General features: G+C 45.2%; 5 protein-coding genes and 2 long non-coding RNA genes across 12 annotated transcripts in view; 4 read left to right on the top strand and 3 right to left on the bottom strand.

Moving 5' to 3' along the window:
* Nucleotides 1-66,836: 66,836 nt before the first annotated feature.
* Shb (SH2 domain containing adaptor protein B) lies at nt 66,837-198,662 on the top strand. Its single transcript, XM_048336127.1, has 6 exons — nt 66,837-67,931; nt 115,000-115,120; nt 157,228-157,443; nt 172,732-172,903; nt 177,237-177,356; nt 197,856-198,662. The coding sequence occupies exons 1-6, from the start codon at nt 67,203-67,205 to the stop codon at nt 198,037-198,039; spliced, it is 1,542 nt and encodes a 513-aa protein (XP_048192084.1). The 5' UTR covers nt 66,837-67,202; the 3' UTR covers nt 198,040-198,662.
* A 6,971-nt stretch (nt 198,663-205,633) lies between these two features.
* On the top strand, nt 205,634-225,136 carry LOC125345000. The gene is made up of 3 exons (XR_007209696.1): nt 205,634-205,646; nt 213,882-213,886; nt 224,856-225,136. It is a non-coding gene; the product is annotated as an uncharacterized LOC125345000 (long non-coding RNA).
* On the top strand, nt 212,439-223,304 carry Slc25a51 (solute carrier family 25 member 51). Of its 4 annotated transcripts, XM_048336867.1 has the most exons (4): nt 212,439-212,576; nt 218,040-218,164; nt 219,591-219,743; nt 221,379-223,304. In XM_048336867.1, the coding sequence occupies exon 4, from the start codon at nt 221,418-221,420 to the stop codon at nt 222,309-222,311; it is 894 nt and encodes a 297-aa protein (XP_048192824.1). In that variant the 5' UTR covers nt 212,439-212,576; nt 218,040-218,164; nt 219,591-219,743; nt 221,379-221,417; the 3' UTR covers nt 222,312-223,304. The 4 variants fall into 4 exon arrangements, with proteins under 4 accessions (XP_048192824.1, XP_048192696.1, XP_048192758.1 ...); XM_048336739.1 differs by lacking the exon at nt 219,591-219,743; XM_048336801.1 differs by lacking the exon at nt 219,591-219,743 and having other exon boundaries at nt 218,040-218,194; nt 221,377-223,304.
* Nucleotides 225,137-227,036: 1,900 nt separating the features above from the next.
* Dcaf10 (DDB1 and CUL4 associated factor 10) lies at nt 227,037-271,040 on the bottom strand. Its single transcript, XM_048335580.1, has 7 exons — nt 270,261-271,040; nt 259,259-259,372; nt 245,894-246,091; nt 238,988-239,190; nt 234,643-234,756; nt 233,329-233,474; nt 227,037-231,976 (listed from the first exon to the last, which is right to left on the bottom strand). Exons 1-7 carry the CDS (start codon nt 270,830-270,832, stop codon nt 231,608-231,610), a joined length of 1,716 nt encoding a protein of 571 aa, XP_048191537.1. The 5' UTR covers nt 270,833-271,040; the 3' UTR covers nt 227,037-231,607.
* Nucleotides 244,025-244,719, bottom strand: LOC125345074. Its single transcript, XR_007209703.1, has 2 exons — nt 244,532-244,719; nt 244,025-244,305 (listed from the first exon to the last, which is right to left on the bottom strand). It is a non-coding gene; the product is annotated as an uncharacterized LOC125345074 (long non-coding RNA).
* A 2,393-nt stretch (nt 271,041-273,433) lies between the features above and the next one.
* Nucleotides 273,434-284,715, bottom strand: LOC125344496. 3 transcript variants are annotated; one of them, XM_048337066.1, is made up of 5 exons: nt 284,516-284,715; nt 279,689-279,868; nt 278,838-278,937; nt 275,966-276,096; nt 273,434-274,226 (listed from the first exon to the last, which is right to left on the bottom strand). In XM_048337066.1, exons 2-5 carry the CDS (start codon nt 279,818-279,820, stop codon nt 273,939-273,941), a joined length of 651 nt encoding a protein of 216 aa, XP_048193023.1. In that variant the 5' UTR covers nt 279,821-279,868; nt 284,516-284,715; the 3' UTR covers nt 273,434-273,938. The 3 variants fall into 3 exon arrangements, with proteins under 3 accessions (XP_048193023.1, XP_048192992.1, XP_048193055.1); XM_048337035.1 differs by lacking the exon at nt 284,516-284,715 and adding an exon at nt 283,542-283,657; XM_048337098.1 differs by lacking the exon at nt 284,516-284,715 and adding an exon at nt 283,526-283,613.
* The window catches only part of Exosc3 (exosome component 3), a 12,192-nt gene continuing 3,842 nt past the window's right edge, over nt 278,677-287,026 (top strand). The window contains exons 1-3 of the mRNA XM_048337008.1: nt 278,677-278,680; nt 284,917-285,243; nt 285,924-286,073. Coding sequence (XP_048192965.1) covers nt 284,926-285,243; nt 285,924-286,073 — 468 coding nt within the window. The 5' untranslated portion in view covers nt 278,677-278,680; nt 284,917-284,925. The remainder of the gene's footprint in view (nt 278,681-284,916; nt 285,244-285,923; nt 286,074-287,026) is intronic.

Below are 287,026 nucleotides of genomic sequence, written 5' to 3'. Positions count from 1 at the left end.
CATATTGTATAGCTGGGCATGGTGAGTAGGGTCTTTGAAGCCAGAGGAAATCAGTCCACCTCTGTCCATTTCTGTCCTGAACCGTGACCATCCTCTCCCTGTCCTCCGACTTCAATCAAGCGACATCTCTCTAGTAAGACAAAACGAGCACTTGCAGCCTCTTTGGCTCCTATGCTCTCTGGTTCCTTTTATGGCCCCTCCAAGCCAGTTCCCATTCCACTGCTCCCTGGCTCGCCACACTGAACCACAGACTCCTCTCCACTGCTAAATCCCCAAAGCTCTCTGCAGGGCATTACACCCTCGTTTCCTTCTTGAAGCATCTCTTCTTGGGGCTCAGGTTCATCTGGACCCTCTCCAACTCTCCCAGCTTGGGGAATTCTGGCCAGTCTTCTGCCTGACCTTTGGATGTGGGCAGACTGAACCTCAGCCCTCTTCCGTCACATCTGTATGGTCTCCCTCACCCACTCCTCTAGATGCCGAATCAACACTGTGTGAAGAGGACACTTTCTTACACATGGATAACAGGTTCTGGATGCTCTTTCCAGACCCAGCATGCATTCCCAGGATTGAGAAAAATGCTCTTTTCCCATTACATATGGTCACCATGGCCATGCTCCTTGGGTCTCAGGAATCAAGTATTCTTATCTCTACATAAGCCAGGCCAACTGGAATTTGGCTGTTCATAGATTCAACCCCCTTGTTCCAGACATACTAAGCTTGACTGGCAGAGATAGTTAACATGCAGTACGAAGCCAGAGCTCAGCAGAACTGAGCTGTGGATAGTCACAGACTCTCTGCATCATTGACCCTCACTGAGCTTCTAGATCAGTCATGCCTAATAGCAGATATCACCCATGCCCAGACTTCCCATTGATACAGCCTATAAATGGTGCCAGGTGAAGTTGAGATTGTATCTTTTGCCACAGAAGAAAATTGTCTATTACTTTCCTAAATCTGTATTTGAAGTTTTAAGTTCATAAATACAACATACTGGATATTTCCATGCAAAAACCTCCCTGAACCTGAGTTTTCGAATGAGAACCCAGTTCTGCATTTCCCCTACCCCCAGCCAACCTGCACTCTCCGTGTCTCTTCCCAGCCCCTCGGGTCATTACACATGCAGCCAACACTGAGACAACAAAAGCTCGGAACAATAACTTTCTCTACCTTGTTTGAGATTTTCCAATTCAATTTTTAAAACATCAAATATTCAGTTGTACAAGCCTCAGGAAACTGGGCTAAATGGCATCTCTAGAAAGACTGAGGATCTGCTAACAGGGTGCATAACATTACCTGAAGCAGCTTCTTTCTGAAAGGTTAGATTTCCTTGTGCCTGGGGAGCGCAGAAAGTATCACTCATATGTCCATGCAGATTAGATTTCACTTTTCTGAACCCCAACACTTTCAGCAAGTGACAGTCCCAATGCTGCCACAGGAAGCGGCCTGTCAATCACTACCTACTGCCAATCCCATTACTCCACTCCCCAAGAACCTTCTGTGTGTGGCTTCCTGTAACCCAGAGGCTCCACCCACCCTGGATCATCTGCCCATCCCTGGTGGAACCACACACATTGGTGTCCCTGGGACACCACTCTTCCTTAAGCCTTCTATTGCCACCTCTTCTCAGCTCCCATTCTGCCCAAGTGGTTGCTCAGATTCTACTCTACTCGGTGTCCTTGGTGCCACCTTCATTTCCAGGTCACAGGAAATGCCATCTTCCCCCAATATGTAAAGCACTCTCCATGCCTCTGGGGGCTCTAAGAACATTGTCTGGTTTGTTTCCACGTGGGAGTCACCCAGCTCATCTTCCTAAAGGTTGCTGGATCTATGGAAGCCTCATTTGAGACTGAATTAATGTCTCCCTCTGCTAAGCTCCTTCATAAAGGATGCCTCTCTCCACATTGCTTTTGCAAAGTGACTGTAACCACCTCTTCCCACCTATGTCTTTCCTCTCCTTGTGCAAGCGCCAGACTGACTCATCTCTATCTCTTTCACAAGACTAGATTCAAGAACTACCTCTGAGACCCTGTGACTCATGCCTATAGACCTAACTATTCAGGAGGCAAGATCTGAGGATCACAAATTGAAGCCAGCCTGGGCGGGAAAATCTGTGAAACTCTTACCTCCAATGAACCAACAAAAAAGCCAGTGGTACATGTGTCTCAAATGGTAGAGCTCCAGCCTTGAGCAACAAAAAGCTAAAAGACAGCACCCAGGCCCTGAGTTCAGACAAAACTTCACATTCATTAGGATGGCTGCTGTCAAAGAAATAGAAAATGGCAAACTAACAACAACAATTGTTGGAGGGGATGTGGCCAAAAGGGAACCCTACTTCATTGTTGGTGGGAATGTAAACTGGTTCGGCCACTCTGGCAAGCAGTATGGAGATTCCTCAGAAGGCTAAATATAGAACTCCCCTATGACCCAGCAGCCCCACTTTTGGGTATCTATCCAAAAGACCACAAACAAAATCACAGTAATGCCACCAGCACAACAATGTTCATAGCAGCACAATTTGTCATAGCGAGAATCTGGAACCAACCCAGATGCCCCTCAGTAGACGAATGGATCAGGAAAATGTGGTACATATACACAATGGAATTTTATGCCTCTATCAGAAAGAATGACATTGTCCCATTTGTAAGGAAATGGAAGGACTTGGAAAAAATTATACTAAGTGAAGTGAGCCAGACCCAAAGAAACATGGACTCTATGGTCTCCCTTATTGGGAATAATTAGTACAGGTTTAGGCAAGTCATAGCAGAGCATCACAAGGCCCAATAGCTATACCCTTATGAACACATAAGATGATGCTAAGTGAAATGAACTCCATGTTATGGAAACAATTGTTATATCACAGTTGTAACTATTTTCAACGTCCCATGTGTATCTGTAGCTTCTATTATTGATGATGTTCTTGTATCACCTTCCTGTGGTTGTACCTACACTATCTCTGTAATCTTATCTGAGTATATTGGAAACCATGTATACTGGTATTGGAAGTAGGAAATTGAAAGGGAATACCAAATTTGACAGACACAGGGTAAAAAAAGAGAAATAACTACAAAAGCAATACTTGCAAAACTGTTTGGTGTAAGTGAACTGAACACCTGGGGGTGGGGGAAGGGAAAGGAGGAGGAGGGAGGGCGGGTATGAGGGACAAGGTAACAAACAGTACAAGAAATGTATCCAATGCCTAACGTATGAAACTGTAACCTCTCTGTACATCAGTTTGATAATAAAAATTTGAAAAAGAATAAAAAAAGAAAAAAAGAAATAGAAAATGGCAAGTGTTAATAAAGATTTCAAGAAGTTAGAACCCTGGTGCCCTGTTTTAAAAAAAACAACCATAAGACTATATAGCTGCTGCAGAAAACAATGGAGTAATCCTTCAAAAAATTAAAGAAAATTAACCAGCTATGTGATGGTTCTACCTCTGGGCATATCTAGGAAATTGGAAGCTAATACCAAAATCGAGAGACACAGGGTAAAATAAACAACTACAAAAGCAATACTTGCAAAACTGTTTGGTGTAAATGAACTGAACAACTTATGGGAGGGGGGAGGGGGAATGAGGGAAGAGGTAACAAACAGTACAAGAAATGTATCCAATGCCTAATGTATGAAACTGTAACCTCTCTGTAATTCAGTTTGATAATAAAATATATATATATATATATCATACTAAGGGAGGTGAGCTACACTCAATGAAACATAGACTCTTTGGTTTCCCTCATTGGTAATAATTAGCACATGTCTAAGATAGTCCTAGCAGAAGAATACAATAGCTCAATAGCTATGTCCATATGAACATAGATGATGCTAAGCAAAATGAACTCCAAATAAATAAGTGGTTTGTCATTGTTATTGTTAATGTCCCATGGGAAATTATGCCTTTTTCTTTTGTCTTTCTTCCCCATGGTTTTATCCCTGATGTCACTATATCTGATTTTGGCACCCTGGATATTGTATATACCTTTATCTGAAGTAAGGAAGGGAAGGGGAACATCAAAGTGGAGAGAGCAAGGGTAAAAGGCGAACCAATGCAACAGCAATACTTACAAGACAAGGTGCTGTAAACCAACTGTACAACTCGGGGGTGGGGAAAGGGATTGGGGAGGGGGGAAGGTGAAAGAAAAATGAAGGAGCAGGTAACAAGTTTGATAAGAAATGTACTCACTGCCTTACATATGAAACTGAAACCCCTCTGTACATTACTTTGACAATAAATACATTAATTAAAGAAAGGAAAAAAAAGAATTAAAGCAGAGCCTCAAAGATATATTTGTACGCCCACGCTCCTAGCAGCTCTATTCACAATAGCCAAAAGGTAGAGGCAGCCAAATGCTATTGATGGACGAATAGATTTGCCAGATATGGCATGTACATACAATAGAATATTATTCATACTTAATAAGAAAGGAAATCCTGTCATATGCTACAATGTGGGTGAATCTTGAGGACATTGTGCTGAATTAAATATGCCAGTTGCAAAAAGACAAGTACTATAGGATTCCATTTTTATAAGTACCTACAATAGATTCATGGAGAAATGATGAGAGAACAGTGATTGTGGGGGACAGGGAACAAGGAGGAATGAGGAGATCGTTTTTAATAGGAAAGAACTGTGGCAGACACAGCACTAGGCTCCGAGGGCAGACCCGGACAAGTCTGACTGCGCTTGTCTCTCCCTTTCTGTGCCCTCTGCTCTCCTGCATCCATCTAGCTCCTCCTTGACTGGCCAGCTGTTAGCACTCATTGGGGCTCTCTTTCTCCAGCTGGTAAATGGGGAGGGTGGGCAGTTTCTTCATGTCTTTCCACCTGCTCTGTTAAGTGGAAAGAGAGGGACTGGGAATTCTCAGGGGTTAGACGGGAGGGTATGATACACACTTAGTGATGTATGGCCCACTCCAGTCCCAGACACAACGACACCAACCAATGCCCAACACCACCTTCAAATACCAGAGTGGTAATGGAGGACACCCCCAGAGATGAAGACCTCATTGACAGGGGTCTCTGGCTCTAGTCTTCAGAATAGAGGTCCCTGAAGCCTGAGCCCCAATACCTCTGCCCAAGCCCCAATACCTCTGCCCCTCACCCATCACCCATTTCGCTTTCTTTGGTGGTAAAAGAGAGAGCACGGTGGACTCTGAGAACAAGTGCCAAGATCAGGAGCCTTTGGGGAAGGCTTTGGGATGTGGGGGATGGAGAAACATCCATGGCTGGAGACCAAACGAGTTCAGAACCCATTTCTACCACTCTCTAGGATCCAGTGGCAGTTCTTTTCCCTCATTAGGCCCAGGGCTGTCCTCTGCATAATGAAGGGTGGGACCTGTACTCTCTGACCTCCTACCTTCTGGGAACCACTGCTCTGGGAATGAACTCAGGGCCTTGAACTTGCTAGAAAGATGCTCTACCACATGAACTACACAGTCAGCCTTTTTGTTTTTAGTTATTTCTCACATAGGGTCTCACATTTTTGCCCTCATACTGTAATTCTTCTGCCTCAGGTGCAGCTGGCATTACAGGTATGTACCACCATGCAGGGACTCAGTCCCCGTCATTCAAATTACACTCTACAGCCATGCATGGGAGCCAACATACCCTAGTGGATGAAACCTGGGTCATTTCCCAGTGCCAACTCTGCCACCATTCCCAATCTCAGGAGACAGGCCACATCTTTTCTGCAGCCCAGAAGTGCACAAAGGAGTATAGGATGAAGTGCTGTCCCAGAGAAAGGTACAGCCTGTTCCATGCTAGAGATGTAGGAATCAAGCTGGACCAAGAGAAGAGGAATTAGCAGGGCCCAGAAGGGGCCTGGAAAACAAAGTTGATTTCTTTACCTCCTGTCTTCTAGTGCTCCGTGCCTCCAGGTCTAGAAGACCAGGATCCATTCCCTTAGGAAACACCCCTACCTAGCTCCTGCTAGGCCAAGGTCAGGGAGGAGTATTAGTAGGTGATCTCAGCCTTACCTACTCTCTGCTAGAGAGATGAGGAGGAGTCCATGGTTTAGACTAGCTTTCCTAAGGCCAGTGGCCTGTTCAAGTCCCAAATTGGAGATTTCAGCCCCACCTTGACTATTCCACTATCGAAGTAGGTGACTAAAGTCCATCCTTAACTACAAGGGGGGTCGAGGACTCCCCCATAGCTTAAGGGTTCCTTCCTCTGGTGAATCCTCTGCCCACCCTGACAGTCTCTCTACAAGGATTTTAGTCTTCCTTACCTCCAGGGCTTTACCACCACCCATAGGCCACACAACTCTTCACTCATCCCTGCCCCAAAGACCTCCATTTCCCCCAAGAAGCATTAGCCACAGCCATAGCCCCAGGGAAGGACTGAGGTGAACAGCAGGATAGCAATGTGCAGAATGAGAAAACCTTTTGAAACTAAGCCACAAACATCTCTCCTGCTGAAGTTCACCAGACAGATTTACCACAAGGAGTCTTACTGCTTTGTTTCTGACAAGACTGGCCACTTCATGCTTATTTATTCATTCAACTATTATTGATTGTGTACCTGCTGGGCACCCCCTCCTAACTGCTAATAGACCTGAAGCCCAAAGCCAAGACTGTGCTAGCACAAGATTTTCTTTCTATTAGGGGACAAAGGATGACAAGAAAATACATATATAAGGTGAGATCAGAATCTGGATGCTGGTGTCTCATACCTGTAATCTAGCTATTCAAGTGGCTGAGATAGAATCAGTTCAAAGCCAACACATGCTGGAAAGGCTGTGAGACTCTTTTCTCCAATGAATCACCAAAAAGCTAGAAGTTGGAACTGTGGCTCAAGTGGCAGAGTGCCCAAAGCTCAAGGACAGCACTCAGGCCCTCAGTTCCAGCTCCACTACCAACACACACACACACACACACACACACACACACACACACACACACACACAATATACATACATACATATATAGACATATATATGAGATATGAGATATAAGCATTAAGAAAAATTGTTTGAAACATGAAAATAAGGCTCTTTCACCTCAACAGTCATTTAAGGAGCTGCCTCCAACTAGACTGTCAAATATAGTAGCCACAATACAACTGGCCATTTAAGTTAGCATATTCACTTTACCTTAATTAAGCCAATTAGATATACTTAATATAATAAGCTGTATATTTATATGTATACAATGTATATATATGCAATTATAAGTTATTAATAGAGCTCATTAATACATTCAGTTGATACGTTCACAATATGTAACATGATATATAATTCATTTAAACAACTAAAATTCTGTTTCTCAGTCACACCAACCACATTTCAAGAGCTGAACTTGAAACTAGGCTGTGCAGAGAAACCTGTTTTCTTCCTTAGGGAAAGTTCTTTGGACAATGGTGTTCCAGGACAGTGACTTTGTTGACTTACTATTTACCATTGATTAGGGCTCTGATTCTAAGAAGTGAACTGATAGCTTAAGGAAGATTGATAAGCTGCAAGTGATTTTTGTCCAGTGAAGATGCCAATGATTTCTGTCTGGAAGACAAGATAACCCTGAAGGTTGCAGTTTTATTATCCTATAGGACATTAACCAATTTAGTGTGAGACTTAGCAATCTTACCCAGCACTCCTTCCTCATTGATTACATGTAGCAACGTCTCTTGGCCCCTTAGAATCAGCTCTGTCATCTTGCTGAACCTCTCACTAATGAACTGAATAAATCACTGACACATCCGCTAGATGCTTGTCTGAGAGTCATGTTTTCTGACTCTTTGGAAATTATACTTTGACATCAGGTAATGATCAATGCTATGAAGGAAATTTAAGCTGAGTGAGAAGACAGGAGGAGATCTCAGCTAGGTAGTCAAGTGAGGTCTTTCTGCGGGGCGGGGGGGATGACCTTTGAGCAAAGGCTGAAGGACATAAGGGGACAGGCTGATTGGATGTGTAGGAGGATGTTCGAGCAGGGAGCAGTGCAAAGACAAGGGCAGGAATGGAGGCTGGATTGCACTTGATGCTTGAGCACAGCTAGGAGCTGGTGCAGATGGAGTGCTGTGATCCTGATGAGCAATAAGGCATAGAAGAAGCTGGATTCCGATTGCATTTTGCAGGTGCTAAACAGGGCTGTAACTATTTTCTTTTATGCTCCAGGGAGAGCTGGAAAGCATCCTTGTGGTCAGTCCTGCTGAGAGCCTCATAGATGGGTGGGAAATAGGAGCTATCCTCCATAAGATACCAGAGCTGCATTTCCATAGCAACATGGATGAAGGGACCTGACCTGGCAACGACCTCACAGCCGCTTTCTGTTCTCGCACTGTCCTATCCAGCACTGCCCAAGCCCTAGGTCCTCTCCCAGCCTCCCCTGTGCCATACCTAAAAGTCCCCCAAGGAGCTGCACTAAGCCAAAAAAAAAAAAAGACATTTTCAATGGAAGACAGAACTTGTAAAAGGTTCCAAAGCAACCAGCTTCCAAGGGAGCAGTTCTTCTGGGCCATGAAGTGTCTACAAGGTAGAAAAGCAAGATGAGAGGTCATAGCTAGGAAATGAGCTGTGGCAGCTCAGGTTCCAGGTGTGGGAAGTCCCAAGCTGGGTATTGGATCCGGCACCTGGCTGCCTATGACAGCTACTTATGACCTGCATGATATTGGGAAGATCATGAAACCTGACTGAGATACAAATATAAATGGGCAGAAGAATGGTACTCACTTAACAAGCTACTTTCCCTTGTCTCCCAGCTCAGGGAACTATCCCCACTCTGTGACTTCTACGGAAAGAGCCTTCCATCCCCCATCTTTGAGTATAGAAACTGTTCCTCCCATCTTTCTACAAAGTAAGATTTGAGTTAGCTCAGGTTATTTTTTTCCTCTTTGTATTTTTCTGTGTTGTTTGGAATTACTTAATTGTCAGGTATTGTAAATAGAAGGCAGTAAATCTCTTAATTTTATGGAGACTTCTTTTGTTTAATGGTTACGTATTCTTTGGGGTCCAAGAAAAGCTTCTGAAGCCCCTGCCAGCAAAAAGCTACACAGTCACCACTATGCAGAGAAGCACTGCTGCTGGCATTCCAGAGCACTGCAACCTCTACCACAATAACACAATCACATACCACTCAGTATCACCCAACACCCAAGATTACCACCCACTTTTACCACCTCCACACACCAGCGCAACACAACAAGTACCCCATAGCAAAAACACCAACACTGCTTCCCTACCCCTACCATCTCCTACCATCACTACCACCTCCATCACCACTAATGAGCACAGCACCACAGTGGTCGATTGGTTGATTTATGCATACGAGTGAATACATGAATGTATGAATAATTAAGTAAAGAAATTACTTTACAAAAAAAAAAAAAGACAACCTCAGAATATCCATGAAAGAAAATCAGTTCTACCATTTGGTGATTTATATCCAAGTGAGATTATTCTGGATTTCTGAACTTTGTCACTTTAATATAGCTTTCTTCTTTCCAATGACTCCCATCTGCTGCCTTCTTCAGCCACATTCCAGCACCTCCAAAGCCCAGTCACGGAGCAGCCTCCTGTAAGATCAAGCTGGCAGAGCATTCATCCAGAGGGGCTAAAAGTCTAAATTCCTGATAAATGAGGGAAAGTGGCCACCAGCCTCCTTTCAGGGGCCAGGAGGTGTGGCTGCTAAGCAGCCTTTAGAAGGAGAGAGAAGGGAGAGGCAGTCCAGATTCTAGAGATGCTTCTGAGGCCTTGGCTGTTCCCCTCATTGCCTAAGAAACTTCATTCCAGTCTTCCTAACTTCCTTCCCGGCCAGACAGCATTTAGCTTGATGATATGCATCCAGGGCTGGAAACCCGCGGAAACCAAGTCAACACGCTAACTCCTGCCCTGACTTTCCATGTCTTTCTCCCCATCTATGCAATGAGGAAATTAAAAAAGATGCTGGCACCTCTCCAGCTCTGATGGTGCCTACTTTAGCATTTACACCAAAAGAGTTCTCTGCTGGATGAATTGGTAGGAATAATTAGTCTCCTTGGATGGATACTCCCTCTCTATATCTTTTTTATTTTTGGGTGCTGGTCTTGGGCTTGAACTAAGGGCCTGGGTGCTATCCTTGAGCTTCTTTTTGTTCAAGCTAAGGCTCTACCATTTGAGCCACAGCTCCATTCCAGATTTTTTTGAGAAGTTTATTGGACATAAGACTCTTGCAGACTTTCTATCCAGGCTGACTTTAAATCTCTAGTCTCAGAGCTCAGCCGCCTGAGTAGCTAGGATTACAGGCATGAGCCACAGGCACCCAGACTCTATTTACATCTTTAATGGTAGATACCCTCCCAAAATAGTGATTGGGGATGTGACTCCAAGAAGTGATGTGATCCTTTCTCTTTAGTCCAGTGGGCTCAGGCAATAGTAATGTAAAGCCAGAAGAGCCTAGCTGGGACTAACTGGTCAAAGCTCTGAAGTGAAAATTTCCCACACGTCTCCTCAAGCTAGGGCCAGGATTCCTAATATCCCAGCCTTTCTGAGCTCTTTTTGTTGCTCCAGAAACCCAGATCAATCCCAACACTTTTCTCAAAGCCCCATTTCCTGTGAACATAGCTTCTGCAGTCTATATACAGCTGAGACAAGCTGAAGTCCCAGCACCCAATAGAGAAGTCTTAGGACAAAGGCTCCAAAGCTACATCATGCTATAGGCCTCAGAGACCCAACGGGCCAACAACTGCATCCATCTCTGATGCCTTTCCCAGGAGCCTGCAGAGGGAAGATGAGGGAAGCAGAGGCTCTGTTATTGCTGTTTTCTCTCTCTGCTTCTTCTAGTATGCTTTCCATTTCTTTCGAAATCTTTCTTAGACTTTGATCATTTTTCATTGTTTTTTTTATCTGTCTCTTTCATTCTCTCTAGCTTCTTCTCTCTGTTTCTCTCTCTCTTTCGTCCTTTATCATCCTCATTATCCCCAACCACCACCACCACCCACACATATACATACATAATTCTATCTACCTGTGACTTTGCTTCTGGAAGTTCAAAGGCGTATGTTCATTTCAAAGTCTTATTAGTTCCACCCCTAGAAAAATCTATGTTGGTGAAATAAAACACACAGGCTCTAACCACGCTTGCAAAGCTCCACAACCCAGTGGAGATGGGAGCATCCTGGCCTGAGAGGAAGAGAACCCTGGGTTTCTTTCTTATCCTTGCTCTGACTTGCAGAGTGACCTTGGCAGCCTCTTGAGGCTTCAGCTACTGCACATGTAAAATGAGAATGTTGGGATGCACAGCCCCAGCACTCTAGGACCAGAAGGATTCGGGTACTCAGCCACCATATACCTCTTGCCTTTGTGAGCTCTCACAAAGGAGCTTTCACCAAGGCTTCCCGCACCAGCAGGTATCTCTGTGCTGTCCTTGCCATCTTGAACTCATCTCCACTTCTGTTCCTTTGTTTAAATATGGATTTCCAGTACATAGGTTTGGAAGCCCAGAAACCTGACCACCCTTCACAAAGACCTAAATAACTAGATTGGAGGAGGCTTTTCCTGTAGCCCAGCTGGGGAGGAAGACAAAAGCCAGAAACCCAGAGAAAAATACAACTATTACTTAACAAATGTTTACTGAGTGGCACTGATGTGTGAGCACCTGACTGAGCCTGGGATTTTTGTATACTGTGGAGAACAAAACAAATGAGCTTCCCTGTGGAATAGAGGACAGTTCAGTGGCAATGCAGAAGAGAGGTGTTTTGGTTTTGGTTGTTTTTTGTTTGTTTGTTTGTTTTTTTCATTGAATGAGATCAAGGAAGGCTTCAGAGAAAGCAATAGATGATCTAAGGCTTGGTGGTTGAGTAGATTTTTACTGTGCAGAGAAGTGAGGGGAAAACAGAGCAGATGGAATGAGCAAAACAATGGAGGAAACTCTCTTCAGAAGCAAGTGAGTAGAGAAACGCTGAGTGCCCAGACTGCAGAAGAGCATAGGAGCCTTGAAAGGGAGGCTATAGAGATAAACTTTGCCTGGAGCTCTCTGGAGGGCCTTTGGACAGCCTGGGATGACTAGGAGAAAGAGAAGGCAGAGAGTCTCAGCAAAGACCAAAAGAGCACAGAGGAGGAGGGAGAAGCTGTGCCAGTGTCACAACACATGTGTACATCAACACACACACACACACACACACACACACACACACACACACACACACACCGGCTCTAAGGTAGGGGCAACTGCCGAGCACAGTGAGTTAGAGACAGGAAATGAGGTCTGACTTGGACTTGGCAAAGGAGAAATTTGCTTTAGAAGACAGGTCTGTTGAGGTAGGGAGAAGGGAAAGAAAGAACAACATCTCAGAAGTCCCATGAATGAGCCTTGTGTTTGGAAAAGACCACAGTGATAAATCACCGTACATCAAGGTTGACAGGGGCCTTCAGGACTGTTCAATTCTTCATGTCCCCTCCAGACAGGGGGATAATCGAGGTCCAAAGGATAAGAAAAGCTTGTTTGAGTCCCCTAAGGACTCATGCAGCAGTGAGAGCTCCTGCCTCCAAATCCTAGCTGTTGTGGGTTTTTTTTTTTTCATTTTTTTTTTTTATTAATTGGACATAAATTTTTTTACAAGGTGTTGTGCAAAGAGGGTGCAGTTACATAGTAGGGCAGTGTGTACATTTCTTATGATATCTTACAACCTGTTTTTCTATCCCTTGTCTAGGTCAGGTTGACATATATGCAATATACAATGTATCAAGAACATATACAGTATTCACAGACTTGGTCTCTACTGTCTCTCCGTCTCCCTTTGTTAACAGTCATATATCAGGGAGATCATGCCCCTTTGTTTTCTGTGTTCTAGGCTTGTCTCACTCAACATTATTTGTTCGAGTTCCGACCATTTCCCTGCAAATAACAATATTTCACCATTCCTAATCGCTATGTAGTATTCCATTGTGTATAAGTACCATATTTTTTGGATCCATTCGTCTGTGGAGGGGCATCTGGGTTGTTTCCATATTTTAGCTATTGTGAATTGTGCCGCGATAAACATGGTAGTACAAATGCCTTTTTGATATCTTGGATTTTGCTGTTTAGGATAGATGCCTAGGAGTGGTATGGCTGGGTCATAGGGTAGGTCTATATTGAGCTTTTTGAGAAACCTCCATACTGTTCTCCAAAGTGGTTGTACTAATTTGCACTCCCACCAACAATGGAGAAGGGTTCCTCTTTCCCCACAGCCCCTCCAGCATTTGTTGTTTCCTGAGTTCAGAGTATAGGCCATTCTAACTGGGGTGAGGTGGTATCTCAGGGTTGTTTTTATTTGCATTTCCTTTACTAGCAGGGATGTTGAGCATTTCCTCATATGTTTCTTTGCCATTTTTATATCTTCTCTTGTGAAGTCTCTCTTTAGCTCTTTTGCCCATTTCCTAATAGGTTTATTGGGCTTGGAGGGGCTTAGTTTTTTGAGTTCTCTGTAGATGACCGATATCAGGCCTTTGTCTGTTGCTGTGCTGGTAAATATCCTTTCCCATATCGTTGGCTGTCTTTCTATTTTGGTGGCTATGTCCTTAGCTGTGCAGAAACTTTTTAATTTGTAGTAGTCCCATTTGTCGAGTCTTTCTCCTATTTGTTGTGCCCCTGGGACTCTATTCAGGAAGTTCCTTCCTGTGCCTATAAGTTCTAGTGTCTTTCCTACTCTGTCCTTCAGTAGTTTCAAGGATTCAGGTCTGATGTTGAGGTCTTTGATCCATTTTGAGTTGATCTTGGTGCATGGTGATAGGCTTGGGTCTACTTTGAGTTTTCTGCATATGGCTGCCCAGTTCTCCCAGCACCAGTAGTTGAAGAGGCTATGTTTATTCCATTGTATATCTTTAGCTCCTTTGTCCAATATCAGTTGGCTGTAAGAGTGCGGTTTTATTTCTGGGTCTTCAGTTCTAATCCATTGGTCTTCCGATCTGTTTTTATACCAATACCATGCTGTTTTTGTTATGATGGCCTTGTAGTAGATCTTGAAGTCAGGTATTGTGATACCTCCTGCATTGCTTTTTTTGCCTAGAATTGCTTTGGCTATTCTAGGTTTTTTGCTGTTCCATATGAATTTATGGATTGGTTTCTCTATTTCAGTGAAGAATGTGGCTGGGATTTTGATAGGTATTGCATTGAATTTGTATAACAATTTGGGCAATATGGCCATTTTCACTATATTGATTCTGCCTACCCATGAGCATGGGAGGTCTTTCCATCTCCTTGTGTCTTCTTTGATTTCCCTTATTAGATTTTTGTAGTTTTCATTGAATAGGTCCGTCACGTCCTTGGTTAAGTTGATCCCTAGGTACTTTATTCTTTTTTTGGCTACTGTAAATGGAATTGTTTCCATAATTTCCTTTTCTGTTTGTCTATTGCTGGTGTACAGAAAAGCTGCTGACTTTTGTGGGTTGATTTTGTATCCTGCTACTTTGCCAAATTGGTTTATTAGGTGTAGGAGTTTGGGTACTGAGGTTTTTGGGTCCTTCAGATACAAGATCATGTCGTCTGCAAATAGGGATAACTTGATTTCTTCCTTGCCGATGTGGATCCCTTTGATGTCCTCCTCTTGCCTTATTGCTATGGCTAGGGATTCCAGCACTATGTTGAACAGAAGTGGGGAGAGTGGGCATCCTTGTCTTGTTCCTGATTTTAGGGGGAATGACTTAAGTTTCTCTCCATTTAATATGATATTAGCAGTTGGTCTGTTGTATATGGCTTTTATTGTTTTGAGGAATGTTCCATCTATTCCTGTTCTCTCCAAAGCTTTTAATAGGTATGGATGTTGTATTTTGTCAAAGGCTTTTTGGGCATCGACTGAGATAACAATGTGATTCTTGATTTTAGTTCTGTTTATGTGGTGAATTACGTTGATTGATTTACGGATGTTGAACCATCCTTGTGACTGAGGGATGAAGCCTACTTGGTCATGATGTATGATATTCTTGATCACTTTCTGGATCCTATTAGCTAATATTTTATTGAGGAGCTTTGCATCTGTGTTCATTAGTGATATTGGTCTGTAGTTCTCTTTTTTTGTTGGGTCTTTGCCTGGTTTGGGAATTAGTATGATATTAGCTTCGTAGAATGAGTTTGGAATTTCTCCCTCCATTTCTATTTCGCGGAAGAGTTTGAGGAGTATTGGAATTAGCTCCTCACTAAAGGTTTTGTAGAATTCGTTGGTGAATCCATCTGGGCCTGGGCTTTTCTTAGTAGGGAGGTTCTTGATTACCTCCTGTATCTCACCGTAAGTTATTGGTTTATTTAGCTGATTTATTTCTTCTTGGTTCAGTTTGGGCAGTTTGTACTTCTCTAAGAATTGATCCATTTCTGTAGAATTATTGTTTTTTGCTGAGTAGAGGTTTTGGAAATAGCTCCTTATGATTGTTTGAATATCGTGTGTACTTGTTGTAATTTTTCCTGTGGAGTCCCTGATTTTACGAATATGAGTCTCTTCTTTTTTTTGTAAGTCTTGCAAGGGGTCTGTCAATTTTGTTTATTTTCTCAAAGAACCAGCTTTTAGTCTTATTTATTTGTTGAATGGTCTTTCTATTTTCAATCAGATTTATCTCTTCTTTAATCTTTGTGATCTCTCCCCTCCTAGTCGTTTTAGATTCTGTCATTTCTTGTTTCTCCAGTTGTTTTAGTTTCATCGTGAGGGTATTCACCTGCTCTGCTTCCATTCTTTTAATGTGGGTGCTGAGTGCAATGATCTTGCCCCTCAGTACTGCCTTAGCTGTGTCCCATAGGTTTCTTTGTGATGTGTTTTCTTTGTCATTGTGGCTTATGAATTCGTTGATTTCATCTTTAATTTGATCTGTGGCCCAAGTGTTGGATAGCAGCGTGGGGTTTAGCCTCCAAGAGTGTGTATAGGCTCTGTGGTATCCTTTGTTGTTGAGGGTTACCTTTAATCCACTGTGATCAGATATAATACATGGGATGACGTCAATACTTTTGTATTTGCTGAGGTTCTTTGTGTGGGCTATGACGTGGTCTATTTTGGAATATGATCCATGGGCTGCTGAAAAGAAGGTGTATTGGGTCTCTGTGGGGTGAAAGGTTCTATATAGGTCTGTTAGATCCATTTGGGAAATGGTGTTATTTAGGTCCTCCGCTCCCTTACTAATCCTCTGGGTGTTGGATCTGTCTCTTGGAGAGAGAGGAGTATTAAAGTCACCCACTATGATTGTGTTTGTGTCTATCTTGCTCTGTAATTCTTTGAGAATTTGCTTGACATATGTCGGGCCTCTTTTGTTTGGTGAGTATACATTTATCACCGTGATTTCTTGATTCTGTATTTTTCCTTGTATTAATATGTAGTGTCCTTCTTTGTCTTTTTGAGTGGACTTTAAAGAGAAGTCAAGCTTGTCTGAGATCAGGATGGCTACACCTGCCTTTTTGGTGGATGCATTTGCTTGGTAGATCTTGCTCCATCCTTTCACTCGAAGCCTGTTTTTGTCCCTTGCTGTAAGGTGGGTCTCTTGTAGACAGCAGATGTCAACTTTTTGTTTGCGAATCCATTCTGCCAGTCTGCTCCTCTTTATCGGGGAGTTTAAACCATTTATATTTAAAGAGATCAAGGATAAGGGTGTTTTTTCTCCTTCCATTTTCTTGGTGGGCTGTTTTTTCTTCTTCTTTTTTTTTTTTTCTTCTTGTCTTTAGTGAGCTTGTGTTTCTGCTGGACTTTGGCTATTGAAGTTTCTTTCTGATTCTGTCTGTGTGTCTTTTACGATCTCTGTTGGGTGGGGTTCCCCTCTTAATATTCGCTGTAGGGCTGGTTTTTTATTCACATACTCCTTTAGCTCCTCTTTGGTGTGGAAAGATCTGGTTCTCCCTTCGAATGTGAACTCCAATTTCGCTGGATATTTGATCCGAGGTTGTAAATTGTTATTCTGGAGTACTTGGATGGTGTTCTTCCACTAGCTTCGAGCTTGGTAAGTTTGTGTGGATAAGTCGGATGTTATTCGAATCCTCTTCCCATTGAAAAAAGTTTCCTTCTTCGCTTTGGCTGAATTCAGAATTTGCTCTTTAATCTTGAGGTCTGTAGTCTTGAATATTATGTGCCTTGGGGTGGCTTTCCTGGGGTCTGGCCTGCCATGTGTCCTATAGGCTTCAGTTACCTGGATGGGGTCCCCTGTGAGATTGGGGAAGTTTTCTGCAATAACTTTATTGAGAACATGATTAAGCCCTCTGCTCTGGTATTCGGCTCCTTCTTCTATTCCAATTATGCGCAGATTATATCTCTTGTCTTTGTCCATTAGTTCCTGGATTAGTCTTCCCTGAAGCTTCACCTTTTCTTGGAGTGTGGTCATTTTCTGGTTGTTGTCAGCTGCTTCATCGTCCAGGCGAGAGATTCTGGATTCTATATGGTCTACTCTTTGTGTCATGGTTTCAATTGCGGAGTTTATGGATGTCAGAGAGCTATTTATGGTTGTCATATCAGCTCTGATCGTGGAGATTTCTTCCTTTAAAGAGTTGTATTTTAAATCTATTTTTTCATGCATTTCAATTCTTAGGATGTGGAGATTTTCTTTAAAGGCAGCTTGCATTGTATCCATTTTTGCTTCCATTTCTTTAAAGCAGGTTTGCATTGTATCCAGTTTTGCTTCCATTTCTTTCTTGGCTTCCTGGGTGTCCTTCCAGATTTCCGCTCTAAATTCCTGGAATTGTTTTCTGATTTCATTTCTGACGCTTTCGATCATTCCTGTTAACATGGCCTCATTTGCTTTTTTAGTCTCCATCTCCTCTTCAGTCGTGCTGCTTTTTGGAGCTGGCGAGTTGGCTTGCCCTTTGATGAACTGAGTTATGTTTCTTTGTGATTTGCGCATCTGGAGATCTGGATGGCTTCTCAGGTTTGGTTTGTAGCTCCTCCCTCCCTCCTGTGTAGACGTGTCTACGGCAGCAGGTGCTGTCGCTGTGTCCCCGCCCACCAGTGCAGGGTACGCCTACCAGAGCGGGCGCTGTCGCCGGGGGCCCCGCCCTCCTGTGCGCTGTGCGTTCAGTGCAACAGGCACTTCGGCGGGATATGCCTCCCAGAGCAAGTCCTGGGTTGTTGGGTTGTGCTTGCGCCCTCCCACGAGTCCGTTGGGGGGGGGGGTACGTGTGGGGCCCAGTGGGATCGACTGTCCGGGTGTGGCTTGGCACCTTCAGACCTCACCTCCGCTGTGAGGAGGGGGGACGTGATCAGGCTCAAGTGACCCTGCTGGGCTGGTATTGCCCACCAGCGCCTGTGGTTTTAGTTGTAAGAGTCTGCAAGGTCCAGGCGCCTCAGGTGGGGTTTGCACAACCAGCTGTCTCCCGGCCCCTGTTGGGAAGGGGGCGGGGCCGGTTCTGCCAGTTCAGGAACCTGTGGGGTGTTGGTGCTGCTGAGCCCTTCCCCTGCTAAACTGACTTCCCAGCGCCTGATGGGAGCTTCCCCGCCTGATTTGTGGGTTCTTTGTTCCCTCAGGGGTGGGGGAGGGGGGAGGGAGGGCACTCACTTTTGCTGCTTTGTGTGTGTGTCCCGCGCAGCCGTTGGCCCTCCAGGGGTTGGCTAAGTGTCGTGGTGGCTTCCCTGGTTCCCGATTTCTGCCGCGCTGGGTTCCCTTGTCCAAACCCGGTGTGGACCCGAACTTCTCGTCGCTGCCGGTGTGTCTTGGTCCGCACCCTGCCTTGTGTCCGTGGGGTCTCCCGCTATATGAATTCTGCGCTCCTGGCAGCCTGTCTGCCGATCGCCGGGTTCCCCTTTCCCAGCCTGACCCTGTTTGGGCCAGGGTCGGCTGGAGGGGGGAGGGTGCCCCGGTGAATCTCCGGCTCCGTGTAGGTTTTCGGTTCTTCTTTTTTGCTCCTTTTTGTTTTCCTGCGTTTCTCCACTGCTTCTGGCTGCTGGTTTTGCTGGGTTCTTGATGGGGTGTTGGGTGTTGGGGTTCCCAGCTCACTATGCCGTTGGAGCGAGTCGGGGTGCCTCCCTATTCCATCGGCGCCATCTTTCTTCTCTCCTGTTGTGGTTTTTTTTTTGTTTGTTTGTTTGTTTTGCCAGTTCTGCGGCTTGAACTCAGGGCCTGAGCACTGTCCCTGGCTTCTTTTTGCTCAAGGCTAGCACTCTGCCACTTAAGCCACAGCGCCACCTCTGGCAGTTTTCTATATATGTGGTGCTGAGGAATCGAACCCAGGGCTTCATGTATACAAGGCAAGCACTCTTGCTACTAGGCCATATTCCCAGCCGCAAATCCTAGTTTTATCCCATCCTCCACACCTTGCTGATCTAGTGTATGGCTTCATCTTGCAGGAAAAAGAACCAGAGCCATAGGAAGCACAGGTAGGTGCCTGGAATCCTAGCTTCCCAGAGACTAGTGTCAAAAGGAGGCAGGCAATGTGAGGTTAGGGACTCTCATCTGCTCAAAATCCAACAGACCTATGACAAAGGCAGGGAGGATGAAAAGAAAAGGTAGGAAAATTGGATATTTTGAGAGAAAATTTAGCAGAACTGGGTGAATTATGCCTTAAAATGAAAGCAAGAACATGGGCTTGAAAAAAAACTCTGGCAAGACTGGGTGCTTGGGTTATGGTCATTAGAGAGCAAGGTCCAAATTGAGGAGACTGGAGGTCTGGAAGTGGCAGAAGACAGAAAGTTCTGGTTTGGAGTGAAATCATGAGTTTGGTCTAGAGATTATGTTTGGATGGGTGGCAAGTAGTTTGGAGTGCTTACTCCATCTTGGGCAAAGGCGAGCTCGTTGGAACTGTGCAAATACTCCTTGACAAAATATGCATCATTCTTCTAAATGGATACTGAGGAACAGAGCCATTAAACAAAAAACTTAGCCAAGGTTATTGAGTTTGTAAATGTCTAAGTCAAACCTCAACTTGGGTCTACTTAACCCCAAAGTCCAGTTTTGTTGTCACGTGCTCCATCACCAAGGAGCCAAGGAAAAGAGAACTGGAGAAGTACTAACAAGAAACACGTGCAAGTGGAGAGGAGAAATAGAAAAGAAATAGGATGAATGACATACTGAGCTAGATAGTGAGGCCAAAGAAAGGCAGAAGAGAGCAGACAGAGGCAGAAGAAGAACCTTTGAACCAGAAGCCCGAGTTGAAAAAAGTCTCAAGCCAATGTCAAGGTGACTCTTGACATGAATCCAGAATTTTGTGTGGTAAAGGTATGCAGATCACAGAACACTGAGAAGTGCCTCCGTGAACAGGAAACACAACCTTTGCTGGAAGGTAGGCTGTCCAAAAGACATAGAAGGGACGGGCAAGAGAGAAACTTAGAGCTTTGGTTGCAGTGGAATGAGAACAGTGAAACCCGAGAGGAAGATTTGTGGGCCAAAGTTGACATCCTTGTGACAAAATACCTGAGAAGAGGGCTGGGAATGTAGCCTAGCGGCAAGAGTGCTTGCCTCATATATATGAAGCCCTGGGTTCAAATCCTTAGCACCATTATATATAGAAAAGGTCAGAAGTGGTACTGTGGCTCAAGTGTCAGAGTGCTAGCCTTGAGCAAAAAGAAGCCAGAGACAGTGCTCAGACCCTGAGTTCAAGGCCCAGGACTGCCCAAAAGAAAGAAAAAAATACCTGAGAAGAAAACTTGGGGAGCAGAGGCATTTATTTTGGCTTATGTAAGTTTCAAAGATTTCAGTTCATCCTGGGGGCAGAGTTGGGGGAGGGGGTGCACCTCACAATGTGGCAGCTAGGTGGCGCTGCAAGAGACTGTGTGGGCTCCATGGGCTCTCTCCTCCCCACCCCACCCCCTTTTATTCTATCCTAGAACGGAGTATGGGGGGGAGGGTGGGGTGCTGCCAAAATTCAGCATAGGTTCTCCCCCTCCCCTTCTGTGGTTAATCTCCTCCAGAACACCTTCACAGACACACCCAGAGTTGTGCTTTATTAACCTTCTACGGTTTCTCAATACAACCAGGTTGACAAAATAAACCATCTCTGGGTATAGCAGGAAATATACCCAGACACAAAAGAAAAACAGATACATTCGAGTTGTTAAGCTGAAAAATATTTGTGTTTTTAAAAAAAGAACACTATTAAAAGCCAGTGCAAGTAGCTCAGGCCTGTAATCCTGGCTATTCAGGAGGCTGAGATCTAAAAATTGCAACTTGAAGCTGGACAGGGCAGGAAAGTTTGAGAGTTTTTGTTTTTTCTTGCCAGAACTGGGGTTTGAACTCAGAATCTAAGGGTATCCCTTAGTTTTTTTGATCAAGGTTGGTGGTTTCCTACTTGAGTCACACCTCTATTTTTGTCTTATTGGAGATAACAGGCTCATGAACTTTTCTGACAGGACTAGCTTTGAACTAAGTCCTCAGATCTTAGCCTCCTGAGTAGTTAGGATTACAAACATAGGAATCTCTTACCTCCAATTAACCCACCAAAAGGCCAGAAGTGGGGTGTGGCTGAAGTGGTACAATTCCAATCATGAGTGAAGATCAGATAAGATAAAGTTAAGAGTGTCTAGGCCCTGAATTCAAGCCTCAGCACCAGCAAATACACAAAACAAGTACATTATCAAGAAAGTAAGAAGACAACCCAGAAAGGGAAGGTAATTTCTACAAATCTTCTAAGAGTCTAATGTTCAGAACATTTAAAGAACATTTATTTGTTTATTTACTTATTTATTTATTCATTCATTCATTCAGTTAGTAACTATTTTTTGGACAGTCCTGGGACTTAATTGGCCTGAGCACTGTCCTTCAGCTTCTTTTTGCTCAAGGCTAGTGTTTTACCACTTGAGCCATAGCACCACTTCCAGCTTTTTCTTAATAGTTTATTGGGCTGGCTTTCCTGCCCTGGCTGGCTTCGAACCATGATCCTTAGATCTCAGCCTCCTGAGTGGCAAGGATTGCAGTCTTGAACTACTGGCACCCAGCAGCTAAAGAACTCTTAAAAGTCAGCCATTAAAAACCACCAACAGGGGCTGGGGATATAGCCTAGTGGCAAGAGTGCCTGCCTCGGATACACGAGGCCCTAGGTTCGATTCCCCGGCACCACATATACAGAAAACGGCCAGAAGCGGCGCTGTGGCTCAAGTGGCAGAATGCTAGCCTTGAGCGGGAAGAAGCCAGGGACAGTGCTCAGGCCCTGAGTCCAAGCCCAGGACTGGCCAAAAAAAAAAAAAAAAAAAAAAAAAAAAAAAAAAACCACCAACAATTATCCTCCTTACAAAGGAGGATAAAGATCTTAAAGAAAAAGACATTTCTCTAAAGAGGATATATATATATATATATATATATATATATTTCCAATATGCACATGAAAAATTACCCAATATTATTAGTCATTAGGAAAATGCAAATCAAAACCACAATTAAATATATTACCTCATACCTTCTCAGATGGCTATTATCTAAACGAAAGAGAATAAGCCATATAGCTGAGGGTGTGAAAAAAGTCAAAGTCTTGTATATTGCTGGTGAGAATGTAAAATGGTGCAGCCACTTTGGAAAATAGTTTGGCAGCTTGCCAAATAGTTAAGTATAAAGTTACTATATAGCCCAGATATTTAACTCATAGATATACCCAAGAAAAGTAAAAACATATGCTCAAATAAAACCTTTACACTAATGTCTGTAGGAGCACTATTCACAAAAGCCAACAATCCCAATGTTTATCAACTGATGAATGGATAAATAAGCCATAGTTTTGCTTAAGAGTGCATAGAATGGGATCACAAATGTCCTTAGCATGCAATGTTACTCATTCATAAAAAGGAATGAAGTACCAACACAGCTACAACACAGATGAACCTTGGACACATTATGCTAAATGAAAGAAGCCAGTCAACAAACCTACTGTTATTATATGGTTTCACTTACATGACATGTCCAAAATAAGCAAGCCCATAGAGACAGAAAGCAGATTAGTGGTTACCAAGGACTGGGGAGAAGGGAAACAGAGAGCTACTGTTTAAAAGGTATGAGGTTTCATTTGGTGTGTTCTGGAATATTCTGGAATTAAAAGAATGGGGATGGCTGGACTGCCTTCTAAGTATATTAAAAACAATTGAGCCAGGCTCATACCTAATGGCTCATGCTTGTAATCCTAGCTACTCAGGAAGCAGAGATCTGAGGAAAGTTGTTCAAAGCAAGCTCAGGCAGGAAAATCCTTGAAAGTCCTACCTCCAATTAATCACCCAAAAGACAAAACTAGAGGTGTGACTCAGGTAGGAGATCACCAATCTTTTTTTTTTTTTTTTTTTTTTGCCAGTCCTGGGCCTTGGACTCAGGGCCTGAGCACTGTCCCTGGCTTCCTTTTGCTCAAGGCTAGCACTCTGCCACTTGAGCCACAGCGCCACTTCTGGCCGTTTTCTGTATATGTGGTGCTGGGGAATCGAACCCAGGGCCTCATGTATACAAGGCAAGCTCTCTTGCCACTAGGCCATATTCCCAGCCCCGAGACCACCAATCTTGATCAAAAAAAACCTAAGGGATAGCACTTAGACTCTGAGTTCAAGCCCCAATACTGGCACAACAAAGAAAGAGAGAAGGCAGGAAGGCAGGAAGAAAGGAAAGAAGGAAGGAAGGAAGGAAGGAAGGAAAGAAGGAAGGAAGGAAGGAAGGAAGGAAGGAAGGAAGGAAGGAAGGAAGGAAGGAAGGAAGGAAGGAAGGAAAGAAGGAAAGAAGGAAAGGAATGAAAGATTGAACTTTGGGGCTGGGAATATGGCCTAGTGGCAAGAGTGCTTGCCTCATATACATGAAGCCCTGGGTTCGATTCCTCAGCACCACATATATAGAAAAGGCCAGAGGTGGCACTGTGGCTCAAGTAGTAGAGTTCTAGCCTTGAGCAAAAAGAAGCCAGGGACAGTGCTCAGGCTCTGAGTCCAAGCCCCAGGACTGGCAAAAAAAAAAAAAAGAAAGAAAGAAAGAAAAGAAAGAAAGATTGAACTTTAACATTAACAAATGGATTTTTACAGTATATCAAATACATCTCAATAACAGAGAGAAAAAGCAGGTAGAACCTTCTGAAGAAAATATTGAGAGATTGTTTAAGCCTTCAGGGAAAAAGAGAGAATCTATTTAGACTATCTAAAGAGAAAAAACAGATTTTACTCAACTGTTAAATTCTTTTGAACTTATTACTGCAAGAGCTAAGTTATGTTGCTCTTTTTTTTACAACCTTTTTATAAAGTGACATATTAATAATAGCTAGATTTAAAGAGAAATATCTGGAAGGTTGTTAGCTGAAATGTTAGCAGTGGCTGCCTCTGGGAGATAGTATCTTGTGTGATTTTTAAATTTATTCCTTTTGCTTTTATGTATCACTTCCATTTGCCATGTGCATATTTATCTACTTTATAATGAGTAAAATCTATAAAGCTCTTTTGTTTTGGCAAAAAATAATAATTGGATATGTTGAAAAAATGTAGATAGATAATTTTCAAACTTCTTTCTACTTGCATGAAACCAATGTCATTTCACTGGTTGCTCCCAAGGGAGCAAAAACTATCCAATTAGCTGAGTGATCACAATTCAATTATTTTTCTGAACACGGAACAAGGGCCCTGTCTGAGCCACCCTGTGTGAGGGAAAAGGATGGTTAGGCTATGAGTTCTGCATTCCAAATCTTTTGCTGCACTAAAGGACCTCAGATGTGTAAATAAACAACTGAAAGCAAGACAGAACATGAAAGGAGAGCAGAGGCACCTGTAAGATGCTGTTAGATCCCTGGAGAGGCTGGGATTTGCCACCAGATTAAAAAAAAAAAAAAAAAAAAAGAACAGGCCTGCTTTAGAGCTAGGCCTTGACATTGAGAGGAACTGTAGATTTCCTTCTCTGAAAAGTAGCAGGAAGAGAATGTTTGTGCTCAAACCACCTTTCCTGTCTTCTCACCTTCCAGAGAACCTTCCTGACCTGCTGAGACTCTGGCCTGCAGCTTTCCCCTTCATACTGTGGCTCCCCTACAGGGCCCCTCCTTCCTTTATCCCCTAGCCCACTTCTGCTCTCTGTAAGACTGTTCCTTCAGCCTCCCAGGAAGCCTGGTTGGTCAAACAGGATGAGTTAAAGCCCCTGCCTTGGCTCTGGCAGCAAGCTGAGCTCTTTTCTACTGTTCTACTCTGCTCTCTGCCTTGCAACCATGTTGGGGTGTTTGTTTCATCCACTAGAATGTGAGCTCTGTTAAAGAGAGGCTGGGAGTTCACAAAGCATATAATGCTCAGTAAGCACTGAAGTCAAACAGACACTGGATAGAGTGCATGGAGGGGGCACCCATAGCCCTATCCGCCCTCCTGACCAGAGAACTGGGTCAGGGGCACCACTGGGTCAGTTTGAGTTCCTCATCCTCCAGGTCCATTTGTTGGTCCAGGGCTACATGAGACCCAAGCCAGGCCAATCTGCATCCTATCCTAGTGAAGAAGTGCATTTTCCCTGGTGCTAAATGGCGCCGGCAGCAACCATGTTCCTTACCAAGTAGAGAAAAATGTCTGTAAGAGAGAAGGAAGCCATCACACAGCACAAGCAGAAATGGAGTGATGGCAATTACCAGGGGTTTGGAAGACTTTATTCCCATCTCTGAGATCCCCAGAAGTGGTCTGGTTCAATTCTGTGTCTTAGGCAGAGACCTTTCAGTAAAAACCTTGTTGAAAGCCTGGTGTTGATGGCTCATGCTTGTAATCCTACCTACTCAGGAAGCTGAGAATCGTGGTTCAAGGACAGCTCAGGCAAGAAAGTCTGTGAGACTCTTTTTTTTTCTTTTTCTTATTTATTGTCAGAGTGACGTACAGAGAGGTTACAGTTTCATACATTAGGCCTTGGGTACATTTCTTGTACTGTTTGTTACCTCCTCCCTCATTCCCCCTCCCCCTTTCCCTCTCTTCCTATGAGTTGTTCAGTTGGTTTATACCAAATGGTTTTGCAAATATTGCTTTTGGAGTCATTTGTCTTTTTATCCTTTGTCTCTCGATTTTGATATTCCCTTTCACTTCCCTAGTTCTAATACCAGTATATACAGTATCCAGTGTACTCAGATGAGATACAGTCATAGTGCGGGTACAACCACAGGAAGGAGATACAAGAGGATCATCCCCATTTAACCACCAAAAGCTGGAAGTGGAACTGTGAACTCAAATGATAGAGCCCTGGGTTCGGGGCCCAATATCAGCACAAAAAATAAAAGAAACTCTGAGCAAAGTTAGCAGAAGCTTGAGTTTTTATCACTGATAACAAAAATTGAGTGTGTGGATCAGCTGAGGCCAGATTGAGGAAGATTCTAAATATCACATAAGGGACGTAGAGTTATAATATAGGTATAGTGATAAGCAAGCAGTCAGGGCAAGCAGTCAAGTAAACACTAGCATCATGGAAGCTCTGAATTACAGAGGTGGGAATGGAGGCAGGTTGGAAATACAAAATAAAACCACCTCTATCTATCACAGAGGTGGAGGAGAAAAAAGATTGAATAAAACCCTGATTTTTGTTAGGTAGGCAATAGCAGCAGGCTTGTGATGAATGAGGAAGTAAAGGGAAGAGGTGGTCATGTCTAATAAATAGGCATTTCTGAAACACTGCAAACATCTCAGTGCACAAACATTCATCACTGATACAAATGGGATCTTGGAGGTTTTATAAACAAGCAAGCCCCTGCCAACACTCACATCTGGCAGATGATACATCCATCATGTGTAAATACTTCACATCGCATCGATTACCCTGATCAATTTTAGGCATCTATCATTTTCCTGGCCTGTAATCCAACATAGGGAAATTACAAAGAAATAAATGTTCTGGTTATTCTATGACCATGGCTTATAGGAAAACAGTGAATAAAGCTGTGCTAGATTTCAAAGCTTAAGGGCGAAAAAAAAATGTGCTATTCTGTTTTTCCTTAGAATTATTTCTTGAAAGAAATCAAGAGAGCATCCTTTTCAAAATTCACTATGAAAGCCACCCTCATCCTGGAATGGTAAAAGATCAATAATGAGGCACACAAAATACAGAGATGCTTAAAACCGAGATCTGCTATCAAGCATTGGAGATTCATGCCTGCAATGCTAGCAACTCAGGATGCTGAGATCTGAGGATTAGGATTCAAAGCCAGGCCAGACAGGAAAGTTTGTGAGATTCTTTTCTCCCATTAAGCATCCAAAAAGCCAGAAGTAGAGCTGTGTGGCTCAAGAGGTAGAGCACTAGCCATGAACAAGGAAGTTCAGGAACAGCACTTAGTCCCTGTGTTCAAGTCTCAGGACTGGCACCAAAAACAAACACAAAAACCTGAGATCTGCCTTCACCATATCTGATGCAGAAGAGTAAAGTCTGCTAAAAGGAAGAGAAAGTAAGACTGAGAAGGTGGAAGGCAGTCAAGTATTTAGGTTTTTTCCTGTAGACAGAGTAGTCACAGACATTTTGTGAGCAGGAAATGATAAGGTTTCAGAGAGAACCTTTGCAAGGCTGGGGTGTAGTTCAGGTGTCTAGCCACAAGGCCCTGAGTTCAAACCCCCGTATTGCCAAAAAAAAGGAAACTTTTCTAGGCAACTTTCATTTTCTGGAAAGTAGCATGATTCCTAGGTGAGGCCTTGCAATTGGGAAGGAGAGAAGGACAGACGAATTGAGAAAGGCAGCACTTCCCACACTCAATCTCCCTAGTTCCTCAGAGAAATCTTGTAGGGTAGCTAGGAGTAACTTCAACTTTATAAAGTGCCAGGAAAAAAAAAAAAGGATCTGAGAGGTGAAGTGGCCTGCCTGAGGTCCCATAGCACTTTGCACATTTCAATCTGAGATACCACCTCCTGATGTGCACTTTTCATTCCTTTCAACATCACTTGGCAGAAGGCTCTTTTAAAATATGCCACAACTTCCCATCTGCTAGAAGTGAACCCAGGCCTGAAAATGACTCCCATTTCTGCCTTGCCTCTTAAACAAGCAGATCTTGGTAAATGAGCCATATTTCCTGAAGTTCACTATTAAAGCATAAATTGTCCTGAGTTTCTTTGGTTTTTAGTAATGAAATGATTTAATTTTCTTTTGTTTTGTTTTTCTTTGGTATGGGAGTTCAAGTCCAGGGCCTCATTCATGCTAGGCAAGTGCCCTACCACTGAACTGCATCCTCAGATCCACTGGCCTTGTTTTAAAAGCCCCCCTGGAGGGTTAGGAATATGGCAAGAGTGGCAAGAGTGTTTGCCTCGTATACATGAAGCCCTAGGTTCGATTCCTCAGCACCACATATATAGAAAAGGCCAGAAGTGACACTGTGGCTCAAGTTGGCAGAGTGCTAGCCTTGAGCAAAAAGAAGCCAGGGACGGTGCTCCCCCTGGAAGGGCTTGGGGGAAGACTATGGGGGGAGGGTGTGTGCTTCTGAGAGCCTTACAGAGATTCTTCCTCCCTTCCTAGAAGAGCCTCAGCACCTGTAAACGTAATTCCTCTGAAGTCTCCTAAAACCCCGGGTCTCTGTGGGGCAGCCCCAGCTGAGCCTGGTAATTTCCAAAGCCACTGCCTTGAAGGCTTGCAAATCCCCAGTTCATGCTCAGACATATAAATTGCATTAGCAGGAAGGAGAACTTTGGGTCTGGTGGTGTGATTTCTGCGAAGAGAAAGCCTTGAACTCAAGTGTACCCACGTGAGCACACTCGGGCCTGGCCCCTCTCCAGATGAACCAGGCAGAAGGATGGGCCTCTCCAGACCTCTTCAGGATGCAAGATACTCTGGGTGTGGGGAAGAAGGAGCTGCTAACCTAGCCAGTACATCCATTGCTCCCCAGGTCATTGTCACCAGAATTAATGAGTTTTTGCAAAAGCTGGGTCCGCAGTCTGCCTGAGCACATGATTTGAACATCTACCTGCAGATGGCCCAAAAACTCCTGACTTTTTCCCCACCTAGGTGTTTCCAGCTGTTAGTTTATTAGAATGAATTGGACACAGCCTGTGATCTTCAGTCCTCAGTCAGGAAGGGAGAGGAGACATAGGACAGAGTCCAGGGCTGAGGGCTCTGGGCAGATTTAGAAGCGGGCAGTCCTGGGTTCAAATACTGGTGTCTGTGCTAACTTGAAATGTGGCCTTGGACAAGTTGTTCTAATAAATGAGCTTCTGTTCCTGAGTCTGGAAATTTAAAAAATTCGCCCAGTAGGATTGGTATATGGAACACAAGGAGACATAGTACCAGCACAGAGAAGATAGGAGGGCTTCTATCCAAATGTATCATACAGAGAGGGGTAAATCTCCCCTAGATGGATAGATTTTGACATATAAACAGCCAGGAAGAGTCATTGCTATGGGTTTAGGGAAATGGACTTAATAACAATGTAGCCACACTGGTTTATTAATGGTAACAAACAAGAGGTCAAAGATACAGGAAACCAGATGACAAGTCTCTATACTTTCTGATAAGATTTCCTACAAAACTAAAACTGCTTAAAAAAAAAAAAAAAGAATGTAAGACAGAGAGACCAGCATACTCAAAGGCAGAGCAATAGTGACATGAGGTTGGAGCCTCAAGTTCCTAGGACATCTATGAACCCAGAGGGGCCACCTACACTTTATCCTAAGACTATGGAGAGATGGCAAATATCTCAGCAGGTGCTAGCCTGATTAGTCAGTCTGCAGATAGATTGCCTCTGAACAGATCAAAGCTGAAACAGAGGCCAGGATGAGAAGTGAAAATCTGTGTTAGCCTGATAGGAATGGAGTAGGAAAAAAGGCTCTAAGGAAAAAAAAAACAAAACACAGAGACTGTCCTGAACAGGACCTGGTGATTGATTAATGGGCTGACTGATGGATGGATTGATGGATAGATTGACTGACTGTAGTGGATGAAAGAGGGAGAAGTCTGAGGAATGCTTCCTGGCTCCCTAGGTGGCATCTCATTCTTTCAGAGATCTAGAATGAAGGAGGGACCTGGCCAGCTCCAACAGGTTTTGGAGAGAGCATCACTTTGGATGTCATGCAAAACACGTTCTGGATTCCTCCTGACCTGGCCCTTTTAGAGCTGTGGTGACCACTACCTACAGACCAGGCCCCATGCTTTCAAGCTTTGATGCTCAGCCTATTACAAAAGCTTTTCCAGTAGGGCACCTTCTGGACTCCTAGAGTACCTCCCTTCCTCCCCACCTCCCCCACTTTCCCAGCCATGATGCATTTTAAAGGTCTCAAAGAAGATTCTACCTCCCTTCAGAGTCACGAGCTGGGGTCTGCCATCTCTCCAAGAAACACAATCACACCCAGCTTTCAACCCAGGAGTCCAATGAAGGCCTTTAGGAAACAGGACATTGAAGAGAACAGAGACAAGTGATGTCAACAACTACAACACTGATACAGAAGTCAAAAGTGTGGAGAGGGTCACTTCCTTGGAAAAAAATCATTCATCTCTATTCAAATGAAGTCATCCCAAAGGACATCAGCAAAATGTCAGAGGAAAGGCCTCTGAAAATCTCTACTCCACTCAAAAAAAAAAAAAATCACCAGAATCAGCTTTTGCAAAATTCTGAAAATTAATCAAAGGCTTTCAGGAATCTGAGGAACATATATTCAACAAGACCTATATCCATTTAAAGACCTGGACAATGAAAGTTCACAGCAGCAATGTGTAAGCCCCCAAAATAGAAACGACTCAAAGGTCCATCAACTGATAAAAGGAATATTGGTAAACCCAGATCCTGGAATAATAGCCCTCAAAAAAGATGAAGTGCTGATCAATGCTACAACTTTATTCTATAGAGGTAAAAGAAACCACATATTGTATGAACTTGTTTATATGGAAGAGCCCAAACAGGCAAGTCCATCGGGAGAAAAATGGATTCATGATTGCCTGGCGCTGCAGCAGGAGAAAATGGAGAGTGATGAAATGGGTATGGAGTTCCTTTTGTGGGGGCTATGAAAACATTCTCTATATCGGTGTTGGTGATGGTTGTGACTGGTAAGTATGGTGACAGAGCTGTATAGTTGAAAAGGTTGATTTGTGTTGAGGGGAAGGATGGCCTCCCCAGGACTCTGGCTGTGGCTTGGGCCAAGTTTCTCTTGCCTGGATCACATAGATGAGATCTGGCTCCCTCCATAAATAACCACAGCAAGGCAGACCAGATGAGGATGGAAGACTAGGAAGTGATTTGATGGAATGAGAACCAGGAGTTACTCATATTGAGCAGAAAAGAGTGAGGATTTTTATGGTGGAGAATACTGGGCAGAAAGCCAGAAGGGGAAGGGGAGAGGGAAAAGGAAGGGATGGGAAATGGGAAGGAAGAAGGAGGGAGAAAGAGAGTAAAGACTGAGATGGAAAGGGAGAAAGGAAAAGGGAAGAGGAGGAGAAAACAAGGGGAGGGGGGAAGAAAGAGGGGAAGAAATAGGGAAGGGAGAGGGAGAGGAAAGGAGATTTTCCCTGTAAAGAGTCCGCTACATCTAGAGTTAATTGAGAATAAATAATAACACTAGGAAGTGTTAGCTTGGGTGTGTTGAGTTCTGACTTCTAGTTAGAGGAGCCCTACACTACTCTATGTTTTAATTCTTTTGTAAAATGGCAAGGGAATGGGAATGAGTCAAGATATCTTGTCTTCCCTATTTGCCCCAAATGACAGTCCAAACTCTCTTAGCAAAAATTCCCAAGAAAGTCTTCAGAATCTAAGACTGACAAGGACACAGGGCCCAGGGCCGCCTCTTGAATTCAAATCCAAGTTCCTCCCCAATTAGCTTGGCTCAGTAGTAAATCCCTCTGTGTTCCAGTTTGTCATATTTAAAATAAGATTACTATTTGCACTATCACATAGAGTTGCTATGAGGATCAAAGGCGTTACGAGCACTAAAGCACTTAGACCACAGCTTGCCAATGAGAAACACTCATAGATATGACTCATCATTGCCTAGAAACTGATACTCTCCCATCCACATAAATGAAATGCAATAACAACCAAAGCTTTGCCTTGGCTAAAATATTTAAAACTATAATTATTTTGTATATAAATTAAGAGCTGTAATCATTTTAAGTATAACTTTCTAAAGCACTGCAGCATTTCTTGTTCTTTGAATAAGATTTATTAATTACAGTTTGTCTTTTCTCCTGACTCTGTGTAAGGTAAGAATGGCAGCTCTGGGTGGGCAGGGCCTCAGTCTCTGGTTGACAGCTGCTTTTCCAGGGACTGGGAGTTCCCCCAGAGCAAGTGCTCTGTATACTCTAACTGGAAAGAAGGGATGTAGTCCTAACGTTAAACTCTTGTGATGCTGAAGTAATCATGTTCTCAGAGGCCAATGAGAGATGCTGAACCTGGGACTCTGCATAGAGGACTCACAAACGACTGCCTGCATTTTATTTTATTTTATCTTATCTTATTTTATTGTGCTGGCACTGGGGCTTAAACTCAGAGCCTCATGCTCTTGCTTAGCTTTTTCACTCTAGTTTGGCATCTATCACTTGAGTCACCCCTCCATTTCCAGCTCTTTGCAAGTTAACTGCAGGAAAGCATCTTCAGACTTTCCTGTCCTGGCTGACTTTTGAACTACAATTCTCACTGAGTAGCTAGGATACAGGCATGAGCCATCACTCACCCCTCTTTTTAAAGGATTCCCCCTCTTTACCTTTACTCTCCAGCTGCCACTCTGCCTTTGTCTTCCCAGACATGTCTTTGAAACTCTGGGCCTGGCAAGAACAAGTCTCATGGGGACCTCAAAGACTGTATTGCTGTGGAGCTTGTAAACAGAAGCCAGATAATTCTCTCATTTGTCTTCATTGACTACTTATTATTTCATACCAAGTATCTCTGCTGATCCTCCTACCTCAGCTAGTGAGGCTGGAACAATTGTAAACAAAGCAAACCAGAACCAAAGCTTCATTTGGTTCAATGACAAGCATGACAGCAGTAAGTGGAAAAGCCTGAATAGTAAGATCAGAACTGAACTATCCATGTTAAAAACCTGGTTAGCAGTTGAGGTAGGAAACTATAGGAAGAAAATGCTGGGCAGTGGTGGGGTGGGAAAGGGAAACAAGGAGGACCAAGGAAGGCAGTGTGGAGGTAGCTACAGCAATTACAGAGGTAGGGTCTAGGCCTTGTATGTGATGTCTAAATGGTGAATGACTTGGATCTTCTACTTAAAGTGAGCTGGAATGATGGCTCTGACTCTAGAAGATCCACTTTGGTCTAATGAATTGATAGCCAAATACATTAGAACTGTATGTAAACAATGAATGAAAAGGCTAGGCGGGGTCTCTTTTTTTTCTCAAGTAAAGTGCCTATATTCAACATCATTTTGAGAGGCTCAGAAGACTTCTTGCTTGAATTTCTCCAGTGTTCAGCTTTGTTTTTTATCAAGAGAGTTTACACAAATACAGAGAAGGTCATATTATTATTATCGTTATTATTATATTATTATTTTGCCAGTCCTGGGGCTTGGGGCTTGAACTCGAGGTCTGAGCACTGTCCCTGGCTTCGTTTTGTTCAAGGCTAGCATTCTACCACTTGAGCCACAGAGCCACTGCTGGATTTTTCTATATATGTGGTGCTGAGGAATCGAACAATTGCGAATTGTACGCAATGCAAGCACTCTACCACTAGGTCATATTCCCAGCCCAGGTCATCTTATTTTAAAATATGCATTATATAGAATTAGTTGTGTGGCTCAAATAGTTAAAGCAGTAGCCTTGAGCAAAAAGCCACACAAGAGTGCAAGGCCTTAAGTTCAAGCCCCAGTAGTGGCACACAGACAAAAGAAAAGGCATTACAGCAATGTGTAATGATTATCACTTACTTTGAGGAAGGCAATTCAGGCTTTCCAGAGCCAGGTGAGCTAAACATGTTGAACTTGGAGAGTAGCAGATCTTGGTGAATATACTCAGTCTTTGCAAAGCTGACACAGGGTTCAGAGAAAAGCCATGTTCTCTCAAAGAGGCAGATCCAGCACCAGCAAAGGAAAACTACAAGAAGAATAAAGAACTGCTCAAAAAATGGAACAGCTTTAAAACCAAAAGGCTTGCCTCAAGCAAAAATGATCTTCCTGGCAAAGGAGCTAAACAAGTAGAGGTCTGATGAGCTTTTGACAGAGGCTTCATAGCGGGACTAGAGCTTGAGATGGGACCCCATGATTTCTCATCTGAGTCCTTTTCCTTCTTAAAGGGGACCTATCTGCCTGATAGTCAGGGTCCTTCCTTGCTGTAAAAATCCATGTTTGGTGGAGTTGCCAAGTTTATTCTAGCCTGTGAGAACTTTCTCCACCAGCGTCTTGCTTTGACCTGCTCACTTTTTTTCTTTCTTTCTTTTTTATGATCTGGGTATCAAATTACAGGGCATCATGCATATACTAGACAAATGCTTTATCACTGAGCTACAATGTGTACCCAGTCACTTTTTTTTAAAGATACAATTTGTGAATCAAAAATTGACCTTTTGAAGTCTGAAAATCACTGAGCATGAGTATACTCATGGAAGGTACAAACCTTGCTATCTGATTCCAGAGCATCTTCTTCATGACACAGGGAAATCTTTGCTCAGGGGTTCTCACTCACCATTCCCCCCCCCCTTCTAGCCCCTGATAATCCCTCACTTTTTTTTCTCTCTCTGTGAATTTTCCTAGTATGGACACTTCATGTAAGTGAAATCCTATAATATGCAGCTTTTTGTGTCTGACTTCTTTCACCAAATGTAATGTTATTAAGGTCCATCCATGTTGAAGCATATAAGTATCTCATGCCTTTTTAATGAATATTTCAGGGTATGAGCATACCAACCATATTTGAACTATCCACTGAATAGCTAATGTCCATACTAGGCAAATCCATAGATTGTTGGTTGAACAAGGGCCATAGAAATGCTGAGTGGAAAGTAGACAAATTCAGTGAAGATTTTCAAAGCAGAACCAAGAGATTTTAAGGGTGGGTTAGTTATGATAATGACAAATTACATAAAGTAGAAAAATGCCTATATTTTTGTGTGGAGCAACTGATCGTATACAGGAAGCCCTAGGTTCTATTCCCCAGCACCACATATATAGAAAACGGCCAGAGGTGGCGCCGTGTCTCAAGTGATAGAGTGCTAGCCTTGAGCAAAAAGAAGCCAGGGGCAGTGCTCAGGCCCTTAGTTCAAGGCCCAGGACTGGCAAAAAAAAAAAAAAAATCATGAATCCTGTGATACAAATGGAGAGTACATGAGGAGAAATTGGTGGGGGGTGGGGCAGTTGGGGGGGGGAGGAAGCAAGTTTTTTCTTTAACCATACTATATTTGAGGTGCCTTGTATACTTCCAAGTGGAACTGTGAAAGCAGAGATATACTAATCTAGGTTCATAAGGAAATATGGGCCCAAGATACATGTGGGAGTCATACTTAACAAAGAGATGGCATTCAAAGCTAGTGCTGAACAAGATTATCTGGAGAAATTGCAGATAGGAAAGTGAAAAGAAGGTGAAAACCCAAGTACTAAAATGTTCAACTTCAAAGTTGACTACAGGAAGAGTCAGGAAAGAAAGGAGACATGGGATGGCCATTAGATAGAAGGAGGCCCAGGACAGTATGATGTCAAAGTACTCAAGAAAAAAAAAAAGAATTTCAGAAAGTCAAAGAATGGCTATCCATGTCACATTCTGCACAAAAACTGGTCACATGAGTACATAGAAATATTAGTTGTAACTGTGAAAAGGGGGAGCCACTCATTTGGGAAAGATTACTTAGAAATGTAAAACATAATTGTTGAAGTTTAAATCTCCATAGAGTCTATCTTTGAATTGGAAGACAAACACAAGGCTTTCCCTAAGAACTCAAAAGAGCAGAACAGAGAAAATAAAAGTGACTTGCATGATGAGTCCAGATATTAGTATCAAAGAGAAAGAGCAGATGGCGAAGTGATAATCAAAGAAAAAAAGGGGGATAAAATGTTCTTGATCTGAACAAATGCTGTAGTTTATAGATCAAAAGGCCTTACCAAACACCAGGCAAAATTAAATAAATGAGATGCACTCTTTAATATAATGTAGTAAATTTTTTCAACTAGTCAGTCCATACAGATTTCTTAAGCTCCAGGCATGTGCTACAAACAAATCAAAGGAAACTTCTGTTTATACGAGCAGAAGAAAACTTTTCAACTCAATTTTTTAAAAATAATAATTTGCATAATTACCTAAAATAGTAAAGTCAGGAAGAAAATTATGTAAGGGAAAGAGTTTGGAGAGAAAAAATTATAAACCAAAAATTCTATAGCCAACCACATTGTTATTTATGGACAAAGACAATTTTAAAATAACTTTTGAAGTATAGCTAAAGCTGTACTCTGAGAAATTTTCTTAGGTTTAAATACTTCTTTTTATGGTCACCAGGATCTTGTCTTTATTTCTCATGCTTCCTTCAGTAATCTTGGAGTTGTCATTTGTTATCTAGAGGCCCTGGAGAGTCTGTCCCCCCATAGGAGTACTCCATAATACTTCCTCATACTATGGCGGTCTGTAGGCTGGCACTTTACCGCAGATCCACTGAAGGCAGAAATTGACAGGCCCTATTGACAATGGCCACTATGGATAGGCTCTTGGCAGCTAACACAATAAAGAGTATATCATTTCAGCCACACATACTTAGCTATAAACCGGTAGGCAGATTTATGAAAATCAGAAGAGAACAATGCTTATTACTTCATTGTCTCATATTGCTTTGAAGGACCTAGCTAATATAGTCAACAACAAAAAAGGGCAGGGAAGTGGGAGAACTCTAGTCTACTATTTATACAAATTTGGTTACAATCATCCAATGGAGAACTCTATGTACATCTTAAAGGGGATGCATGGCATAGGGAAACACAAGTATGCAAGAGGTGAGAGTTGAACTAGATGATAAATAACATGGGAAATGTGATACTGGTGTATGTATGTATACATATACATATATATGTATTAAAATTTCAATGTAGAAATGTTTTGGTGGTGGAGACAGTGGACTGGCCTGTTTAATCATGGCTTCTTTTCCACCATTCATTGACATTTCAAGGAGTGTCTGATAAATAGGAAAGACCTAACCTAATTCCTACTCTTAGGATCAAAAGAATTCTAAAATCCCTTGGTTGTATGAAACTTTCAAGACTTCACAGAGTTGATGGACGGCAAAAGGGTTTTCTTAAGAGAACAGTCCCCTACCATGGTAAACCTTTTTATAATTCTAGGGTCTTTTGAGAGGACCAAGTAATATAGGAAATGGAAATGACACTGCATTAGATACTGGTTTGGTTCTACTACCAACTTTTGACATGTGATCTCAGGGCAATTCTCTCTTCTTTGTGGGCCTCCATTTCCTCATCTGTGCAATGGGCAAGTCTGCAGACTAGATCATTCTTAAAACCCTGTAGCCCGAGTTGAGGTCTCATAGGGAAAGCCCCTGATGAAAGTTTTCATCCATACTCTGAATGGCCTGTCAATGTTCCTATTGCAGTATTGACCTCTGTGTTTGATGGCATGTCACTTTCTCCAGGAAGGATGAAGTCCCTGGGCCTAGCATCCTTGCCTATCTCCCCATCTGCTGTATGGCTCTACTCTCTAGGATCTTCTTTGGCTCCACTTCAGGACTGACAGCAAAGTCACGGTCAGTCTCCTGTGTTCTCCCAACATGTCGAAACTCAAGCCTATTTGGCAGGAAATTTGGCACCATTGGTGCCAAGAATGGCAGGCTGCCCCTGGCCCCACTGTAACAGGCTGAACCTGCAGGTTGGAGCTTGCTTCCCTTCTAACCAGTGCTTGAGTCAGACCAGCCAGAGACCATGACGCCTCCTGACTATCCACACAGGGAGGAGTTTCTGCAGAGCCCATGCCAACACCTTCAGGACATCGTCTCAGGCCTTTGAGTGCTGAATGAGAGCCAATAATGGGGCAGCAACTAGTTACTGGAAGAAAATCCCTTCATCTCTCAAAAGGTGAATCTCTCTGATATTTCACAGATTGGGGAAACTGCTGCCCCTTGAAACTTTACCTGAGGCCCCGTTAAACTTGTTCTCTGATAGAAGGTAATGGAGAAATCTTTCTATAGGCCTGTAGAACATGGCAGGGGGGAGGGGGGGGCTCCTGCTCAGCCCCTCAGTTTAGGTAGGCAAGCCTGGTCCATATGCTTAGTCGAGTTACCAATGATCTCTTGCATATTGTTTCTTTTCTTAAATGTTTAACATGGCATCTGGTATATAATAGGTGCTCCTTCCTCCTTCCTAAGACTTCCCTTTTGTCTATGCCCTAATACACACACACACACACACACACACACACACACACACACACACACACACACACACCTCTTTTCCAACCAGGCCTTAGAAAACCTAGATCAAAGAGGTATTAGGATGGGCAGCAGTGGCTCATGATTATAATCCTAGCTACTCAGGGGGCTGAGATTTGAGAACCAGGGTTCAAAACCTAGCCCTAGCAGGAAAGTTTATGGGATTCTTACCTTCAATTAACCACCAAAAAGCCAGAGATGGTTCAAGTGGCAGAGTACTAGCCTTGAGGGGGAAAAAGCTAAAGGACAGTGCCCAGAGTTCAACCCCCAGTACCAGCACCAAAAGGCGGGGGGATTAAAAGGTAAATTAAGAGAAAAAAGCCACTTGCCACCATTCTTCCCCTTTCAAGTATGACCCTTCCCTACTATCCACTCAGAGACCCACTGCCTCCATCACCCCAGATAACAGCATTTATATCCAGCCATCACTGAGCATTTCTTCCTGTGCAACAGGCGCTTCTCTAGATGCCTTCCACCCATTACTCCCCTGCCCCCCCCCCAGCCCAGCCCCAGAGTCAGGTCAGGCCATCCTCAGGGGTTCCAACCAGGACTAAGCCATAAAGATGGAAGTTGCTGGAACCACTGTGGTCCCAAGGCCCAACCTTTTTGGGGAATACCAGCTCCAAAGATCCTCAAGTTAATATTCCTGAGATCATGCCCTCCATATGGCATGTTAGCCTTTTTTTAATCATTAGATTATCAGTTTATTTTTCTGCCTGAACTGATGTAGCAATGTTCTTAAGAAAGAGAGAGGGGCTGGGAATATGGCCTAGTGGCAAGAGTGCTTGCTTCCTATACATGAAGCCCTGGGTTCGATTCCCCAGCACCACATATATAGAAAGTAGCCAGAAGTGGCGCTGTGGCTCAAATGGCAGAGTGCTAGCCTTGAGCAAAAAGCAGCCAGCGACAGTGCTCAGGCCCTGAGTCCAAGGCCCGGGACTGGCAAAGAAAAAAGGAAAAAAAGAAAGAAAGAGAGAGAGAGAAAAAAATACCAGGCACCAAGGGCTCATGCCTGTAATCCTAGCTACTCAGGAGTCTGAGGTCTAAGGATGTTGGTTTGAAGCCAGCCCAGGAGAACAAATCCAAGACTCTTATCTCCACTTAACCATCAAAAAGCCAGAAGTAGAGTTGTGGCTTAAGTGGAAGAGCACCAAGTTGACAAGCACAAAGGAGAGAAGAAAAAAGGAGAGAAAGAGAAAGACATATACAGAATAATTATTTTGTTGCCATTTTGCTGCTTTTCCAACTTTGCTTTTCAGTTGGGTTTTGGTGATTGGGACAAATTAGGCCTACAATAATTGCTTTCTAGCCCTTTGGTAAATATATAAATCTGTAAGTCCAAAACTTGAAAGGAAAAGAAATTATCTGTTCCAACAGACTTTAGCTATTTTGCCCATTAGCACACTTTCCCACTCGCTCTCTCTTTTTCTCTCTCTTTGTATATTAGTGTAATTTCATAAGACACCCCCAAGCAATGCTTCCATTGTAATGAATTGCAATTCATGCAGAATGACATATTGAAACTGGTACAAAGAAATATATTTAGGAAATTGAGAGCTCAGTTAACTTTGCTATTAATTGCTATAAAAAAAAGAGTAGCTTGTCATTGGAAAAAGAGCATTCTCAATGATGAAATAAGTTTGCCTTAGAAACAAGAACTATAAGAAACAGGCCCAAATGTTGCAGTGCTTGCCTCTAGGTAATAAAATAATGAATAAATATTTTCTTGTCACCGTTGCTTTCTTGAGTTTCCTAGTTTTATGAAAAAGTAAGCACAAGGTACTTTTATAATGGAAAGGGAAAAAGTCATACTCGGAGTGATGGCTGATGAGGTTAAGGCCCACATCTAATGAATCATTTCTGTGCCTCACTTCCCACCTTTCTCTAGCCAGGAGCATCAGCCCAGAGGAGGAAAGAAGTGATGTCATCAAGGTCTTGTCCCAGCGAGCACATGGGAAATCAAAAGTTACTCAGCTTGTCCACAGTCCAAGTCATGGGGAAAATTATGATTGCGCTAACTGGCTCTAGGGTATCATCATGTTCTTTGTCTCTAGCATGATGCTCTATTTGCCCTTTTCTCAATTATAATAAAGAAGTAGAGACTGATCTAAGTCATTCCAGAAATACAGCCTTTTAATAAAGGGTAGGCTCAAGGCAACCTCACACCTAATTACAATGATTATTATTAAACACCCACCCCCCCCCACACACAGAGTAATAAGTGTTGAAGAAATCTGAACCTTATAAATCTGTTGGAGAAATTAAAAAATAGTCTAGCCACTGTGGAAAACAATATGAGTCTAAAAAAATTAAAAATAGAAACACCATGTATTCCAGTAACCCTTCTTTCCAAAAGAACTGAAAGCAGTATCCCATAGGATATTTGCACATCCATGTCCAGAGTTGCATTCTTTGCAACCCAAATATCCATCCACAGATAAGCACAATGTGCTAGAGAGGGAGACACACACACACACACACACACACACACACACACACACGAGACAAATAATGCATCATTCCACTTACATGAAGTATTTCAATTAGTTATCCACATAAACAGAAAGCAAAATGGTCCTTACATGAGGGTTGGAGAGGAGGATGGGGACGAAATGGGGACATATCACTCCACAAGTATAAAGTTCCAGTTTAGCTAGATGTAACACTAAAGAGCTCTGTGTTCACAGCAGAGCTTTGCCTTGACCTTTGGAAAGTTGCTGAGCTTCTCCATGCCTACATTTCTCCATCTCTTAAACAAAAACATGAATATACTTAACACTACTAAACTGCACACTTAAGAAGGGTTTAAATGGTCCATTTGTGTTATGTAGCTTCCACCACAATTTAAAAGGAAGGAGACTAGGTACGCACCTGAGTGGTAGAGCACTTACCCAGCTTGTGTGAACTCTAGGTTCAGTCACCCCTTCCCAGAACCAGAGACAGACAGACAGACAGACAGACAGAGACAGAGACAGAGACAGAGAGATACAGAGATATAGAGATAGACACAGAGAGAATTGGTTGAAAGAATAAGCAGTCATTGTCTATTTCTAGAAACTTAAAGTACAGGGTTTATAACATTTCCATAATGGCCTTGACATTTCTCTGATTAGTTTATAGTCCATGATTACTCTCCATGGACCACATCATCAGTTCCTTCACGTCACACCCATGGCAAGTCCAGGAGGTGGTCCATCAAACATAGACAAAATCGAGGGCTCCAAACAGAGAAGAGCCAAACTGACTTCTCCCCCTCACCCCATACTCCAGTCCTGGGGCTTAAACTCAGAGCCTGGGCACTGTCCCTGAGCCTCTTTGTGCTCAATCAAGGCTACCATTCTGCCACTTGAGCCACAGCTCTACTTCTGGCTTTGTCTGAGTTGTTTATTGGAGGTAAGAGTCTCACGGAATTTCCTGTCCACGTGGGCTGGCTTCAAACCACAATCCTCAGATCTCTGTCTCCTGAGTAACTAGGATTACAGGCATGCGCCACTAGCACCCAGCAAGCTGACTTCTTTTTAAGACCTTTTACCTACTAGCTATCTGCCAGTTTCAGTCTTTTGCAAAGGATGGTAGGATCTACTCTGGGAAAAGGAGAGCTGAGGAGATAGAAAAGTTGGGAAGAGAATTCCAGTCAGGACCCTGCAAAGATGTAGATAGACAGGGACCCAAAGGTTGATTTTCAAAACAGAAACAAGTGATTAATTCTTTCTTGTTGTTGAACTCCCTTCATGTTCCAGGCTCTGGGACTCTCCTAGGTCTAGCTTGACTTCTGGGTTTTTTTGTTTTTGTTTTTGTTTTTTTGACCAGTCCTGGGCCTTGGACTCAGGGCCTGAGCACTGTCCTTGGCTTCTTTTTGCTCAAGGCTAGCACTCTGCCACTTGAGCCACAGCACCACCTCTGGCCATTTTCTATATATGTGGTGCTGGGGAATCGAACTTAGGGCTTCATGTATATGAGGCAAGCACTCTTGCCACTAGGCCATATTCCCAGCCCTAGCTTGACTTCTTGATATGTCTTTCTGGCTCCTCCAGCCTCTGATTTCCTAACCTCTTCCTGATAGTAGTACTTGTCAGCAGCTTTTGTTCACCCAGTTTCTTTTTATCCCATTCATCTTTTATTCATTCAATTATTCACAACATCACAGAGGTCACAGGCTCTAAAGCCATTGAGCTCAAATCCAAGCTTTGCACTTAACCTTGGACAAGTTACTTTGTTTCTCCATTTCTCCATCTCTTAAATGGAAACAAAAAATGGTGCTTACTGCTGAATGCTGGTGGCTCATGATTGTAATCCCAACTATTCAGGAGGCTGGGATTGTGGTTCAAAGCCAGCCTGGACAGGAAAGAGTCCACGAGACTCTTATGTCTAATTAGCCACCAAAATGCTGGAAGTGGAGCTGTGATCAAGGGGTAGAGCCCTAGCCTTGAGAAAAAATTAGCTTACCTTAGAGCATAACTGAAACACTGAATGAATTAAATCCATATATAGTGCTTAGAACCATTATCCCCATAGTCAGCACTCAAAATATAGTAGCTTTGATCTTCCATTCACTGAGCAAGTATTTACAAAGCATCTCCTGTACCACTTGGGAATAAATTGCTGGAGGCAATGGGGGGAAAGAATGTTCTTTACACTTGAGTTGTACAGGAAAGCTCCCAGAAACCTCCTCCAGGAAGGGCTGGCGGAGCAGAAGTACGTGGTACACGTGAATCAGCTCACCTGGGATAGGGACAAAACTGAGTTTTTAAGAAATGGCAAATAAAAATTGAGCACAGATAGGTCCCAAGGAAATTAAAAACACACTCACTGCCTCCCTGGAAGTCAAATAGGCCTACTCTGTTTTCAGTTGCTAGATCTGGTGCTCCTCCTCTGAGATGAGAATGTCCAAACCTGTGACCAGCATCTGAGCTCAGGGTCCCTCCTCCCCCATAGCACCCAGTTTCTAGTTTGTCACCTTTTTGGCATTCTTGATTTGGAACATTATAAGGCCTCCATGAACTGTCAGTAAATCATTCGGTGTCATTGTGGTTTTGTTTTTGTTTTAGGAGTCTGAAAGCCAAGCTTTATTTTCACCAGTTTGATGATGAAAAGGCATAAAATTCCAGGTTTTAAATATAAAATTTATTGGGGGGTAAAGTACAGAACAAACTACTTCTAGATTTCCAATTCAAATTGTACATTTTCAGTCTTTTTTATTAGTATATATTAATTGTACCAAATGTGTGTCTTTTGACACATTTATACATATATACATTTGATCGTATTCATCACCTCCCCATTTCCATGACATCCCTAAGTACACATTTTTATGTGTACCTGCATTTACATGAATATGCCTGATATCAAGGGAAATGTTAGCATAGTAATTGTAGAAAGTGTTCCTAATTATAATGCTAGAACACAGAAGAATATTTATATAGTAAGTTGGTGTATTTCTTACCGTAGCTTCCTGGATACTTAAAAAGGTGAAGTTTCCTAACTCAAACAATGTAGTTCTTATTTTTTACTTTTAAAAAAAGTTAATTTACTTTATTGTATTCTAGAGATGAAGTACAGAGGGATTATAACTACCTGCATCAGGTAATGAGTACATTTCCTTTCTGTATAGTGTCTTTTGTTCCTCTCACTCTCTCCCAGTCCCTCCCTCCTGTCTCCACCCATGAGTAGACTTCTATCAATATCCAATGGGCACCACTGTTGCAATTTTTCACCCTTTTTCCCTCAAGTTCTATACCCTCCCCCTCCCTCTCCTGAAGATATGTAGGTGAATACACACCATACATGAGGTACAGAATATAGAATCACCAAAAACTAAAATAAAAATGACTTTTGTTTCCATATCTTGGAGTTCATTTCAGTATGTATATTATTTTATATAAATATGAAGAGACACTTAGGCATTGCACCTTTGTGTTTCTCTCCTAAGAGTGTCCTCTTTGAGTCTCACTATGTGTGAGTATATAGAATTCTGTATAATTTGTCATATCCCAGTGCATTTTAGATCTAATGTTTGCATGTCAGAGAGAACATGTGCCGTTTATCTCTCTGAGCTTGGCTTACCTAACTTAACATGATTTATTCTAGTTCCATCCATTTCCCTGTAAATGACATTATTTTATTCATTTTAATGGCTGTGTAAAATTCTATTGTGAATAGGTGCCACGTTTTTTGGATCCACTCATCTATTGTGGGGCATGTAAGCTGTTTCAACAGCTTGGCTATTGTGACTAGTACAGCAATGAACATGGATGTGCAGGTGTCCTATCCTGGCTTATGTGCCACGGTGTTATTAATTGGTCACCCAGCCTCCCTCACTCCTACTCCTCCTAGAGAGAAAGCTAAATGGCAAAACCCCACATTTGTTCATTCATTTTGCTGGAGGTCACTGTGTCATCCATTTTTGTGTTGATTTCTTTATTTTTCTGAAGTTGCATTTCTCTCCCACTCTCAGATTCATTCACACCATGATAGGAAGAAATCCATTCCTTTCATAGCTATAATAAAGAGACAGGTGCAGAATAGCAAATGGCAAAGCATCTGGAGACTGCAGGAGGGCATGAGGAGGGGATCTGGGTCTTCACAGTGGACCAGAGCTGCTACAAGCTGCAGGTGCTTTGCATTAACTCTTCTCTCCTCTTCCTTCCTCTCCTCCTCCTCCTTTCTCTCACTCTCTTACTCTCTCCTTTCTTCCTTCCTCTCTCTCCCCCCCACAGGGTTTTGTCATGTAGCCCAGGCTAGCCTGGAATTCTCAATCATCTTGCCTCAGCTTTTCTTGCTCTTCTTTGGTCAATTTCTTTTCTTCTCTCTCTCTCTCTCTCTTTATTTTGCAGTGCTAGGGATCAAACCCATGGCCTCACACATGCTAGGCAAGTGTTCTACCACTATGCTACACCTCCAGTCCCTATGCTTATTCTCGAACATAGCTAGCCTCCTCCCAGACTAGGTCTTCAGAGTTTCCCTGGTAGCTACAGTGAGCAACATGGCCACCAGAGCTTTGCCTACAATGGAGGAACAGAGTCATCTGCAACCAAGTCAGAGGCTGAGGAAAGAGAGAGTGGTCCTCAGGATCCTTCCTCACATCCATAAAACATGTCATGCAAAGTCATTTCACGCCCCAGCCTCTGCCTGCTGTTCCAGAAAGGTACACCTATTCACTCCCCCAAAAATGTTGATGGAGAGGAATTATCAGCAAGAGAAAACAAATTCTCAGTGAGCTATTGCCCTTTGTGAGACATCTATTTCTGTGGAAACCCTGACAAAAGGGCTGGTGTCTGGCTTGAATGTGGCATGTCCATGAACACTGGGGAAAGATGCCTTTGGAAAAATCCCTGAGGGGGAGATTTTGCCACCTCGATGCCTGCCTATGTGCCCACTCAGCTGAGACATAGGTGTTGGAATAAAATTTGAGATTAAAGGCAAGTAGGAGGGGAAAATTCTTTTCTTGTTCATGAACTCAAAGCTTTCTCAGACTTTCAGGCCACAAAGCACAAGACAAACTTTGCAACAGAAAGACAGAGCAGCTCCCCCCTACACACACACACACACACACACACACACACACACACACACACACACACACACTGCACCCCAGCCAGCCCATCTCAGCTACCTCCAACAGAAAGATTTTTACCTATCTATTTCCATAGACATGGATAGAGAACTCCCAAGAGCCTGGAGAACCATTGTATGCTCTGAAACCATTCTTGTTGGCTCCATAATACAAAATGAAAAATCGCAAAATCAAATGTAACTAAATGTCCATGAAATCCAGCATTGTAGCAGTGCTATAAATTGTTCAATTTAGCAACCATGAACATTGTTATTATGTTTGAAAACAATTAGTGGATTCTGTCATGTCAAGGAATTCCTAACAACACACACAATGATTTATTTCCAAGAAATCATAACTGCTAGCAATTAAATTAGCAAAATAAGCTTGAAATGGTAGAACAAAATGAATTACATTTGCAGTAAGATGCAAGGCACTTTCATTTACTATATCATAGAGTGCACCTTAAAGTTAGATTGCTTTTGGTTGTACATAGGTCTTTGAACAACAGCGGTCCCATTGGGTAAGACCTATCAAAGGCTTTCAGGAGGGCCCGGTGCTGGTGCCTCATGCCTGTAATCCTAGCTGTTCAGTATGCTGAGATCTGAGGATGGAGGTTCAAAGCCAGCGTAGGCAGAAAAGCCTGTGAGACTCTTATCTCCAATGAACTAGCAAAAATCTAGAAGTGGAGTTGTGGTTCAAGTGGTAGAGCCACCAGCCTTGCAGAAGAGAAAAATCTAAGGGAAAATTTTGCCATGAGTTCAATACTGGCCTCAATACTGGCATGAACACACACACACACACACACACACACACACACACACACATTTTAAGGAGAGCAGATGTGCACAGGAAAAGGTAATGAAAACAAAATGTCTTTGTAGCTAATGGAACTGATTGATTCTAGCCTCCCCAGAGACCATTTAAACTGGAAGGGTGGCAGTTCATGGACCACCCCCCCCCCCCCCCCATAGAACCCCATGCAAAGATAGAGCTGGTTCCCAAATTCCTGGGCACCAACTAACTCTCTTTGTGTAGGAAGAGACACCTGAAACTCAGAGAAGGTGAAGTGATTGCCTAGGTCACACAGCACATGCATTCATCAGGGGCCATAGATACAAGACAGAGAAGCTGTAACCTTAGAAATGGGACTCAAGAGTCTTGCCTCCAAGACTTTCCCTTGCCATATATAGCTGCTGTGCTTCCTGCTTCCTCCACCAGGGCCCTGGTTCCCTTGATATTCCTGGCATCACTTGACATTGACTCACTGCGTTCATGTTAGAGGGTCCAGCTTGTATTTTCAGATGCCTGTTGACCTTCACTCTTCACCTGTTCATCCTTGGGTTCCCCAACTTTGATCCATTCTCTTTGGCCTTCGCACTAGAGACCTACCTTATCTAGTGCAAATCCCCTAGACCAAGATTTCTCTGGTCAGGACACACAGAACAGATTGAGTGGATGATCCAGACACCATGTCAAGTTTGACACTCGGACCATGCTCTCTGCTTCCCCCTTGTGGCAACTGGAAGAGGTGCAGTGCTTGACAGTCACCATCTGCCCTTGTGTGCCAAGCATATTTGGAGCCAACTTGATCATTCTTTCGAGAAATGCTTCCTTATTCCTGGATGATGGTATCCCTCTCATGTAGGCCTATTCCTCCAGTTAATTGTGTCTGGAAATTTTGGCCTTCCCATCAAGCAACTAGTCTATCAACTCCTAAGTATTCATTGAAAGGCACTTCAGGGTGGTAAATCTGAGGACAGGGACACAGAAGGGATGTGATGTAGGGTATAATGAGGAGCTCACAGCCAGTAAGGAGAATCAAAATGCTCCACCTAAAATGCAAATATAAACGGAGGGTCGACTTTTCTGTGCTAAGAACTTTAAGAACTGAGAGAAGAGATGAGATAAAATAGCTGGGGAGGGCCCTGAAGAGAATATATTTAATTGGACTTTACAAGACAGGAAATGTTTCAAACACAGAAGGAAAGGAAGAAGATCATTCTAGAAGGAAATAAAGGCCATGAAAAATAATAAGTAAGATAAAAAATATATATGGTTTAAGTAACATTTTTAAGATAGAAAATAAAATAGAGATGAGTTTCTTTCATATTATCCTTTCCTCTGGGTGCTAAACTTCCTTAGAAGTTGTCTTTACAATCGTTTTTGTATATAGTTTTGACTCCGGTGTTTATATGATCATTATTCTGCTATTTATTAGGACCCTTTTTGTTGCAAGTGACAGAAATCCAACTTAAATTAGCTTAGGTGCAAAAAGAAATGTATAGATTGAAATAACTGCAAAGGGCCATGAGTAACAATTGTAAAAGGTCTGATTAAACTCAGGACTGAAACAGAGTCTCTCTCTGCGTCTCTGCTGTCTCTGTCTCTGTGTCTGTCTCTGTCTGTCTCTCTTTCTTGCTCTGTCTTTTACTCTGCTTTTTGCCTTCAGAGCCTCACTCATCCCTGCCACCACTGTGCTTCCTCTAAGTGTCAGGGAAGATGATCTCTGAGGTAATCATTTTTATGCCCTTTTAGTTGTGGCTCCAAAAGCAAGAGAAAGACAAGGGAAGCCATGGCCCCTTAACTCTTGTATGCTGGTCCCTGGGTCATAGTGGCTTGGAGGTCTGGGAGCTATATGTCCCAGAATCCCTGTGGAGAATCCTAGTAGAAATGATCAGCAGGGCCAGCACCAGTGGCTCACGCCTGTAATTCTAGCTACAAAGGAGGCTGAGATCTGAGAATCACAGTTCAACGCTGATTGGAGCAGAAAAGTCCCCGAGAGACTCTTATCTCTAATTAACCACTCAAGAACTGGAAGTGGTGTTGTGGCTTAAGTGGCAGAGCACTAGCCCTGAACACAAAGAGGCTCAGGGACAACATCTAGATCCTGAGCTCAAGCCCCACAACTGACACACACACACACACACACACACACAGAGAGAGAGAGAGAGAGACACACACACACAGAGAGAGAGAGAGAGAGAGAGAGGATCAGCAAGGAACATATACTGAAGAAAGACCAGATTTTTGTCCAACTTGGGGCTTTGGCAGATATAACATTTGGCAGTGGCCTCTAGGTACTTTCTTGAAAAATCTCATACTTCAGGACTGGAGGTGGCTGTGATCATCCTTGGTGGTTCCCTGAGTTCCTCCAAGTTCCTATCCAGGAAAACGAAGGGCAACCGAGTGCCAGGCATTGTTGGCTCATGCCTACAACCTTGGCTACTCAATGGAGTGCCAGGCATTGTTGGCTTATGCCCACAACCTTGGCTACTCAGGAAGCTGGAATCTGAGGACTCAAAACCCATTTTGGAGCCAGCCCAGGCAGACAAATCCAAGAGATTCCTACTAATTTGCCAGCAAAAAGGTTTATAGCGGGGGTGTTTCTCAAGTGGTAGAGTGCTCACCTTTGGTGGGTAGGGGTATTGAAAGCTAAGGAAGAGGGAGAGGCCCTGAGTTCAAGTACTGGGAAAGACAGAAATAAAGGAAAGAGGGAGGGAGGAAAGAAGGGAGGGAAAACACTCAAACCAGTAAATGTATCAAGACAACATTCCATTTGTTAATGGGCATATGTGAATAAGCAGTGTAGAACATAGGCTTATATTAGAAAATGGTTAAGTCTTTATTAACATCAAGTGTGGTTATATAAATGGACACTGTCAATGTTCATAACGTGAGTACTTGGTCAAGATAATGCTTGGGAAACATTAAAATTGAGCTAAATTGTCTCAAGTTCTTTTATTCAGATAATAAAGGTTGAAAGAATGGGGAAGATTTTTTTAAAAAAGAAGGAAGGAAGGAAGGATTAAACTCAGTTTTCATGACCTTTACGTGGACTTTCCTTTGACCTTAGACCAGATTTTTCAAGCACTTAATTGCCTTCATTAACTTTCTTCCTGTTGTGACCAAGCTGCTAGAGAAGGAGAAAGAAGAAAGAAAGGAGGAGGAAGAGGAAGAGCAGGAAGGGGAGAAGAAGGAGCCTGCCAGCCTAAAGGGAGTGGGAAGAAAGAACATTCTAGCAACAGAATCAAGAGCAGCCACAGGTCCCCTGGGGAGCCCCTGGAAGGTATGCTCAGGTATGTTCAGGGAGTGTATGGAGAGCCAGCGCATCACACGTGATGTCCTGAGGAAGAAGGAAGCCAGTTGAACATGGCTGGTCCACGCTGTAAGACAACCCATAGCAGTGTGTGGTAACAGGAGAGAGTGGCAATAGAGGGGCGCTGGAAAGGAAGGATGTGAAGCACGAAAAAAGGTGCATTTGAGAGCTGTGTGGGAAGAAGAGAGCATTGTGTATATTGCACTTCACTCAATAACTGCTGCTGTTAAGAAGCTAGAATTAATTATGCACCAGGTTTTCTGTGAAGTTCTTTACTTACAGTAAAGACGCGTCTACGTTTACAAAGAATTCCCATTTTCAAAGTGTTAGTTAATATGTTTAAGGGCAATCAGTTGGAAATCAGAATGAAGACCCCTAGTATACAGGCACAACCTGCATTCACCCTACCAAACTGTGCTCCCATAGTTCTGATCAGGAGTCCTGATGACAATATAAAAGACCAACCTTGATCCTCACCTGGTAAGAGACAGAGGCAGATAATTAAAAGAACAAAGCTTTTGTTCCTCTCAGTTGGTACAAGTCCTAGGAGCACAATTATAAAACAGACAAATGCAAATTGAGAGATATTCTATTCTGCCAAACAACTGGCCAAATCGAAAGGAAGGAAGGAAGGAAGGGAGGGAGGGAGGGAGGGAGGGAGGGAGGGAGGGAGGGAGGGAGAGAGAGAGAGAGAAAGAAAGAAAGAAAGAAAGAAAGAAAGAAAGAAAGAAAGAAAGAAAGGAAGGAAGGAAGGAAGGAAGGAAGGAAGGAAGGAAGGAAGGAAGGAAGGAAGGAAGGAAGGAAAGGAAAGGAAGGAAAGGAAGGACCAAATGCAGTGGTGCTTGCCTGTAGTCCCAGTTGCTCAGAAGGCTGAGGCAGGAAGATTTTTGAGCCCATGAATTTGAGATCAGTCTTGGAAACACAGACCCTGATTTTTTTAAAGCCTAGAATATTCTTTTAAATGTATTAAATAACTATCTAATACACATATTCTAAAGGACAATTTATAAAGAACTAGGAGCACGCTATTAAATAGTAATCAATTAATGTTTGTCTTCCCAAGTGTGATTGTTTTTGTTTTTGTTTTTTGTGGTTTCATGGAAGAAAGTCTTCATACTTAGGTAATAAATTAAGATATGTAGAAGTACATCAACACATTTCTCGTAATAATCAAATGTAAGGGAGCAAGCTGTGGTAAAAAAAAAAAATGTCAATAATTAAAGGACCCCTGGGGCAATTTTCCTGAAGTTTAAAGTTTTCTCAAAATCAAAAGTGAAGGGAAACATTTTAAATACATCTGTCCTCCTCCCAAATGCCATGTGTGCACAAGAAAGACAAATACATTTGCAGAGAGAGAGACAGAGACAGAGACAGAGACAGGGACAGAGAGGACCTTGAAACTGACATATCTAAATTTGCTAAAAGGGCCCACTACTTGCCAGTTGTGTGACCTTTGAGTGTCCACTAGTATCTGAGTGTCCATTAGTATCTGTCCACACTGGGATAGTGAAAGCAATAGAGAGGGTTCTTCTGAGCAAAATACAATATATGGCATGCCAGTGGCTCACACCTATAATCCTAGCTATTCAGGTGGCTAAAATCTGTGGTTAGAAGCCAGCCAGGGCAGGAAGCTACATGAGACTCCTATCTTTAATTAATCACCAAAAAGCTAGAAGTGAAGCTGTGGCTCAAGAGTTTCAAAGCCCAGGCCTTGAGTTTAAGTCCCAAGGCCTCCACCACCACCACCACTCCCAAAAAAATAAGAATAAAAAAGGCATACCATGGTCAATCTCCTTGGTGTAATTAACACACATTAACACACACACACACACACACACACACACACACACAATTAATGACAGGAAAATAAAACAGGCTCTGTTAGGAGTATTAACACACACACACACATACAATTAATGACAGGAAAGTAAAACATGCTGTTAGGAGGGGTGGGAGGACTAAAGAAGAGGATGCATGAGGATGAATATATTTTAAGTCGTTTATTTGCATGAAACCTGTTAAAATTATTTTAAGAAGAGGGAGAGAGGGAAGGGAGAGTGATAGAGCAGGGTGAGTTTGATTGGGATACATTGTCTGCATGTATGGAAGTATAGCAATGAAACGCCCTTCCCTTCTGTACAACTAGTATATGCTGATTTAAAAATATATCTTCCAGGCTGGAGATATGGCCTAGTGGCAAGAGTGCTTGCCTCGTATACATGAGGCCCTGGGTTCGATTCCCCAGCACCACATATACAGAAAATGGCCAGAAGTGGCGCTGTGGCTCAAGTGGCAGAGTGCTAGCCTTGAGCAAGAAGAAGCCAGGGACAGTGCTCAGGCCGAGTCCAAGCCCCAGGACTCTTCCATGGAGCCTGGTGTCTTAAACGTAGGACCCGGGTGAAGCACAGTTTCACAGTGTTTATGTCTGTTCTCTTCCCCTCCTCATCTTTGGAAACCATTAAAGGAGAACAGTGGACCCCGAAGTAACATGGCACCCTGTGAAGACCTGACTGCCGCCTGCCTTTGTGTGAAGGTCAGACCACAGGACATCAACCAGCCGAAGTTCAGATATGTCCATCCCAATTCCAGCCACCCAGCTTCTCCCGGTGAGACTTGGGTCTATCTGTAGCAGAATCTGCCATGGTTTATGTGAAAACGGAGATCCTTGAGCCCTCTCAGCTCTGGAAGCCAGCTTCCTTCTTTGGTGATTCTTACGTACATGGTCACGTTTCAGGGTCCATGCCGTTCGGGTGTCTGTGGTACATGAGTACTTTTTAACAAAAACGGTCCATGAGAGAAGTAAATTCCTGCGGTTCATGCCTAATAATAACATAAAAAGCTATACCCACCACAAAAATGTCTGCAATAGGAGTACACAGAAATAGCATGGAGTTGGACATGAAGATAAAGGCAGAAGACTTGGGAAGAAAGCGGTGCTTCTCTCTGAGCTTCACTAGCTCAGACTCAAAGCACATGAGAGAGACACTGCCCCAGCCTGGGGAGTGAGGGGGACAATAGTCTTGAAATCCTGGACCCATAGCTGCCTGCACTCAGGACCTGAAAGATCAGAGTAGATCTGAGGTTCCCTCAGACAGCCCTTCCATTTCCTCCAGGGCTAGAAAGCTGCAGATCAGCAATCCCCTTCGCCGGACCATCTGTAATGTTCAGTGAGCCAGTAACATCCTGGAAAACCCTAGTGACTCAGAAATTCTAGTGACCAAGGTGCTTGTGTACATTCTGTTCTGGATCTGCCAGTACTGTCTCTGAGCCATGGATACCCACTGGCCTCCGAGGACTCTTTGGGGATAGACGCTGGAAGGTGTTACCTAAGTAATGATGGGAATCACCTGGTTTCTTTGTGGCCTGGAAAGGGCTCCTTTATAGATGTTTGATTCTTCCAGCTCAGAGGATCAGACTATATGGCCCAGAAATTTCTCTTCTAAACCTGAGAAGTCTCTGTTCCAAACCAGCTCCTGTTCAAAGCAGGTATCTAACCCCCAGAATCTGATGGGGGGGGGGGGGGGGAGAAGGGCTCTGCCTCCTGCACTCAGAGCTAGTGAGGGGGAAGGGAAAACTAGACAATTGGGTTGTCATCTGCCTATCCCATCTTACCCCAAATGGAAGGCCACAGACAACCTTCACAACTTTAACTCTTTCTAAGCTCTTCCTGTGTATCCAGCTTAGTGGAGTCTCAGATGGTAGTATGGTAATCATTTTGATTCAGGAAATAAATAAATGGCAAAGTATAGTGGGAGGAAAATTATGCATGGAAAGTGACTTTTTAAAATTGCCTTTAAATATTACAACCGAAGTGAGAATATGGAAATTGCATCCAAAGAACATTGTGTGTGTGTGTGTGTGTAAATCACTTTCCTCGAGACGTGGCTTAAAGCAATATTTCACTTTTTTCAGAATCTCCAAGTTTAGTTTGGAAATGAAGAGAGTCAGATGGAACTCACCAGATTTAGAGTCCTTGCCTTGTACCTGAGCACACAAAATGTCATTCACAAATAAACCTGGGTATGTTTCATCTTGGTGGTTGATGCTTTTATCTTCTTTTCAATTGTTCACAACAGTGTACAAGACAGTGTGAAAAATTCAGGTAGGGAGTGGGGTAAGTCTAACATCTGGACCACTCTGCTCTGAAAGAATGCTTAGCCAGAGGATACAGGAGGGAGGAAGAATGGAAGACAAGCAAGGAGGAGTTTGTAAGGACTATACAAGGAAGAAATACACATGGAGCATCCATGATTTCTTAGTGATGTGGTTTATTAAGGCCTGAGGTGAGTGTTCATATTTCAATGCTACACATAGTCATTCAGGGCAATGCATTTTGCCAGCACTATTTCACTGGCAGGGTGAATAGAATGAATAATGAACAGCCCTCCCTGCCTGGCCTTCAGACAGCTCTGGAGGACAGCAGGCTCATGGTCTTAGGCACCTGTTATGCCCAATGGATCCATCTATGGCTGAGACTCCACAGCAGAAAAGCCTGAGAGTGCCAGTAGCCTCCATAGTTGTACATATATCCTTCCCTCTTGGCTGCAGAACAGGGCTTCTCTGTTAAGGATCTCAAGTTACTTCTTAAGGCAATAAGCATAACCTTCCTCCTTTCTCTTGACACTCACATTGTTCTGCCCCAGCTCTGGCCTGCCTGCAGGATTAGAAGCAATGCCTGCCCCTGGCCATGCCAGCTCCAGAAGCTTTCTAGGGCCTAGGGTCTCTCCACTCCCAGCCTCCCTTGGCATTTTCAATTCTTTTGGGCCTTAGGCCTGTCTGCCCCAGACCTTTGTGCCCTCACCCTACTTCTGGGCCTTCCTGGCTTTTTACCAACAATGGTGACCTCTAGACTGCTGTCAGATGGATGTTCAGGATGGAAAAAGACACTCTCACTCTGGAGTGGAATTATAATTTCTGCTTTCATATGGCAGTTAGCTTGACCATTAAGATAGCTCACCTTAAAACATTCAGCTAGAGCTGGGAATATGGCCTAGTGGTAGAGTGCTTGCCTCATATACACGAAGCACTGGGTGCAATTCCTCAGCACCGCATATAGAAAAAGCCAGAAATGGTGCTGTGGCTCAAGTGGTAGAGTGCTGGCCTTGAGCAAAAAGAAGCCAGGGACAGTGTTCAGGCTGTGAGCCCCAGGACTGGCAAAACAAAACAAAAATATTCAACTAGTTTGCTTTCAGAGCACTGACCTATGGGGTTCAGAGCCCCCTCTCATGCCAAGAACCTTCACGACACTTTAGTTCACTGGCTCAGAATTTAACACATACACACACAGTCTCCTGGAGAACCACAAATCCCCAGCTTCTGATTCTGAGGGCCTAGAAAGTTGGAGAATTTGTGTTTCTAACCAGCTGTCACATGTGGCGAAGCTGTGGGCTAGGGAACCACTGTTCTAATCAATTCTAATTTTCAAACTTGGCTACACGTTGGACTCACTTGAGGAGTTTAAAATAACAACAACAATAAATGCATACATTTTTAAAAGCAGGCCAGGTGCCAGTGGCTCATGTCCATAATCCTAGCTGCTCAGTGGGCTGAGATCTGGGGATCGCAGTTCCAAACCAGCCCAAGAAGAAAAGTCCATGAGACTCTGATTTCCAATTAACCACCAAAAGGCAGAAGTGGAGCTGTGGATCAATGGTAGAGTACTAGGCTTGAGTGGAAAAAGTTAAGGACAGCACCCAGGTCCTGAGTTCAAGCACTACAACAGGCATTCAGGAAAGGGAGGGGAAAGGGAAAGGAGAGTGAGACAGAGACAGAGATACAGAGAGAGAACATCCACCTGAATTAACCCCCTAGGACTTCTTCTTCTTTTTTTTTTTTTTTTTTCTTCCCAAGATGAGGACTGAACTCAGGGCCTTACACTTACCAGGCAAGTACTCTCCCACTGAGCTGAATCCCCAATCCCTAGAAATTCTGACCCAGTGGGCTGGGTTAGGACTGTCCTGGGTCTTTCACAAGTGAGCTAGTTCATAATAGTTTCTGAATAGGATTATGAGAGAAAGATAGAACACCCAGTTAAATTTGAATTTCAGATAAACAACCCATAGTAGCCAACGATATGCAAGTCCTAACTATTGCATGGATGGCCTTTGTTGTTGTTTTGTTTATCTAAATCTTACAGTCCTCTCCTGAGATACTTCATAGCACTGAGTGAAAAGCAATGATTTCCCAACTCCCATTTTACAAGCAGGGAACTAGGGATAGCAGTCACATAGGAAGATGGGAAGAAAGCATAAGCGTCAGGATAAACCTTGAGGGTAAAGACAGTAGGGGGAAAAGAGGGGAAGAAACAAAGGAAGGAGTGACATTGACCAAGAAGCATTATACTCATAACTTGAGTTATGGAATTATAACCCCTTTTCACAACTAAACAACAACAACAACAATAATATAAAGCATCAGGATGAAAGCTCAGGAATCCTGTCCCTTGTCTGGACTCCTTATTTTACACTTAACTTGTACTCATGGCATGTACCCTCCACTTGCTTAAAGGGTTACTGTCAGATATCTAGCGGTGGCTTCAAAGGAGTCTGTGTGATTTATGTCCTCTCTGCGCCACCCCAGGCCTCACCTCCATCCCCCTTTCTATGGCTGTCCTGGGGTATGGCCAGTCTCGGGGCCATATCATTTAATGACCACCTCAGGGAGGAAAGAGACTGCAAGTGGCACCGGCCAGAGACAGCTGTGAGGGAGAGCCCATAATTAGGTAACACGAGGACAAGTGGGATTTGGCACAGGCAAACAACAGGCAAAGCATGTTGGGAGAGGCCCACTTAATTCACAGAGACACTTGGAATGAGTTGTAAATTCTCTGGGAAGAGATCAAGGCAGCGGCATAAACAGCTCAATTAAACTGTCGGCTCAATACTCAATGCACAGTAATGGTCAAAACACTACTTTGAATCTAGGTAGAGAGGATTATCTTTGGACCCATAATGAGATTCCTAAGATTAGTTGTACCTGACATGGAGAGAGCAGCAGTTGGCTCAGCAACACTGCTGGGGACAGGCCTGCATGTTTCTAGGACTGCCACTCACGTGGAAGGGGCTACCTGGAAGCCACATACTTCCTAGAGGCCCCTCCAGATGCTAGGACCACAGGGATGAATCACAATCTGTTTTCTCCATTTAAGAGACAGGATCTGGGAATAAAACCCCGACACATCTGTTTAAAAAACACAGCAAGTCAAAACAGTATGGTACTGGCATTAAAACAGATACAAAGACTAGGAGAACAGAATGGAGAGCCCAGAAATAAACCTAGGCATTGACGGTAAAGTAATTTTCAACAAGGACACCCAAAACCATGTAATGAGGAAGAGATAGCTTCTCTTATAAATCATATTGGGGAAACAGGCAGAAGAATGAAATTGAATTTGTATCTTATACCATACGCAAAAAGAATCAACTCAGATTTAAGACCTAAATGTAAGACCTGAAACATTAAAAGTCTTATAAAGCACAGGAGAAAATCTCATTGACATTGGCTTTGGCAAAGAAATCTTTAGATGTCATAACAAATGATCAGACCATAAAAACAAAAATAAACAAGTGAGCCTGGGAATGTGGCTTAGTGGTAGAGTGCTTGCTTAGCATGCGTGAACCCTGGGTTCGATTTCTCAGTACCACATACACAGAAAAAGCTGGAAGTGGGGCTGTGGCTCAAGTGGTAGAGTGCTAGCCTTGAGCTAAAAGAAGTTCAGGGACAGTGCCCAGGCCCTGAGTTCAAGCCCCAGAACTGGCCAAATAAACAAATGAAACTGTAACAAACTGAAAAGCTTTTGCATGGAGAAGGAAACAATCAACAAAATGAAAATGTAGCCTATAAATTTAGAAAATAGATTGGCAAACTGTGTATTTGACGAGGGATTAATGTTCCTATGTATAGTCAAAATTAATACAACTAAGTAGCAAAAAAGGAAAAGAATTTACTTTTTAAAATGAGCAAAAGATCTGAATAGATTTCAAGGAAGAAAAATGACCAACATGTATAGAGAAAAGTGTTTATAATCACAAATCAAGAAGGAAATGCAAATTAAAAGAGATGTCACCTCATACTTATTAAAATGATTATTAAAAACAGTAAATGGTAAGTGCTGGTAAGAGTATGAAGGAAAGAGAACCCTTGTATAGTCTTGATGAGAATGTAAATTGATATAGTCATTATAGAAAGACACATGGAGGTTCTTCAAAGAGTTCAAAATAGAATTACCATATGACTGGGGCAATTCTTATGTGGGGTATCTAGACCAAAGAAATAAAATCACTACTTCTTAAAAACATCTGCACTCCTGAGTTCATTGCAGCATTATCCACAATAGCTTACATATGGAAATTACCCAGGTGTATTAATATATGAGTAGACATATTGTGGTACAGACACAATAATATTATTTATTTAGCCTCCAATAAGAGATCCTACTGCCAGGAACTGGTGGCTCACATCTATAATCCAAGCTACTCAGGAGGCTGAGATCTGAGGACTGAAGTTTGAAGCCTGACACTCTCATTTCCAATTAACCACCAAAAAGCTAGAAGTAAAGCTGTGGCTTGAGGGATAGAGTACTAGTCTTGAGTAATAACACTCATGGACAGCACCCAGGCCCTTAGTTCAAGCCCCAGGACTAATACACACACATATACACACACACACGCACCATGGAAACAGAGCAGTATAGGGGCAGTGGTTGAGGAATCAAGTTGAAGGGTATAGCTACATAGAATGAATAAGTATAGGAGACCTAATGTGCACAGTGAGTTGTGAGTGAACTATGTAAAAAAAAAAAATACAGTGCCAGAATGTACTGAATAACAATAAATTCACAAGCTAGGTTAATTTTTCTGGCCTCAATTCACCAAGTATTACTGGTTTCACTTTGGTAATTCTGGCCATCACAATCTTCATAATATTAACTCTCAGATCACAGGCCACACATTATACAATTATATCTCTGTATATAATATGTATATGTGGACATATGCACATATGTGTTTATGTGTGTGTCTATATACACACAGAGAAAAAGTGGCTAAGAGAAGGTTAAAGTCTGTAGGAATCACTGCAAGAGAAGAAAGCTGATCAGGTGTTAAGAAAGCCATGCAAGTGTTAGATGAGGTATTAGTATAGCAAACACACACACTCCAGAGTTGTTCTTGCACTGGGCTGCCAAGGCACAGAGCTGGTTCCAGGCTTATAGGGGAATACTAAAGGTAATGGAAATTAGAAAAGACAGTGTGAATGGAGGAACCGTGCTGAATTAAAGCTCTGAGGACAGACAGAGTTGGGAGTTCATTGCCTGTGGGTCTCTTGAAGCAGGCACTAAATGGTGTGGTAAGAGTATGGAGGTATGGATTAGGTATCCTTCCTTCTGTGTGGTCCAGGTGAGGGGACTGCATCACTCCTGGATCACTCCTGGTGGGTTAAATAAACTCAGCGGCCTAATTTTTCTGACACAGTTTTGTTTTTTTTTTTCAAATTTTTATTATCAAACTGATGTACAGAGAGGTTACAGTTTCATACGTTAGGCATTGGATACATTTCTTGTACTGTTTGTTACCTTGTCCCTCATACCCCCCTCCCTCCTCCCGCTTTCCCTCCCCGCCCCCCCCCCCCCCGAAGGTGTTCAGTTCGCTTACACCAAACAGTTTTTGCAAGTATTGCTTTCGTAGTTGTTTGTCTTTTTTTACCCTGTGTCTCTCAAATTTGGTATTCCCGTTCAATTTCCTGCATCCAATACCAGTATACACGGTTTCCAATATACTAAGATTACAGAGATAGTGTAGGTACAACCACAGGAAGGTGATACAAGAACATCATCAATAATAGAAGCTACAGATACACATGGGACGTTGAAAGTAGTTACAACTGTGATATAACAATTGTTTCCATAACATGGAGTTCATTTCACTTAGCATCATCTTATGTGTTCATAAGGGTATAGCTATTGGGCCTTGTGATGCTCTGCTGTGACTTGCCTAAACCTGTACTAATTATTCCCAATAAGGGAGACCATAGAGTCCATGTTTCTTTGGGTCTGGCTCACTTCACTTAGTATAACTTTTTCCAAGTCCTTCCATTTCCTTACAAATGGGACAATGTCATTCTTTCTGATAGAGGCATAAAATTCCATTGTGTATATGTACCACATTTTCCTGATCCATTCGTCTACTGAGGGGCATCTGGGTTAGTTCCAGATTCTTGCTATGACAAATTGTGCTGCGATGAACATTGTTGTGCTGGTGGCATTACTGTGATTTTGTTTGTGGTCTTTTGGATAGATACCCAAAAGTGGGGCTGCTGGGTCATAGGGGAGTTCTATATTTAGCCTTCTGAGGAATCTCCATAGTGCTTGCCAGAGTGGCTGAACCAGTTTACATTCCCACCAACAATGAAGTAGGGTTCCCTTTTGGCCACATCCCCTCCAACAATTGTTATTGTTTGTTTTCTTGATATATGACATTCTTACTGGCGTGAGATGGAATCTCAATGTTGTTTTGATTTGCATTTCTTTTATGGCCAGTGATGTAGAGCATTTTTTCATGTCTCTTGGCCATTCTCATTTCCTCATCAGAGAAGTCTCTTTGTAAGTCTTTAGCCCACTTGATGAGAGGGATATTGGTTCTTCATGGTTTTGTTTTGGAAGAAGGTAATTTTTTCAGTTCTGCATATATTTTAGATATGAGGCCTTTGTCTGACACAGTTTTTAAATGCCTTTGTGTCTGTGTGTTTCTGACTCAATTTGCTAAGTTCATAGCTGGCAATATTTTGTTTGGGTAAAGAAGTTGTCAGTTTGTGCCTCATGGTTTGTGCTGGACAGATGGTGGTTGTTTATTTGCACAAAGAAGATATAGAACTCTCCTGCCTTAGCATTTACACTCAGAATGGAGCAAACTTCTGTTTTATAAAAGAAGCCACTTAAAGCAAGAAAGCTACTGCTCTATACAACATGGAGTAACTTTGAGCTGGGCACAGCTTGCTCTCTATAAGTCAATAATATGGTATTAAATATTTCAAGATTGCTTAAAGGGAAGATTTAAGTAGATCTCACAATATGAGAAGAAACTACTTGTAGTAATCATTTTATTATGTATATGTACATCAAAACATCATGTGATAAAATGGGTGCTGGTGGCTCACACCTATAATCCTAGGTATTCAGGAAATGGAGATCTGAGGAGTACAGTTCAAAGCCAGCCCAGTCAGGAAAGCCCACAAGACTCATATCCAGTTAACCAGCAAAAAACAGACATGGAGCTGTGGTTCAAGTTGTAGAGTGCCAATCTTGAGCAAAAAAGCTAAGAGACAGTCTCCAGGCCCTGAGTCCAAGCACCAGTACCAATACACACACACGCACATGCACACGCACACACACACACATGCACACACACACGTGCACACACATATGCATACAAAAGCCCCCAAAACATCATCTTATACAGCTTAAATAAATATCTCTCCCCTAAATACAGCAAGTCCAATAAACACCCATCTCCAGGCCAAGGATAATTGCCATTAAGCAACCAAGGTTGAAGCAGAGATGTCAATGTGCCTTCTTCCTTTTTGTTCACTTATTCATCCAAAAATAGGAATCTTTTGCCTACCTACCATGTCAGACACTGTTCTGGACATCAGAGATAAGCAGTTAAGCAAGGGTAAAAGATGCTTTCTCCACTGTAGGGAAACACAAAAAACAAACAAGAAAAGTAAATATTCAGTGGGTAGAATAGGGTAAACTGTAGTCAGATGAAGAAAATAGAGAAGAAGAATAGCAAGCACTGGATAGAAACTGCAATTCTAGATATATTGCCCAGTGGAGGTGTTACATGTGACATCAAACAAAGATCTAAAAGAAACCTAATTGAGCCATGGGGACAATGTGGAGAAAACATTCTGGAATGAGAGACTAGAGAGCAATCCCAAGACAAGTGTGTGCTCAGAAGGTTCCAGGAGCAGCAAAGCAGCAGCCTGACTGGAGCAGGACAGAGGGGACAAAGTAAGATGAGGTCAGGGCTGTGTAATAAAAGACCTCATGGTAAGAACTTTGGGATTTATGACTAGGGAAATGGGGATTCAATAAGGAAGGGGTTTGAGCAGAGGGATAGAATTAAACTCCTTTTGTATAGGATAACTGGCTATGGTATTGAGATTGCAGAAGAAAAATGGACAAGAGACTACTATGGTGCTTATGATTAACTACCTTGCTGATAGGCTCAGTGAGGTGGTACAAAAGAAGGGAGAAGGGCTGGGAATATGGCCTAGTGGTAAAAAGTGCTTGCCTCGTATACATGAAGCCCTGGGTTCGATTCTTCAGCACCACATATATAGAAGCTGGAAGTGGTGTTGTGGTTCAAGTGGTAGAGTGCTAGCCTTGAGCAAAAAGAAGCCAGGAACAGTGCTCAGGCCGACTCCAAGCCCCAGGACTGGCAAAAAAAAAAAAAAAAAGAGAGAGAGAGAGAGAGAAAGATCATAGGTTTCACTTCAGATTTAGGCCCACATCCAGCAGACTCCGGGCTTGAACATCACACCGTTTCTACAGGTGGCTTAGGCCAAATCCACCATTTTCTCCCCCCAATACTCTCTTTTCTCCAGTAGTAACTGTCACTGGGAAGAAGCTGGTCATCATTTACCAAGTGGCCCAAAGCCAAAGAGTCATGCAGAGTCCACCATTTAGCACTCTTCCACAACCTGGCTTACTTATTTATACAACGATAACTACTAAGCACCTTCTGTACAGTAGGTGCTCTTCTTGTACCATTTTAGCTCTGACCCTGATCTTTTGCTGAAGGCTACTGCTCTACCACTTGAGCCACAGTATCACTTCTGGCTTTTTCTGCGTAGTGTATTGGAGATGAGTCTCATGGACTTTCCGGCCCAGGCTGGCTTCAAACTGCAATCCTCAGATCTCAGCCTCTTGAATAGATGGGATTGTAGGTGTGAGCCACTGCTGCTTGCCTTTGTACCATTTTCTATTCCTTAATTATTTTAAAGAGTACACAGGCAGCTGGGTACTGGTAGCTCATGCCTAGCTATTCAGGAGTACAAAGCCAGCCTGGATAGAACATTTCATGAGAATCTCACCTGTAATTAACCAGCAAAAAAGCTAAAAGTGAAGCTGTGGCTCAAGTGGTCGAGTACCAACCTTGAGCAAAAATGCTAAGGGACATTGCCCAGGCCCTGAGTTCAAGCCCTAGTAGCAATACACCCGTGTGTGTGCCATGTGCACATATGTGCATATGCACACCCGCAAACACAAGAATGCACAGGCAAAGGCAATACACAAAGCAGCTAAAAGACTTCTATTTTCTGTCCCTCTGAAATTCTTCTTTATGCTGCTTCCCGTGATCTTTATAAAATGCCAAAGGAAAATCAGGCAATTTCCTTGCTCAAAGTTCCAGTCTCCTTAGTTTGGTAGTCAAAACTCTTCCTGATGGGGCAGAGTTTCATGCCCACATAAATTCCTAGTTTATTCACTGTACTCAAACCAGACCACTCATTACTGCCCAAGTGTATGCCACAAGCCCCTGCTTCCATGCTTTCGCTTCTGTTGTTCCCTCTTCCTGGAATTTTCTTGAGCTTTTTTTTTTTCATATCTAAATGCTCCTCATTCTTCAAGAACAAACTCAAGTATCACCTTCTTTAGGAGGTAAACTCAAATATCACCTTTCCTAAGAAATCTTCCTCTTCATAATTAGCTTCTCTTGGCCACAACCCCACAACTCCTCCTTTGTTCCTGTTCTTCTCTTACCCTGCCTGGTACAATTGTTGGTAAGAGACAGAACTGCTATCTGAATCATCACTGTCTCCTCTGAGGCCTGGCATACAGATGAGACTGACATTAACATTCATGGACTGAGTAGTGTTTTCTAAAACATAGATGAGACCCCTGGGTTGGTATAGTACACTTTTAGGGAATTTCTACAAATTGGCATTATCTTCCTTCCATACTGGAAGAAGTTACAAAGAAAGCACTGGCCATATCCCTGCCCCTGGAGAACTCTTGGTAAATGTGAGAAGCTGAGACAGAACATAAATAGAAATAGGGCCATTCATATCCAATCTTCCCAATAAGAAAGTTAGGACGGGGAATATAGCTCAGTGGCAAATTTCTAGCTAATACAAGGACTTGAGTTTGATTCTCAGCATCAGAAGGTGGGGAGGAAGGAGACAAGAATGGTGGGCACAGAATCTTTGCAGCATAGAAAACACATTGTCAAGTATGGGGTTTGTGGTGTCTGGAGACTCAGTACCAATCCCAGCTGTGTCTCTTGCTTGCCCCATCTTTCCCCTTCACAGGTCCCAGTTTCTCCTCTGGAAAACGGGGTGGCCAGGGCTCTGAAAAGAGAGTGTGTCCAGTGATTGAGTACAAATACCTGGCTCCACAAACCACTGGGCATACCACTTTTCTAACATCTTTCTTAGGAAGATTTCTGTTTCCTTTCAGAATGATTATTTCTGACTCGGTCTTGGAACGTATGCCTCTACAAGTTCCCAAAGAAAAACACCCATGGGGTTCTTGCCTGCTTGAAGTAAATACCACCTTAGAGCAGTTACCCCATCTGTAAACTGGAAATAACATCAGATTGCAAGGATATGGGGTGGGGGGGGTTAATTATATACAGAATGTTTAGGGAGTGAGCAGATACACAAGTACTCTGAAAGTTCTTGGCATAATACTATAGTATTACAATAATTCTGGCTTGCAAATTACAGCCCAAGAGAGGCATCACATGGGAAAGAGGGTCTGACCCTATGGCCTGCTGAAAGTGAAATGGAAAAAAAATAAGTTGTGAAATTTAGCTTTTCTTCCTAAGCCTTTGGAAAAGGCAGAGATAGCTCTTCCATGTGCAGTCCACATGCAAGCAATAAGCTTCCAGATTCTGGAGAGGACTGTCTGGTCCCAGGTGGGCTGGCCTGCTGCCAGGATCTGACTGTTTGTTCATCTTGAACCTAGAAGCAAAATAGGAAAGGAAAGAAGCTGGAGAGGATTCCTGGTTGGATGAAAGGTGGGGCTTAAGACTAGGATGTCCTTGTCTTTCAGGTTTTCTATTGGGGCCTTCCTCCACACAGGATAATTAAATGCTTATGCAGCAGAGCAGCAATTTAAAGGGTAATTTGAGATGTCTAAGTCTAGGGATACTCAAAATCAACATCTGAGCATTAACTTCTGGGTTCTCTCCCTATTTCCCAAACTCCCCTGCCCCACTCTTCAAGATTATTTCTTTGAAATGATAAATGAATATATCTCAGGAAAGTAGTTGGTGATGTTATTTGAGATTGTGGGGGGTGAGTAGCACAGTAAAACTGATCAATTTCAGTTGGCCTAGGAGGTGAGCACCAAGTAAGCTTGAGCCTGCAGGTTTATTTGCTGTCGATCCCACTGAACAAAGTACAACCACTAGAGTGAAATCCGAGTTGAAATCCTGCATGTGCCTCTTCTCCACTGTGGTCTGTGGCCTGAGTCTATATCTGTCACAGAAAGAGGAAGAGGTAACATCCCTGGCCCTCCAGATGCCAGCAGGCTCCTAGCCTTGCCGACTGCTGTTCCTACAGGACACAGGAAAAAAGTGTCCCAAAGCCCCCCCCCCCCCAATGTACAGATAGCAGATAGAGATTATGGATTTGTGGTCTCGTAGCAAACGATTCTGAGAGAACATCTCAGTTCTCAGGCATGTATATCTTAGGGTTAAACTACATTCCAGGGCTTGCCTCTAGTCAAATCTCAAATAGAACCAAGCCCTAGAGGGAGCTGTCTCATTTTCAGAAAAGATTTTGGTCTCAAACTGGGAGCCTACTGCCTGCGAGTGGACCCTAGGGAAAGCTAGCCTGAGCTACCTTTGCTCCTCATTTTCTGCCTCAATGTCTTCACTTTGGGTAATAACCACAGCAGGGTCTGAAATAGCATCTTCACAGGGCCACTAGATTCGAGGAATGGCATCCAAGTTCATCTTGGCCTTCCTCGGGGCCTCAGTTTCTCCATCTGTAAAATGAGGTTTCAGACTTAAGTAGAGTCTCTCTAGCTCAGGTAACCCTGGTTGGGTGCCGAGCTTAGGCACCCAACGTTCTCCTAGCTTCGCCCAGTCAGGCTGGCAGCGAAGGGGGTTAACGCTCTGACTTCCTCAAAGGTGAAAAGGTAAGCAAACATTCCGACCTCCCCTTAGGCTCGCTTTCCGATTGGCTGCGGGCCTGGTCCCCGCCGCCTATCGCGTCCGCATCCGTCATCTGGGTTGCAAATACACTCATTAGCATAAAGATTTCTCCCAAGACCTGGCAGGCACACTGGGAACTGAACCGGAGTTGTCTGTCCCTTTAAGAAGGGGTGTGTATGGGGGGGTGGAGGAGGAGGACAGGCACACGGTCCCTAAGGGTACGCTTCTCCGCATCCCCACCCCCCACAGGCCACGCAGTGAAGTAAAGAGGCCCATCGCTAAAACCCACCCTCTCTGCCCACGCCGACCGTGGGCACCGCTGCGTGCCCAGCGCGCGGGTCTCGGGGGCGCGGCGAACTGGTTTGGCCTCGGTGCCTTCGCGGCTCAACTGGGCAACCTCCCGCCTAGGGGCCGAGATCGAGGCGGAGCCGGCCACGTCAACTGCGCCGCAGGACCCAGGCACCCCGGGGCACGACCCGGGGGCTGGCGCCGAGGCGGCCGCGGGAGGTGGCGCGTGCGGAGGGGGAGGAGGCGCACCCGCCGCGGGCCGAGCGCGAGGAGAGGAGGGCGGGGCTCCGGCCGCGGTCTGGCCGCCCGGCGCACAGGGCTGGGCGGGGCTAGGGCTGCGGGGGCGGGAAGGGGCGGAGCACGCGGCCGGGGGCGTGGCCTCGGTGCGGGGCGGGCTCTGGCGGCCCGAGTGTCACACACGCGGCGGCTGGGGAGGCGGCGGCAGCGGCGGGCGCCGCCAGGACGGGCACGGGTGGGCGCCGGCTGCCTCCCTCGCTCGCTCGCTCGCTCGTTCGCTCGTTCCTCTGCCCGCTTCCTCGCCGGCGGCGAGGACGGGCTTTGCCCCCAACGCTCTCGGGAAGGAAGAGGGAGACCGAGGACTCTCAAGTTCCTGCAGCAGCCGCGAATCCCCCGCCGAGGCTAAGGCTGAGGCTCCGACGGGACCGGCGCGCGCTCGCAGCTGGGCTTCGCGGTGAGAGTGTCCGCGGCGGGGGACGCTCGGGCCTTTTTGCTCTTCGAGGTCGCGGGCCGGGACCTTATGCGACGCGCCCGCGAGGGACTGGGGATCGGGAGCCCGGGCGGCGCGCGGCGGAGGCGGAGGGTGGTGCTGCAGCTGCGGGAGCCCGAGAGCGGCCGGCAGGAGGCACCGGCGGCGGCGGCGGAGGAGGCGGAGGAGGAGGCGGCGGCCGCGAGGACTTGAACTTGGCGGCGGCAGCGGGCGCCCCGGACGCCCCCCGCCGGGGCCGGGGCGCCGTGGGACCTGGGAGGCAGCGTTGCCCTCCGAATGGCCGCGGCGGCGGCGCACCGGGCTACCGCGCCGCGGCCCTAGGTGGCCTCTCGCCATGGCCAAGTGGCTGAACAAGTACTTCAGCTTGGGCAACAGTAAGACTAAGAGCCCTCCGCAGCCGCCGAGGCCCGATTACCGCGAGCAGCGGCGCCGGAGCGAGCGGCCCTCACAGCCCCCCCAGGCCGTGCCGCAGGCCGCCTCGGGATCCTCGGCATCCTGCGGGCCGGCCTCTGCCTCCTGCTTCTCGGCCTCGTCGGGCTCTCTGCCCGACGACAGCGGCAGCACGAGTGACCTCATCCGCGCCTACCGCGCGCAGAAGGAGCGCGACTTCGAGGACCCCTACAACGGGCCGGGCTCCTCTCTGCGCAAACTGCGCGCCATGTGCCGCCTGGACTACTGCGGCGGCGGCGGCGGCGGCGGCGGGGAGCCCGGCGGGGGCCAGCGCGCTTTCTCGGCCTCGTCCACGTCGGGCGCCGCGGGCTGTTGCTGCGCGTCCTCGGGCGCGGGCGCCGCGGCGTCCTCGTCCTCATCCTCGGGGTCCCCGCACCTTTACCGCAGCAGCAGCGAGCGGCGACCCGCCACGCCAGCGGAGGTGCGCTACATCTCTCCCAAGCACCGACTCATCAAAGTGGAAAGCGCCGCCGCGGGCGGAGCTGGGGACCCCACGGGGGGCGCCTGCTCCGGCGGCCGCACCTGGAGCCCAACAGCCTGTGGAGGCAAAAAGCTGCTCAACAAGTGCGCCGCCTCGGCCGCGGAGGAGAGTGGGGCCGGCAAGAAGGACAAGGTAAGGTGCTCCTCGATCGCGCTCGAGGTTCCAGAGGTACTGGGTGAACCAGGGGACCGAGAACCCCAGCCTTGTACGAACTTCGGCCTAGGACCCAGGATGAGCACTCCCGCCTTGTCTTCCAGATCCTGCTCCGCCCCCACCCGCGTTCCCCCTGATGGTTTGACACAGTCTCTGCTGCTGCTGCCTCTCCAAACGCCCCCTTGTTGAGCCCGTAGCCCGAGCGAGAGCACCCCGACTAGCCTTGCCCCAGGGAGGGAGACCCAGCCAGCCCTTCCGGCTCCCCCAGTAGAGTCTCTCGAGAGCTCGGGCTGTCGCAGGCTTACAAGAGCCTTTACTCTTGCCCTCCCTCCACCCCCATGGGAACTGAGGTCCGGGTCTGGGAAGGGACTCTCCCGGGAGTGAACACACCGCTCCCGACCGGCTGCCTGGGAGCGTGTATATGTAAATCCTGAACGCCCCACCCTCCGCGCCTGGGTTTCCAAAGCGAAGCGGCCTTTGGTACAGGAGTGGCACCAGAAACCCCCACGCGTGCTGTTCGGGTCGCTGTGCGCGTTCTGCAAGAGCGCTCCACGCCGATCTGGCAGTTGTTCCCGCCCTGCGTCCAAAGGTGTTTGGCGATCTGGCCGGCTGAGAGGAGACCCAGTGCTCTGGCCACACTTTCTTCTTGAGCTCCTCTCCACTATACTGCACCAGCCCTGGGGACGAGGGTGGCTCTGCGACACTCCCCTTCCTAACGTCTCAGGCCATCTTGGTCGTGCCTCCCCCCCCCCCCCTTTTGAAGTAGACGAGTTAATTACGGTCAGACTCAACCCCTTCCTCCCTTTCACACTCTCAAGCCGCCCTCCCTTCCCCCATAAAATAATACTAGTTCTGTCTTCTGGTGGAAGGCAGTGTTTTGATTAAATCTGAGGCCCAGTGGGAGAGCTCGCTCCTTAGAGCAGGGTTGTGTGGCTGTCAGGCCCCTGCTGTCTTGTTCTCCCTCACATTCTTCTTCCAAGGTAAACTTTTGTCCAGACTGATAAAGAGCTTGAGTTTTTCTTAGGGCTGGAGGACCTGACTGGAGGGAGACAGGCTCCTACCTGCCAGCTGGTGCTTGGAAAGGGATCTGTTTTGTTTTCGTGGAGGCAGGGGAAAGGAAATGGTTTTTAATTTTCCTGACTGGCCCCCTTTCCTTGATATCCTGAATATCCCCCCTCTGCCTACTTGGTCTGCCCCGACCAAGGATGTCGTGAGCACTCTGAAGGACCTTACCTCTCTCTGGAGAAGTCTGGTGACACACTTTGGTGGCTTGGACTCTGTGCTTACCAGGATGCAACACCTGATGACAGTGAGCTGAAAGCCAGGTGGCCTCCCTAGTACCAGGAAGTCAGCAGGGAGATGATCCCAGTGGATACCACTGTGCTATACAGCTTGTGGTTGATAGGTGAGCTCCATACCAATAGAGGTCCCTTGCAGCCTGATATGTGGCCTAAGACTGGCGTGGTGCATAAACTGGGGGAGTCTTGGGTTTTTGAGTCTGAAAGGCATGATAAAGCTCTCAGAGCTTTCAGGTCTAGAACTCTCCAGCCCCTGCATCCCTCTGCATGCCTCCCACGTTCATGACCACCTGCCAGGGTTGAATCTCTTTTCTCTCTTGCCAGTGTTGGTTCTGCTTGCTCACAAAAGTCTTTGTAGTTTTCAAAACTTTAGGTAACATTTTTTCCCCCAATTATAGTTAAGACTGTTTCAAATACTTAGGAATAATGTATTTGTAGCTGGAATGTCAAGTGTATTTAAGGCTTGGCTTCATTCCGACACCAGATATTTCTTGTGGGTCTTCTCCATGCCTTCCCCTGCCAGTTGCTGGAGTGGGAACCCTTGTGGGGTTGGTGTCTGCTGCCAGGCCATTCTGCCAAAACAAGTCCTGTGATGGGGCTTAGTTTTAAAGAGGGGTACCTCTGAGGAAGGGCTATTGTTGAGTGGGAGGGGAGATGACCAGAGATGGCTAGAAAAGAGCCTAGTGGTTTCAGGAACCACTGGTGAGGTCCTCTGTGGCTGGAACTGAGATTAGAATTGAGCAGGATCCTTACAAGGGGCAGCATGGCCAGATCAGAGAGGACCTTGTAAGCTAAGTGCAGTGGAGGCTGGTGAACAATATATAGCTGCTAGCTTGTTGTGATTTGATACTGGGTTTTTAGGAACCATCTCTCTGGGCTTCTTTCCCCCCTTCTAGGTTGTAACTTTGAACTCTTTGATCTTTCAGGAGTTGTCAGTCCTGGGAGACAGGGACTGCAGTTACCAGATGTTCTTTTGGAAAGGAGGCAGCAGGGAGGGGTTGTTCTTACTCTATTCACAGTGGTGCTTCTTACTCTTCAGCACACTGGAAGGCTGGTAAAACAGATGCAAGGACCCATCCTTGCAATGTGTGCCAGTCAACAAAGGGGCCTAAGATGTTGCCTCTGACAAATTCCCTGATGACCTTTGCTCCTGAGTTGGAGAAGCACTCGTGTACTTACTCAGGGCTTCTCTCCCCTTAACATTGCCTCTGGGTCTTCTGGCAAGTGTGCTTTTGGACTCCAAGACTATAGGTGCCGTGTCTCTGCCTTCTGTGTGGTAAGGCTGTCTCCTCATTCTGGGCCAATGCTTCTCCACCCTTCCAGTTCCATTAGGTGGTCGGGTTTTTACAGTATTTCCAGCCAGGCCTTCCTAGGATCAAGTTGACCCAGCTCTGAATTCCTACTCCCTAATCTTTTTTTCTATCACACTCCCAAATGACTCTAGGGCAATATACTTTTGACACCCACTTAGCATTAGGCTGGCCCAGCTTCCTCTCAGACTTTAGGGAATTGGGAGAGACTGTTAGGTGAATGTCCCCAGGATGTCAGGCCCTATGTTTTGTTTTAACCTTGGCCTGAATTGAGAGTTACCATTACTCTTTCCAATGTCAGTGCCCACCACAGTTTACCTTTGGGGCTTCCTCCCTGTCTCCCTCTATACCTCTGCTTCCCTCTAACGTATACTTAAGGCATCCACTTGTTCTCTTAGATGAGTTTTGGGGCACAAACCCTTGCCCCTAATGCCACCATCCAATTTCAGGCATTTTTCCCTTTTAGAGTTACTTGTAAGAGAAACTGTTGACAGAGCTAGTTTCTTCCCTAACATAGCCATGGCCAATTTTTAGCTAGCACTTGTTTTATGCTCAGAGCTATCTTGGTACCAATTGGAGCCTCTGTAGGATGTGGGTGCATATTTTTGCCATTTGTTTCTCCCAGTTTCTGTCTTGGTAATTTTTAAGAGGTCTTCTAGGAGGTAGGTGGCTTGAGAGAAGGGGAAGTTCAGTGAGAACAGGGGGTGCTTGCAGGTGGTGTGTGTGTGTGTGTGTGTGTGTGTGTGTGTACATGTGTGCATGGACATACATAAACCTTAATACAGGATGTGTTCTCAAAAACCAGAGCTTTTATGTAGTGATCCTCAATTGGGGTCCTGAATTTGCCACCCTCCTCCTACCCCATGTGTCCTTGTACAGGAATGTCCTTGCATACTGGTGGTCTAGGAAAGGGAGCCATGGGTTTAGGTGTGTCTCAGGCTATAATAAACAGCTGTTGGAGTTGAGACAAATATAATATAGTTCAGGTGAGAGATGCTCAAAACTTGAGCTTTTGGGAAAGAAACAAAAACAAAAATGCAGTAGGTAGAAATAATATTCTTTCAAGTTGTGCTTAAAAAAAAAAAAGAAGATAAAAAGGCCAGTTACTTGGTGGGTCTCCTTTGATGCAACCAGACACATCTCATCCAGTCATGTTTTCTGCTGAAGTCTTGCTTCTTTTGTTATAAGTAAATGTTTTCAGCAAAACCAAAAAAGTCAAGGATGAATCATGGCATCAGTTTTCTGAGCTTAAGTACATGCTGATGTGCACCAACACTTGATATTTTGTCAGCATCCACAGAGTTGAGTTAAATAACACTTTTCCGTAGTTATGAAATAAATAATATCATGTCTGACTTAAAAAAAAAAAAACTGTAGCAAACGGTTTCTGAACTGCCTGCTAGGCAGAGGGAATTCAGAGAGAGGCAAATGTGGCCAAGTTTCCAAGAAGGATGCTTTTCTCAGGTTGCAGTTGGATACAATGGGCTGTCTAGCCACAGGTTCTACATCTGCCAATCAAAAATGTTTTTTAAAGATTACTGAACTGGCTGGGTGCGGTGGCTCACACCTGTAATCCTAGCTACTCATGAGGCTGAGATCTGAGGATCACAGTTCAAAGCCAGCCCAGGCAGAAAAGTCTGTGAGACTCTTTAAACTACTCAGAAAAACTCAGAGGTGATGCTGTGGCTCAAGTGGTAGAATGCCAGCCTTGAGCCACAGAGGGGCTCAGGACAGAGCCCAGGCCTGGAGCTCAATCCCCAGGATGGGCTAAATAAATATATAACTGAAATGTATAGACTTTTTTTTTTTAAGCTGTCTCTAAATAGCTATACATATATATCATTTATACTGTATTGGGTATTGTAGGTAATATAGAGGTTTTAAAGTATATAGAAGGTACATAAATTATATGCAAATACGTTGCCATTTTCTATAACGGCCTTAAGCATCATTGGATTTTGATATTCAGGAGAGGGCCCTGGAACCAGTGCTCCATGGCTGTCACAAAGCTATTGTACTAGCTTCTCAGGGTCTGTTTAGTGAAGATTATATCCAGGAAAACCAGAAATGTATGGCAAGGACTGGGTGGGCCTGTGTGCTGCTGGTAAGAGAAAGAGGGCTGCCAGAAGGTAACATCAGAGTTGACTGGTAGGATGAGTGGGAATCCGTTGGCATGGAAATGGAGAAAAGGCTCTGGTACAGTGGGATCTAGCCGCTTGAGAAGCCGGGTGGGGGCCCAACAGGGCAGGCATAGGGGGAGGCTGTAGAGGGAGATTGGAGCTCACAAAGGGAAGGACTTGTCTTGTGGACCTTGCTGACTTGTCGTTTGTTCCTTTTCACATAAAATCATTGAAGTTAAGTTCAACAGGAGTGAGGGTTAAATGTGCCTTTGGTTAACAGGCACATTCTCCAGTTCTGAAAATGTCTATATTGGAAAAGTTTGAAACCACATTTGGTAACTACAGTCTGGCTTACAGACCCTTTCCCTCTGAAGTCTCATCTCTTGAAAGTAGTATAAGAGAAATGATGAGTTTGTGAGTCCAAAATACTTTTATTTTTCTATACTGGGATTTGAACTCTGTGCCTCATGCTTGCAAGGCTAGAGCCACATTCCAACCTAGCATTTTGCTGCTTATTTTGAAGATGAAATCTAGTGAACTTTTCTGCCTGGGTTACCTCGAACCATGCTCCTCCAGATCTCAGGATTACAGTCAGTTCTTCAGGCTTCTTCTAACTGCTTCCTTGGTCACTTAATTGTCTTCTGATTTTAAACCAGGGTATAGCTGCTTTTCTTAAAGGGTCAGATTATAGACCAGTTCTGCCATTTTGTGGAAATAGCCATAGACAATATATTAGTAGGGGCAGCTGTGTTCCAGTAAAACTTTATTATCACAAACAAGCATCTGGCTTGTGAGCTATAGTTTTTTTTTTTTTGGCCAGTCCTGGGCCTTGGACTCAGGGCCTGAGCACTGTCCCTGGCTTCTTCCCGCTCAAGGCTAGCACTCTGCCACTTGAGCCACAGCGCCGCTTCTGGCCGTTTTCTGTATATGTGGTGCTGGGGAATCGAACCTAGGGCCTCGTGTATCCGAGGCAGGCACTCTTGCCACTAGGCTATATCCCTAGCCCTGTGAGCTATAGTTTTAAATTCAGGCTTTAAATGCCAAGATTTTGTTTTTACAGTCCATAAGTCCGCACATCTGAGGAGCTTCTCTGGTCTCAGCTGAACTTGCTCAGGCCTTCTGACCCTGGCTGGGTTTTCTTTTTTGTTGGCTGGTGAGGATGGCCTTGGGCTTCTCTGTTCCATGTGGTAGCATGGCAATGGCAGGGTTGGTTCTAAGAAAGGGCAGAACTCTGTAAGGTTTATTTTTGTTGTTGTTTTCTTTTATTTTCTTTTTTTGTTCTGGTCCTGGGGCTTAAACTTAAGTCTTGATGCTCTCACTTGGTTCCCCTCCCCACTCACAACTGACATTCTACCACTTGAGCCATGCCTCCAGTACTAGCTTTTTTGCTGGTTGATTATAGGTAAGCGTCCTGAGGATTTGTCTGGCTGCCTGGCTTGGAAGTATGATCGTCAGATCTCAGCCTGTTAAACTGCCAAGACAATAGGTATGAGCTCCCATCACTGACTTCTATTAAGGTTTATTAAAGTTGTAAGTATCTCCTAAGCTGTGGTTGTTGACCATAGCCAGTTACAATGTCTAGTCTTTAGGGAGATAGGAGAGCTGTAGAATCCTACCACAAAGTGCAGGGACAGGTAAGCCATTTCCTAGGGTTTTCAGTGCTGTTCATCTGCTGCTGGTGATGAAAATTTTTGCATCCGTCTTATGGATCAGAAAAACTAAGGTTGCCAGGTGCCGGTTGCTCATGCCTGTAATCCTAGCTACTCAGGAGGCTGAGATCTGAGGTTTGCGGTTCAATGCCAGCCTGGTCAGAAAGGTAAGGTCCCGATGAGACTCTTGTCTCCAATAAATTGCTCAAAAAAAGCCAGAGGTGTCACTGTGGCATAAGTGGTAGAATGCTAGTCTGAGCACAAAGATACTCAGGGACAGCGCCCAAGCTCTGAGTTCAAGCTCCAGGGCCAGAAAAAAAAACTAAGGTTTACAGAAATTAATAACACACCTAATATCACACAGCTACCAGGTGATAGAACAAGGATCAGACAGACCTGAGTCCACAGCCTGTATTCTTTGTATTGATTTTCTCCAACATTTCCAATGCTTTAAGTAGAAGTCAAGGCTCTGCTAGTTACTGAGATACATGTCCTGGAGCCCCTTTCCTCCCATTAGTTCATTTCCCCTATTGCATTCCTCTGCCTCATCTCCTCCCTCCCTCCAGCTTCAGTGTTCCTAGAAGATGCCCAGAGCTAGGTTCGTGCTCGCGCTGTCGCGCTCTCTCTCTCTCTCTCTCTCTCTCTCTCTCTCTCTCTCTCTCTCTCTATCTCTCTCTCCTGCTCTGGTGTTCTTCCAAAAAGGAGATGTTAATGTTAATGCAGCACTTGAGTTATTTTATAGAGAAATTCTGTTCACTGAGTGGGCACATCCCAAAGGACAGCTGCACAAGACATGTGTCTTGTAACTGTCATGTCTTTTAATTCTAATACCAGGTGTTCCCTCCCTCCCTCCAGGGATCACCCTGGCTGCATGTACTAAGCGCTTGCACACACACGTGAACTGCTAGTACCTTGACCCTTATCAATGACTTCAGTTTCTTTAAAGGAGATCATGTGACCATCCTCTCTAATCTAGCTGATTCCTAACCCCCCCCCCCCCCCCCACTTTATCTCATCCTCTCCTAAGCCCGGAGCATTTCTGAGCCAGAAAAATTGGCTTTAACAGGCAAATCTGAAGCAGGTGTTGTTTCCACTAGTTGTACAGCAAAGCCTGTCCTTGGTGGTTCAGCTTGTATTGGAGGGATAGTTAGGTCAGGTTTGTGGTGGAAAAGAAACAGATTCCAGGCTTTATGGTAGAGAGCTAGGTGTCCCCTGGCTGGTGGCATTTCCCTTCTCTGAGCTCCTGGGGCTGGGGATATGGTGGGGTTACATTTCCTGTAGAACAGAGACAGATTACAATTCTTTCTGACTTTCTAACTGTGTTGACGGATGATTTGCTATATGCAGGCCACTGCAGGAGCTGAGTAGATACTGAGATGGTGAGGCTAGAGCTTGACCATAGGCGCTAACCTTTTCTGCTTGGGGACATAGGAATCAAGGTTGGAACACAGATATCTATTGTAGAATTTGTAAATAAGTGGTATGGATGGAACTGAGTGCTATCTTGGCATAGTGTTCTGGGCAGGACCCGGATTCCATAGAACCAAACGAGAAGCAGAGTGAGGAGGAAGTTTATTCCAATTGAGGGAAGCAAGAAAGGCTTCTCAGAGGAAAAGGCATTTGAGCTAAGGGAACTTCTCGCAGCACTGCCAGCTAATACTTGGCACATTTTCTGCACCAGATGGTGTGCTGGGCTTTATATGTACCTCTTTTACTCATACTGTGGTCCTTTGAGGCAGGTGCTGCTGTTATTCCTATTTTTATGTAGGAAAAAACTGAGGCACAGAAAGGTTAAATAACCTGTCTGAAGTCACTTAGCTAGTGTGAGATTTGAAGCCAAGTCCAGAGTGCTTCACATTACACAAATCTCATGCCTGAATTTTCTCTTCCTTATTTGTAGTTGCCTCCCCCCCCCACCCCCCGGTACTGACACTTGAACTCAGGAGTTGGTGTTCTTGCTTGCTTTTTCATTGGAGGCTGGTATCCACCACTTGGACCACTTCCAGCTTTTTGCTGGTTAGTTGGAAGTAGTCTCACAGACTTTTCTGCCAAGGCTGGCTTCAAACCAGAATCCTGAGATCTCAGCCTCCTGAGTAGTTAGGATTACAGGCATGAGCTACTGGGATGTGGTGAGCCTTTGTTTTCTTTACTACTCTATTCTCAGCACTTACATAGAACAGAACCCAGTGTGTAGCAGGCTCTCAGCAATACACACCACTGAATCAGTGAATGAATGGGAGACCTTGGGGGTAAGATCTTACTGCCAAGCTGAAGATTCTAGGTCCAGACTGGAAATCTGGTCCAGCCAGATCACACACACACACACACACACACACACACACACACACACACACACCCCTCTATAACTGTCAAGCCACTTCTTAAATCATGGGCCTTGGAAGTCCCTTTCTGACCATTACTTTAAGTGCTGCTGGTCACAGGCTGAATCATTCATTTCCCAGGGACCTGACTAATTCCCCCCTCTCTGCCCTGGACCCAGCTCCAAGCTCCTTCCTTTACCGCGTAATGGGAAATCCAGAGAGCTCCCCTGGAGAAAATGGAAAGGAACTGAATGATGAGAGGAAAATTCAGTTCTTCCTGGCTCAGCAGTTGAGAATGCTCAAACCCGCAGGAAATCAGTGCCTCTGAAAGTGAAACATTAATAGAAATATTACTGGAAAATACCAAACAGGAAGTGAAGGAAAATTCCATTGTAGAAGCAAGCTCCTCAGTCCATATGCCTTAATGGTCTTAGCAAAGTGTTTTAAATGCAAAACATGGGAAGAAAAGGAAATCAATCAGGCCATCACCCTTTCTGTAGACTAGAGCACTGGACATGCCACTTCCACACCACCCTAGCACAAAGGGCAGAAGGACTCAGAATGCAAGGTTGAGGACCCAGATGCTGCTGGCTCTTCAGAACCTGCCTGCTGGAGGCAGGGCCTACTCTACTTCTCCACAGCTCTGAACCTCCTGGGTGGAGCGGGGGAAGGAGATTAAAACACCTTTCTTGGAGTGACTCCGAGAAGCAATTTATGAATGTAAAAGTGTTCATTTAGCTGTGGAATACTTACATAAATACATAACAGTCACTGCTACGATGCCAACATGGGACAGAGGACTATAAGGAGTAAGGCAGAGCTAGGCGCTGCTGGCTCATACCTGTAATTCTAGCTACTCAGGAGGCTGTGATCTGAGGACTGAGGTTCAAAGCCAGCTTAGGCAGGAGTATTGGTCATTCTTATCTTCAGTCAACCAGCCAGAAGCTGGAAGTGTCAGTTTGGCTCAAGTGGTAGTGTCAGCCTTGAGTGAAAAAGTCAAGTGAGAACTCAAGGCCTGAGTTCAAGCCCTATAACAACAATTTACAAACCCCCAAAAGCTCTCTCTTCTGAACTGTCTCCTATGAAGAGTTACAAAGACTCAGTATGCCAGGCATGGCAACTAGGTAGAAAAGAAAAGCAGGATAAAGGGGGCAAGGAGGGGTGAGTTTGGATGAGGTACCGTGTATGTGTGTATGTGTGTGTGTGTGTGTGTGTGTGTGTGTATGTGTGTGTGTGTGTGTGGTGGGACTTGAACTCAGGGCTTGGGCACTGTCCCTGAGCCTCTTTGTGCTCAAGGCTAGCACTCTACCACTTGAGCCACAGTGCCATTTCCAGTTTTTGAGTGGTTAATTGGAGATAAGAGTCTTACAGGGATGTGTCTGCTTACAGGGATGTGTGGCTTCTGACTGCAGTCCTCAGATCTCAGCCTCCTGAGTAGCTAGGATTATAGGTGTGATCCACCAGTGCCCAACAAGGTACCCTTTTATATAGGTGCTCAGAGGAGATTTGCTGAAAGTAGTGCTAGTGTGAGCAATGTGGCTCTCCAGTACAAGAATGTTGATGTGGGTAGTGATGTGCCTTTTTGGTTCCAGGACTCAGGATAATTGTGAGTTTGAAGCCAGCCTGTGTTACATAGTGAAGTACCACCCCCAGAAATGAGAGCAAGAGGGAAAGAGAATATATGTGTAACTAAATGAGTTGGTGAGTGGGAGGGAGGATTGGTTGTAGGTAAAGGGAAGAGACTAGAACCAGTGCTGCTGATGACATACTGGGAGGGCCAGCAAGACTGGGCAGGGTAGTGGTCGCAGTGATGTCTAGACATAGAATTCTTTCACTTAAACTCTATGAGTATGATAAGAAACCAGCAGAGGGTTTTGAATAGAGTGATATCATGACCTGTTAAGGTTTGAAGAAGATTGCTCCTGCCTTCTGGAGATCAGAGTAAGGAAGACAAATGAGAGAGAGGCTGTGTTCTAGAGGAAAGAGACCATGGGGACTGAAAGGTTTAGGTCTGAGCAGTGGGAGGATGATTAGCCATTGACAGAGATGGGGAAGGCTCCTGGCCAGGAGTTACGCACTCTACCTTCCGGGTCTATGGGGTTCCTGCACATCCAGAGGAGACATGGATGTCCTGTCTGGGGCTCAAGAGGAGATGCAAAACCACTAGAAGTGTAGGCCACATGGGAGATAGACTAGAGGCCAATGTGGCATCCAGCTAGAAGGGATCTCCATCCCTGTTGACCAAGAGCACCACTGTCCACATTGAGCTGTGGCCAGAACCTGGGCTTTCATGCTGAGGTATGAGTGTAGCAGGTAGAAGAATGTGATAAAGAGTTGAGAGTAGAGGGCCTCCCTGTCATCGGTCTGAAGTTGACCCAGTACTCCACATTCAAGAAGTTGCTCACATGTCTGAGCTCCCAAGGGGTAAAGAATGTGTGGCTAAGGCTCCAGGGATGGGACTGTAGCCACTGCCATTGGATATAGCTTACAGGGAGGAAGGAAACAGCTAGGAGGGATGGCCACGATGTGGCAAAATCTAAAAATGAAAATGACCACAAAATCCTTGACAGTGAAATGTCACCATTTTGTTGGACATGCATTCTCTCCCCTTGCATTCCAAAGCTGCAGCTTGGGGTTTGGGGACTACATGGCATTTGCAGAATCGTGTAGTCCTATCTGTTGTTCTATGAGCCTTTGGACCTATATTTCAGTCTCAGTGGTAACTCCCTCTCCTCTGCTTGTAACAAGATTAAGTTTGGTATTGAAATGTAGATAAACAAAACTAAAACAGAATCCAATTCTAATGGTATCATTCAAAGAAACCATTGTTAATATGTTAGTGCTTTTGTCTATCTTCCTTTTTCTTTGTGTCTATATTCACTTTTCCCTCACAGAAATTAAGTTGTATTGTTTTTTTAAATTCTTTTCACTCAAAGACATGAAATGAGGTCTACGTTATCTTAAAAACTGAACAACAGCAATTTAATGGCTGCATTATATTCTGTGTGTGATTCCCATTCTCCTTAGTCTTCACTAATTTAGCAGTACTGTGATAAACAGCCTTGTAACTTAATTCTTTGCATAGATCTATGATTGTTTCTGGAGATGAATACTGAGAAAAGAAGAGCTGTTGGGTAAGAACAAACATTTTGATACATGCTTTCAAACTGTATTCTAGAAAGACCACACTGGTTTGTGTTTATTGTACTATTTGCATATGTACATTGACCATTTGTATTGCTTTTCTAAAATTGTTTACTTATGTCTTCTGCCCACCCTTTTCTACTGTAGTTTTATAGTTTTGTTGTTCTATAAGGACTTTGTGTATTAAGGATGGCAGCCCCTTGCCCGCTGTTGTTTTGCCAAATGTTTGACTGTGGAGGTGTGTGTGTGTGTGTGTGTGTGTGTGTGTGTGTGTGTGTGTGTGTGTTATTGGCGATTGAATCCAGGGCTTTGATCATGCTAGACTAGTACTTTATCACTTGAGACACCCCTTAAACCTAGTTTGCCTTTTGTTTTTCTTTTCACATTAAAGTTTGTTTTATGCCAATCCTAGAGCTTGAACTCACAACCTGGTTGCTGTCCTGCTTTTTTTTTTTTGTCCAAAGTGAATGTTCTACCATGTAAGCAACAGCTCCACTTCCAGCTTTTTTTGATGGTTAATTGGAGATAAAAATCTCACAAACTTTCCTGCCCAGACTGGCTTTCAACTGGAATTCTCAGATCTCAACCTCCTGAATAGCTCCTATTACAGGCATGAACCACTAGCACACCCCAGTGTAGCTTTAATCTGCCTGTTCTCCAAGTGCCTTTTTAGACTGAAGTATTTTGACTCTGTCTCACCTTGAATGTGTTTAGGTCTCATTGGTGATTATGATAATGATACCAAAGTCTTGTCTTTATAAAATGATAGCATTCATCTGCAAATATCCATTCACTTATGACACATGAGAGATGTTACCTGCCTTTAGCACTTCATCTTTGTACACCAAACCTGATGCAGTGGGCAGAGTGTGACCAGGAAAGCCTCAACAACCTCCTGGTGGTCAGCTTCCCTCTCTAACCAGGGGGGAATTTGGGATGATCACTCACTGTGGTCTGCCTTGCCTGTGTAGCTTTAACTGGGAGAATCTGTTGCTGTTTTTGTACAGGGACTGTGGAGAAAGAGATGTAGCATTCAGTAATCCACATAGCATGTTTTTTTAGATGCCAGCTATGTTGCAGCCCTGGGTGGAGTTCTTCTGTATAATGAGATTTTATTAAGCCTGAGGGGTATTGGAGAGAGGTCTGTGAGTATTTCTAAATGCAAGACAGAAAGTCCAGTGCCAGCTCACAGAAGCAGCAGGTAAAAGACCCACATGTAGAGGAATGTTTGTGCTTGGGGCGGATATAGGCAATAGCCTGTGGGTTGGACTGTTCAGACATAAAGGATGAAGATTGGGAGGCATGACATGGGAACTACATGATATAGGGCACTTACATTTTTAACACTGGCCTAAGTCTAATTTAATAATAATTTAGAATCCTTTTCTCCATCTTCTTGTATTTTTTGCCTTTACTCAGTAAGAGACCCTGGATGGGTCTAGCTGGTTTTCCTTTCCTGGCTCAGGCCAACATTCATCCTGCAGTGTTTATTGTTGAGTTGGTGACATTGATGGATTGGTACTGGAGGAAGAGATTAAACCCAAAGGTGTTGGTGAGTGATAAATCCAGAAAAAGTACAGATATTTGCACACTAATGACCATTCAGTGATTCTTAGAGGCAGAGAGTGCCTGCCTAGTTCAGTATACTGTATGACACATACCGTGGCATTAAGCCCTAGGCCAACCTCAGAAGACTTTAGAGTTAGCTGGAGAGCATTTTTTTTTTTAATTGTGATTTTCTAGGCTCTACCCCTGAGTAATCAGGCTGTGGTTTCTGATTGTGGATCTTGGGTGTCAGTCTTTTGAATGGTCTTCCCAGCCAATTATGACCTTCTGAAGCCAAAGCTGAAATCTCTCATAAACTTCAGAGTTCCAGGTCTGATCATCTTCCAGCCATGCTTGAAAATGTCACTGACAAGTATACCTATCACCCAGCTTCCAGGCTACTTGCCTTTGCACAGCTGAGGTTGAAAGTGTTCTGTGATGTTCACTCTAGTTTACTCCCCTATAGGCCCAGGGGCAGAGTGTCAGGGGCTGGGCCTTCCCTGTCTTTGTGGTTAGCCAGCAAGGCTGCACCACAGTTGCCCAGTACTGTTGATCCCAACACTACAGGACCATGATGGTGTTCCACTTGATGGCAGGATATTTGCACTGGCTTTAGGGTCAGAAGTCCTGAACTCACATCTTAGCCCTGGTACTTTGGAGGCTTTATAACTTGGGACAAGTGACTTGTCTGGACCTGGAATGCTCCCTCTGCCATCTGGGAATTGTGAGCATAATATCTCTTGAACCCTCACTCTGCCTCAAACCATAAGCTTTGTGTTTTATATCTTTGGACACACTTGTCCTGGGCCTTCAGTACATTCAAAGTCTAGCATTCCTGTAGACACAGTAAAACAAGAGAGACCTTTTAGGCCTGTGATGCTATCTTCAAAAATTGACCACATCCTTATCTGATGGGTCAGTTTGTGATTGACAGAAGATTTCCCACCACCAGCAAGCAGAAGGAAAAGTTCTCCCTACAAGGGCTACTGTGTTTGAGACCTCTGTGCCCTCAACACTCACTTAGCAGGCAAGTCCTAGTAAGAACCCCATTTCACAGACAAAGAAAATAGATACAGGTGACACTGTTATTAACAGATGTAGCTGGAGCTACAAGTCCAGCCCAAGCAGTCTTGCTGCCCTTGAGCTCTGATCTATACAGATGCAGAGGACAGTGACAGAGTACAGATTTGTAAAGGTAATGCTGCAGAGGAATATAAGAAGCTTCACAGAGGAGGTCTGTGTGAAGGATCTGGGCAGTCATGGATTTCTATATTTAGATTGGTGGGTTTGAAGAGGACTAGGACAAGGTCCTGTATGTGGTCATCCCTAGTGACAAAAGAGGTTGCTAGAATGGGAGATAAGGCCAGTTGTGGCAAGTTCATGGCGAGGCCTACAGAGTTTGGTCTTTATTTTTTGAGTGGTGAAAAGTGACAGAGCAAAGGAGTGACAGGGTCAGATCTATGCATTAAGAAACCTTTCATGTGTGCAGCTGGTTTAGAAGGCTGGAGAGGGACCCCAGTTAACAGGGCATCAATTGCTATAGAAGAGGGCAGCAAGGGCCCTGGTCTTCATCCTTAAGCTATGAAACATGCAACTGACTGCTCAGACAGCTCACAAGTCAACGCTGGTCAATGGAGGGAAATTGACCAACTGCTTGCTCAAGACAGATTTTTTCTGGCTTGCGGTTGTCTCTAGCTGAGATGCCTCACTTGTGAGAATCTGTGGGAATTTATAAGTTGTTCTGTCTACTAGAGCCTGTCTTTATTCAGTCCTAGGGAGCATGGCCTTGAAGTCCTGCTGGTACGGCCCAGTGGAGGAGATTGTACAATGACTGTTTGTCTCTATAAAGATACAGGATCAAGAGAGAACAGAGCCACCAACCAAGCTGTCTGCATGGGGCTCAGGATACAGAGGAGCAGCAGTATGTGTTTTGGGGTCACTGGGCTTAATCTGGAGTCTCAGCTCTCTGAAATGAGGAGATCAGTGCACTGTTGAAGTCATTCCCAAATGTTGGATCAAGGATGACTGCTAGAAAGAGGCCCTGGTTGAAGCCTCTGCTATTGATGGGAGTGATCTAGAAAAGAAAACACAAAAGGGAGCAGTAATCTTTGGGTCTATAAGCCATTACTGGCATATGGCCTTTGACAGCGTCCTAGAATGAGCTCTTGTGAACACTAAGTACTCAGGGTTCCTTGGGTTACCAGAGGAGGGAAAGAAATACTAGCCTCTGTGAAGACACCTGCTGGGCTCAGTCAGAATGCCCCTGAGGGTCCCTGGCTAGCCTCCCTTACTGTTCTAGCACCTGGGTCCCTAGCTAACAGAGCTGGCTTTGTGAGCCCAGAGGATGGCTTTGGAAAGATCTAGGATAATGCTGCTGTCAGGCGTCCCCCTCTTCCTGGGCTTCCATGGGATCTGCCTAAAAACCATCTGTGGTGTGGCTGAAGTGACAAGATGGTGGGAGCTTGTGCCATCACTTCCTAGTCACCTACAGGCCATCTGAGAACACTGACAGGCTAGATTACACTCCCAGAACTTGTGGGCCTGAAGACTATCAAAGTGCAGACACCAAACTCTGGTGTGCACGCCTGGGTCTCACCTGCCTTTCCCCTCTTCACCCTGAGGTTCTGATGCTGTGTGGCCTTGAAGGTAGAAGCGGGGGTGGGGGGGGGGGCTGGCTTTGAGAAAGCAGGGGATCTGACCTTCATCTAAGCAAGCCCTTTGTTTGGAGGTGTCCCTAAAGGTTACTACTGACAGAAGCCTTCTTCAATGGAAGCAGAAATTGCTGATAGTGACAGCTCACAGAGGGCTGCTGACAAAGCAGTTTGGTGGTCAGAAGTGTAGTCTGTAGATGAGAGTAAGGACACATTTATTATTCCTTCCTTCCCTCTTTTTCTCTCCTTCCCTCCCCTCTACTTTTTTTTTTTTTTAATTGTTCAGTTCTCTGTCTCTTCCCTCTTCCTCTCATTTAGAAATACCTTTTGGGGGTACCTTTCTGATCTTTTAGGGAATGGTTATCACAAATACCCCCTTTGCTTTTGATGATGTCTCTGCTTTGATAGTTTCTTCTGGTTTTACCTGTTCCCCCACAAACCAGCAAATACTTTGGAGTATTATATTCCTTAAAGTTTAGTGGCTGGTTGTAATTCTGTTTGTGCTGTGCCTTGAAAGTGAATTTTGGTCGTATACCTTTTCTCATTTAGAGACATTCCTGATGGCCACCTTGATATTCATGAGGAAAGGACTTCAGATTCATAAGTCTACTGAAATAGAACAAGAAGCTCAGATGATCTTGTGTGTTCCCCAGACTTTTCTTTAAACATTTCAAAAAGAGAATCAGAGCTCCCCCGGTAGGGAGAGCCCTGGCTTCTTAGAAGATCTATATATTTGAATTTCAAAGGTTTGTTTGAATATGAAATGGAAGGTAACCTTGTATTCTAAAATCAGAGCCAGTGAGTTAGGGCTATTCCTGTAGCCATTGAGGCGTGACATTTCCTATTTCTTAAAGACCATTGTACCTTTCCCTTGAAGGAATTCTGCATTTCCCAGCAGTAGCCTGGGGTTGGATGTTCAGAACATTGACCGGTATTGACAGGTGGACCCCTATAGTGTGGTTTAGGCACCTTATGGTGTGTTGTGAGCTGCGTGTGTTGCCAATTGTCTGTCTTGATCACAGTATCTGCTCAAACGTCTGCCTAGGAGCCTGTGAGGAAAGCAGTGTGAAGCCCTGAAGGAGCTGTATTTAGGTTGACCTTAGACAAGTCACTTGACCTCTCCTCTGTTTCCTATCTAAAGAATATTTATCCCTGTCTAGAGGTCAGCTAAGGAAAAGGATTTTATACATCCAAGTTGTCCTAAAGATGTTGATTGGGTTTCGGGTCAGAAAGTGACCAAAAACAAGGAGGAAAAGCTTAAAACTTACAGCTCTGGGCCCCAGCCCTTCTCTCCTGCCTAGGATGAAGACAGTTATGGTGATTTAGTTAAAGGCCACCTAGCACTTGGGAAAACAAAACACTGGAAACTACCTAAGTGTCCCACCATGGGAAATAGCTGGATGGCACATGCATAAAGTAAGAAGATACAGAGCCAACAAAAGCTGAGTTGAGTAACACCATTTCAGGACTGTCTAGAGGGAAAGGCCCACAACACCATATTTCTTTAGAACAAGATATATTTAAAAAGAAAAAACAAAACTTTGAATATTTGTATTCCCATCCCCACCTATACTTGCAGAAAAGATGGAAATACACCAAAATGTGGGCAGTGGTTATCACTAGAAAGTTGGACTCTTTTGCAGTTGTTATAAACAAACACAGGTATTTAATTACAAATATAAATTCTTTAAAACTAGTGATATCTCAAGTGCCCCAGAAGAGGAATGTGGAGGTGAGGAAGTATAGGCTGGCCCAGCTACCAGCTGAAGTTTTTGCTGGGGCCATCTGAATGAGTTATTGAACTTCAAAGTCAGGGCTAAGAGTGTCTCATTGTGTTGGAATGCTGGTGATGAGGATCGCAGGAAGTGGTGACAAGCCTTTTGTTATATAAGCTCACCAGGCTTTCTCATCCGTGCCAGCGCTGGCCCTTGGTGCTCAGTGGGGACATCATCTGTCTGCATCTGTGTCCACAGCCTTCATTTGGGCAGAGACCTGTATGGGAACTGCACTGTCAGGCACAGGAAGGCAAAGCTTACACCCTCTTGCTTAACTCCCTCGGGTACATGGGAGGAGAAAGGCCAGAGTAGAGGGATGGACTGGCATTATTCCCGACCTGGAAAGGGGTGGGAATTGCCCCTTGCCCCTTTGGAGGAAGGACTTATGTCTCAGTTCCTGTCTGTCCTATGTTGACAACTAGGGCCCTGTTGAGAGTAGCAGCTGAAGGGGGAGGGGGAATGACAATCCAGAGGCAGTTTTTTCCTTCTGCTAATTACCCTGCAGAGGCAGCAGGACCAGGACTTTCATAGAACAGGTGCCCAGTGAAGCCCAGCAGCAGCGGCCTCTGTGTGTTTCCTGGGCCATAGAAGGTGTGTGCATATTTATTTGTGATAAGGTGCTTGGACTGTTGCAACTATAAAGTATCACAGCTTTGTACCCCAGACTTGGGGCTGCTTTCTGTGGAGCAGTCAGTGTGTGCTTTCCTCTGCTGGGTGTATCCCATGTTATCTCCTTATTGTAATCCATGGAAACTATAAGAAAGGTATCGATACCTCCATTATCCCCCCCCCCCTTTTTTTTGAGGGGAATTGGGATTGAGATACATAGCCTAGATTGGCCTAGAACTTACTATATGGCTCAGCTGACTTGGTACTTCCAATCTGTTTTTGAATTCTAGGTACTAGGACTACAAGATTATTTTTCATAAGAGGTAAAACTAAGAAGGCAGGGGCCTGCCAAATTTCTCGGTTTTAATTAATATCCTGATGTTAATCTGAATACCAGAGACCAGGCCCTTGAGAATATTTATTCAATTTTAATCACCCTTCCTACTACTGCCAGCCCCAAACTGTAGCTACACTTGAGTTGAATCTTCAGCTTCCATGGCCAGGTGACTTGAGCAAATCTCATCCCCTTTCTAGTCCAATGTGCCCGTGTTTGCCAATTGAGCAAGTTCCATCTCCTCTGTGCTTCAGAGTGTCTGTATTTGTAAATTAGTTGGTTGTTCTGGCTCACAGGACCTATCTTTTCAGACTCGTGCCATCTTCAGACCACAGGTTCCTATGAGATGTGGTTGGTTTTGTAAGAGAGTCAGAGCCCACAAGGGACTGAGGGTTTTTTACTACTAGGTTGAGACCCAAATATCGGATGACTATTGTCCCCAATTAATGAAACATAAGAAATAAGGTTGTGCAACTTTATAACAAAACCACATTTCTCACTGTGATTTCCATTTCTCCAATGTGGAAGGCATGCTCCTACTCCTGACAGGCTTGCTTGTTCATTCCTTGGCTGGAACACACCCACCTTTCACCTGAATTGGTTTGGAAAAGCCTTGGGTAGTTTCCTTTGAAACTGCAGAGGATGGAAAATTTACTTCCCTAAGATGTCCAAAGAAATATGGTACCTCTTTTGGGGACCGCTGATCAGAAAGGTGGGACCCACAGAGGCTTTGGGTATCAATGTGTTCCCTGGAGGGTGACCAGTTGTATTGTTTGTGTTAATTTCTTATTTCTCTAACACTGGGTCAGCAAAGTTTCTCTACTAGACGAAAAGAGCAATACGAATTAGGGCTTTTAGGAAACGTGATTTCATTTTGCAGCTACTCAGTTCTGTAAAAAGAGGCTCTAGACAACAAATAAATGAATGTGGGAGTGGCTGTGTCCCAGTAATACTTTGTTTACAAAACTAAAGCTCTGCCCATCCCAGGTTGACAACATTAGGTACTTCTTTACTGAATCACAGCCCATATTGACTTGCTGTTTCTGGATTTTATCTAAACCCATCTTGATCTCTTGAGTATATGGACAACTGCACTCACCTCATCCCCTTCCTAAACTCTTGCAAACTGTCTCTGGCCTGAACACGCAAATGTTTGATCACTCCTTAGTAGCACAGAAGTTGCCCCCTCTTTCTTTTTTTTCCTCTTTAGCCAAGAGTGTGGATTTGTGTAGGATTTCTCATTGTATAGCCTGGGTCATTATAAAGAGATAAGAAATTAGTGTATTGTCAAATTGCGTATTAAAGCTTTGTTAACTGCTGTCAGAAGAAAAGTCCCTTAGCTGATAGTTCATATTGCTGGAGTCTTAATTCATCTGATCAGTCTTTCATCTTTTGTTTTGTAGAAGTTCTGTAGATATGTCATTATTTAATATTCCCTTTAGCTCCTATCATGTCTAGCCACCTAGTTTGACATTCCAGCTAACCCTTGACTTTTACAAAGGCTTCTTGATGCTCCATTATTTCCAGGCTAGCCAGCTGGAAATCTGTTACCTTTTGCCAGGATGCAGGCTTACCTGCATGCTCCGTATCACATCTTCATCCCTTCATCTTGCCAAGTCTACCTCAAATATCATGCCACTTAGTTGACTTCCTGATCTCTACTGTTGCTTTCTCCTTGTGAACCTGTCTGTCTCTCTGGTAGGGACAGTCTTCCTATGTCATGACTTCTCTATCTGTTGTCCCTGCTGGACTTCTGGAAAGAGGCAGTGAGAGCCCTGCCCCTCACATAAGCTGACACTCCAAAATGGACCTAGGAATGCTTGTCAGTTGAATGCCTCTGGAAGGTAGATTGCAGGCCTAATGTGCTCTGAAAGCCTTACAGTTCCAAAACTTTCCAGTAATTCCACCACAGGAAAACACCTAAAACCCCAGTGCCTTCCAGAACAGCCAAGACATACCTCATTACAGGCATCTGTGGCTCAGCGGGCTCAGTGCCTTGTCTGCCTGACTTTCTCACATGGTGGGAAAGCAACTTTCCCAAGGAAAAGTCCAGTAGGCTTCTGGGAATAGCAGCTTTCTCCCTCCTGCAGAAGGTAGGAGTGAGGAGAAGAGATGCCAAGTATTGAGCATGTATACAAAGCTTGAAGTCAGGACTTGAGTGTGATCTGCATGGGTTCAGAGTTGGTGGGACTTAGGAACCCTTCAGCTCTTTCAACATTGTGTCTGACACACAGTAGTTGCTCAGTAAATACTTTTACCAGTGAATTAAACCAGGAGGAGATTTTTCTGGGAGATTTATTGTGGTCAGATGAAGGGCTGCAAATACCATGCCAAGGAGTTAATTGAGCCTTTACCCCATAGGCAGTAGGGACTCAAGGACAGGTTTGTGCAGGGAGGGACGTCTGCGCAACATGTGTCACGCTTACCCCATTATTTGCCCTTTCCGGTGTGACTGAGATGCCAGATAATGAGGTGTTGGGCTGCACAAAGCGCTTCCTTGTGTTGAGAGAGGCAGGGCCAGCCTTGAAGCCAGCTGGCCACCAGCCTCCTCCCTGTAATTTATATGCAGTGGCAAGTTAAGAGTGGGCCGCCAGGCAGAGCCAGGGCTTGCCTTCCTCTCCTAGTCACTGCCTCAGCTTGCCGGCTCCAACGCAGGGGCTGTGTCCCTGATGTTAGGCCTACTCCTCTGGGTTTGCCCGCTGTTAGTGTGTTTCAGAGGATTAAGGGTACTACAAGCTCTTTCCAGGACTAGCTGACACAATTGGTGGGAACCATCTTTCCTGTGGCAGGTGGGGGGTGGGTTTCGCCAACCCTTCTCTCTGCCCTCTCATCCAGCCTTACACTTCCAGGCTTAATAACCCTGGGCTTCTCCTGACAAGGACAGCTAGTTCTACAGATGGGCCCTAGAGATATCCTTTCCTCTGTCTGAGAGCATACAGTTCACTGTCTTCAGAATGGGAAGTGCAATTAAGAGGTCAGTGTCCAGGGTCTAAGTAAATGAGCAGTTAGCTTTGAGTAAGGGGCTTAGCAGTTTTGTTCCTTTCCTGGTGATTGGTTCAGCCCCTGGCATTGATACAGTGGAGAATACAGAATTGGGGTACTGTGGATCAGACAGAGAGAAGTTGGGGGCAGGTGGCCTGGGGCAAAATGGGGTGTTATAAATAAATAAAGACTGTCAAGGGTGGTCACACCTAGGAGCAGAAGCTAAGGACAGGTAGATAGATACCAGGTAAAATGGGGCGCTACAAGACATTGGTTCTGGGAGGAGGAATCCTAGCAGACTCCTTGGAGAAGGTGGAAGTGAAACTCTTTTTTATTTGAAAGGGGCTAAAAGAATAACAAGCTGAAAACAAAGACATGGCTTAGTCATGATCATGGCAAGTCAAGGACCAGTTGAGTTTGGTGGGCCCGGCATGGGGCAGGAGCACAGAGTGGGAACAGGTGGGGCTGTGACAGCTGAGTGGCCTCCAGAGCCTGGCCAGTGACTTATCCATGTGGTAATGTGTCTGAGAGACCCCTGCTTGGGCCTCTGTCACTTCAGAGACCCAGGGAAAACCCAGGGGTGGGCATTTGGCAGATTTGGCAGGAATTAACAGGAATTCAACTTCTAGGCTGGGTCAGGTCGCTCCAGGAAAGCATGGGCTTGGCCAGGCTAGAATTGGGTCCCTGCTGTTCTGGCTGTCGCTGCTGCTTTCTTGCTCTGGCTTTCCAAGAGCCTATGACAAGTGATTTCTGAGAGAAGGCGACAGCTGCACAGGATGGAGATGCTTCTCCTGTGGAGGCAGATAGATCCTGTCTCATACTCCCAGGGGAAACTGGCAGTGGCGTGCACTTGCACTTTAACCTGAGTGCTCAGCTTGGACTTGTCCTAGCTGCCCCCATGAAGCAGAGAGAGAGCAGGCATCTTATAGAAGTGAATTGCTTAATGTCACCCCAAAGGCAGGGGGAACCCCAAGAGAGTCTTGGGCCTTCCCACTCCTAGCCTAGTGTGTTACAGCACTGCCCACAGGTTGTAATTAAAGGGTGTGCACACTGTTTGGAGGCAAGGTTTATAATTAAGTGACAACTGAAAGATAGAAGATGATTTTTAGGTTTTCTAATACATATTAACCTCTTCCTGCATGCCAGGTTCTGTGCCAAGATCCTTTTAGCTTTATTCTTGTGACAGTCCTTATGGGTAGGTACTTCTATTGTGCCAATGAGGAGGGTTTAAGTAACTTCCTTGGCAACCTAGCTTAGGACAGATATGGCATCTAATCCCGAGCAGCATGCACTGTGGGGCTTGATTTCTTGTGCCTCTGCTAAGCCAGATGTTCCCATATCTGTCTTTTTATACACGTGCATGCGCATGCGAAGGCACGCGCGCGCACACACACACACACACACACACTCTGGTGGTCCCAGTGTGTTTTTTGATCTGAACAGACTACTACTCTTAGCTTAATGACTTGCTAGTGATGTCGATTTTGAGAGTCAGGAGAAAACTGAAGAAAAAGACAAGAAATAGGTAGAGAATGGGGGTCTTTCTTCTACCAAGGCCCCATTTGAAAGGAATGTTTGAAAGCCAACATTTACTATATTTTGACAATTTGAAGGCTCCTGCTATAAGTAACTCCTCTTCTATGGCTGTGCCTTGTGCCTTTGCTAAGCTCCGGCCATGGTCTTTTTATAGAGGACATGAAAGCACAACTCGGAGCCAACCATTTAACCTCTCCGGAGCTCCTTTGGTTCCCTCCTGCCTTCTGGGATGACACTGAGTTGTGTTACCTGGTTTTCAAGCCCTGGACTCCACAACAAGGTGGTCTCTCTTTTTGTTTCCTGTGCCAGAGAACACCATTTCCTGAACTGACTAAATTTTTACCTGTGAACATTTCTGTAGATCGCATGCCCTTTCTCCTTCCTGCACGGCAGATCTGCCCAGGGAGCGCACATTTGGCCCCTTGGTAAAACTTGGATCTGACAGTCTTTCTGTGGATGGTACCTGTGGGCTTGGGTCTTGCCTGTCCTACTTGGTTTGTGTGGTGCCATAGTTAAATAGTTTTTTTTGGTTGTTGTTTGTTTGACTGGTTAGTAATGGGACTTGAACTCACTGCTTGGGAGCTATCCCTGAGCTTCTTTGTGCTCAAGGCTAGGACTCTACCACTTGAGCCACAGCACACTTCCAGCTTTTGAGTGGTTAATCGAGGATAAGAATCATGGGGACTTTTCTGTTCAGGCTGGCTTTGAACCGTGATCCTTAGATCTCAGCCTCCTGAGTAGCTAGGATTACAGATGTGAGCCACTGGTGCTCGGCAAAGTCACTTTTCTCTGGCATCAGGCAGGAGAACTTGTTACAGTTTATGTAATAAAAGAACAAAGGATTAGTTGTGTGACTGTGCTTTTTTTTTTTTTTTTTTAAATCTCTGTCCTTGCTTTGGAAGAAATGAAATTGTGGCCTTTTTTGCCTGCAGAGAAGCAGATTCTGGTGAGGGCAAGTGCTCTCAAATCTGTCCAGCCTTCCCTCTTCCCCCCAGGTATCTGATTTTCTAAAGTGACTTTCCTACCTCTAGGGCGATGCCTTCCCCTTGGCCTGTCCACCTGTCCACCTCCTGCATATTCACAACTATCTTCCTGAGCATATTGTGTGCCTCTGCTTTAGCACTCTGACACTTAAAAGCTTAAAGCCCTAAACCAATTCTAAACTGCAACATCATAGGCTGGTCTCTCTACTCCTGTTCTGTCCTTCCTTCCAGACCACCATTTCCATGTGCCTTAGTGCTATCATGAGCCATCTCCTTCAGAAAGACCTTTGGACCCATCCAGCATAGCACACCCGCTTTTACTGGTGTGCAGCCCTGTGACCAGTGCCTTTACCCCTGGCCTTAGATCCCTGTAGGTGACTTTGCATAAAGAGTCTCATTTCCTCCTCCCCACACCCTCAGTGGGCTATTATTTCTTTTATCCTTGAGGTAGCTGAAACTTGTCCAGGTCAGAAGCACTTCAGCAGGTTGTGCAATTGGAACCAACTGCCCTTGCCCCATTTATTCTGTACCATCACCCTCTTTGGCCTCTCTCAGCCTGATGTTAGGTCTCCAGAGTGCAAGATCTGAGCCTCTGAAGAAGTGACTTTCTGTGGGGCAGCCAGTCTCTGGAAAGGGACCCTGGGATGCAAATTTCTAAAGAAAAACAACAAGGTTTTAGCTGCCATAAACAGTCACACTGTGAGAATTAGGCAGATGAGCACACTCCTATGTGGGGTGCAGCTCTAGAATGTGGCCTCACTAATCCTAACTCAAAATAAAACTGTGGCTATGAGATTTAGGAGTGCAGGGCATGGGGCTGCCAGACTCAAGATTCAGTGGAATCTTCCTTCCGCCTCACACTGTTCAGCTCCATGAGACTCGGAAGTGACTTGTGGATTGTGTGTGGGCCATTGCCCTGGGAAGCTAATGACAGCGTGGGCCTGGGGTGACATGGACTTGGGAGGGAGCTAAGCTTCCAGGAGGAAGCATTCTTAAGTCAGAGCTGTTTCCCAGTGACCCACTTGCTGCATTTTTAATCTGCGGTTGTGTGGTCAAGTTAAAGAGGTTGTTCAGAAAGCCAGACTGGCATCAACAGGAAGTAGGATTACAGAAGGACCTTTTGATGGCTTTGTGACCTCTGCTGTGTAGTTGATGGGCAGTAGGCCAGTAGAGAGGGCCTCGGTAGTAAAGAATTGTGGAATGATCCTACAGCCTCACTTGTATGTTGTAGGATGGGATCTTTGGCCTTGGGCCATACTCCCTTTCTTTCCATCTCACAATCTTGAAATCTGAAGCGGCATTAGTAGGCTGAGGACAGTACTGCTCACACTATGATTGTCATGTTCAGCTTGCTCTCTTGGGCTGTAGTTCTAAAGGGAATATTTTGTAAGAAGAAGAAGGAAGAAGAGAGGGCAGAGGAGGAGGAGGCCCATTTTGTAAGTTTTCTACTGATTTAGTTGCAGTGAAAAATCTGGAAAGGGTAAGGATTTTTTTTTAAGACTCCAGTCTGGTTTGAAGATGATATTAGAGGCTTGAAGATCTCACAGCAGAACTTAATGGAGAACTTTATTTCAAGAATGCTTTTTACCACTCCAGCGACACACTATCTTTATGTTTCCAGGAAAGAAAGGGTTTGTCCAGGACAAACCCTTTCCTGAACTGTGCTGACCATGTGCTGTCCAGGGCTGCCCCACCCTCCTGCCAGCCCTGCCTGATAAGCACCAGAAGCATGTTCTTCTTCGTGGCCGACAATCAAGCTCAGACACTTTCACCTCCTCACTTCCTCAGCTTTCTAGTCCAGCCTGTCCCCACTTCTGCCTTTTTTCTGCCTTTAGGAGATATGTCTTCTCTAGTGTTTGCCCTTTCCCACTCCTGGTCTCTTTCTAGTCACCATCTCCAATGTTACTCCTGGACATGACTTTTTCATTGCTCATGGGTCTGCTATGCCAGGCACCTATGGGACAGCTGGGCTGGCTAATGACCCCAGTAGGGAATGAGTAGGCAGCATTCTTGTGTATAATAAGGAGAGGCAGGCCTGGAACAAGAGGGAGGCTGGGACTTAGGAAGATCTGCTGCTTTCTTATGCTTATATGACTATAGGGATTACTACTACTACTACTACTACTACTACTACTACCACCACCACCACTACTACTACTATTATTATTATATGCCAGGCTCTGCATTAGACATACAGACAAGAAAGATAAGTAGACATAGACTCTGTCCTAGACACTACTTTTGGAGGTCTTAATTATGGTCAAATGACTTTGATGGATGTTTGGAAAGAGCAAGTGATGCACAGATGTGGAAATGACATACAAACTATAAAGTGCAATGCCGTGGGAAGAATATTGGCTCCTGGGCCTTCCTGGACCATTTCCATTGTTTGATAGGAGAGGGCATACCTCATGGGCCTCATAAGTCTGGTGCCTCTACACTAACCTTGACTTGTGACCTCTGAGCTCTAGCTGTGGAACACCTGGCTGGAGCTTGTGTGTGAAGTTGTAGAATGGGGGAGAGCAGGAGCCAGAAGTTCAGCCCAAACTGCAAAGGAAGAGCAGAATATTCTAGGAGCTATTTGGAGTTTTCCAAATGTAGTTTGACTTGCTTTTTAAAAAAACTTGTACAAGTTGTCAGGAGTTTGTGAAACTGCTTTTAGACAGTGGGGAAAAAGAGCCAGACTGAAAATCTTGTTAAAGTGTGACAGAATGTGAAATGTCACATTCTAGCCCAGCCACCTTGTGTCATGGCTATTTGTGAGCCCATGTCTATCACCCTGAATGTCCTACACTCATTGGTCCACCGTTGTGTCTCACTGTTCTCTGTGTTCCAAAGCCCACCACAGGACCTTCCCCCAGGAGGTGGAGACAGATCTGCTAGCCTGCTCAGAGAATGTCCTGTGGGGCTGAGTCATAGAGAATGATAATACCTAGCTGAGTCTCTGTTGCCCTTTACTGAAGGTGGGCACTATTCTTAGCCCAACTTGATAGATGAAAAATCTGAGGCTTGAGCTCATTTTCCAAAGAGGGGGTACTGGGATTTGAACTCAGCCTAACCCCACAGCTTGTGGTTTCAACTACTGTATTGTGAGGACTGAATAGAATTCGAGTGTACAGTGTGGACAGAGACACAGAGAAAACTGGGGTTTCGTGATGAATAGGGTAGGGGCAGCAGGAAGGGGATGACTTTGAAAACAGATATACTGGCATCTTGTCCAGTGGCCCAGAGGAAGGTGGAACAGGAAGTTTCCAAATGACACAAGTCCTTAGCTGTTGGAATGCCATGTAGCCAAGCAGACAGGGGCTTGGGAGCCAGCATTATCTTGTCCAGTAGGCTCTCAGCACCTTGTGTGAGACTCCTGGCAGTTGTCATAAGGAGGATGGCAGGATCCTCCGAGAGAAGAGAAATAGCTTAGCAGAGATGATGCACAGCATTGCTTTCTTTCCCTTGGGCCTTGTGGCTCACATAGCCTGGTCTGTTCTGCCAAAGTCCTCCACAGGGAGGACATTCACTGAACCATATATCACTTCTAAACTCCTTCAAGTATAATGTGATGAACTAGGAGCTGAAACAGAGCACAGAGTTTGAATCCTGGCTCTCCTCTGCCTTGGTGACCTTGGGCAAGTTACCCAACTGCCCTGTGCCTCAGTTTTTTTCATCTGTATAATGATGAAAATATCACAGTCCAACCTGTAGGGTCATTGTATTAGAAGAATGGAGCCTAGACCCTAGTGGCTGCTCTCTATGGTATCATGTAGTACAGGTCCCATCCTCAGTTGCTGGAGCTCCTTTTCTGGTGGTCCAATGGAGGGAAGGGAAGGGAAGGGAAGGTCTGCGGTCAGAAGCTGTCTAGCCATACCAAAGCTCTCTCCAGTCTGGGATGCCTGAGTTTGCCTTGTCTGCTGGAGCTCAGTTACTCTGTAGACATTGAGATCATCCCCTTTCAGAGGCTACTCAGCTTCAGCCAAGCTCTTACAACATTCCCTGAGCTCTGGGGGTTCCTTGTGTCCAAGTTGCGCGTGGGCAGAGCTCCAGGCAGGTGGCACGTTTTGGCAGGTTTCTGATGGTGTCATTGAGGAAGAGTTTCCTGTGGCTGCGCTTGTTAGGACTAAAGAGATGGAGTTTTTACAGCCTTCTTTTGTTCCTCCCAGATGCTAATAAATGGTAACAAACTTTAGTTAAATGCTGCTTCTGGAAAGAAACAGAGGGTGTTTTGTGAATTCTATTCATGCAGTGGTTCTAGGTCATTGGGATTTGGTCTGTCTTCCACACAGTAGAATAGGGCTGGGCAAATGTGACTGGTATTTCTCTGGGGTCCTCAGTTTCCTGGGGCACAGGGACTTGAGCAGGAAAGTCCTTGTATCCATCTAGAGCTCTGCCCACAGTGCTACCCTGGGCAGGAAGAAGGTCTTGGGCTACAACTTCACAGGCTGGAGTCCTGGCCTCCTGACTCACTGTATGACCTTGAGCGAGTCACTTCTCTTGGGTTTGTGAAATGCTGTGGGATTTAGTGAGTTGTTTATACATGCATGCTACTGTTAGAGACCTGTAAATCTCAATCTTGGATGCTTTGTGCCTAAGCTCCTGGGAGAAGCTTTTGGAAAGTGCTAATCCCAGACCCCACCTGTAGCATTTAAATTGGAAGGTGGAGCTCAGGCACTGGTGTATTGCAAAAGCTCTTCCTCAGTGATTCATCGTCAGACCAATGCCAGACCAACACTGGACTAGACCAGGGTTGTTTGAATCTAGATGCTGTGTGTTTGTGTGTGATTATTTGTGTATGTCTGCTTTCACATGTCAATAGCACTTCAATAGTTGCATCTGAGATTCTATTATCTTCCTTTCCCCTAAACCAAAAGATGGATTATTTGGCTCTTTACAGAAGAGATTTGCTGACCCTAGGCTATCCCTTTTTGAGGTAGCCACGGAGCTACTTTTGTCCTCCTGGCCGAAGGCCCTGGTGCACCATGAGCATTGAAGAATTCCATGTGTTTTGAGTATTTCTGTCTCTCTTATCCTGGCTTAGGTGGAGACACTCCCCCCACTGGCAGTCTGGGTCTATATCCCTGTTGTTGCCCATCCACTGCCTTCATCTCCTGTTCACTTGGACAGTGATGCTGCCTCCCAGGAAAGCTTGAGAAAGGGTGAGGAGGACCAGTACCTTTAGCACTGGCTCCTCTGTCCCCAATGCTATCCCTCAAGTGGCAAAGGCTCCCAGTCTAGATCCTTCTGTGTGCCAGGTACTCAACAAGTATTTGCTTAGAGGTTCCTGTGGCAGAGAGCCATCTATCTCCCTAAACATTCTGTTCTGTGTGGGCTGTTCTGTCAGGTCATTGTTCCTAAAACTGAGTTGAAATCTTTTCTGTGACTTTGGTAACCCCTCCAAACCCATCTGCATCCAGTTGCAGGGACTAAACACCAATCCTATATTCACACTCACCTGCCAGCACCCCCTGAATCTTTACAACACTGAAATGAAGTCAGGACTCCCTATTTTCTTGGTAGCACACTTAATGAAGAAGCAAGGCTTTGAGTTGAGCATGGTTCTCCAGGGCCCTCTGGTCTGTGCAGAGTTGAGGCAAAGTCTTTCTCCTGCACAAAAGTGGAAGTCTCCAAATAAAAGCAGCCTGAGGTCTGGTCACTTTGGCTTTGGGGGCAGCTCTGCTCGACCATTTGAATGCAGAATCACTGATAGGTCTCAGGCAGCCAACACCCTAGGTCTAGCATACATGTGGCAAGCTCCTGCCCAACCTGCAATTGCCTTACGGAGCATCAAAGTACTTACCAAAGGGCACAGTCTGCTTGCTGCTTCACTGAAAGCTGACACCAGCATAAGGAGCCCATACTCCATGTGAGAGCACCATTAGAGAAACCCAAAGGGTGTATTCTAGAGCAGAATATGGGGGGGGGGGGGTGCAGGGCAGGTCTTTAATCCCTGGAGCAAGATGGAGACCCAGTGTTCCCTGAGACAAAGAAGACAGCATGAGCACCGTTCTGGCTTGCACTCCTAGGGAGAGGTACACACTCAACCCCCTTTCCTGGCAGATGGGAAGTAGGGTGGTGAGAGAGTTTCCGAGGCCTTAGGTTTTATGACATCACTGAGCTAGGAATGAGGTTAATATTTTAATAGTGAAGGGTGAGCCCCATTATTACTTGAGCTCATTCATCAATGGCAGAACCTGTTTTACTTGTTAAGTGCCCTCCCTGTAGGGAGTTCATGAATGGAAACCCAATTTTCTCTTTAAACTCCAAGCTGCCTCTCCCCATCTTAAATCCCAGAGGAGGTGCTGGAGAAGAGGGGTCAGGATTTCACAGTGAGATCCTGGCAGGGAAAGCTGTGGTGGCATCCTTGAGAGCCCTTCCTGACTCACTCAACAAGCAGGCTTGCCTACGCCAGCCCCACAGGCTGCAAGGCTGGGCTGTGACAGTCCAGTTACAGACCCAGGATGTCTGGAAGGGCCAGAACTAACTTTCAGTCTTGATGCTCACTGGTTGAAGAAAGGCATAACAGAAATGTGAAGAGAAGGGTTTGTCACTAGATAATTGAGATGAACTCTGAGCCAACTGAGGCACTGGCTGGTGTGTCTCCAGGAAGTGCATCCTTTTGCAAGCCTGTGTTATCCCCAAGAAATGCAAATGATGGGCCACCCATAGTGTGATGGGGTTCATTTTTCTTTTCATTGCTTTGGTCCCATTTTAGGCATCACTACCACCTCTAAGCTGTGAGATCTCCTTCCTTTCCCCATCTACCAGTCCCCACTGCAGGTGGGGAGGACCCTTAGTTTTTTTTAATCCACCAGAGTTCACACAAACACAATGAAAGATGACCAAGCTAACCTTAACATCCCTAGTTCTAAAAAGAAAAATTAGGTTGTTTTTAGTCACCTTGGAAAGTAAGAAGAGCTAGCCTGTTTTGAGTGCTCATGGAGTGTGGGCACTATAGAAAGGTTTCCTCTTGGTAAGGAGTCCAGGGCTCAGATTCAGGGTCACCAGAGAGTTCTCATTCCTTCCTGTGCCAAGCAGACACTTCCATGTGTAGAGGTTTGGGAATCAGGCCAAGGAGTCCAGAACTTTCTTTGTGGGGTGCTGTGAGCCCACTAGTAGCTATTCTCTCACGTAAGAGTAAGGAGTATGCTACGTTGTGCCAGTCTTGTTGTGTGTGTGGATAATGGGATTCCCCAGGCAGAAGGATAAGGGCTGGCAGGGAGCAAGTGGGGTGAGAGTTGCAAGCCTTCAGCATAGGCCACAGGTGGAAGGAAGCTTTGCTTCCCCAGGTGTGGCCCGGGCAAGTTGCACATGTGTGCAGTCACAGGGCGGCTGAGGAAGAGGAAGAGAGACTTCCAGGGCTGGCTGGCTGAGGGAGTGTCAGGGGAGGTCCTCACCCAGAGTTGCCAAATTGGCAGAGCTTCCTCTTCTTCCTGTCAAACCTCCCTTTCGAGATTTCTTCCTGCTGCTGAGAAGAAGCTGGCCCTGGGTAGCATGGGAGAACCAGGGTTTGGGTTAAAACCTGTACTGCCTCTCCTGTGCTGTGAGTCTTGGGGAAGTTACCGGATGTGTCTGAACCCTCTGGAGTTCTCTGAAAAGGAGATATGTATGAAAGCTTGCAGCTTGGCCTGTGCTGCACTAGGTGCTCCCTGAGCAGTACCTCTGTATCCCAGCCCCTCACCAGTGTTGTTGTTGTTTTTAAATAATTACTTATTTCTTGTCAAAGTGATGTACAGAGAGGTTACAGTTTCATACGTAAGGCAGTGGGTACATTTCTTATACAATTTGTTACCTTCTCCCTCATTCCCCCCTCCCCTTTCCCTCTCCCCCCCCCCCCCCGCCCCGTGAGTTGTTCAGTTGGTTTACACCAAATGGTTTTGCAAGTATTGCTTTTAGAGTCATTTGTCTTTTTATCCTTTGTCTCTTGATTTTGATATTCTCTTTCCCTTCCCTAGTTCTAATACCAGTATATACAGTATCCAGGGTACTCAGATGAGATATAGTGATAGCGAGGGACACCACAGGAAGGGGATACAAGAAGATCATCCTCCAGAACACACAGGCTCCTACAGGGTCTGGTCTGAGACTCGGGCCTCTGTGTGTAGAGAGGAAGTAGCTGGGGGGTCGGGGATGTCTTGTGACAGCTGCCTTTTCAGTGAGGGGCCACTTCTCCCCCAGCAATCAGTTAACTGAGTAGCAGTGGATCAAAGTTTGCTTTTTAGAAATTGATAAGTCTGGGACTCAGTTCAAGACACCTTTGCGTCCCTTTAAGGATATAGAACATTTCCGGTGACTGGTGATTTATGACCTTCCATTTGGAAGGGGATTTTACAATTGCAGTAATAAATAAGGGTCATTCTGGCCCTGCTGCATGCTGTCAGTGATGGTGGAGCTTCCTAGAGACAGCCCTGGCCATGGTGGAGGACATGCCCTTGGACAGGGGAGTGATGCAGTCAGGAGAGTGACAAGGCGAGTCAACACATTAGGCAGTAACATGCACACAAGCCCGTTGAAACACATAAAGGCTTGTTTTTTTTGTTTTTTTTGTTTTAAATAATGTCGAAAAGACTAAAATGCCCATTTGGTCTGTGCTTCCCACAAAAGCACACTCCCCTGCAGTGAAATTGAGGAAATGAGTGGAGTTGGGGGGTTTTCTTTTTCTCCTTTTTGGTGGTCATACTGAACTTAGGTCATTTGAATGAACTCAGGACTTTGTGCTTACTGGACAGGTGACATTCTAAGCCATGCCCCCATGCCCTTTTTACCTACATTTTTGGAAGTGTCTTGTGTTTTTTGCCCTGTCCACAGGCTGTGATCCTCCCACCTGTGCCTTGCACATAGCTGGGATTATGTTGTGTCCCACCACACTAAACTTGTTGGTTGAGATGGCATCTTACTAACATCTCTTTTTTCTTCCAATTATGGTCTTCCTAATCTTCACCTCCCCAATAACTGAAATTACAGGTGTGAGCCACCATACCTGGCCCTAAGTTGAGGTTTTTTTCTAGGGCAGTAAATTGATTCACTTTAAAGCGCCCCCCTTTATTCTCAGTGTTTTAAAAATTGTTACTATAATTCTTTCCTTTGTCAGATGTGGTGAGGACAAAAGAAGTGTCACTGATTCTTTTATTGTAATTATAGTGGTCCATGAAAATTGAGGCATTAGCAGCATGTGGTTTAGCTAGTGATGTCTAGCTGCAGATAGGAGAGGGTTAGTTTGAGCTTCCATTTCCCCATGGAATCTTCTAGGTGTGAGAGACAATCAGAATTAGCAACATTACTTGTGGAGTCCACCTCCCTATAAAATAGTAAGAGGCCTCTCATTCAAAAATTATTAAAAGCTAGGATATAGCTCAGTGGTAAATAAGCACGTTGAGCATTCATGAGACCCTGGGTTCTGTCTCCAGCTCTTCAGAGGGAAAAAAAATTAAGAACTTCAAAATGGTAGACAGCTGGCTATTAAGCCAAGTGCATAACCCTGGGTGACTGCACAGGCCACATGCCCATGGAGCTGGCCCTGGGGACCATAAATGTCAAAGTCCCTGATAAGTGAGAGCCTGTAGTACTTAACCTGAGAAACTAAGTCCCTGGGGCTAGGCCTTTTAGACTCAGTCAGCTTCCCACAGAGCATTTCTTCTGTTCCCAGGAGCCCTCTGTGGCTGTTTAAGGTTAGAGTGAAGCAGGAAGGGAAATGATAGCATGATAGGATGAGGCTTCTATCCCTGGAAGGAGGATGCCGGGCCATCCCACCTTATTTTGTTGTTTTGCTGCACAGTTTTTGACTTAGTGGCTCCTGGTCTTTGAAGAAGGTATGATATTGTCCAGGACCAGTGGCATCCTTAGCCACAGCTACTGGTCTTTGCTTTACTTCACTACACTGAGATTTTCTCATAGCCTTTTCTCCATGGCTATGGTAGAACTCACACATTGACCTCCCAGCACGTGTGCAGAAAACAAAAATTGTCCTGCATGTTGTGTGGGAGCCCACAAGAGCATGCACATTGCTGTGCACTTGCATACAGGCTCATGTGCTATGCGCATGTGTACATGTTGACTCATTTTTTTTTTGCTTACCACATGCTATGTTCCTGAGTGTTTGGCAAACATTAAGTCCTTTAAATTCCTTAGCAACCCCATGTGGTAGGTGGTAGTATTGTTTTCATTATATAAGGAAGCTGAGGCACGGAGAGATCAAGTTAAACCTGGAAGTGAAAACTCTGTACTGCTGGAAGCACATGGACTCATCAGCTCATTTCCTTGTACACCTTTATGCCTGATGGGGGTGGTAGGGATGAGTAGAGCTGTTTGATTAGACCATCCTACCTAGTTTTAGAAGCTTTTGCTGTGGGTTCTTCAAGGCAGAGCCCTATTTATTAGTTAGATAGCCTTGGAAGGGGGCTTCCAGAGTAAGTGGTTTGCTGGGCTTGAGTAGCTGCTGGCTCCTGATACCTGGAGGTTAGACCAGAAAGGAGCAGCATGCAGAGGTGGCCTGCCCTGTAGAAGACAAATGTTCGTTCTTTCTCTTTCTTTCTTTCTCTTTCTTTCTTTCTTTCTTTCTTTCTTTCTTTCTTTCTTTCTTTCTTTCTTTCTTTCTTTCTTTTTCTGTCTTTCTTTCCTTCCTTCCTTCCTTCCTTCCTTCCTTTCCTTCCTTCCTTCCTTCCTTCCTTCCTTCCTTTCTCTCTTCCTCCTCCTCTTCCTCCTCCTCTCCCCCCCCTCCTCCTCCTTTTGTCAGTTGTGGGGCTTGAACTCAGGGCATGAGCATTGTCTCTGAGCTTTTTCAATCAAGGCTAGTACTTTGAGCCACAGAATCACTTCTGGTTTTCTGATGGTTAGAGATGAGTGTCATGACCTTTACTGCCCCACCTGGTCTCAGATCTCAGCCTCCTGAGTAGGTAGGAGGACAAATATGAGCCACTGGTGCCTGGCACTCTCTTCTTTTCTTTGGTGATCTATTTTACAAAAGTGGAAACCTCCTGTAATAAACCTCCTGTAATGAACCTCCTGTATTGAAACCTGATTTTTCTCAGTTACCATGGGGTCAAGAACGAGTCAGTAAACAAACTCCTTTCCTCTTGAAGCAACTTCTTGGCTGTGCTGTATCTCTTGAGGTCACTCACCCTGGCCTGGAACTGGCATTGCCGGGTCAAAGGAGAGCTATAGGCCTCTGGCCAGAATGTGCCTCTCTCTACTTGTGGCTAAGCTGCATTTGTTTGCTCAAAAAAAGTACTGTTTTTAGATCATAGATGGCTGCTGCCTTGGGGTGGGGTGCTGTGGGTGAGCTTAGGTTTCTCACACCTACAGCTACAAGGGAGTTAAAGTGGAGGCACAGGTGTTTCTGTATACCACTAGTATGTTGGGGGTAGGGGAGGAAGCTACAGAGGGCCACATGTGCCCCCACCCCCACTCTGGGGCATGAAATCTCCAGGTCTTTGCGGGTGTGCATGTAGGTCTGCCCTGAAGGTTCTGGGCTCTGTGGGAAAGACATCCATCAGACCCTCATGTTTGGATTGTACCACAAGCTTCTTCCAGGACAAACCTTTCTGGTTGGTCTCTGGGCCATGTTTCAATAACTCTGGCCCAGGAGAAAATGAGTTTTTGAGGAGAAACTGCTTGCACTAAGGATAGCAGCCTTAGTGCTTTTGAGCAGTCTCCTCTCACAAAGCTTTTATCTATTCAGGGTCCCATAGAGCTCCTCCTCATTTCTCCATTGGGGGTGGGAGGAGGATGTGGGGGCGATGACCTGTGGAGGCTCTAAGCTGACAGATCGTGGGGGAAGGAAAGAGGGTTTCTGCTTGGCCTCCAGTTGCTCTGGCTGGGGTGGATCTTCTGAAGGGCCTCTTTAATTCCCTTGGTCTCCCTCCAGGAGGCCCTTCCTGGCCAGGGCAGCAGATGCAGTCAGGCCTGCTGGGGCCCCTCCTGCCTGTATGGCGTTCTCCAGCTGGCTAGAGTCCACATCTCTGTGCCTGAGGGTTTTTTCCAGAAACTGGGAATGAGCATGGCTAGTTGCAGTGCCCACAATTGCATAGCCACTTCTATCAGTCACTCGCTGGGAGTGGGTTTCAGGTCCCTCTGTCCCTCACTCTCAGCAAGGCAGTTCCGAGGGGCGGACTTTGTGTTGTTTCTCAGTTGAATAATAATCCAGTTGCTCACCTTGGTAGATGGCCTAGCAGCCAACTTCCCTGCTGTCCTCCCTTCTCAGGACGAGTTTCCCATCCTCTCAAACGTCTCTTTTCAAATAAACTACTTGCATGTAAATCTAAGGATCTGTGTCTAGTGGAGTCACACTGAGACCTGTGGCCTGTAGAGAGTGAAGGCAGCATTCTTGATGTGTTCTCCAGCATTGTGTCTCACTCATGCCAGGACAGTGTGCCAGGCATTGGGTCTAACTGGTTTCATAAACTCCATCTCCTCCTTACCCAGGAGGACATTTTCCTTGGAAGCAGGGTGTACTCAGGCTAAGAGAGGGTAGAAGGTATGTCTGGAAGTGCTGAAGCTTAGGCAAAGCCCATCAAATTCAGTGCTCTCTGTAGGTCTCCTCCTCTTCCTTCCAGCTCAGCACATTCCTGGAGGCCCACTGCTTGCTGCTTACCAGGTTCTATGCCTGTGAAAAGGGGAGTAGTCTCCAGAATGTGCTCTCCCAGATAGGGTGAAAACAAAGGGCCTCCGAACAGCTGTGAGCAAGGCGGTGTGCAGGTGTGTCAGGTGTGGTGTCTCTGTGTCGGGCTTCTGTGTGTGAATCACTACTGCTTTAGCTAGCTGAGCCAGCCTTCGCTGGGGAGATGAGTTGATCGACACCATCTCCCCCAGGTGCTGGAAGCTTCCTGAGAGCCAACTTGTCCTCTATATCCCCACCACAGAGCTGGATTGAACAGTGATCAACCTATGACAGGCTAATGCAGCATCGTAGAGTTCTGCTCATAACTGTCCTACCCACTAGAAAGTGCCAAGTGCAGGTAAGAAAATGTCCTGGGCACCAGGACAGTTCCTCAGCTAGTCTGTGACTGCACATGAAATTTATCCAGGCTTGGCAGATGGGGGATATGAGAAGGCAGCATTGTTTAAAAAAAAAAAAAACACACACACACACACAACAATTATTGAGCATCTGCAATTAAGCTGGATGTAATTGGGAGCTATCAGAAACAGTGGTGGTAGTTGTGTCTGATGCTACCTATTCTCAATAAAAAGAAAGTGACTATTGAGGGAGGATGGACATTTAGAGCAGTTTGCTAGTGCCTAACGATGCCCTGGCCTTCCTCTGAGCAGAGCTGTGCATAAATCATCCTAATAGGCCCATTTGGAGAGAAATGACCCTTCACTTAGTACGCTTCTGCCAATGTTTATCGAAATGTGCCGCCTGCTCATGTACCACATTAGGCCTCTCTCCTTTCAGTGCAGCTGCAACACAGAAAGCCCTATTGGAGGGACAGGCTCCACCCAGTGACCCTCACTCCTGGGTCTTGGGTGGGGCTCAGATATATAGTCTCTAAAGATACCCTCCCTTTGTTGCTTAGGTACTGTGGGTGTGTGTGTGTGTGTGTGTGTGTTTTATTTAAGGTGATATACAGAGGGGTTACAGTTACATAAGTAAGGTAATAAGTACATTTCTTTTGAACAGTGTTACCCCTCCCTCATTTTTTCCTGCTTCCCCCGATTCCTCTCCACCCCCCAAAATTATAAAATTCATTTCCAACATAGTGTCTAAGTGAATATCACTGTTACATTGGTTCACCCTTTGTCCTACCTTTTCTGTGAATTGCCTTCCCTTCTGCAAGTCAGATAAAGTTACATACAAGACATAGGGTACAGAGACTAAAAACAGTGGCAACAGGTCATAAACCAAAGGTAGGGGGAGAAATAACTGCAAACAGTATATTATAAAAAACCTCTTGTTTCCATTTCTTGGAGTTCATTTTGATAAGCTTCATTTTATATATAGCCTTATGCACCTAGCTATTGAGCGATGTGATCCTCTACTAAGAATATCATAGATATATTCTAGGCACTGATGTTTTGATGTGCATACTTTTCCCATGAGCACATTAGAAGTTATTCTTACATCAGGGGTCTTGTCTTACTATGAGAAAGCCTCATGGTTATTTCTAATCTTTTCTTGAGAGGAGAGCTGTTCTCCATGCCTGTTAGAAACAGAAAATGCTCCACATTAGGCTAGTTTGGGGATCTGATAGGCAGGCTATAAATACTCAGGCCAACAAGTACTGTGTAGGGTTGCTCACACTTAGGATTTGCTAGGGTTCTGGTTTTGTCACTGCTGGTAGGATTTCTGCTTGTGTCACCTGGCTGCTTGAACAGCCTTTTTAAGGAAGTAGGAGGCCTCTCTCTATTTCAGGTATCCAGGTGATGGTGGCAAGGTTAGTGTTTGTCCCATTGTCATTTTATGGACAAGGAAGTTGAGGTGGAATCAGACAGTACCTTCCTTCTAGCTCTTCTGGGCTAGAGCTGGTCTGAATGTTGTAGGCAGTGGCCCCATACCCCTATAGCAGGAAGCCTGAGGTTGAAGGACTGTCTGTGCGGGGGATGCTGGGTGATGGAGGTTGCTGGACTCTGTGTGGGTCCAGCCCTGCTTGTGGTGATGGGCAGTAGTTTTGAAAGAAGAGCTGGGGTTCTCCCTGGGTGATGACTTTAGAGGAAAATGAGGTAGTATTGTGTGTGTTTTAGGGTATATGTTGGAGTGCTAGGTAAAGTTGCCTTTACACGAATCATACAGACAGGAGTTTGAGACTCAGCAGATTAGATAATCTCCTAGATCCCTTCAGTAGTGATTAGACTGCTGGGTGTTCCATCCTAGAATGGATACATTGAGATAGGCCCAAATCATTTGGGATCCTAAGATTGGCTGCTTTGAGAGATGCTGACAGACCTGTCCCTACCACTTGACAGTGTCCTTTTGAGGTAAACTGGGTGGGGATGGGCTCTGTTCCTGCAGCCTCCTACCCAGATAGTGTGTGTAGGGGGCTGGACTGCCTAACCTGAAAGAGAGTTTGGAGGGGGTGGGGTGGCAAGGATGGCCTGAGTTGCTGGCAGAGACTGTGATTTGGAATGCATTTTTTTTTTCCTGACAAGCTGGAGCCTGCAGGTGTCTAGGCAGGCAGCTATGGCCGTGGGAGGGGCAGGACTGGGAAGAGCTGTGGACTACTCTCAGCTCCCCTGGCCTCCTGGTGTGTACCTAGCACCTCCATAAAGGGGTGTTTTTAGTATAATATCAAGGGAAGGACTCCCATGTAGCTGGGTGGCAGAGCTCAACTTAAGGTAAGATCACTTTAATAGTGATAATAGCCCAAGTGACAGAATCATCTAATCCTGAACTCCCAGCTGCTAGAGGCATGGGACTGAGCCCTTGACGGACCTTCTTGAAGGAAAAAGAGAATTTGGGGCTTGGAATGACTATACAAGACAGAGTTCCATCTTGAGGTAGAAGAAAAAGAGCTCGTGCTGCGTCTAGGGAGAGAAAGGATGGGTGCCCTCCTACCCTCTAATTTTCAGGAGCTGCGGTTGATTGCATGAATGTAGCTAATTAATCTTCCCCAAATTAATTTCCTTACCATGTCAGAAATGATTTATTGGTGTGCATGTAAGAGGTTGGTCTATGCTACTCAAAGCTAGGAAGACAGTGGAAGGCAAACAGGGATACTTGCCTGTGTATCCACACGAGGTGCCTTGGGTACTGTCCATAGGTAGGAGGAACACTGCTGTCTCCCAGTGCACAGACTGAGGTAGTCTTGGGGCTTCCTGAGTTTCACTGCCAGTTGTCCTGGTTTCCCAACTCGGAGGTGCATCTTATTCAAGAGTAAAGACAAAGTTGGGCACTAGTGGCTCAAGCCTGTAATCCTAGCTACTCAGGAGACTGAGATCTGAAGAGCACAGTTCAAAACCAGCCTGGGAAGGAAAGTTCTTGAGACTCCTATCTCTAATTAACCCCCACATACACACACCAAATAGCCAGAAGTGTAGAGCTGTGACTCAAACAGTAAAGCAATAATAGCCTTGAGCCTAAAATCTTTAGGAACAGCACCCAGGACAGTAGTGGGAGTAGGGGTGGAGAAGTAGAAGAGTCATTCACAAACTGGTTTTAAGGGGCTTGGGTGTTGAACTCAAGGCCTGGGTGTTGTCCTGTGCTTTTGTGCTCAAGGCTAGTACTCTACCAATTTGATCTATAATGCCATTTACAGCCTTTTGGTAGTTAATTGGAGATAAGAATCTCACAGACTTTTTTGCCCAGGCTGGCTTTGAACCAGGATCCTCAGATCTCAGCCTCTCCAGTAGCTAAGATTACATAGTATGAACCATCACTGCCTAGCATTCACAGATACTTTTCTTTGGGGGTCTAGAACTGTGACAGTTGTTGTCATGCTTAATTTTGGCTGTTTCCTCTGTGTAATTATTGGGGCTTTGCGGGGGTGGGTTCTTCTGTTTCCCATTAGATTTCAGTTTCTCTTGAGCAGGGACACAGAAGGCACCCCTGCTTTGTGATAAACACCCTGACTGTTCTTCAGGAACTACAAGCACATTCGAGAATCATTTCATTATTTTCTCCTCACAGCTTTTATTCAAAGCTGAGAAACTACTCTGGCTCAGCTCACAGGTTGCCCAGATCTGCCCAAAGCTGGGGTAGCAGAGCCAGTTCCTGAGCACTGTTTGTCTGGACTGTCCTCGATCAGCTATATCCTTGCTGTGCATCTACAAAGCCCCCAGCAGCTACTGCAGCCCCAACCCCCTCTTCAGTTCTGCTACCATAGGGATCCCACAGGCAGCCGACCATGTGGGCAGTCCTTAGAAGACCGTGTGTGCAAGTGTGGACTCCATGTTGAGTGATGCTGAGAAAATACTGGGAGCGTAGGCTGCTGGCACTTCTGCATCATCCAGAGCAGAAATCCTGGCACCTTCATTGTGTCACTTTATTGGCTCAGGTGTTCTCCCCACATTACCCAACTTGTCATTGTGCAGCTTCTGGGTCTACACAGAACATCTGTTCACTTACTACCTCTTCTTTTAAGAGGTGTCTAACTACAGGAAGCCCTCTCCAGACCCCAATTGCCTTTCTTTAACACCACCTCTGTTGGCATGGCAACAGAGCCCCAATCCTGTGGATATCAGGCCTGCTAAGGCCTGTGTCATGGTTCTAAAGGAGCCCAGGCTGGCCCTTGAAAGGAGACAAAGGTATAGAACCTTCTAGCTACAACTCCCCACGCTATTTGCTGTACTTCAAGGAGTCTTCCTGGCCCTAGAGAACAAAGAGGGCTGTGGCTCCTGGACTTGAAGCTGGCAAGTCAAGGGCTATCATTCTCACAGTACCCCATTGCCCCCATAGCTGAATTGCAGCCTGTCACACAGCACTCTGTCCACTTCCCACTTAGCCAGGTGAAGAGTGCATGCTGATTTTTTTTTTGGCCTGTCCTGAGGCTTGAGCTCAAGGCCTGGGCACTGTCCCTGAGCTTCTTTTGTTCAAGGTTAGCTCTCTTATCATTTGAGCCACGGCACCACTTCTAGCTTTTTCTGTTTATGTGGTGCTGAGGAATTGAACCAAGGGCTTCATGCATGCTAGGCAAGCATTCTACCGCTAAGCCACATTCCCAGCCCCAAGAGTGCATGTTGAATTACAAAGATTTGATACTGCATTAAGGCAAAGTATGTCTCCTCTAAGCTGTTCTTTAAAGGGACTCCAATGCAAGGGAGCTTGATCTTAAATTAACCTGGGTTCAGACTTCACTTTCATGTGCCCAAAACCTTGTGGGTGTGTATAAATAATAGGGAATCATAATTTCGTTTCTTGCCAGTTCTTCATGATATCGGGACTGTTGAGGAAACTGATATGTAGTCTGGATGGATGGTACATCAATGAGAAACTGGCCTGACTGGGACCACTGGTGGCGTTCTCAAATGTGTTTACCTGTAGTTTGTTTTGGAGTACAGTAGAAAGGCATCACAGCCTGGCAAGAATCCAACACCTCCCTGATGCCACCCCCTCACTTCCCAGGGAGAGAGAGCAGTAAGGAGACCCCCACCAGCAAGTCCCTGGCTGAGGTGTGGGGCAGCTCTTGCCCCATTTCCTAAGACAGCAGAGCACAGCAAGGTGACTGTGACTCATGAGAAGTGACCATGAGATAGTAAGATATTGAGGGAGGGGTCTCACACTCCTTTCAGCAGGAACCCCTGTTTCTGCAGTGTTTCTGCAGTGGCCTGTCTTGCCTTTGTGGCAGCCCTTCTTAAAGCTGGGGGCAGGTAGGGGAATCTGTTAAAAGCCAGTTAGATATGGCCTAGAAAAACCTAGGCTTTAGAACAGCCAAGTCTTGCATTCCTCAAGGCATCTACCTTCCTTACCTGATGGCTCCCCAGGGCCTTGGGGGGCCTTGATGTGCAGCGCGCACATTCCCCCCCCCCCCCCCCCAACAGGCCTTGTTGCTCAATCTGGAACCTGCCCTCAGGATTGCACAGAGAATGCCCTTCCACCTTCCATCCTGTCTGAGATGGAGTCTAAAGATGGACCAAGGCATGTTGGGTCATATCTCTCACTCCCATTGACCCTCAGGGAAGAAAGCTGAGAACTGCAGTTGACTGAGTTCTTGCTTGACTTTAACAAACAGGGCCGAGAAATAGCTGGGAAAAATGAAATTCCAGAATAATGTCTGGCAGCTTGCTTTCAAAGTGGTGGGGGAGGGTCCTGGCACTACTTTCTTGCTTCTCAAACTTTTCCTGATAAGAATCATCTGGGTCCCTTGTTAAATATACGGATTATTGGAGCTAGAAGTCTGTTGTCTTAACAAGCGTTCCAGGCCATTCCTGTCTTCAGGCAGGTTTGGGAAAGTCTGTCTACTAAACCAAAAATAGCCTCTGAAAGACAAATACTTTTAGTTTTATATACAATTCTCCCAATAGATTCTCCTTGTTGGCAAATGTTTTAACACTGCAGTACAAACAAGTGTCCTTTGATCCTCCCTCCCCACCAGTTTGGGGACATAGCTCTCTTCCAAGCTTTTCTCCAAATTAGAGATGCAGGTTTCTGTTTTGCCTTTTCATAAACAGGTATGTTGTGTTATGTTGTATTATCTTGACTTGTGGCTTCTTAAAATTCAACTGTGCTAGCACATGTAACTTTTTTTAAACTTGTTCCCTAATATTTCATAGCATGGAATGAGCAGTTTACTTAGTGGTTCCCTTATTCATTGACAAGGGACAGTAATTGCCTGTGGTTTCTCATTATTGCTGACTTTGTGTACATTTGAAAATCCTAATAAAAGCACATGAAACTATTTGCATTTGGGAATTTTAATGAATTCTGCTAAAATTTGTCCTTTCATCTCTCTACCCATGTGGTGTGCCTTTCCCCTGAGAATGTGAGGAGAGGTCCCAGTTTTCCTCACAGTGGCAGCTGTCTCCTGGAAGTCACTAAAACCTAGGAAGGGGAGGGGCTAATACAGAAGGGTGACCAAGTGGCAACACTCACCTTCCTCCTCCACTTCCTTAGGGGTGGGACAGGAAAACCACTTCCTATCACAGAGCTAATCCCCCAGATCAACACACCATAGCTAAGACTGCTGAGAGACTTGAGTTCTTCTAGTATGTGCTAAACAGGGCTGAGGAGAGCCATGGTGGCGAGGCTGCGGGTATAGTGGAAGTGGAGTCTAGAGCCTCAGTGTGTATGTGTCAGGAGATGTGGACTGGCCCTGTATCTTTCTGTTGTCCATTTGCAGGGTCAGTTTCACAAGGCCCTGCCCTCTGGGTTGCAAGGAACTAGCCAATGAAAGACTTTTTTAAGGACTCTGGACTAACCCTAGGGTTTGTGGTTCTGTTGGAAAGCAGGAAAAGGTACTTGTCTGGAGTTTCATACCGATCCTAGGAGGAGAATGAAGGACAAGACAGCCTAAATTCTTGTCCTTCTCCTGCTGCTTTGTGACTCAGTGGAGTCGAAACCAATGCCTGCTTTCCTACCTCAGCTCTCAGCTCTCTTGGGCCTCCTATTGGCCTGGTCGGGGGTGAGGAGGCTGGTGGGAGAGTAACCCAACAAACTGTCAAGCATTTCCAATCTGAGACCAAAAGTCAGAGTGCTTGTGCAGTCCAATGGCTTGTCCTGCAGAGATGTAGGTCCCAGCTGCCCAGCTGGCTTCCTTTTGGATACTTGTTCAGTAAGATTTACTAACTAAGGTGTTTTAAAGCAAAGTAAAAGCAACCCCAGCAGGAATCTAGGCCTGCTTCTGGGGAAACTTAGTCCCCTTCTTATTAGCAGAAGAGCAAGCTTTCACAGAAACCCCCTGCCCTGCCTGTGGTCTTGACTTACGTTTAGCCTCGGGCAACCTGGGCAGTCACTGTCCAGTCCTGGTGGCTAGGGCCTGTGGCTGACTGCCTGCGTGCTCAACTCCCTAACACCTGGTTAAATTTTTACTCCCCACTAGGACATGATTTTGTGTAAGATTGGACAGAGTGCAGTGTTTGCTAAGTTTCAAGTTGCTCAAGCCTCCAATTCCCTTTCCTCCACCAGCCTTACTTTGAAGTTCAAAAGCAAATTGATTAAATATACATTTTTAGGAACCTTCCGATTTGCTTCTTAAACTAACAGAATTTTAAACTTTTTTTTAAACAGTAGGATTTCCAACTGTCAGCAGGTATAACTGGAACCATATGTCAGCGGAGACCAGGGGCTTTTCCTGGTTTGGGGATTTGTAAATTCTTATTGAAACGGAAGTAAGCAGGGCAGGCAGCTGGGGGCTGTGACAGCATGAGCTCAGATCTCATTTTAATTAGAAAATATAGATAGCGCCTGCTTTATCGCAGGCCTCCCAGAGCTCCTGTCTAAGGAGAACAAAGATTTGGTTTATATCCTGCAAGCCTCGTGTTTGCAAATTATAGAGCATTTCCAAGAGGAACTGGAACACTGATTTCTAGATTAGACTGCAGTGTACCCACCCCATGTTGCCCAGCAAATCCCCCAAATAATTTTGCTTTCTTGGGGAAACACTTCCTCCTTTCTTCAGTGCAGCCTGAGATCAGGTGTCATCTGGTCCCTTGAACTCAAAGGCTGGCCCCCCACCCCACCCCCCATGTCTGAAGGGTTCAGTTTGACAGTGCTTCCCGCATATAATTTTCTCCCTAATGTGTTCTGCAAATGGTAGAGTACAAATATCAAATGAAAGACATCGCAGGCAGACCTCCCCCCTCCCTTCTTTTCCTCTGCTAGTGTCATTTGAGCTCTCTGAGTCTCCAGCAAAACCCTGATTACAAAGTCAGCATCTGGATTGTGCCTGCTGGACCTCGATCTTGGCCATCCTCTTCATCTGGAGGCAGCCCTGACTTGGCTCTTCACTAGCGGATGTGCTCCTGTTTGTACATCTGCACTTGGTCCCAGCCACAGAAGGCCAGAACTGTGCCCGGTATCGCATTCTGAGCAGCCAGTGGTCACTTGTTCCTCTTGCCTAGGCTGCCACTAGCCATACTCACTGGACAGACAGAGGGATTTTCCCTTCCCCAGGGTTTGCTGGTCCTGCAGATGCCTTGCATTCCAGGAGCTGGGAGAGACTAGAGGCTCCTGTGGTTTCTAATTAAACCCATGATTTAAATAACAATTCAGTAACCCTAAGAGTGGTGGGAAATGTTAACCTTCTGCTTCCGAAAATCAACTGCTGTGTGACCCAAGAGGGCACCAAGCTGTGGTGTGGAGGTTTAGGTGGGATGGTTCTTGAGCTTTTTCCCTCTGGTAAATTTGCCCTTCAAAATGTTAGGAAGTTGGGGCTGGGGATATAGCCTAGTGGCAAGAGTGCCTGCCTCGGATACACGAGGCCCTAGGTTCGATTCCCCAGCACCACATATACAGAAAACGGCCAGAAGCGGCGCTGTGGCTCAAGTGGCAGAGTGCTAGCCTTGAGCGGGAAGAAGCCAGGGACAGTGCTCAGGCCCTGAGTCCAAGGCCCAGGACTGGCCAAAAAAACAAAAAAACAAAACAAAATGTTAGGAAGTTGGAGGTGGGCATTGTTTCCTTGCAGCCTACTGCTAGGAACTGTCGCTTCTGCCGGGGAAAATGCACTTAACTTGGTTTCTGAAGCCTTAGAATTCCAGATATGCATGTTCTTTGGGGGAGTCCTCTTCCCCCTGGGACCTGCCCAGGTGACTCATTCTTCTGCAGCGCAAGTGAAACTTCTCTGAAAGAGAGGGGCTGGGCTCTAGCTGTGGGACAAGTGAGGACACAGGAAATGCCTTGCCCTCTGCTGATTTAGTACCCCACGTGCGGCCTTCTGCCTCCAAAGCCTTTCCTGGCCTTGTCTGTCCATCTCTGAGTGGCTTCAATGTTTTTATTTGACTGTCTGGGGCCACAATCATCTTCCACACAGTGCATTGATCTCACCAGATTGTTGTCTGATGACCCAAGGCATTGTTGTATTCCAGTTTGGGGAGAAATGGGACAGTGAGCATAATTATTTCTAGACAGCTCTTCTGTGCCTCAGCCAGCACCAGGGCTGTGTCAGCATTTCTAGGCTTTCTGCAATCTTCTTTCTATCATTTCCTCCTCTTCCATTCTATTCCACTGAATCATGTTCCCCAAAGACACCCTCTGGGTTCTGCATCTCAAGACTCAAGACTTTGGAGCAGCGGCTCCGTGCTCTCTCACCTCACTGCCTGGACTGGACTGTGTGCATGGGCTCAGGGGGCTTGTGCTCAGATTCCTGGTGGGTGAGCACAGGCTCAAGTTCCTACCCTTCTTCCCCTCCTAGTTCAGCTGGTGTTTGCTGGATCAAAGCCTGGCTGTGAACAAAGAAGCCCTGGTGAACTTACCCCCCACCTCTTCCTTGTTGCAGGTGACCATAGCTGATGACTACTCAGATCCCTTTGATGCCAAGAATGATCTCAAGAGCAAAGCAGGAAAGGGAGAGAGTGCTGGCTACATGGAGCCCTATGAAGCCCAGAGGATCATGACAGGTAAGCAGAACAGCGCAGTGTGTAATTTGTTTTCTAATGCCACGGTATAGTACTGTGCCTAAATAATATTTAAAGAAAAATTATTTAGTTAGCACTGCCAAACAAAGATTGGGGTATTCCAAACTTGGGAAGCTACATCTGAGCAGGTTCTCATGCTGAATCATTAACATAGAATGGCAGACTTTCTTTGCTTGTTTATCTTTGCTGGTCCTGGGGCTTGAACTCCGTGCCTGGGCACTATCCCTGAACTTCTTTTGCTCAAGGCTAGCACTCTACCACATGAGCCACAGTGCCACTTCCAGCCTTTTCTGTTTATGTGGTACTGAGGAATGGAACCCAGGGCTTCTACCTCTAAGCCACATTCCTAGCCCAGAATGGCAGACCTTTTTTTTTCTTTATTGAAATTAAGTAGCTACATAAATTTCACAGTATACATTTTAACCTTCACAATGATGAACATCATCATTCTAATCTACAAAGTTTATGAACTCTACAAACATTAACAATAATACTATTTCTTCCAGATGGGGTGATATGTACATTTCTTTCCTTCTGCTCAGCATCATGTGTTCCCTCTTTCTCTCTCATTCACTCCTTCCCATCACCACCCTTGATTGTTTAGTTCACTTTCATCAATATAGAATGGCAGGCTTTTTTTTTTTTTTTTTTTTTTTTTTGGCCAGTCCTGGGCCTTGGACTCAGGGCCTGAGCACTGTCCCTGGCTTCTTCCCGCTCAAGGCTAGCACTCTGCCACTTGAGCCACAGCGCCGCTTCTGGCCGTTTTCTGTATATGTGGTGCTGGGGAATCGAACCTAGGGCCTCGTGTATCCGGGGCAGGCACTCTTGCCACTAGGCTATATCCCCAGCCCGAATGGCAGGCTTTTTGAGAGAAACAAAATATGAGTGTGGCCTTGCTTTGTAAAAACCAACTCTCCTGTAACTAATGAAGTCCTGCAGAGCAAGTACTCTCCCACTCCCAGGAATTGACATTAATCTATTCATGAGGTCTCCTCATGACCCAAGGACCTCCCACTAAGCTCCACTTCTCTGCCTTGAGCAGTCAATGTTGTTTATTTGGGGGAAACCACATCTTAGATCTAGCACTCTACTGAACCCACAACTTAGTGAGGATGCAGAGGAAAAGGAGCTGGAGCTGGCGGAAGGCAGTGCTTTCAAAGTGGTGGTTGACTCTCACATTTGTATTAAAATTACCCAACAATTTACTGGCCGGTTTCACCTATAGGAAAAGACTGACAGGGCACCAAATATAAGGATACCATGTATAGTTAACCAATGATAAAGACCAAAAAGGTTTTATAGGAATGTGAGGATGGTCCATCTTAAAAATTTAGCTGGGGGGGGGGGGGTGGTGGGAGGAAACAGGGAGGGGATAACAATGTTCGACAAGAAATGTACTCATTACATTATGTATGTAACCCCTCTGTATATCCCCTTATAATAAAAGTAAATTTGAAGAAATTTAGACTGAAATAATAAAGCATTTGAGGCATAAAACTTTGCTTTTTCTAGCAGCCAAGGCCAAAGTGGAAACAATGGCTCACCTTACTTTTATTGCGTAGAAGAAGAGGAAAGGCCTGGTCAATTGGTAGAGACAAAACTATCTCTAGCCATGTACCTAGGAATTTTTGTAGCTGGTGGCAGAATGAAAACGTGGTCTTCATGACCATAGGAAACATGGAGACTTTGCCCTGGTAGCTATTTCCTGTCAAAGCAGCCATGCGGGGCCCAGAACATGCGGCTAAATAGGCTGCAGGCCTATTTAGTCAGGAGAATGGTTAGAGATTTCTAAGCAGCAAATACCTATCAGCCATTTTGGACAGAGCCTCAAGCTATGTGAAAAGGTCAAAGCAGAGAAGTCCCCATATAGTCTTTCCTGGCTCAGCATGTCCAGACAGAAGAACCACATTGCTTGCCTCCTTACCCCCGTAAGTTAGGAGCAGGAGTAGGGCTCACCATGCCACAGAGCTCAAGAGAACCAGGAGCATGTTTGGAGCTTCTCCAGACTCTGAGGCCTGTTGAATTGGTGCCCTGTATGTCTGAGGACTTAGGATACAAATGCCTCTTCTGTGATTTATTTGATCTTTGAGCACTTTCCATTGATTCATCTTTTTGTTTGTTTGTTTGGTACTTGGGCTTGAACTCAGAGCTTATACTTGGTAAGCAAGTACTCTACCATTTCAGCCATCCCTCCAACTTTTTTTTTTTTTAAAGACTAAATCTTGCTGTGCAGGCTGGCCTTAAACTTTTTTTTTTTTCAAATTTTTATTATCAAACTGATGTACAGAGAGGTTACAGTTTCATACGTTAGTGGCCTTAAACTTTTTAAGTCTTAATCCTTCTGCCCCTGGCCTACAGGAACTGGGATTGCAGGTATGCACTACCCCACCCCACCCTTGATTCTTCCTGAAGTGGAAGGGAGGGCAGGGAATGGCATTTAGGGAGCACTTAATGTGCTGGGCCCAAGCCCAACTTCTAGGGTTTCATAGACCACAGTTACTAAAGGATCCAGCTCTGCCTCATGCAACTGCTGTTCACAGAAAGTGGTTGTGTGTCCTCCAGGACACTTGGCCTCTTTGTACAGGGCAAGGCAAGGCCACTCATAATGTACATTCTCCTCCAGTCCTTTGATAAGTAATACTAGAGGGCAGCTAGAGGCAGGGTTGAGAAAATACTTAGGGCCAAGGACCTAAGAAGGACAGTCAGCTCTCCTCCAGTGATTTAGGGAGCCTTCACCACAGATATGTGGCCATTGGCCTTGTTGGAACCCCAAGTGCCCACCTCCTCCAGTGGGTGTGGCAGGCTGCCTTAGCTCCTGTAGCTGTACACTTCTTCCAGCTTGTCTAGGTTGCATTTAGCAGATCTTGAAAGGCTGCTAAGTACAAGAGTGACTTTAGGATCCCCTGAGCATTCATAACATCAGGGCAGCAAGGAGTCTGTGAGGTCAGGCAGACCTAACAGCCTCATTTTACAGATGGAGAAACTGTCATCCAAGGGAGAGACTTGCACCAGGACACATGGTTGGCTACAAAGTGCCAGGTGGAGTTCTAAAGGAAGGAAGTATTTGTATTGGGTGCTGGAGTATCTTACAGAGGGGCAAATGACAGGAGTGGCTCCAGGCCAGAGTCCCTGCCCTGTTTTAAGCTTCCTGCTAGGCACTGTGGTATACATGCTCATCCCTTCCGAGGAGAGGCCCTGGTTTACGGGTGAAGTAAGCAGGGTAAGCCCCTTCCCTGTCTCACTCATACACATGGGGCTAGCCTGAGGGCAGAACAGGGACTGTGCTGTGGGCCATTACCTGTTCATCCCCAGGGGTCTGAAGGGAGTGGTAGGAACCTGAAATTTGTGGAGGGTTTGCCCCTGCCTGGTTTCTCTGGATGGATTCCTGCTGCTGTTTTCAGAGGACCTCACAGTGCCCTGGCCACATAGCTGGGTAGAAGCATCTCCAGAGCTATTTTTTTTTTTTAAATGGGAACAGGTCTAAGTTTGGTAGTTTGCTCTATCCAGGAGGCTGCTGGACCTCCTGCATTCTTTCCAAAGATACCCTAGGATTTGTTCATAGGTTTGTATTTAAGAAGGAATGTAAGCCAGGTGCTAGTGGCTCAGGCCTGTGAGTATCATGGCTCAAAGCCACCTTAGGCAGACAAACCTGAGAGACTCTTATCGCCAGTTAACCACCAAAAAGCTAGAAGTGGAACTGTGGCTCAAGTAGTAGAGCACTAGCCTTGAGCACAAAAAGCTCAGGGACAGTGCTCAAATCCTGAGTTCAAACCCCAGGACTAACACACACACATGCACACAGAGCACAAAAAGCTCAGGGACAGTGCTCAAATCCTGAGTTCAAACCCCAGGACACACACACACACACACACACACACACAGCACAGCACAGCACAAAAAGCTCAGGGACAGTGTTCAAGTCCTGAGTTCAAACCCTAGGACTAACACACACACAGAGCACAAAAAGCTCAGGAACAGTGCTCAAGTCCTGAGTTCAAACCCCAGAACTAACACACACACACACACACACACACATACACACACATCCTGGTTGACTTCTGGTTGGTTGTGAGGATCTTGCCACAGTTCCCTTCTTTGTGTGTATCATCACTGCAGTGATTGATGTGGTAGATACCAATTAGGATGATCCACCAGCATATCAGTATACCAGGAAGGGATGTGGCTTGTCCTGAAGCACAGGTAGAGGAGAGGGGGGCGGTGCTCTGGACAATAGAGGAATAGGGGTGGCATTACAAACAGTTAAGTTTCCCCTTTCAAGGTGACCTTTTTGGAGCTGATGCTGAGATTTATGTCTATATGTGTGTAATTCTTAGTGCCAGGGAAGTATCCTCTCTGTCTCTCTCTACCTGGATGGCAGCTTTATTCGTAGAAGCCCAAGCTGGAATCAAGCAGATCTGAAGTATCCATGTGTCTCCTAAATGACCCCAGGGGCACAGGAGCCTTAAAGTGGACCTGGCTGCTTTGAGCTACTGACTGGCTGTGTGTGGATGACCAGTCAGTGATAATAGATAATAGAGATGACCATGAAAGTAGCTGCCAAGTTTCCAGGACTTGTTTCTGGCCGTTAGAGTGTTCTCATTGGATCCTGCATCTTCTCAGTTAGGGACCCCACTTTACAAGTGGAGAAACCAAAGAACAGGAAGGTTAAGCAACATGCCCAAGACAATCCAGCTAGTTAATGGTGCCGCCGACTTTGTGTGTGAGCCATGCAGCATTTTCTCTCCAGGGCCTTTGTAGTCCTGGTACGCTGTAACTTGGTGTTCACATTCCAAGCTCTGCTGACCTGGACTGTGCTTAACTAATGATGTTTAACAGTCCTCAGCATCTCAGGGCCCAGGGCAGCACTGGTGGAAATCTTTACAAAGAGAAAATTGAGCATCCAAATGGAGCAAAGGAAAAGTGTGCCTGTTCACTTAGGGCTCTTGCTCACCATGCCCCCATCTGCCTTAGCTGTTCCTCTCTACCGCTGCCACCTGTAGGAATCACATTGTCACTCCAGAATTGATGCCTAGGTCTTCACCATCCTCAGCCCAAGTGCCTCTTAAACTCTACAGTGCTATGAAACAAAGTTGGAAAGATAGTGACCCCTCCCCCAAACTTTCCTTTCTGTGGATAAGGAAACTAAGGCTCAAAAATGAGCAACATTTTTGAAATGTTTTTAACCCACTGATTAAAGTAAAGCTGCCTTATAAAGCAATGAACTTCCCATTCCCAGAGGGATCCAAGCGGATGGGAGATTGCCAGCATTGGAAGATACATGAAAGGTCATTAACATTTCAGGTGGGTTGTGGCTTAAGCAGCCTATGGGGTCTGAGATGCCAGTTAGCTGACCTGCATTATAGCAGCCCCAGGGAACACAGGAGGACCCCATCCTTATAGGAGAGGATCTGGGTAAGGCTGGGGGCTTCATTCTTCAATACCAGGCTGATTCATCCCAATTATTCATTCAGTCAGTATTTCCTCTTTTTTTTAATCATCCTTGGCCCGTCTCCCAGATTATAGTCTTGGTCTCTCCCATGCTCCATTGCCTATCTAGCCTTCAGTTTCCTCATAAAAGAAAGAACCAGACGTTTCTGGGTTTCCTTCCTACCTCAGTGTTTAAGCATTTGGTGTCCCCAGGCCAAACTTCTTGTTGGGCCAGTGGTCAGGCTGCTGAAACAGCATAGTTTCCCCTTTTCCTAGGTGTCAGTCACAGGCTCTGCGTCTCCAGCAGCTAGAAACCTCTGATGGAGTAGAGGGTCCCACACATTCATCAGGCCTGCAGGAGTCACTTCATATCATCCTGGAAAATAGGGCACACATTGCCAATGCGAATCTACAGGGAATACCAAGTTTGCACATGAGCCTGAGCTCATTGTCCTACTTGCTCCTTCATGTGGAATTCTGTGCCATTGAATTCTCTAGCTATCACTCTCCACAGGGTCCCCTGTCAACCAGTGGCATCCATGCTAAAGCAGCATGGTTCTAGAGAAGGAGGCCCTTGAGATCCCTTAGTGCACTTAGTCATCATATAGCCATTCCCAGAGGGTCTGAGGAATTAACTGGGAGGTTTACAGTGCCAAGGCCCCTGCTTAGGTGTGACTTTATAACCCTTTGTGCCTTTTATAAAGTCAGTTCAAGGTGTCATCTCATGAGATGACTCACTTCAGCATTAATTGAAAGCATTTTCAGATCGTGTTTTACATAAACAGTTACACATTAAAAGGTCTTCACCCTATTTCTATTATTAAATCAACTTTATAGTATAGTAAGAAAGAATTAAGAAAAAGTCATTTTGCACAGAGGCCTGCTGCCTCGGCATGGTTGCCTTCCTTGGTTACTCTTGTCTCTGCCCATTGTAACTTCATGTGTTTCTAGTACTGTTCAACTATATAAGGCCTAGTGGACGTCCCCTTGTGTCTTCTTATCCTCTGAGATGATCTCTTCCAGTGACAGCATGCTCTCTAAGAAAATGGTCCTCTTGCGTTATGTGTTCTAGTCATGCATGGCCTAGAATGTGGCTTTGGCTCTGCTGCTGGCTTGCTGTGTGACCCTGGGCAGATTGCATCACCTCTTTAGGCTTCAGTTCCCTCATTTGTAAAGCTATATTCTGCCTTTTTTCACGGGGTGTCATGAGGATCCAAAGAGGTGATGGATTCAGGCAGCTGTATACACCCTCAGATTACCTGTGGTCACATTGGGCTCCTCCACCTGCCCCTATCAGCACTGCCTCTGACAGTCCTGGCACTCTCCACCCTTCCGGTAGTGAGTACCTTGCCCTCTGCTCTCAAGAAAGGTGAGTACTATCTGACAGCCACTTCAGAAGGCCCTGCCTTGAGCTCCTGTTCTCTAGGACTAGACTTTTGAACACTATTGAATGCCTCTCAGAGAAGGGCCATGACTGGGTAGTGGAAAAGCTGTAACTGGCGCCCCTGAGATTTCCATTTTGTTTGCTGTTCTGTCTGCCCATTCCAGGATGCTGGTCTAGGAGCTGTAGAGCCCAGGGCCTTCCTGTGTGCAGTGCAGGCCCCTCCTGCCCAGCTGTGCAGTGCCCTGGACTCTGCTCCCGTGAACTTAACTCTCCTTTACACCTGGGTTGCACCCCCACCCCCCATCCCATTGTGCCTCAGAGCCGTCTCGTCATCTCTGTCCCTGCTGCCTCTCACCCTCTGCCTACCTTGTGTCCCTCTTCTACCCTGCTCTCCCAAGTGGCCTCAGGCTTCCGTCTCTCATGGTAGTCACTGTTCTCCCCACTGATGGAACTGTCCTTGAAGAGCAGACTTCTCAGCCCAATATCCTCTTACTGCTTGAGGCCCAGGGAAGGATGTGCACCTGCCAAAGTTACCTGGCAGGAAGCTGAAGAGAAGAATGCAACCAAGCAGAGCAGAGCAGATCTCCCGACTTCTAACCTAGGATGCTGGGGCCTTGTTTTGAAATGTTTTGAAACCTGTCCTTACCTCCTCCTGCCTGGCAGGCAGAAGGCTTGGTTATGGATGGTGCAGAGTTCCCTGACTAGTCTATCATTTACCAGAATGACTTACCCACTGGACAGGAAGGAGATAATCAAGTATAAATAGATTTTGCATTAGTCACCTCATGACTTTCCTGTTCTTGAGAAACAGCGGGACTCACACACCCAGCCCAATGGTGCTTACCTGCCCAGCAAAGCAGGCTGGGAAGAGTAGAAAGCTGGGTTTCCATGGTGGAGAGGATTGGGGCATTCTGGGGGCTCTTCCTTTACTTTCTCCTCTCCCTTGGAATCCTTGACAGTGAGTATGTCCAAATTTTCAGGAAAGATGTAACAAAATTAGAATAGGGCTGGATGAGATAGGGCATACTTATAATCCCAACTCTAAAGAGGCAGGAGGATTATGAGTTTGAGGTCAGTCTGAGCTGCATAGGAAGACTGTGTCCAAAAAGCAAAACAAAACAAAGACTAGGACTGGATGAGGATAGTAGGCAGTCATTGACAACACATTGGCTGAGGGCTGATGCAGGTTCTTTGCTTCCTAGGTGCCTTCTGTGGGAAAGGTAGAAAGGTCTGGCCAAGTCTGATTGAGCCAAGAGGAATAACACTGGAGAGAGGATGGATATTGTCTTGGGAGGTCTCAGGAGCGGGGGGGGGGGGGGGGGGGGCGCTGCACAGAGAGGGTGGCATTTGCTTGAAGCTGCTTATCCTTATATTTTCACTCAACCTTTTCACTGTTTGGTCTTGTTCCTTAACACTTGATAGTTTATTAATTTTTGTTTTGAAATGAAGGTCTCACTATGTAGCTCAGGCTAGCCTCTAACTTTTGCAATCCTCTATCTCTACCTTCTGAATACTGGGATTATCAGGCCTGTGGCCGCCACATCTGGCTTACCAGCTACTGTTATTGGGCTTACTTCATATTTTACAAAAATGTATCGTGTGTGTGTGTGTGTGTACACACTGGTCCTAAGGCTTGAATTTAGGGCCTAGGTGCTGTCCCTGAGTTTTTTAGCTCAAGTCTAGCTCTCTACCACAGAGCCACAGCTCCCCTTCCAGGTTTTAGGTGGTTAATTGGAAACAAGAGTTTCATGGACTTTCCTGCCCAAGCTGGATTCGAACCACAATCCTCAGATCTCAACCTACTGAGTAGGTAGGATTACAGGCATGAGCTACCAGCTTTCCTGCACCCCAAGGTATGGGTGTCACAAGAGCAGGGCTGTCCATTTTGTTGTTTCTTGGAGCCTCATTAGCTAAAACAGTGCTTGGCACAAAGTACATGCTTGGTAAACACTGGTTGAATATTAATATTAATCACTCCAGGCACCCAGGTCTGGTCTCCCTCTGGAACGAAGAGACCCCCTTTCCTTAGACCTCCTTTCCTTCTCTGAAGAGTAACATGTTTAGGCACTTGCTAAGTGGACAAGGAGGGAGGGAGGTTGCTGGCTGTGGCTTTTAGGTGGCAGGTGGACAGAAGCCCCTTGTTGCCAGTTCTGTTTCTTCAGCTGGTCATTGACTGTGTGCAAGATATTACCTCTCCTTCCTTCCCTGGGCTGAGAGCTCTTGGGAGGAAGAGGCTGGACTCTTATCTTCAATTCTCCCCTGGACTCAGTATGTTTGACTCACTGGTTCGAGGAATGATTGAGTGCTGGAATGCAAGTCTGGATGGAGAGTGAATGAACAAAAGAGAAACAAAACTCCCTGTGAACAACTGTTCCCATTTGGTGAAAGCCCACTTGCTGAAGTCCTAAAGGGTCTCGTTGAGGGGAAAAGTATGAAGTTCTCCTTCAGCAGATGACTGTGAGCACTTGCTGTGCACAGCCCTGTTCTGTGCACTATAGGTTAGCAGAGGACAAAATCCCTGTTCTAAAGGAGCTGTCTATGATTCCTGCCAACTCATTTTGCAGATGCTGTAGCTCTGGACTACCAAAGTCTGGAGGTCAAGGGCTTCTTCATGGTCAACAGGAGACTTGGCAGAGAGCATGGCCACTTTCAAACGTAGGATGATCTCCATGCTGTCTTCTGAGGATAAGAACTAGCTTTGGCCCTGCAGCTGGCAGTTGTGTTCCACTCTTGACCTCATGTCAGATCACAACCCTAAGGGTCCATGGATTGTCCCTGTGTTCCCTGTACCCAGCATCACAGATAGGAGGCCCAGGGTGCTGGCTGGAACCCTGCCAAGCACTTGGAATGCACCCCCAGCCCCTCTTTCCACAGCTGTGAGAGCATTGGCATTCGATCCAGGAGGGGAATGTGGAATGGAGGGGTTTGCCTCTCCACCCCTGCCCAGTCTTGCCTTTTAGAATCCCAGAGATGGCAAAAGATCTGATGATTCTTCAAGAAACTATGAAAATAACTGCCCCCATATGGGTTTGGGGGCTCAAGTTGACCCCAGCTACGGTCTTGCTGTCTTCCATCTGCCTAGTAGCTGTTGGCAGCATGAGGCAGTGGGAAACACCCATTGGAGGGGTATGACACAGTTGGGAAGTTGTTTGGGACAATATGTCCTCCTGGGTGTGTGGGAAGATTAGAACAGTGAGGAGCAGAGCCTGGAAGACAGGTTCTGTGGTGCTCTAGCTGTGACTGTCATCTAGGTCAGAGGGTTGAGTCGGGGGCTGGGCAGTGTCTGTGTGGGTACTGCCTATGAGATGGGGAGAGCTCAACCCATTGGGTCATCATGTGTAAGGAAGAGGAGAGGCTGAGGTGACTGGTGGGGTCCTCAGCAAGTGGGAGGGTGGGAATGTTGCTTACTTGTTGGCAACTGCCCTATCTGAGAATGGGAAGAATCATCAAGTTCACATGTGAGTGCTTTGGGGGCTGGAGAGATTAGAATACATTGGTGGGGGTGTTAAGGGAGGGCCCCAGAGAGCCCCAGTGAGCTAGAAGCCCCTTCTCCAGAGGATTTAGCTCCTGGTTGTAGGAGAAGTGATCTCTAGGCCTGACCAAAGAGAGACTGAAGCTCCCAGACCTGAAACCTGAAAAGGAAGATTCAGTGATTCTCCTATACCCTGTTATTTTGACTAATTAATTGGTACCCTCTTCTAAGTAGGACTCGGGATGGCTTTATGGAAGCTTACAGGGTTGATGGAGGTCTTTATTTAAAGAGTCTCTTTTATACATTCGACTAGGTGCCTCCCAGAGGCTCTGGGAGGAAGCAGATTTTACAGATGAGAGAGCCAAGTCATGGTGGCTGATGAAGAACTCTGCTCCCTTCTAGGCTTTTTTCCCCTGAGGGTTATCTGCAAGGTATTCAGGTCTGGTGGTGCAGGGAAGGGCTGCCTGGCAGCAACAAGTCTGGCTTTTTCTTGGGGGGAAGGGGGCGTGCAACAACATGGCAGGTACCTCTGGGTTAACTCTTCTCCCCAAGTGTCCTGTCTATCAGTTCTTTAAGGTGGTGTGGCCCATATGTGTCCGTGTGGTACTGTGCTTCTGGTCAGTTTTTGAAACAGAAACAAGCACTGTGAGCAACAATACATAAAATGCCACCCTTTCCCTTAGTTTCCCAGCATACAGCCTATGATCAGACTGGACACCTACCTAATAAGGGAAGTGCTGAGAAAGATCCTCCCTGGGGGCCAAGTTCCCTTGCTCTTCCTCTGTTCTCACTGCCAGTGTCTCCTCATACCAATCATGCCATTGTGGCACTTAACATATCTCCCCCCCTTTTGGGGGAGGGGGCAGTCCTTGTGCTTGAACTCTGGGCCTGGGCACTGTCCCTGACCTTCTTTTGCTCAAGGCTAGCACTCTACCACTTGAGCCATAGCTCCACGTCTGGACTTTTCTGTTTACATGCTACTGAGGAATCTAATCCGGGGTTTCATACATGCTAGGCAAGCACTCTACCGCTAAGCCACATTCCCAGTGCTGTCTTCATTTCTTATCTGCTGGGATGGAAACCCTTGGAGGGCAGGATCAGCGTGACTAGCTTCAGAATTTTTATCCTGAAATCACTGGTACCAGGGTTTGAGGTGTCAGTGGGACTTTCTAGTGACCCCTATAGGTCAGAGCCTGCTGGTTTGGGTGGAGTGTCATGAGAGCAGTGAGTAGACTTCTATCCTAAGGAGAAAAGCCCACTCGAGGCCTGAAAGTAGATGTCATAGACCCTCTTCTGATTTATCCCCCATCACTGTCCAATGTGTCCATGTAGCCTAGCCCCTGGTGCTGGTCTCATCACTTGCTGACCTGTGGCTGGAGGAGTGGAGGGTAGGGGGGAATCCTACCAATCTGCCTCATGTTTCCCCCCATGTTACAACTGAATCATGCCCCTGTATGCCCTACTTGCTGCCCCTGGCTGGGTGCCTGAGCCCTCCTCTTTCTTACACTGACTGATGTTCCTTCAGCTCTAGCAGCTTGCTGCCAAATCAGAAAAGACCTGTATCTGAACCTTCCTAGCCTTTTCAGGCCCCTCTCTATTTGTGTACCTTTGCTCCTGTGTGGGTCATTCATTTCCCTCTCTGCTCAAGTGTATGTTTATTGAGAGCCTGTCATAGCATCCCACCTTACCCCTCCCTAAAGCTAGGGTGGCAGGCAGTATGTAGATTGCTTCCATTTTTACCAGTGTGACCAGAAACGGAGGCTGGAGTGACTGCTTGGGGTCCCTGACTAAGAATGATGCTCAGGAGAGGGAGCTGGAGCTGGTAAGTAGAACCACAGTGTCCTGGGCTGACGGAAGCCCACAGGCCTGCAGATTCTGGAGATGGCAGTCAACTAAAGTTGGACTAGGCAGATCCTCAGAGCCATCTCTTGCCCTTCCCAATAACAAAAAGCTGAGGCCTAGAGCTGGAAGTAACAGTTGAGTATCTGCTAGGCAGATAAGCAAGCTGGTAGGGCTTTCCATCCCCCCAAGGGTTTCTCTCCCAGTTTCCATGCTAGTTCCCAGTCCTCGGTGTGGAGCTGCTTCCTGCTTCTACTGTGGGTGTCTTTGCTCAGCAAAGAGCTCATGCTGGAATACCCATGGGCTTGCCTGGGAATCTGAATCCAGAGCTGTAGCTGGGGACAAGGCAGGTAGGGGGTGAGTCAGATGGTGTTACCAAGTAAGATGGTAAAGGACAACACATCTGGAGTTTCTGCCCACCTATTGTGGGGAAGCCAAGGTGTGGAACATTCATTGAAGCATAGAACCCTCTGAAGGGCCATTCCACTGGGGGTGACTGTGTGACATGGAGATGTGTCAGATATGGATGTATGGATGTAAATGGGGCCTGCAGAGTGCAACATGGTATATTCTGCTTGATTGAGGGCAGGTGCTGGTCACCTGCAACAGACCATCTAGGGGCAGGTGGGAAAGATGTTGAGGTCAGAGAAAATGTGGTATTGACACATCCCTGGGCTGTGAGGGTAGAGTTGGAAAGATTACTGGAGGATCTGGCCTAGAATCTAAGCCCAGGGCCTGGGATTTATACAATCTGCCCACTCTGAGAAACGACTTAGGTCATCTCCAGATGTTTTTATTATTTTCATAATTGTACCTAAAAGTTATTACTACCGCCAGGCTGTTTATCCACTAAACTTGGAAACTAGTTTTCGTCCTAGATCAAGATATGTTCCAGGCCTTCAGTGCTAATGGGAAGCTCCTGGTTGCCTTGCTAGCCCCCACCCTATGCCCTAGGCTTGGCTCTGAATCATGATCTCTAGGGGGGAGACTGGGATTTAATCACCTTCAAACCTAGGACCCTTATCTCCACTGCTGGGAACATAATGCAGTGTTCTGAGTCACAAGGTATTAGAGTAGCAGCTAAAATTTGTGATCCATTTTTAGCTGACTTTAAGCTGACCGTGATGCTGCTAGAAAAACCTAAACTCATCTTCCCTTCTGTAGAAGTTATCTTTCCTTGAGTGAAAACTTTAGAACACCGGACTAGGAGACTGGTCACCTCCTCATTTTAAAGGTGAACACTTTTCAAGGCTAAGATTGGAGGAAGCTGCCACTGAATGGTGGCTGAGTTACAGTTCCAGCCCAGGCTTCCTTATTTATGCATTTGGGTAACTCCTACACCTGGTATCTCTGCATAGTACCTTTCAACCACGAGTATCTTCTCTCCATGGTGTACATAGGAATGGCCCTTCTCCTGAGGAGTCCTACCAGGTCACCTGTTGGAGGAATGATGGCTTTACCTCTCAGCGTTAATGGTCTACAAGGAAAATGTTCCCTCCCCCTGTTTTTTCAGAAAATCTGTGGGTTTGTGGAAATTCCTCATTAATATTATCAGATGAGTTGGTCTTTCCCTTTATTTTTCTTCCAGAATCTTGTGGCCCAGTCAGTGTTGAGGGGTTATTGCCATTACTATGTATATCCACTTCTCCTTGTACTCACTACACTTTCTTAGACATTATCTCATTTTGTCCTCAGAACTACCCTGGAGGCAGACTTTACTCCTCTCATTTTTAAGGCAAAGAAACTAAAAACCAGGGGATCTAGGCTACCTGCCAGGATTCCTGAGAACAAGCTTAAATTTGGTCTCCTTCTGCTGTTATGAAGTCAGTCCCTGTCCCCTCCCCCTTTGTTCCATTGAGAAGAACCTGTGCTTAGGCAGGTCTCAAGAGGCAGAGGACTCCCAGAGGGGTGACAGTCATCACTCTGACCTCCAGAGCTCATGGACTAAGGGAAAGAGGCAGGAAATGGGTGGTCTTTCTCTTCTGTCTTCAGAACCTCTGACCTCCTTATCTGTAAGGCCTCAGCAGCTAAGTATGTGTGAATTAAGTTCTGGAGTCAGTGTGCTGAGCTGTTGTGAGCTGGAGGAGGAGGCCTTATATGCTGGTTACCAGCACATTGCCTCCAAGGGACCTACCTGGGATCCTCTGGATCCACAGCCTCCTGCCTATCCTTTGGGACCATCATCCCTGCTCACCTTGCAACATACCCATCCTGGAAGTGTTCAGCCCAGGCCTCCGGGGTGAAACTGCCTGGTGAGAATGAGAATGTCCAAAGAAGCCACTCCTTGTGGAAGGAGGAGCCACCAGGTTCTCGGTAGCCACAAAGAGAGCCAATGTGTTTGTGAGGAAAGGCACAATCGTGTCTGTAAAGAGCCTTGGCTTTGACACTGGATACAGAGCTATAATTATTGTCTTTAATTACATGATAGTACCTTGCCTGGGAGACAGGCTTGATGATCAACTCCTCTCCTGACAGGATGGCTCCATCCCTGTGTAAGTAATACACACTTGAGCTCACAGTTATGAACGGGCCATTCGGAGATGCCTCCTGAGGCTCCTGCCTTCTTTTCTAGGAGAGAGGGGCAAGTACCTTCTTGCCTAAGCTGAAGAATGCCACACACCTCTGAGCTGATTCAATTTAAGAAGCTGAGAGAAAAGAATGAACCTTTTCCTGATGCTAGGGGAGTGTGGGGGGGAGGGAGATGGGACTGGGAAAAGCAAAAGCCAAACTCTGTGTCAAGTGCTGAGCCCATTCCTGCTCCTTTGATTTTTTTTAACTTTATTTTTTTGCCAATCTTGCCGTGTTCTCAGGCCTGAGCACTGTCCCTGGCTTCTTTTTGCTCAAGGCTAGCACTCTGCCACTTTATTTGGTGCTGGGGAATCGAACCCAGGGCTTCATGTATACGAAGGCAAGCACTCTTGCCACTAGGCCATATTCCCAGCCCCAGCTCCTTTGATTTTTGAGAGAAAAGGACAGGACATATGATACTGTCCCCTTTGTATCAAAACCTGACTAGAAAAGGACTAGAGCCTAGCCCAGGCTGTGAGCAAGGTTTCTGCCCTTGAGAGCAGTTTTTGTGGCATGTTTTGTGAGCCCTTTCACCGTCTCATACACTCTGAGACTTCATGTCACATATAAAGCCCCAAGCCCTCTGAAAGATAGTCTGCAAGGACTTTGGAGGCCTAGAAACAGGCCCGCCAGGGGAATCCACATACAGTACAGAGAATGCACAGGTTCTGTAGAAGCCACCAAGTTCTTAGCCCACCAGACTAGATCACAGTGAAGGCAGGTTGCCCTGAAGGTTCACAGTGCAGGCCCTTCCTGTCATGAAGTCAGGATGAAGTATGTCGGGGTTGAGAATGCAGTCTGAGGTCCCATCTCTTAGTGGCCCTTGTTGGAGGTCCGAAATTCACATTATAATAGCACATAGTTCATGGGGACCAGGGGTCTTGTGGTTAGAGATCTCCATCTGTAGTGAATGGTCCAAGCCTGGGCCTCCTGGAATTCCTCAGGCTCTAATCTGGCCTGTCAGCAGATTTGTTCTCCTCAACTTCTTCTCTCCCTCTCTCTTTATCCCTGCCCATGGCAGGGAATGTATGCCTGTTCTCCTGTCTCCTTGCCATTGCCATGCAAGCCCTGAGGCTGGGGGAACAGTAGAGGCCCACTGACTGTGGTGTAGCAGCCTTCTTGTAACCTTCCCAGGGCTTTGTTTCTGACAGAGAGGACCTTGTACATATGAGAACAGAGTAATTTGCAGACTAAGGCTGTGATTACTGGGAAGAAATCGGGAGCAGAGACTTGTTGAGCCTCACTTCCTCTGACCCAGGTTTGATCTGGACAGGATATTGCCCCTCCTGGGGCCTCGGGTTCCTCATCTCTCAAGTCAGAGCTCTACTTGACTTTAAGGTAGTGCTAGCACTAGCCAACTCCAGGGATGGTAGCAATGGTGGTAAGACACTAGACAACACTGCTTCTAGAAGGCTTAGGCACTTGAGCTCCAAAACTCAGAAAGCCTCTCTGTTCTGGCTGTTTGACTGCACTTCTGGGGTGCCTTTGTTCATTTTTCCCTCAGTGGCTATCAGCCCTCTACATGGCCTGTGGCATGTGACGTTGAGTGTCATCAGCTTCTTCCACCTAGCACCCAAGAACCTTGTTTGTGAGCGCAAGTCTCACAGGCCTCCCTTGGGGATGCCTTCCACACCAGCCTGCTTCCAAAGGGAATTTATTTAACTACGCCTGACTTAAAAATAAGTTTTAATTGAGCTTTAAAGTCTGTCATCTTGCACGTGCAGTGTCAGAGTAAAGAGAACTGCACCATACACCCACTGTCTCCCACCTCTGCAGGGAGAGCCCTCAGCGAGGAGGGGTGTGAGTGTCCAAGCTCCCCTGCAGGTCTCAGCCCTTCCCAGGTTCTACTCCGTTACTGTCTCCTGATGAGTTTTCCAGGCCTAGCCCAATCTGTGGATCCTATTACTCTCCTGCTCTCAGACTTCAAAGATTTCCCAGACTTTCTGTCCTCCAGCCATACTTCTCTAGGCTCCAAGCACTATCCTGGCTTTTGCCAGGATATTGTACTTGATTTGCCCTTCTTTGAGTTTCTCCAGCAGTCTAGCAAGACCTGGCATTTGTTGAAATGGGGTACAAATGGTCTTTTCCTCTGCTCTTGTCTAAGCTTTACCTTTGAAGTTGCTTTAATGGCTGCAAATGTAATAACTAGTCGAACCATATGATTTCCTGCTTGTGCCTGAAAAAATGAGTATACCAAAATAGAATTTGAGGCTATCAAAGCACATGCTCTTCCAGATTTGAAAATGAGTTTCTGAGCTCGTCTATCTGGCTTGGGGGAGGAGGGATAATCTCATGAGTCTTTGGGGTGTCTGCGGTTCTAAGCAGTTTATGGCTTAGGGAGGCATTTGTGGCCAAGAAGTCCAGGCCAGCAGGTTAAGGTGTGCCTTAGGATTGTGTTAGGGCCCCAGTGTTCTTTCCTGCCTCCCTTGAAGTGCCCACGGCTTGTCACTGATGCCTTGGAATTGTAATTCTGAGAACTCAGAGCAACAGAGATGCTATAAATCTCCACTGTGCTCCCCTTTATGACATGACGGGTGAGCTGGGGCAGCACTTTACAAGGGAAAGCCAGCTCTGTCACAGCTGAGTGCCAACTGTCCATGTTACAGGCCTCTGCTTGCTCAGATGTCCCCAGTGGTTACATGAGCCAGGAGGATACTAGCTCCACTTCATCTGTAGAGATGGCAGATCCTAAAGCTCTGTTGTCCTTTTTCACACTTGCCGTTGTCGCACAGTGAGAAGTAGCTGTCTGCTTAGGTAGACCAGCATCCTGGCCTCAGCATAGGAACAGGCTGCCCCAGCCTTTGTCTCCCTCTGTTCTGAGAAAGGTTCATCACTACAGTGGGCACAGGCTTTGAAATGGCCTGTGAGGACAGAGCCAGGCAGCCACTGAGGTGAGAGATTGTTTTGGAGTGTGATAGCAAGGGCACTCTGTCCCCTCAGTAGTCAGTCATTCTCCATTCGCCATGCCAGTCTCCTACTGGGCACCCAGGAGAATAGCACAAGTGAGACCCAGGCAGCAGTGGGAGGTAAATGTAACCCCAACTTGGGTTTCATGGATAGAGAACACAAGGTTGTGGTCGTTGAGGTTCCCAGAAAAGGGGTGGGGAGGAAGAGATGACAAAGACATCCAAAGAGTTGAAATTCTTATTTCAAGGTGGGAAGGAAAGGGTCAACATGGTAGTCCCTGGGTCCTACCACTGGTTTCTTAGGTCTAGAGCTAACAACTGAGCTGGATTTTGAGGATCCCACAGGGGTGGTTACTATATGGGGAAGACGAGATTGCTTTGCAGGTGCCACAATCCAAGATGAAGAGAGCAAAGCCAGTGGCAAGTGTGCCTGCAGTTTCACAGGCTTCAGAGGGCCCATAAGGACTTGTGGCTGCCAATGTTCAATGACTGAGACTTTCCAACTCCTTTGGTCAAGTGGGCTGTATCCTGAGAATTGCTTGACGTTACTGAACCTTAACTTGTCCCCTACCCCTACTTCATCTATCAGCTTACTTTTACTCTGGACCAAATTATTGAGTACATTGGGTTCCTGCTGATGCTAAGGCAGGCAAGGCACTGGGTCATGTGGCAGATTCATCACATAGAGTCTCTAGATTCAAAAGCTAAGATCAAGTTGGAAAACTAGTCTAGAATAAGAAGTGGCATGCTGAGTCACAAGGCAATTTTTAAAAATATAATTGTATTATTTTAAATATAATTTTATTATTACTAAGGTGTTGCACAGGGTAGGGGGTTACCATAAGTCAAATAATAAATACTTATTTTGGTATAATGTCACCCCTTGCTTCACTTTTCCTCAGTTTCCCCCTCCTGTCCCTGCCCGTAAGTTTTATAGTTCACTTTCCCCATAGTATGTACTGAATACTATGCCTGCATTTGTTCACCCTTCCTCCATTTCTGTATTCCCTTTTTGCATTCCCTAAAAAGACCAAAAAAAAAAAAAAAACCACCAAAAAAAACCCCAAGCAAAAACAAAAATCTCATGTTTCCATTTCCTCAAATTCAGTTTGATAAATAGTATTTTGAATGTTCAGAAGAGCTAGGCCTTTGGGTTCTTCCCCTAAGAATATCATTTTTTATTTTTTAGTCTTTGTGTAAATGCCTAGAGTCATGTATAAGTTACATTTCCAGTTGTATTTTAGATCTACCTTCCATATATGAGAGAAAACATGTGCCATTTGTCTACAAGGCTTTTTTTTTTTTTTTAAAGCTAACACTGGGAATGTCTTAAGGCCTGGCTGATTAATCAACACATGAATGGGACAGACAGTGCCAATCCAGGGCATTAGAAGGAAAGAATTCCTCCTCCATGTGGTTAGGGAGAGTACTGTAGGAAGATGAACTAAACCTGGCCTTTTGAAGGCCTTTGGGTGTTGAAAAGAGGAGCTAAAAGGGAAAGTGATTCCTGGTAGGTAGGCTCAGGCTCTGACCTTGGTCAAGAATAGATGTACAGATGCCTTAAGGTTTGTCACAACAAATTCATTCAGCATTCAAGGACTGGAAAGCCAGCCAGTTCCTTAGAGACAGGTGTTGTAGATTCTTGTCCAAGTAAGTGTTCCCTGATTTACCAGTTACTTTCAAAGAACTTTATTTTAAGACCTCCCCTCAAAATGATTTACATAGGCTCGTGTAGTCTGGGCGTGTATGCACACACAGGCCAGGGACTTGCATTAAGAGCTCTTTGAAATCTAGGCAGGCTGCAAGACCAGCCTCCCAGGTGATGATTTTCCTTCTGAGCAGACTGTGGTCTGAGCGCCAGTTGAAGTGAGCTTGTGACCTAGATGAGAACCTAGAAAACTGTACCTGGATGTTAGGGAAGATGCTGGGTTTAACACTTCTGGAGGTTCAAATGCTCAATCCTGAGGTTTAGGTGACTTGAAGCTTCCTCAGGAACTCGCCTGGCTTCACTCCCACCTGCTGACCCAGACTGAGTATGGGCACACAGAATGGCAGTCATTTAAGCTTGGACACTTTTCAAAACAGCCATTATAGGTTGTCCTCCACATAGAAAAATCTCCATAAAGAACCCTAGTACATTCTATTTTGAACAGCAGGAACCTTTCTGGTGAGTCTGTAAGAGGAATTAGTTGCAAATTAAACCCCCAGGAAACAGAATGATTTGACCTGTTGTACAGAATTTCTGGATGTGAGCCAATTGGATGTTGAAAGACATCTGCCCAAGATGATGATTTGGGTCTCACAGTAATTGATTTCAAGCCATTCCTTCTAGAAGATATTAGGGAGTGCATTTGAGGGTACCACTGGCTGGGGCCTCCTCTGTGAAGTAGGTAGGAATGATGGGGCATCTGGCCAGCTCCCCTTGGGCCTTTGCAAGGTTTTGTAGGTTTTCTTGGTAAGTTCTTTTTCCCCTCCTAATTTGAAACACTTCTCTTTTCTCTGTTCTCTGGCTAGCCATACCATTTCTTCACTTATTAATATCTTCTATGTTGTCAAAGATAAAAACAATTGGACCAGCTCCCCCCACACCCCCAGTAGAGGCTGAATGAGATTTGAGTGGATTTAGGGGTTATGGGAGATTCCCCATTAGGACCTCTGAGGCTCAGTCCTCCCCCAGGTTTTGAGCATACTGTTACCACTGCCTATTCACAGACTGGCAGTAGGTGACCAACCCTCTGTCATGCTAGGAAGTAAGACTTGGAAAAGCAGGGGCTGGGAATATGGCCTAGTGGCAAAGAGTGCTTGCCTCATATACATGAAGCCCTGGGCTCAATTCCCCAGCACCATATATACAGAAAATGGCCAGAAGTGGCGCTGTGGCTCAAGTGGCAGAGTGCTAGCCTTGAGCAAAAAGAAGCCAGGGACAGTGCTCAGGCCCAAGTCCAAAGCCCCAGGACTAGCAAAAAAAAAAAAAAACAAAAAAAACAAAAAAACAAGACTTGGAAAAGCAGAGCTCTCTCCTGACAGGAATAAGAGACAGATGGTTGAAACATTCAGGCCTGGGGGGCAATGGGGAGGATACTCTGCATCCTAAGAGTTTAAGATTCCTGGGGAGGACAGAATGGGAGGCCTCTTGTCTCTTTGTCTCTGCAGGAGGAAGATGAGCAAGGAGATTCTTGGTCACATGATCTGTGGCCAGTACTGCCTCAAACAGGGGGATGTGAGTGACATCTGAAGTGCTTGCATGTGGTGGCAGCTGTCACATTACAGCTGCCGCCCTCCCTTCTGTGTTCCTGTCGGGCTCTGTCCAGCCCCGCTTCCCCCAGTGCTGAGGAGGCTTGTGTGGCAGCATCACGCAGCTGTCATACCACATCAGTGGTAGGTTTCCAGTCTGGGAAAACCTGCCAAACACCAGCAGGTGATAGACTTAACAAAACACTCAGGAAGGGAGCAGTGGTTGAGACGTAACATGAAGGTGCTCTTTCCTTCTTGGGCTTGGTAGTTGCTGCCTGGGGAAAACATTTTTCTGAACTCTGGAATCTGATTGTGTCTTCCCAGAACCTTGCCATAGAGTACAAGTCTTTTATTTAGGAGTATTGAATTGTGAAGTAAAAGTAGATTCTATTGAAAGGCTCTGGGCTACCTGGAATGAAACATCCTCTCCTGTGGACTTGATCTGTGGACTGTGAGTCACTTATACCAGCTGTCAGCTAGAAATAAGGTTGTATGAGTCTGAGCACATGTGTATATGTTCTTCCCTAATATATAACATCTGCACAGGGTTTTATGGTTTACAAGTCCCTTTTATATCCTTTGTCTGGTTTTATTTTATAGCAGTCCCATGAAGTTGATATTAATATTCCCTACTCAACCACTGAGGCTGTAGAGGCTCCTCTGGGGCAGGTCTCATACAAGAGACATGAGCAGGCTTATGTGAATGGCAGGCTGAGTTTGAACCTGTCTCCAAGTTTGGTTTCAAAATGTGCATAGCCATAAAAACTGTTGACACTACATTCAATACCTGAGATCAAAGATGAAGTACCTAACAGATTGACTTGCATTTGCATTGTTCTAACATAAGCAAAGTCAATGAGGGGTAGGCCTGAAGAAAAGACCCTACAGGCCTGGTGCTCCTCATTTGTTACTCACTGAGCTCTACTGTCGTCATCTGACTATAAATGTACTGGAAGCCCAAAGAGGTAAAAGGACTTGCCAGGGTCACCAGCTTGGAAGGCAGCCAGCAGAGGGTCCAGCCCAGGTCTCATGGAAGCCCTCTACTCACTCAGGTTACATTGTTGCCACAATCATAGGTAAACATAAACAATGATTGGGTAACTGAGGTCAGTAGGACACCTAAGTCTGGTCACTTTGCAGATGAGAAGCTGCTAGGGAGATGGATTGCTATCCAGGGTCTCCTGGCAGAAGCTAAGGACAGATTCCTGACCCAGGGTCTGCTTGCTGCCTTGGTAGGTTTCTACCTAACGTAAGTGTCCTTGTTGTGGGGTTTCTGTAGGTCTTCGGGATGCTCTGGGGGTTGGTCTCAGATCTGTAGTGCCAGCTTTCTGTTTAGGAGAGAATCCCATGTTCCAGAGTGAGAGGAGCCCCTTTCTCTCAGGCGTAACTGAATCTCAGGCTCACATCTGAAATTCCTTATTTCTCAGCAGTGTGTCCACATTCATACTCCTAGTTATATTTAGGTGGGAACTTCCTATTTTCTGTTTTATCCCACTTTGGCCTCCCTGCCTGGCTGGGCTTATACCTTATGTCTGGTAGTAATGTTGGAGTTGTCTTATTTTTAGCTTAGCTTGTTTTTCTTCCTGTAACTTCCTTTTTCTTCTAATTTAGCACACACAAATACACACTCAGGCATTCTTCCCCATCCCACCCTGAGCTTACTTACTGGGTCATATGACAATCCAAGGGACGAGTGTTAAATCCCATCTCAATCCAGAGAAAAGGAAGAGGAAGCGTCTCCAGCAAAATCTCCAAGATCTCCTTGTAGCATAGGCTCTTGCTTGTTATTTTATTAACATTTCTCCACCTGTCAGTCACCTCATCTGCCACGGGTTTCTGGCTAAGACACTCATATGCATGCCTGTAATAAGAAATGCTTCTGACTTTCCTTGAAGAGAAAACTGCTATTGTGGGTGGGTGGGTAGCGGTAAGGAGCTCCAGCATTTGGCTGCTAGAGGCCTGGGTGTGAGAATGGGAGCAGGCAGGTGTACAACCCCCTGATTCTGTCTCAGGTGCCCTAGGCATTCAATTCCACTACAGGAGTCCTGCAGATCCCTGCCATTTAGACAGACCATGTTGGTGTCATTTAGTTCATTTATACCACCCTGTGTGTAGTGGCCAGGCAGAAATGAGAATCCAGCCCAAAATTTGACCAAATACAGCCATGAGGCAATGTGACTTGCCCAGCGGGAGTTCACACTTGACCCTTGGCTTCTTCCAGAAGCCTGTGGTAGCTCTTTCCCTTCTGCTGACATGATCTGCTGGCCTGGTGGTTGGTATTTGAGAGCTTACTTGGTCTTCCGGGAAGACTTGGGCTTCTGTCATCCTCTCAATCCCTTAGCCGGGAGTCACTTTTGGGAGACAGCCTCCTCTGTGCAGGCCTCCGGGGCCTGGCCTCTTTCATCCTGAGCACACCTGCCTTCTCAGGACACCCTGTTTGTTGCCATCCAGCCTACATTGGTTTCTGATTCCGGATCTGCCAATCAAAGTTGAGCAGTGGGTTTAATTTTATTTGAGAATTAGTGTGGGGAAGCTTTGTGGCAAAACCATGGGTCCTCAAAAGCAATTAGATGTACCTGCCCACTTTACCACATTTTTGTAGGGGAAGCTTCACCATTTGTGGTGTTGAGACTATAACTACTGTTCTTTAAAATGAAGCTTAAAGCCTAATGGCTCTTTGAGTGGCCAGGGTGTTGTTTAGGGGTCTATTATAATTAAAATGTATATCTATCTTGGGGCTAGGCATGGTAGAGCACATCTATAATCCCAGCACTAAGGAAGCTGACACATGAGGGGATAGTCAGCTATGCTATATAGCGAGATCAAAGCCCAAATATAATTTGCTCCAAAGTTCATTTCTCAAACTTTAAATTTGTAAACATCACAAGAAATGGAGTTTGTTTAGGAATTGCCATGAAGGCAGAGGCTATTGATCCAAAGCCTGCTCCAGTGTGCAGTGCATACAGGAACTCCAGTGGGAAGAAATAAATTCTAGGTCCCACATACAGCCTCCATCTTCTACTCTTCCTCTCTGAGCCTTGATATCCCCAGATATCCAGGGCTTAATATAAACTCATAGGATGGTGCCTGGCTTATCATAGACATATAACAAGTGTTATAGGAGCAGTACTAGAATGCATTGTCTTTGTGTGTACATTTGTAACACTTAAGAGCTTACTTAAGCTCATGCTTGTAATCTCAGCACTTGGGAGGCTGAGGCAGGAGGACTGAATGTTAGAGGCTAACCTGGACTACACAGTGAGACTCCCATCCCAACAAAAGTGGTTGTGAGGACAGCTGCCGGGCTAGATTTACCTCCCCTGGTGCGGGGATGCTAAGCTTACTCCCTTATCAGTGCTCCCCTTTCCACCCTCTCCCCTGGGCACCGGACCAGCAGGTGGCCAAGGTGCACGTGGCCGAACGAGATCCCTTTTTCCTCCCTCCTTACTCAGTAAGGAAGCCAGGCGCAGACGGATCTCGGAGACGCTTCGGAGAGCCATCCGGTTTATTCGGGAAGGGCTCACAGTAATATAGTAGTGATGACGAGGATTGAGCATGAGCTGCGATAGGCTGGCGAGCTTGTCCGTCCAAGAGCAGCTCCCAAGGACCTCCCTCATGGGCTAACGTCACTTCCCATAGTACCACCCTGTGTGCTCACTGGCGCAAGGTGGGGGATGGTCTCAAAGCTACCCCTTCTGGTTCCGGACCCAGAAGGAGATAGGTGTGGCTCACTTCCACACTGCTCCAGGGCTGGGGGAAGGGCGGTGTCTTGGGAGCGCTCTCCTCGCCCATCCCCTGAAGGCCAAGGGTGAATGAACCCCAACAGACAGCAAGAGCTCTGGATAAGAAAATTCAACATAAATATGATTAGAAATGAAGTCTGCCTTCAGAGACTAGGGTTGGTAATAATTTGTGTATTTTTAGCCCCTTTTCTACTTACTCACAGAAATAGGTATCCACATGTTGACATATACATCCTTTTCTACACAAGTGCTCTCCTAGCCACTCATCTTGTTCAAGGTCATTAGTTCTTTTGAGTGGCTCTATGATGTGACTGTAGCCCAGTGTATATAGTCATTCTCCTATTCATAGCCAACATCCCTATTCGTTTATTTCTACACGTGGGTCTGGGTATTTTTAGAAATAGAATTTCGGGCCATACGGTGTTTAGATTCTGTTAGATCTACCAATTTTACCTCTGAAAAGGTTGTTTTCAGTTTTTATTCCCTCTAGCAGTCTGTGAGAGTATACAGATTTTTTTTTTTTAAATTTCGGTGCTAAATTTTGAACTAGCAAAACAAACAAAAAACTGTTTGTTTTATTCTTTCAGCCAGTATTCTCAAGAGTGTCTGTGGAGCCAGGTTCTATGGTGGGAACTGCAGGGGATAGGTCAGAATACATTAGAGATGAACTCAGCCCTCAAAAGTAGAGTGGGGATGGGAGCTGAGCATGCACATTGCTAGAAAGTGACAGACATCTCAGGCTCCCAAAGATCGAAATAGATGCCAGTGACAGGTTTGGATTCACGTTTGAGTCTCTGCACTGCCTCTAGCACACTGGGGGCTTGGGGTGGGGAGGGGGGAACCAGCAGAAAACTGGACTTGACTCTGGGGCAGCAGCATTTCAGGCTCTGTCATTAGGGACAACTATCTATCTGGCAGAGGTCACTAGTAGGGAAAGGCCATCTCTGCTCAGAGTCTCACAGTGCCTCAGCTTTCAGGTTCCAGAAAGTGGATTACACTTTGCACAGAGTGAAATCTCAGCAAGATGTGTGCGTGCATGTGTGTGTGTGTGTGTGTGTGTGTATGCCTGAACATACCTACCTATCCTAGAACTTGGCCTTTTGCTTAAGGCTAGTGCTCTCTACTGCTTGAGTCACAGCTCCACTTCCAGCTTTTCCTGAGTAATTTATTGGAGACTTTCCTACCTGGGCTTACTTGGAACCTTGATCCTCAGATCTCAGCCTCCTGAGTAGCTAGGATTACAGGCATGAGCTGCTAGTACTCAGCTCTACAGGACACTTTTTATAGACCACTGAGGAGGAGCTGTTTTGTTTGCGTTTTAGCACATCATCCCCACCAAAGGCTTCCTTCCAAATAATTGGTGAGATGCTACATGGATGGCATAACACCTGTTGGTAGGGAAAGAACCATTTGAGTGAGATGAGTCAGATGCCAGTGGCTCATTTAAGAAGCTAAGATCTGGAGGATTGAGGTTTGAGGCTACCCTGGGCAGAAATATTCACGAGACTCTATTTCCAAAGTAACCAGCAAAATAGCTAGACTAGAGGCATGGCTCAAATGGCAGAGTCCCCATACTAGCAGAGGGAAAAAAAAGAGTGAGCTAAGTAGTGCTAGCTTTTAGGCTACTAGTTCTCATGTGCATTATCCCATATATGCCTCTCCCTTCCCTAATCCTCTGTAAACCAAACAGAAACACTTAATAGGGTTGGTTTTTGTGCTTTGACACCAAGAAACAAAAGAAGTAAGAGTGGAGTCCGAACGCAGTGGTGTAGAATCACAGACCCTTCCTTACTCAGGAACCATGCTGGTTTCTCACCCTGATCTTGGCAGTTTTTCTGTTTCCACTATGAAGTGATACTGCCGGCACTGCCTACCAGGATCCTTCCTTCTACAGTCAGATGGTTGTAAAAAACCAAAGACTTTTGTGGACTGGGCAGTGCTACATTGAATGATAGAATGTTGCTGTTGTTAAATTTGGTTGGGTCACTTCTTGGTCAGGTGGGGTTCCTCACTGAGAGGCTCTTGGTGCTTTGCTTCTGAAGGAACTGGATGGTGCTCAGCTAGATATCTAGTAGCAGATCCTCCTTAGTCACAAAAAACAGTCTTCCTTGTAGATCCACCATCTGTGTTGATCTGCTCTTGGCAGAAGCTGAGTTTCTTAAGAGGTGAATAGACAAGCTGCCTATCCAAGACCCATTTGATAGGCTTGTGGGGAAGTGCTTCAGAGGCATATATTAGTGAGGGTTACTGGAGAAACAGAACCAATGGTGTACATCTATGTAAGAGATCTATCACAAGAAATCAGTTAGCTAGGGACCAGTGGCTCATGCCTATAATCCTAGCTACTCAGGAGGCTGAGATCTGAGGCTCTCTGTTCAAAGCTGGCCTTGGCAGAAAAGTCCCCATGAGACTCTATCTCCAGTTAACCACTCAAAAACCGGAAGTGGTGCTCTGGCTGTGGCAGAGCACTAGCCTTGAGCACAAAATGGCTCAGGGATAGCACCCGGGCCCTGAGTTCAAGCCTTACAACTAACCAAAAAGAAAAAGAATTCATTGTTATTGATATAGAGACTAGCAAATACTAAGATCTATCTGCAATTGAGTTGGAAAATTGGGGACTCGGGAGAGCAAGTGGGTAGATGGGTTCATTATTTGTGGTGTAGTTCAGTAGTGAGTCAAGATGTAGTCAGGAGTCAGTAGTGTAGTTACCAAAGGCAAGAACACTAATGTCCCAGTTCAAAGACAGTCATTCAGGAGAAATCTCTTTCAGGGGAGGATCAATCTTTTTATTCAATACAGGCCTTCAACAGAGTGATATGGCCAACCTCCTTCTGGGGAAACAATCCACTTTACCTTCTCTACCAATTTAAGTGTTGATACTGTCCAAAAACACATCAATAAAACATCTAAAATCATGTTGGACCCTGTATCTGGATACCCTGAAGGCCAGCCAGTTGACACATAAAGTGATATCCCATACAGGAAAGCACAGCTTTAATTCAAATGGGACTTCTTACTGGGCCGGGTTCTTGCTGCATATAATGGCTAGATTTTGGAACTTGCTACTGGGCGATTTGGATCCTGAGGTTATATGTTGATAGGATGGGTATTCTCACATGTACCCTCTTTCTCCTTCAAGTGCTGGAGCTTTATATAGCAGTGGAACAAGAAGTGCTGTGGGACCCTCAGCTCTCTGTAGACTCAGACTAAGGGATTCGAGAGTCAGAACAGTCTCAAAGTCATCTGGCTCAGTCCCTCTCACCCCAGCTGTGAGGGATCTTGGTCCCAAAGGATCAGGCACTTGGCCAATGTCACACAGCTGGTGAGCGGAGAGACAGACTGGTCCCCAGCCCGCAGCCTCCTCATCACTACCCAGAAGGCTGAGGTTGTCTATAAGCCCCTGGGGGGATTAGTTCCCCCTTTGAGGAAGACTGGACAAAGAGCTCCCTAGATCTCAGCAAGTCACTTCCACTAGGCATCTGTACTGGACACAGGGCATGATGCCAACAACAGCTCCTCAGCTTGAGGCAGTGAGTGACTCCATGACTAGTCACAGGTGTTTAGGAAAGTTTGACCATTGTGGTCAGAAAACCTGGTAGGTGAAAGGGGTATGTTAGTGTAGGATGGCCCTGGCTTTGCTGGGGAAGGTGGTACATCGCATCTACCTCCTGCTAGCTTGTCATCACTGGCTTAGTGCTGCCAGACTAGGACCAGTAGCATGTGTCACCTGCCCTGTGCAGCATCCAGAATTGTGAGTTCCTCCCTGATGGGCACTTTCTGCCTCAGGGTGCTACCCTTTGATTTCTCGCTGCCTGGCTATAAGGATGCCTGGAGGACCTGCATATGGACCTCATCAGGGCTGTGAGGGATTGCCCTGAGATGGCCCCATTCATCCTGACTGATAAGCAGACTGTCAACTAGAAGCAGGATATGGCTTGGTAGGTCTCATACACTCCAGGGCTTGCTTCTCTTGTGGACTTCAGTTCATGCTCTTTTTCTTCATTTATTGTGAAACCAAGAGAGCACAGTTGATCACACAGCTGGAGTGTGGGCTTTGGAGCTGGCCTGCCTCTGCCCCACCACTTACTCTGTGGCTATCCATAAAATGACAGTGTCTAAGCTGGGTGCCAGTGGCTCACAACTGTAATCCTAGCTTAAACAGGAGGCTGAGAACTGAGGCTCACAGTTCAGAGCCAGCCTGGGGTAGGAAAGTCCATGAAACTCTTTATCTCTACTTAAAAGCCAGAAGTGGAACTGTGGCTCAAATGGTAGGGCATAAAGGCTCAGGGACAGTGCTCAGGCACTGAGTTCAAGTCCCAGAATGAATACACACACACACACACACACACACACACACACACACACACACACACACACACACGGTACCAGTGGCTCACATCTGTAAACCTGGCTACTCAGGAGGCTGAGATGTATGGATTGTGGTTCAAAGCCAACCCAGACAAGAAAGTCTATGAGACTCTTACCTTCAGTAAACTACCCCAGAAAGGCCAAAAGTAGAGCTTTGGCTCAAATGGTAGAGAGGTAGCCTTGAGTGAAAAGTTCATAGATAGTGCCCAGGCCCTGAGTTCAAGCCCTCGGACCTGCATAAAACAAACAAACAAAAAAGGACCATCTATGAGGCACCTCATATTTGTTTTAAGAATAAAATGAGGGCTGGGGATATAGCCTAGCGGCAAGAGTGCCTGCCTCGGATACACGAGGCCCTAGGTTCGATTCCCCAGCACCACATATACAGAAAATGGCCAGAAGCGGCGCTGTGGCTCAAGTGGCAGAGTGCTAGCCTTGAGCAGGAAGAAGCCAGGGACAGTGCTCAGGCCCTGAGTCCAAGGCCCAGGACTGGCCAAAAAAAAAAAAAAAAAAAAGAATAAAATGAGAAACCAGATGTAATACACAGATGTATTAGCACAGATGTAATGTGCTCAGTAGTTTTGAGAGTGACATTGCTATATATTTTCTGGTTGAGTCTTTCTTCCCCTACCTGACCGCTCCTGAGTAAGCTGTACACAGTATCAGTCAAGAGGTTGCAAGCACTGCTAATGCCCCAACCTCTACTCTGAGGTGTGTGAGAACATGCAGATAGAAAAGGGGTGAGGTTCCCACAGTGTGAGAGGGAGAAGCCTTACTAGTATGGCATGGAAGCCCATCCTCCATGGCTTTATTACATTTTTTTTCAAATTTTTATTATCAAACTGATGTACAGAGAGGTTACAGTTTCATACGTTAGGCATTGGATACATTTCTTGTACTGTTTGTTACCTTGTCCCTCATACCCCCCTCCCCCCTCCTCCTTTCCCTTCCCCCCCCCCCAGGTGTTCAGTTCACTTACACCAAACAGTTTTGCAAGTATTGCTTTTGTAGTTGTTTGTCTTTTTTTACCCTGTGTCTCTCAATTTTGGTATTCCCTTTCAATTTCCTAGTTCTAATACCAGTATACACGGTTTCCAATATACTCAGATAAGATTACAGAGATAGTGTATATACAACCACAGGAAGGTGGTACAAGAACATCATCAATAATAGGAGCTACAGATATACATGGGACATTGAAAGTAGTTACAACTGTGATATAACAATCGTTTCCATAGCATGGAGTTCATTTCACTTAGCATCATCTTATGTGTTCATAAGGGTATAGCTATTGGGCTCTTGTGACCCTCTGCTATGACTTGCCTAAACCTGTACTAATTATTCCCAATAAGGGAGACCATAAAGTCCATGTTTCTTTGGGTCTGGCTCACTTCACTTAGTATAATTTTTTCCAAGTCCTTCCATTTCCTTACAAATGGCAATGTCATTCTTTCTGAAAGAGCCATAAAATTCCATTGTGTATATGTACCACATTTTCCTGATCCATTCGTCTACTGAGGGGCATCTGGGTTGGTTCCAGATTCTAGCTATGACAAATTGCGCTGCGATGAACATTGTTGTACTGGTGGCTTTACTGTGATTTTGTTTGTGGTCTTTTGGATAGATACCCAAAAGTGGGGCTGCTGGGTCATAGGGGAGTTCTAATTTAGCCTTCTGAGGAATCTCCATACTACTTGCCAGAGTGGCTGAACCAGTTTACATTCCCACCAACAATGAAGTAGGGTTCCCTTTTGGCCACATCCCTTCCAACAATTGTTATTGTTAGTTTTCTTGATATATGACATTCTTACTGGGGTGAGATGGAATCTCAGTGTTGTTTTGATTTGCATTTCTTTTATGGCCAGTGATGTAGAGCACTTTTTCATATGTCTCTTGGCCATTCTCATTTCCTCATCAGAGAAGTCTCTTTGTAAGTCTTTAGCCCACTTGATAAGGGGGCTATTGGTTCTTTGCGGTTTTGTATCTTTGATAAAGGAGCTAAAACAATAGTTTGGAAGAAAGATAGCCTCTTTAACAAATGGTGCTGGCAAAACTGGCTCAACACATGCAACAAACTAAAACTAGATCCTTATATATCACGCTGCACCAAAATCAATTCCAAATGGATTAAAGACCTCGAAATCAAAACAGACACCCTGAAAACACTAAAGAAAGGAGTAGGAGAAACACTTGTGCTCCTTGGTGCAGGACGAACTTCCTTAACAAAGACCCAGAAAGGCTACAAATCAAAGAAAGGTTGGACAAACGGGACTGCATCAAACTGCAGAGCTTCTGCATGGGCAAAGGACATAACTCGCAAGATAAACAGAAAGCCCACAGACTGGGAGAAGATCTTTACTGACCATTCAACGGACAAAGGCCTCATATCTAAAATATATGGCTGTATTACATTAAAGAGTGGCCCCTCTGGAAGTCCAGGAGATGGGAAGATTACATCTGTAGTCACTGACCCTCCACACTTAGTACAGCCCATAGATACTCAGAAGGCAAGCTAGACACACATCTGGCTGGTTTGCAGAGGCTGTAGGAAGGCCCTGCTGGGTTCCAGCCTCTACCTATCAAGAAAATGCAGGGATACTCACCCTCTCAGGGTTGGCCTGAAAATATAATGGCGCCATCCTGTCCCTATCCTCATGTGAATGTCAGCACCTCCACATTTGCTAGCCAGCAAAGTAGATCATGTGATCTACTTCTTGTGCTCACCATTCTCTGAGACCCTGAGCATCCTCAGTCAGGCCCTTGAAACACTTAGGTGGAGCCCTCTTAATCAGGCTTTGTGCCCCCCCCCCCATCCTTTCAGTGGGTAACACTGAAGTATGTGGTACTCACTCACAGATGACCCCAATGTTGGACCCTCCAAGCACAAAGCCTGATTAAGGAACCAGGCCAGGCTGGGAATATGGCCTAGTGGCAAGAGTGCTTGCCTCGTATACATGAAGCCCTGGGTTCACCATATACATATAGAAAATGGCCAGAAGTGGCGCTGTGGCTCAAGTGGTAGAGTGCTAGCCTTGAGTAAAAAGAAGCCAGGGACAGTGCTCAGGCCCTGAGTCCAAGGTCCATGACACACCCCCCCCCCCAAAAAATAAAAAATAAAAAAAAGAGACTAAGGCTTAGGTCAGAATCAGCCTGGACTACATAGAGAGAGCCTGTTTCACAAAAACAAAACAAAACAAAAAGCCACCTTTGCCACTTTTCTGACCATTATTAGTCTCCATAGCCTGGTCCCATCTCTTTTAGTAGCCTTTTCTCATCCTATGTCATGAGCACATAAAGCCACATGAGCTATTTAATTCAAAATCCAGCTTTCTTTTCCATAACTTTTATTCGGTTCTCTCCTACCTCAGCTGGCCTCCCCCCCCCCCCCCCGCCACCACCTCACCTGTACCCATCCAAGCCTTCCTGTTCTTCCTGTGTATGTTCTGTCTACTTCTGAACATACCATCTGTTTGCGATACCAGGCTCCTGTGGTTTTCCTCACTTTGGGCTCTGCTTACATGAGGACTTGGGATTCTGAGAAATGTCCCCTTCTCCCTGAAATGTCCAGCCCTCTCTGGGACTGGATTTACTTTCTGCTTCCACCCAGCTGTCAACATGTGTACCATTTGAAGGTACTTGGAGCTGGTCAGAACAGGATTCATCAAGATTAGTCTCTGCATTTAGCCTCCATTTTGACATTATAAAATGCACCACAGATTGAATATCCAAAATGCTTGGGACTGGAAGTGTTTCAGGATTTCATATTTGGGGATATTTGCATGTGTATAATAGATGTCTTGACTATATTCTAGTGTAAACATGAAACTCACATGTCTTATATAAGCCTTCGTCTGAGGATAATTGTAAACAGTAGGGGGGGGTTGTTGTTGTTTGTTTTCTGGGTTTTGTGTGTGCATACTTGGGTTGTTTGTTTTTTGTTGGTCATCATGGGGCTTGAACTCTGAGCCTGGGTACTGTCCCTGTGCTTTTTTGCTCAAGGCTAGCCCTTTACCACTTTGAGCCACAGCTCCACTTCTGGCTTTCAGATCGTTAGTTGGAAATAAAAGTGTCATGGGGCTGGGGATATGGCCTAGTGGCAAGAGTGCTTGCCTCATATACATGAGGCCCTGGGTTCGATTCCCCAGCACCACATATACAAAAAATGGCCAGAAGTGGCGCTGTGGCTCAAGTGGCAGAGTGCTAGCCTTGAGCAAAAAGAAGCCAGGGACAGTGCTCAGGCCCTGAGTCCAAGAACCAGGACTGGCCAAAAAAAAAGCATCATGGACTTTCGTGCCCAAGCCTCCAATCTCGGCTAGGCTTACAGGTATGAGCCACCAATGCCCAGCTTGTATACAGTAATTTTATCCTTTTTTTTTTTTTTTAACTGCAATTCATACCAGGTTAGGTGTGGAATTTTTCACATGTGATGTCATCTCTCAAAAAGGTTTTAATTTGGTTTTTCAGATTAGGGACACTTCCTCTGTATTACTCTTCTCTGTGTCTTAAGGATGAGGAATACTTTATTCCTAATACCTAGGACAGTGCCTGACAAACGGGTGCTCAGAAATGGATAGCCTTTACTCACTCAGTGCTTATGGATGGCAGTGTCCTGATTCTTTGGTTAAATCATGAGTATACTGAGGACCACCAGCAGCCTCATCCAACACCTTGGAGTTCCTCGTATCTGCCATAGGGCCCAGCACAGCACATAGTAGGGGTTGAGTGAGTACAAAACAAACAAACCAAAACGCAATCACCCTCCCCACTTGGCTGTGAATCTGGGTCTTAGCTGGACTGAGAACGAAGGTACTGTTTCCTCTAAGACAGTGACTTCTTTGAAAGGAAACCCATCTGCTTACTTCTTTTAACTGCAGAGCAGGAGCAATGAGCTTGACTCATTGAGTCTCCACAGGGACTCAAAGCCAGAGCTGGCTTCTAGCTGCCCAGAGGCCTCTGCACGCAAAAGCAATCACTGGAAGATGCAGAGTGACGGCTGGGCTGAAGGGCACAGCAGTAATGGCACACAGCACCCTCAAGCTCTGCACCGAGGCCCACATGGCCTTTTAAATCATAGGAAAGCACATTTGTTGACATCAGGTGTGGAGGCTTTGTTTGCCCCTGGTTCTTCAGGCCAGAAGGGCTCATGAGAAGACCCCATTACTGGACAGATGGCTGAGGAATGGGAACACTCTGAGCTTCCTGGTTCCATATGTGGGCCTTTTCCCTGCCCTTGGACTGAGCACAAAAGAGCAAGCAGCACAGGTTTACCAAGGAGTGACAGGCCTGTGCTGCTTCTGGGAACCATTGTTATCAGTCCACATCCCTGTTTCTGCAGAGTCCAGTCTCTGTTCACACTGGGAAAGAAGATGACAAAAGGTACCCTGTCAGTCTCCTGGCTTTTAGACAGCTCTGGATGGAGGAGTTAGTGAGGCCTGCATGTGTGAAAGTTGGGTTGTCTCCAGGCCCTGAACTGCCCTGTCCTTGCTGGCCTACAGTGTCTACCCTAAAAGACTGCTGTCCTAAACTGCTCACTGTAGCCTCCAATGAACACCTGACCTCAGATGCCTGTTAAAGTACTCCAGTTAAAAGGAGGGGCTTCAGCAGATGTTTGAACAGTTCAGATTGGGAGAAAGCCCTCCATCTCCCCTTTCATGTGGTACCCTGGCACTAGGCTGGGTTTCAGCTGCGTGTCTAATTAGGAACAGCCGCTTGCCGTTCCTCTGGAGCTCATCACTCTGTCTGAGGTGCCGGATATACTTTTTAACACCTCAGAGGCTTGCCTAAAAATAGATGCCCTGCTCTCAGAGATTATGACAACTGGTAAAAGAGATGTCCGAAAACCTCTGGGAGAGACAAGAAGGAGCCCTGGTCTTTGGGCTCCTTTTCCCTTTGTAGACCTCAGTTTCCCCATTTACGATTATTGTACATATCTGAAACCTCCCCCACGTTTCCTGTTACCTACAAACAATGATCCTGAACTCAGATATCATATGGTGGTGCCGGGTTGATAAAGCAGCAACTGAAATTGGAAGTTCTGGATCCAGAAACAGAAGCAGGCTCAGAGGTTGGTGTTGAAGCCTTTTAATTTCCAATGCAGGGTTGGCCTGCCTGTCAGGATTTCAATAAGCAGACCTCTGAGGTTCTGGGGGCTAAGAGGAGTCTCAGAGTAGGAGGAGTATTAGTGATGGGGTTCCAGGGAAGCTCACTAGCAGTGGTAATTGGAATAATAATAGAATTTCCCATACCAGACTTGATATAGGGCTCATACAATGCAACACCTTCTTTGTAAGCATGATGTCCTGAGTTCTAACCCTAGTCTGCTCCTCCCCTAAAACAAAAACAACCCCAAAATAACAGCAACAACATGTGATGGTGAAATACTTGATATGTATACTCGATGTGTATAGATTCATTTAGTCCTCATCACATTGTTCCGATGTGGATATAGTGGTACCTCTCTAGAGATGAAGAAACTGAGGCAACTTGCTTCAAGACAAGCAGTTACTAGAGACAAATTTCACACCAAGCAGTATGTGATGTCAGTGTCTTCAGCCCCTGCTCTGTGTTGTTGCCCTGACAGCCACTGGACCCAGGGCCTGTAGGTAGGACAGTCTGGTCCATCTTTCCAGTAATATAGCACTTCTTGACCCTGACTGGGACTGGGTCTTGTCTACCTGCAACACTGGTGCTGTGCCCCATGGCTGGCCAGCCATGGAGGAGAGGTCAGATAGCTGGGGATACACGGCTGGGTGTGCCCCCCCCCCCCCCGGCAGTGTTGTGGTTTCTTGGGCTAAGAGTGACAGCAGGGCCTAGGAATGGAGGCCTCTGTGGGCCACACATCTCTACTGAGCCTGCTACCCTATGATTTGAGAGCTGTTCTGGATTGCAAGACAAGCCTGGCTGGGAAAATTAGAGGTGAGGAACCTGCAAGCCAGCGTCTGTCATTTCTACTGCGGCTCTGACACACCTGTGCCCCTCCCCCCGTTCCCTGCTTTCTTTATGTTCTTAGGTGTGGTGCCTTCAGCTTTTAAGGCCACCCAGAAACCTACCTCCACAAACCAGAGGTTATCTTGCACCAGGTGTCTGTAAACTCACAGCTCCCTAAACTATCATGTACATGCTCAAGCTTCTGGTCCCTTGGGCCTCATCTTATCTCCTTTGCTGGGTGTTCATTCTGTCTGCCACACCACTGTACATGACCTCCAGCCTAAATTCTGTAAGGCCTTTTCAAATTCCCCCAGCTGAAAGCTGCCTCCTCATTCTTACAGTATCATGTAGCCATAGCTATCTGGTTTGGGTATTCTGGCACTCTGGCTGAGGAGTCTCCTTCGTCCTTATCTCCTCCTATCTATACTGGGTGTCAGTGCTACTTGACTGAAGAAAAGACAGGTAGATGGCGGTACTGCGAGAGAAGGATGAGTGTACCTGAGATGATAGCCAAGCTTCCTTCTCCTATTTTTGGCCCATCATTACCAAGTGATTTCCCCGACTTTATGCAGCCCGTGAGCAGGACATTCCTGACCCTGGTCTCTGGTTCACCTTAAGGTGAACCTTAATGTAAACTATAGAATGCAGGTTGTGATGATGGTTTATCATTGTTACATGTGCCACTGTGGTGGGGGGATGTTTCATAATGGGGGAGAACGTGTCTTCAGGGGCAAATGGTACATGGCCTGTCCTTGCCTTGTAGATGAGGGACTCTTAAACCCCATCACACCCTCAGGAGACTGCTGGTGTGTCCCAGCTCATCCTGGTTTGCACTCTACCTTTCTCCATATCTCCATCCTTCCTTGGATTATAACCTCCTCTTCATGCAACAAAGGACCGTTGCATGCTGCAATCTGTGGATGGCATACCTGCCAGCCCTCCTGGTAATGTACTCAGGTGAATTCTTTGGGTTCTACCATTGTCTGATTCTTTTTTTTTTTTTTTGGCCAGTCCGGGGCCTTGGACTCAGGGCCTGAGCACTGTCCCTGGCTTCTTCCCGCTCAAGGCTAGCACTCTGCCACTTGAGCCACAGCGCCGCTTCTGGCCGTTTTTTCTGTATATGTGGTGCTGGAGAATCGAACCTAGGGCCTCGTGTATCCGAGGCAGGCACTCTTGCCACTAGGCTATATCCCCAGCCCCATTGTCTGATTCTTAACAACAACAACAAAATGCCTTCTTTTCCTGTTCTTCCTTCGTGTTTTGTTCCAGTTAAAAACCTTTCTACTCCATAGGTCAACAGAAATCTGCACCCTGTCAATTTAATGTTTCTGCTTGCTGCCTAAGAGGCATGAAATCACAGCCTGCCACCTGATATCAAAGGTCATTTTCCATGAATGTGTAGATGGTGACGTCCAGATAACTTGTGACTTAAAGCATAACTTGTGACTTAAAACATATGGCCTCTGGCTTCCCTTTTCCATCAGTCTTGGAACCGGCACCACTGGGCCTAGATAATAAGAAGGATGGGCTTGATTATTAGGCAGGGGGCAGTGATGTCTGCACAGGGACCCTTGGCTTGCTAGGGCCCTTAGCCACCCTCCCCTGAAGAAGGCTGTTTCCCTAAACAGTGCACTTACAGGGGCAGGCAGCTGCTTACAAAACACAGCTCTTAAGACCTAGGCTGTTAACATCATGTGTTCCTGCCTTAATTACATTTTTTTTCTTTACTAGTGCCTTTATTCATTATTTACAACAACTTTCAAAAATAATCATACAATAATCCCCTCTGCTCTGCACTGTAGCTGTTTACCTTCCTGGGGCAGGCTTTCAGCTTTCTATCCGTGTGTGTCTGTGCTTACAGTATTGCTGTCACTAGGGATCTGATACTAAGGACATTATGTGCAATGCTGGTTTTGAGCAAGTCCCAAGCAAGGAACAGAATTCCCTTTGGGGTACTGTTCACATTGCCCACGACTTGTTTAGAAGGCTTGCATTATACACTTATTCTTTCAACACAAACAATTTAGTATTTTACTTCTTAGTTTAGCATAATTTCATGCACGCTTTCCCATGTAGCTGCATTATCTCCCGATTTATCATTTTAATGACTGCTTAATATTCCATCCAGTTAACGTGCCATAATTTACTTAACTGTTCCCTATTGTTAGTGCCTTAATGAAAATTTGAATTCATGTAATATAGGGGGAGGCTTGTTTTAATGATCACCATTACCGACATCCTCTCCCTTAACTGCATGCCATTACAGCTCAGCTTTGGTAAGGCACAGATGCTTCTGGAACAATAAATCCTGCTTGAGAGGTAGCACAAGTCCCTCTGATTTAATAGCTAATCTACTCACAGCACATGTTTTCCTTTTAGGCTAGTATTTATGTAGAATATCTGTCTCTTCTGAATGTTGTGTAATACTAAACTATGCATTTGGTATTTTCTTCAGGTGCTTTATCACTGGTGTCAGGGACTTTCACAAATTAGCTGAAATTTCATGGTAAAGAGTAGTGTCTGGCTGTCAGTTCTCATTCATTTTTCCACCTACGTTCACTGAGTACCTGGAGCTCAGCGCTGTGAGAAGTGAGCAGATTGCTCCGGATGGAAGTACATTGCATCACGATGAACACGAGAGGCACTCGAGACAAAGGTGGTTTTCCCTGTCGGTGTCTTGACAGCTGTGCCCCAGTGTCCTTAGTTCTCTGTCCTTGGCCTTGGCATTCTCTCTGCAGGATGTGAGACCACTTCTCAGGCCCAGGGCGGGGGCAGCACAGCAGATGGTAGAGACTCCTGCAGTGCAATGAGAGCAGATCAAATTGTTGAATACATTAGTTTACAGTTATGTATACTTTACAGTTGGACCTTAGTCAAGAAGAAAAAGGTTTGCCATATTGTAGCTCTTGCTTTCCCTTTTCTTCTTCCTCCCTGTAGGAAAAAAATACTAGTAAATGATCTTAATTGTTCAATACTAATAAATGATCTACATTCTAAACTAAATTCTAACTAAAAAGTGTTCAGTACTAATAATTGATTCAATTCACTTGAAGGACCAGTGAAAGGTTTTGACAAACAAGGGGACAACTACACCTTCTCATGGGATATGCATTATAAGTGGCCCGGGAACTACATAGGGACTTTTCCCCCTGTTTATTCTTTGCTTTTCTAGACAGATAAAATAGGTGTGGGTGTGGGTGTGGGTGTGGGTGGGTGTGCACACAGGTGCAAGCATGCATGCCAGTAGGTCTTGGGCTTGAACTCAGGACCTGGGCACTGAGCCTTTTCACTCAAGACTAGTGCTCTACCACTTGAACCACAGCTCCACTTCCAGCTTTTTATTAGTTAATTCGAGATAATAGTTGCACAGCCTTTCCTGCCCAGGCTGGCTTTGAACCATGATCCTCAGATCTCAGCCTCTTGATTAGATAGGATTACAGGTGTGATCCATTGGTGCCCAGCTGAAAGTAATTTGTGTGTGTGTGTGTGTGTGAGTGTGTGTGTGTGTGTGTGCGCGCGCGCACTGTATGTGCTGGTACGGGCTTGAACTCAGTCTTGCACTCTTGCTTAACTTTTTTTTCTCAAGGTTGGCACTCTATTACTTGTGCCATACCTCCAGTTATAGCTTTAAGAGTTGCAAGGAGTTTTCTGCCTGGGCTAGCTTCAAACCTTAATCCTCAGATCTCAGCTTCCTGAGGTAGGTTTACAGGTATAAGCCACCAGCAACTGGGGAGGAAATAAATCTTATTTACCAGATAAAATATTTACTCTGGCATCCTGTGCAAATTCCCCCTGCCCCCACCCCTACCCCAGCTCTTCAGTAAAGAGAAAGCTAGTGGCAGGCTTCCTCCCAGCAGGGCAGGGCAGACCTTTGTTCTCTTTCACTCTTCATATGTTTAGCATCTATTTTTGGCAAAAGGTCATAGCTATGGGATGGTAATATAAAGTTTCTTTTTAAATGAATTTATTAAACAATATTAAAGTAGTACATAACAACCCAGGTGGTACTCAAAAAAAGAGAGTCATGAAGTCCATGTGTGACCAAGAGAGATTTGGAAGATACCAGCATAAAGTTAATTAAAGCAACACTGAAGGTCACCACACAACACCATGGTCTTGGATTCTACCAAGGCATTGGGTATTCTTGTGAGGTGGGCTTGGACCATTAAGCCCAGACCAAAAGTAGCAATCATGCTCCAAATGACTGATGTCACTTGAGTATGTTTAATCAGCTCTTCTTCAAGGCTTATAGTAATATGGATTTCTGCCATATCTTTATGTTTGGGTTTAGGGACCAGATATGGTGGTACATGCATGCATTCCAAGCAATTTGAGAAGTAGAGACAGGAGGGTCATGATTTGAGGCCAGCCAGGCTAAAAGTGACCAAGACCCTATCTCAAAAACAAGTGGGGGGATTGTGGCCTGTGGTCCCAACTATTCTGGAGACAGGAGGAGGAGGAGGATTGTAGCTCAAAGTCAGCCCGGGCAAAGTTAGCTCAGATCCTGTCTGAAAATTTACTCAAAGGACTGGAGATTGGCTCAAGTGGTAGGCCCCTGTGAAGTTCCCTAAATTAAATCTCCAAAACTGCCAGATGAGGTGCAGGGGGACTCCAGTTTGGGGAGTGCTTGATTCAAGGATGCTTGGAAAGCCGTCCCTGTCAATGATATACTATCCAGTCTTGAATGAAATTTTGACATACACTGCAACACAGAAGAATCTTGAAGACCTTGTACCAAGTACAATAAGCCTGTCACAGAAGGACATGATTTCATATGTAGGAGGCATCTGGTGTCCTCAAATTCATAGAGATAAAATACAAGGCCCTCTGGACAGGGGCTTCTAAGGATTGGGGAAGGGGAAATGAGGAGTTAATAGATACACAGTTTCAGTTCAGGAAGATGAGAAGGTTTTAGAGATAGTTGGTGACTGTGATTTTTACCATAGTGCAGATGTACTTGATACCACTGAACTGTGCCCTTAACAATGGCCAGAATGACGAGAATTGTTATGTATAAGCAAAAAAGAAAAGAAAAAACTGAAGTAGGAGCAGGGCATGGATGGTCATATGTGTAATCCTCCCTACTTTGGAGGCTGAAGTCAGGAAGATCATCACCATTTGAGGCTAGCTCAGGTAAAAAGTTCTTAAGACCTCATCTTAGCAAAAAAAGCTGGGTGTGGTGGTATATGTCTGTCATCCCAGCTATGGTAGGGAAAGCCAATTGGAGGATGGCTCACTATCCTGGGCAGTCCAGATAAAAGAAGGAGACTCTGTCAAAAATAACCAGGGCAAAAGGGGTTGGAAGTATGGTTCCAGTAGTGAAGTTCCTACCTAACAAATGCAAAGTCCTCAGTTCAAAATCCAGTACTTCGAAAAAACTATAAAGTAACTAAACTGGGAGCCATGTGTAGTAGGGCATGGGACAGGAGGATCATGAGTTGGGGTTTCATGTGGGCTACCTAGCAAGATCCTCTCTCAGAGGGAGGACATTAAAGGAGACAGTAAGCTCATGACTGTGGCTTGTCCTGTGCCTTCCCCCAGGAGCACCATTGCTCCTGCCTCTGCTTGCCAGAGCTATCAGTACAGATGCAGCCTCTTGCCTCCTCCACCTGCCTCCTCGGTCCCACTCTATGCTGTGTTTGCCCCCAGGTGTCATTTATTGTTCCCTGGAAATAGTGGGCTCCCAAGAGCAGCCTAGACAGTGAACTCTCCTCAGGTCCTACACACAGTGTAGTACTCATAATCAGAAAGCAGTTTTCCCTATATGACCCAGAAGCACCTAATTTTAGTATCCTAGCATCCATCTTTCCAGCCCCTATTGTCTTTCCTGAAATAAACAGCAGTGGAAAAATGCCCATCTCCTACCTAGGGTCTGAAAGTCCAGAATTTGGGGAAGACCTTCTTCAAGGGAGCTGGGTGGGTTGAGAACACACCTACAAATGATGTTCACATCTGGGCCTTTCCTTTGAAAACAGGTGAGCAGGTGGACAGAAGCAGGGTGCTGCCCAGGGCTGTCATTGTATCAAAAGCCTGGGATCTCTGTGAGCAACTCCTTCCCAGAATGTGCAGAGATGCTGCTTCCAGGTACAGGGGTACCATGAATGCAGGAAGGACCTGTTCCCCTGCTGGCCTCATCTCCTCGGCTGGAAAGTCAGAATTCAAGACTGTCCCTTGGCCAGTGTCGCGGGTAACATCTCTTCTTTCTTTCTTTTTGCTTGCAGAATTCCAGAGGCAGGAAAGTGTCCGGTCCCAACACAAAGGCATCCAATTGTACGACACCCCTTATGAGCCCGAAGGCCAAAGCGTGGACTCAGACTCAGAGAGCACGATGAGTCCTCGACTGAGGGAGAGCAAGCTGCCCCAAGATGATGACAGGCCCGCTGATGAATATGACCAGCCATGGGAGTGGAACCGGGTCACCATCCCTGCCCTGGCAGGTATGACCTGTGGCCCTGCTCAAGAGGTTCAGCCACAAATGGGATGTGTTTGAGGTGCCAACTTCCCCGGGTGCATGCCAGGACTGTGTTTGACAATCTAGTTGGGCTGCCATTTCCTATTACTGATCGGCCCCTCAAAGATGATGTATTAGTCCCTAAGGAAAGGGAAGCCAAACCAAGGAGAAACTCGGGTCTTAACACCAGGGTCCCAGGTCCTGTATCTTTATCTTCAGAGATTGCTCAGATGCTTAGAAACTCTTAAGAACCATCAGCAGAGCTGCTCCATTGAACCTAATGGAGCCCCATGGTCCCATCCAGTTATATGTGGCTTACAGGACTGCTATGTATTTCACCCAGCTGTAATCTTGGGCTCACTCAGTGCTCAGGTGTGGGGTATGTCCTAGCCAAGCCAGCCTCCTCCTCCAAAACTGCCTTTCTAGAGTCCGGGTATCCATCACAGTACTCAGCTCCTACAACCTTTTGGAATGCTGTCTAGCCACATGTAAGCCATAAACCCTTAACTCATATCATTTGATTCTAATTCTCCTTCTGAGAATCTATGCTAAACTTAATGTTCTAAAATTCAGAAAGGCATGTTTTGCAGTCATACAAAATTGGAAACAACTGAGTGTCCTAGGGTTTGGTTCAGTGCATTTTTGTGTATTTGTGTGGTACAATACCATACAGCTGCTCATAAGTGATGTTTAGAGTTTACAACAGTGTAGAAAATGCTTATGTCTAATATTCAGAAGTGAAAAGCCAAATGCCAAATTACTTGTGTGCTTATAAGAGTTGAGGCATATAAAAAGAAAGACACTGAGTGACAGCCTGCCCGACAGTGAGCTGCGTGAGGAAAACCTGCTTCATCAATTTCTTTATCCCCAACACCTGGTCAAGAGCCAAAAAATAGTCCTATGGCTGATTGATGGTCCTTAGTCACACCATGTTTCTACTATGCCTTTCATAGCCTTTAGACCCAAGAGAATTCAAGAACTGTCCCCTGGCACTGCTCCTCAGGGGCTCTGTGATCCAGGGGTAGGAGGAGTTTGCCATTCATGAGCTTGCTCTCAAGAACTGAAAATGTTCAGGTAGCAACACCTGGGAATTGGTTAGGACTATAGATTGGTCTGCTCCCATTCCAGTCTGTAGTGTGAGAATCTGTTTTGTAAGATCCCAGGTGATTTGTGTAGACTTTCAAATGAGATGCACTTTCCCTGTAGAACATCATCTCTCCAAAGATGTTAGGACAGAAGTTGCCCATTTGCGCCCAGAGGTGGAATAGAACTTATGCACATTTAGTTGTTTACAAAGGATCATAAGGTGTCAGGCAAAGCTATCTTGGAAAAAGTCCCACACCTATTCATTCTGATCTGAGTTACTGTCTCTTGTATCTTTATCAGTCAGAAATATTAGGCTGCTGATGGAAGACATTCAGAATCACCACCTGGCCTTTGTGTCATCAAGTCTCCTAACTTCATACATCCCGCTCCAATGTGGATGTTGGCTGTGCTTGTCCCAAGCAGCTTTTGGTTCTGTTTTAATTTCTGGGTTGGAAGAGGAGCAGACTGTCGCTCAAGGCAGTAGGATGCTATGAGCACCTGCCTTTAGTTACTTTCCATTCCCAAGTGAATGTGGGATGAGAGATCAGGTAATAAATACGCATTGAGACAGCTCCATTGGATTGCTAAAAGGTTATCCCCATGACTCCATTTGTCAACCCTGGAGTGTGACTGCTCCAGAATGAAGGGGAGAATTTCCATCTGAGTCAATATTGGTGTGTGAGTCCGTACATACATGAGAGAGATTTGGGGGGGGGGGGGGGGGCGGGAAGGTGTGTTGTGTGTGTGTGTGTGTGTGTGTGTGTGTGTGTGTGTGTTAGCACTCATGCTGCAGCCAGGCAGTGGTGTGGTCAGGAAGAAGGCAGTGCTAGCTAGCAAGAACCTTCTCATTGCAGTTACCTGTAAGGAAAGGTTCCTCCCCCCAGTTTTTCTCTGCTCTTGGGATGAATCCTCACATATGGGATACATGATCTATTGCCATGAAATGTCTGTGTGGGATGAAACTGGCTGGGAGAAAATGTTACTTTCTGTTTCGTCCCTTCATATTTTCTAAATCTTCATGTTTAGCCAGGTTGAGAAAGCCTGAGCAGGAACCCTCGTTAGTCCTTTCAAATTCTCAAAAGGCAGAGAGTATGAAAGACCTTCACAAAGCCAAGCTGGGCCCATCAAAAAGAAGACACAGCAACCAGGGCCCAGCTTAGCGGTGAGCATTTCTTTGATATCTAAATGCGTACCATGAGCTTCCATGCTGGAACAGATGGCAGAAGCGTACCTTGTACCACAGGTTGGTCTGCAGGCAGCTTTGGGGATGGGGACATAAGCATGCCTCATTACTCCATGGGGAGCAGAGATGCTTTCTGTCCTGCAGAGTGCTCCGCTCACTCTGCTGCTTGAGGCTCTTGATAGGAAGTCCTTCCTGGTTAGGGCCCCACACCAGTGTATGTGGAGGTCAGACCCTCCCTCTGTGTCAGGCTGGGGACCTGTCATTCTCCAGTTGTCACACAGCATTCAGAGGGTGTAAGTAGACTTATCTTCCTGGAAATGGGAGCCTTTCCCTTCTTTCAGAATTCCACAGTCCACATTTCATTAAGGATTTGGAATTCGTAGGTAAGAAATACTACCAGTTCCCCCAAAAGAGCCCTGGGTACTTCCTGCTTCTCTTCCCCAGGATGTCACAGTGGCCTGTACTAGAGTTCCTAGTACAGCTAGAGTTCCTAGCTGGCCCATGTAGGGGCCCAGCTCCAGGACTAATGTTGGTTAGCTTACTGATTTGTAAGGCATGAGCTGCAGCCCCTTTGTCCATAGAGAGCTGGTGGCTCCTGTCAAGCTGCTGGCAGACACCTGCCATCTGGAGCTTCCTGTCTGGCCTGGTCCCCCCAGTCTTAGAGCAACACATTTATGAAGCTAGAAAGTTGGTTTTGTTGGTTTACCCTCACCTACCAGTTATAGTTCTGGGCTATCATATGACACTTGGAGCTCAGGAAAGGGGACAAGGAGCCTCAGATGATGTCTCTCTGTTTGGACAAAGGGAGGCTGCCAAGAAGGTGGATAGGGGGTGGGGTGGCACAGATCTGGACTCTGCACATCCCTGAAGGGCCCTAGATTGCCCATGTCCTGTGTCTCATTGACTGGGACAGCAGTTCCTACTAGCAGTCCTCACCACAGGGGCTCCTGATGGGAGTTAGACCGCATCCTCTCGGGAATGTGCAGGCAAGATGGGTACCATCACAAGTACCTTCCTTGCCACTCCTGTCCCCCCTTCCCATGAGGTCCAAAGAGAAGACAAAACTTACCTAAGGACCCACAGCCAGTCAGTAGCAGAGCCAGACATGGAACCTTCCAGGTCTACTCCAGAGCCCATACTCATCCAGGTGACACCAGACCTCCCAGTGTCTTCCAAGATGCTGCATAAAGTATGGTTTGGGCCTGTACCTCCAAAATCCCTAGGGAGCAGTTTGGGGTTCTCTCCCTATGCTACCCCTCCTCTTTGTCCATCTGGGAAAACTGAGGCAGAGAGGGATAGGAGCATCAGATCTTGCATCAGAGCCAATCTGGCTGTTCGTGTGAGATCAGAGGTTCCTTTGCATCTAGTGAACAGAAGTGAGATCTACGTCTATAGGAATCTAGATATGGGCCTGAAAAGAAATAACCTCAGTGCTTGGTTGTGGATAGAGACAGTAGAAGAGTGTACGAAGGGCCCCTACCCTGCAGGCCCTTTTGAGGTAGTTTCTCATTATGACTCGGCATCTGGAGATTTGTTTTCCTTGAAGATACTTTTCTGACAGTGCCCTGGGCTCAGCCAGCCACCGAGCAACAGAGATAGAAGGCAGACATATGATGACTCAGTCATATGACGTGTTTTACTCAGCAGTTATTTTTGGTTCTTATCTGTCTCCCTCACTAGCTCCTTGATGGATTTCTCCACCCTAGAAAGTTTAGGGCTGTGTATTTCTCAAATGTTGTCCAGTGGGGCAGGAGTCACACAATCCATGTTCAAATGCCAACTCCTCCATCACCAGCTTCAGGATCTGTTAAGTCTCCTGAGCCTTAGTTTTCCCATCTAGTGGAGTGGGGACAGTCATAACAATGCTTGGCACATTGGGCCTCTGTTATGATCCAAGAAAATGACATTGTGAGGCAGCAGGCGTATGAGAATTGTTACTGGAAACAATTAAAAGCTTGCTAAATTAAAGTTTAACTTAATATAAAAACAGGACTGCATAAAGAGGCACTTAGCAGCCACAGAGGCCCCATTTACAAAGCTTGTTCCTATTATGCCTAGCAATGAAAAGCAGAGACAGCCTTAAAAACACATCCACTATGGGTTCCGAGCATCTTACCCAGGGCCAGTGGTCCCTGGGTAAGATGGGGGTCTCCTTTGTCCCCTCCTCATTCTAGGAGTGACATGTTTTTGGAATGTTCGGTTTACTTACAACAGGGGTCTCAAACTTGAACTCCAGTTAAGCCAATTTCTGGGTCCCGCCCCCAGAGTTCCCAAATTCCTCACAAGTTCTCAGGTGATGCTTCTGCTACTGACCTGGAGACCTATTATATGCCACGTATCAGGTGCAGGTGCAGACAGAGCAGTCTGGGGGCAGTGGCGGGGGGGGGGGGGGGGGCTGCAAGCTTGCCTCAGGTGGTTTCAGTATCATTCCCTCCTGGACATGACTGGTCCCTTCCCTGCCCTTCTCCCAGATTAAGCTAGTCCCTGCTCTGTGCTCCTGCCATAGCCTGTACATGTTTTATTCTGGAGCAACCAGGTACATACTTGTCACTGTCAGTTGTGGGGTGCTGCTCCAATGGTGTGCGTCACAGCCTTGTCAAGTGAGGCTGAAAAGCCAGAGAAAGGGAAAGTAACACTCCATGTATGTCTCTTTGCTAAATAGTTGTGAGTCACCTCAGCCAGCTCAATGGCCTAATTTAAAGTAATCCTGTTACATAGGGGTGGGGCAAGAAAGGAAGGACTCTGACTACAAGCTAACTTTTAGTATAAATTAACCCTATGAAGCCCTGTCAAGTGAGTGCTGTTTCACTGTCATCATACTGAGTCTCTGAAGCTCAGAGAGGGTAAGCAGCTTGCCTGCAGACACAGGAGGGAATTGGGGCCAGTCTGATTGTAGAGCACCTGTCCTTTGTGCTGCTGCATTGATATCTTAAATGGGGAAAGGTGGATTTGAACATGCCCTTCACTTAGTGCTAGTGTGATGAGTTAGAAGTAGTTGTTCTTCCTTGCTCTTTGTTCACCTTGTTCCTTGTCCCTGTTGCCCACAAATGTATATGTCTAGAAGCTGATATACCGATGTGTGTGATTCAGGAACACTGCCTGGAGCTTGCTATACCCACCTGACCCTGAGCTCATCCTCCACAGTAGTAACCCTCTGCAGAGAGTTCCACAGGAAATCTCAGACCTGGTCATGGATCCTCCACATGACCATTCTGCTTCCCAGGATGCTTCCTGTCTCTTTCATAGCTTCCCAGAATGCCTTGGGCCTGTAAGGAAATTAACAATTGTGTTTGTACAGGGAGCTTTTTGCTGTGTAATGAATAACAGCCATAATTAATGTTTAACACGTGTGAACAGCAGGTCTGCCAGGGGAAAAGGGGTTTCTGTGAGAGAGCTGGGCTCATTCACTTCCTTTGGCTAATGTGTCACTGAGAGACAGGTTTTTCCAGTTGGTTTTTCTATTTGACGTATGAATAAATTTAGTGCCTAAAAAAAGAAAATGAAAAGAAAAACATCAGCATTTAATAGCTTTGTTTCATCTGCTAATTACATTGAAAGAAATGTCCCTTCAAGTGCCTTTGTCTCCTGTATAGTGAGAACCCAAAGATTTGATGGAGCTCTGGCTGACCAAAGATACTCTATCTTCATGTGGATGGAAGCTGTAAGCTCCATGAGATCAAAGATGCTGCCCTGTTCACATCATCCTGCCCTTCACCTCACTCAGTGCCTGGCACATAATGAGCATTTGCCAGCTTGGGAAGTTATAGTGGGTCAGGTCCAGGGAAATTCAACCCCCAGTTCTCCAGTGCTAGACTTGTGGCTGGCTTGCAGTACATTGTTTCCTCTCTAGCTGGTAGCTGTACCACCTCTAGTTTGAACTTTTGGTATGAAGCTAAAGGTGTGTCTGCCCGTCTCAGGCTTGTCTGTGAGTTGAAATACCATGAGTTGACCAACATGGGCCTGTCCCCTCCTGTCTCTCCTGACTGGTACTACCATTCACAGTGTGTAGTGGCAGAAATCCACAAATGCCCAGCCTACTCTGAGTGGGTCTTTGGACTTACAAAAAGTCACTTTACCAGGCTTTGGGATTCTTATAAGTGTCTGTGGAGATCTGCAGGTGAAAGGACACTCACTAGACACTAGCAGGTCCCAGGTATGTGGGACAGAGAAGCCCTGACCAAACTTGGGGAGGAGCTCAGGGCTATGGCCATGGTCTGTACTTAAAATCTGCATATTTCTTCATCTATACAAGGTGACCCTAAACACTGGGAGTTGAGGTCCATCAACTGCTCAGTAAGTACTGGCTGTTGATAGCACCATTGTCACTACTGTGAGTTTGGACACTGTGTGGCCTCGTAAGCAAATTTGTGCTGAACTTGTTACAGCCTATTGACTTCGAGTGAGTCGGTTCTTTTTTCAGCCCTGCATTTCTTATCTGTGAAATTAGTTGTGATGGTGAGGATGGCTGGCTCTGGCAGCTGTAGACATCTCTGCATTTCATCAGGCTTTGTCTTAAATCCCCTGAAGCCAGGCACCTAGCAGGAGAGGAGGGAAGCAGGGAGGAATCAGAAGACAAAGGCATGCTCCTTCTTCCAGCCAAGAAGTCTTCTCTGTCTCGGGTATGGCATACCTGTGCTGGTGGCATCCTGGGAAGCTGGGAGCACCTTGGCATGTGCCTCAAAACTTTTCCTAGGGTTTGTTTCTCCGGGGGTCACTGACCACCCACACAATGAGAACCTGTACTCTCAACCTTCTATGAGGATGGCATTGCACTGCCCTGGGGCTGGAGTGTGCATTAGTCCCTAGTTGGTGATCCTAAGAATATTAAAGCAAATCTTTACCAAACTACTTGCTGCCCTGCAGCTGATCTGGAAGTGTGAATCAGGCCCACTTTGAACTGGACAGGAGAAGGACTGAGGTCCTGTGTAGACCTCAGTCTCTCCCTCTGTGAAATGGGAATTCTCACGTATCTCGCTGTGTGGGTGATGGTCAGGTGGCACAGTTTATTTGTTTAGAAAACTGAAATAGCAAGAGTTCTCTTGTCACAGAAACAGTTTTTAGTCATCCACAGTGTTTGATGGAAACATTTATGGCATTTTCATAGACTCTAGCAATCATATAGTGCACCCCATCTTCCAAAGCAATGTAGCCTTCCCCACTTGCTCCCATCGAATCCCTATCAAGGATTGTATAGAAGAGGTATCTTGACTGCTTCTATTTCTTTGGTGATTTTTTGTTTGCTTGTTTGGTTGGTTGGTTGGTTTTTGGTGGCAGTTCTGGGGCTTGAACTAAGGGCCTAGACACTGTCCATGAGCTTTTTTGCCCAAGGTACATGTTCTGCCACTTGAGCCACAACTCCACTTCTGGCTTTTTAGTAGTTAGTTGGAGATTGGAGTCTCATGAACTTTCCTGCCCAGGCTGGCATCGTACTATGTTCCTCAGATCTTAGCCTTCTGAGTAGCTGGATTACAGGTGTGAGCCACCAGCACTTGACTGTGCTCCTTGTTTTATCTGAGTAATAAGACATCCCTGAAAAAGCAGAAGGCTCCTCCTTGCAGCTAACATGTGCTTTACAAGTGTGGCTCATACTCACTCACTCTGGCTGATCTGCTGAGGGGCCCAAGACACTTCCTTGGCAGCTGATGACAGCTGATGGCAGCTGAAAAGTGGCTTAGTCCTGAATGGAAAGCTGGTAGAGCCAGAACAGACCAGCCAAAAAGGAGCAGCCTGACAATCTGCCTAGACAGCAGTGTTGGCTCTTCTGGGGCAGCCTTAGGTAAGGAGAGGTAATCCAGGGCTGCTTCCCAAGCAGAAGATGAAGGACCAGGGGGTGGGGCCTGTTGCCTGGCCGGGCAGCCTGCTCCAATAGCTTGGGCACCAAGCACCTTATTGGTAAAAACATGGGCAGTAATGGTACCATCTTGTAGGTTTACTATGCTGATGAGAGAAAAATGTGCTTTTCAAACACGCCCATGGCACCTGCCTATGCACATAGGAAGCAAGTAAATGAGGACTACACCATTTTTCAAAACTATTCAAATATCTTGAAAAAGGAGTCCAACTCTTGCCTTGCCTTTTCTGACTGATAATGGAAATTGGAGGGTCCTGCAGAGCTTGGATGGAGACTCACATTCCACAGATGTTGTGTTTCTTCTATACAGCCACCACTGTTCCAGGTGTGGGGTATTTAGCAGGAACAAACAGTAAAATGTCCTGCCTTCTTGGAGCTTTCAAGTCAGTCAGGAATTCTATGGAAGTTGAGGGGATGGAGGCAGGAAGATAGTTTCTGGCACAGAGCACTTTTATGTAAGCATCGCATGACCACGGGCAGGGTTCTGCCACTTACAAGGAGCCTGCCTGTGCGTATGGGCAGCTAAAGCTCAGAAAAATTTAGATAGATGCCCAAAGTTGCACAGTAATAGCAGAGGAGGATTAGATCCAGGTCTCTTAAGTCCAAGCCCTTTCTGTAAGACAGAGCTATTGGCAGTTCTTCATACCCTATCCTTGTTTAGCCCAGGGCACTTACTGAAGCCAACTACATGTACATGTCTGAGGGGAAAGTGGCAGAGTTTGTGCCCCATTTTGAGGGGACACTTACTTCACTCTAACAGAGGCCAATGGTGGTACAGATAAGAGACCTCAGGACTTAGAGGAAGACAAAGGAATTCCACCTGGGTTTCTAGGGCAAAGCCTACCCCAGGAGGTAGTAGCATTTAAGCTGAGCTGGGAAGAATGGGTGGGATTTTTGAAGACAGATAGTGAAGAAAGGGACTGCAAAGATTAGATGCAAACAAAGCAAAGCTAAAGACAGGTGTGGCATTTGAGACAATCCATCCTAGCTGATGAGGGTAAGGTAGAACCCAGAGGTCTTAGAGGGAAAGCCATCTGAGGACGATGAAGCTGGAGCTGCGTCACTGAGGACCTTGAGGTTGCAGTTGTCAGTGAGCATAAGGAAACCAGCAAGGGTTCCAATTCCAGCAAAGTGATAATGTCGAGGTTCACTGGCATTTTGGAGGTTGCTGTCTCTGGTCCACTCTGCACTGTGAACAGAAAGAAGATGAACCCCAAAGAAACACATTTGTTTCATCTGAGCAAACATTTTCATGGTGGGTAGGAAAGAGCACAGACCACAGGGGTCAAGGGCAGCCCTGTACCAGGCCCTGGAGTCCTCTGTGCATCACTCTGGTGGAGCAGGTGGCTTCTTCTGTCCTGGCCCTCCACTGCTCTTGTGAGGAAGGAAGACATACATATAAGCTGAGCTGACCATGGGGCTCCACAGTCCTCCAGACTCAATCTCCCACTGCCCCAGGACTCTGAGCCCCTGGAAGAGCAGTTTCTGTCCCCTCCTCAGGCCTCCATTCCTAACCCAGTAACCCCAGCAAGGTTACCAGGAAAGTTAGTGCTTATGAGAGCCTCAGACTCTGTCCTCTGTTCTTGTCTGGGACCAAACTTAAGGACCGATAGCTACAAAGTCTTAATATGTTCAAAGGAAGGACCAGGAGAGAGTTTTAAAAGTTGGGAGTACTTGCTAGATCATAAAGCATGAGCCCTGTCACCTGACTGGAACTCTTAGAAGACAGTTTGGGTGAGATGGGTGCAAACTTGCTGGGTCCCGGGGCACATTGACCATCTCCCTCTACCCCCATCCCCTCTCCATCATAGATGAAAATCCAGTGCCTCATCCCAGCTTGCTCTGAATCTCTCCCTGTTGCAAGATTCTGACTTGGATTTTTCATTGCCTGTAGGTGGAATTCATTAGGTTCTGTTATTCTAACAGCTCACCGGAGAAACACATTTTCTCTCTAAATGCAGATATTCTTTTGAAGGATTGTATCTTTATCTTTTGCAGAGAAATCACTAAATTAAAAGAATTGCCATTTTAAATTGCAGATTAAAGAGAAACTTAATTAGAAGGGATGAGAGCAGTTATGTTTGGAGCTTTTGTTCTTTACTCCCCACCCCCACCCCTTTGACTGCCGAATCCCTGCACTTGGAGTTTGTGTGTTTGTATTTTAGGTGAAATGATTTGCCTAATTAAGCCTGTCATTCATCCCCACCTGTTCTCTAAAATACATGACTACATTATTAAGCTTGCCGGCAAATGTATAAATTAATTCAGTGGGGAATTAGTGTTGACTAGGATGTTCTTAGGTTTTATCCAATTTATCAGGTAAGAAAACCGATATTTTTTTCCCTAATAAAGCAACACGGCAGCTCATTAAATTTCTTCGTTTAGGCATTCATTAAACACCTAGTGCTGTGTATAGATACTATGTTAGGCATAGAGGGAAAGAAAACAAGGTACAGCCCCTTCTCTTGAAGGCTCATAGGAAACTTGTGATTTAAGGTACCATGCGCTGAGGTCAAAGGGAATCTGGGGAGAGATGAGTTCAGGGAAGGCTTCCTGGAAGGGATAGCCCCAGAGGATAATAGAATCAGTTGTAGAGGTCAACAAGACTTGAGGTGAGCAGACATGCAGGTCGGGGGGGGGGGGGGCTTTACATTCATTCTCTGGTCTATTCTCCTTTCCCTCCCTTTGTGGCAGTAGGTCTGTTGGGGATTAGTACTGCCTGAATCTCTCAGTTTCTGGTTTTAGACAGTAGATCTTGTCTTTCCCTCAGAGCCTCACCTCCGGACTACCCACACATCCCGCTGAGCTTTAGCTTTCTGCCCCTGAAAGTGCAACCTTAGCAGAGAGGGACATCCCCTAGCAGATGGGAACTAGCCCACTGGCCCCATCTCAGTGGGCCACTGCTTTCCCTGGCCTTGAATCTATCTGGAAATTCTCCCTGACACTCTCTCTCTCTCTCTCTCTCTCTCTCTCTCTCTCTCTCTCTCTCTCTCTCCTCTCTCCTCTCTCCTCTCTCTCTCTCTCTCACACACACACACACACACACACACACACACACACACACACACGGAAACGTGTGCCATTGGAATCACCTTCTACATACTACCATCACTGAGGGGTCCCAGCGGCCTACTTTGTGTTGTCCATAGCCACTCAGCAAGCAGACAGGGTTCTCTCATGACAGCCCAAGAGTGTCATTATCTGAGCAATCTTAGGAAGATGCTCTTTTGCTGTCCCTCACCTGTCCATCGACACCACTGCTCATTTTACCTCAGGGTGCCCACTAAGGGCTCTTTGAGGTATGTGCTTGGGATAGAACCTGTTTTACCACTTCTTTCCCTGCCCAAGAACATATACACCATCTGAACAGCTGCCATAAGGGTTATGTGGCTCAGCAGGAGCAGAGGGAGTGATTGGAGTGCTGGGAGGCCAGAGGGCCAGATGCCCATGGCAGTGGGAATACCAGGGTCCAGTTCTAGCTCTGGGCTTTACCCTTCCCTCTGGCTCCCAGCATGAGAGCCCCCTCTGCACCAGGTTGAAAGGGGCTTGGGTTTCTCCATGCACTGTCCCCTCCTGGCCAAGGCCAGCCCCATCCTCCAGTGCCCAGGCCAAAGCCTGCCATTGTCCCTGATCCTCTTTCTCCCCCTGTGCTCTACTTGGAATATGTGGATGAGCCTTGCCCCTCTCCCATTGTTGCTTCTCTGCCCTTATCCTCTCTTTTACTTAATAAACAGTTTTGGTAGAGCTATATTAATTTCTCAGAAAAATTGAGTGGGAAGTACAAAGTCCCACATACCCTAGCCCTCCTCATCTCTTTTCAGTACAGCCAACCTAATAAAAAGGCTAAGGTGAAAAAGTTCCCCACCAAAACTAGAATGAAATCCAGATTCTCTACACCTCTGAGGGCTGGCTCTCTGGCTCTTCCACTTCTCAATGCGTATGCCTTGGGCCCCCTCAGTGCCTGGACTTGGCTCTTTCCTCTTGGGAGACTGGCCTTCCCATGGTCATCTCCCTTCCCATCCACTGCTTACTCAGACAACACCCCTGCCCCATCTCCCCTTACTTGCATGCCTGGTGCTGTCACCAGCCACTGGCATGCTGGCTTATTTATTCCTGCCCTTCCTCACCAGGAATCTGAGCTGTCAGGTGGGTTTGTTTGTTTGTTTGTTGTGGTCACCACTGTTTTCCTGGCCTTACAAGGTGCCCTACACTGTGAGAGTTGCATGTGAATCTGGGTGGACAGGCTGACCACATGCTCTGCTCAAGAGAGAGGGCGGGTCCAGCATGGCTGGAGCCTCAGATTGGCAAGAACCTCCCTCCCCAGTGTTTGTTTTTTTTTCTCTTTCTTCTTTCTTTTTTTTTTGTTTGTTTTGTTTTGTTGGTCATAGGGCTTGAACTTCGAGGGCCTGGGTGCTGCCCCAGAGCTTTTTTTTTTGCTCAAAGCTAGTGCTGTACCACTTTGAGCCACAGCACCACTTCTGGTTTTCTGGGAATTGATTGCAGGTGAGAGTCACAGGGACTTTTCTGCCTGGGCTGGCTTTCAACTGCAATTCTGAGATCTCAGCCCCCTAAGTAGGATTACAAGTGTAAGCCACCAGCGCCCCACGGCTCCCCAGTTTTCTTTGTGTAACATTGCCGCAGGTGGGGTTGAGACCTTCCATGCCTAGGCCTGACCAAGGCCATGGGGTTAGGGGTGCATCTGGACTGAGCTGGAGCTGCTGTGCAGGCCTGGACTGGCTGACCTGGCAACTTCTGTGTACTCTGGTGTGTTCTCACCTGTCTTCACATCATCCCATGAAGTGGGATGTGGGAGCTCAGGGAGGTTGAGTAACTCAGCTACGGCACCACTGAGAATCTGCAGACAGAAGAGGAGTAGAGGGGTTAGGAATGTGGCTTAGTGGCAGAGTGCTTGTTTAGCATGCATGAGGCCCTTGGTTTAATTCCTTGGTACCACAGAGTCAAAAAAAATAAGGGCTGGGAATATGGCCTAGTGGCAAGAGTGCTTGCCTCCTACACATGAAGCTCTCGGTTCGATTCCCCAGCACCACATATATGGAAAATGGCCAGAAGGGGCGCTGTGCTAGCCTTGAGCAAAAGGAAGCCAGGGATGGTGCTCAGGCCGTGAGTCCAAAGCCCAGGACTGGCCAAAAATAAATAAATAAATAAATGAATGAATGAATGAATGAATGAATGAAATTAAGGGGCTGGGAATATGGCCTCGTGGCAAGAGTGCTTGCCTCATATACATGAAGTCCTGGGTTTGATTCCCCAGCACCACATATATAGAAAATGGCCAGAAGTGGCACTGTGGTTCAAGTGGCAGAGTACTAGCCTTGAGCAAAAAGAAACCAGGGACAGTGCTCTGGCCCTGAGTCCAAGGCTCAGGACTCGCAAAAAAAAATAATAATAATTAAAAAATAATCTGTTAGGAGTGGGATTCAGCTTAATCTGGTAGCTGATAAGAAGTCTGTTGTATCATATCTGTATTGAGCAGATGTGATCATCATAAAAATATATGTATAGGGGCTGGGAATATGGCCTAGAGGCAAGAGTGCTTGTCTCATATACATGAAGCCCTGGGTTCGATTCCCCAGCACCACATACATAGAAAATGGTCAGAAGTGGCGCTGTGGCTCAAGTGGCAGAGTGCTAACCTTGAGCAAAAAGAAGCCAGGGACAGTGCTCAGGCCCTGAGTCTAAGGCCCAGGACTGGCAAAAAAAAAAAAAAAATATGTGTATATGATAACAGCATCTAGCAAAGGACTACCTGCCAGGCACTCTGCTAAGATGACTGTGCGCCTCCCCTGATTTCATCCCCAGGAGGTGAGGGCTCTCATTACCCCTGTCTTTCAGAGGGAAATTGAGGCCCAAAGGGAAAACTTGCAAGTGGACTAGTTGGTTTCCAGGAAACCTCTAGCATCTCTAGCTCATTGTCCTTTCTGTACGGTATTTGTGCCCTCCATAAGCTTGTCAAGGGGTGCTGTGGCCCTACAGGCACAGGACAGGAAGGAAAGCAGGTGAGAGAGCCCAGCCTCCATCCACAAGCTTATGGGCTGCTTTAGCCTCACTATGTCTGGATCATGCAGGACCCAACATGAGGAGGAGCGGGCTCAGTGACATCATGACGCTCCAAGGAGAACTCTGCAAGGTTAGCCTAGGAGAAAGGGGACAGATGGGGCCATAGTGGCCTGGATGGAATAGTAGGATGGAAGGAGAGGAGCCTCAGGTTTCCTACACTATGAGGAACACCTTTTCCCCTGAGAACCATCCAAAGGACCTAGCACCCTTGCTAGAGTTGGAGGGAGAATCTTGTGTGCATAGGCTTAGCTCACTGGCCTTTGGAGACATATCCAGCCCCTCAGACAGTCTCACTTGGCACAGCCAAGGTAGCCCCTGCATGTCCTGTCTTGAGAAGCTGTCTTGGCCTGTTTTGTTGTGATAACAAATCAGAGGCTTGTTATTTATAAAGAAGAGGGGATTGCTTTGGCTCATGTTCTAGAGGCTGAGAAGTCCAAGGGCATGGTACTAGAGATGGCGTAGTACTGCTTCAGCTGCTGGCAGAGAGCACAAGGGTGAGTGGGCAGCTTCAGAAGAGAGGAAATGGGGCGGGGTGGGGGCGGCAACTTGGCTTTATAATAACCCAACCACATCACCATCACAGTAGCCTTCTGTTCACAAGGACTCCACCCCCATCTCCCACTAAGCCCCACCTCCCAACACTGCTCCTGGAGCAACCAAGGTTCCGGTGCTTTAACTCAAAACCATAGCAGAAGCCAGTGTTTTTTGTTTTTTTATTTATTTTTTTATTTTTTGGCCAGTCCTGGGGCTTGGACTCAGGGCCTGAGCACTGTCCCTGGCTTCTTTTTGCTCAAGGCTAGCACTCTGCCACTTGAGCCACAGCGCCGCTTCTAGCCGTTTTCTGTATATGTGGTGCTGGGGAATCGAACCTAGGGCCTCGTGTATCCGAGGCAGGCACTCTTGCCACTAGGCTATATCCCCAGCCCCAGAAGCCAGTGTTTTGAGAGCCATGTTTTTTCATTGCATGAAACTGCCTCCACCGAACTGTAAAATACAACTATAATAAGTGACTATTGCCCAAAACTGTATGCCTTGTAGAGCCACCTGGTAACCATGCTCTTTCTTTGCTCTCACAGCCCAGTTCAATGGCAACGAGAAGCGACAGTCATCCCCCTCACCTTCAAGGGACCGACGACGCCAACTTCGTGCTCCAGGAGGGGGCTTCAAACCAATCAAACATGGGAGCCCTGAGTTCTGTGGGATTCTGGGAGAAAGAGTGGATCCTGCTGTCCCATTAGAGAAGCAGATGTAAGTTCTGTGAATCAGAATCCAGTGCCAACCCTAGTGTATCTCATTGCTGTGCCTCTGTTCATTGATTTGCCTTGGGAGCACAGGTGTTCTGGGGCCTTTCTGCCCCTCATTTGCAGAGGCTGCAGAAGAGGCAGCCCCACAACTAGAATGTGTCTCATGACTCCTGGCCCTGGCCATATCCTTCCTCGTGATGTTTCCACTGTTACTCTCAATAGCTAATTGAAAGACTGAAAGATCATCTGTGTGGTTCACCCCTCCCAACCTGAGCTGGGTAGGTTTCTCATAAGCCTTCCTTGTGGGTATCATGCGCTGTATCAGTCTTGGCCCTGGAGGCTCTGGTCTTGCTTAGCTGGTAGTGCTGTTCTCTCCCCACCCAGCAGGAAGGGCTGGCTTGAAGAGCAGGATGCAAGGTTTTCCAAATGACGTCATGCTCTGCCCTTGGAAGGATGTGTTGCTGTCCTGGGAGGCTGCAGTCTCCTGCCTCATGGAGCTTGCTGGGAGCCCAGCCAGCGTTGTGAATCAGCTTTCACAGCCATGCAGATTGTGCAGCCGGCTTTGCTTATTTCTGATCAAACTGTTCACTTGTTAATCAACAAACAGAACAGAGTCTCCTGGAAGCCAGCTCGTGTGCAGCCTGGCTAGGCCTGCCTGGGTCAGCTAAAGTCACCCCATTCTCTCTCTACTCCCCCAATGAAGCTGAATGTCCTTCCTTTTCCCATTTCTTCCCAAGAAGACCCTCACCAAGTCCAAAGACCAGTCTGCCTTCCCTTCCCACATAACCAGATAACTCCTCTACTTTCAGTACAGCCTCGTGCAGACAAAGGACCACCTTCACTTCCAACCCCATCTTACATCATTGTTGCCACCAGCTTGTAAACATGAACTTTGCTCAAGGAAGTGAAGAAAATAATCTTGACTTGCCCCTGTGGAGAACAAGCCCTGTAAGAGCAGGAGCTTTTCTGAGAGACCACCACGCCAGAACTGTGGCTAAAACATGGCCCAAAACAGTGCTTGGCATGTAGTAGGGCCTGAACAAATAGTTATCAGCTGAAGAGTTCCCAAAGGTCTGTGGGTTTTCCACTTGGTCACCTCCACTTCTCTCTCACTCTCTAGCCAGCTTCTCTTTTCTATTTGAGTCCCCAGATAGCCTGCTCCATCCTCTATGGCATTGGGCACACCTGACAGCTCCCTCCACTTGGGACCTCCATTTTCTCCCCCTGTGTGTCCATTCTTCTCCCCTGCCACTCCCTCCAGGGCCTTACCCCTGCTTGGCCTGGCCTACGGTGCATCCCTGGGTACTCTCTCCCATAATGCCGGTGATGATTCACCCCTCCCAGAGTTCCTCAGTCCTCTACCTGGCAGCCTCTCCAGCACTGCAAACTCAGATGTGTTTAGAACTGGGATCTTGATCACCTAGGAACTGCTTCCTCCCCCAGCTTCCATGTCTATCCAGTTACAGCTGAGACCACAAACTGGGAGTCCTGTTGATTTCTTTTTCTGCCTTAAGTCAACATCTGCTTCACTACCAAGGTCTGCCATTTTTTTCCCCTCCACAAAACTGATTCTATCCACCTCCCTCTTCTGCATAACCAGTGCAGCAGCTTCTGAATTCACCTACTGTCTCCCTCTGTATCCTCCTCAGGCCAGGCTGGTTGATCTTCTATAAGATAATTCAAAGAAAACATAACAATGTATATATAATACACTGCTTCCAGCATGCTTAGGATGAAATCAGACTTTTTGCTTTGGCCCACAAGGCCTCACTTATAACGGCCCTGCCTCCCAGTCCACTCTCATCCTGTTGCTACTCAGTACTCACAGTGCTTGGGCCATTCTTGCTGCCTCTCTGCTGTGTGAACATCCCAAGCACATTCCTGCCTCAGGACCTATGCACTTGCTATTTCTTGTGGGCTTTTTATGAGGTTGGCTCCTCAGAATTTTCAGATAAATGTTCTCTCTTTGGGGACCTCTCTTGTCCTTTATTCTACAACCACCCCACCCCACCCTCCTCTCTTTGCCACAGCCTTTGTATAACACTTGTCACTATCTGGGATGGTTTCCTGTATCTGCTTGTTGACTCTGCCTCTCCACGTCAGCCTGATGAGATCAAGGCTGTAGGGAGCAGTGAGTAAATATTGGATGAGCCAATGGATAGTGAATGGAATGAATGGAAATAACTGAGGCTCCCTAATGCCCTGGTTTTGACCTGGCTGGCCAGTCAGGGTCCAGCATGTCCCCAAAATAGCTTCCTGCCTAGTCTCTTTTCACTCCAGGCAGAGCTTCCTTAGGCCCAACAGTTGGTCCCCACCCCCATGGACCCACAAAAGCCCAGCCTAGCTCCCTGTCCTGCTGACAGGCTGCTGGTGGCTGCCTGGCTCCTGACCCATTGCCCTTTACTCTTTGTCTCTCCTTTGATCCTAGACCCCCAAGACCCATGCTTGTGCCTTTCCCTTTTCAGGGAGTGCCAGGAAAAACTGGCAGCTAATCCTGTTTATCACTCTAGGGATTATCCTTAACTCTAACTAGGATCCAGAGACACTCCCCCCACCCCACCCCCTACAGGCAGCAGGCAGCACTTCCCCAGAGACTACTTCCAGACCTTCCCTGAGGATGCCTGAGTTTCAAATAGCTGGAAGCTATTTTCCTAATAAAACGTTTGTAGGTTCACTGGAGGTGTGTTGCACAGAGGCTCTCTAGAAGGTGTCACACCAGCCTGTTACCTCTCATTTCGGAAGCCAGCTCTGTCCACGTCCCACTATTTCTCCCCACTACAGCCACTCTAAAGCATATCCTGGGCCTTGGCATGCCTGTAAACATTTTCACTATGGCCGTCCATGTATCCTCAACCCCACCTTCCTGTTTTTGTGTAACTGGAGAGAAAGGCAGGTCTGCCATGCACACCCTGCCTAGCAACCTGCTGGGTTGCTCAGCCCTCTCTAGGCACAGATGCTCCATTTTGTCTCTCTCTGTCTTCCAGTCCTCAGTGTTCTAGAACTCAGTCCTTTTTAGGTGTTGATTTAGCATGCTGCTGCTGCTGCTGCTACCACCGCCTGGATGTCACCGCGGTGGCAGTGGCAGGAAGCACACAGTGACCTGCAGCAGAGGTTTGTCTGAGTGGAATGTCAGAGCTCTGAGAGGCCCAGTCTCCAGGGAGACACATCTGAGGCAGAATTCCCACATCAGCTGTGCTAAAACACAAACAAGGACTACACAAATGACATCCGGAAGTTCTGATAGACAGATAGCATCATCCATTGATGAAACCACTCTACTCCAGAACCTACACAAACCCTTCTGTGGATCATCCACTTCATCCTCACAACCCAAAAAAGGGGCTGACTTGGCCCTCCATTGATACACAAAGCTCAGCCAACTTCAGTGGCTGGTCCTGCTATGGCCTCTGGGGTGGGGAGACAGACTCCAGGCTCCATCTCTCTGTCTCCTCACCTTGTAACTGGTGGGTACCAGCCCCCCAAGGCTGAAGTTTGAGGTATACCCGCCTATTAGTGTTGACTATTTCAACCCTTCCGCTGACATTTCCGATCCAGCTTTCCCAATCATAGGAAACAGGGCCCTGATTCCTGTGATGGCATCCTTGTCTCTCCTCTGGCATGGGTAGTGTCTGAATTCTCATGTACCTAGAGGCATCTGGCAGGAGCATGGTGTAACACCCCTGTCCTGAGTTGAAAGTGCTCCCCTTAGCCTCTCCCATGTCACAGAGAGTGTCAATGTGGCCTTCCTGTCAGCACCCAGTGTGGCTTCCCTGTCCTTCAGAGAAATGCCCCTAACCTGTTCCACCTCAGACCTGGGGCCACACTGCCCACTCCTGTTCTCAGACCTTCCTCCAGCCACTCGCCTCCGGTTCTTTCCATGTCCTGCACAGGTGACTCCTCTGGCCTGTGCCTCAACCGCTCTGCTCTCTGCCAGAAAAGCTCCTTTCCAGGCACTGTTCTTCATGGCTTCCTAAAGTGTCATTTTCTCCACAGGCTTTCCTAGCCATCCTGCCTAAAATCATAGTCCCCTGTATTCCCCAGCTTCACTTTACCTCCATAGCACCTGGCACCCCACGGTATGCTGTGATCCTAGAGGGTTGTGAGCCTCAGGCAAGGTAGGTTGACTGGGCTTGACTCTCTCTTCTGCCCTCGGGATCTGGCATTCGTCGGGTACTCAGAAAACAGCTGTTGAATTATGGAACAAATGCAGGCACCTGCCTTGTCACAGGAGGCTGGGAGTTGGCAGTTGCTATCTGAGGGCAGCAAGCCTCTCTCTGAGGTCACTGGAAGCACCCTGTCCCTGCTGGATTCTGACTGTGCTCTGCCCTCTCCCCCAGATGGTATCATGGAGCCATCAGTAGAGGAGATGCTGAGAACCTGCTGCGACTCTGCAAGGAGTGTAGCTACCTTGTCCGCAACAGCCAGACCAGCAAACATGACTACTCTCTGTCCCTGAAGTGAGTACAGCCTGCCGCCCCTCCATAGCACATCACCACTAGCCCATGGGGGACAGACCCACAGTCCCTGGGGAACTTCCTAGCCGGAGGGGGTTAAAGGGTGTACTTCATCCTTGGTCTTTTAATTTGCTCTCATCCTTCCAGGGCACAGAGGAGCTGTTTTGGTTGCCTCTGCTTCCTTCCAGAGAGGGAAGTCCTTGTCCCAGGAATTATAGTAGCCCCGCTGTCACTCAGGCCACCAGCCAGTGCCTGTACCAAGCTCTCAGCACCTCTCGTCTTGGTCTTAAACCTAATTTCACCCCTTTGATGAAGAGGATACTTTTCCCATTGTGCAGCCTGGGAAACAGACTCTCAGTGGCGGTAGCCAACCCAGGGAGCAGGGCCAGGACTCCAGAGTGGCCATCTGACTTTCCACAGTGCCAACCTTTTGATTATACTTTCCTTACACTTGTAGTTGTCTTCTAGGCAGGCCTGGCTTTTATCAGGCATGGCTGGTTAGGAGGAGCTGGGGAAAGCTGGGAGGCATCCTGCTGAGTTACTACCCGTGGCTGCTCTGTAGACTTTCAGGGCCTCCTGACCTGTGAGGAGCTGATGTCAGGAATAAGAGAAATATCACAAATAAGAGAAGGAGTTTGGGCAGGTGCTATTGCTGTTTGGGACCCGAGGAATCTTCTAAAAATCCATTTTAAGGCTTTTTAACTCCCCAGGTAGGGGAGTTTTAAGCAAAGTCCAGCTCTGGGAGAGAACAAATTTTCTAATTGCTGATAAAAAATGAGAGTTAGCCAAAGTGGCCTGAAGACAGCATATCTTGTCACTGGGGGAGGTCAAGGGGAATGTACAACAAAAGGCTGGAAGAACACAGAGAATTTCTAGCCAGCTGGGAGAAAGTACTTGACACCGAAAGTAGGAGTGTAGCTGTTCCCCACGCCTCTGGCTTCTGCATGCTTCATTGTTATCATCCCTGATAGCTTGAAGAAGTCAAGCAATCATAGCAATGGAGGAGACTTCTGTGTGCTGAGCCACACCTGGACTGACAAGCTGGCTTGAGGGGAGGTAGCGTCAGGAAGCCACGTGCACCTGTGCACAATGACCGCCAAGGCTGCCGATTCCCAGCTACTCTAAACTGTATTTTTTTTTTGTCTTTTCTGTTTTGGTATTGGGGATCAAACCCAGGATGTTGCACTTGCTAAGCAAGTGTTTTGCCACTGAGCTACATCCCAGCCCTTCCCAGCTACTCTATACCTTCACTCAGATAATCTTGCAACCCTCAGAGTCCTGTGTGTGGCCTGCTTTCTCTGTAGATCCAGGAAGCCTGCTGGCTCTAGAGCACTGGTCTTGCTAGGCTGTTGTTCCTAACCCTGTGAGTCTCTTGAGTTCCTTTGGCATTCATTTCCTCTGTTATTCTTACTGCCTAGGAACCAGCCCAGAGGCAAAGGACAAAAAGTCCCATTCACCAAGGGGCCAGGACCTGTCCAGGCTCAGGCTCCTCTTTGTGCATGGCAGTAAGCTAGGCCTGAACTGAGCAGCCTGGCTGGGCACCAAGGCCATGCAGTAGTAACTTCATATCCCTGTGTGTGGGGATATAGGGTAGCCATATGAGTCTACTGAGTACCCAGCCTATGCCATGGCTGAGTTGCCAACAAGGAGGTATGGTAAGTCTGGAGCTAGTTACCAAAGTAACACCACTTATATCCTTCAGAGACCATTTTTCCGTCCCTGAACAGTATCCCCTATTTATACAAACCCAGATGCTACCTCACAGATGGGTTGCAGAGGGCCAAGGGCTTAACCTGCTTTGCCCCTGGTATGTGCCATGCCCAGGTTTCTTTCCTGGGACAGCATCTTGGTTCTGCTCATAGGCTAGGAAGCTTGTTGTAGGAAGCACGCCTGTCTGTTGTATGGCCAGTGGAGACCTCGTCTCATCCATGAGCCTGTAGCCTTCCTGTACCTCTCTGGGCCTTGGTGCCCTCGTCCACACACTGGGATGCCAACCTGCATTAGTTAACCAGTGTCGAGCCCAGGTGTAGTAGCCTTTCGTACTTCCTGCCCACAGTATGCCCCCACACACACACTTTTTTTTTTTTTTTTTGCCAGTCATGGGACTTGAAATTGGGGCCTGGGAACTATCCCTGAGCTTTTTTGCTCAAGGCTAGCACTCTACCTCTTGAGCCACAGCTTCACTTCTGCTTTTTGATGGTTAATTGGAGATAAGAGTCTCAAAGACTTTCTTGTCTGGGCTGGCCTGGAACCATGATCCTCAGATCTCAGCATCCTAGTAGCTAGGATGATAGGTATGAGCCACCAGCGACCAGCTTGCTTCAAGTCCATTTGTAAGAGGCCTGAGGTCTAAGATTTTGGACAGGCATCCTTTCCTGCCACTCAGCACTGCTCACTGTGTGATCTTGGGCAAGTCCTTCCCTTCTCAGGATCAGTGTCCACAGCTGCCTAATAAGATTGGGACCTTGATGGCTTCTACAGGCACTTCCACCTCTGATATCAAGGTATTTCCTGACTCCTTATATGTCCCCATCTATGCATGAAGCCCTCTTTTTGCCTTGGCATGCTCTGGCTAAATTAACCGTACCTCCTAGTCCAGAAGAGGAGCCATAGTAGCCACTAGGACCCAGGACAAGTTCCAGGATCTGATTGGCTGCACCTGTCCTGTCTGATCTAATCATGAGCTCTGTGGTTTGGGTGACTTCTTTTGCCCACAGGAGCTGGAGATGGAAAGTTTAGTTTGCATGTTTGTCTGAAGCCATGAGATCACTTCCTTCCCCCAAGACCAAAAGACAGTTACCCAATCAGCCTTCCTTTTAAGAACCCCAAGGTGGAAAGGTGGACTTGCTTCCCAGAGTGCATCATGACCAGTCCATTTGCTAACTAGGGGACAACTTCCTGGCATTAATAACCTTGACCAGAAGCAGAACAGCCCGGTACTGCAGGTCCTGACTGCTTGGAGCAGGCACTGGCTTTGCCAGCCATCGTGCATGCAAGATGTATTATTTGGGCCTGCCTGCTAGAGAGTAGGGACCGGCAACCCTATGCCTGCACAGCTCTCAAGCGTGCAAATAGACATTGGAATTTCAGCTATGCTGGTTTTGCACTGCTGGCCATTTTCATCTGAGCCTCAGATCCAGCCATGAGAGTGTTGTAGAGGTGGAGAAAGCACTCTGTCCTCCCTCAGAAGGTATTTATCAGAGCCCTCTGTACCAGGCACTGGGTTAGACATCAGACAGCTAAGGTAGACAGACAGAGCCTAGCTCCAAGGGCTCACAGCTGGCCAGTTCAGCCTGTGCCCTGCTACACACAGGTCTCTCCAAAGGACCCTTAAACTCCAGAGTTGGCTAATGGGGTGGGCAGCTGAGCTACAAAGGGCTGGAGGAAGCTGCAGAAGAAGACTGCAAGTGAGTCTTTAAAGAAGTCATATTCCCCCAGCAGGAATGTCTAGCTGAGCATCTCTATGTTCTAGTTTTCAGTATGGGAGTCACAGACTTACAGATACTACTGAGTCCTGTTGGCTTGCACTTAAACCCCACTTCCCCTGGGTAACCATTGACCTACATGTTTTCTTATAATGGCCCTGAAGAGTGTTTGGGGCAAATGCCCAAACTCCTTCATCTGAGAATACAGGGAGGTGAATGGCCTGATAGGTGTCCCACAGCTGAGGCTGGAACAGAGGTGGTTGGACGTCCCATCCTCCTCTCCAGCACTTCTTACCCTGGGTTAGAAGGCCTTCATGTCAGTGCTAGCTTGGAAATGGCCTTAGTGGCCTGTCCAGTCCCTTTGCCTCATAAGTGAGGAACTGAGCCCCAATAGAAATTTACAATGTCCCTCCATCCTGTCAGACTGCCCACTTGTCACTTAACACAGTCATACAGGTGGTGATGACCGTTGCCTCTGCAGGTACCACCACATCCCCTGGGTCCAGCCATGCTGGCCCTTAAGTGGCCTCCCAGGCTTCTTGTAGCCACTGGAGACCCAAGACAGTAAGGATCCTTGGGTCATCTCTCAGTGCCCTCCAAGACAGATGCTCCGCTTGTGAAGCTGATTTTGGAGGTCCTGTAAATGGCTTTTGTCATTCCCTTGTCCCTCTTAACTGCAAAGCTGTCCCTCTTGCCACCTCTAGCCTGACTGGATGGGTTCAAGCTGACTCTGCACCCACGACTGGCCCTGAAGCTTTCTCTATAGCCGATGGAAGCCTTCAAAGGGCTGAGCCTTTAGACATTGGTCAAGAAACACACACTTTCCTATGTCTGAAAAGGCAAGTGGGAAACGATGGAAAATTGTGAGAAATCTCATTAAAAAGCATTCTCCAGTCACTTTGAACTCTGAGTGGCTCTTCATGAGTTCTAGCTTCACAAGCTTTTGCAGAGAAATCTGAACAAAATAAGGGAAATGAGACTTCAGAAACTGCAGAGTGTGCCCCGGGGGGTGGGGGGGAGGAAGGAGGCCTTCACGGGCCAGGGCCCCCCGCCCTCAGGATGGGGGCACACACAGTGGTGCTGGGGCACTGGGGAGTCCTCATCCCCAAGGGGCAAGTGCCTCTTAAAGCCCTTCCAAAGGGGCTCTTAGTGTTCAAAGCCCCAGAGACAGACCTCCAGCATCCTTGCAGATGAGACCTCAGAGAGGCTTTGGGCCCCTGACTTGCTACCACAGCCCCTTCTGTCCTGTCTCCGTCCTTTCAACTCCACCCCACTCAAGGACAGTTGTTGAGCTCCAGTCCACAGGCACCCACAGCTGACAAGTCAGGGAGGACATGCGTACATGGCACATGTGGGAAAATGGAAAGCAAGAGGGAAGGAACCAGAGTTGTTTAAAGGATGAAGAAGTCCTAAACCATGGCCGGTAAGAGAAAATAGACACAGAGGCAGGGATTATGGAAATGTGGAAGAACCAACATCACACCGAAGTGCACCCAGGAGAGGAGAGGTGCTGCCCCAGTCACCAGGCCCAGGGGTTGGGGACCTTATCCCACAAGGCAGTGAGAGTCCCTGAGTCACAAGCAGGTTGCACTGGTTCTCACCACTAGTGAACTAGGAGCCCCATGAGTATTGCCCAGGAGGTGACAGATCCTGCTCCCCTCCACCCCACCCACACTGCTCCAGTCTGCACAGTCTAAGTGCTGGCAACATAAAGAAGAAACCCCAGGCTTTCAGGTCACAGGTACCTGAAGTCAAATCCTGGCTCCATCCTGCACCTCACATCACACTTGTCTCCCTGAGCCCCACCTGGATACGAGGGCAGATGAGTAAGAATAGTGTAGGCAGGAGGGCACCACAGCACAGCTGGCCCACAGCAGGTGCTCAACATGCCGTGCTCTGCTCCTCCCGTCTTTTCTAGAGCCTTTAGAAATTGCCCTGGAAGCAGCAGTGTGCACAAAGACCTGGACTTTCAGAGAGTAAGTCTAGGCAGTCTTTGCTTCCCTAAGTATAGAGCTATTGTTTTCCCCATCGCTGTCTTTAAAACAAGGAACTGAGGCTATGATCTGTGAATAGTGCGTGATCAGTGGTATAGCATGTGTAAGCCTGAGTTCATCTCTATACTGCAAAACTAAATATATAAAATGAGAGTCTGAAAGTTTGATGGGCCTGCTTGCTTCCAGTTTAAGGATTCCATGATTAGGCCACAGAGCCTTTCCCCTCAGTCTGAGGATAGAAGGGGGGCCCTTCCTCCATCCCCAGGTAGGGCAGGACAGTTTATGAAGACATACCTCCAGCTTTTCAGCTTGTTTAATAAGAACCCTTTGCATCTGCTTGGTGCAGCCAGGTAATCTGACTGCTAGGCTCAAGGTCTCCAGCAGCAAATGCCTCCTGGGCTCTAGTGGAGGAGAGCAGGTAGGTAAGTATTATGGGACGAGGACTACACATTTCAGTTAGTGTTGTTTTTCTTTCTTCTTTCCCCTCATTGATTTATATGGGGAAGGAGAGAGTTTTCAAACAGTAGGCATGTCTGGGTCTAGGCAGGCGGGAGAGTGATTAATCTTAGTTTGTTGCTGCTGACAGCCTGGAGCAAGAAATAATAAAGGCTTGCAGGGTGGTGGGGGAGATGAAGAGAGGCTGCATCCTGTGTCCTTCAACAAGAAACACAGACTTCATTTGCTTCTGTTAGGCCAGCATCGGAAGCTCTAGGACTGGGAGCATAGCTCATTGGTAGAATTCTTGCCTAACATGAGCAAAACTCTGGGTTTGATCCCCAGTATCAGAGGGGGAAAGGGGAGTCTAAGGCTCTGAATATTTAGCTCCACCATGACTGCCCCACTCGCTCCCATGCATAAGCTCCCAAGGGAGCCCTTCTGAAGCCACTGCAGGGCTCCTCAGAATAACTTAGATCACTGCTTGCTTGCCCTGGTCCCCAGCTCTGGGCACAGTTGAGTCCTCTTAAGGACATCCATACTTTGAGTGAAGCAGGGATGTGAAGCTTGCTTGGTTTCTACTTGCCATGAAACTTTCTTCCCTTCTCTGTGCCCAGCTCTGAGCACAGAGACCCCTCCCAGCCCTGTGCCCTGTGATCCTGTGACTCCATGCCTACTAAATGTCAGATTGGGATGAGGCAGGAAGTGGGAGACTGCAGAAGGAGGAAGGCTATGGTTCTAGGCATGCCACATCACAGCTGCTGTCCCACAAGGGACAGGAGCTGGAAGATGGTGGAGGGCTCTAGCTGGGAGTGGTTGTCCTGCCTTGGTCCTTGAAAAGGGAGGAGGATGGAAGGTGGCAAAGAACCACCAGCAGAGTACAGCAGCCCAGGAAGGGAATAAGCCAACCATTCCAGTAGTTTTCCAGTGTGCCCCATCACCAGTGCCTCCCCTGCATGAGGCTGTTGCAACTTCATATTCAGGTTGGATCGATCCGGCCTGGACTGTTCAGATCCACTCCCTGGATGGTCTTGGGCAAAGGGCCTTAACATGCCTGAGCCTCAGTCTCTTCATCTGTAAAATGTGTCTCACTGGCATGCTAGTGAAGAGACAGTATGCATGAAGGGCTTCACGTGTGTCTACCATGTGTAGCAGGCGCTCAATCCATGGTAGCTCAGCCATCTTCCTTATAGACTTTACAGAGCCCAGATTGCAGGGGACACAGCATCCCAGAGCCTTGTGGATTGTCTAGGTTCCAGTTAACAGTTGTCTCCATGTCCACATCCACTGTACCTTCCAGTGGTAGGATTTAGAGTCTGTGTGGCTGGCACTAGAGAAAATCCTCTGTTGCCTGAGACTTGAGTCTCACAAAACTGAGGTCCACAGAACCAAGGTCCAGTGTGGGCAGCCCTCTTCCCGTCTGTTTTAGCTTAGACCAAGTATGTCACTTCTCTGACCTCTTAGCTCCTCCTCTGTGGTGGGAGGTGGACCATCAGCACGTTACCCTGTGTAGCTGGGTTGAAGGTTGGCACCACCACCACCTGAATATGGACAGGAATGGTTTGGGGATGGGTTTTTTTTTTCTTTTTGTGGGGGGGTTGTCGGTCCTGGGGCTTGAACTCAGGTCCTAAGCACTGTCCCTGAGCTCTTTTTACTCAAGGCTGGTTCTCTACCACTTCAGCCACAGCTCCACTTCTGGCTGTTTCTCTGGTTAATTGGAGATGAGTCTCATGGACTTTCCTGCCCCAGTTGACTTTGAACCACAGTCCTCAGATTTCAGCCTCCTGAGTAGCTAGGAGTACAGGCGTGAACTAACAGAGCCCAGTAAGGAATGGTTTTGAAAAGAACCAGGAAAACATATTTCTCCTAACTCAGTGCCCTACTCCCCACCACGGCCCAGAACCCAGAGGCCAGAGCCACAAGCAACTTGTCTCACTCTGCCAGTCCATGTTCCAGGTTCTATCTGAGCACCTGGCTGGGCCACATAAACGCTCATAAATGGCAAGGGTCCCTTGTCATTCTTTCTCTGTCTCCCTTTGTAGTCAGGCACACAGCAGTGCCCTTTGTTCCCCATGGGTGCTCCCCGTTCCTCTCCAGTGTCTGAGCCACTCAATTACCTTTCCAGCCAGTTTTTAATTATCTCCTATCTGCCCTGGTCAAGCTGCCTGGGCAGCTCAGGCCTCCAGGGGAGGCATTTCCAGTGCTTGTCCGTCACCAGGAAACTGCTCATGCCCCGGCACAGTTCCCTCTGCAGGTGCTGCATGACCTCTCCAAACAGTTTTTTTCCCCCTTCCAATCGCATTTGTGGCATCTTGTTAACAAGATGTATATCTTGAAATGAATTGGTTGGGGACTTGAGGGAGGTCTTAAAAGAATTTACAGGACAGGCCATGAGCCCTAGACCACATGTCTGCATAGGAAGGATATGACAGAGGCCAAGGGTCAGAGCCTCAATCCAGGTAGGAGTGTCACCAGCAAATGGCTTCACATCTTTGAGCCCCTGGACAATACACTGTGACCTCTTGGATGGAAGTGAGAGGTCCTGGGAAGTCTGGGAGGCTGTGCAAGTACAGGCAGTTATTCCAGTTCTTGTGCTTACCAGGAAAGTGTGTGATATGGGGCTTTACTTCACTTTAAGCTAGGTAAAGAACTCGGCGCCCCCACAGAAAATCCCATTGGCCTCCACCTAGAGTTGGTCTTGAAGCAGCTAGCTTTGCTCTATAAAACCCGCACAGCACTTAACAGCAAGAAGAGTCATCGAGGTCAAGACCCTGGCTTTTAAGTAAGGAGACTGAGGGCCAATGTGGTAGGAAAGATCTCCTGAGGTCCTGAGGCAAGTTACTGCCAGAGCCCATGGGTGGCCTTCCCTTCCCAAGCAGAATAGAACCTTCTGGGCCCTGTAAGCACTGTCTCTCCTTCCCTGACTTCCCCATAAATGTTCTTGGGATTTGAGGCAGATTTATAAAATCAGATGTCAAGATTTTACAGCCCTCATCTTTGCCCTCATAGTTCAAATGCTGAAACACAATAGTGTGTGTGTGTGTGTGTGTGTGTGTGTGTGTGTGTGTGTGTGTGTGTGTGTGTGTGTAGGGGCCTACTCACCTACTCCCGCAGGTGCCCACCCTGATCCACTCCTGGCTAGCACCCTCAGCCAACAGCCTCCCTCCTCCTCCCAGCACCAGTAGGTTTTGCCACTTCTAATAATGCTTTGGCCCTTTTCTCTTTCTTTTTAAGATTACTTCACCCAAGAGGAATATCAGAAACAATGGGGTTTGGCAAAGCTAGCTTATTAGAAATGCTTTAAATAGAACCTCTTTTTTTCTTTCCTGCTAATTTTCTTTTTGGAAATCCACATGTGACTGATGGTCTCCAGGCCTGTAGAGTCAGCCTTCTACTTTCTCCAGACTCTCAGGGCAGGGCTGACAAGCAAGCTGCAGTCCCCCCTCGCTTTGAGGTCTTTAACCTCTAAGCTCACAGCCTAGACAAGTAAACAAGGAGGTAGGTGATCAGTGTGGTAGAAGACCGAAGAGAGGAAGTCTGACAGGGATATATCTTGGAAGGCTTCTTGGAGGCAAACATTTGAGCAGGGCCTCTGAGGAGAAATAAAATTGGGAGAACCTCAAGAAATTGTTTATCTTAGATGCTACTGTATAAGAATGTTTAGGTTTGGGATTGGAGGAGAAGCCTGGAGTGTCCCCTTTCCTCATCTTGGCAGTCACATGAGCCACAATTGAGTTGAAGTGGGGTCACAGAGCCTAGCACTGCCTGTAACTGTTTACCACATGTATGGGCATGTAAGCACTGTGCCCTTGGGTATAGTTCTCTGTGAGCAGTGAAATGGCCACACAGACTCCTAGGAAAAAATGGGTCTGCTGGAGGCTAGGCAAACCTCTATGCTTCCTGGTACTGGTGTTAGGAAACCACTTGAGCAGGCTTTTGCAGTGTCCTCATGTCCTCTTGTGCCAGTGACGATGATTACAAACTTCATCAGGGCATTAGTCAGCACAAGGCTCAGCTGTGACGCTATTCACTCTCTGGTCCCAAGACTTCAGACTCTGCCCCAACAGAGCAGCAGGACTCCTTTTGTGTTCTAATTTTTCAGGCCAGGAAAATAAGGGTTCATTCCTGACCAGAATTGCTCTAATCTTAATCAAAACCATCTAGAGAGTTACAAGAGTTGACTCTTAGTTTTGTGGGAGCTGTGCTTCCGAAAAGAAATCCGTTCTGATAGTAAGTAACTTTGGGACTCAATTACTTGCAGCCATGCTGGAAAAAAAAAATCTGTAATTAGTGTGGTCAAACCCCAGCCAAATAATAAAATGAAAGCTTTGTTGTGTATCAAGGCAGAAATCAATTTCATTAGGGAGCAAAGAGCTGGAGATTTAATTTTAAGAAAATTCTTCACCCTGTGGAAAGAGCCTGTCAGGAAGCTGCCAGAACGAATGTCTGGTAGGGGGAAGATTTGCCCTCCAGGAGCCCAGACTACTGAGGGGTGACAGTGACCTTTCACAATTGCATTTCTGCATCTTCCGAGTGTGGTCAAAGCCGGTGAGCTTCTGCTTCTCAATGTGCTTGGGCCCGTGCCTCTTTTGGTTTGGGTCAGGAGGGAAAGTCCTCTATAGCTGATAGCACTGGGTAGCCCTAAGCTCCTGTCCTCTGGGATGAAGAGGAAGAAGAGCCCGGTGGATTCGGGCTCAGCAGGATCCCCACTTTAATGGTGGAGTTGTGTCTACAGAGCCAGGTGGTGGCCACAGTGGGAAGACCTTCAAGGACACCACCCATATGCCCCTGCTACTGTCTTCTCGCTTTTGAGGAGCCAGGCTAGGGCAGAAGGGACAGAGAGGCCTGGGAACCAGAGCTGGAGCTGTCAGTGGGCTCCTGTAAGTTGTATCTCCACTCAGCACCCAGAAGAGCTTTCCCTTAGCAGAGTTGAGCTGACTGACCTCAGAAGGTACGTCTTGGTGGGAAGTGAGCACCCCAGGGCTAAGGAGAAGCAACAAAAGCACGGAGTGCCCACAGTAAACATGAACATTATGGATGCATCTCCCCCTCAGATAGAACTGGAGCGTGAATCTGAACTCCTTAGAGAACGTATAAAAGTGTTCCAGGGTTCCAAAGAGGCCCAGGGAGTGTCAAATGTGCCAACTTGGTGTCCTTGAGCCCCTCTAGGCATGTCGGAAGAAACTGGCTTAGAGACCTGCCTTCCTTCACCAGCCCTGGGCTCTGGGTGCCTGTAATGAAGGCAAAGCTTTGATTCAATGTCTGACTCATCATCCCATCCTCATCATCTGTGGGCATCTCCTGTGCACTGGGCTTCTAAGATTGGGGTGGTAAATACTGTGTTTCACAGAGGAAGAAACAGAAGCCCAGTTTCCAAAAAGGCTTTGGAGGATTTTTCTCCCTGGGAACCACTGTGGCATATTTGCTTTGTGAAACAGCCCCTGGTGTTAGGGTGGCAGCGCTCAGCAGTCCGCCTTTGAGATTCCAGGAGGAGAATATCCACCTCCTCATTGGATGGGGGGCTGCCAAGCAGGTAGTTCAGTTGAAACTTGCAGTCCTAAAAAGGCCCTCCAAATATAACCCCAGCTCCTTAGGAGGTGCCAGCCCAGGCAAGAAATTAGCATGGCCACATCTCAACAGTAATCTAGGTGTGGGGAGGAGCATCTATGATCCCAGCCACAGGGACGGCATCAGCAGGAAGATCATGGTCCCAGGCTAGCCCCCGGATTGCCCTCTGAAAAAGAAAGTACAAAAGGGCTGAGGCGTCATAGTTGAATGCCTGCCTAGTAAGTACATGGCCCTAAGTTCAAACCCCAGTACCAAAAAGTAGATGAATGAATTAATTAATAAACAAAAGGACCCTCTTCATATTCCCTCTTTCCTTGTAAGCAAAGCTTTCCATGGGTTGGATGCTTTGGATAGTAAGACCCTGTTCCGCAGCGGGTAAATGCCCTGGTTGATGAGCAACCCCCACCCCCATATGACAGTGGCCAGAGCCATGCCTGATAGTGGCCAGTGTTCCCAGGGACACTCGTCCCTCACAAGATGCTTCTGATCTTGAGAAAGTTCACACGTGGAACATGGTTGTTGCTTTTGCTCCTCCCTCACTTTGTCTAGCTGCAGCCTCCCCTCTTCCACCACAGCTACTGGCATAAGATGGTGTGTGTGTTTGTGTGTGCATGCGTGCATGCGTATGTGTGTGTGAAGGGGAGCAAGCCTCTGCTCCCTTTGCCTTTCAGCATCATCTGTCTGTTAAATGAGGGCAGGAAGCTAAACTGTCTCAGAGCCTCTGTTTGGGGACCTTTTCTTCCTCAGCAGTGTACACCGTTGGCACTTAATAGATGCCAAAGATGGTACAAGATCATATCTTTTATCAGAGAACCCCTACCTCCTCCTTGTTCAACCTATTTTTTCATGTTGGCCCTGGTCAGTGTGCAGCACTGCCCTTTCAGTCTTGGGCAGTCTTATTTGACGTTAGAAATCAATCTCAGAACAGTGCATCCATACCCTGTTTGTGTCACCCACCCTGCCTAGTGTCACCCAGGAACAGAGCCAGAGCCAACATCCAAGCCCCCCACTCCAGTCAGCCAGCATGTTTCAGCCAACGGGATGTGTGGCCACTGTAACTTCTGGCTGCCAGCATGTCCGTGAACAACAGACCCAACAGACGGGGAGACACACTGGTGCTGGGCAAGCCTGGACAGCCGGAGCCAGCAGACAGACCAGATGGGCAGCAGCTTCTGCTCAGTGAGAGCATACAGGCCCAAGTTGGGCCCCTAGGCCCTGAGCCCTGCCTGCGTCTGCATCAGTGCTTTCAGAAGGGCCCTGCTGGCTCTTGATTCAAAAAATGAGGATGGGCCTCCTGGGCCTCAGTCTGCTGCAGCCTCTGGGCTCCTACCATGCTTACCAGGGGCTGCTAGGAAGGAAGGTTTCCCAACCAGCCACTGGGATCCTACAGTGACCTGCATGTGTCAGTGGCAAGACTTGCTCAGCCATGATCCCCTGTTCAGACTGTAGGCAGCAGCGAGTGGGAACAGGTGCAGGCAGGCACAGCTTAGAGGAGTGAGTAGCACAGGCCTCAGACCTGTGTCCACCACTGTGCCCAAGCCTCATGGATCCAGGCAGTGATTCCTTGCCCAGCAGTGCTCTCTATTTCATTCCACAGGCCAGCCTGGATAGACTTCGGGTTCATACCCCAGCCCCCCTTTGCTTATAAAAGGCATCCTTCCCTGAAAGGTCCCCTCCCCAGTGCCTCAGGTTTCCTTCAGATGCAGTATTTTCCCCCTAGCCTGCAGGTGGAGGTGGGACTAGTTTGTTTGGCAGGTTCCATGTTGGTGGGGCCCATCACCTCATCCTTCCCAAGCATTTAGGCTGAGGCTCACAGTGGCTCACAGCGTCTGGGAGGGTGAACTCTGGTGAACTTTAACCTCAACACTACTGACATTCTAGGCTGGATATTTTTTTCGTGTGTGTGTGTGTGTGTGTTCGTTCTGTGTAGTAGCATCTCCACATGTGCTCATGTGCTTGTTCTCTCTCTCCCTTCCCTAGAAAATTACCCATAATGGGTTCATTTTCACCTATCTACCTCTTTGTGTGCAGAGAGGAGCCTTTTTCTTCTCCATGTTCCTAGGGAGGAGCACCGGCCTGCTCTTCTGCGTAGAGGTGGCTTTGTGATTTACTGAGGGGCCTTTTCACTCTGGGTCACCAACTTAGAGCTTGAGAAATGCCTACATATCAGGAAGGCTAATTTGTGCTGCTGATGCTTTTATTGAAAGTCTGGTTGTTTGGTTGTAAATCAGGTTTGGGGGCTCAACAGTGCTTATATTTAGACATTGTTCACAATAACTTGTGTGTTTGGCTTGTCTCTGCAAAATCTGTTTGGAAGTGGTGGGTGAGACACAAGTACCAATCAACGTGGCCTTATAAGCTGCTTCCCCCACACACACTTTGGCCACACACACTTTGGACTCCTAGCACGTCTCAGCCAGAAGGGGCCTTTGGGGACAGTGGTCTTCGGGCCGTTGGGAAGTCTGCATTCAGTGACAGCTCTCCTTGCTTCCTTGTGAAGCCACAGGTTCATCCAGCTGTGGACTAAGGGAGCACCTGGGGTCTTCCCAGGCAGACCATACTGTACAGCCCTTGTGTGTCTTGGTTGCTGGAGGCAGGAGGGGTGAGAGAGTTCTAGGCCAGCTTAGGCTACATAGTGAGTTCCAGGCCACCCTGGGATTCACAGTAAAGCCCTGTCTTGTCTCTTGTGACTGCCTGAGAGTTTGAGATTCTATGTTTCTCCTAGGATTGTATGGCCCTCTTTCCTGAGTGCTATTGTAAGAGCCACCCAGTATCTTTTCAGAGGGGCCTTGATCTCCATCCCTTTGTGTACAGTGCAGTGAAGGTGGAGGACACAGATGGAAGATGACCAGCCAGCTCAGTTTCTGCGTGGATTCTGTGGACCTTGTTCAGCCACCAGAAGTACAGGAGTAGCTACCTGTTTTGTGGACACATGGGTGTATACCGTCATCCATGTCTTTGGGACTGATCTTCCTGCCCAAGCAGATTAGCTTTAGAAGTAGGCCTAATTCCCTACTGACTCAGCATAAATTCCCTGCATACCTCACCTCCGCTGGTAGAAAGGGGACAGAAGGCCCCTTGGGCTGGCTGGTGCTGAACACAGAGCCTGTGACCCCTGAGCTCTGCTGGGAAGGGCCGACCTCCCTCCCCTGAGAAACATCAGGCAAATTGTTAAGTGCATTGTAAATGCAGACTCATTCTTTTACCCAACCCTTTGACCCACTTGCCCCAGAATCTGCTTAAAGAAAGATTGAGATGTTTAAGATGAACCAAAAAAAAAAAAAGAAAGAAAAGAAAAGGAGCCCTAGCATGGACGGGCCAAGGCCCAGCTTGCTCCTCCCACTTCAGGAGTCTGTGTTTAGGGAGGAAACTGGCCTCATATTTGAGGCTTGAGTGTATAGATCTGTGCAAAGAAAACTGGTCAGCTCAGTGGCCCCAGGTATAAGTTTGTCCGTTCGTCCTTCCTTCCTTCCTTCCTTCCTTCCTTCCTTCCTTCCTTCCTTCCTTCCTTCCTCCCTCCCTCCCTCCCTCCCTTCCTTCCTTCCTCCCTCTCTCCCTCCCTCTCCCTCCCTCCCTCCCTCCTTCCTTCCTTCCTTCCTTCTCCCAGGGCTTGAACTTGAGGCCTGAGCACTGTCCCTGGCTTCTTTTTTGCTCAAGGCTAGCACTCTGCCACTTGAATCACAGCACCACTTCCAGCTTTTTCTGTTTGTGTGGTGCTGAAGAGTCGAACCCTTTATGCATGCTGGGCAAGCACTCTACCGCCAAGCCACATTCCCAACCCCTAAATTCTTAATTCCAAGAAAACAGGTGTCTGTCCCACTTTCCCTGTGGCTGTCCTAGAGCAAGATTTTCATGCTTTGGGAAGCAGGTACTTTTGTGCCCACCTCAAGGGATTGCCACTCCAGAAGCTGCTCCTGCCTCAGCTTCCCGGTGGGCTCACTCCGCAACCCTCACTGGCTATCTTAGACCTGTACACCTGGAGCCAGCCTGTGGGGCCGCTAACTAGGAAGATGAGGCTGCAGCAATAGCTACAGCCACTGGAGGCCAGGCTACAAGTGCATACAGTGAGTCCAACAGACAGGTTTAAATCTAAGAGACAAGGCATATGACCTTCCTGAGTCGCAGTTTCCCTCTCTGTAATGATGATCGTCATACCTGCTTGTCATCATTGTTGTGCAGCTCCCGTGACCCAATGTAGCAGTACCTCTGCCAGGTGCCTGGCAAAGGCTTCAGCAGCGTTTGATGCCCCCAATTCTGAATGGCAGGAAGGAGCTACAGAGGGTTTGAGCTGAGGAACAAGAAAGTTTCCAACCACCTTTCAGGCTAAGGTGAAGGGGAAATATCCCTGGGGAGTGTATTCTTCTGACTGGGTCTCACATGCTAGTCCCCAAGGGCAATTTCCTCCCCTCTTCTGCATCAATATTATATGCAAGTGTTTTTAAGTCATTTCATCATGAAAAGAAGCGATTTAACATAACTATTACCCAGGATTCTTCATGAAATATGCATCAAGCAATTAGGTCTAAAAGCAAGAGGTGAGGCCTCGCACCCTGCTCTGCAGGGCCGGCAGCTGTGGGCTGAGTGATGTTTTATTAAAGCTCATGATTAGAAGGCGAGGTGGGGCCTGTTATTAGGCCAGCGCACCAGGCATGCTTGCTAATCCTGGAGCTGGTGACAAGGGGGTGCTTTTTTGTGATGGTAATGAGCGATCTGAGCGCCATGACAGTCCTCACACCGCCTCCACCGACCTTGCAAGACTCATTAGACAGGTCACCCACCAGAGACACCCCTAATGGTGGCTTTGCTCTCTCAAGATGTCCTATCAAAGGAGACAAGGCTGACACAAATGCTCGCCCCAGCTCCCCAGGGACCCAGGTCTTCCCAGAACCCCGGTGGCACCCATACTGCAACAGTGCATGCTGTCTTGCAGAGGGAGGACCCAGCCCCCTCGCTGCCTGCCTCTCCAGTCTGTGTCCTCCGGAGTACCAACAGGAGTGCCTTGAAAGAATATGGTAAACTCCACTACCGCCACCACTACCAAAAGCAAAAAAATTACTCTGTTCAGAGTAGCCGTGGCATCCTGTATACACTCCTTGTCTGATGCGGTCTTCAGTTCTCCAGAGATTTTTTCCCCTCCAGTCGTGGGACTTGAACTCAGGGCCTGAGTACTGTCCCTGAGCTTCTTTTGCTCAAGGCTAGCACTCTACCACTTGAACCACAGCACCAGTTCAGGCTTTTTCTGTTTATGAGGAATTGAACCCAGGCCTTCATGCATGCTCAGCAAGCACTCTACCACTAGGCCACACTCCCAGCCTCCAGAGATTTTTATGGTTTCCATCCTTATGCTGGTGTCTGGGACAGAGGCTCACACTCTAGAAACTGCTGGTATCTTCTTTGATGCAATGTTAGAAATTATTAAGGCCTTCATTGGCAGCCACTTTGGAGTGGTTTTGTTTTTTGCGGGGGGGTTGTTTTGTTTTGTTTTTGAGCCAAGGTCTCCAAAATCTTTCTGCTTCGGCCTTTTGAGAGCTGGGATTACAGGTACACACCATCACTCCCAGCTGCTGGCACTAGCTTTACATCTATTTGGTGGCCTCTCACTTGTGGGGGTGGGGGGTGGGGAGAACACCTTGTGACCAATCAGGATATGTTGTATGTGATATCACCTGACCTTTGCCTTAGTCGAGGATTGGCCAGCCTTCTCAGGACCCAAGAATTCCTTGGGATGGAATTACCATCCTACCTTTGTGGCCGGGGACTTCCCTGGCCGGGCCATGCTGTTGCCAATTCCAGGGACAACCTGTGTGCCATTGGTGACCTTTCACTGCCGGCCCTTCTGCTGTCTCTGCCCTGCCAGTAGTCTGGTGAAGTGGCAGTGGCCCAGGGACTCAGCGTGGAGGAGACATCTGTTCAGAGTCTGAGGCCTCTCCCTGCCACCCTGCCTAGCCTGGTGCGGAACACTGATGATCAGACAGGAACCTCTCTGGATCTGAGGGCTGCAGAGTTGAGGAACACAGGCTCTGAGAAAGGTCCCCATGAAGGGGATCTGGCACCATCAAGCCAATTGCTGTGTGACTGTGGCCCACTCACTTCCCTTTCTGAACCTCAGTACACAGGACCTGGCTAATAGGAAGAGGCCATTAGCCCCAAAGGGTAATGCAGACAGATTCCCCCATGAGGACCGGGCTGTGAACCTTGCAGACTGGCAGCAGATGGCATGTGCACACAGGGTTCCAGACAACTCAGACTAAAAGCACACTCAAAGGCCATCGTGGCTCTGGTGAGGCAGGGACAAATCCCACCCGCATGAGGGTGGCACGGGGGACCACACATCTGTCACATTGGTCCAGTTGTCTCCTAGCTTGTTAGGCCTAGACTGGTCCCAGCTCTGCCTTGATTTCTGAGCTTCATGATCAGCTTGGCCCCTGTGCACAGCCTGCTCATGGTGGTAAGTTAGTAGAGAAATAATAACAGCATGGAAGAAGGAGGGAACAGCAGGCCTGGAGACGCAATAGGGAATTAAGGGAGCATCCCGTTTCACTGTCTGTAAACAGAGACAACAGGACAGTTTCTACCACTTGGTAGCCATTCCAAGCCCCAGCCTGGAAATGGACCGTTGACGTCCACCTGTGGCTCTATCAGAGCTGTTGTCACCATCACTACCCATCACTTCTAAAAGAAAACAGTGTGAGCAGGCCCTGGTGGCTCACACCTGTAGTCCTAGCTAGCCTGGGTAGGAATATTCCATGAGACTCTTCTCCCCAATTTATCAGAAAAAGTCAAAAGTGGAGCTGTAGCCCAAGGAGTAGGGAAAACATTAGCCTTGAATGAAAAGTCTGAGGGATAGCACCCAGGCCTTGAGTTAAAGCCCAAGTACCCACAAAATAGGGAGGGAGGGAAACACAGAAGGATAGGCATGGTGGTTCGTGCAGGAGACAGAGATTGGAGGGTCACTATCTTCAAGCAAAAAGATCTATTTGAGATACCAAAGCAAAAAGGCTGGGGTATGTCTTAAGTGTAGTAAGCTCAAGGCTCTCAGTTCAGTCCTTAGCGTCACCACAGGAAAAGGAAGAAACCAGTGTGAAAACATGAAGCCAACCATTTAACCCCCAGCTACTTCCTGCAACCCCCTCAGTGATGAGCTGCACTAGGTACTCAGCTGCTGGGGCCTTTTGTCTTACAGCTTCTCTGCTTTGCTCCCCAAGACCTGGACTATGGGGTGGATCAAAAATCTGATGGCTTGGCTCCTCAAAAAGTCACCCTGTGCCAGGCCCTGGTGGCAATTCTAGCTGCTCAGGAGGCTGAGATCTGAGGATTGCCAGCCTGGGTGGGAAACTCCATGAGACTCTTTCCCACCATTCAACCACCAGAAAGCCAGAAGTGGAGCTATCGCTCAAGTTCTAGAACACTCACTAGCCTTGAGGAAAAAATAAAAGCTCCAGGACGGTGTCTGTGCTGAGTTAAAGCCCTAGAAGCAACATGCGTGTGCGCACACACACACACACACTCACACACACACACGTCACTCCACAGAGGAGAAATGAGGTACCAGTTGTGCCCTGGCTACTGGCCCCCATTCCCATCTCCAGGCACCTGAGTGGGCTCTCCCACCCTTACCAGCCTTCTCCAACATGCTTGGCTTTTACACGAGCTTGCTGCCTGCTCCTCGAACGCTTGTGAGGCGTTCTCCAGTGGAGTGACCCTTTGCGGAGAGAAACTTGCCACGGGCTCTGTAATTGGAACATCACCAGCCTTAAAAAATCTTGACTTAAATTTCAGTTCTTCACAGGAATTATTCTCTTGAAAATGTAATTGCTCTCTGAATGATTTCCTTTAAGCCAGGGGTGACGTCTCTGAATGTGTTATATGAGCAGACGCATTGCTCAGGTCTGCACTTCATTAAGCGATTGTGCTGCCCATCTGAAAATGGCATTCAGGGAGGGGGTGCTGGGGACCCCCATCCTGACTGGAGAAGACTGTTGATAGTCTCAGTGCGAGCCAGAAGCAAGAAAGGAGGTGGTGGGACTAAGAAAGACCGCAAACCTGACTCCACACAGGCCTCTCCAGCTGGTCACTGATGGCCAGGGCCCTTCATCAGTGGGTGCTCAGGTGGTCAGATGGCGGCAGGTCAGTCCTGAGCCCAGCATTCTGCTAAGTGACGCACACTGGGTAAATTGGAGGGTGCGTGGGAAGTGTGGGGACCAAGTCACCATGGGGTCACAAAAGGCTAGGCTGAGGAGGCATGTGTGCGGCAGCGTGGCCTCTCTTGCTCTTCCTTCAGCAGACCCGGGCCGCTTCTCCTGGACAGGTGTGAAGCCCAGTGCAGGGGGCACAGAGGCCCGGCCCTGCTCCTCCATGGCACTCTCAGGGGAACAGGGAGGGCAGCCAGATGATCTCAGGTAGGGCACATGGAAGAGAGTATCCCTAGGGCCGTGACGGGAAGAAAAGAGCCTCTGCCTGTGCAAACCTGGAAGACTGCCTGGTGGAAGACGCGGGTGGGGCTTCAGAGGAGGCACAGGGGAGGGCCTGCAGACAAGCGTGCGTTTTGCCCACATTCTACTGACTATAAGTAGTCAGATGTCTAACTATGCTCAGGGAAGGCTGGGGAATGTAATTCCTGCCTGGGTGCCGCCCTCCCCACCCCCAGTGACAGTCCCCTGCTGTGGAGGGCGCATCTGCTTGCTCACACCCCTGGTGCACTATTTGCTCATCTGGCAACCAGGTGACCACCCCTGTCCTGCCCACTTGTCATGGCACTGAGACATGGACATCCTTGGTACCTGCCAGGCAAGGCTCTTTAAGAGGTATCTGCATCCAACAGCAGGAGGGGAGGGAACCACCCCCCCCCACACACACACACAAGCCTTCTCCCCAGGCTCTCACGTGGAAGTCTCTCCTGTGGTTGCTGCTGGTCCCTTGGCAACTGCTGGCGCTGGGGTGGCTCCTGGGTGAAGGGGCGCAGCTCACAGCAGGCAGCCTCACTGCCAGAGTTTCTGTCCCAGGGGCGGAGGAGCAAAGCTGCTGCTGTCCCATCCACTCCTGCGCTGTGCACATCTCTGACCGCTGCGTTCTGTTCACAGGAGCAACCAGGGCTTTATGCACATGAAACTGGCCAAAACCAAAGAGAAATACGTGCTGGGTCAGAACAGCCCTCCATTCGACAGCGTCCCGGAAGTCATCCACTACTACACCACCAGAAAGCTCCCCATCAAAGGAGCCGAGCACCTGTCCCTCCTCTACCCAGTGGCTGTGAGGACCCTATGAGCGCCCTGCTCCGTGACAGGGCTGAGACTTGGAGGAGCTGGCCCGGCGCCCACCAGCACAGCTGTGTCGCCGGCTGTGTCCAGTTTGTGTTGTGTGTATGGTACTAGCACACCACTGCATGTCTTAGAATGCTGTTGCCACTTCCCCTGGCGGGAAGGGTCCTGGATGAAGAGGGACTGCCAGCCACCTGCCCGCCGCCCCAGCCCCCATCCCACCCCCTCCTTGAGTTTCTGTGAATTAAAATATTTGCAATCCAAAGAGATGCCTTCCAGGATGAACAAAGGCAGAGCAGCTCCAGTGATGGGCGGAGCGGATATCCCTGGGCTGCATCTCTTTGTTCTCTCTAGCTGTCACAAACTCACACCTGTGTAGGGCAAACTTTTCCCACTGGTGCTGGGGGCTCTCTGGTGTGTGTGTGTGTGTGTGTGTGTGTGTGTGTGTGTTTCTGGGTGCACAGTGGGCACATAGGTGAGAGAACATAGTCACAGACACAGAGGATAAGTCCCCGTCTACTTTTAGTCACTCAGTGTAATCATTAGATCCTCAAGGAATCATTGTGCAGTCAGAAAAAGGATGCAATTATTTATGAATAGGGTGTGTAAATAAAATAGTCATTTAATATATATTCTCATCCCTTGTTTTCTATACCACACAGGGTCTGGGCAGGGGCAGTGCTGCATACCAGTCTCATACCAGTCTCATTCTTAGCTCAGTGTCCTCCACCTGGCTGGCACCACAGGGTGCGGGGGGGGGGGGGGGGGGCGGGCGCAGCTCCAGTCAGGCCTCCGCAGCTTCTGAGTGGCCACTACAGGACCTGGGCCAGGGCCTGCGGAGCACAGCATGGCCGGAGGAGAAGGCCTCCAGGAAGGGCCAGCCAGATGCACGGTCAGGAAGGAGAGTCAAGAGCCTTGAGTTGAGTTAGCACCACGATTCTCCCTCCTGCCCTTGGCAGCCAGCAGCAAGTCCAGGCGAGCCCGTCAGGTGCACTGAAGCCAGCAGACAGGTTTACTAAGGCGAGGGGAAGAGGCTCAGAAGAAAGAAGTAACTTGCCCAAGGCTCCCCAGTGCATAGAAAGTAGGGCAGACTCCATGAACAGTGCTCTGCACTGGTTTGCATGGCCTCGCTGTCCCCTGCTGCAGGAGGTCATGGACTGTGTTGGTCATCCACCCTGCTTCTGTATTCACAGCTCACCTCCATCATGTTCCCCCCCCCCCCCGCCTTCAGGCAGGTGCTTCCCACACAGACCAGTCCCATTGGTTTTCAGAGGGGTGGGGGGAGTAAAACTTGGATGTCTCGTTTGGATGAAGGGGGAAAAAAAGTAAATTGTCTAGTCAGGTACCGGTGGCTCACGCCTGTAATCCTAGTTACTCAAGAGGCTGAGATCTGAGGATCCAGGTTCGAAGCCAGCCTGGGCATGAAAACCCATGAACCTCTTATCTCCAATTAGCCACCAATAAGCAAAAGTGGAGCTGTGGCTCAAAGTGGTAGAGCACTAGCCTTGAGCAAGAGAACTCAGGGACAGAGTTCAGGCTCTGAGTTCAAGCCCTCCACTCCCCCCTCCGGAAAAAAGTTATCCGACCCCTTGCCTTAGCCACCGCCCCACAGCATGAAGGCATGGCTGCCCCCCCCCCCCCATGAATCACAGGACTGCCAGTCAGACTCAGCAAGGGCTCCAGCCCGCTGCACAGAGGGGAGGCAGGGGCCTGGGGGAGAACTTGCTAAGGCCTTCTGTCCAGTGGGGACACAGCAGGACTAAAAGCCACCTTTGGGCAAACCTAGTTCCTTGATGTCCCTTCTTCAACCCTCAGCCTGCCTCTTAAGTCACCCTGACTGGGGTCCCAGTGTGTCAGTTCAGGGGCCCCAGCCCCTCAAGATTGCCATGATGGCTGGAGCCTTGGTCTAGTCTCCCAAGAAACCAAGCCGGGCCCTTTTCCTAGTCTGCGTTTTCCAGGACAAGCCTGCAGGGCAAAGAGAAGGCCTGGAGGGCCCTGGGCTGCCCTGGTGGGGGGCGATGAAATGGGTGGGGAGCTGGCAGGAGTCCGCATAGGTGCCACCAGCACCTTGGGCCTGGCTATAGGGAGCAGGAGGCTTCGCCTGGGCGAGTTCAGATCCGCATTCTCCACATTTCCTGAGCTTGCTGAGCCACACAGCCATCCCCACCCACCCCAGAGCCCCCCCCCCCTTGAGCTCCCCAGTGAAACCCAGCCTGAGGGCCCCAATGCCCCACCTCAGCCTTGCTTCATGCAATTGCCAGCACTCTCTTCTTGCCTCAATTTCCTAAACTTCCCCACTTGCCTGAGGGACTGGAGCTGGCTGAGGAGCCAGGCTACAGGATGGGAGATGCTAAAAGAATTTTTTTTCCCTTTAATTTTATGAACCTCTCCCCCTCTTCCTCTAATTGTGACCGTTTCCTCTGTCAGCGTGGCATTCATGTTTTCTTGGACATCTAACAATTGAAACAGCTTTTCCCTTTCAGAAACACTCACATTCAGGTTACTGGCTGGCGTTAGTTTGGTTTTTGTTTTGGCTTTTTTTTTTTTTTTTCATCTGCTGCCAATTAATGGAAAGGAGAGGGGGGGAAATGAGCTGGAAGAGGGGGAGGGGCTCCCTGCTGCACAATACCTTGCCCTGGGCATTTTGTTTGCGAACACAACCTCCAGCCTCCAAGCCTGAGCGCTCAGAGCCACGGGGCCGGTTCTCTTTCTTTCCCTTCTTTGCTGGCTTCATTATTGACCACAATGGCCCGGCCACTTCAGCAGCTCTGTCCTTGGCCCTACAGAGTCAAGGGCCCTTTTGGCAGCCCAGCAGACCCAAGATGGTGGCCACGGGAAGAAAGGAGGCTTTGTGGGGAGGCAGCCCACCTGCCCTCCAAGGCCCTTCAATCAGCCTTGCAGGGAAGGGGCGGAGGCCCTGAGCCTTCAGGGAGGCCAGGCCGCTCACTGAAGGGTAGCAGCTCTGGGCTGCTGGCTTTTGGGGGTGAGAGTAACAGCTGGAGGGAACCTGACCATTTCCCACAGGGACTGTGCTTGTGCCGCTTTGTCATGCGCCTCCAGCAGCTGAGACAGGGAAGGCCTGCTGAGGCAGGCAGCCAGGCCTGCTGCGTGTTCACAAGTCCTGGGGACAGTACATGTGCCCTTCAGACAGGCCAGGCTGGCTTTAGAGTTGACCCAGCGATGTTCCTGAAGGGTCCTACGAATCAGGCAGCCGTCCAGCAAACTGTCCTATCTGCCTCTTCACACTTCAAGAAGCAACTGCTCATCAGCAGAGACCAAACCTGGAAGGCGCCCCAGGACACACTTGGCCTTCAGCTTCTCTGTCTCTCTCTCTCCCCAGGCTAATTTGTATCACTGCCTCCTTCCAGCCATGTCCGGCTGAAATGTGCCCTTGTCAAGTTGCAGTTCTGTGTGCTACACTGTACAGTGATGTATATTTAATGTGAAGTTTTTAATATACAACCATCTCATTTCAATGGGCTTCCATGAGCTCACATGCTTGCTTGCTTTCGAATGTGCTTTGTGCCCCGGAATCCTGTGGCATGACCTTGCTCTTGCCAAGACTGAGCGTCAGCAATCATCACGTTGGCTCTTCCAGGAAAGGAGGAGCCCTCCTGCTCTCTGGTGACTCGGAAGACAGGTCCCTAATGAGCTTGTTAGATGGAAACAAGTTAATTGGTGAGCAGACATTCATTGAGTGTCTCCTGCTCCCTGGGTCTGGTGGATACCAAAGTGAATGGACTCTGCCTGTGGCCTTAATAGGTTTCCAATGTGGAAAACCAATCGGGAGGTTTTATACAATGTGGTAGAGACCACCCCACACTGGGAGAGGCCAGATGAATCTGTCTGCAGAAGCCAGAACATGTTGGGCCTCAGAGGATGAGCAGGGGTTCACCAGGGAGCCTGGAGGGATGGCTGCTCCAGGCAGAGATGACAGGAAAGAGTTTGGGCTGTCGGGGAGATGGATGGACCGGGTCAGGCATGCCACAGCCTGCCTTGAAAGGCCCTGGGTCTCTTAGGGCTTTGATTAGAGCAAGACAAGGGGAGAGTATCCCCCCTTCTCTAGCTGAAATTCTTGGTCCCTCCCAGAGATTTTGTGTGTGTGTGTGTGTGTGTGTGTGTGTGTGTGTGTGTGTGCACGTGCTGGTACTAGGGCTTGAACTTAGGGCCTTGCATTCTTGCTCAGGCTGGCACTCTACCACTTGCACCATGCCTCCAGTTTTTGCGGGTTCATTGGAGAGTCTCTCAGGTTTGTCTGCCCAAGCTGACTTCAAACCTCGGTCCTCTCAGATCTCAGCCTCCTGAATAGCTAGGATTACAGGCGTAAGCCACAGGCACCCAGCTAGCCTTTTCTTTTTCTCTTCCCTCCCCAGTACTAGGGATCAAACTCAGGCTTTTACCCATGCTAGGCAAGTGCTCTGCCGCTGAGACATACCCTTAACCCCTGGTTTTCTGAGCAGGGTCTTACGATGTAGCCTAAGCAGGCCTCTACTCCTAGAGGAGACAGGGCCGCCAGGGGAGAAGGGTAGAGCATGACCTGGCGCATGGTCTCCAGCTGTTTGCCCTGACGAGCCCTGACCTGGACTAGGACCACCAGGACTTAGGACTCGGATTTGCTTCTTTCCTTCAACCCAGAACCTCACCTCCTGACTCCCAGGCCCCTCAGGCATCCAGGGAAAAGTGCAAAGCCCTGAGGTCAGCCAGGACCCAAGGCCAGTCAGCGCACTCTGGCCAGGAACCCCTACCAGAGGAGGAGGAAAGATCACCTCAGGACTGCTTTGTGTCTGGGAAGCTGCTGGGTTGTTTTGTTTTTCTTAATCTAAATTCAATTACTAAGAAGCATGGAACACAGACTGGGTCAGGCTGGTGAGCGGGCATGGAAAGCCTGGCACAGGAATCTCCTAACTTGAGTCTTCAGGTCGTGCTGGAAGCCAGTGCCTTCAGCACTGCAGGGATTGAGAGTGAGCCTGAGAGCGCACCATCCCGCAAATCTATGTCCCTGTGTTTGAAAGTAGCCAGCTTTGAGGGCCACTAGTCAGTCCAGCTCTACATGGGAATGGGGTTGAGGGGATGCTCTCTGTTTATGAGCCTGTTTTCATTTGGTTCTTAGGATTTTGTGGTGGTGGTTGGTTGGTTGTTTTCTCCCTAGCTCTCTGATGAGAGGGGACATCACAGGTCGGCAGTGACCTCAGTCCCTCTGGCCTTGGAGGACAGCTTCTAAAGGCGCCTAGGTCTGACAGGCAGGAAGTCATCGGTATGGTTGTGGTGCCCTCGTGTGGTTTACATGAGTATTGTATCAAGAAACTGCCTCCAGGTCACACGGAGTGGTGTGGGGCAGTGGATGATGGGTGCTCTGGTGGGAGGAGAGAGAAAAGAAGTAGCATGGAGGGTCTCCACGATAACTCTAGAATATCCCAGGCATGAGAAGCAGCACCAGCAAGAGCTGGAAGACACCCTGTGATTCTCGTCCTCTCTCCCCAGGAGTTCATGCTGCTCAGCAGGAAGGACAGACCCCTATACCACAGTGTGAAGAAGAGCAGTATCCCTCAAAAGTTCCCAATGTGCTTATTATATTCATATGCCAAACTAAATTTATATTGGGGTAAGGGAAGGTACAAAAAGAGACAAAAATTACCCTCAACTCAATGGTACAGTTGCCACACCAAAGCACCTCTTGTCTTATATATGTGTAGAATTATTTTTAAGCAAAATTGGGCTTGTCCTGTGCTTACATTTTCTCCCTTTCTTTTCCACGTAACATGGTATCATGTCTTTTTCCTTCACTTTATTACAAAATGACCTGCCTTTTCTTTTTATGCCAGTATTGGGGCTTGAACTCATAGCTTGAGTGCTGTCCCTTAGCTTTTTTGTTCTACCACTTGAACCATATCTTCACTTCCAGCTTTTTGAAAGTTAATTGGAGATAAGAGTCTCTTGGATTTGTCTGCCTGGGCTGGCTTTGAACCATAATCCTGAGATCTTAGCCTCCTGAGTAGCTATAATTACAATAGCTAGGATCTGTTTGGGCTTTGGTTTTTACCAGTATTGGGGCTTGAACTCGGCCTGGACGGTGTCCCTGAGCTTCTTTGTGCTCAAGGCACTCTACCACTTGAGCCACAGCACCAGTTCCTGCTTTTTTTTATTGGAGACCAGACTCTCATGGACTTTTCTGCTAGGCTGGCTTCAAACCTCAATCCTCAAATCTCAGCCTCCTGAGTAGGATTAGAAGCATGAACAACTGGCTGATTTTTCATGGCTGTACAATATGCTGCCTTCATATAGTTAACTTATATTCTGATTGCATATAACCAGCCCTGCAGGAAATATCTTGATTCAGAAATTTCTTCCTATTTCTTTTTTTTTTTTCCAAAAAGAAATTCATAGAGGTGTAGTCCTGAATCAAAGACTAGAGAGACACCATCCATCTGTTGTTGCAAGTCTGGACTTGCCTGACAATTTGGACTTGCCTAACTAAAACTGAGGCAGAAGCTAAGCAGTTTCCTTCCAGAAAGCAAACCTTGAGTTCAGGCAAGGCCCAAGGGCTACCTTAGGCCATGCTTGTGGAGTGAGTAATGTTCCCAGCAGAGAGATATGGTAGAAAGCCGGATTCACATGCTAAAACCAAAAGGGTTCCAGGGGACCAGAACACATGATCGTTACCCCAGCTGCCAGATCCAGAAGAAGTTGTCTTCCCTGAGAGGTGAGGGCCAGGACAGGGGGGACCCCAGAAACAGAAGAGCCCTGCCTTTGTGCATGCAGAAGACAAGAAGAAATAACAGCATTCATAATGAGTACGGCAGCACAGGCTGGTGGGGGGGGGGGCTATGATTGGAGTGCTTCCTGTGTGTGTATGTGTGCGCACGCACGCGCGCATGTATATGTGTATATGAAAATAAAATAATGGAACCCCTTAATAGTGTTTAAAAGAAAAAGAAATAAGCTAGGTGCCGCAGACTCATGCCTATAAACCTAGCTACTCAGGAGGCTTGAGATCTAAGGATTGAGGTTCAAAGCCAGGCCCGGCAGGAATGTCTGTGACACTCTTATCTCCAATTAACCACCAAAAAAGCCAGAAATCGAGCTGTGGCTCAAGTGGTAGAATGGCAACTTGAGCATCAAAGCTCAAGGACAGCTTCCCAGGCCCTGAGTTCAGGCCCCAGGACCTGCACAAAAAAACGAAAAAGGAAGGAGAGAAGAAGGAAGAAAGGAAAAGAAAAGTACCTCATGTGTATGCATGGAAATATCACAATAAAACCCCTGTGCAATTAATACATATTAATAAAAGGGGGGAGGCAGTGGTACAAGGAAGAGACCTCACAGGTTATCTCAGAGACTGCGTGAACTGTGCACGAATGCCTTAGTGCAGGTCACCCTCGGATAACATCGGAGAGGACGAGGACAAGGGATGAAGGCAAAGGCCCCGACGGCCACGAGGAGGCTTCCCTCGAGAGGAGAGAGAGGTGGCGGGGGGGGGGGGGGGGGGGCGGTGGGTTGCAGACAAAGCTGTAGCTGACCGGGAAGGATGGGGGGAGGGTAGGCAGAGCTCTAACGCCATCCCATCCTTGTGCTTTTAATCACTCCTCTCGCACATTATTATCCAAGTCATAAGCATTTGTTGTGTTTACTATTTAAATACTTCCCACATTTGATATTTCTCTCAACATCTAACCTGCTTACTGTCTCCCTGGTTTAAATGTTGACTCTCAGCAGCATCCTCACTGGGTGCCTATGAAACGTGCATTGTGCTCATTATGTCTCCCCTGTTGCTGCCTCCTTCAATGGAACTGAGTGAGGAGTCCACACCGCAGGGAACCAAGAGGCCAAGTGGTCCTAAGTGCTCACTGGGAGACATGCGGGGAGCCAGGTCCCATCCACCGCTGGGTCCCTCTGTGCGCCCTTCACATGGTGAAGTGACAGCAGGAGAAACTAAAGTGGGATGTGACAGTGGAGGCTGCACAGTGAATAGGATCTAGAATGAACCACATACCCCCCCCCATCTCCACCCCGGTCCCCAAGACCAAGAGAAGACATCCAGAGCCCTGGAGTTCAGTCCTGCTGGTTCTGCCCACCTGGGGAGCCTCCCCCAGGGTCTCTGAACAACTTCATCATGATCATGCAGATTGGGGATGCTGAGGCACGGGGAGAGAGCTTTGGCTCAGCTGTGTATCTCAGAGCCACCCATCAGGGCTCTGGGCTTGCAGCCAGTTGGGTCTCGTTCAGTATTTCCCAATGGGCCTGATCACCAGGTTTGCTCCTAGCTCCTGTTAAACCACAAGCCCCCAGGCCCTGGAGATTGCTATTCAGGAGCGCTGGGGTGGGCCTGGGAGCCCACACTTTTCACAGCTCCCTGCAGGGATCAGAGCTGACTACCTCTGAAGTAAGGTACCATTTACCTGAAAACTCACCCACCCATGTGGGCCACCACACAAGTGCCAGGGAAGTGTAAGGCACTGGCTAATACCCCAACTGTGCCTCTGTCACTAGTTCTGACACCATGAACCCTGACCTCACCTGTCACCCAGGCAGGACACAGAATTTCTCTGACATAAAACATGCGAAAAGCAGAGGGGCGGACCATTGTGTAACTGTTTGGAAAATCCAGAGGTATTGTGCAAACGTTGGTTGTTGCTTTATGGACTCAGCTCTTCCTAGATAAAAATGTGTTTGTATTTCACCAGGATGTGTCACTCGGATACCAAATAAGGTGTCTCATGAGGTCAGCAACCCTTCTGACCAGGGCACAGGCTTTGCTTGGAGCTGTGTCTGGGAGAAAGGCAAAGGTGAAGGACGGAAGCAAGGTCTGGGAGGAGCAGGCTGCTGGGTCCTCTTGCAAACACTTCTTCCCACCCACAGGCATTTCTGAAGCCCACCTTGCTCAAAAAACCCTGCCTACAGCTGCTCCCACTTTCCCTTCCCATCATCCCCACTGCCCTTGGGGGTGCCATTCTCAGGCAAAGCTGATTGGTTCTCCTTAAGGTTTGGCTCCATTCTCCCCCGGGTGGCAGGCTCATTCACTTGCACTTGTCCTACCACCTTTCTTCTTCCTTATGTCTTCCTTTTTTCTTCTTCTCCTTTCTTCCTCCCCCTCCTTCCTTCCTCGTCTCCTCCTTCTTTCTTCTTCCTTCTCCCCTTTTCTCCTCTTCATGTCAGTCCTGGGCTTGAAGTCAGGGCCCAAACACTGTCTCTGAGTTTTGTTTTGGCCCAAGGCTAGATCTCTGCCACAGGTCTATGATGAGTGGTCAAAGTCAGATGCGTATTCTCTTCAGGCACATCAGGGCAGCAAGGGTTAAAGCTGCTCAGCTCAACCTCAGAACATGTGGGGAGCTTTTTTACACTCTAAGGTTCAGGTCCCACTGCCCCTCCATCAAATCAGGAGCTTGATTGTTGCTGCGGAGAGTCTAAGCCAGGGCTCTGAAAATGCTAGACATGTGTTGTTCTACCAAGCTAATCCCACCCTGGTTTGTCAATATGATTCTGATGTGTAGCAGGGTTGAGAATCACTGATCAGTGGGTACCCATTCATATCAAAATACATGAATGGCTGGAACAGATAGACAATCTCACATATTTACCCTTTTAACCTTGGTCTTGGATAGGTATACCCCTAGAACTACAGATGCAGGTGAGTGGCTGATTAAACAGGTTTCAAAATGACCCAGGGGGGTTAGGAATGCAGGTGGGTGACAGAGTACTTGCCTAGCATGGGCAAGGCCCTGTGAAGAGCCCGGGTTAGATCTCCAAGGAAGGGATGGAGGAAGGGAAAAACAGAGAGAGAAAGAGAAAGGAGGAAAGGAAGGAATGAAGGAAGGGAGGGAAGGGGGAAGGGAAGAGAGGGAGTATGTGTGTGTGTGTGTGTGTGTGTGTGTGTGTGTGTGTGTGAGAGAGAGAGAGAGAGAGAGAGAGAGAGAGAGAAAGAAGGAGGGCTGGGAATTATGGCCTAGTGGTAAAGAGCTTGCCTTGCACACAAAGCCCTGGGTTCAATTCCTCAGCACACATATACAGAGAAAAAAGCTGGAAGTGGCCCTGTGACTCAAGTGGCAGAGCACTAGCCTTGAGCAAAAAGAAGCCAGGGACAGTGCTCAGGCCCTGAGTCCAAGGCCCAGGACTGGCCAAAAAAAAAAAAAAAGAGAGAGAGAGGAGAGAAGGAAGGGAGAGAGGGAGGATGTGTGTGTGTGTGTGTGTGTGTGTGTGTGTGTGTGAGAGAGAGAGAGAGAGAGAGAGAGAGAGAGAGAGAGAGAGAGAGTGAGCGCACACAGGTACAGAGGTCAGACCAAGGACAGCAACAGAGGAGCCTGATTAGACCAAGCAATGAAAAATGAACAGAACATTGTCTTCCAGGCACAGAGGACAAAATGTGCTGTTCCTAGTGAGCACGAAACAATGCAGGCCGCCCCATTCTCTTTCGGGGAAGGGAATGGCAACAGCTGGGACTGTGGGTGAAGCGCAGAGCTTGAGAAGGGGAGTGGTAGATAGGCCTGGACGATTACAAAGGCCTGGGAAACAACAGGAGCAGAAAAAGGTCACGGACTTCCTGTTAGAGGATGACCGCAGGTGACCTGATCTAGGCAGAGCCACGCACAGGAGCTGAGACTCACTGCCAACTTGCACGAAGCCTTTCTTGTGGGCATAGGGCTAGTGGATCCCTGGAATACTAGACAGCCTTCAAGAAAGCATTTTTTTCTTGAGGGACTGCTTAAGCAATGATCCATCATCAACACTCCTCCACCATGTCCTTTGAACAAAGAACCCGGTCCCCACTTTTGTGTTTTTGGGGATTGAGCCCCGGTGCCTTCTGTATTTTCTAGGCAAGTACATTACAATAGAGTCACGCTCCCAACCTCCAGGGCCCCCCCTTACCGCTTAACAGCTCTGCTCTCAGCCAGCATTTCATTTTGGCAAGCATCTCCTATGCACCATTTTTTGCCAAGCCCAGAATAAAGGGCCAGGAAAGAGAGAGACAGCTGCCTTTGTGAGCTGCTGATTGGAAAGAGATAACTTCACACATGACCATAACACAGGGCAGGAGGTCAGCAAGGCCCAGACTTTATGCCACCACAGCCAATTGTGCCTGGATTACCAGGCTTCTAGAAGACAATGAGACCCCGAAGGATTAAATGTTTGGCAAAGGTTTGCTAGTTCTAGGGAGTGTACTGTGATAATTCTATTGGTTCATACAGTGTGCCTTGACAACCATCACACTCCTTGTCATATTCCTTTATCCTCCCTTTCCCTCCCACATGGATCCACATTTCTAAAGAATAGTTAGATGGGCTGGGAAATATGGCCTAGTGGTAGAGTGCTTGCCTTGCATACATGAAGCCCTGGGTTCGATTCCTCAGCACCACATATATAGAAAAAGCCAGAAGTGGCGCTGTGGCTCAAGTGGTAGAGTGCTAGCCATGAGCAAAAAGCAGCTCGGGACAGTGCTCAGACCCTGAGTTCAAGCCCCAGGACTGGCAAAAAACTAAAACAAGAATAGTTGGCAGGTTCCTTACAAGCAAAAACATGAGCAGTGGGCTTTTTGAACTTGCCTTATTTTGGTCCACATGATCTCTGGTTTCATTTTCCTCAAGTGAGATACATTTCATTCTTAATGACTGAATAATACTCCACAGAGTATGTATACCATCTTTTAAAAATCATTCACCGTTGATGAAGACACCTAGGCTGATTCCACAGCGTGGCATTGTGAATAGTGCCATAATAAACACGGGTGTACAGGAATCTTTCCTGCCTGAACATTTTAGGCTTCTTTGGATATGTGCCCAAAAGTGGTATGGCAGGGTCATAAGGAAGGTCTATTTTTGGTTTTTTGAGGAACCTTCATACTGATCTCCATAGCAGTTGCACTAGTTGGTGTTCTTATCAATTGTATATGAGGGTTCTTCCCCCACCCTCCCCAGAATTTCTGTTCTTTTCTTGATGATTACCATTCTGACTGAGGTGGGATGGAATCTCAGTGTAGTTTTGATTTGCATTCCCTTTGTAGGAAAGGATGTTGAACATTTCTTCATGGGCTTATTAGCCATTTGTACTTCTAAGAATTAGCTCTTCGTTTGTCCATTTATTAATTGGATTATTTGTTTTTTTTACTGGTTATTTTTTGTATATTCTGGATACTAACCTTTAATCTATTGAATAGCTAGTGAAGATTTGGGAGGTGCAACCTTAAGGGACTTGCAAAATATGGGGGACTGTGCAGGACTAATGCACAGAAGGGAGCTGGAGATAAGGCTGGCAGGAAGGCAGGGAGGCCAGCCCGGGGACAGACCTGTGTGCCAAGTTCAAGAGTTCAAACTGAGAACCAAATGGAACCCAGGGAAGTTTTCTAAGCTGAGGAGTGACAAGATGGCAGATGGGCTTAGAAGATGTGCTTGGTGGCTGATGCAGAGGCTGGAGGTATGCAGACCAAACAATGGAAGTAGGAATGGTGGATGAAGATAGAGAAATGAACTTCATAATGAAGTTGGAACCAAAAAAAATAGAATTTTTCTGGGTGCAAGTGGCTCACACCTGCAATCCCAGCTACTCAAGAGGCTGAGTTCTGAAGAAAGTGGTTCAAAGCCAGCCCAGGCAGGAGAGTCTGTGAGACTCTTACTGTCAATTAACCACCAGAAAAATGGATGCAGTGTTGTGGCTCAAAGTGGTAGAGCTCTAGCCTTGAGCTGAAGAGCTCAGGGACAGTGCCAAGGCCCAGAGTTCAAGCCCCATGACCACCACCGCCAACAAAAAGCAACACAAAAGAAATTTTGATCTTCAACATTCAAATATTCAAGAAGAATCAAAGAAAGGTTCTGAGGGTTTCTGACAAGCACTGGGAGGGGGAGTACCAAGGCCTGTGCTGTGGCCTACCGCCTAACAAGCTCCACCTCAGACACTAGCATTCATGGTGACAGGAAATTTTCCCACTCTTTTGAGTCAGTTATGCCCCAAGTGTACATTTAATTTCAATCTTTTCCTCCTCTTTCTTTTTTGCACGGGAATAATATTCTACATTCTAATATGGAATTAATTATTCATACATATGAACACCCTAGATGCCTGCCTAGTTTATTTTTTTTTTATTTTTTATTTTTATTTTTTTTTTTTGGCCAGTCCTGGGCCTTGGACTCAGGGCCTGAGCACTGTCCCTGGCTCCTAGTTTATTTTTTGAATAATCCATTTGAATAACAATTCATATAAGCCAGGGTAAACATAATTTTGAGGTAAATGTTCTTCCTCCAACTGTTGTCTGATGAATTATTCTAAACCATGGAGTGGCCTTGGATTGTCCTGTGGCCCAACATCGTATCTGCTGTGCACTAATTAGAGGCCAGGTGGCTACATCTGATAAGGTAAGGTTGGCACTGTTAGGCCTACCACCCTATGTTCATCAACTTATTTCCCACAGTAATGACTTTCTCCACTGATCCAAATTCATCCAGCCATGGGGCAGGGCGGGGGGAGCTCATTTGTCTGTATTTGTATTCTCACTTTCTATCACTTTTACTAGACTCTGGGCCTTGTGGGTAGACAGCAGGTTGGAAGGGGGAGGCTGGCCCATGTCACCAGAGCAGGTACACACAGGGAACAGGGTCAGGAAAGGCACCTACAAAAGCTTGGCCTCTTTGGTGAGGTTACCGCGGGCTAGCCCACATCAAATGCATCCCGGTCAGTTCACCATCTCACAAGTCTCCTGAGGTGCCTCCCCGTCCAGGCCGCCCTTGCCCTTACCTTCACCTCCTCACCTCCGGGGCCTGTGTTCCAATTTACAAATTCACTGGAGTCAGAATCATCCAGTAACTTTCCCTCACAGCCCTGAGGGACTTGCCATGTAAGGCGGAGGTTACCTTCCCCATTGGGATCTGTCAGGATCTGGGGCTCGGTGACCCGGGACCGGTCCAAGGTCACTTTGTCCCAGGAAAGGCCAGGGTTGACTCCGACGCGGCTCTCCGCGCGTCCCACGCAGGGCTCTCCCAGGGCCCTGCACACTGCGAGGCCCACGGGGAAAGGGTTCACACAGGACGTGTCTTCCAAAGCACAGGCGAGTTGTCCTATGAGCTGACAAAGGTGCTCTGATGGCGGCGGGGCGGGGGAAACCGCCGACGGCGGCCGCCCCGACGAGCCTGGCATTCGCCCTCCCGGCCCCGCTCCTCCCGCCCGCGGCGCGCTGAAGGACGCGTGGTCTGCTTCGGGCACCGCGAGGCCACCGTATGGCCCTCGAGTAAGGCACTCGGAGTCGCGGAGCCCCACAGTCAGGCCGTCCGCAGGTGTGAAGGCGCGTACCTCCGCCCGTGCAGCGGCGACGGCCGGCGGCCAAGAAAAACACCGCGTCGCCGCCCCTCAGGGACCCTGAGAGGCCGGCGTCCACCCACGTGACCCCCGCGGTGCGAGTACGGCCCGCCCCTCCGTCGGGGTCGGTGAAGCTTTGCGCCTGCGCGAGCGCCGGCCCGCCCCCTCCGGCCCGGGTCGGTGAAGGTCTGCGCCTGCGCGGGCGCGGGCTCGCTCGCCGGCCGTCCTGCGGGCGGGCGGCTCGGGGCGTAGGGCCGGAGCTTGTGGCCATGGGTGAGTGCGAAGCTGGGGAGTCGGGCTGTCTGGATGTCGCCTGCGTGTTGGGCTGCAAGAAGGGGGGAGGGGAGCGTGGGCGGCTGCCGCCTCCGGCACCAGACTCCACGCGCGCGCATCGCGTCCCTAGCGCGCCCTGGTTTCCCAGGCCTGGCGGCTGCAGGCCCAGCCCATGCCTCCGCGGTCCGGGCTGCTCCCCCCTCTGACCCGGGCAGGCTTGCGGGATGCCTGGGTCGCCGGGCGACCTCCCCAGCCTGGGGGACAGTGTATTCTTGGGGCGCCCTCGGACTGGAGTGAGGCACCTCCCGGCCCGCTGGAACCGCCGAGGCAGGGAGGGGCCGGGCTTTGCCAGAGTCGGGGGGCGGGGTGTGGGGGGGGAATGCGGCTCGGGCACCGCGGAAGGATCGGGCCCACGGGGATGCATTTTGGCCGGCCCACCGCAGAAGCCCTGACGCGGGAGGTGCTGGGACGATGGGGGGCTCTGGTGTTGTTCCTCCGCACCCCCCTTTTCTCCGAGGAGGAATGGACGCCTGGAGAATGCTGGCCCTGGGACACCACATTGCATTGCCGTCTTGGTAACGGTGCGGCCGTCCAGGATGGCAGCTATAGCGGTCTGCCTCTGTAGGGGCGATTAAGTTTAGCACGTCGCAATATGGCCACGCTTCGGCTGTGGTTGTCCCTTTCGCCATAGCCTTACAGCTCTACACAGCTGGTCTGATTTCCGCCTCGATTCTCTGTAATCTGTGAAAAACGAGTGCCTGTGAGCCATGCCCGTTGGCGCTTCCTGCACCTTTACTTTGAAGAACTGATCTGGAAGGGTGCTTGCTGGGCGGTCTCCTGACTCAGAACCCGTTCCAGAACACAAGTGAGATGCTTGGGAATTGGAGTCACCCAGAGTGCATTTCGGCATCAAAACAAGCCAAGGGTTGTTGACTATATGGTCTCATTTGGTAGACGAAAGTAAGGTCCGTTTAGTAAAATTTTAGAGGCACAGACTTGGCTTTGTGTTTATAGTGGCAGGATAGTGTCCTCAGTAGAATGGGAATCCCGGCTGACCTTGTTCTGCATGCTGACTCAGACGTGCTGACTAGTGGAAATTCACATCCTTTGAGAATTACAGTCACCCTCAGCCCTGTTTATGGCAGGAAGACCTTTGTCCTGGAATCACATCTGGGTGCTGGTGTATCCATGTGGGCTGCAAATTACAGTAGACTTTGTAACTTTCTTAAGAGAAGTTTTGACCCTTGGAAGTCAAGTTCCATCAGCTTTGCACGCTTAGGTTGAGTGCTTTAGGTATCTAAAAAGTATAGGTATGGTAAAGAAATTTTGCAGCAAGTCACAAAGGATATTACTCATGTTAATTTAAGTAGAGATCATCCTAATTCAGTCGAGTTCACAGTGGAGTAAACATGCCAGGTAATACTGGGCACACTGCCTTTACTTTTACTACTAAATTGAGATTCACACCTTCCTGAAGCATGAGGTTAAAGTCGAAGAAAAGCTTAAACCTGTGCAGTTTAGGCGGTCTTAATAATATTACTCTTGCTAGACAAAAAAAATTTTTATTGTATGACATTCTTAACATTTCTTAAAAGAATATGTGATATAGCAGATTTTTTTTTTTAGCCAGTCCTGGGCCTTGGACTCAGGGCCTGAGCACTGTCCCTGGCTTCTTCCCGCTCAAGGCTAGCACTCTGCCACTTGAGCCACAGCGCCGCTTCTGGCCGTTTTCTGTATATGTGGTGCTGGGGAATCGAACCTAGGGCCTCGTGTATCCGAGGCAGGCACTCTTGCCACTAGGCTATATCCCCAGCCCGATATAGCAGATTTTTACTTGGCCATAAAGAATGAAATTCTGTCATGTGAAGGAAAATGGATGGAACCAGAAATCATGTTGATGGAGATAATCCAGCTCGAAAATCCAAATATAATGTGTTTGCTCTTATGTAGAATCGAGACCTGAAATAATGATGACGATAATAATGGGACATAAATGTAAAAGGAAGACTGAGGGGGTATCAGTGGGGGCAGGGAAGGAAAAAAAGAGGGTACTTGGGGAGTGAAGAGGGCCTAAGTATGTTGCACATATACACATATGTGGATTGTTATTGTGTTGTGTAATTATTCATACTAGGTATTTTTTAGTTTTGCATATTTGTGTATTCATGAAAATATCACAGTGAAACCTATCAGTGTTTGGGAGGGGAGGGAGGATAAGGGAGTGTAACAAGAGAGGGTGAACTTGTTCAAATTGCACTGTGCATCAATGGAATGGTCACGATATATTTTTTTTTCTTTTTCTTTTTTTTTTCTTGTTTTCTTTCACAACGACATTCTTATACTATTAACATATACTAATAAAGGGGCTGGGAACATGGCCTAGTGGCAAGAGTGCTTGCCTCATATAAGCCCTGGGTTCAATTCCCCAGCACCACATAAACAGAAAACGGCCAGAAATGGCGCTCTGGCTCAAGTGAGCAAAAAGAAGCCAGGGACAGTGCTCAGGCCTTGAGTCCAAGCCCCTGGACTGGCAAAAAAAAAAAAACCCACAAAAAACCCCAAACATATGCTAATAAAGAGATTTTAAAAGAGTTTGATAGATGGTGAATAAATGACCAACGAGCCAGTTTTCTGTTTCCTATTAGAATCATGGCATATTTGGGCTGGGAAGGTGCCTTAGTGGTACTGTGCTTGCCTGGCATGCATGAGGCCCTGGGTTCGATTGCTCAGTACCACATACACAGAAAAAGCCAGAAATGGTGCTGTGGCTCAAGTGGAAGAGTGCTAGCCGTAAGCAAAAGAAGCTCAGAGACGGTGCCCAGGCCCTGAGTTCAAATCCCAGGACTGGAAAAAAAAAAAGAATCATGACATACTTGATGGACCAACTTTAATTTATGAAATCACACAAGTGCCATTCTCATAAAAATGATGCCACTTCTGCCCCACCCCCCCGCCCCAGGAACATAGAGTTTTAGGTGGTGACTTCAAAATGTTAAATATAATGAGGTGTGTTTTTTTTGTGGGGAATAGTGGGGTTCGAACTAAGCCTCATGCTTCCTAGACTTGTTTGACTTGCACACTACCATTTGAGCCATACCTCCAGGCTAACAATTTTTTTTGGTGGGGTCCATTGTAGGGCTTAAACTCAGGGCCTGGGCACTGTCCCTGAGCTCACTTGCTCAAAGCTAGTGCTGTACCACTCTTGAGCCACATCTCTACTTTTGGGTTTTTTTGGTGGTTAATTGGAGATAAAAGTCTCATGGTTGGGCTGGCTCTGTGTGTGTGTGTGTGTGTGTGTGTGTGTGTGTGTGTGTGTGTGTGTGTGTGTGTGTTTCCTTTTTTTATATAGTACTGAGGAATCAAATCCAGGGCCTCATGCACACTAGACAAGCACCCTACCACTAAGCCACATTCCCAGCCCCTCCTCCTCTTTTGGCTGGTCCTGGGGCTTGAACTGAGGGTCTAGACCGTGTGTGCTGTCCCTGAGCTGCTTTTTTGCTCAAAACTAGTGCTCTACCACTTGAGCCACAGCTCCACTTCCCTGAGTTGGCTTTGAACCAAAAGGAGGTCTCAGCCTCCTGAGTCTCTAGGATTACAGGCAGCCACCAGCACCTGGCAGAAAATGTTTGGACATTTATAAATTCTCATACTATTCTATAAATGTGTATGTTAGATATTTGTATTGATTTTAATATTGCTTAGTTGCACAATAAGTAAAAGCAAAATATTATATAAGACATCTATGCAAAGTTTTAGTTTCTGAAATATTAATCTTAGATTGGTAAATCTATTACTAGTAAGAGTTTTTAATTGGTGACTGAAACAGAAAAGTGGTTACGTATTAAACTTTGTACCACTGAAAATTTCTCAGGCATCTATAAATGTTTTTTGTGTAGGTATGACAGTCCTGGGGCTTGAACTCGGGGCCTGAGTTCGAGGCTGTCACCAAGCTTTTTTGTTCAAGGCTAGTGCTCAGCCACTTGTGTTACGGTTCCATTTGCAGCTTTGGGTGGTTACTTGTGGATAAATCTCAAGGACTTTCCTGCCTAGGCTGGCTTCACACCATGATCCTCAGAGCATCTTAGCCTCCTGAGTAGGTTTTCAAATGTGAGCTACCAGTGTCTGGCTTAAACATTTTCTTAAATTTATCATAATAAGATACCAAACCCTCCCCGAGGGTTATATGAGGGTGTTAAAATCAAATTGCAAAGAGACATGGCAAAGCAAACAGGATCCAAGATACCAATATACAGCAAGACCAAAAAAGGGACAGTCTTGGGAGAAATGCACCAAAAAGTACTACTTCATATGTACCTAAAGTAATATACAGACTGAAAAAGGCTCCAAAGATAAGGAAATAAAGACCACTTCTTAACTAGTCTTCTAGAGGATCCTATATTCTTTATCTCACATATGGTGTATGCACGTGCACATCTGAGGGGAGCTGGGAGGAGGGCACAGAATGAATGGAAAGTGGGTGAAAAAAATACAGTAGTGGGGCCCAACAGCTGCAGTGGACATTGATGAAAGCCAACTAAGCAACTCAAGGGCAGTGGGGGAAAAGAAGGAAGAGGTTACATACACTAAGCAAAAGGAAAGAAATGTACATATCACCCGACCTGGAAGAAATTGTTTTATTGTTAATGCTCATAGAGTTCATAAGAATTGTAGGCTAGAATGACAGTGCTCATCATTGGAAGGTTTAAAAAAAAAATGAAAGCATGGAGGGAAGGTGGGAGAAAAATAAGAAAGGGGATAACAAGTATGACAAGAAATGTACTTATACTACTTTAAGTATGTAACTGTAACCCCTCTGTACATCATTTTGACAATTTTAAAAAAACAAGATACCAAACCTTAGCACATCAAGAAAGAGATAAATATCTTAAAAGTTTAAAGAAAATGTGAAATTTTAAAAATAAAATACTGGCAACTTTATTTTATTTTATTTTTTCCAGTCCTAAGGCTTGGACTCAGGGCCTGAGCACTGTCCTTGGCTTCTTTTTGCTCAAGGCTAGCATTCTACCACTTGAGCCACAAGGCCACTTCTATCTTTTTCTATTTATGTGGTGCTGAGAAATCAAACCCAGGGCTTCGTGCATGCTAGGCAAGCACTCTACTGCTAAGCCACATTCCCAACTCCTGGCAAATGACTTTATAAAGAGTCAAATCATGAAGTGCAGGATAATTAAAATGACTCATGTAAGATATTAGAAGAAAATGAACCCAAACAAAACATCAGAAAGGAAATAAAACGAAAATAAATGGAAGAACTGAAAAAATAAAATTGGTCATTGAAAAGATGGTTCTTTGCTGAGGATAGGCGAGGTGGAAATTTAGATCTACTGGCAACCCTGCCCAAGAAAAGGGGAACATAAATACATATGGTTAGAAATAATTATACTTGAATAGTAAATCCTTTCTAGGCCTATAGAAATTAAGCTGGATTTTATTTCTTTTAAGGAAATAGAGTTATCAGAATTGACTCCAGAAGAGAAAACCTGGCAGACCAGTAACAATGGAAGAAATTGGGAAAGTCACCAAAAAGCTGTCACCCCTCACACCACCAGGCTCAGCTGGCATCTCAGGTGAATGAATTCTTTTAAATTGTCCAAGAACAGCTAGTATTGATGAAGTTGTTCCTCAGCATAAGGAAAAGTCAGATTCTTTTTACAAAGCCAGGGGAGCACACTGGTACTCTTTGTTGTTGGTGGTAGTGGTCACAGAGCTTGAACTAAGGACCTGAGCGCTGTCCTTGACCTTTTTAGTCAAGGCTAGCATTCTACTTTGAGCCATAATGCCACTTCTGGTTTTCTGGTGGTTAATTGGAGATAAGAGTCTCACGGACTTTCCTGCCCGGGCTGGCTTTGAATTACTATCCTCAGATCTCAGCTTCCTAGGTAGCTAGGATAACAGGACTGAGCCATTGGCACCCAGCTTAAAGCAATGAAACTTGATGGTGGAGCTAGTACTAATGTTAAAAACTTGATTTGTTCCCAGTAGTTTTAAGAAATTTTAAAATAAAATAATAGATGGTGGGCTAGGGCTATAGCTTAGTGGGAGAACACTTGTCTAATGCACAACAAGCCCTGGGTTCATTCCCCAACACTAAAAGCAAAAATTAGCAAGTATAATACTAAATACTTATTTAGTGTATTTTCACATGTTAAGTAGGATTCATTTCCATGTCAAGAGGGTAGATACTGTATACTACAATGCGACTTAACAATATGTTTACTTTTTTTTTTTGGCCAGTCCTGTGGCTTGAACTCAGGCTGGCAATGTCCCTGCACTGCTTTTGCTCAAGGCTAGCACTCTACCACTTGAGTGACAGTGCCACTTGTGGCTTTTTCTGTTTACGTACTGAGGAATTGAATCCAGGGCTTCATGCATGCTAGGCAAGCACTACCACTAAGCCACATCCCCAGCCCACAATACGTTTTACTTACAATACTTTTTTTTTTCCTTCTAATCCTGGGGCTTGAACTCTGGGCTTGGGTGCTGTCCCTGAGCTTTTATGTTCAAGGCTAGTGCTTTACCATTTGAGCCACAGCTCCACTTCTGGCTTTTTAGTGGTTAGTTGAAGATAAGACTCTCATAAAATTTCCTACCTGGGCTGGCTTAGGCTGAGGTTTGAATCCTATGCCAATCCTTGGCCAAAATGTGGTTCACCCTCAGTGTACTAGACTCTTAGGGAACTTTCCAAGCCAGCTTAGAGGCCATGTTCTGCCTATGATCCTCCTAAGTTGCTAGCTAATGACTTTTCTGTGAGGTTTGAGTCCTTGCTTCAAAGATTGCTCATGTTACCTTGTAGGTGAATTACTTGCACGTCTTACCACTCCTGACATGCATACTTTTCATCTAATTTCTACCCTAATTTTGCAGAGTGGATGGTATTAGCCTCAATTATAGCTATACAAACTGAGTCTCAGAAGGGTAAAGCAATTTGCTTGGGCAGCCTTGTAACTTTGTCATGTCTGTCACTTATTGTTGGCCTTTTGTTGTCCTTATTAGACCTTCATGATCACCAGTGTCCAAATTTTGAAATCAGTGTCCAACTTTTGAAATCATTTGCAAAGAACGACAAATTTAGCCAGGCACTGGTGCCTCATGCCTGTAATCCTAGCTCCTCAAGAGGCTGAGATCTGGGAATCAAAGCCAGCCCAGGTAGAAAGTCCGTGAGACCTTTATGCCTCCTGCATGTAGTTGGGATTATAGACATAAACTGGAATATTGGTATCCAGCCCTCCTCTTTCTACTTGCTTTCTTTCCTGTAGGAGTTTATTGATTGAATAAAGGACGCATCTGAATTTCATTAACATCACTATTCAAAATTTGATACTAAATCCTAAAGCAGTCAAGCATTCCTTTATTCTTAAAGATTGTATTATAGCCAGGTGCTGGTGGCTCATGCCTGTAATCCTAGCTGCTCAGGAGGTTGAGATCTGAGGATTGTGGTTTGAAGCCAGCCTGGGCAGAAAAGTTCCCATGAGACTCACATCTCCACTTAACCACCCAAAAGTGAGAAGTGGGGCTGTGGCTCAAAATGGTAGAGCACTTGCCTTGAGCAAAAGAACTCAGGGACAGAGCCCAGGTCCTGAGTTCAAACCCCACAACTGACAATAGATAGATAGATAGATAGATAGATAGATAGATAGATAGATAGATAGATAATCAGCCACACTGATGACTTGTGTTGACAATCATAGCCACTCAGGAGGATGAGTTTGAGGATTTTAGGTCAGAGCCAAGGATGTAGCCAGCCTAGGGAAGAGAAAGGAATGTGAGAGACTCTTTTCTTCAGTTAAGTAGCAAAAAGCCAGAACTAGAAGCATAGTTCAACTGGTAAAAGTGCCAGCCATAAGTAACAAAAGCTGAGAGTTCAGGCCCCGAGTTCAAGCCCTAGTACTGACACACACACACACACACACACACACACACACACACACACACACACACACACACACACACACACACACATATATGATTACAGGCTCAAGCCTGTAATTAAACTAGTTTCTCAGGAGGCTGAGATCTGAGAATTGCAGTTTAAAGCTAGCCTAGGCAGAAAAGTCGAAGACTGTTACCTCCAATGAACTACCTCCCTAAAAATTAGAAGTGGAGCTGTGGCTCAAGTGGTAGAATGCTAGGCTTGAGTTACAAAACTCAGAAACAGTGCCCAGGCCTTGAGTAATAGCCCCTGGGCTGACACACACACACACACACACACATCATATGACATCCTATCATATAGATAGATCCATCATCCTCTTCCTAATTGTTGAGCTCATGGAATATTTGTTCATTTTCTGGTAAGATAGAACACTATGTGACAAGCCAGGAATGGTGATCTGCCCCTGTTATACCATCTACAAGAGAGGCAGAAATAGAATAGGATCTAAGGCTCACTATAGGCAAAAATGTGAGGCCCTATTGGGAAAACATTTGAAGCAGGAAGGGCTGAGGAATGGCTCAAGTGATAGAGCACCTGCCTAGCAAACATAAGGTTCTGAGTTCAAACCCCAGTACTTCCAAATAACAAAAGAACCACTGATGTAAAGCCAGGTGTGTTGGTATAGTTCTATAAACCCAACAGTTGGGAGGCAGGCAGCATAATCTTGAGTTTGAGGCCAAACTAGGCTGCATAATGAGATCCTGTCAATTACAAAACAAAAACCAGAACCCCATTAATAAGTATAAAGAACTGATCTGGTCCATAATGTCCATAAATTGGAGGAGAGTTGAGGGGGCATTTTATGTGTTTTGACTCTATATAAAACCTATGTTATATATTAATTGTAGGTTAAAAAAAGTCCTTCATGAAGAAAGATCTTAAGCAACATGATGGATTCAGAAGCTCATGAGAAGAGGCCACCAATTTTAACATCTTCAAAACAAGAACTATCACCTCACATTGCAAATGTTGGTGAAATGAAGCATTACTTCTGTGGTTGTTGTGCAGCTTTCAACAACGTAGCGGTCACATTTCCCATTCAGAAGCTCCTCTTTAGGCAGCAGCTGTATGGAATCAAAACCCGGGATGCAGTGCTTCAGTTGAAGAAGGATGGATTTCGAAACTTGTATCGTGGAATCCTTCCCCCATTAATGCAGAAAACAACTACACTGGCCCTTATGTTTGGTCTGTATGAGGATTTATCTTGCCTTCTCCGAAAGCATGTTAGTGCTCCTGAGTTTGCAACTCGTAGTGTGGCTGCAGTACTTGCAGGGACTACAGAAGCCATTTTCACTCCATTAGAAAGAGTTCAGACATTGCTTCAAGACCACAAACATCATGACAAATTCACAAACACATATCAGGCTTTCCGGGCACTGAAATGCCATGGGATTGCAGAGTATTATCGAGGTTTGGTGCCTATTCTTTTCCGTAATGGATGCAGCAATGTCCTTTTTTTTGGCCTTCGGGGTCCCATTAAGGATCATCTCCCTACTGCAACAACTCGCAGTGCTCATTTGGTCAATGACTTCATCTGTGGAGGTCTTTTGGGTGCCGTGCTGGGGTTCTTGTTTTTCCCAGTTAATGTTGTGAAAACTCGCATACAGTCTCAGATTGGTGGGGAATTTCAGTCTTTCTCCAAGGTTTTCAAAACCATCTGGCTAGAACGGGACAGAAAACTAGCAAATCTTTTCAGAGGTGCACATTTGAATTATCATCGGTCCCTCATCTCTTGGGGAATAATCAATGCAACTTATGAGTTCTTGTTGAAGGTTACATGAGAAAAGTCATCAGTGAAGTGCCACTTGTCAACTAAATAGACCTAAGAAGAATGTGGTTTGGTCTTAGTTCTAATAGGCCTAAATACAAGTTGATGTTAAGTCCATACTACAGTGAATTATGGGCAATGATGTTTTTGTTAAACATCAACAAAGAATAAGGGGATTCAGTAGGAAAATGTAAGGATTTTTGTTTTGTTTTTAATCATTACCCAAGAGATGTAAGCTAATTGGCAAAAAGATATCTATCTGATTGCTTTTGAAAGGGTAATTTAATGGCCAAGATATGGTTCATTTTTCTTCTGAAATAGCTTTTAAGCCTTCCCTATTGAAATATAATGACCTTGAGCAGCCAGAGGAAATGCTCTTAACACCTGTGACTTCTCAGGCTTCCTCAAGGTGTTACTCCATTTCTTTGCTCTGAGGAATACCTGCAGAAGGTTCATTAAACTCAAATATGGTAGAACAGAGAAGAAAAACAGCTTAGTCTTAGGCCATTTTGTGATGATTATGTTGGTATTAGTTAAGCACTTGTTCAGATACTTATCTAGACTGTTTTAATTTGGTAGAATCAACCAACTAATAAAAGTTCCCATTTTGCTATCTATCTAGCTTGAAAAGTTCTGCTTAATTTTGTGCTAAGCCCTTCTAACATATCCTTGTGTTTATTTTATTGATTTCATTGCCAAAAGATGGAAGGACTTACATTTTTATCTTAAGTGTTTCATTCTGGTAATAAGTTAATTGTACATAGATCTTTCTCTGATTAGTTTGGTTTTTTTGAATTATTTGTGCCAAGTTAGTAGAAGGCATTCCCGTTCCCCCTCTTTTGTAGTCATTTGTCTGATTCAAGCAGCCTGTTCTCTTGAAACTGTACTTTTAAAAAATGCTTCCATAAAATTTTATTTTGGAAGTGTTATTACAGTCCCAAGTTTTCTTTTTGCTTAGTTTCTAAATGTTACAGGAGAGAAAGTAAAGCTCAGGACAGTTCTTCCCTCAACAGTGTTAGCGGACTTTTATTCTTGGAATGAACTTCTTTAGGATTGAGACATTTTTGGAACCCAGTTTTACCATTGTCATTAAGTCAAGGTAGTTAAAGAGCATATGATCTAAATACATTTGAAGGGTTATTTTGAATTTTAGAGGTTGGTATTAACACTGTAGCTTCCTTATCCCTTACATAATAAATGAATTTGTCCAAAGAATCAGAAAATACTAAGAACTGTTTTTCCCAAATAAGTTAAACTGACTTATAAACCCAATTGAATAATGAAATCTCATGAAGATTTTTGAGAACTTAAAATTTTTGTTGTTGTTGTTGGCAGTGGTGCTTGAACTCAGGGCCTGTGCACGGTCCTTTCACCTCTGTGCTCAAGGCTCGCACTCTACCACTTGAGCTACAGCACCACTTCCAGTTTTTGAGTGTAATTGGAGATAAAAGTCTCATGGAGACTTTCCTCAGATCTCAGCCTCCCGAGTAGCTAGAATTACAGGTGTGAGCCACTGGCACCTGGCTATGAACCTTTTTTAAATCTGTAAATACTAGTTAAAATTTGACATGAAGGCAGTAAATAGGTAGGTTTGTCCTTTTTTGGTTTTTTTTTTTTTTTTTTGGTTTGGTGCTAGGCATTAAGCCCAGCCCTTTGTACATCATAGTCAAGTGTTCTACCATTGAGCCATGCTTCCAGGCTCTCTTTTAGGGTAGGTTTATTACCAGTTTTTCATCTCTCTGGGTAATTGCATGCAAATATGTGCTCATACCAACCAAAATGAAGTCATCTTGAACTGGTACACTGAGTTTCTGGGCATATAATGTAAAACAGTTGTTTAGCTCTACCTGCAGAATCATTAAAGTGGACATTCTTCATCCAGCAGTGCTGGATGAAACACAAGGCTAACAAGCTTCACACAGCTCTACTGGGCAATATTTTGCTGATGTCAGCAAAATGTGAGGATTTCAGAAAACAAGAATTTGACACCAAATTGAGTAGTGCCCTTTGGATTGCTGTCAAGATTTGAAGGGAGGTAGGTTCCAGAACTGAAAAGATACCACCTTGGTTCCAGATCACCTCATTAGCCATACACAGGCATGTGTTTTCCAGGGAATGGACTTCACTAGGCTTTCAGTGCTGAGACTACTTTTTATTTACACTCCATATAGGTGGTCAAGATTTAAGTTGTAAAGCACTTTTGTGAAACAGAAGTGAAGGGAAAATTAAGGAAAATGTTTTCATTTCTGCTGTCTCAAGCATGTTGTTTAGAAACAATAATGATTTTTTTCATTCAGTTTTTAATTCTTTGTCACTATTTACAGCTCTTGAAGACCAAACTGCAAATGTATCACCAGCGATGGTTTTATGTTATCCTATACATTGACAAAAAGTTCAGAATCTGTAGAAACAGCTTTGTCTGAATTTTCATGTCAAAATGTGGAACTAATAAATTCTAACTAGTGTTTTTACCTTCAATGTGAACTAGTGTGGTGACAGTTTCTTACAGGCAAACATGACAGAGTATCTGAATCTTCAGGTGGCCTTTCTGGTTCAGGCACAGATATCTTAAGTCTTGTGTCACATGCTTTGTGTCTGATGCCACCAGAAATGTGTTATGAATTCTGTATTTAACCCACTCGTAGTGGTATGAGCCCTTGAGGACTGAACCACAGAGTAAACACAGCCTTTGTATGGTAGCAGATTTGTATCTAACTTTATTTGTGGTTGGGGGAGAAAGTTGGTGTTTTTGTCTAAATAGTCAATATTCATCCTATGGTTGGTTATGTAATTACTTGTTCTACGTTGTGACCTGTGCAATAAAACAGATTCGTGTATGTATAGCTATATAGCTCAATTACAATGGTAATACGTACGAGTTGGTAAAACCTCTAAGGGGGCTGGGGATATGGCCTAGTGGCAAGAGTGCTTGCCTTGTATACATGAGGCCCTGGGTTCGATTCCCCAGCACCACATATACAGAAAACGGCCAGAAGTGGCGCTGTGGCTCAAGTGGCAGAGGGCTAGCCTTGAGCAAAAGAAGCCAGGGACAGTGCTCAGGCCCTGAGTTCAAGGCCCAGGACTGGCCAAAAAAAAAAGAAAAAAAAAACCTCTAAGGGAGTACTAAGTAGAAGAGGATATGTGACATGGGATCTAGAGGACTGAGTAGTGAATCACGTTTAACTAAAATTGGTGTGGTGTGGATAACATACTGTAGTGTTCAGAGTGGCAGCTGTAAAATGAAGGCTAGGCAGGAAATTATGTTGGAAGAAAAAGGTAAGTTCTCAGACTTGGGCTCCTTTATGTTAAGACACATTTTTTTTTAAGACATTTCTTTTAATGTACGAATAAAACACGTCAAGGACTTGAATTACATTACTGTAGGCTTAAGGATTTTTGTTTTTAGTGCTATCTTTTTGCTAATAAATATTTGCTTAAATGGGTCCCAAATTGGGTGAGAGTTCTCTGTATGTTAAAGTTTCATTAAAAGTGGCTAAGCACACAGAACTATTTTGTTTGCTCTTTTGAGTTATCAGCTTGATGACATTAAATGATTCGTGGTTAACATGCTGTTTTAGGTAACTGGAATGAAGTTTGTTTTCCGAGTCCCATCTTATTTGATGTTTTGTGGGGTTGGGTGGCCCTGTGGCAGGCTGTCAGCATTTTTGTTGATAGGTAGCATGCTGTCTTGATGTTTAGCAGTTCACTTAAGGACTTGTTTCATCAGACAAAACAAATAGTTATCTATCCTCTGTGACCAGGAGGTGTTCAACTAAGTTAACTTTCTAGAAGACTGTAAAGCATTTCTTTAAAGTTTTCCTCAAATGTAATAAACCTTCTTACTGAATGTGAACTTTGTTGGCAAATTCAGCTTACCAGTCATTTCTGTTGTTATGGTATTCTTTCAGGTAATGCTCATCCCCAAATTAATTGGACCAGATCTCAGCCTCCTGAGTAGTTAGGATTATAGGCACAAGTCACCAGTGCCCAGCTGCCTAGTTTCTCTTGAGTTGGTGTCCTTATTCCCATGCAACACAACATCCTGAGCAGTATCTAGCAAACAAAATGTTTGCTGAATGAAAGACCAATTTTTTTTGTTTTGAGACAGGGTCTTGCTATGGAATCAAGATAGCCTCAAACTCTTGATCCTTTTGCTTCATTCAGCCTCCCAAGTACAAGGATTATAGGTACATGCCACTAAACCTGAGTCTTAATTTGAGATTTTCCAAACTAATGAGACATGCTTAATTATTTATGGTCAGAATAAATCTTATCCAGATGAAGGCAGTCCTCATTACAATAATAAATGATTCCTCTAGTGCTGAATAATTTGGATACCATGTTCTGGCTTCATGGGAGCCGAGGCCACTTATGCTGAAGGTTCATTTGATTCATTCAACAAAATATTTTAAACAACTACTCTGTGTCAGTCCTGTGTTAGGCACTGGGCATACAAAAATAGATGAAAGGTCCCGCTCTCTAGGAGATCAGTTTAGTATATGAAGTCAACAGCACCTTAGAACCTACTGAAAAAACTTTCTGGGTATCTAGCACAATCCGCAACATTCCAAGACTCCTAAAACATCCATCTAAAATTTAATGGGAAGTACAGTTTGGAAGTGAAGGAAGGATGCAGAGAAATTTAGAAAGCAATTTAAACATTGTCTTAAATGGGAAAAAAATGGGGAAGAAACAGTAAAGCTAAAGATTCGACCTATTTTAAAGACTTTGGACCAGATTTAAATTTGAAAAATTATTTTATTATTTCTGGGTAACATTTTCACTTACAGTGACATTTCTATACACATACATGGGAGGTGTGTGTGAGATGTGCTCCTTGCTGCCTTTGAGAAAACCCACATCTCTGCCATTAATTCATTTACAACTAAAGAGAGCAGCATAAAGGTAAATTGGAGACTTTTCTTTTGATAAAAAATTTCCATTATCATTTAAATGGGAGACATTCTTAGGATATCATTTAGAATCATCTCTAAGATTACAGTTTAGTAAAATTTTATTCTATAATGAGACTAAACCATGTCTTTGTAACAATAACAATTTAATCATATATTTTAAATGGTTACTGACGAAGTTTCATGGCTACTAAAATAGTCTTAAATCTATTTGGATTTCTTTTTTTTTTTTGTAAAAATGTAAAAGACCCCTGTGCAAATACAGAGCTTTTGTTGTTGCATTGCTGTACTTTGGTACATTTCTATTTATATCTTAATCTAGCAGCATCCTTAGTTTGTAATATCTTACGTAAAGTAAATGAAAAATCACTAGCTTAGGATTTACCTGGGAGCTTCTAATAGCTAGAAAGTTAAGTAGAAAACAATCAAAGGAGCTATCTCACAAACTGTGCACCCAAGTTTGTCCAGCTTTTCCAGTAGACACTCTCAACAGGCTTGATTATCTCATGTCCCAGCTCACAATGGATGAGACAGCACATTAGAAGAAAGTGGGAGCATGTTGACAGAACACACTATTCAGCAGATATAAAACATGTTTTTAACCTCAGAATTGAGGGGATCACATTGTAAGAGACATTGACTCATATTTGTTATAGCCCTTTAAAATTTATGAAATGGGATATATATATATCAGAGCTCATTGGGTATTTCATAAAACATTATGAATATAACTTTTCATCATGAAAAAGTGAATTATACTGAGCATGCTATTTAAGAAGGCAGGGAGGTATACTAACATACCTGATATTTGCATCAAAAATAATTACAAGTTTTAAAATTTGGCACTTAAGAGATATGCATTAACTATCCAAAATTTATATATATGGTTTCTTCCTGACCAACACAAGGTGTTACTGAGTGGATTTTCACAGCACTCAGTTATAGTTGGCCACTAAATGGGGATGATTGTCATAAGTAAGTTGTCAAACATTTCTCCTGCAAACACAAGTTTAACAGACAGTTATGGATATCAGTACCATGTATGTTCTGACTAATGCTGAAACCACTAAACTTCTAAAAGTCTCAAAACATTTTCCCTATACTGCACTAAGAGAATATAACATTAAGAAAGATATATTGTGAACTTGGTTCTAGATACAAGAATAGTGAATATGTGATTTACCGTCTCCTTGCTTGTTTTCTTAACTTTGATATGACATTTTCTCAGGGATGTAACAAGAAATAAAAAAATGCTTTGGGCTTCTGAGAAAAAAAAAGAGTGTACACATTTTTAAAAGACTAAATTGGAAGTGTTTTTTCTTTTGCCACTGTGTTTCAAAACTGAAAATAAGACACTCTATCTGATGTATGTATCTGATTCAACATGGCACTGCCATAGAAATACTGACAGGAGACAGCTTTTAACCAAGAGAATAATTTATACTACATTTACCAATAATACTTCTTACCAATTATAATACACTTACCAATTATCATGAATAAAAATGACTGAATAAAAGAGTAAAAAAATCAGACCAGGTATACTCTAAGTAAAATGGGAACTTGAAAGAGTAATGAGTAATTCAAATAGTACTGTATTCGTGAGGCCATTTAATTCCTCGATTAATATTTCCTGGTTACTTTTTGAATATGATTATACCTCAAAGAGAGCAAAAGTTCTTTGAGTTTGCACTGTTGTTAATCCTCACTTTTTGTGGCTCTGATTTTATGTAAGGATATTCATCCTCCAGTCTTTTTCTACTTCACAGGTGATTATCTTGCTTGAGGACTTTTAGTTAGGAATGGACGATATGTATCCCCCAAGTTTATTGTCTTCATTCCCATGGAAATTTTCAGTCTTGTAAATATTCTTTTGCTTGGTACAGATGGTAATAAGAAAAGATTCCAGAAGATACTAAACAAGCCAAGTAATAGGCCAGTTTATCAGCCTTTACAAATTAAAGGCAAAATGATAGAGTAGCAAGCCATCTTTGGGTAAAATAAATAGACAAATCTGAGTTTGAATCCTAGTCCAGCTACCTGTAGCCAACTGTAACTTCAAGCCAAGTCACTTAATCTTTCTTGCCTATCAAAACCTCCAAAGTTAATTTGAGGTTCATTCTACCTATTTTGCAAGATTTTTTTTTTATTTTTATTTTGGTGAGGGCTAGCAGTAAAGTCGGTACATTATTTAACACATAATACTTGGGAATAGTGGATCAAGAATCACTGACTGAATTTAGAGTTGGGTGCCATTAGGTTTAGCATCTGACATCAAACCTTCCCAAATTCATGTAACTTACGGAATTTTGAGTATCAATTTGATCGTTATTATTTTCAATAAAGTTTTCAGGTGTTTTTCTTCAAAACTATTTGCTTTTATTTTTTTGTACAGAAGAAGTTTATGGAAAGCCTGTACTTTAAGTGCTCTGTAGTAATATTTTCAAAAACTAGAAAATGTTAATTTTTACAATATCCATGGTAAGATGATTGAATTATAAAAATGTGTCCTAGAGCCAATATTGTCCCAAATTAGATATAACCACTTAGGAATGTGTGGAAATGGCTGTTCTGCAAGTCTTACAAAGGAATGTCATTTTTATTCATGTATTTAGCTCACTTTAAATTTCTCTAAGGTTTTCTTCTCATAACTGAAATTCTCAGAATTTACTCCCATGCCTTCCCATTTTCAATCTACTGACCATCCTAAGGTACACAATAATATAACTTAAAGACAAAGCATCTATAAGAGCCAACTTAGTACAAAAGAAACCGCCCTGAGCAAGTTTCTCAGGAAATCTGAATTCAATTAGGAGTATTGAATTCAAGTACTGGCTTTGCTATTAACTTTGCATAACCTTTTCTTGTTTTTTCAAATAATAAAACTCATTCCATTCCAAGTTTTCTATTTCTAAAGTTGATTTCATTTACTATTATTTAAAGATTCAAAACATCTTGTAGGGACTGTATTAAGCACCAGGTGGATATAGAAATACTGACTGCTGTTTATAAAGTTTTCTTCCCCCACCCCACCCCAAACAATGATCTGGAGACCACTTGAATAAAGATTACTATTGTCCCCTGCTTGAATAAGAATTTCTTAAGGCCCAGGTTTCTGCATTTCCCCCCAAATGTTTAGCCTAAGGGAAGCCTGTGACCTAAGAGGACAAGGATAGGGCAGTAGCCTGAATTATTCCAGTTTCTCGCAAATCACTTCTCAACATAATGCCATTCAACAGAGCAGCATTCTTGTGCTTCGCCTCTGCCTGATGCTTTCACTTGCCATGTTTCATAACAAAAGCCAAAACAGGTATTCCTATGGACACTCAGTCTGCCATCCAAGTCACTGACTCCAGGGTTATAACAACACCTGAACAGGACTATAGCTCTTTGCTTACTAATGGTCAAACAGTTGAGCCTATGACCCCTGGCACAAGAAAGACAAGAAAATATCACCACTTTACTCTCGATTCCGCCCTCAACCCCAATACTGTTATATCATCCTGTGTAGCTCAAACAATCACAAAAAAATCATAATGTTCTCATCACTCTAGGACTCAATATTGGCAAACCTAATAAATAAATCCTTTTCTGTACAACAGAAATGAAAAATCCTATTCCTTTTTTTTTCTTTAGCAATGCTGTTGATAAAAACAAAATACCAGTAAGGACATATATTCAAGACTTAAAATTCATACAAGTAAAATAAATTATTGAAAGAGGGATGGTATTTTTCACAACAAACTCCTTCTCAAATGAAAAATTTTGTATAATTTTAACAGGAAACTTAAATGACATTTTGTTGCAAGACTAACAGTTATGACAATAATGTCATTCTCTGTGCTCAATATAGAGAAATATAATAGCAACTTTGAAAGGCCAAATGTACTGATAAATGAAGGTAAAATGCCCTTTTCAACAACTGGTATGTTAACACCCTACTTCTGGGTTTTATTTAATACTAGGTGCCATGGGTTTCTCTTATCTCAATCAAAACTCCTGCCAAATGTCCACAAAATTCCTAAGGGAAAAAAAAAAAAAGGAAAGGAAATCAGAAAGGAGGGAGAGAAATAAGGAAAGAGGGAAAGAGATGAGGAAGGGAAAGAATTTAACAAGAGCTACCATGCAAAATCACCAGGAGAACTGGAGTTCAATGGCACAGATCGGCAGGCGCAGAAGAATTTTGAAAAAGATGATGCTGCATAGTCTTAAGTTGGAGATGCCCGTAATGATGCTGGATGACCAAGTCTCAGGTCACAGGTATGTTCACAGACCCCTAAGAACCAGGGCCTTGACCCAAACTTGTAAGATCTTCTAAAAAGAAAATACTTCACCTAAATTGAAGTAATTTATAAGTCAAACACCCAAAGAGTCCCTTACTTGACGTAAGCTGTGCCTAAAACTTTGGCTGGTACAAAGAAACTCGTCCACTAAGGCACCCTGAGGCAATCTGACAATGTGTCGGGGAGAACTTTGTTGTCAGTACCACATCATTATGAGAGTACAGAGAACGAATCACCCGGAGGGGACTGGCTTCTTTGGGTAAACAGTCAACTAGTTCACTGCACAGTTTGTCAAATCCCAACAAACGAATCCCATAACCATGTGGAGAAGAAATCATTCTCCCATCAGGGCTGAAGCAAAGTTCTTTGATGTAACCCCTGCCTACGTTGGCTTCTTCAATGTAATGAGTCAGTCGTAGGGAACAGCGAGGTGAGACAGGTCGTACTGGTGCTCCTTCTTGGAATTCATAGACACAAGTCCACTAGGGGAACAAGAGAGAGACAAACCAGTTATCAAGCCCCAAACAGTGCTACACATATTCCTCATCTTTGAAAAGCTCAACTAAATCCCAAGCTATAAGATTATTGCAAGAAATCAATGAGAGAAATGTCATCCCCCTTCCAACTGACAAAACTTTTCTATTTCCCTATCTTTATAAGCTGTAGTGACACTACACTATGATATTTTAAGGCTGTGGGTTCTCTGAAGATGCCTTTGTATTCTGCAGTAATACATTTCCTTTTCTGAGGGCAAAAATAATATTAATATTTAAAACATTCCTGGCCTGGGTGTCAGTGGCTCACACCTGTAATCCTAGCCACTCAGAAGGCTGAGAATTGAGGATCACAGGTCAAAGCCAGCCCAGGCAGTAAAGTCTATGAGACTCTTATCTCCAATAAACTACTCAGAACAAGCTGGAAGTGGCACTGTGTCACAACAGCCTCGAGCACAAAGAAGCTCAAGGCCAGAGCCCTTGAGTCCTGAGTTCAAGCCTCAGGACTGGCAAAACAAACAAATGAACAATAACAACAACAAAAAAAAATTCTGGGATACATCCAAGCCCTAGAACAACTTTCTGCCTATACACTTCAAAGGCTCTTCTCCTCCCCTCCTGTCAGTTGTGGTCTCCAGAGCAGTGAGATCCTTGGAAGATCCTTGCTTTCCAGAATGATGGGACCAGAGATTTCCTAGATTTTTAAAAAGAGAAATTTATAATTGGCTTGCCAAATATCACATTTAGACAACTTAGCTGAAATATCTCAGTGTTGTGTTTAATATTTAAGCTGTTTCTTGTTTTTTTTTTTAAACAATGAGACAAAGCAGGCAAGAATTAAGCAGCTAGGTATAAACTGGGCTTATCATAATCTTTATAGAGTTTTTATCAGCTTACATGCAGGAGAGAAAGAAAACTTTCTAAGGTATAAAGATAATGTAAAGCAAACAGAGAACAGAAATGGGAAAAGTTGAGAAGCAGGGTCTCTGAGAGTATGCCCCTGAGGGGAGCCACTGTGCTAGGCAATCAGCCTAAGGACATAGGACATGGCAATCTGTCCAATGAGCTTTGTTGAAAGTGGAATGCTGCCAGGTACCAATGGCTCATGCCTGTAATCCTAGCTGCTCAGGAGGCTGAGATCTAAGGATCATGGTTCAAAGCCAGCTGGGCAGAAAAGTCTATGACACTCTTATTTCCAATTAATCACATAAAAAGCCAGAAGTGGCACTATGGCTCAAATGGTAGAGTGCCAGCCTTGAGCAAAAGGGACAGCACTCAGGCCCAGAGTTCAAGCTCTAGAACCAGCAAAAAAAAAAAAAACAGAATGCAGCTGCCTGTACCTCCTGATCATCAGTGTTGCTTGAGCATCGAAGAAGAGTGGCCCAGCCTTTGGGGTGCAGCTGTAAGGATGTGATGCAGTTTCCATGGTCCCTTTCACCAGGAACTTCAGGGGTTAAGACTTCAAGACTATTTCGTGGTGAAACTCCTGAGATATAAGAAAATGACAATTTGGGATGTATCTTATCCAAATCCAAGGACTAAGACATTTCATCAAAGCTGTGATTTCTGGCAGCTCCTTCTCATGCCTTCATCCCTTAGTCTGTCAACATATGGCTTTTAGGTTTGGGGGAAAGGGAATGGGGAAAGAGGATGAGTGCAAAGAATCCAAATTCGTACAATGAATCCCAGTGATCTACTGGAGTCCTTGGGATTTAAATCTAAATCTTAAAAGTTCATTAAGAGGGGCTGGGAATATGGCCTAGTGGCAAGAGTGCTTGTCTCCTACACATGAGGCTCTCAGTTCGATTCCCCAGCACCACATACATGGAAAACGGCCAGAAGGGGCGCTGTGGCTCAGGTGGCAGAGTGCTAGCCTTGAGCGGGAAGAAGCCAGGGATGGTGCTCAGGCCCTGAGTCCAAGGCCCAGGACTGGCAAAAAAAAAAAAAAAAAAAAAAAATTTCATTAAGAACTACAGTAGTCTGACATAACAGTTCAGATGCTACTCTATTTACAATGGGGTTAATAAATTCACTTTAGGTTGAAAATATTAGAAGTTGAAAATACACTCAAATATACCTAACCTAAAATGCATTTAAATATACCTGAACAGCACAGGTCAGCAATATAATATACTGGACAGAATTAGTTATTTATTCTCATAACTGTATTGCTTCCCAGTATCATGACAGAGTATCATATTCCACACTGCTAGTCTGGGAAAAGATCAAAATTCATATTTGACGTATAATTTCTCCTAAACACATATAATTTTTAGGCCACTGTAAAGCTGAATAGTCATTAAGTTGAACCATTGTTAAACTGGAAACTGTCTATACTACAAACAGGAAATTAGCTACACTTATGGAGATGAGAGGACACTTTACATGGAGGCATGTTAAAACGAGAGATGGAAGACGTTACCAATCATACATCTTCCTGGTGACTCTACCACGTTGTCTCCCTCTACTTAGCCCCCAAAGAAAATGACTACAGTATTAAGACATAATTACTAACAGGAAGGTCATATTCCTTTGGTATGTGAAGAACTGCTTTAACTGACACTGTAAGAAAGCAGCTTAGAAATTTCCTATCAAGAAATTTATTTGATGGAATTTGTTGTTGGTAAGATTACAAAATCCAACTTTCAACCTACCTTCTCTTTGAGAGGCTCGTGACATGTGTTTCTCAGAAGATGAATTAGAGTCATTGTGGTGACAAGGTGAACCAAATACTCTAGGACTAGATGAACTTGACAAAGTGGTCAAATCTTGAAAAGAAATAAAGTGTGACAATAAACTTGTAGCATTACCTGTAGTATCTCTTAACTATTTTTTATTGTTATTGTTGTTTTTGCTAGTACCAGAGTTTTAACCCAGGGTCTCGAGACTGTTAAGCTTGCTTGCCCCTCTGCTGGAATTCTGCCACTTAAGTTACACCAACAGCTCAGCTTTTTCTTGGCTAGAGATGGAGTTGTATGGATTTTTTGTCTGGATTAACTTTGAACCTTGATCCTTCAGGTCCAATCTCATGAGAAGCTAGGAATATAGGCATGAGCCACCACCACCCACACCAGCTCTCCAACTTTTTTTTTGGTCGGTCCTGGGGCTTGAACTCAGGCCTGGGCACTGCCCCTGAGCTTCTTTTACTCAAGGCTAGCACTCTACCACTTGCGCCACAGTACCACGCCTGACTTTTCCTGTTTATGTGGTACTGAGGAATTGAACCCAGGCCTTCATGAACGCTAGACAAGCACTCTGCCACTGAGCCACATTCCTAGCCCTCTGCAACTTTTTAATTATTTAATTGATCTCTTTTTTTTTTTTCTAGTGCCGGTCCTGGGGCTTGAACTCAGGGCCTGGGTACTGTTTCTTGAGCATTTTTGTTCAAGAGTAGCACTGTACCACAGCTCCACTTCTGACTTTTTGGTGGTTAACTAGAGATAAGAGTCTCACAGACTTTCCTGCATCTACTGGCTTTGAACTGCAATTCTCTCAGATCTCAGATTCCTGAGTAGCTAGGATTAAGGTGTGAGCCACTGTTATTCATCATTAACTAATCCATACTTTTTCTTTTCTTTTTTCCTTTTTGTTTTTTGTTTTAGGTCTGAGACCTGAACTTGAACTCTGTACCTGCTGCTTGTGCTCACTGGCTATCAATGGAGCCATGCCTCCAACCCTGACCTATACTTTTTATTAAAATCCATCTGAAATATGGCCAAGAGAAGCTCACATAAAACTAGGCTATAACTAAGAAGGAAGAGGGTAAGATCGCTCTTTATTCTGTTTATGTCCTAGAATCTTTATACCAAAGACTTGCTTACATAAAATAAAATGAAAGGGCTGAGAATATGGCTTAGTGGTAGAGTGCTTGCCTTGCACTCTACATGAAGCCATGGGTTCAATTCCTCAGCACCACATAAACAGAAAAAGCCGGAAGTGGTGTTGTGGCTCAGGTGGTAGAGCTCTAGCCTTGAGGAAAAAGAAGCCAGGGACAGTACTCAGGTCCTGAGTCCAAGCCCCAGGACTGCCAAAAAAAAAAAAGGAAAACCAAATAAATAAATAAATAAACATCTTTGTTCCTTTCATCTTTGTACTAAAATGAAACAAGAAAATTCAATAAAACTGAGCCCTTTAAGACTATTTAATGTTAGAACCAGTTGTAAATAACAGGCCCATTACTGGGATCATGTACAAATCTTCATTGAAGCATGTGGCAAACTTCTATTATCATTCTTTTTCTTTCTTGCCAGTCTTGGGGCTTGAACTCAGGGCCTGGGCACTGTTCCTGAGTTTCTTTTGCTCAAGGCTAGCACTCTACCACTTGAGTCACACAGCACCACTTCTGGCTTTTTCTGTTTATTTGGTGCTGAGGAATAGAACCCGGGGCTTCATGCATGCTAGGCAAGCACTCTACCGCTAAGCCACATTCCCAGCCCCCTCTATAACCATTCTTGAAATAACATAAGTACTACCTTTGCAACAAAATATAAAGCTTTATGTTAAAATATATTACAAAAAATAAAATGAATACTGGATATATGCATCTGATATATTCAAACAGCAACTTCAGTTTCATCATTCATTTCCAGGCTAGTCTTACACCTTTGCTTGAAATTATTATGAATCGATTTTCCTGTGATATTCCTTAGTATTTTAGAGGACTGAGACTGCTTGGATTTTAAGTAATAAAAAAAAAAAAGTCAACTACATGTTCTAGATCACTATTTCATACTAAGCTAAAGTTGGTTGTTAATGTCCCTATCCCTAATTTTTTTAAGGGCAATCCTTTTATTTTGCTTTTGTCTTTTTTCTTTTTTTGGGACAGGGGATCAAACTCAGGACATTGCACTTGCTCGACAAGTGTTCTATTATTGAGCTATATCCCAGCCATACTTTTTCTTTTATACAGAACAGAGATTTCCTCCTTATAGTCGGGAGGCTGGGAAGTCCAAAGTTGAGGGTCTCACATCTGGGGAACATCTTCTGTGTCATCCTGTTACAGAATGTGTAACGGCAAGAAGGTGAATACCTAAACACATTCATGAGAGAAAAGAAGGGAAGGAGGGAGGGAGAGAGGGAAGAAATAATGTGTTCTCACCCTCATCCACAGACTACACATTCTGACCTCCGAACTGCTTTCTTAGCAGCCCTCTGTCAGCTGTCACTATCAGCAATTTCTGCTTTCACTGAAGAAGGGTCTGTGGCTAGTAATGTTTAGGGACACAAAGGACTTGCCTGGATGAAGGTTAGTTCTCCTGCTTTCCCAAAGTCAGGCCCCTTTCTACCTTCAAGGCCACACTGCATCAGAACCTCAGGGTAAGTAAAAGGAATATAGATGACCCAGATGCACATCTGAGGTTTAGTGTCTGTACTTGGACAATCCTCCAACTTAGCTTCTTCATGGTCATTTTGGAGTTGGGTTGGCTTCAAACTTCTTCTTCAGATCTCAGCCTACTGAGTAGCTAGGATTACATGCATGAGCCACTGACACAATTTTTGAGAAGCTTAACTTCACACGCATGATCCATTTGTTTGCAAGTTAGTTGATGAAACTTAAATTTCAACTTTTTAACAGTTAAAATTGAGCAACTATAATCTAAATATGCTTATATTTTCCCAAAGAAGTCTTCAGGAGTGGCTCTAAGCACACAGGAGGAAGAGTTCAAACATTTCAAGTTTTCTTTATGAACAGTCTGTGTTCCAAGTAAGTTTTTCCCCTGAAATTTTGTTAATAAATACCAAGTATTTATGATAAATATGCTCCCACACCAGTCCTCTCATTTTGAGAGGTGAAAGATAATTTCTTTATTATATAATGTTGACAAAATATAGTACTTAAGTTTTTCTGAACCCCAATTTGACTTAAGTCTAGTGGAATCAGCTTTGGGATAAGGGACAGGGATCTAACAAGAGCACGTTAGACATCTGGGAGTCTATGATACAACACATACTTAAAGCTAACACAATGACCATAACTTCAAAGGTCTGCTAGGTTACAGAAGGATCTTAGATTAATACTGGCTTGAGCCGTCACTAATTTTTCAGATACCTATGATTCCAAGGTGCTGATTAAAGATTCTCTAGCTAGCAGGACTCAAAAGAAATTAGCAGTTATTCTTCCTAGGTTGGATGTAATACAAAGGCACAAATTAATACTATGTTGGAAATGTATACAAAACATTTAGATGTCTTTCCATCTTCCCCTTTTCACGTTATTATTCTCAGAAGAGGTACATAGCTATCATAATCTCCAACTACCCTTATGTCTCAGATATTATTTTTTTCCCCTCTGCTGATACTAGGGCTTGACTTTAAGACTTTGCACTTCTACTTGGCTTTTTTCTTTTCTTTCTTTTTTTTTTTTTTGGCCAGTCCTGGGGCTTGGAACTCAGGGCCCGAGCACTGTCCCTGGCTTCTTCTTGCTCAAGGCTAGCACTATGCCACTTGAGCCACAGCGCCACTTCTGGCCATTTTCTGTATATGTGGTGCTGGGGAATCGAACCCAGGGCCTCATGTATACGAGGCAAGCACTCTTGCCACTAGGCCATATCCCCAGCCCGGCTTTTTCTTATAGCTGGTGCTCTACTAGCACTTGAAACACAACTCCACTCTGCCTTTTTGCCAGTTACTAGAGATAAAAGTCAGATTTGTCTACTTAAGGTGGCTGAATCAAAATCTCAGATTTCAGCTTTCTGAGAATTATAGGCATGTGCCACCACTATCACCAGCTTTGTCTCAGATTCTTGTTTTGTTTTGTTTCAGGCTAGTCCTGAGGGTTTGGAACTCAGGGCTTGAGCAATGTCCCTGGCTTCTCTTTTTGTTCAAGGCTAGCACTCCACCTCTTGAGCCACAGCACCACTTCTGGCTTTTTCTGTTTATGTGGTGCTGAGGAATCGAACCCAGGCCTCCATGCATACTACGCAAGCACTCTACCACTAAGCCACACTCTCAGCCCTTGTCTCAGATTCTTTACAAAATTTATTAATCAGAAAATCTTACCTGAACTTGATGTAGTTCTTCTGGCTCTCAAAATGGGATAGCTACCTACTTCCAAAGACTTGGTTAAGTCAAGATCATGCAGAATCAAGAGATATCCAGAGGACGTTGAGATCAACATTTTGGAACAATCTGGTGTTAATCTCATTCGCATGAGAAAACGTGTATGAAAGAATTTCTTATGCGGACACCCATCTTCTGTACACCTACAGAAAAATTCAAACCAATAAAACTAGTTGTTAAAAATATAATGGCCAGTAGTACTAACTAGACACTATATTGAAAATAAACTATACAGCTGTGTGCCAGTAGATCACTTCTGTAATCCTAGCTACTCAGGAGGCTGAGATCTGAGGATCATGGTTCAAAGCCAGCCGGAGCGGAAAAGTTCAACTCTGATCTCTAATCAACCACCAGAAAACTAGAAGTGGGTGCTGTGGCTCAAGTGGTACAGCACTAGCCTTAAGCTGAAGAACTCACCGACAGAGCCCAGGCCGAGTTCAAGCCCCACAACCGACAAAAAATAAGTAAATAAGTAAAATAAACTATACAACTATGTGTGGGGAAGGGAGGGAAAAACTGGGAGAGGGCAAGAGAAGCGGTGACTTTGTCCAAAAAGAAATGTACCCACTACCTGACTTAAGAAACTGTAACTCCTCTGTACATCACCTTGATAATAATTTTTAAATACATTAAAAAACATAATAGCTCAGTGCTAGTCAAATTATTTTGCTTTTCAAGGCAAAACTTACAGGTAATTCAATGTATATTTAGATTTATACATATACTTTACAACTTTTTGTGGGAAGAGGTGATACTGGGATTTGAACTCAGGCTTGAAGCTTGCCAGGCAGATACTCTACCATGTGTATTATGTCCCCTGCCCCTTCAAATTTTTTTTTTTTTTTTTTTTTTTTGGCCAGTCCTGGGCCTTGGACTCAGGGCCTGAGCACTGTCCCTGGCTTCTTCCCGCTCAAGGCTAGCACTCTGCCACTTGAGCCACAGCGCCGCTTCTGGCCGTTTTCTGTATATGTGGTGCTGGGGAATCGAACCTAGGGCCTCGTGTATCCGAGGCAGGCACTCTTGCCACTAGGCTATATCCCCAGCCCGCCCTTCAATTGTTTTGCTGACTATTCCTTCTTTTCTCTCTGACCTTTTCAGATCATCCTCTTTCTTTCAGAAATATATCCCGCAGAATTTTTAAAATAAAATGTTGTAATAAAGGTTTTATTGCTTTGAAATCTATACATCGTTCTCTTTTGGTGCTATATTTGGCAGTACAGGTATTTGAACTTAGAGCTTTATGCTTCTAGGCAAGTGTTCTACCACTTGAGTCTGCCCCAGCCCAATTATTTCATTCTTTTTGAACCAAAGATTAGCTGAGCACATAAAGTTCAGAGTTAGTTCTCTTTCAATATTGAGAATAAAATTTCACAGAATTATGGTTTTCACTGCTAATACTTATAAATCTGCCATCAGTCTATATGTTACTTTAGGTAGCTTACTATTTGTAACCTTCTGGTTCATCTTCTGTCTTTAGAATTTTGCAGTTTAACTTTGATATGTGTGAATTTGGATTTTTTTTTTATCTTATTAGGATTCATTTTACTTTCTAAATCTTTTTTTTTTTTTTTTTTTTTTGGCCAGTCTTGGGGCTTGGACTCAGGGCCTGAGCACTGTCCCTGGCTTCTTTTTGCTCAAGGCTAACACTCGACCACTTGAGCCACAGCGCCACTTCTGGCCATTTTCTATATATGTGGTACTGAGGAATCGAACCTAGGGCTTCATGTATAAGAGGCAAGCACTCTTGCCACTAGGCCATATTCCCAGCCCCTGACTTTCTAAATCTTAAGATCCATATTATTCATATATTCTGAAAAATGTTTAAACATTATTCTAATATTGCCTCTCCCCCATTTTCTCTATTCTTTTGGAACTTCAAATAGATGTCTTACCTGCTATTTGACCAGTCCTGTTAAGTTTCCAGTTGTCTTTTTTAAAATCACAGAACCTCAAGCATGTTAGGCCAGCACAACTAAGCCATAATCCCAGTCCTTTATTTCAAGTTGTATTTGGCTTTAAAACAAAACAAAAAACCTGCCTGTCCAGTATTTGTGGTAAGATTTTTATTTCTTGCTTTATTGCTTATTTTCTTTTTAAAATTTTATTAAGTAGTTGTACAAAGGTTACAATTCCTTAAGCCAGGTTATGAGTACAATGAGCGTTGATTAATGTCACTGCTTCTATTGTTCTCTCCCATTATTCCTACTCCCATCTCTACCATTAAGTTATTACTTTTCTTGATTTTTTTAAAACCATAAACCATATCATATCTACAAAGTACATAAATAAAAACATACTAGTAGTATTATTTTAAAAGCTCGTTCTCTCCTCTATTGTATCCTGTTCTTTGCTTTAAGTATTATAATTTCTTATCCCTCAATAGTTTAAAAAAATTTTTTTAACGTTTTCTTGTGGTGCTGGAGATTAAATCCAGGGCCTTGTGTACGCCAGGCAAATACTCTACCACTAAACTTTATTTCTAGACCACGGATGGTTAATTTCTTAAAAAAAAATTTTTTTTTTGTCAGTTGTAGGGTTTGAACTCAGGGCCTCGGCACTGTTCTGAGCCTCTTTGTGCTCAAGGCTAGCACTCTACCACTTGAGCCACAACACCACTTCTGGCTTTTGAGTGGTTAATTGGAGATCACAAGGACATTTTTGGCTTCTAACCACAATCCTCAGATCTCAGCCTCCTGAGTAGTTTTGTTTTTTGCTGGTCCTGGGGTTGAACAAAGGGCCTGGGCTCTGTCTCTTAGCCTCTCTGAGCTCAAGGCTAGTGCTCTTATCATTTGAGCTACAATGCCACTTCTGGCTTTTTTTGAGTAGTTTATTGGGAATAAGAGTTTCTGGGACTGTGCTGCCCAGGCTGGCTTTGAACCATGATCCTCAGAGCTCAGCCTCCTCACTAGGATTACAGGCGTGAGCCTCCTGCACCAGCATGTTAATTGTTTTCAATTTTTTTTTCTTTTTTTCCTCCCCATGTTGCCTCTGTTTATTCAAAGAACTCTTTTATCATTTGTGTCTCCATACTGGGAGATTTTTTTTTTTTTTTTATGTCTGATGACCACTGGTTGTTCATGGATAAGAGGTATTAAAGCTGACTAGAAATTCTGAGTAAAATATAGGGTTAACTAAATAAATAGGTTAAGGCCCTGTTCTTTTGTGCCAGCACACTGGGGATTAGCCTCCTGGCATCATCATCTCACAGCTTTTCTCACTTGCAAATGGTATTCTACCACTTGAGCCATTCTTCCACTTGCACCCTTTTGCTGGTTAACTGGAGACAGAGTCTCTCAGATTTGTCTTCCTGGCCTGGCTCTGAACCATGTTCCTCAGATTTCAGCCTTCCAAGAAGCTAGAATTATTAAGTGTGAAACATGGTGCCTGGTTAAAGCCTTTTGTTAAAAAAAATATTTTTTTTCTGCTGGTACCAGGGTTTGAACTCAAGGCCCTGAGCTTGGCTCAGATGGTACTCTACCATGTAAACCTTACCACTAGCCTGACTTGGCTGGAGATAGAATCTCAAATTTTGTTGCCTGACTGAATTTGAATTGTGGTCCTCCAGATCTCAGCCTCCCAAGTAGCTATGATAGGCATGAGCCACCAGTGCTCAGAGGAAGTCATTTTTGAAGGGCTCCAAGTCTTATCTTTGGTCCATCAACTGAAAGAGGTAAAAAATCTCTTAATTCATTATTCAGTGTGCTTATTATAAAAAGAATGTATTTTTTTTAAAAAAAAGTAGTTGTGCATGCCTGTAATCCCAGTTGAGAAAGGAGGATAGTGAATTTGAGGCCAGCCCAGCTACAAAGTTGAGAACTGTCTCAAAACTAAAAAACAAAAAATTCAGACATAACCAAAATAATCAATAGGAAAAGAGTTGAGTTTTGTATTATCTTATACTTGATAATTTTTTTTTTTTAATCCTGGGGCTTGAACTCAGGGCCTGAGCACTGTCCCTGGCTTCTTTTTATTCAAGGCTAGCACTAATACATTCTAATTTTTTGTGCTCTAGGTCTGCTTCAGAGGTTTGTTGAGAACATAATTTTATTTAATATATCAAGCTTATCAATAATAAATTTTCTGTAGCATTACTCATTTTTTACTGATCTATTAGCAAACAGAATGGTGTTGGCACTTTCCACTAGAAGAGGATTTCTTGTGATTGTTTCCAGTTTTATATTTTATGGTTTTAGACTTTGTTTCTAGGTATATACAAAGAAAATTCATTTACTTTCTAGTGGAATGAATCTTTATAATGCCTTTTATCAATAATGCTTTTTGCGGGGCTGGGGATATAGCCTAGTGGCAAGAGTGCCTGCCTCGGATACACGAGGCCCTAGGTTCGATTCCCCAGCACCACATATACAGAAAACGGCCAGAAGCGGCGCTGTGGCTCAAGTGGCGGAGTGCTAGCCTTGAGCGGGAAGAAGCCAGGGACAGTGCTCAGGCCCTGAGTCCAAGCCCCAGGACTGGCCAAAAAAAAAAAAATAATAATGCTTTTTGCTTTAAACTTTTATTTTGTCTGCAATCAACTATGGCTATATCTTTTTATCTGTGTGTATCTGAGGTATTTTTTTTCCTAATTTATTTTCAACTTTTCTGGTTTTGTATGTTTTAGGTGTCCCTTGCAAGAAACATAGTTTAATTTTACATTGTAATCCAATCTGGCATTATATATCTTTTAACTGGCCAGGTTAGTTCATATGCGTTTTTTGTTGTTGTTGGTTTTTTTTTTTTTTTGCCAATCCTGAGGACTTAACTCAGGGCCTGAGCACTGTCCTTGGTTTCTTTTTGCTCAAGGCTGGCACTCTGCCACTGGAGCCACAGCGCCACTTCTGGTTTTTTTTCCATATATGTGAGGAACCCAGGGCTTCATGTATAGGAGGCAAGCTCTCTCCCACTAGGCCATATTCCCAGCCCCATATGCGGTTTTAATGATTACACTGTTGTTTAGGTTATGTGCCTATCCTATTTTTGTGCTTATGTATTTACTCTGGGTGGTATTTTTACCCCCTGGAGGTAACGAACTCAGGGCTTTGCATCCGCTAGGCAAGTACTCTAACACTAAGCCTTATCTTCAGCTCTTTTTTGTACTGCTTATTTTTGAGAGTCTTGCTTCCTGCCAGCTATGTACCTGTACTGTGTGATCTTTGTATTTTTTGATTCCCACCACAACTGGGATGAGTGAACATGCCACCATACTCAACTTCCATTGAGATAAGAGTCTCTCAGACTTTACTGCTTGGGCTGGCCTAAAACTGAGATCATGGGGCTGGGGATATGGCCTAGTGGCAAGAGCGCTTGCCTCGTATACATGAGGCCCTGGGTTCAATTCCCCAGCACCACATATATAGAAAACAGCCAGAGATGGCGCTGTGGCTCAAGTGGCAGAGTGCTAGCCTTGAGCAAAAAGAAGCCAGGGACAGTGCTCAGGCCCTGAGTCCAAGCCCCAGGACTGGCCAAAAAAAAAAAACAAAAAAAAACTGAGATCATCCCAATTTCAGCCTCCCATGTAGCTAGGATGATAGCAGCTATTGATTGAGAAGGGGTTTCTTGGAACTTTTTGTGAATTCAAACTCCCTAGTAATGTGGACTTCAGGAATGAGCCACAGGTGCCCATTCCTGTTTGCCTTTTTTTTTTTTGGGGGGGGGGAGGTTGAGGGGAGGCATGTTGGACCAGAACTCCAATTCCATACCTGATGCTTTTGCCCATTAGCTAGCACTCTCCCAACTGAGCCATGCCTCCAACTCCTCCCTGTTTACTTTTTAATTTTATTTTTATTTTTGCCAGTCTTGGGGCACTGTCCCACCACTTGAGCCACAGCGCCACTTCTGGCCTTTTCTATATATGTGGTGCTGAGGAATTAAACCCAGGGCTTCATGTATACAAGGCAAGCACTCTTACCAGTAGGCCATATTCCAAGCCCATTACTTTTTTAATAGGTATGTCTGCCTAAATAAAATCTATCCTTTATTCTTCACTCAATTATGTGTAGCTACAAATCTTTAACAAGACCATTCCCTTTTTAATATGATCTCTGAACAGAATTTCAGAAATAGTCCTGATGTTAATATATTGAGATTTGACCATACAACAAGTATATTTTCCTTTTTTCTCAAATTTCAACACTTTAAGTAACGTATTTCTCTTTGAGGAATCATTTTACTGACACATGAGGAAATATTTTATGCAACTGAGGCATAACTGGTATTTTAAGTGAGAAAACTGGTTCACTGTGTAGACCTGCCCAGAGTAATACAGAACGTTTAGAAATTATGGTCCTTGCCAAATAATGTCAACAGGTATCCACCCTTTTCAGTGACAGCCAAAACTGTACCGCATTTCATTGTCCAATATTCCCTTTGGGATCAGAAGAACTCCAAATGAGATTGTTTCTCTTAATGCATTAAGTGCAAAACTTACAAAATAAATATATTTAGAACTGAAGGCAAAGAACGAGAAACAATTTTGTTCCACAAAGGATATAACAGAAATATTTTTCATTTAACTAAAAACTCATTTTATAAATCAATTTTTAAATTCATCCTTCCTCTTCCCCCACCCCCACCCCTTCTATCCCCTCCCTCCCTTCATCCCTTTACACATCTGCAGTGCTGGGGATGAAACTCAGGTCACACACGCTAGGCAAGTAGACTAGCACTACACTCAAGTCCGAAATCTTAAGCTGCAATATATATACAGGAATAAGTAATTAAAGATGGAATATTTTTTTCCTTAAGCCAGGTTTTCTTCTCAAGGTTTGCACAGCACATAGTATTTGTTCATATTGTAAAAAGTTTCAACTTATCATATTGATTATAATCCTAAGTATTTTATTCACAAACCTGTTAGTGTCCCAAATAATGACATTTCCATCAAATCCTGATGTTACTAAGAGTCTTGTATTAGTATCATATTCGATGTTCTTCACCCAACTAGTGTGGCCATGTAAAGTGCATACTTTGTTGTTCAATTTTCTCAGATCCCATAGTGCTATTGTAGTGTCATCAGAACAGGTTGCAAACAGCCGGTTATCAAGAAATCTACAAAAGCAGAAAAGAAACACTGGTTCACTTAATCTCTTTTCAAAGAAAATGTGACTTGAGAAACAATCTCTATATTATCAAGAAAGAAGAAAATAAAGGACAAGTTCCCTGTAATAAGCCCAGTGATTCTGATACACAATAAAAAGTATAATTCACATAGGCTATGATTTAGTAAGCTCCATGTTATAATCTAGTCCATTTCCTTTAAATTATTGATTCTTGTTTGAAACTGGAAATAAGAGTATATGTTTGGATTGTATGTTTCTACAGTGGTAGGAGGAAAAGAACTGTCTAGCTTATGATTAGTGTTGCAGTACTCAACATATACAGTGCTATGAACATAAGCATTCAACAAATATTTATTAAATGAGTGAATGAGAGGAGTTCACTACCTAGTGGAAAAACCTAAATACATATTTACATAAAATAATTGTGTAGAATGATCAAAGAAATGAGAGTAGTTAGGAAAGATTACATAGTGTTATTTTAATTAACTGTAAAAGACTTGCAGGAACTCCCTAAGTGGCTAAGAGATGGGCAAAGGAATAGAGAGGTATAAAAGTACATTGTGTGAAAGTGAACGTAAGCGGGAAACATCAGACCACTCACTTACTTGAGCCCAGTAACTACGTTTAATTATAAAATACATCTCCACTGAATTTATTTATTTACCTAGTGCCAGTTGTATGGCTTAAACTCAGGGCCTGGATGTTGTCCCTGAGATTTTTTTGCTCAAGGCTAGTACTTACCACTTGAGCCACAATTCCACTTCTGGTTTTTCTAGTGCTTAACTGAAGCTAAGTAAGTCTCACTGACTTTACTGCCTAGGCTGGCTCTGAACTGTGATTCTCAGATCTCAGCCTCCTGAACAACTACAGTTTGAGCCTCCAGTGCTCAGCTATTGAATATTTTTTAAAACTGTAAGAACAATCCAGGGGCTGGGGATATGGCCTAGTGGCAAGAGAGCTTGCCTCATATACATGAGGCCCTGGGTTCGATTCCCCAGCACCACATATACAGAAAACGGCCAGAAGTGGCGCTGTGGCTCAAGTGGCAGAGTGCTAGCCTTGAGCAAAAGGAAGCCAGGGACAGTGCTCAGGCCCTGAGTCCAAGGCCCAGGACTGGCCAAAAAAAAAAAAAAAAGAACAATCCATTACCAAGAATAACTACTGTGACTGATTACACTGCTAGTTCTGCCTTGCTTGAATATTCTGCCATGCCAATGGAAATTTTTTTCATTTATTTTCTTTTTTAGTTCTGATAGACATCACTGTTTTGATTTGTTTTTTCTTTCAATACTGGTGATTTTATTCAGGGTCCCAAGTGACTTTTTGTTCCAGTGTTAGAAATTAAATATATTAATGACAATCTTTTTCTTTCTTTTTGAAACTGCAAGCCCAATGTTGGTGGCTCGTGCTTATAACCCTAGTTATGCAAAAAGCTGAGGACTGCAGTTTGAAGCCAGCCAGGGCAGAAAAGTCCAGGAGACTATTATCTCCAATTAACTAGCAAAAAGCCAAAAATGGAGGTGTGGTTGAGCTCAAAGTGGTATACCAGCCTTAAGTAAAAAAGCTAAGGCACAGTATGTGGGCCTTGAGTTCAAGTCCTAGCACCAGTACAAGCGTGCGTGCACACGTGCACACACATACACATGCACACACACAATATACAACTGTTGGATGTCTGAGTTTCTTACAATATTTTACTATTAAAAAAAATTCAAAGCCAGGTGTTGGTGGTCACACCTGTAATCAATCCTAGCTACTCAGAAGTTGAGATCTGAGGATTGCAATTCAAAGCCAACCCAGGCAAGGAAGTCTATGAGACTCTTATCTCCAATTAACCACCAGAAAACTGGAAGTGGCCCAGTGGCTCAAAGTTGTAGAGCACTAGCCTTGGACTGAAGAGCTCAGGGACAGTGCCCAGGCCCAGAGTTCAAGACCTACGACCCACCACCCTCCTCAAAAAAAATCACTAGGTGGTCATCGGAGGACCTACTTCTACTTTTGATCTCTTGGAAGTTGAGGCAGAAGGATGAAAAGTTCCAGGCCAGCCTAAGCTGAGACTCTGTCTCAAAATGCAAAACAATAAACATCCTTTCCACCAAATAATGGTCTTATCTCTATTTCTCTAAATTCATTCCTTCCAGAGTAATATAGAAGCAAGTTTGTAAACATATGATACATTTCTGATACATTTAAACCAAATTGTCCTTCAAAACAGAATACTAATATGTTGTTCCATTTTCACAAATTTTAGCCCCAGTTCTGGGGTCCCTGAGCTTCTTCTGCTCAAGGCTAACACTCATCACTTGAACCATAGCTGGACTTTGGCTCTTTTGCTGGTTTACTGTAGATAAGATTCTCATCGGCAAAAATTCCTGCCCAGGCTAGCTTGGAACTGCCTTATTTCAGCCTCCTGAGTAGCTAGAATTACAAGTGTGAGCCACCAACATCCAGTCAAAGTTAATAATTTTGAAATAAGGTTACCTTAAGGAAAAATTCAATTCTTCTTAAAGTTGGCACATTTGTGTCCCAAAATATTGCCTGTTAAAATGTTTTGGACTGGAGAATCATTGCTAAAGAGAATAATCCTAGAATGTTAACAGTACAGATGAGGAACTCAGCTAAACCACTTAGGATAATTTTTATTCCAAAATAAGCAGATATAGAGCATGGGAAATGTTGGAAAAATCCTCAGAGATGCAGCCCAGTCCTCTCCAATCAAAACCTGGTATGATCTACTGAGTTAAAAATTGCATTTATAATTCCACATTCTGTGATAAATAAAGGGACTGCAACATTCTGTGACAATCCTTCACATATGCTGAAATTCAAGTGTCTTGAAGTCACAAAGTCAAGTGTTGCCACAAAACTTCAACATATGACTAATACAGATTTGGATAAACTAAATTCATTATCAAAGAGCAAGTGATAGAGGAAAAAGAAACTGAAGATGAATTCTCTTATAACAGATGCACAAATTTTATTCAAGTGAAATAACTTGAATATTTTTAGTTAGCTACATATAAATTCTTAGCACAGAAATGAATTAAGTGTTGGGTTTTAAAAATAATCTTCAAAGCTATTATAGAACATAACATCTTTATTCCATATTTGGGTTTTGTACTATGTTGTCATTTTTGTATAAACATTTAAGAGTTTTATCAATTTTCCCAAAAGCTTTCCCTTAGTATTGTGAGACATTCACAAGTTTTCAGTATTTATTGTGTAGAATTCTAGATCCTTTGCAATCTATACCTGTCCGTCCGTCCATCCATCCGTCCATCCATCCATCCATCTATATTGGTATTAGTACTCATGAGTTAGAGCTTTTTTTGCTGGTTAACTGGAGATATAGGTCTCTTGGATTTGTCTGCCCAGATTTGTTCCAAACCAAGATCTTCAGATCTCAGCCTCCTGAGTAGCTAGGATTATAAGCTTAAGTCACTAATGCCTGGTTCCAATATAAATGTCATGCTTACATTGCTAAATATTGTATTTATATTATATTGTTGGAAAATAAACAATCATTCACAGACTAACAGACAGTGAGAGTGATATAAACTGTGAGTTATGGGCTGGGAATATGGCCTAGTGGTAAAGTGCTCGCCTCACATACATGAAGCCCTGGGTTGGATTCCTCAGCACCACATATATAGAAAAAGTCGGAAGTGGCGCTGTGGCTCAAGTGGTAGAGTGCTAGCCTTGAGCGGGAAGAATCCAGGGACAGAGCTCAGGCCCTGAGTTCAAGGCCCAGGACTGGCAAAAAAAAAATCAATTTTCACATCAGTAAGTAAATATTCTTATGGTGACCTTGGGGCTTCTGTCTGCAGCCTTATAATTGCAGGTGACCTTTAAATCCAAATATAAAAGTTCTCATGAATGAAAAGTGAGCCTGTATAATAAATAGGTGTTTATGCTTAAATTATACCTTTTTTCCTTTTCCCAAACATGAGGTAATAAAAATATTCTCCACTAGCAATGTTTTTATTTTACAAGATAAGCAAGTCATAAAACTAAGAAATAAACCAGAAGACATTACCAAGCATGTACAGAATGACTACCCAGAACTAAACTAGAAAATATATGCCCACATCTCTGAACAGAAAGATGAAATAGTCTAATAAAATTAATCTAACTATGAATTCTAATTCATACTCTGAGTATACTTCTACCATTTAATATATAAGACCTTGTGCAAGTCTCTTTATCTGAGTTGTAGTTTATCCCTTAGAACAAGTACATTAACTGTCACACATAACTAAACTATAAAGATGGGACAAAGTGAGACAGGAAGATCACAAGTTCAAAGTCAATCTGTGCTATATATTGATAATTATTTTTATTCAAAAAGAGTAAAGAAGTGATTCAACAATATATGAAAAGTGCTTCAAAGAAAATTTGGTGCATGTTGTATTTAAAAAGTGCAAGTTAGTATTATTAAGAAATTCACATTTAAATTCATGCACCAGAGGACCCTTCAAATCCCTACTCTAAATTCATGTTATTAAGTTATATGTACTTTTAAATAAGATTTAAAATCCATTTTTCTAATCATAGATCAGAAGAAGATTCAAATTTATAGGTCAGAGGTACTGGGGCAGGCACACTGACAGCAGCAAATGAAAGCTGACATTAATAAAGAACAAACACTAATAGCAGATTAGTCAGCATGTTTTGAGTAGGGCAAACAACCTGATATAAGCCTATTTTTGAGATAAGAAAAATTTTAATTGTAAAATATTAGAAACAAAAAAAACTGCAAAGAATATAACAAACACCTGTGATACCCACCACCCAGCTTTATCAAATTGTAACATTTTGTTATCTTTCAGATATTTAAACCTTACAAACACAGTTGAAATAATTGCCTATCCCTCCCCAATCCCATTCCCCTCCCCTTGCCCTCTCCAGAGGAAACCACTATCCAAAACTTACTGTCAATCCCTAGGCAAGCTTTGAACATCATGAATTGACATGTATATATCCAGCAATAACATATTGTTTTGTCTTTATTTTCTAAATATTTAATGAGCACTCACTGTGCAAAAGGCACAGTTCTAGGTATCTTCATCAAGCTGATGGTTGTAAAGTTTTCAAATTTTATATAAATGGTATCACAATGTATAGCTCATTCTACAATTAGGTTTTCTCAACCTTGTTTCTGAGACGCTGATGACTTTAGGTCATTTAACACGTGTATAGTATTCCATTTGAGAGTCTACCAACCTCTTTACCTATTTCCTTTTCATGGACATTCAACTCATTCCAAACCCCTCTCTAGGACTAATAATGCTATAATGAACCTTCCCTTTTAAGACACCTCTTGGTTAATTATCATTGACACTAATTTCTCAGAAAGTAGCATAATTTTAAATTTTGTCATATTTTGCTAAATTGCTTTTCAAAATAATTTTAACCAATGACTTAATACCCCTCGATAATATTTAAGGGTTCAGATTTCTCAACATCTTTGCAAATATTTGGTACTTTTATTTTCATTGCCATAACTAAGCTTGAAAATATTTCTATATTTATTATTCACTGTGGTTTTTCTCATGTAATTCTCTGCATATTTTGTTATCGGCCTTATATAGTCTGAATACTAATTTTTTGGTTATGATATTGGAAAATAAATACCTTTTCCTATAAACCTATATATCTACTTAAACTATTATGATTCCTCCTTTTCCTCTTCCTTCTTTCTTCTCCCTTCTCCTCTCTCCTCTTTTCTTCTTTTCTTCCTTCCTCCTCCTCCTTTTTCCTTTTTGGTGCCAGAACTAGAGTGTGGACTCTGGGTCTTATAATCTTACTCTGCTTTTTTGCTCATGGCTAGTGCCCTATCAAATACACTCTATATTTTCTTCTAAAGCTGTGGGTGTAGGAAACCTTTTTTTTTTTTTGTCAAGGGCCATTTGGATATCTATAACATCGTTCATGGGCCATACAAAATTATCAATACAGAATATGGGCCACGCAGCTGATAAGAAGCATTACATGTCTGTCTTGTCATGTACAAAATGACATTTATACCCTGCTTAGTTTTGCTGACTGTGGGGCTTGAACACAGGGCCTGGACACTGTCCCTCAGCTTTTCTGCTCAAGGCTACTGCTTTATCACTTGAACCACAGCTCCACTTCTGGTTTATTTGCTGGTTAATTGGATATAAAAGTCTCAAGAAGGGGCTGGGGAATATGGCCTAGTGGCAAGAGTGCTTGCCTTGTATACATGAGGCCCTGGGTTCGATTCCCCAGCACCACATATACAGAAAACGGCCAGAAGTGGTGCTGTGGCTCAAGTGGCAGAGTGCTAGCCTTGAGCAAAAAGAAGCCAGGGACAGTGCTCAGGCCCTGAGTTCAAGGCCCAGGACTGGCAAAAAAAAAAAAAAAAGTCTCAAGAAGTTTCCTGCCCAGGCTGGCTTTGAATCATGATCCTCAGATCTCAGCCTTCTGAGTAACTAGGATGTGCTACTGGTGCCCAGCCTGTTTGTTGTTTCATATATATAAAACCAACTTCCAACTCCCTTCTTTCTATTTTTCCACCAACGATTTATAATACCTCTGCTGTTGAATTAATAAGAGTAATGTGGGAAGAATTCACTTTTTTATTATCTTTTATTCTCCAGAGACAATTTGCTTTAAAAAAAAAAAAAGTACCTGATAGCCTTCCAACCTGGATCCAATTTAAAATCCTGGCTGGAGGTTTTGGGCCACATGGTAGTGTAAATTTGGACATCCTGTCCCCCAACACATGCATGAACATTACCTTGTGGTTATATAATTGCAGAGATTTTTAGACACCCCTCCACCAATGCTAATCTAGACCAAGACAGGTTTCATTGTCTTTATGTTCAAGTTAGCTCTTTGAGGTCCCAGCTTTATGCAGTCTTTAACTACCCTAGAATTAACGCCCCCATCCCCTATTCCTCTTATCTGTCAAAACAGAAGTTCGGGGTCACCAACAATTGGCAGATGCTTCTAGGGTAAAAGCTAGGGGAGCATCTGTTCACTTCTTTGCATTCCTCCTTCCATTTCACTTTTGGCATAAGGATCCCTTTATCAATCACTCCACTAAATATTAAAATATACACATTTGTTTACATATCTATATATATTTTACCCAAGACATGTTGCTAGTATAATTTAGAATATTAAAATTTTCTACAAGGTAACTTTTAAATAGATATGATTTCATATTCAGAATCATAATTGTTTTCATTTTGTATATCTCAAGGTTTTTATTGTTACTGTTGACATTAAGAATTTGTCAGGGGGGCTGGGAATGTGGCTTAGCGGTAGAGCTCTTGCCTAGCATGCATGAAGCCCTAGGTTCGATTCCTCAGCACCACATAAACAGAAAAGGCCAGAAGTGGCGCTGTGGCTCAAGTGGTAGAGTGCTAGCCTTGAGCAAAAAAGAAGCCAGGGACAGTGCTCAGGCCCTGAGTCCAAGTCCAAGCCCCAGGACTGGCAAAAAAAAAAAAAAAAAAAAGAATTTGTCAGGGCCTTGTGCCTGCTAGGCAGGTACTCCTCCGCTTGAACTATGTCTGCAACTCTGTTTTTTGCAATTTTTTTCCTTTTCCTGGTCATCATGGAGCTTGAACTTGGGGCCTAAGACACTGTCCCTGAGCTTTTTTGCTCAAGGCTAGCACTTGACCACTTTGAGCCACAGCGCCACTTCTGGTTTTCTGGTGGTTAATTGGAGATAAGAGTCTCCCAAGCACAAACTGCTTTGAACAATGATCGTCAGATCTCAGCTTCCTGGGTAGCGAGGATTACAGGCATTAAACACTGGCGCCAAGCTCGTAAGTTATTTTTTGAATAGAGTCTAGCTTCTTTCCTGGGCCCGTCTGAACCTCCATCCTTCTGTTTATGCATTCCTCACAGCTGGAATGCCAACGTGCCCAGCTTCTTATTGGCTAGGATAAATTCTCACTAACTTTCTGTCCAGGGTGACCTGGATATATTTTTTATTAAAAGGACCAGGGAGAGCTGAGGTTGTAGTTCAAGTGGTAAGGCATTTGTCTAATAAGCAGAAGGCCCTGGTTTAATCCCTAAAATCTACCTTATCTCAGCCTCCCAGTAAACAGGATCTACAGGCATAAACCACGGCACTTGGTTCAAGGTAATGTTTAAAGTGCATGGAAGTTTATGATTATGGGCTGGTCTAGTAGCTCAAGTGGTAAAGTGCCTCCCTAGCAAGCACAAGGCCCTGAATTAAAAACCCCAGTACCATCAGAGGGGAAAAAAATATCTTGATTATTATATGTTTTAAGTAGATTCTTCTTTTTATTAATATGTCCTGTTGCATTTTATTTTTATTAAGGCATCTGATCTTTTATTTGTCTGGTGTTGATAATCTCCAACAGGGTTCTTTTCTCATTTCTGAGAGCATATGTGAGAGGGAGGTTATAATATCTGTTGCATCCATACATCTGAAAAATGTACATAGATCAATAAGTTTCTGTTTTTCTCTTTTTACTTTTTGTTGTTGTTGGTACTGAGGCTTGAACTCAGGGCTTGGACACTATCCCTGAGCTTTTCTGCTCATAGCTAGCACTCTACCACTTGAGCCACAGCTCCACTTCTGGCTTTTTTTTTTTGTAATTTATTGGCAGTAAGAATCTCATGACTTTTCTGCTTCAAACCATAATCCTCAGATCTCTGAACAGTTCGGATTACAGGTGTGAGCCACCAGCACCCAGCTCATTTGTTTCTTTTTTTGCAGTACTTGGGTTTGGACTCTGCCTCCTGCTTGCCACGCAGGTGCTCTACCACATAAACCACATTCCAACCCTGACGATTCAGCTTATTTTTCAAATTATAAATTGCGGAATCTGTGCCTTTTTCTTTCTTCTTTCTTTTGTAGTACAGGGATTAAACCCAGGGCCTCTCCTTGTGCTTTTTAAAAATTGAGGAAGTGGGATGTCTCATGCCTATAATCCTAACTACTCAGGAGGCTGAGATCTGAGGATTGTGGTTCAAAGCCAGTCCAGACATGAAAGCCTGTCACTCTTATCTTACTACCAAGAGAAAAAAAAAAACAAAACCTAGAACTTAAGGCATGGCTCAAGTGGTAGACTGCTAGCCATCAGTATAAAAGCCAAGAGCATGAGGCCCTGAGTTCAAGCCCCAGTATTGGGACAATACTGTGACCCACTCATATTTAGAACTCTTCCTTGTTTTCTATTTATCATCTCTTTGTTTTAAAATACTTAAACTTTTTTAAGCTTTTCTATTTTCTACTGACCTGATATAGCTTGCTCCTGCTTCTGAGTTACAAATAATCTATACTTATTTTAGGTATACTTAGTTCTTTCATTGTATACATTTAATTATGTACTGATCTAAAAGTGTCTGAAGAGCTTGGTGCTGGTTGCTCACACCTGTAATCCTAGCTATTCAGGAGGCTGAGATCTGAGGATCACAGTTCAAAGCCAGCCTGAGCAGGAAAGTACATGAGACTCTTACCTCCAATTAAGCACCAAAAAAGTTGGACATGGGGCTGGGGATATAGCCTAGTGGCAAGAGTGCCTGCCTCGGATACACGAGGCCCTAGGTTCGATTCCCCAGCACCACATATACAGAAAACGGCCAGAAGCGGCGCTGTGGCTCAAGTGGCGGAGTGCTAGCCTTGAGCGGGAAGAAGCCAGGGACAGTGCTCAGGCCCTGAGTCCAAGGCCCAGGACTGGCCCAAAAAAAAAAAAAAAAAAGTTGGACATGGAGCTATGGCCCAAGTGGTACAGTGCTAAGCTTTGAGCACAAATGCTCAGGGAACAGCATCCAGGCTCTGAGTTCAAAGCCCAGGGCCAGCACAATAAATAAATAAATAAATGTATCTAAACATGATATGGGCTTTACATATAATAGCCTCACTGAACAAATTCCCTCACACATTCAACCTATTTGTTGTCACTGTCTAGAACTAGGCTACACTGTCCAAAATGGCAGCCATTAGTCATATGTGACTTTTGAGTATTTGATATATGGACTAGATCAAGATGCACTCTAAAATAAAAAAAATACACACAGGATTTTAAAGATGTTTCTTGAAAAAATGAAAGTAAAATATCTCAACAGGTTTTATATTGACTACAGATTAAGATATTTAAATGTTTTAATATTAAAAATTTAAATATTAAAATATTTTTGACATAGTATATTAAAATATTTTTTTCATTTTGAGATAGGATATCAATATGTAGCCCAGGCTGCCCTTCCACTCAGATCCTCCTGCTTCAACCTCTCTAGTGCTAGGTAATACTGTTTTCCAATTTACCAGTTCATTCATCTATGGTAAAAAAGTAGAGCTTATCTCAATTGAGGTTTTTAATTTTTTTTTTTTTTTGCCAGTCCTGGGGCTTGGACTCAGGGCCTGAGCACTGTCCCTGGCTTCTTTTTGCTCAAGGCTAGCACTCTGCCACTTGAGCCACAGTGCCACTTCTGGCCGTTTTCTATATATGTGGTGCTGAGGAATCAAACCCAGGGTTTCATGTATGTGAGGCAAGCACTCTTGCCACTAGGCCATATTCCCAGCCCTGAGGTTTTTACTTTGTTTCTTACTTTGGTGCTGGGGTTGAACCCACATCAACACACAAGTTAAGTACTTGTTCTACCTCTGAATTATACTCTCAGGCCTAAAATCAAGACATGCCTCTTTCAGCACACTTCCTATTTTGTTACCCTCTAGTAATGCTAGAGATCAAACTTAGGGCCTTGCACATGCTAGGCAAGTGTTCTACCACTAAACTACACCCATAACCTCCCTCTCACATTTCCAAGTTCTTATGTGCCAACTATATTTTTAATCTTCATGTGTTCTAGTTATTTACTACATTAACCTGTTCTTGTTTCACTGCTTTTATAATTTTCAGGACTCTTAACAGCTCTCTGCATTTCTTCTATATGTTAAACATGCTTAAATGTTTCTCTCAACCAATGGAATACTATACAACTGTTAAAAATGAGTAAGATCATCCCATGGATAGTAAACAGAATGATCTCTAAATACATTCAATGTAAAAAGGCAGGGATTTAAGTATGTGTAGAATGCTACCATTTATATAAAAGTATATGTATGTGTCTGTATATGCACACATATATGTATACACATGTGTATGTGTATATATATATTCTTGTACACACAAATTATCTCAGAAAGGATAGCAAAAAATTAGTAACAGTGGTTGCCTCTGGGGAGGGAAACTGGGTGGCTAGGCGACAGAGGTGGAAATAGACTTACTTTTCACTGTTTACCCTTTTGTACCTTTGAATTTTGTACCACGTGCATGTATTACCTAGTCAAAAAAAAATAAATAATTTATTTTTTAAATAAAGTTTTTTTTGACTACTGTCTAAAATTAATTCCATCCAAAGAAAATGTCTGTTCTGGTGATTTTTATTTATCTTTTGAGGTCTGTAGGTTGAGTCCAGGGCCTTATACATGATAGACAAGCACTTTGCCACTGAGCTACACACCACACTCCTAGTCCTTGTATTTGAAACAGGATTTGCTATATAGCTAAGATTGACCTTGAACTTGCTGTGAAGCCTAGGCTGCTGTTAACTCACAGCCCTTGTATCTCTACCTCTCAAGTGCTAGGATTACAGAGGTGTGCATAGCCATGCCAGGCCTGGCAGTTGAATCTACTATATTAATATTAGATGTCTTCGTGAATTTTGGTTGTAGGGTTGAATAGGAAAAGATTTTAACTTTCTCTTTTCTCTCCTCCTTTTAAATTATTTTAGAATTACCTCTACTTGACCATCTGGGCCCACAATCCACAACCAGGCTTTACGATGATTTTTCAGGGCTCCAGTTCTATGATAATATTGTACGGACCACACATATACATTCAGTCAATGACTCAGCAAGTGATTTAATTCAGGTCCATGTGATGAGGCTATGTTTTTATCAGCTAAAACCTATAGCCCCAAGTAATATTTTTTTTCTTCTACCAGTCTTTCACAAATGAGACAGACATTTCAACAAAACTCTGGGCTTCATTAGTGATTCTGATTCTTGTTCTTACCTCACATGAAGATTGTTAGCAATTTTTTTTTTTTTGGCCAATCATGGGCCTTGGACTCAGGGTCTGAGCACTGTCCCTGGCTTCTTTTTGCTCAAGGCTAGCAATCTACCGTTTGAGCCACAGCACCACTTCTGGCCATTTTCTATACATGTGGTGCTGGGGAATCGAACCTAGGGCTTCATGTATGTGAGGCAAGCACTCTTGCCAATAGGCCATATTCCCAGCCTGTTAGCATTTTTTAATCCCTTTAAATGAAGAGATAAATTTACTAATAAATGTTGGTCCTAGAATGAAAACTCAGTGAGCCTGTGGTTTCAGCTCTGCTTAAAGCGCTGTGCCTCACCCACAAAGATATTTCTTACATTGTTTTAGAACTTTGCTATACCTTGTGTGCTACTTAATCTACTGCTTACATATATTCGAAGCAACTGAGTAATATCAAAACTCAGTACATTACCTTGCCTAGAAGTAATCTTCACATTTTTTAAACATTAAAAGTATTAATTATAAAACTAATATAATCTCATTTCATAAAGGTTTAGTAAGCAGAAAATCAATGATAATCTACCCATTCTATGCTAACACTTAAAAGTAATTCCTTCTAATCTTTTTCTTCTGCATCATTTCATGCTTGTATAATTTTATCATGATTTTATCCTATATTATCCCAACCACTTGCTATATAGTATCCATCCTTTCAATGACTGCATATTAATCCATAAACTGTTCAATTGTATTTACTTGAAAACTGTTGAGAATTTAAAGAGCTTCCAATAATATTACAAAGAAGTTCTCTCTATTATATATGTATATTTTACTGTCAGTGGCTTGGATTTGGGATGGTGATGAGAGATGTAAAGCAAAACAGAATAGTAGAACATATGGCTGATGTTTGTGATGATGACCTTGCTATATAGAGGAAAGAAAAAATCATGGAAGTAAACAATTTCAGAAATATTCCATTCAAAAAGGTTGACAGTAAATTTTGTAATTAAAGGAATAAATTCTACAAAGAATTAGAATTACAATCCAATCATGTGGATGAGTTAGCACTACTAGATAAGACATGGAATACTAACTTGCAAAATAAAACATCTGAATTCATAAGTTTGCCTTTTCACTATCATACTCACCTTATATTATTTACACAGTCTTCATGAGCTTCAGAGAGTGTTTTTATGTGCTTTGAAGATATAGGGTCAAAAAGCAGGACTTCAGTCTGTTCACAGGCAACTGTCAGCACTGATCTGAAAACAAATAACAGATTTATTTTGTTTGGCTTTCTAGTATTCTCTAACTTGTTTAGTTATAATTAGTAAATAAACAGTAGCAAATGTGTAAAAGAGTGATACCATTTACTGTTAGCAAGGATACTAGAAAATGGCAGCAGGCACAGTAAGTGACTCATGCCTATAATGCTAGCTATGTAGAGACATAGGTAGAATGACTGCAGTCCAAGGCTAGCCCAGGCAAAAATCTGAAAAATAGAAAAGAAAGGTGGGTGCTGGTGGCTCATGCCTGTAATCCTAGCTAATAAGGAGGATTGAGGTTCAAAGTAAGCCCACGCAGCAAAGTCCATGAGACTCTCATCTCCATTTAACCACTAGAAAACTGAAATTGGAGCAGTGGCTCAAGTGCTAGCCCTGAGCGAAAAAGCTCAGGGACAGTGCCCAGGCCCTGAGTTCAAGCCCCACGACTAATTAAAAAAAAGAAAGAAGAAAAAAAGGCTGAAGGTACGACTCAAGTGGTAGGGCACCTGCCTAGAAAGTGAAAGCCCTCAGTTCAAACCCCAGAACCAAAACAAATTTACACACATAATAACAACAAAAAATAAATTAGAAAATGGTACTCTCTCAGACATAATGAAGTGTAAACCAGTACAGGTTACATTTTGGAGAGCCTCTAAAGTATCAGAATTTTAAACATGCATACCTTTGACTTGGCAATTTGAGAGAAAAAAATATATGTAAAGAAACACATACAAAATATGCTTCATTGTAAAAAGGAGAAAACTGAAAATAACTTGAAGGTGTCTAAAAGAGGAAATAAAATATTAAATAAGTCATGGTACCTTATTCATGAGGAATATGTCCCAAAACATAGCAAGACTGATGATTAAATAGCCAATATAAAAAATGAATTACATTTCTGTATACCAGCAATAAACAAAGCAAAATTTCACCTTTTCACTTAAAGGATGAACTTTTTGGCTTCTCTTTGGCATATTCCAATTGCCAGCATCACTACTCTTGTGCTTTGTAGCTATTATTACCTAAAATAAGGGTTAAATACAAGCACCATGAAACCATGAGTTAATCTGATAGCTAAGACAGTTACTAAGTGACTAACAGGTAGGTAGTGCATAAGTACGTGTGGAAACACTGAATAAAGGGATGATTCATGTCCTAAGTGGGAAAGTGGAATGAGGTGATATTTCATCAAATTTCTAACAGCCATGAAAGAAATCCAAAAACATATTTTTCAATGAGAACTAATAGTTATAAACAAGTGTGTATGAGAAAACTGGAGAAAATTATGTTAGCAAATTATACACTTCTTCATCAGTATCTATAAAATGTACTGAAAAAGGTGTGTCAGGATTTGCTAGGGCTGTATTTCTAGGTGTGTCAATTCTATTGGCTTTTCAGACAACTAACGTTTTTGTATGCCAGGTTACTTTTTACTGAGTGTCCATTCATTGTTAATAAAAAAAAACTACAGAATGGGCTGGGAATGTGGCTTAGTGGTAGAGTGCTTACCTAGCATGCATGAAGCCCTGGGTTTGATTCCTCAGTACCACATAAACAGAAAAAGCTGGAATTGGTGCTGCAGCTTAAGTGGTAGAGTGCTAGCCTTGAGCAAAAAGAAGCCAGGGACAGGGCTCAGGCTCTAGTTCAAGCCTAAGGACTGGCAAAAAAATAAAAAATATATAAAAAACAAAAAATAAAAAAGCTACAGAAATAATCTAAAGAACCAAATGGTGACATTATCTTTTTACATTTAATTATGGGGAGCTCAATCAAAGCAATAATAATTACTTGAAGTTGATCTATAGTCTCTATGAAAATTATTCTTTTTTTTTTTTTTTTTTTTTTTTTTGGCCAGTCCTGGGCCTTGTACTCAGGGCCCGAGCACCGTCCCTGGCTTCTTCCTGCTCAAGGCTAGCACTCTGCCACTTGAGCCACAGCGCCACTTCTGGCCGTTTTTTCTGTATATGTGGTGCTGGGGAATCGAACCTAGGGCCTCGTGTATCCAAGGCAGGCACTCTTGCCACTAGGCTATATCCCCAGCCCCTGAAAATTATTCTTGATTCACCCTTAGCTCTAGGATACATATACATCCATAAACTTCTACTACACCCATGTGGTGAAAAACTAGTCTGTATGATATTAATCTTAAAATCTGTGGTCTTCAAGATGGAGAAAACAATCCAAAATTCATATGGAACAATAAAAGATCTTGAATAGCCAAAGCAATTCTAGGCAAAAAAAGCAATGCAGGTGGTATCACAATCCCAGACCTCAAGCTCTACTACAGAGCTGTAATAACAAAAAGAGCTTGATATTGGCAAAACAATAGACCCAAAGATCAATGGAACAGACTAGAAGACCTAGAAATAAAGCCATATACTTACAGCTATCTGATATTTGATAAGGAAGCCAAAGATATACAATGGAAAAAAGCCTCTTCAGTAACTGGTGTTGGAAAAAATGAGATTCTATATGAAGAAAACTAAAAGTGGATTCCTGTTTGTCATCATGCACTAATTTCAACTCAAAGTGGATCAAAGACCTTAATGTAAGACCACATCAGGGGCTGGGAATATAGCCTATTGGCAAGAGTGCTTGCCTCGTATACATGAAGCCCTGGATTCAATTCCTCAGCACTACATAAATAGAAAACAGCCCGAAGTGGCACTGTGGCTCAAGTGGCAGAGTGCTAGCCTTGAGCAAAAAGAAGCCAGGGACAGTGCCCAGGCCCTGAGTCCAAGCCCCAGGACTGGCAAAAAAAAAAAAAAAAAAAAAAGACCACATCAGACCTGAAACTGAAGTTACTGCAAGAAGGAGTAGGTGAAACACTAGAAACTCATGGGCATAGGCAGAAAGAAACTTTTTGAAAAGAGTCCCAGGAGCATAGCAGAAATTAGAGACTTGACAAACGGGATTATATAAAACTAAAACGACAGCTAACAGACTGGGAGATCTTTACCAACAATATTACCTGACAAAGGCCTAATATCCAAAATACACAAGGAGCTCCCAAAGCTAAAAACAAACAAACAAAAAACAAAACAAAAAAATCACTAAATGGGGCTAGGGATATGGCCTAGTGGCAAGAGCGCTTGCCTCGTATACTTGAAGCCCTGGGTTCGATTCCTTAGCACCACATATACAGAAAATGGCCAGAAGTGGCACTGTGACTCAAGTGGCGGAGTGCTAGCCTTGAGCAAAAAGAAGCCAGGGACAGTGCTCAGGCCCTGAGTCCAAGGCCCAAGACTGGCAAAAAAAATCACTAAATGGGCAAAGGAACTAAAGAGACTTTTCAGAAGAAAAGGTAAGAATGGCAAAGAAACCTATTGCACTGTTGGTGGCAATGCAAATTAACACAACTTTGGACAGCAGTCTGGAGGTTCCTCAAAAAACTAAACATAGATCTTCTCTACGACCTAGCCATACCACTCCTGTGCATCTATAGAAACAGGTCAGATGCTCCACAATAGATGAGTGGATCCAAAAAATGGGTACCAATACAATACAGCCTTAGAAAGAATATTATGTCATTTGCAGGGAAATGGATGGAGCTAGAACAATCATGATAAGTGAGGTAAGCCAAGTTCAGAGGAACAAAGAAACAGCATGTTTTCTCTCATATCCAGAAGCTAGATCTAAAACACATGATAAATTATACAACTCTCTAGTCATTCACATACAGTGAGACCAAAGGAGAATACTCTTAAGGAAGGAATTCAGAGCTGCAATGTCTCTGTGCCTCTGATCAAAAAAAATTTATCAAAATGAACTCCAGGAAATGGAGGACTTTCTTTTTTGTTTTGTTTATTCATTTTTCTGTCTGGATAAGGGGGATAAAAGAAGCACAAAAACAGAGGTACGTAGGGTGAACAAACGCAGCAGTGGTACTCACTAGACATGATGTTGATGAACAAGAGGGAAAAACTGGAAGAGACAAAGAGAAAGGGTGACACTGTCCAAAAAGACCTGACTTATGTAACCGTAAACTGTTCTGTATATCACCTTTATAATAGTAATAATTTTTTAAAGGAGCTATACAACTTGTGGATGGGTACAGGAGGGAAAAACTGGGAGAGAATATAGGAAAGAGTAACACTGTCCAAAATGAAATGTGCTCATAATCTGACTTATGAAATAGTAACCCCTCAGTACATCACCTACAATAATTTTTTTTTCAAACAAATCCAAAAGACAGGGTCTGGAGAGCTTGTAAAAAGCTGGCTACACAAATTTCCTAGTGAACAATGTACCTGGAGAAAGCATGCAGGCTCTAAACTTCTTCCCCAGCCAATATCTTGCTCTGTTCATCTATTTCCTTTATCCTTTCTTTGTACTGTCCATTATAATAAACTAGTGTCAAATGTTAAATACAACAACTTGCTTAAGCTTTATTACAGAGCTATAATAACAAAAACAGTTTGGTACTGGCACAAAAACAGGTCTGAAGATCAATGGAACAGACTAGAAGACCCAGGAATAAAGCCATATACTTAGTTATCTGACATTTGACAAGGGAGCCAAAGACATACAATAGGAAAAAAAAAAAAGCCTCTTCAATAACTGGGGAGAACTGGGCATCCATAAGCAGAAAACTAAAAATAGATCCCTGTTTGTCATCATGCATCAGTATCAACTCAAAGTGGATCAAAGACCTCAACATCAGACCTAAAACTTAAATTACTGCAAAATGGAGAAGGAGAAACAGAACTTACAGGAACAGGTAGGAACTTTTTGAAAGAGTCCGGGGGCACAAGAGATAGGAAGAAAGACTTGACAAATTGGATTACATAAAAATAAAGCTTCTGCACAGAAAAGGACACAGTTACTAAACTAGAAAGTAAACAAACTAGAAGATCTTTACTAGCAATACATCTGAGAAAGGCCTAATATCCAAAATATACAAGTAGCTAAAAAAAATTAAAACCCCCTCCAAACTAAAAAACCAATCAATAAATGGACAAAGGAGCTAAAGAGAGACTCCTTTCAGAAGAAAGAATGGCAAAGAGACCTATGAGGAAATGTTCCACATGCTTGGCCATAAAGTAAACATAAACCAAAACAACCTCAAGATTCCATCTCACCCAAATTAGATTGGCCAACAGCAAGAATTCCAACAAATGTTAGTGGGGATGTGGGGAAAAAGGAACCCTACTGCAATGTTGGTGGGAATGCCAACTAGCACAGCCACTCCGGAAGGTGATTTAGAGATTGCTCAAGAAACTAAACTTCCCTATGGACCCAGCCATACCACTCTTGGGCATCAACCTAGAACATCACAAGTCGGGATGCTGAAGGATACTTGCACATCCATGTTCACTGCAGCACTATTCACAATAGCCAAGCTAATAGCCAAGCCCAGATGCCCTTTAATAGATGGATTAATAAGTTGTGGCACATATACACTCATCCATTAGAAGGAATATTATATCATTTGCAGGGAAATGGATGGACCTAGAACAAATCATGTTAAGTGAGGTAAACCAAGGTCAGAGAGACAAACAGCTCATGTTTTCTCTCATATGTGTATGTGGAGGCTAGATTTAAAAAAAACAACAAAACTGGACAAGATAACCTATGTAGGACTCTAGGCATTCACACACAAACTATCACTAAAGAAGGATACCCTTAGAGGAGGAATCCCAAAATGTAACTTCAAAGTACTATTTGCTGAAATTAATTAAAGGAAGTGGGAACAAGGGTTTCTTTTGTTGTTGTTTTTCAGTGTTGGTGTTTGCTTTTGCTTTTAGGTTTTTTCTTTTTAGAAGGTACAGAAAGGGAAGGAGGAAGAGTAAACAAATGCAATCATGCTATTTAGTATATACAATATGGAAAATGAACTATGTAACTTGTGGGCAGGGACTAGAAATTGGGGGAAAGCAAAGGAAGGGATGACATTGTCCAGAACCTGACTTACGAAATGGTAACCCCCCTGTAAACACTTCAATAATAACACTTAAGTTTAAAATTTCTGTGGTCCTGTATGTAAAAACCTTATATATAGTCCCCCTGTTTGAAAACAGGCAAGCATGAGGCAGCTGCTACATATAGTCAAGTATTATATTCAAAAAGGTAATCAGCCAGGGGGCTGGGGATATGGCCTAGTGGCAAGAGTGCCTGCCTCATATACATGAGGCCCTGGGTTCGATTCCCCAGCACCACATATACAGAAAATGGCCAGAAGTGGCGCTGCGGCTCAAGTGGCAGAGTGCTAGCCTTGAGCAATAAAGAAGCCAGGGACAGTGCTCAGGCCCTGAGTCTAAGCCCCAGGACTGGCAAAAAAAAAAAAAAGGTAATCAGCCAGGTGGTTGGTAGCTCACACCTGTAATCCCTTCAAGAGGCTGAGATCTGAGGATCCAAGCAGGAAAGGCCATGAGACTCTTAACTCCAATTAACCACCAGAAAACTGGAAGTGGAGCTGTGGCTCAAAGTGTTAGGGCACTAGCCTTGACCAAAACAACTCACGAACAGTACCCCCCAGCCCTGCATTCAAGCTCCACAGCCCCTCCCCACCAAAAAAACTGATCACTGGTAGTGTAAATAAAATAAAAGTTCATTTTCTAAATAAACTAACTTACCTAGATTATATAAGTGTTTACTAAATGATATTAGTTGTAGTTGAAATTGCTCATCAAAATATTGTAGATGCACTACCTTTTGGAAATGATAAATTTACATGCACATGATAACTTTGGAAATCATAACCCTCTTTTATTTGACCTAGATTCTCTTATCTGAATCACAAATTAACATAAAAATTACATAAAATCATTCTAAGGGTTATTAAGTAACTTGTAGTCCTAAGTTAAAGATATCACTCTAAACATCAACAATATGAGGCTGAATCCTTTTTCAGCTTTTGTTGAAGTTACAATAAACACTAATTTTTAGCTCTTCAATGTTTATTGTCCATTTTTATATATTCAATACTGTTTAATTATATTGTCACAAAAATAATTTGACACATCCCATTTGATTACATCAAAATTAATCCCTCAGCCCAAATGAGGTTAATAGAGTAGACAGTTAAGCACATAAGCCAGGGTACAAATCCTTTGTATTTAATGACCTTTCTGCTTCTCAGCCCAACCAAATGATCCTAGCACAGAGAAAAATATTTATTTTTGTGGCCATTTTTGTTAATGTAATGAGAACTATTAATGCCTATGGTAAACAAGGATTCAATGAGTTTTTGCAAACTTGCCCTATCAAATAATGGTAGAAATCAACAAGTGATTTTTTAAAAATAGAGATTTTTTTATAGTAGGAGTTTATATTTATCTATATTCATCCCTAAACTGTTTCCACTGGCCTGGTTCATCTGTTGTGGAGTCTATTCCTCCATGGGAGTGTATTTGGTGCCTAGATAATGTTTGGATGATGTTTGCAGGAATACTACTACTCTCACCTGATTGTTCTCATTTCTGATCTCTCTAGAGGCAGCAATGCTGCAAGTGGTCATGGGAGAGTGGTGAGAAGAAGAATACCTCCAAACTCTCAGAGAAGCCAGGTGGTCACCAGGCATTTGACCCAAGCGTGTGTGCGTGTCTCTGTGTGATGAATGAGTGAAAGAGAAAGAGAGACAGACAGACAGACAGACAGACAGACAGACACACACACACACACACACACACACACACACACAAAACGGGGTGAGGGGTGGAGGGTGTCAAGCAAGGATATGGAACAATTACAATAGACAAGAACCAACAGTTCTCCAGGGAGATGTTTGTTAAGATTTTCTGTTTGTCTTTCTACAGTTTATTATGTTGTGGCATGATGCTTTTTTTTTTTCCTATGGCGCATAGTTCGTGGCTATTACCTCATCAGGTAATTTTTTTCTCTCCCTCTCTTCCAATTATTGATCTAACTTTCCTCAGAAACTAAACAAATGGATTCATTTTTCTTTCTATGCACCATGTTACTAAACTTCCTTCACATTTTCAGTCTCCTAGTTTCTCTGGTCTGCATTCTGATAATTACTTCATTCTATTTTCCAATATTCTATTTCTCTCTGTGTGTAATTTGTTCTCATAGAAGACAGCTTAAGAAGGTCCCAAATGATATTATCTAACTTTAGAACATTAAAGAAATTCCTTTTTCACCATGGTATCTTAAGAGGCAATACATCATCTACTTTTAACAAATTTGTTATCATTTACTACATTACTGGAATTCTTGGGAAATTACCTTTTATTCCATATATCCTTTCTTTTCTTTTCTAGTGCCAAATTCCTTTTAATTTCATCTCTATTTTAAAGACTGGGAATGTAGCAAAGGGATAGAATGCTTGTCTAGCATGAACAAGACCTAGGTTAAATCCTTAGCACTGCAAGAAAATGAAAAACAATTCATAAATTTAATTCTTGCATTGTACCATTCCTCTCTCTCTGTACTGAGAAGCCCTTGTAAGTGACAGTGGTTCTCCTAGTTGGCAAACTGATTTAATTCATATATAACCTACTGATACAAATACAGACAAGTGATCTGTCCATAAAATTACTTTAGCTCCAACATAAATATTTGGCCTAAGAATAGGTGAAGCAAAAATTGAATTACTTTTACCCTGACAAAGATGAAAAAGCATGGTAATAAGCAGTGTTGACAAAAGTATGGGGAGATGGGAACCTCCACATGTTTGATAGGAATGAGAACTGGTAGGATCTTCATAGATAGAAACTTAACGATATATGTCAAAAACTTAGTTTTTGATTAATTCTAAGGATTTAACCTAAGGACATAAATCTAAAATATTTGTTCATAGAGATTTTATTTAAGCTAATAAAAATTTTGAAAGTAATGTTAAAATCACTCATTAACACAAGTAGTTCACAATATACTGTAAGAATAAAGGCAAGCCACAAATTGGTATGGTTACATATTTATATTAAAATAAATCTACACACAAAAAATTTTTCCTTGGAATCCTTTTGGAGGGGTGAGGGTGGAGAGAGTTGGGAGCAGGGGTATTGGTCCTAGGGACTGGGCCCTGTCCTTCAGCTTGAACCAAAGGTCTACTTGGGTTTTTTTGTGGGGGTTTTTTTGGGGGCGATTAATTGAAGATAGTCTCCTGCCAAGGCTGGCTTCAAACTATGATCCTCAGATCTCAGCCTCCTGAATAGCTAGGATTAAAGGCATGAACCACCAGCACCCAGCTTCTTGAAATCCATTTAATTTCGGATCACAGTGTTGTTTAGCTCATTTATTGCCTAAAAATTGTTGAATTACTGTTTTAAGGATCACCTAATCACCTTTTAAAATGTCTCTGGGAAAATGCAGTCCAGGTCCAAATAAGAACTATAAACAGTATTATCTGTTATTCTAACAGCCCTGGAAAATTTGAATTCAATTTTCCTAATTCATCCTACCATCATCAATCTGTACCTAAAATTCCATCTTCAAAGAGCAGACACAACCTCTGGTCCTATAAAGTATAGGCAGAAAGTTATGAGGAGGATATAAGGATTAGAAAACTCTCTGCATTTGGAGGAAGAAGGGAGCTTTAAGAATAGGGTTCAGCCCTTGTCAGAACCTGCCGTAAAGTAACAAGGGTGCATTTATCTGCTCAAGAAAGAATCAAATATAGACATATAGTTCCACCCATGTAATGACAATGAGGATGACCAAAATTAGCTTAGAATGGCACTGATTTCATTTTAGTCACCATCAGTTATCCCTGCATTTACAACACAGTAAGTGCTCAAGGAACATTTGCTGAAGGAGAGTCTGAATAAAAGAACTAAGCAAATACTTGCAACTCAGAGCCCTTGATGTGGTAAGAATTAAGTGTGTCATTAAATAGTGGAACTATGTGCAAATTTTTTTCCCTTACATGTCTCTTGGACTGTTGGACAGAACAGGGTTTTAATTTATTTATTTTGGCCGGTCCTGGGTCTTGAACTCAGGGTCTGGGCACTGTCCTTGGAACTCTCTGAACTCAAGGCTAGCCTAGCATCTACCATGTGAACCACAGTGCTACTTCCACCTTTTTCTGTTTACGTGGTACTGAGGAATCGAATCCAGGGCTTCATGCATGCTAGGCAAGCACTCTACCGCTAAGCCATAATCCCAGCCCCTCAGGAATTTTAGATGTATATAACAGAGAGATTTATTTATTTATTTATCTCCCCCGCCCCCCGCGGGTGGGGCTGGACTCAGAGCCTGGGCCTGAGCTCTTCTGCTCAAGGCTAGTGCTGTACTACTTTGAGCCACAGCGGCATTTCCAGTTTTCTGGTGGTTAGAGATAAATCAATCTCACAGGGTTTCCTGCGGGAGCTGGCTTTGAATGATCCTCGGGTACCGGGTGTGAGCCACTGGAGGGCTTCAAGATATCATTCTTAAAAGTTCACCAAAGTACACCAAGACCAAACATCAAATACCTAGTCAGCCAAAAAAGCTGATGTCCTTAAAAGATGCAAATAGTCTAGCCTGGGAACTTTACAAAGACCTAAATCATGACAAACGTCCATCTATAGTGTCTCTTTCAGCATCTTTCTTGAGCAGATGAACGCACACTTGTCACTTCCCGGCAGATTCCGGCAAGAGCAGAGCGATTCTGCAGGCACTCTCTACCCTTACCAGTAAAAGAAGGCTCATTTTAAATGTGTTTATCGAGAGCCTACTATGTGCCAAAAAAAGCCTTAGGTATTGACTGGATTTGCAGGGAAGTAAATCAAGCCTGCCTAACTCATTTCAAAAGGTCACAGGGGCTCCACGGAGAACGTGCGCTTCCGAAAGAATCAAGGCCCGGTGGCTAGAGGCCGCCCGTGGACCCGCAGACCCTCACCCTGAGCCTAGTGAGGTCCGGACGGCGAAGCCCAAGCCCGTGTTCCAGCCCCGGCGACAGAGCCGGGGGAGGCGGTCCCGCCCTCCGAGGGGCCGCGCTTACCCGTCGGGCGAGTATTCGAGATTGAAGACCGCCCCGTGGGTGCGGGTGCTGAGGTACACCGAGTCCGCCGGGTGAATGGAACCATACAGGTTGGTCATCGTGCGGAAATTGTCCCGCGCCGGGTCCACAAACAGCCCCCGGCCCAGGCTGCGTTCTCTCAGCCACCCGAACAACCTGGCGCCCGGGCCGCTCAGGCCCGCGCTGAGGCCCTGGCGGCCCCGGCTCCCCGCCCTGCAGTCCGGCCCGGGCCGCCGGCGCGGCGAGGAGGGCGGCGACGGCTCTCCCTTGGCGCAGGCAGCCGACGACTTGGGAGCTCCTGACGATGCCAGGTCGGCGGCGCGCGCCACCGGGACTGGGGCCGGGGCCGGGGTCGGGGCCGGAGCCGGGGCGCCCGGGAGGCGAGGGCTCCGGGCGGCCGGCTGAGGATCCCCGTCAGCGCCAGGCTGTGAAAGCGCCGGCGGGGGAGCCGGAGAGGGCAGCCTGGAGGCTGCCGCCTGCCTCGCGGAAGGCGCCGGCTCCTCTGCCCCGGCCGCCCGCTCCCCGCCGGGGCTGCGGGGCCAGAAGGGAAACATGACCGACACCCCCACCCCCCGCTCAGGCCGCCGCCGTCCCGCCGGCCTACACCTCGGTACTCCCTCTCCAGCGCCACTTCCGGGTGCGGCGTCCTAAGAGGGTCGGCTGGGAAACCTGCGCTGCCGCTCGGCTGCCCTCTTCCGGGGACCAGGGCAGCAAAGTCACCGCCAGGTTCCGGGTTCCGCCGCCTCGGAGGACTCGGGTCCCGTGCCAGTGAGCTGTGACCTCAGCCGGGGACAGAGGAAGCCGGGGCCGGACTGGGCCCGGTGTGGGACTGACTGACGGTCGATGGGCGTTGGGGCGATCGCCCCCGTTGTGGCCGGGTAGGATTATGTACTGCATCCCCACCGGTTTACGTGCAGGCCCCGCATAGATCATAAAGTGGCATGACCTAAGGCCTGCTCCCTCTTGAAATCCAAGAACATAATGCTAAGAGCTTAGAAAGTCTAGTCCTGGGTTGGGAGCATGGCCCAAAAGTCTAGCGTGCAAGAACCTAACTTCCATTCATAGCACTGGCAAAAGAAAATACCTATTGGTGCTCTGAATATCTAATCTACTCCCAGCTATTGCAGTAGGTTTTAATCGAGGCCAGGAGCTTTCTTCCACTAGGTAGAAACTTTTATATTCATGTTGAAAGTAATAGGAGAGTTGGAGGCCTGACACAAATCAACTTCTCAAGAGACCTCAGCCCAGTGTCCTGTTTCTACTGCAACTGCCAGTCAAAAGTGACACATGACCACTGCTGCTGATGATCACATATAACTTGTCTGCAGAAAAGCCCTAATAGGGATTAGGGTATTTTTGTTTGTTTGTTTTTTACCAGTCCTGGCCTGAGCACGGTCCCTGGCTTCTTTTTGCTCAAGCCTAGCACTCTACCACTTGAGCCACAGCGCCACTTCTGGTCATTTTCTATATATGTGGTGCTGAGGAATAGAACCTAGGGCTTCATGCATACCGGGCAAGCACTCTTGCCACTAGGCCATATTCCCAACCTGATCAGGGGTTTCTTGGGGGAGCAAATCAGAATCCTTAATAAATGAGAGCTTGAGGAGCATGGGAAGACAGAACTGACAAATTTTCTCTGGGTCCTGATCAAAAGCAGTGTTTGTAGCTCACATTTGGTGACTGGTGATAATCTGGAGGGAGGGCTAGCCTGTGAGGATAGAGTGGAAAGATTTCTAAAGGAAGGGAATGAAATTCAAATTTAGCCAGTCATCCTATGAGGAGGGTTAATAGTTGCTCAGTTTTTCCTGTCCATGACCTAAGGATAGAAGTAAATGTCTGAAGATCAAGGCAGCTGACATATCTCCTATGTTGCCTCTACAAAGCAGAAGAGTTAAAGATCTGTTTCATGATTAACAAATAATGTGCCTATGACCCACAGCTTCTAGGTGCAACAAGTAGTAAAAGCCTTTTGCTACCCCCAGCCCCAAATTATGGTCAAAATTTAATGACCTACAAACATGATATAGTTGCCAATGTGAGTGCTTTTCTTTTTGGGGAGCAGTACTGGAATTTGAATTCACAATTGCTAGGTTGGTGTTCTACCACACTTCCAGCCCTCTTTTACTGTTTGGAGATGGAGGCCAGCAAACTTTTCTGCCCAGCCTGGCCTCAAACTGAGCCCCTCCATATCTCAGCCACCTGAGTAGTTACGATTGCAAGTGTGAGCCACTGACACCCAGCTTTGGTCCTGGGGCTTGAACTTAGGGTCTAGGCACTGTCCCTGAGCTTCTTTTTGGCTCAAGGCCAGTATTCTACCACATGAGCCATAGCTTTACTTTCAGCTATTTTTTTGTAGTTTATTGGAGATAGGTGTCTCATAGGCTTTCCTGTCTGGAATGGTTTGGAACCATGATCCTCAGATCTCAGCCTCCTGAGTAGCTGGGGTTACAGACCACCAGTGCCCACCTGATTATCATTTTAATAACAATTCTCAGGTTTGAAAGGTTATGTATTCCAAGGTATTTGAATTATAATTACAATAAAATAACATACATTCTGCAATGAGTTTGCTGGCTCAAGATAATCAGATATCATAGTTCACACGACTCAGAATTAACATACCATAACCCTAAAGGTGATCAAAAACTCAAAGTCTAGAGAAACCAAATAAGAGCAAAAACATTTTGTAGGTTTACACGTAATTGTTAATGAGGATGATTCTTGAAAAGCCATCTACAAACTGAAGGCAGCAGTGCAACAGAAAGAATTTTTTAAACTGCCAGTTTTTAAAATTGTTACTATATAAAGTGAGTACTCATTCCAAATAGTTTTTACTAAAAATGAAAATAAGAATACACAATATGGAGAACATGGGTATATTTTGAGATTACTTGTACACTGACAATCTTATTTCAAAGTCACCTTATTTTACCTTATTCTAACTAGCCAATCACAAGCAGATTGTGAACCTGAGCTCAATCAATCTGAGCAAAGGGGCAGGGCCTACTGTTAGGTATAAATAGGGAGCAGCATGCCTGTTCTGTGTGTTCATTTGCCAGATTTTTGGCTGATGGTGCCTACTTCTGAAGAAGTACATTGGTGAGATGACAAAAAAAACATGATGTAAGGACTAAACTTCGAAAATGTATCAGTAAGAAAATTCACAGGTTAGTTAAAAGACACTAAAACTAAACTTTAACTGAACCTGCTGCTCCTACCTTTGAGAGTCTTTAACTCTGTTAACTCTGCTTCGAATGAATTCATTTCAAATCAGTCTGTACAGATCAGTTTCTATGTAATACTGCTTTGGAAAGCTAAAATATATTCAACCTTAATAGCTGCTATCTGTTAGATAGATGTCTGTTCATAAAAAATACCTAAAGCAGACTCTTAATTCCTTTGCTCCTGATGTTCCTTTTAGATCACAATACAAGTAAATTAGGATTTTCTGAAATATGTCCCTAGGCTCAAGTAACCATGTCCTAGATACCCATAACCCTTAGAATCTATCTCATTAAGCAAGCAGGAAACAAAATCATTTATTTACTTTCTTCTCCATCCAATGCCTAGATTTAAAAAAAATATTGCTTTCCAACTGGTATGTTATAAAGCAACATGACTGAAATAATAAACACTGGTCTTTCCTGTCACTGCTCCATGTCAAGGACCAGTGAGATCGCTCATGATGTCATTAGAATCACTGGTTCTGCCCATCGAATAGAATTCTTTGTTGGGAATGAGATTGACAAAATTAACAAAGCGGTTGACCATGGCATAAAAAGCAGAAATGGAAGCTATGTCCCAGGCATCTTCTCGATTGAAGCCATGCACTTCAAGCTTTGTGAAATGGTCATCTGTTATGTCATCACCTTGGGAAACAGCAAGTGCAAACTCCAGCATTGCTTTTTCCCGAGCAGGGAGGTTGGACTTCCTCCAATTGACACATACCTGAAAGAAAGTACATTGTGAGCATCTGAATCTCTGTGTTATGTATTTCAGCGAACAAAACACAAGACCTAATGAAAATGTCATTATTGAAAAATACTCAAGATTAGAATAAATGGAGAAAATTCAAGCCAAAGCACACTTCCAAGAAGGATAATTAACTTTTTCAACTCCATATAAACCTGGACATCTGGCTCAGTACTACCTCGACCAAAAGTCTTATTTGCATAGCTGAGGCAGAAGGATTCCTTGAGTCCAGGAGTTGGGAGCCATCTTGAACAACAGAGATTCTAGGTGTTTAGCTCTCTTTCTCCTCTCCTCATGATGGTACTTGGGCTTGATTGAACTCAGGACTTCATGCTTGCTAGGTAGGAGCTCTATCATTTGAGCCACACTTCCAATACTTTATTTTTGCTTTTATTACTTTCCAAGTGAAGTCTCAAGATTTTGCCCAGGACTGGCTTCAGCCTGTCATCTTCCTACCTACAGTCTTCCACATAGCTGTGATTATGGATGAAACACCACTATATATATATCAGGCTTATTGATTAAGATGAGGATCTTACTAACTTTTTGGCCTTGAACCTCAGTCTTCTGGATCTTGGCCTCCCAAGAAGTTGGGATGATAGCTCCAAGACTCTGTCTCATAAAAACTGGGAGAGGGGGCTGATAATGTTGCTTAGTGGTAGAGGGCTTGCCTAGCCTGCATGAAGCTCTGGGGCCAATTCCTCAGTACCACATAAACAGGAAAAACGGAGTAGTACTGTGGCTCAAATAGTAGAGTGCTAGCCTTGAGCAAAAGAAGCTCAGGGACACTGCCCAGGCCCTGAGTTCAAGCCCCAGGACTAGCCAAAAAACAAACAAACAACAAAAACCTAGGAGGGGAGGAATAAAAGCAAAATTATTTTCCTTTAAACATTCATGGCTTCAAAAATCTCAGAACTGGGGGATGGGGGGGTAAAGAGGGAGGAGGTAACAAGTTAAACAAGAAATGTACCCACTGCCTTACATATGAAACTGTAACCCCTCTGTACATCACTTTGACAATAAATAAATAATTATTCACAAAAAAACCTCAGAACTAAAACCATTGATGTTTCGCATGAGAAAAGTGGAGCTCCTAATTTATTTGCCCCTAATTTATCCCAAACAGGACAATTTTTGCAAAATTGAGAGCTTAGATTACATTTAGCAATTACTATATGCTAAAAATATACTCAGTGTTTCATGTTCAATATCACTTCTTACAAAAACCTTAGGAAGCCATATTTTTTACTCTTCTCACCATTTTATTTACAAAGAAATTGCAGCTCAAAAGACTTGAAGTGACATCCCCAAGATCACATAGCTTAAACAGTCATGGTGCATACCTGTAATCCTACTACTTAGGATGTAAAAGTAGGCCAACTTGGGCAAAGTGAAGCCATATCTCAAAAACAAAATACAAATACTCCAAAATGATAAGCAAATAGGCCAAGGTCTAGAGCTAGCAGAAAGAAATAAAACCGAACAAGCTGGTTGGGGCCCATTAGGAATAATTAGCGGGCGGACAAAACAACACACTGTAGAAGACAAACTTTGAAAACAAACTCTGCCATTCTGAACATCAAATATAAAATGGTTATAATAAGGCTTGCCTTAGGGCAAGAGCTGGAGTTCCCTACATAACACAGTGTCATAGGCTTTGTCCTTTCTTTGGGTACAAAGAGGTCCTAAAACTGACATGGGAGGAAGGCACTAACCTGGTCAGAAAGTTCTGGGTCCTTTGAGAAGACCCTGTGCTTAGCACTATGGACAATCACACTGTACAGGCAATTGTTGGCCAGGCTGGTTACTACAATGATAAGTTCCTTGTCAGCTCTGCTGAGCTTGCCTGGAGGAAAGAGGAAAGGAGACCTGTTTACATGCCATGCTTTAAAAATAGGTTCTGCCCATTCATCTACCCATGCACTTATACCTTCATTCCCAGGCCCTTACTACCCACAACCCCATTTTATTTTCTTCATGGTACTTCATACTTTCTGAAGTCAACTTGTTCTATTTTGTTTAGTTGGTCCTTGTCTGTTTTCTTTCTTTTTTTTTTTTTTTTTTTGCCCAGTCCTGGGCTTGGACTCAGGGCCGGAGCACTGTCCCTGGCTTCTTTTTGCTCAAGGCTAGCGCTCTGCCACTTGAGCCACAGCGCCACTTCTGGCCACTTTCTGTATATGTGGTGCTGGGGAATCGAACCCAGGGCCTCATGTATACGAGGCAAGCACTCTTGCCACTAGGCCATATCCCCAGCCCCTCAACCTACTCTTGACAGGAGAAAACAGACAAGGAGGGGCTGGGAATATGGCCTAGTGGCAAGAGTGCTTGCCTCGTATACATGAGGCCCTGGGTTCGATTCCCCAGCACCACATATACAGAAAGTGGCCAGAAGTGGCGCTGTGGCTCAAGTGGCAGAGCGCTAGCCTTGAGCAAAAAGAAGCCAGGGACAGTGCTCCGGCCCTGAGTCCAAGCCCCAGGACTGGCCAAAAAAAAAAAAAAAAAGAGTAGGTTGAAAGCCCAGACATTTTTTAGACTTTTGTTTATCACTATGTCCCCAGTGGAGAACATATATAGTGGTTGCTCAGATGTTTTAAATAAATTACTAAATTCAAGGAATATTTTATGAGGCCCATCAAGTGCAGGGATAATAGTTGTAAAAAGAGGAAGAAGGGGGAGGAGGAGGAGGAAGAAAGGAGGAAGAAGGAGGAGAAGAAAGGAAAAGGGAGGGAGAGGGGAAGGGGAAGAGGAAGGGGGGAGAGGGTGGAGGAGGGAGAAGAGAAAGAGAAGGGAAAGGAGGAAAAAGAGGGAAGGAGGAGGAGGAAGAGAATTCCTAATCTACTACCTGGGGGTCAGGAGAGGCATAGAAAGAGGGATCCCACTTTGGTACCTGACACAATTCGGGGAGTTTTTTTACATATGTAACCTCACTCCTCAGTTCAGCTCTCTCTCTTGCTCTCTCTCTCACTCTCTCTGTCTGTGTGTGTGATTTGGTGCTCTTACTGGGGCTTGAACTCAGGGCCCAGGCACTGTCCTTTAGCTTTTTCAGTCAAGGATGACACTCTACTACTTGAGCCACAGCCCTATTTCTGGCTTTTTGGTGGTTAATTAGAGGTAAGAGTCTCATGGACTTGTCTGCATGGGCCGGCTTTGAACCACAATCCTCAAATATTAGCCTCCTAAATAGGATTACAGATATGAGCCATGAGCAGCAAGTGAGCTCTAGGTATCAATACCATTTTGCTGATAAGGAAACAGCCTAAGACATTAAGAATTTTACTTTTGGGGGACTGGGAATGTGGCCTAGTGGTAGAGTGCTTGCCACGTATGCATGAAGCCCTGGGTTCAATTCCTCAGCACCACATATACAGAAAAAGCCGGAAGTGGTGCTGTGGCTACTGTGGTAGAGTGCTAGACTTGAGCAAAAAGAAGCCAGGGACAGTGGTCAGGCCCTGAGTTTAAGCCACAGGACTGGCAAAAAAAAAAAAAAGAATTTTACTGATTTGTTTGGATTATGTATGGCAGAAATTCACTGGAACACCAGTGGGAGAGAGAAGCTGCAGACTGGTATGCTGATAGTACTCTGTCTGCCACTGGATAGGAGATTACTGGAAGAAAGCCAGCAAGATGGACTTGGAAGGAAAATGAGATCCACAAAAGCATGGAGAGGAGAAAGGGCATTCTACGGGCAAACAGAGTGAGGACAGTTAAAGAGGGGACATCATGGAACCTGTGTGCTATGAGGAATAAACTTCATCCATCTTGATAAAATACACAGTGACTGAGGTAGATAGGGCTGTGAAGGCTGGCTAGTGACAGACCATGCAGAACTGCTGTGACAAACTTCTGGCTGTCTCCTACTTTAGTCATCTTCCTTTAATAACAGATAAAATTCTGGCCAGTGGGATGAAAGTGGAAGCAGCAGATGCAACTTTAGCCAATGACCTTACAGGGAAGGGATGTGTGCCTACCGGTGCTAATGCTTTCCCCCTGTTGGCAGGCAGTGGCAAGCTAAAGCTTATATTCTCAGAGAGTAAGGAACAATACATCAGTGCCTAGCAGCTCATATGGAGAGGAGAGAAACAGAAAAATTATCCTATTTAAGCCAATGTCTGTTAGACTCTGGGTTGTAACCTGGCTTGTAAGGGTTCTTTTTGTTCAAGGTTAGTGCTCTACTACTTGAACCACAGCTCTACTTGCAACTTTTTGGTGCTTAATTGGGGATAAAGAGTTTCACAGACTTTCCTGCCTGGGCTGGTTTCAAACCATCATCCTCAGATCCTAGTAACACTGGTAGGCACTGGTAGACACATGTCCCTTTCTTTTAAGGTCACTGGGTAAAGTTGCATGTACTTCTTCCAGTTTTACCCCACTGGCCAGAATTTTACCTTACTGTAGCTAGGACTACACGCATGAGCCACTGGTGTCTGGTTGTCATTTCAGTATCTTTAACTATAAAAGTTGCATCCAGAGATGACACAGAAGCTTCCTTCTTACTAACCCCAGTGATCTGGGACATGTGGGAAGGAATGCTGGAAGCAGACATTTGGTTTTCATCCAAGAGAGATTTAGTATTGTTTTTCCATTTACCTGTTTCTTTGTTGATGATAGCATTATAATAAGCAAAGAAAGCCCTGAATTCCACCGGCCGGTAAGACAACACTTTAAATGTATTTGGTAAAAATCCTATCTGTGGGGAAAGCAAAAAACTGGGTCACAAAAACTGAAAACTAAAAGCAGAACAGACACACAGCAACTCAGCACCCTCATATTCCTGCTGAATGTCAAATAGAACCACAACCTTCCTACGTGTACTTTCACCTTTAGGGTATTGTTAAGTATTACTTCCAAAGGTATACAATGGTGATTTTTTTTTGTTAAATAATCATGAAATTTAGAATCTGGAGATTGTTGAAATAAATCGTGATCTCTGTTATATAATACCATATCATAGAGCCACTAAAAATAATGTTTTGACCTAGAAACATATAGATAATGTGGCCTCATTAAAGAAAATCTGCTTGTATATTTAAAACAAAAATATAGAAAAGAAAACACATCAAATGCTATTAGTGGTTGACTCTGTATAGTGGAATCAGATTTTTTATTATTTTGGAATTTTATTATTCATTTTATAGAAAAGAACAAGATACCTTTCATATTTAAGCAGCTAGCACATATTTTCCATGCTATATATGTGCTAACCAGAACACATCTCTGTCACAAGTGGGCAAAGGACTGAGTGACAAAGAAGGGTCCCAGAACCCAGGAGGCTGTGACTAAGCTGAGAAGAAAAATGTATGGTTCTGAGGTAGGGATCCTCAGCTTGGGACCCATCCACAGTGGGGGGCTTGGACAAAGGACAAAACCACTACCAATCAGAGTGGTTCCACTCAGACCTCACTGCAGTAACTCCCTCCCTGTACCAGGTGATATCTCACCGTCTTTTCTACCTCCTCCATGAGCTCTACCATGTCAAAAGGCAGGTCTTTCTTGTAGGGAATGGGGTAACGACCAATGGGTTGGAACCTCTTTTCCTTCTGATCCCAATAAAGGCGCACATTCAGGGTCATCTCAGGCAACTTTTTCCCAATCCTACTTCTCAGAAGGCCAAGCAGAGTCTGAAAGGAAACAGACAAGTTTGGATGAGCTACTAGAGAAATGGCTTAAATAGCTACAATATGAGAGATGGCTAACAGTTTCTATCTCCTGATCAGAAGTCCCTGCCTTATGCAATCCTAAAAAGGATCCTGGAGCCAACACGAAACAAAGTTCTAATCTGTTGGGAATGTGTGATGTGGGAAGAGATGGCGGCCCAAATAAGCCGCCTTAAAGTCCATGTATCATCCAATAACTATAAAAACTGGGGTTCTTCTTAGCCAGGAGACTTTCTGTGGTTCCAAGTCTACCAAGCGATTGTTAGGATCAGCATTTGCTAACAGTAACAATAATTTACATAATGAACACTTACTGTGTACCATTTCTGTTTTTGTTTTGCCAGTCCTGGGGCTTGAATCCAGGGCCTGGCTGCTGTCCCTGAGCTCTTTTGTTCCAGGCTAGCACTCTACCACTTGAGCTATTGGGGGGGGGGGGCGGTCCTATTATCGGGGTTTGAACTCAGGATCTCAAGCTTTCACTGAGCTTTTATGCTCACACCTCTACTCCAACTTTTTTTCTATTTATTTTGGAGATGGAATCTTGCAGACTCTTTTGCCTGAGCTTGCTTCTTCCATATCTCAGCCCCCTGAGTAACAAGGATTATAGGTTTGAGCCACCATTACCCAGCTTGATATAACACTTCTACTGATCAAAAGAATGTCCACAAGTTACAGGAAACAGGCATTCTTGTCATAAGATCCTTTGAGATCACTCCAGACCCAATGCCTCTATGATTGGGTAAAAACATTAAACCATTGTAACATCAAAATCATTTTTAAAAATTACACAAAGAAATCACTTACCTGAAGGAAAGTTTAAGCTCTACCGGCTAACCTACTTTAGCTAATACAAATAGCTCTAATAGGACAGGCTCTAAGCTCTGCACCTGTATTCCACTCCAGTTGGGAGTTTTGTAGGCAGAATTGGAGGACACAGGCCTACTCACCCCAACACACCAAGTAAAGAGATGAGCACTGGTGAAAGGCAGAGAAATATTTATTAATGTGGCATAAGCATGTGATAGGAAAAGGCAAATAGATAATGATTATCTATGATAATCATTCTGTCCTGTGGGGCTCTGCTGATCCTTAAGAGTTTTTACTCTCATCCTAAGAAAAACACTATTAATCATAGATTCCCTGGTGTTATAAAAAGAATGGCTCAGAGCAAAGACAATATGGAGGAAGAAATGCCAAGTTTTTATCCCTCTAATTATCCATTGGGCATTTGCAGTCCAAGTGAGGATTCAGTGCTTTAGGCAAAAGCAGTTTCTAAGTAGCGGTTAGTTACACTTTGCTTTACTAATAAAGTCCTTACCCACTTTCTGTCTCATGAATTATCCTAAAATTCCTTCCTCTGACACATTCAAGAAAATGAGGTACCAGGATATGAATTGAAGTTTTTATTTCTGCGTCAAAAACCCTCCTCTGAGGGCTATGTGTGGTGGCTAATGCCTATAATCCCAGCTACTAGGGAGGCAGAGATCAGGGAGACTGTGATTTGAAGCCAGCCGAGGCAAAAATTTAGAGAGGCCAAACCACTATCTCAACAAACACACTGCGTGTGGTTTGGAGATGGAATCCCATCTCATGCTGTCATCTCTGCCATGTAGGAGACATAAATAGGAGGATTGAAGGTTAGGCCAGTTGGGGCAAATAGTGCAAGGCTCTATCTTAAAAAAAGGGGGGGGGGAGAGGTTTGGAGTGTGATTATAATTCTACAGCACCTAACAAGACACTGAGTTCAAACCCCAGTACCACAAAGAGAAAGACAGAGAGAGAGAGAGAGAGAGAGAGAGAGAGAGAGAGAGAGAGAGAGAAACACCCTCCTAGATTATTCTCCAGTGGTAAGTCAAGATGCCATCAGTGGATTTGTGGCTAAAGAAAATACACAATGGAGTATTATTCAGCCATAGTGAAAAATGGAACCAAAATCATGTTAACTGCAGGAAAATCAATCAACAAGTTAAATGAAATAAGCCAGACTTAAGACAAATGTCACCTGTTTTCTCTCATGTGAATCTAAACCTAATAACAACAACAACAAAAAAAGCCACATGAAAGTAGAAGTATTTGGGAAGAGGCCAGTGGGAAAGAAGAAGGGGGACAAGAGAGGGTAAGTGGGGAAGTCAATACCATCAAGGTATTTAATGTGCATATTAAAATATCATACTGAAGCTCATTATTTTGTACCATATACACCAATTAAAAAATGAAAAGACTTACGTCCAGACAAAAACTCTTCCAACTAAGTGAGACAAGCAATCTAATTTTTTTAATAGGCAAACAGCTACTCAGGAGGCTGAGATCTGAGGATCAAAGTTCAAAGCCAGCCCACACAGGAAAGTTCATAATATTCTTATCTCCAATTAACCACCAAAAAGCCCGAAGTGAGGGCTGGGGATATAGCCTAGTGGCAAGAGTGCCTGCCTCGGATACAGGAGGCCCTAGGTTTGATTCCCCAGCACCACATATACAGAAAACAGCCAGAAGCGGCGCTGTGGCTCAAGTGGCAGAGTGCTAGCCTTGAGCAGGAAGAAGCCAGGGACAGTGCTTAGGCCCTGAGTCCAAGGCCCAGGACTGGCCAAAAAAAAAAAAAAAAAAAAAAAAAGCCCGAAGTGAAGCTGTGACTTAAGTGGCAGAATACTGGCCTTGAGCAAAAGAAGTTCAGGGACAGAGCCCAGGCCTGAGTTCAAACTCCAAGTCTGGCACCAAAAACATCTTTTTTAAATAAAAAATAAATTTCCAGAACTATATTTTGGTGGTAGTAGTACAACCCAAAATTTTACTGAAACTAAATTGATGCTGGATACCAGTCGCTCACACCTGTAATTCTAGCAACTCATAAGTCTGACATCTGAGGATGGCACTTCAAGGCCAGCCAAAGCAGGAAACTCCATGAGATTCATTTGCAAAAAAACAGTAAAAAGCAGAAAGTGGAGCTGAGGTTCGGGTGATAAGAGTCCTAACATTAGGCAAAAAAACCCCTTAAGGACCTCCCTCCCCCACCCTCCCCAATTAAGCCCAATGATAACTGAAAATGAGTGCAGTCTGTATGATACAAATAAAGCCTTTTTTGTAGTTGTTCCTGTAGGTCATGGGACTGGAACTCAGGGCCTGGATGCTGTCCCTGAGCTTTTTCTCGCAAGGCTAAGGCTCTAGGACTTGGGCCACGGCGCCACTTCCGGTTGTCAGGTGGTTAATTGGAGGGAGGAGTCTCATGGACTTTCCTTTCTAGGCTGGCTTTGAACTGTGAGCCTCAAGATCTCAGCCTCTTGAATAGCTAGGGTTATAGGTGTGAGCCACCAGTGCCCTACTAACGCTTGGTATTCAGAGAGAGAAAAATCCCAGCTACTCGGGAAATACTTGGGTATGTGGAAATGAAAACAGGAGTTATTATGTGAAGGCAGAGTGGCCTTCTCGGCCCTGGGTCCAAACAGAACTTAATCTCCTTGGGCCACACCCAGGAAAACAGCGACCACCTCGCCCGCAATGGTCTCGGGCCTCGGCCTCCTCTTTATTCTCCAAGGGCCCAGGCACCAAGAACCCTTGAAGCGCAACACCTGCTGGTGGGCAGACGCCCCACCTTGCCCCCCGCCCCCCTCTGCAAGCCACACTCACTTGCTGCCACACTCACTTGCTGCCGCAGGACGCCGAGCAGGCGAAGCATCGACATGGCGGCACGCACTGCCTAGTGGCCTTCCTGCACGTGGGGCCCTGTGAGCGTGCCCAGTGGGCGGAGCCTGGCACGTGATCCCTGTGGGCGTGTCCAGTGGGCGTGTTTAGTGAGCGGCTTCCCGGTAGGGGCTGACGCTAAGTCCCTCCTAGCCTGGAAGCATGCAGGAAGTCTGGCGACTGCCCGCCTCCCAAGCTTCGGTTGTTTTCTGTGTTCACGTGGGAGCAAGACATCAGGAGCTGCTTGTGGCCTTGACAGGCCTCCTCCACTAGGTCTGGACCCAGTTTCTCCTCAGTTACTGACTTGGGGAGCCTGAAGGTGTCCAGTAAACATTACTGACCTCTGTCTGCCAGGCCAGGACCTGGAGTCATGGAGCACCCTCTGTAGTCGCTCAGAATAGGGAAGAGAGAATCACAAATACCGACTTCCTCTGTCCAGGGAGCTTTTCCTCACCCCTGCCAGAGGGAGAAAGAACTAATCAACAAACGATTCAGAAGAAGATATATTCCAGTTTGGCCTTTTATATGCTCAGCAAAAGTGACTCGTCCCGCCGCATCTTGCCAAATCTGCTAATTGAAAATTAACAGATCTGTTAGTTGAAAATTCGAAGTCCTGAAATTCCTGTATTGTGCTCCAGTGAAAGCAGCAGGAACTGGTTTAAATCACTAATTGTTCTAGACCGCGTAGAGATGAGTATAATTTAAAGTTGCAAGTAATATATGTATGCTTTTTTTTTTTTCAGTCTAGGGAGAAGCTCCACCAGGCATGCCAGAGCTTGAGCTTTATAGGAACTACAGTTGAGGTGATAGCAAGGAAGGCAAATGGGCAACAGCAATGTTTTTATATTTTTCCACAATTTTATTAAGAAAATTCTCCAGTAACCACAAAAAAATGATTTTATTCTGGGAAAAAAATTCTGGTAAAAGTTTGGCCACCTTTCTGTGGGGGAGGTCTAGAGGGCTCCGGTGCCAGGGGCACTGAAGGTTCGAATCCCTCAATGCATTTTCCCGGGGTTCTCACGGAGCTCTACGAGCATCCTGTATCTGACACATGCGACTTGAGTCCAGCTCGACAAGCGAAGCTTTTCAGTAGACTCAAGCCGTGCATTTCTCACAACGACCCACAGGCAGGCAGAAAGAAAGACCACAGGGAAGAAACCCCCGCCACCAGGAGGCGAGAGGAACCGGAAGCCCCAGGAGCCCCTGACAACAACTACACAACGGAGACTTAAGGGTAAGTCCCAGAAACCACCGCTGCCGGAAGTGGAGCTGCGGCAGGGCTAACGATTGGATACGGAGCCGGAAGAGGAGCTTCTGTACCGGAAGTGTTCTTGGAGGCTCCCGCGATGTCTGCCGTGGTGTCTGCTGCGTCTCCAGCTGGCGCCGGGGCGCGGGCGGCGCGAGCCGTGTTAGGCCAGGTGGTTCTTCCCGGCGAGGAGCTGCTGCTACCGGAACAGGAGGACCCAGAAGGGCTCGGCGGTACCGGGGAGCGACCATTGCGCCTCAACACTGGGGCGCGCTCTCGAGTGCGGGTAGTTTGCGGCCCGGGCCTGCGGCGCTGTGGGGACCGCTTGTTGGTCACCAAATGTGGTCGCCTCCGTCACAAGGAGCCCGGCGGCGGTAGCGGTGGTGGCGTCTACTGGGTGGATTCCCAACAGAAGCGGGTGAGCAGGAACTTTGGAGAGGCTGTGCATCCCTAAGGCGGTGTCCTGTCTCTGGGAAGATGTCCAGTGAGCACTGGGTCTCCTTTATCAGGGGTAGTTTAGAATCACTGTAGTCCTGTGTCCCCACTCCTCCACCCCACCCCCCCGCTACTTCTTTAGAGGTTTCTCGAGCAATAGACATGTAGCTCGAGAAGAGCGACCCGGAGAAAAAGCATCTATAGACTGTGAGTCTTCAAAATCCCAATGTCACAGGAGAGTAAGCTTGCCCTTTGGGGTTCCAGAAGGCGGAATCAGTTTCAAATAATGAAAGTCACGGACAGTTACATTTTTCATGGAATAGTTAACTTCTACGTAGGAAAACAATAGGCGTTCATGGCTATAAGGATCACAATGCCACTTGGACGCATGTGGAACAGACGTTAAGAGACTTGGGTAAAAAGAAGTATGGGATACTGACTCAAAATTTAACTATTTGAGGCTGCAAGCTGAGGGCAGCATCTGCACACCACCGCACAACAAAGGTTCCCTTTTGCCAGTAATCCCAGCTACTGGGGATGGCGAGACTGGTCGTTTAAGCCCAGGAGTTAGAGAACAGAGTAAGCATTATAGCTAAGACTTCCTGAAGATATCATCCAGTGACATCTTGTCATTTATCACTGTTGTCTTGTTTTCTTTTGTAGTATGTGCCAGTGAAAGGGGACCACGTTATTGGCATAGTGACAGCAAAATCTGGAGATATATTCAAAGTTGATGTTGGGGGAAGTGAGCCAGCTTCCTTGTCTTACTTGGCATTTGAAGGTGCAACTAAAAGAAACAGACCAAATGTGCAGGTAATGATGAAGCTTCTAGTCTTATAAATAAGATAAACAGCCATTCCTCTCATGACATCCAACTATCCAGATAGCTTCTGAATTGCTTCCAAGGTATAAATTATTTTCCTAGTTCTCCAGGATTTCCCAGCATCTGTTTAATGGTTCCCAAGATCCAAGAGTTATATAGATGTTACAACTCTTAATACTCAAGCTACATACTTGTTTTACATTGGTTCTTGGCGCGTCTTCTGTCTACTGAGTTGAAAGGTTATGCCTGTTTGTCTTCCTTGCTATGTCCTGTCCATGTCTACTGCACAAGAAAATAGATATTAGTCTCAAGGAGGAAGGACAAATTGTGCACATGGTCATTATTAGCCATTTGTCCATCTTGGTTGTAAATTCTTGGAGCTAACAGAGAAGTGATCTTGTTACTATTGTTTCAATTTGGTCATTTTCAAGAAATATACCATATAGCCAGAAACTTGGTGGTTTTTGTCCATTTTCATTCACTTCCATGTAATGCTATTTTGATCCTATTTGGTTGTTGTTGTTTTTTGTCTCTGATCTTTTGCATGTCCATCCTTTGGCTCCACTTAGCAAATGTAGTTCCCTCTTGACAGGACTTAGTCAAGGACCTCCTCATTAACACCTCTGCCTCTAGTTTTATCTTTTTTTTGGAGGGGAGTGGCTAGTTCTGGAACCTAGGCATTGTCCCTGAGCCTTTCTTTTTGCTCAAGGCTAGTGCTCAGCCACTTGAACCATACCCTCACTTCTGGCTTCTTTATAGTTTACTGGAAATAAGAGTTTTTACAAACTTCCCTGCCTGTGCTAGCTTCCACCTGTGATCCTCAGATGTCAGTCTCCCGATTAGCTAGGATTACAGGCATGAGCCTTGGACTCCTGGCTTTTATCCTCCCTTCCCCTTTTAGCTCTTGAGAGCTAACATACTCTAACACTTGTCTCTTATACTA

This window comes from Perognathus longimembris, chromosome 1, assembly GCF_023159225.1.
Source record: "Perognathus longimembris pacificus isolate PPM17 chromosome 1, ASM2315922v1, whole genome shotgun sequence".
NCBI classification, from domain to species: Eukaryota; Metazoa; Chordata; class Mammalia; order Rodentia; family Heteromyidae; genus Perognathus; species Perognathus longimembris.
Note: the sequence above shows the minus strand (reverse complement) of the source record. Positions and strands in the feature narration are given on the sequence as shown.

What these genes read in the sequence shown, in the direction of transcription:
- Shb (XM_048336127.1), top strand. Translation starts at nt 67,203, where the DNA reads ATGGCCAAGTGGCTGAACAAGTACTTCAGCTTGGGCAACAGTAAGACT. An exon ending in CACCATCCCTGCCCTGGCAG is followed by an intron (nt 157,444 to 172,731) that starts GTATGACCTGTG and finishes TTGCTCTCACAG; the next exon opens with CCCAGTTCAATGGCAACGAG. An exon ending in GACTACTCTCTGTCCCTGAA is followed by an intron (nt 177,357 to 197,855) that starts GTGAGTACAGCC and finishes TTCTGTTCACAG; the next exon opens with GAGCAACCAGGGCTTTATGC.
- Slc25a51 (XM_048336739.1), top strand. Translation starts at nt 221,418, where the DNA reads ATGATGGATTCAGAAGCTCATGAGAAGAGGCCACCAATTTTAACATCT.
- Dcaf10 (XM_048335580.1), bottom strand. Translation starts at nt 270,832, where the DNA reads ATGTTTCCCTTCTGGCCCCGCAGCCCCGGCGGGGAGCGGGCGGCCGGG. An exon ending in GACTGTGTAAATAATATAAG is followed by an intron (nt 246,092 to 259,258) that starts GTGAGTATGATA and finishes CTGCTTTTGTAG; the next exon opens with ATTTCTTGATAACCGGCTGT. An exon ending in GCAACACTGATGATCAGGAG is followed by an intron (nt 231,977 to 233,328) that starts GTACAGGCAGCT and finishes TTGTTCCCCTAG; the next exon opens with TGGACTTGTGTCTATGAATT.
- LOC125344496 (XM_048337035.1), bottom strand. Translation starts at nt 283,580, where the DNA reads ATGTCGATGCTTCGCCTGCTCGGCGTCCTGCGGCAGCAA. An exon ending in TCGGCGTCCTGCGGCAGCAA is followed by an intron (nt 279,869 to 283,541) that starts GTGAGTGTGGCA and finishes GTTTCCTTTCAG; the next exon opens with ACTCTGCTTGGCCTTCTGAG. An exon ending in ACCCAGAACTTTCTGACCAG is followed by an intron (nt 274,227 to 275,965) that starts GTTAGTGCCTTC and finishes ACTTTCTTTCAG; the next exon opens with GTATGTGTCAATTGGAGGAA.